This window comes from Sturnira hondurensis, unplaced genomic scaffold (assembly GCF_014824575.4).
Source record: "Sturnira hondurensis isolate 20B ecotype Veracruz unplaced genomic scaffold, ASM1482457v3 Scaffold0019006, whole genome shotgun sequence".
Lineage (NCBI taxonomy): Eukaryota > Metazoa > Chordata > Mammalia > Chiroptera > Phyllostomidae > Sturnira > Sturnira hondurensis.
The window spans coordinates 12,851,611-13,068,646 of record NW_028091637.1 but is presented as its reverse complement, the minus strand read 5'-3'; the positions used below and the strand labels follow the sequence as shown (position 1 = coordinate 13,068,646).

Here is a 217,036-nt window from a genome sequence, read left to right as displayed (position 1 = left end):
TATCCTGTGTTTATGACCATGTGTCACAAGTTCTTTAGATTCTATATTTCCCCCACTATTCTCGCCCTCCCCCCTATCCATTTTCTGCCTACCATCTATGCTATTTTCTGTGCCTTCTCCCCCCTTCTCCTCCTCCCACTCCCCTGTTGCTAACCCTCCATGTGATCTCCATTTCTATGGTTCCGCTCCCCATCTACCTGTCCTCTTGGTTTGCTTTTGTTTTAGGTGTGGTTGTTAATAACTGAGTTCGCTGTCCTTTCATTGTTCATATGTTTTATCTTCTTTTTCTTAGATAAGTCCCTTTAATATTTCATATAATAAGGGCTTGGTGATGATGAACTCCTTGAATCTGACCTTATCTGAGAAGCACTTTATCTGTCCTTCCATTCTAAATGAACGCTTTGCAGGATAGAGCAGTCTTGGATGTAGGTCTTTGGATTTCATGACTTGGAATATTTCCTTCCAGCTCCTTCTTGTCTGTAAGGTCTCTTTTGAGAAATCAGCTGACAGTCTGATGGGCACTCCTTTGTAGGTGACTGTCCCCTTATCACTTGCGGCTTCTAGGATTCTCTCCTTCATTTTAATCTTGGCTCATGTAATTATGATGTGCCTTGATGTGTTCTTTCTTGGGTCCAACTTCTTTGGGACTCTCTGAGCTTCCTGGATTTCCTGGAAGTCTATTGCCTTTGCCAGACAGAGGAAGTTCTCCTTTATTATTTGTTCAGATAAGTTTCCACTTGTTGCCCTTCCTCTTCTCCTTCTGGTACCCATATAATTCAGATGTTGGAATGTTTAAAGATGTCCTGGATGTCCCTAAGCCTCTCCTCATTTTTTTGAATCCTTGTTTCTTCATTCTTTTCTGTTTGGTCATTTCTTCCTTCTGTTCCACTCCTTTGATCTGAGTCCCAGTTTCCTTCCCATCACTATTAGTTCCCTGTGCAATTTGCTTCATTTCACTTAGTTTTGTCTTCCTTTGTTCATATAATTTGTGACTAAAATTAACCAGTTCAGTGGGCATCCTGATCACCAGTGTTTTGAACTGTGCATCTGAGAGGTTGGCTATTTCTTGGTCACTTAGAATTATAGGCTCTGGGGCTTTGAGCTGTTCTGGAGTCATAATGTTTGGTCTGTTCGCACCTGTTATGTATGAGGAGCAGAACCCTAGGTGTTCACCAGGGTCGGGCCACTCAGTCGCTGGGTTGTGATACTGTATGTGGGGGTGGGGTCAAAGGAAACCAATGGTGGCCCCCTCTGCTCCCTCCCGCCCCCAACGGGGCCTGCACAGTCCATCTCACTGCTCACTCCCCTGCTGGTTTATCTGCGTGTGAATGTGTGACCATGGCCAGCCCACTGCCCTGCGCCCTCACTGGGTCCGCCCAATGCAGGGCTGCCTGGGTGCCTGGGTTGGGGGATCTTTCTTGCTTGTCCCCCGCTCCGCTGCTGGCTCTGCCCTTCTTACCGGTCCCGTGGAACAGTTGGTTATTGTCGGACTTCCGTATAGTTTAATTTTCTGTTCTTTGGCTGCGTCTTTGTTCACCAAACCTTTGTTGTATTCAAACTTGGTTGTGGGAGAAGGCACAGTGTTTCCACCTATGCCTCCATCTTGGCGGAAGTCTTCTACCTTCACAATTTTAAATGAAAATTGTTTTCCACCTCAAATTCTGTTTGAACCAAAATACCAAAGGAGATACACCAAACTATTAGTTGTGAATACATTAACCCTGAAGAGTTTAATTAATCAAAACAGAGGGAGTGCAAGTTTTACTTTTCGCTTTGTGTGTTTCTGTATATTTTGAATATTTAGTATGTGTATGTAACACTTATTTGTTTACTTTTAGAGAAAGGGGAAGGGAGGAAGAAAAAGAGGGAGAGAGACATCAATATTGCCTCTCACATATCCCAAACTGGGGACCTGGCCTGCAACCCAGGCCTGTGCCCTAGACTGGGAATTGAACCAGTGACCCTTTGGTTTATAGGCCGGCACTCAGTCCACTGAGCCACACCGGCCAGGAATAAAATGTGTATATAACACTCTTATATAACCAAGATGTGGCTGAACCCCAGAGGTAGGTGCCACCCCTTTGGAACAGGACAATACTTTAACTGACTTTCCTAAAGAAAATGGACTCCCTTGTGCTATACAGAAACATGGATATTTTATTCCAGAGTCTAGAATTTCTAGAATACAGATTTTTTAAAAATCCTCACTCAAGGATATGTTTATTGCTTTTGTAGGGAGGGAGACAGAGAGAAAGAGAAACATCAATGTGAGAGAGAAACATTGATTGGTTGCCTCCTATATGCATCCTGACCAGGAACTGAACCTACAACCTAGGTATGTGCCCTGACCTGGATTTACATCATCTAGTGCGCAGTACTTTACTCCAAATATTCTTATTAAACATATGTTTTCTCCCGAACCATCCTACTCACTGACCTGTGGGTTGCTCTCCATCTCCCCATGTAGACGTCCAACTTGTTGGACTGAGCCTCTTCCACCCGCTCCAGAGAGGTCCAGGGCCTCTGGCATCTCTGTCTCTCCTCTCCTGCAGCACAGCCTGCTCTGCCCACCTTCCAATCCTACATCCCTGTATCTATCTCTTAACTCCATCCTCCTGGGCAGGAGAGATGACTGCCACAGGGAAGCTGCTTTTGCACGTAGCCAACAGAAAATCCTCTGGTTACTAGACAAGGCCTCCTTAGAAGGAAGGGAAGGAATTGTATACAATAAGTCTTTTTCTAGCATCAATAAATATTTAAAAGACTCACACTTATAATTTAAGAAAATTAGAGCTAAGCCCTGGCTTGTGTGGCTCAGTGGATTGAGTACCAGCCTGTGACGCAAAGGGTCACAGGTTCAATTCCCAGTCAGGGCACATGCCTGGGTTGTGGACCAGGTCCCCATTTGGAGGCACATGAGAGGCAACCACACATTGATGTCTCTCTCCCTCTCTTTCTCCCTTCCCTCGCTTCTCTCTAAAAATAAATAAATAGAATCTTAAAAAAAAAAAGAAAGAAGATTAGAGCTAAAACATAAATCCTTTTCCTGAGATTTTCCTAACCATGGAAATTTGTTTTCAACACATAAGCTAAGGGTCTTTATATGAACAAGGTTTTCAGGGCACTGGCTCCTATAGGAATAAAGAAAATTAAAGTCAATGAGGGATATTAAAAGAATCAGGTTTTTCCCTGGCAGGGTAGCTCAGTTGGTTGGAGCATTGTCTCAATAAATCAAGGTTGTGAGTTTGACCCCCAGTCAAGGCACATACAAGAATCAGCCTATGGCCCTGGCCAGGTGTTCCATTTGGTTGCAATGTTGTCCAAAGGGTTGTAGGTTCAATCCCTGATCAGGACACATACATAGGTTTGGGTTTCGGGGCGCATGTGGAGGCAACCAATCATTGTTTCTCTCTCACTGTCCCTTCCTCTCTCTCTAAAATCAATAAACATATCCTCAGTTGAGGATTAAAATTTAAAAAAAAAAAAGAATCAGCCAATGAACAAGAAACAGATCTCTCTCTGTCTCTCAATTAAACAAAAAAAATCAGCCTTCACTTTGCAACCCAGGGACAAAAGGGCAAGTGTTCCATGATTGTGAGGGTCTGGGATGTTCGTGGCTGCACCTTGTAGACCCTGGAAAATAAGCTTGCATCCACCTTCTACCTGGAGTAGTTCCCCACCAGCTGCCCTCCAGGGTTCCCACAGCATCCAGGAGAGTATTGGGTCACTCCCCTCACACTGGGCAGACAAGTGGGGCCTCTAGTCTCAGCCAAAGCCCCACCCGCCCCACCTCCAGGCCAGGCTGCTTCTCCAGCTTCTGAGAGGTGGAGAAGCATTCCTTTCTGCGGAGTGCTTCTACCTCAGGCCACGCCCCCAACACCAGTTGGGCAGGTCCTCCCCCACACCAGGGGCACGCCCCAGTTCCAGATTCAACCTCCAGAGAAACCAGAGAGACACCTGCCCTGAACTCTCTGCCTCAGGACTGGCTACACTTGCGGCACATTACCATTCTCACCTTCCTCCTTGACCATGGGATGGTGGAAGGGTGATGGATTTTAACAAGCATTCCCGAGACACTCCGATGGAATACATTTTCTTTATTTCGGGTGTTGAGGCTTCCATTTCGTTACACAATCAGCCTGCAAAATATCATACTTGCTAAACTGCCGTGTGTAACTGTCCCAGAAGTGTGATTCTAGAATTCTGTTCTTTCTCTCTTTATTCGGCGTGCACTGGCCTGCTGCTTGAACAGTCTTTGAGGGAAGGCAGGCAGTCTCTCTGGCATCTTTTCCCATTGGGGATGAAAGAATTGCCTGTCCTCCCGGGGCCAGGGACAGATGCCAGGGTGAGCTACAGCTCAGTGGCGTGGGATGACTGTGACAATATTGACATTTGACAATAGGCCCCAACCGCCAACTGCGACACTTCAGCGGCTGCTCCACCCAGACAGGCTATGGCTGTAGCCAAAAGAAGTGGTTCCCCAAAGGAGAGGTTCCTGTTGTGGGACAACTCCCCTGACCCCCTATCCTGGGCAACTGTATGACAACACTGGCTTATTTTTGACTTACTGGCAGCAGCCAGAGAGAATAGCTCCTGTGCAGGGAGCTGAGCTGGCCTCTGAAACGCCCCTTGCTCTGTAAAACTCTCTGACACCCTCTAGGGTGGAGGGCATTTGCTTTCAAAGGAAAGCACTGTTGGAGGGATGGTAGGCAAGAACTCAGGACACCACGTACTGCCATTGCCTCCTGGTCTCCACGGCTCCCCTTGATGTGCCTTGATTTCAAGGTAGTCTACTAAGTCAAGTGATGTTGGCCTGTTTCTGAAATGTTCCCCCTCCCCAGCTCCTGTTTTCTGATACCTCCGTGTATCAGTCAGGGTCCACTCAGTAAGACATGCCAAGTATGAGGAACTTGCTACATAGGTATTGGAAAAACCAAAAAGCCAAACAAGGGATGGTGAGGCAATCTGGAGCTTAGCAGGAGGAGGAAGCTGCTGCCACCCCCAGGGCAGGAGGCACAAGGGCGGGAGGGGTGTTATCAGAGTCCAGGAGCAGGACCAGAACCACAGAGTGGAACCACGTCATGGGAGACACTCCCCCGCTTCCCAGACTTGGTCTTCCTGTGCTCACTGGCAGCACCCGGTTGGCAGAGGAGCCTGGGGACTGGGCTGGTAGGGTCAGCCCCTTGCAATTCCAGAAGTGGAGAGCAGACCTGTGAACGAATGGGAAAATGACTGTCACTCTCTGGAAATGTCATTGCTGCAACAAACAAAAGCTCAACATCCCCTATCAGAGGACTCTGCACTCCGATCAGACTACCTCACATAGTGCAAAATTCACAGAGCAAGAGACTCAGGTGCTGCCCCCAAGGTGGGGCCAATGACACTCCCCAGAGTTTATCAAGGGGGATTCTTGGAAAACTAGATTTGGGGAAATGTTAGCAGTTGCAAGAAGAAGGGAAAGAACCTGGGAAAACAGGTGTTTTTAGCAGAGATTAGATAAGACCTGATTTGCATTTTTACAAGGGAAACCTGGTGTGGTTTAGCGCAAGGCTTCTAAAACTTTAATGTGCATACAGATCACCTGGGGATCTTGTTAAACTGGGTAATTTAGCAGGGCTGGGGTGGGGCCTGGGGTTCTGCATTCCTAGGAGGCTCCTGGGTGCTGCTGCTGCTGCTGCTGCTCCTGCTGCTGCTGGTGGTGGTCCATTGACCCACGTTGGAAGCAATACTTTAGACTTGAGTTCGTGTAAATGCTGATTGCAAAGATCCAGGAGGGCGAAAGTGTTGATGCAGAAAGAGATAGAAATAGATTCCTCACCCTGGCTGGTGTAACTCAGTGGATTGAGCACCGGCCTGTGAAGCAAAAGGTCGCCGGCTGGATTTCAAGTCAGGGCACATGCTTGGGTTGCAGGCCAGGTCCCCAAATAAATACTAACAAATTTGTTCTGCTTCAACTGAAGTGTTTAGTCAGGTCTCTTTGTAAGTGACAGAATCCTGACCAGTATACCTAGAATGTAATATGTCTGGCTCAGGCTAATTTTTTTTTTTTTTTTTGCTCATGCTAAATTTGAAGTCATTTGTAGCAGATGGTGTTCCCTCCTAATTCACGAGCCTTGACAGAGAAGATGAAAGATACCAGCTGGGCAGGGGGACTTTTGAGGCTAACATCTGCAAAACCTGGGGGAAGAGACTGAAGAATGGCATCTTCCTCTCTGTGGCTTGACAAAGGACACTCTTGCCCCTTTACAAACAAGAAGGGTGGAAGTGAGCTAGTCTTTTAAACGTTCGGTGGCAGAATCCATCACTACCAGCCTGTTTCCTTAGTTGTGGGTTCTCTTCTGCCCACAGCTGCAGCCCAGGTCCAGTCAAAGTCTGATGAAGGAGGCATCCGACCAGCTCCTGCCCACGAGCTCTGCATCAGCGTGGATGATGTCACTTTATTCTGGTTGCAGTGACTCAGTTCCGATAACTGAGCTCTAGTCTCATCCACGAGATCCATCCCCAGCATCCCCAAGTGTTCTGCTACTTATCTGGCTTTCGCTTGTCTCTGTTCCTGAATTCTTATTTCGATATGCCACCTAGTATCTCGTTCTCCCTTCTCCTCCATGAACTATAAATAGACTTGCTCCTTCCCTCAGGCCAGTGGCCAGCATCTTGGATTTTGCTCCCTGGATTTCGCTCGTTCTGAGTTCCCATCTTTCCGCCGTGCTTATTGCAACAGCCTCAAGAGGCTCAATGAATAAACTGTACTCTCAGGTTCTGAGCCAACAGAGAGATAATCACCAGAGTCAGATGGATAGGGAACAAAGTATCAACTTTATAACTGATGAGAGTGATAGGGAGTGGTGTGTTGTATGCCTCATGCCCTTGTTAATAATCTCCACTCCAGAATGAAACTAATCGTGCAGCAGAAGCAGAGGCATGGCATCCTACTGCAGCCTCTGTGCCCTGATGATGGTGCTGGGGCTTGGGCTGGGCAGCTACCAGTGCTGCCGTCTATATCAACCAGTTCCTGGTGACAACTGCCCTGGTTGACTTCCCCAGGCATCTTCGTTGGGTTCCCCCAGAAGCAGATGCTGAAACAATGGCTCATGTGCAAATAGTTCATTTCAAAGCTAAAGAAACACAGGGAGGAGGGGAAGTGTGGCAGGATGGGAAAGGCACTCAGAAGAGGGAACTTGGACATTATCGAGCCAACTACCACGGGGACAACTGGAGCTCAACTGTGATTCTGGAAGCCCGTGTAGGCTCACTCTCAGGTGTCCCGCCCAAGGGAGAGGAGCTTTGGGACCCATACACTGACTTCCAGTAATCATTGGCTGAAGGCTCGTGGGGAGTGGGGATGAAGGGGCAGGACGTTCATTCCCAGACGGCTGCAGCCTGCCACACAGGTGAGCAAAGTGGACTTCGGCGGCCAGACGGCAGACCTCAGACAGCGGCAGGAGCTGGCAGTGGGAAGTCGGGCTTCTGTGCACTGAAGAGAAATGACTAAACCGCCACGACCACCACCACCCCGTCCTTTAGCCTCTGGATTCTTTGATCCCAAGGAGAAGAATCTGAATGAGAAGCTCCTCTGCTCCCTGCTCAGGTGGGACTGGGGCTCAGCCTCACGCCCCTCCTCCGGCACCACCAGCACCAGCACCACCCCCAGGGCAGTGAGGACCTGACCTGAGCCGGACTAGCCCCTCAGCAGCAGCAGCAGCGACTGAAAGAGAGTGCAGTCGCCTGGCTGTCATTCCAGGGCTTTCCCCCACACGAGGAGTAACCCCTGATCGAGAAACGGAGGAGGAAGTTAGAGAGGGGTCATTTCCCGTAACAAGTTGTGAAGCAAAGAGAAATGTTTCTAAAGTAGCTATAATTTTTTTTAAAAACCTAACTAATTTTGATCCACCATGCAAGAGGAAGGACTAAGTTACTTCTGTTCTCTTTGTGGAAGATGGCATTATGAAACTGGTGTCATATGAAGAGGTAACCAAGGAGTAGACAGTCATAACACATAAGAACATGTACTACAGAAGCACAGTGAGCGCTTGGAAATGATTTATGCCTTCACCTCCTTTCTGATAGGGCACAGAGGCTGGCGGAGACAGTCCTGGCAGCAGCTCCGGGTTCCACCCAGTGTCATCACCACTATTTGGGTACTTTATCTAGGCCCGACTCACTGGGCTATTTCCCTTTTTCCCTTTGAGTCTGAGCTCTGAGCCTCCATTGTCCCCCTGTCATCTGAGAATGTCTGGAGTGACTCACCCATCAGATATGTTTAGACAGCTGATGTGTGTCTGATGTAGGAATGGATATGGATCCAGGGTGCTGTTTGGAAGCGATCTCAGGAGGTCCCGAATTTGAAATGCAGGTCAGTGAGAAGGGGCGCTGCCCGATCACTCTGCCCAAAGCACTACGTCAACGAACGAAGCTCGGGCCCGCCTGACTCCCCGCTGCTGGTCACGGCTGCTCCTCCACCCAGACTTTTTCACCCGGTGGTGAATTTGGAGTTGTTGTGGGTACCATGACCTTCTCCTGTGCTCTGCCCTTGGTGATAGGAGCCACCTCTCTGGAGCCACCTCCCTGGATCTCTCTGGGAGGCTATCCCCACTCCCCACAGTGGCAGCCAGAGATGGACCGTCCCTGGAGGGCAAAGGCAGCAGGGCAGGGCAGCTCTGAGTTGTGATTTCCACTCTACGGGAAGCACCGTCCAGCCTGATTTTCTGTGATGATGGGATTGTGTCTGCTCTGTTCGAAACAGTAGCCACTGGCTACATGTGGCCACCAAGCACTAGACACGAGGCTGAAAAACTGGATTTTAAATTCTAATTCCTTTTCTCCCCAATATGTATTTGTTTGTTTGTTTGTTTATTTATTTATTATGTATATATGTATTTATTTATTGAGAGGGGAAGGGAGGGAGAAGGAGAGGGGAAGAAACATCAATTTGAGAAAGAAACATTGATCACTTGCCTCTTGTATGTGGCCTGATTGGGGCCAAACCCACAACCCAGGAACGTGCCACGGTCAGGATTCGAACCGGCAACCTTCCGCTTTGTGGGACGATACTCAACCAACTGAGCTAACTGGTCAGGGCAAATTTTAATTCCTTTTGGTTAATTTAAGTTTAAATAGCTACCTGTGGTTACTGGATTCTGTATTAGACAACACAGATGCAGAACCTCCCGTGTATCAGGCCGACGACAGACATTGCCTGAGACCACGTCCCTAGTCATCTTCCACCCTTTTCCTATCCTGTTTCACTCCCTCCTGGCTTCTCCTGAGAGCACCACCTCAATAAATCACGTGCACTCAAACGCCTGTCTCAGGGAATCCACCTGAGAAGTTATAATTATTTAATAATAAACCACAAAAAGCTTAAGCTCTGAATCAAAAGTGCACATACAAATTCAATACCAGCCAGAATGTTTCAGCAGAAAGTATAAAAGAACCTCAAATTCATCAGGCTAAACAACAGGGAAGTGATTATCCTGCAGCTGGAAGTTCAAGAGTAGGACAGCTCCAGGACTGGATAATACAGTGGCTCAACAACATTCTCAACATTCTTTCCATCTTGTTGCTATGCCACCCTGTTGGGCAGCCTTCATTTTTGGTCTAGCCTCCCCCTCATTGTCACAAGGCGGCTGCCTTAGTGCCGGCCTTCACGTCTAGTTGTAAGCATCTCTGGGGAGTAATATCATCTTTTGCAATGCGTCTTTTATTGGGAACAGAACAGCCTTCCCAGAAGCCTTCTATGGACTTCCCCTCAGTTTCACTGGTCAGAATGGCATCACGTGGCCATGTCTAAAGCACTCCTAGGCCTAAGGCCTTGCCTGATACATAGCAGGAGCTTAATAGATATTTGTTGGATGGAGGGAAGCGGGGGAAGGGGAGAGGGACAGATAGAGACCTGTTGAGTTAGAATCATCCTCAGTTGGTTTTTCTGCTCATGAACCCTGGAGAACCACTGACATAAGCTGAAAACTGAAGATTCTCATCTAGTCTCTTCCTTCCCAACTCCGGGCAGAAGGGAGGCAGAGGGTGACCGTGCCGCCACAGGGTATCTCTTGGCCCTAACACATTCGGTGATGTGGAGATGACAAGAGTGTCTCACATTTGTACTTAACATACATTATTAACAGGGCTTTCAGCTTCGCTCGCCAAAGCCATGATTCCTGTTACAACACTTCGTGAAAAATAAATGAGAGGGATAATGGCTTCCACTTTGTGGACTGATATATTGAAAAACATCTAAGGAGACTCAAGAATGCCATTTGTGAAAAGCAGCATCTGGAACGGTGTTTCAATGCAATAAAACATCTCAGAGGTGATTCTGGCACCCGGAAAGCAGCTTCCCCAGCAGCGAATTGTTTATCTCCTAGATGCCTCTGCGTGGAGTCTGATACAGCGCTCTGGTTCACAGGCATTCGGCACCAGGGAAAAGAAACTCTGGGCTTTCTTAAGTCATCGCCCCCATTTTATTGTGAGTAACTTCACTCATTTCGCAACATGTCTGCTTAACTTCACTGGATGTCTAAGAATCATTGCAAATTTAATATATATATATATATCTATATATGGAACACAAAAATTTTTTAAATATTTATTTATTTATTTTTAGAGAGAGGGGAAGGGAAGGAGAAAGAGAGGGAGAGAAACATCAATGTGTGGTTGCCTCTCATGTGGCCCATACTGGGGACCTGGCCTGCAACCCAGGCATGTGCCCTGACTGGGAATCAAACCGGTGACCCTCTGGTTTGCAGGCCCGTGCTCAATCCACTGAGCTACACCAGCCAGGGCAAAACAACATTTTTGATTATCCCTTCACTGCCGATGTTCCTGTTAGTTTTTCTCCCTTCCCTGTCTCCCTCTCTCCTCTCCTTCACTTCTGGTCCCCGGTCCCCTCCCTCATAAACTGTTTGTATCCAAGCCCTTGCTTCAGTCTTTGGTTTTGAGGAATGAATATAGTGTGTACACAGCACAAATGCCATGTGCCTCGAAGACAGGCACAATTAAAGAGGCACAGAAGCTGGTAACGTTTACCTCTGGGGACAGAAATGGGAACCAAGGGAAGGGATAACAAGGGAACTTACTCTTCACCATGACCTTTTCTATCTTAAGTGGCTTTTGCCTAGTAAAAATACTTATGAATTTTATTTGTTTTTATTTTTAAAAGATTTTATTTGCTTTATTTTTTTATAGGGAGGGATAAAAAGAGGGAGAGAAACATCAACGTATAAGAAATACACCATTCAGTTGCCTGTCACACACCCCTAACTGGGGACCTGGCCCACAAGCCAGGCATGTGCCCTGACTGGGAATTGAACCGGCAGCCTTTTGGTTCTTAGGCCAGTGCTCAATCCACTGAGCCACACCAGCCAGGGAATACTTACTGATTTTAAATGTACACAGACACAGTAACTCTGAAATCCAGTCCGAGCAATTCCGGTACGGAATTTGCCTTGCGCCCACCTTTGGAGGTAGATGTTCCTTAGCCCTGGAATCTGCTTAATGTCGTAACCACAATTTAAATTGTTTTGTAAAGAGAACCCAAGTAGGTAAAGACCTACTGAACTTGGTGGACAGACTGACAAATAAAAGATTTATTTTATGTAAATAAAGCTCCAGGGCTCCAAGGGGGAAAAAGTGTATTTCACAGTCCATAGGTGGTTCACAGAATAGGTTTCTACTTTGGTTCCCAGTATGGAGTCTCATTACCCTCCAGGTTTTTAGGTGTTTGGTCTGGAAGAGACTGAGAGGGCGGCAGGATGGAATTTCCATAGTTAGATGATTCTCCACTTCAGAATATAAGCCGCAAGCCAGTGTTTCCTAAAGGGCGGCTGGGACACACATATCTCCGCGGTACAGGAGGTGATTTTAGGTGGTCCTTGGCCTTTGCTGTGATCTGCCTTTCATGGTGACCCTTCTCATCCATGCTCCTTGGAGGGAAGTGCTTGCCAGTGGCAGACAAGGCTGGGAGGAAGAACTCTGTTTGCAGGACTGGCTCCTTCTGCTGACTGAGGCCTGGGGAGAGAAGGCTGGGCCCATCACCTCGATCAGGGTGAGAGATGGGGGGTGGCCTCCACTATCCTGCCTCCAGATGGGGTGGAGGCAGGGAGAGAGCATCAGGCCGCCTGTCTTCTCTGGGTCTGATACTGAAAGTGCTGCTGTAGTTGGATACACAGAGAGCATTATCCCAGAGGATGGATGAGGATAACTATCAAAGGTAAGTCTCTACAAGTTATAAAGCTGAAGGCCATCAGAGCCCACTCTATAGTGCATTTAAATAAGGTGGATCTCGGTTACATAAATACACTCCCTGAATTATTCTCAGACGCGTCTCCCCCTTCTGACAAGCTACCAGAAGGCCAAAGCTACTATGCTAGTGTTCTCGAGTTTTTGGGATTGGTCACCCAGCATTGCCTCCTTAACTACCTGGGTTCCAGGCTGTCTTCTTATCTCAGACAAAGGTTTCTGTTAGACCTTAACGGACTCTCTGGATCACTGGCCTCAGGTCTGGTCCTAGACATTTTTAACCAGAGTCAAACTGGGATGCTGAATGGGCAGCAGCAGAGAAACCGTGTGGCCTGGGCAATGAGCCGGACCTCAGAAGAGATAGATATTAAGAAATGAGCAGCCATTAGGTGTCAAGAATGGACAAGAACATTGAAAGTCACCAAAGAGAGACACTCAAAAGTTGGCATTTAAAAGACATTTAAAAGGTAACAGCAGAGAATGCTGGGCTAGACCACAGAGTTGAAACTCAAAGAGAACTCAGTTGGCTAGAATGTGAACTCAACACAGCAACATGATATTTTAAAGGAATCAAAGTGGTTTTCCCTTTTGGTATTGCCATGCCATAAGCATCGATGGGAAACTCTCGGTTTGGGAACCATATTATGTGAAAAATGTCTTGGGGTTTAGGTGAGCACAGCCCCAATGTGAGCCTAAGCTATTAATGCTGAGCGAAGGAGAATGGGGTTCAACGGGCCCCTGGAACTCCACACGTCAGACCACATGTGAGCTGTGTGGGTCCTGGTCGGGTGTAAGGACTGCGATAGGATCTCAGCAGAAGGTACACAGATCCCCTTTCTGGGCAGCCACTCCCCACGCCCTGTGACTGTTGGCTGGTGAGGACAACTCACAGCTGTACTCTGCTCCAACGGGAAGCACTTTGCTCAGGAAGGTTACTCCCATCCCCACGCTCCCAGAGCCAACGGCTGGGTGACGCACAGTGCAAAAAGGTGAGCCGCAGGTTTCAAGGTGAAATCACTCTGTGGTGCTTTTCCCGCCCCAGACCTGCCCCACCACCCATCAGCCTGAGGCTCCTCTCCAGGCGAGACCACATCCTTGCTCAGCTCTGTCCCCTGCCCCATCCTGCACCCCTCTGCCCCTAAAGGTGTCCTCTCAGGGCACCCCACCCACGCACCCTCAAGATCACTTGCAATAGAATTCTGATCTCACACTCTGCTTCCAGGGAAGCTGGCCTAAGAGAGAAGTACAGAATGATGGGGGCTCTGGAAGTCATATCACATGAGCAGAGAGAAAGGAGGTAAAATATTTAGCCTAGGGAAAAATATGTGGAAATATGATAAGCAGCTGCCTTCAAATGTTAACAAAAAATTAGGCAATAGAAAAAGAAGGAGGGGTTGGATAGAAATTAGATTGAGGCAGAATTTGGCTCAGTATCAGAGAGAACTCCCCAACAAGCAGGGCTTTACAACATAAGTATAGACTAGACTTCCTCCAGGTTGGCAACTCCCATGGGAAATAGTCACCCAGAATCCAGACAACCACTGGATGGGATGTAGGAGGTGGAGCTCCGAGATCCTCTTGTGGGGGCGGAGATTCACGGGACCAGAGGCAACACTCTAGTTGTTATTCCTCTAAGTGGCCACGAGATGACAGCAACAGAGAAGTCACTGAAAGGTGATTGCCTAGTGAATTCTAGTTGTTTGTAGATTTGACTCTCATCTTCAGACATTATAGGAGGTTTTGTGTATACCATTATAAGCCCTTATATATTTATGACACACAGACTTGCAAAGTAATAACATTTCCCCCAACTCATATATTTTACTATGGGAAAAAATGGAATCATAAAGGTAGAAAGGGGTAAACCCTGATCGTTAAGGTTATGCTGAATCAGGGAAAACACACCTCTTTTATTCTGATAACAATAGAAATCTCATTACACAGGTTTCTAGGTCCAGCCCTTGTGTGTCTTCCAAGGGGTCTGTGTTTGAAATGGGCTCAGCAACAGGGCTCCGCGTTAGGCCTCAGCTTGTGCTGGCCTCTGGTCCTCGCAGAAAAACATCTCCATATTGCTAGGCCTTTTCCCACATGAACCTCCAAGTCTGCAGGAAGACAGACTGGCTCGGAGGGCCCCACTAACAACTCTGTGGGGAACCCACATCCGCCCGGGATTCCACGAACCATAATACAGTCCTGTCTGCAAGCCTGAGGCCAGTTGATCCCACCAGGTTTACAACCCTGCCGTCTGGGGCTGCCACCCTCCAAGATGCCTTCCCCCCATTCCCCCTCCCGTGATCCTCTCCTGCTGGTATCTGTGCCATTGTATTGTCCCTATCCACACGGCGTCGTGGTTGGTCTGTGCCCCCAGCAGGACACTGCGGAAGTGATGGTGTGTGTCCTCTGAGACTAGGTCCTAGGAGACACTGCACCCTGTGTTGTACTCTTACCGGATCACCCGCTCTGGAGGAGGCCAGATGCCATGTCGTTGGGGTATCCCGGCGCCCTCTCGGGGAGTTCCTCGTGGACAAGACGTAGGCCTCCTTCGAGCGTGACTTGCCACCCACGTGAGTGAACCATCTTGCCAGCTAGCCCCTCTAGCCCTGGTTAACCCTATAGATGACCACGGCCTGGCCAACGTCTTCACTGCACCTCGTTCGAGGTGCAGGTCTGAACTACACAGCTGCTCCTGAATTCCTGACCCACAGAAGCTATGAGGTAATTCATTAAATTAGTGTTCATTGCTGTTTTAAGCTGCTAGCTTTGAAGGAATCTGTCATGTAGATAACCACGAGAACATCCCAGATGCCAGCTTCCCTGGCCAAAAACACTACCTTTACAAAGATTTTTCTCTCGAGGCTCTGGCTGCTGTCCTCCCCACTCGGGTTAAGTAACAATGACCTGCCGACTTTCTTTTTTTAAATCCTCACCGAGAACATTTTTGCATTGCTTTTTAGAGAGAGGAAAGCAGGGAGAGAAATATCAGTGTGAGAGAGAAGCATCGATTGGTTGCCTCCCATACGTATCCAGACCAGAGATCAAACCCACAACCAAGGTATGTGCCGTGACTGGGAATTGAACCTGCAACCCTTCAGTTATCAGATAGACACTCCAACCCACTGAGCCACAACCACCAGGGCTAATCTGCTCACTTTGAAATGCAACAGGTGTTTTCCAAGCCTTCCTGAACCCCTGCTTTATCTGGCAGTGGGATCTCCCTGGCTTCCATGACACTCTTACCGACTTGGTGCTACCGATTTTCTCTTTCAAGTCTCCCTTCACCTTCAAAGAGGCTTCATTTTCACATGACAGCCTCTGACCCTGAACCAGCTCCAAGGGGCATTCTACTGTGAGGTCAATGCCCTCACATCTAGTGTCCTGCGGGCAGAGGTGTGCTAGAGCCCATTCACAGCGGTTCTTGAGGGGTGCCTGCACAGGTCTCTTCCCAGCTCCGTGTTTAGCAATGTCACATTGGTAGGCTGAGATCAACCACCATGGGAGAACTTACGCCATGGCATTCAAAAAATGCTACCAATCGGTCTTTGTCGAGAGCCAGTTAATAAACATATATCGGCACATAGTTGTTCAATCAGATGCTTCTGCCTTCTGTGCTACAGCCGCCTGCCCTCCTTGCTGTTCCTGGCACACGTCAAGAAGATCCCTGTCCCAGGGCCTTGACACTGAGTCCTCTGTCTGCCTGGAATCCTCTTTGCCCACATAGCCCATGGTTCAGTCCCTGTGACCCTGAGAAATGGCCCACTCATTAGCATATGATCATTACCCAAGGGCTATGCCCATGTTTTCCAACTGTCCTTTGGGATGAAAGATCAGTTCTGGGGGAGGACACATTGTGCTTAAAACTCAGAGATCCTGGGAACATCTAGATGAGGTGGAGAAGGAGTGAGATGAGGGTGGTTCAGACAGAGTGGTCCAGATTCAGAGGTGGAGGAGAGATGTGCACACCACGGTCAGGAGCTACTAATGTGGGAGAGCTGGGCTCTGAGAGAATGAATCAAATCCTGTAAGTCCTAAGAGGCCTCTGTGAGCTCCAGGACTTCTAGCTCCAGGTTTGTGCATCCCTCCCTGTTTGTGAAGAGTGATAGATACACTTGCAGGGCTGGTTCCTCGAGAGCATGGAGAAATTTATGGACCATTATGCTCCTGTTTAAGCAGCACGGGCTGTCTCTACATCCAGATTCCAAGAATCCTATCGAGACAGGAAGTATCCCAGGTTATTATCCTGACTCTGCCAGTCACCTGGGTCCCTGTCCATTCTATAGGCCAGTGTCTGAGACCCCCATTTCCCTTTTATCGTAATGGTTGAAGTTTACACCTGTTAGATCTTTTCTTACTGACTTTGTCTCAGGTGTATTAACGTGTAATTTCAGACTGGGCCCCAGGGGTATTTCTGTGGTTTTTGGGTGGGTGGTGTGCATACAAGGATGGTCTGTGGTTTTAAATCTGAACTTTAGCTGGTAATAATAATAATAATTGTTAATCAACAACTGGATTAGTATAACCAAATTTTATTGATAAAAATAATAACACTAAGCCATCGTTATTGAGTGCTTGTTACTTGCAAACCACTAAACTAAATCAAAGTAGGGGGCATTTAAGGGTAAGGAAACCCATCGCACAAAGTCAGCGATGGAGCCAGGGTTCAAACCTGGGCAGACTGACTCAAGAGCTTACTCTGTTCTTTACAAACAGGCATCCATCCTCACATTCACCCCTCTTCCTTCGCACTTGCTCCTCTTCAGTAATGGTTCCTAGCTCTTTGCTGCCTCAACTGACCAGATGGGTGCTTCCTTGCACAACTCAGTTCTTGGGTCCATCCCCAGTTCCTCATGTGCTGTGTGTGCGCCTCTGTCGGCTGGCTCCGGCTCCACCTGCGGCTCTGAGTACGGTCCCGAAGTGTGTCCAACAGAATCACTCTCAGAGAAAAGCCGTTCACCCTCCAGGCAAGTAGGAACGGACTTTCCCATTCTGGCCCCACCCACCATCTTCCACCTGAGTTCTCACGCTTCCTTCAAGTCTCCCCTAGAGCCAGGCCAGGCAGCGTTTCCAAGAGGCTTTGCTAATGACGGCCTCCTCACCTGGAAATGCTACTCATCCTTCCAGCTACTCATGGAAGGCTCTCATCTCCCATAGGCCAGGAACATTTTGTTGGAGGCAGGATTCTGACCTTTAAAAGACCTCATCGGAATGATACTGGAATGAAAGCTCGCAGAATTTACACAACTTGACCTGCCAGGCCCCTGAAAGAAGAGAAATAAGGGCAGTCTGGGTAGCAGGGTTCATGGGCAGTCTCTTGAAGGAGCCTCCCCGAGGGTCGATTTTCTACCCTGATGGTCTCGTGCTCAGGATTCAAGTTTCTGGAAGAAAGAATGTGAAGGACCTGGTGTGGGTTACTCAGTCACCTATACCTTGTGGCCACAGCCCTTTAACTGACAATCCCACCGAGATGATAAGCCATGCGTTAGGGACAGTTTCTCAAGGGGTAACCAAGGTGCTGCGGTCAGAAGGGGGAGGGGTGCTGAGCAGGAGCTCTCCCTCCCTTCTCGGGAGCCTTAGCCCCACCCTGCTGTCCTCCCTCATGGTGGCCTCTCACCCACGGTTGTGATTTAAATTAGGAGCAGCAAAATCAGTGCCACAGCCATCATTGTTCCTGGTTCAAATGCACATACGTTACCTTCCCCCAAAGTCCGCAAACTCCCTGGAGCCAGTTGCTGAGGCTCCTGAGTCTGTAGGTTTGCTCAGCACCTCACCGTGGGCCAGGTAACAGCCGAGGAACAGGCTCTGTGTTGGGTGAAGGAAGAGGACGTGAAGGTGGCAAGAAGCTCTAGGTGAGTGGGATATTTCCCTGGGGAGCCCTTTACCCCTAGAATATACCTATTCTCAGGTGAGAGCAATGAGCTCAAGAGGCTCTGGGAGAATTGGATCAATGAATTGCATACAGATTGGGGCTGCCTCCACTAGGTCAGGCTCCACTGGTCTTCCATCATGGTCATATGGGCTTTTAAAAACTGTCCCTGTCACCGACTGTCCTGTTATGCTTTATTTCCCTCTTAGCTTTTGTTAAAAGCCCTTGTGAAAAACACTGACTTTCCCTTTGTCAATTTATAGTTTGGGAAAGAGCCCAGACAAGGATTCAGGACAAGTGACATCTGAGGCCAAGTCTGCCCCTGACACTTGGCTGCTCATTCATTCATTCAACAAACAGGTATTGAGAATCGACTATGCACCAGGCACTGCTCAAGGCTCTGCTGGCGATACAGCAGTGGCCAAAGAGACTGTTTCTCCCCTGCTGGAGTGAGTATTCTAGTGGAGGACCAGACAGAAAGCGAGTTATGAGGCAGGGAGCACAAACTTCCTGCCTCTCTAGGTCTCCATTTCCAGCCTCTCTCTTGAAGGTAGGAAGCCTTCATCAGCTCTCCTGGCTTTTCCAGAGCTAAAAGTCTAGATGTACATATGAAGAGACAAGAAGGAAAGAGTTGTCTGTATCTTGTTCAAAGCCAAGGGGTATCAAGGCACCTTAAGAGGTAAAGCAACAAAGGCACTGGCTGAGTGGCTCAGTTGGGTTAGAGAGTTTTTCCCATGTGCCAAGGCTGTGGGTTCAATCCCTGGTCAGGGAACATACAAGAATCAATCTGTGATTGCACAAATAAGTGGAACAACAAAAATCAATGTGTCACCCTCTCTCTAATCAATTTAAAATTTTTTTTTCAAAAGCAACAGTGCTCAACACATAATGAACACTTAATAAATGTCTGTTCAGTGGATGAATCACTGGGAAAGGGGAAGGAAAAGGAGAGTTAAAGAGTGATCGGGAGGGAGAATTTCCTCATTGACCTAAGCCCTCGTATATGCCTCTTTCTCTCTCTCCTGTTTTGAGAATACTGCTCCTTCAGCACAGCCCCATCTGTAACTCCCCCTGCTTGTCACGCATTTGGGCCCAAGTGAGGTCCAGGTCTGGAAGCCCAGAATTGAACTGCGGGGTCTGCTTCATCCTACTCTCCATGATGCGGAGAATAGGCCCTGGCTCATTACTGACTCTCACTGAGCCACCCCCTCCTCTGAAGGAAACCTTCGCCTTTTAGTCTCCCTGGTTTTGTTCTCACAGAGGAGGATGTTGGCTTCCCTGGCACCCAACATAATCTTCCATGATGGGTCTAGGCCTGGGGCACACAGGTGCACACAGAAAGAGGCCAGGCCCTGGCCGGTGTGGCTTAGTTGGCTGGAGTGCCGCCCCATGGACCGGGTTGTGGGTGTGATTCCCAGTTGGGGCACATGCCTGGGTTGTGGGTTCCATCCCAGTCAGGGCGTGTGTGAGGGGTGGCCGATTGATGTTTCTCTCTCTCTCCCGTCCCCTCTTTCTGAAACCAGCTGGCATGTCCTCAGGTGAGGATTAAAAAAAATAAATGAAAGAAGCTAGGCAGGTAATGTCAGTTTGATAGACAACAGGGAGTGCCGGAGACTGTGATAATCTGGAAAGCTGAGCCCTACGTGGCCAAAATTGCACTTTCAGTAAGTACTGTGTGGGCCAAACCAACCTCACCAGTGAGTGCTCTGAACACAGTGCTCCACCAGTTTATTAGGGATGAGCTAGAAAGGCTCTTTTGACTCTTCACTCTGCAGCATGTCTGCCCTGAGACTGTCTGCTTGAAAGGAGGGAGGGGAGAGGAGACCAGGCCCACTGCAGATCAGGATGTGGGCTAATACCTTAAAATAGCATCCTGCTATAGCTGTAGTTGGCTTGGATAGAAACTTGTCTTGGGCTGAACTATTCCAATATGCGAAATTGCTACCGAGGCACAGTGACCGGCTCCATCAAGAGCTGCCTCTGACTACTGAGAAGGGAGAGTCTGGGTCCCAGGGGTCAACTTCCTGATGAATCAGTGAATAATTCTGAGTAGAACTAATCAGGCTTGTGCAGTATTGCCCTGAATCCGTACTTCAGTGACTTGAAATCTGACTACCCCCCTGTGACTTCCCCACCACCACCTCCTCCTCCTGCTTTCGTAACAGGTATGCAAACTCACTGTACAAAAGTGGATTTTAGTGATAAGAAGTGGATTTTGGTGATAAGAAGGCTCCGAGAGAATCTAGGGCCTTCCTGAACAAGACTGGAAACGAAGCGATGTGGCAGAGCACGATGACCAGTGGGAGAAATTTAGTTCTTCTTGACTCCAGGGAACAAGGAAGGTCTCGGAAGCACAACCCTGGACAGCAAATGAGCTCCTCAGCAAGGCCAATTCCTGAAGAACCAAAGGACGGGAAGCATTCCCAGCAACACTTCTAGTCACTGATGCCAAGGGAATAGAAAAGTAATCAATTAACATTCCCCTTAGGATTCCAATTGGTATTATCCCACCAAGCATTGGGTCACATCTCCAAAGCTATGTTAGGTCAGGCCTGGAGTGCCCATTTTATTAGGTTCTATTGGTTTCAGGGAAGCAAATGGACTTGGGCTGACTTAAACTAAAAAAGGGGGGGGCGTTTCTTGGAAATCTCCTGGGGTTTTATGCAATCAAAGGAAAGCTGAGAACCATGGCTCAGCAAGGGAAGAAGTGGAGCTTCGGGGTTCATGGTCGTGTTGCCATTGATATGATGGTTTCGGCATGCCTAGGCTCTCTGGCTCTTTGGGAAAAGAGGTCTCATGGTCCTTGTAACTCTGCTTATGTTCCCTACAGAGATTCTGGTGCAAGTGATTTCTGGGGAAGTGCTCTCAGGAGGGAAGCAGGATGCGGCAGAAGATGGAACTAAGCAAGTCTAGTTTCAGCCTGATCCCACAGTGGGATCTGCAAAGTGAAGCACATTGCAGAGTTACGCCATCTTGAAGCATCGGGGCCAGTCTTTTGTACCCCCCTATCCATCAGTTATTGGCTATGGGTTGTGTCCAGGGGAGGGCATAGTTTCTCAAGCATATTGGGGCAAGGCAGCTGTGAGCTGCCCAGCAGCCAACATTCACAGCAGCTGGGGGATGGTGCACTGCCCTGCGAGGAGATCTGGGCAGAGCACCAACTGCATCCATGGCACTAGGCATGGGTAAGTGTCTATCCAAGAGCAATCAGTCACTGGGGGAGAGGCAGAACCTTTGAGGTCTAGACATGGTGGCAGGAGCTGTTTCCAGAGGAGAGTAAACGAAGGAGTGAAGAACACTTATGCCAAAGGGTGTCCAGTCCATACACTTAAATCACTTCCACTGGAAAAGCCCTTCTGGCTAGCAATTAATATTACTTGCCTAACCTTTCTCTACATGCATTTGAACTTGTGACCCCACATCTAAACCCATTAAAAGAAAGTTAGGTGCCTAGGCATGCACCTAGAAGTGGAATATATAGGTCAAAGGGTATGAATGTGTTCAGCCTTAGTAGACATTACCCAAGAGCTTCCCAGAATGGTTGTACCATTTGGTAATACCTTTAGCAACATGTGAAAGTTCTAGTTGCCCCATACCTTTACCAGCATGTGGTATTGCTTGTGCTTTTCATTCTAGCTATGCTAGCCAATATATAGTATTATCTCATAGTGGTGGCCAGATCTGTTCCATGGGAAATAGTCTGCCAACTCATGCTCTTGTAGTTCCCCAACTGAAACAGAAGAAGTGGTGCTTGACCTCATTCCTATTGACATATGGGAACTCATTATAAGAGGTCTGTCCAGAAGGTATCCAGCCATGTAATATGAAGAAGACACAAGAAACGTTGTACATAGGACAATGATGCCTGAGGACCTCACACAGTTCTCCCAGTCACCATCAGCTGCTCCATCATATTTTCCTGAATCTCATTAGCAGTCTAAAATCTCTTCCCTTTCAAAGGGGATTTTAGTTTTGGGAAAAGCCAGAAGTCATAGGGTGCCAAATCTGGGCTGCTGGGGGGCTGAGTCACCTGGGTGATATGATGTTTCACCAAAAAACTCTGTACAGGAAGTGATGCATGAGCAGACATGTTGTCATGCTGAAGCTGCCCATCACCAGGTGCCCATAGTTACAGCCTTCTGAATCATCCAAATAGTTTCCACAAAGGAATGTTCAAGCTTAACACAAAATTTGATGCAGATTTGTTGCTCTACCCACTCAGCCATTTTGAATACAAGGGCCGCACAGCACACATGCTCACTCAATGGTGTCTATGGCCCCCACTGACTAGTACAGTGAAGTCATCATTGTTCATGCATGTGCACTCCAGTCCACTCTCCTGGGCTGTCAGGTTACATCGATGCCCGCACAAACTGTTTTCATTATGTTAACAATGGCTGGACTTTTTCTGGACAGACTTTGTGTATTCTGAGTTCTCTGTCAGATATACATTTAGCAAATTATATATATATATAATTTATATATATATAATATATAAATACACATAATAAATACACATAATATATACATATATATAATTTATATATATAATATATATAAATACACATAATAAATACACATAAATACACATAATATATACATAATATACACATAGAAACACATACATATATAGAGAGGTGATATGTGTAACATATCAAATACTTAATTGTATATACTTCATATTTTAATATTTGTATTACACAAATATATCAACATATATTTGTATTAAATATGTATTTATATATTTATATAGCATACAAAATATATTTATCTATATACATATAATTTATAAATTGTATTTAATACATATTATACATAATAATACATAGTTGTCACATATATCTTCCCACTCTCTGTGGCTTGCTTGCTTTTTCACATTTTTAAAAGATATTTTATTTTATTTATTTTTTTTTAGAGAGGGGGGGAAGGGAGGGAGAAAGAGGGGGAGAGAAACATCAATGTGTGGTTGCCTCTCACACGCCCCCACTGGGGACCTGGCCTGCAACCCAGACATGTGCCCTGACTGGGAATTGAACCAGCAACCTTTTGATTTGCACCCCACACTCAATCCACTGAGCTATACCAGCAATGGCTTAAAGATATTTTTAATGAATATAAGCACTTAAATTTAGTTTAGTCCAATTTAGTTTGGTGTCTTTTTCCTCTTTATTTTAGCATATCCAGTGCCCTACCTCAGAAGTCTCTGTCCATATCACAGTGGTATAGATGTTCTGTTTTTTTTCCAAAAGCTTTGTTAGTTTTCCTTTCATACTTAGAAATACAGTTCACCTGGAATTTGTGTTTGTGTTGGGGGCTAGGAGTTAACTTTATTTTTTAAACATGGGTTGCCAGCTGTCCAGCACTATTTGTGGAGAGACTGTCCTTTCCCAAATGGACCGCCGCTGTGCCATTTTGTCACAGCCGCAGGGTAACACCTGTACAGGTCCATCTCTGGTCTCTTTGTTCTCTTTTACTGGTCTGTTTATAGTTGTGCCAGTGTTACACCGTCTTAATAACTATGGTTCTGTACTAAGTCTCAGGGTGACTGATCTGTCCTAGTTTGCCCAGTGCATTCTGATTTTCCAGTTCCCCTGCCCCATCCCCTAGTTTTACTGAGACACAATTGACATATAACATTGCATTAGTTGAAGGTGTACAACATAATGTTTTGAAATTTGATATATACAAATTTCTGGGTTTTAAAACAGAAACCATTACATCCCAGGAAACCTCTCAGTCCCTGGCAAACAAGGACAGTTGGTCACCCTATTAGGTTGTGGTATCTGGTGCCTCTGCTATTCTTTGTCATTTGCATTTCCACCAAAAAAAAAAATCTTCTGGGATTTTCATTGGGATTACATTAATCTATAGATTATTTGAGAAAAATAGCTGCACATTTTTCATTATGCATTTCAAATGCATTTATTCCTACATATTCAATATTTTCTGATGTTTTTAATAGTACCATTAAATTTTTTTCATTTTATTTTTGTTACTGTGTTACTGGCATATAAGTAAAATAAAATTCTGTACATTGACCCTCACTCAGTGACATAGCTGAATTCATTTATTAATTGTAACAGTTTATAGATGCTTTAAAATTTTCTTCAAAAAGGTTTTATTTCCTCATTTTTAGAGAGAGGGGAAGAGAGGGAGAGAAACATCAATGTGAAAGAGAAATATGTATTTGTTGCCTCCCATATGTGCCCCAACCAAAAACTGAACCTACAACCCAGGCATGTGCCACGCCTGGGAATTGAACTACCGACCCCTCCCTTTGTGGAATGATTCCCAACTGACTGAGCCACACTGGTCAGGGCTAATTTACAGATTATTTTGAATATTATATGTATATAGTCATACCATCTGCAAAAAAATAACAACTTTTTTCTTTCTTTACAATCCCTAACTTCTTTTATTTCTCTTTCTTGTCTGATTGTGTGGTCTGAAAACTCTAGTGCAGTGTTGAATGGAAGTGGTAATAGTGGTCACAAAATTATCTTTTAATTTGACCCTTTGGAAGATACTATTCTTTAACTTTAAAAAAATGTTGAGGACAAGAGTTTTAAGTGCTATGGTGAATAGGTTTATGGCTTGTGGATCTAATTGCATCCCTACTTTTAAACAAACATATACTGGAATTACTGCTGAGGCTAAAAGAGATGACTTACTCCCATTCATCCCTGTGGTGCCATGAAGTTAGGATTAAAGTCCGTGTTTCCCAGCCAACTCCTGTTGGGAGTTTGAGAATATCTGTTGGCTTTTGTCTGCCTGGCGCCCCTTCCCCTTTCTCACTTCCTTTTTGTTTTTCCTTCATTCCAAACATAGGATTCCACTGAGGACCCCAAACACATCACTGTGTCCTCTTGGCTACTGGGCCATAAACTGGGCCCATCAGGTTTTTTTTTTCCTCCCCAACATTCAAATGCAAGGCTCCTGAAGTCTTACAGCAATATCTTGGGAGCAGGCCCAGGATCTCTCGCTGCTGAAGCCCTGGCACTTTTCAGTCCCGGTCCTGCTGGAACTTGTGATCTCCAGCACTTCCTTCATTCTGGAATGGTTCGAGAAGCCTCTTTCCAGTGGACACCCTTTCTCCTTTAGCCAGAGTCAGTTTCCAGGGTCTGTGAATCAGAGAATATAATTATTCTCTTTACCCTGCCACCAACAGTGAGCAAAATGGGAACATATTTTAAAAGATTTGATTGTATTTTATTCATTTATATTTTATTACATTTTATAAATAAAATTTTAATGAACTCAAATCTAGTCATTGCATATTGAAACCATAACTCTTACAGTGTTGTTGCATATGCATAAGTTAAGTCCATAGATTCCAGGTTTATTTATCCTAAGAGATAGCTAGCAACCTCCTTTTTTAAAAAGCTTCTGCCCCTGGGAATCCTCTGTTCCAGGATAGGCAAACTCTTCTGTGCAGGACCAGAAAGCAAATGTTTCAGGCTTTCTGGACCATATGGTTTCTCTCACAACTCAGCTGCTGTGGAGGCTGTAGATGGTCCATAGACAGAATGGGTGTGGTTGTGTTCCAATAAATAGACACTGAAATTTGAATTTCATGTAATTTACATGTGCCCTGAAATCTAGTTCTTTTGATTTTTTAAAAAAAGAGTTTCAAAGCATCAAAATAATTCTTAGCTCGCAGGCCACAAAAAGCAGGTGGTGCCGGATGTGTTCCCCGGGCAGTAGTTCGCCGACCCTGCAGTTTCCCAACCGAAACAGAAGAAAGGCCGACTTACAAAATTGAGATTATAAAATAGCAATGGGCATTATTTCTGGAGTATATAGCAACTTGTTTGTCTTCTCAAATGTATTCAAAGATATAACTACAGGATATTAACTGGATGAAGTTTTTCTTATTCCCCGAAATTCCTTTGTAACATAGGAGAAGTCAGGAAGATTACACTACACGCTGAACTTCTCTGTAGTTGTTTCCTACTATCTAATTTAAAATGTACTAATTAAACATTTATGGTGAACACAGAATAAAAGGAAATAGGGGCTTTCAGATATAAATCTGCTAGTCACGTATGGAAATAACGCAGCCTAACATCCGTAGAGCATGTGATAGTTCCCAGAAATTATAGTTCCACATATTATCTCTTAAGATCCTCACAGCAACCCTATTGGTAGAAAGGCAAGGCATTTATTAACCTAATTTAAAGAAGAGCAACCTGCCCAAGATTACACAAGGTACAAGGGAGTGGGAGGAACACTTTGGTCACACCTCTGAATCAGAGTCAGAGTTAGGTGTTTCCATAAGCCGCAATGACACAATTGTGTAATTCGAGAGCCGGGTAATGAGTAAATCCTGCTTCACCGACTGAAGAAGGCACACTGTCTCACCATAGGGATGTCTCTGGTTTGTCAACCCAAGCCTGCATGCGTAGATGGGTGGGAAACCTAGACCCCCGCTTCCCTTCTTCTTGAGCTCTACCTCTCTCCCCCACCCAGGACTAGGAATCACTGTGCTCACAATCATGGCTGACTGCTCTGGAAGGTGTTACCCTGGCGGCTGTGGACTCTGGGAGCTGACTCTGACATATTCCAGAGCCACGACCTTGGAAAGCAAACAAGGCCCTTGTCAACTTCCGCTGCTGCCAATAGGAGTGACCTTCTGCCCAAGGAAGCCTCAGTTGAGATAATTATACCCCTGCTCAGACCTGAGCTTCAGGTGTCCTGTCAGGGAGAGCTTCAGCTACCTCCACTTGATCACCTCTGCACACACAGGCCATCTGAAAAAGTGACTCGGATTGAGCTTTCTGTCCTATCGGCAGCTGTTACTGTCCTCAGGTTTACCCAGTTAGATAAGTGCATCCATACCTACTGGCTCGGGGATCCCAATGAGATAGTTCATAGTCACTCTGCGCCCCACAGGGCAAAAGTCAGGCATAGAAATAAGCTGCCCTGAAGCTTTTATGTATGTAACTAAATATGTCTGTATTTTGGATTGATTTAAATTTTAACTTCCCATGCTGTAATACTAAACACACACAAAAAGTAGTCGATGAGATTATACACTAACCCTGCCTATCACTCATCTTTAACACTTATCCACCCATTTCACCTAATCTTGTTTCCTCTGTCCCAACATTTCCCCAATCTTCTCTGCAGTGATTTTGAAGGAAACCCTGGAGATCATAGAATTTCATCCTTAAATTATATAGTGCATGTCTCTAATAGACGAAAGACTGGTTTCAAAAACACAACCACAGTATCATTATGACACAGATAATTATTAACACTTAAAGGAATAATAATTCCTAATGTCACTAAATAGCCAGACGATGGTCAAATTTCCCCATTGTCTTAAAAATGTCTGTCTATAACTGGTTAGTCAAATCAGAAGTCACATGCTATACTTGGTTGTTAGGTCTCTCACAACTCTTTCATATATTAAGGTAATTTATATGTTAAAGAAATCCTGCCCTGGCTGGTGTAGCTCAGTGGATTGAGTGTGGGCTGTGAACTAAAGGGCTGCTGGTTCAATTCCCGGCCAGGGCGGATGCCTGGGTAGCAGGCCAGGTCCCCTAGTGGTGGCATGTGAGAGGCAACCACACATCGATGTTTCTCTCTTTCTCTTCTCCCTCCCTTCCCTTCTCTCAAAAATAAGTAAATAAATAAAATAAAATAAAATAAAGTAAAATAAATCCTGTCATTGGTCCTGCAGAACTTTCCATATTATGGGTTAAATTAATTGTATCTTTTTGNTCAATTCCTGGCCAGGGCAGATGCCTGGGTAGCAGGCCAGGTCCCCTAGTGGTGGCATGTGAGAGGCAACCACACATCGATGTTTCTCTCTTTCTCTTCTCCCTCCCTTCCCTTCTCTCAAAAATAAGTAAATAAATAAAATAAAATAAAATAAAGTAAAATAAATCCTGTCATTGGTCCTGCAGAACTTTCCATATTATGGGTTAAATTAATTGTATCTTTTTGGTGTTGACACTTTCCGCTATTGTTTATTCTCCCTCCTTCTCAAACACTGATACATTAAAAGGCTTGACTGGATTCAAACTCAGAATATTTTGGGCAGTGGCAAAAGCACTTCATAGGCGATTCAATATAGTTTTGATCACACTGCATCAGAAAGCATACAATGTATTGCTGTTCCACTTTTAGTGATGCTAAAATTGATTAGTGTGTCCAGAGGCTGCCAACCTGATCCATCCATTATAAATTCTATCCATCAATCTTTCATCTAATGGTTTTAGTAGCCATTGATGATTGTTATTTAAATCTGTTATTTTATTAGATGTCTCCCCAATGATTTAAAAAAAATTTATCATTCCCTTTACATGTGTTAGTTGGAAATATTTGATACAAAAGGACTTTGCTTTATCAATTCTTTGACTGCTCTCAAATACAATTTGTACAAAAAAAGGCAGAATAAATGTTTGAATCTTCCTCTTCATTTATCGATTACCATTACCATATAATTTAACTGTAGCAACATTTACAGGTGACATGTAAATTCTTTTCTCTGTACCATTATAAACCTGTGGATTTGAATGTCATTGATGTGACAAATGATTTAGAATATATTCTGTAGGAGCAGCGAGCTACCACAGGCAGTTTCCAACTTTCAATCCTAAAGCATACCTGAAAATATATCTAAAAATAAATGGTAAACTTACACATTTTAGGAGAAATCTTTTCCTGAAGAACTAAAAAGATCAAAATCTCTAAACACAAGTAAACTTTTAGGTAGAACTTTTAAGAATAAATATTTCCAGGACTCTGTTTTGTTCTCCAATTATCTTCTTTTCCTTCACACAACTTACCGGCCTTTGTTTCAGGACATCTGGTTGTGTGATTGAGGCTAAAGATTTTCTGCTTCTGGCACATCTAATGATTTCTGTCTTTATGTCATTTGAGTTGCATTGCTGAGACCTGCATTTCCTATAACTAGTACTTGCACTTTTGCTTTTATAAAATAAAAGCAAATAAATACCCAGATAACTGAACAAGGATGGGGATATGGCTGACACCGAAGCACTGAATAACAGTGAATGCCACTGTGTGAGCTCAGCATGCTGCTCAGCTGATGTGCCCCAGCCAGATCTGATGTGTGAAGGGAGGGTCAGCTGCACCGATGGAGAACACAACACTTCCTGTTACCAACTGCGACATGCTCGACCATTTCTGTCAGCTTACTTGTTACATCTCCACTAGACTGTTCAAGCAGGGCAGGAGCCATACCTACATTGTTCATTTACTCCCAGCATCTAGTACATGGTATTTTAAAAGTGAAAGAACAAATGATGTATGCGAGGTAAGAGAAAAATCTACAATGGCTCTACTTTTTGGTTATATTTTTTGCACGTTTTGAGTGTATTGGTATTGGTATTGGGGTATTGGTATTGTAAGCTATTTTTCTTTAAAGAGTAATTTATCTGAGTATGGATATAATATATTTCATCTAGGAAAATTTTGAAAAGCAAACAATCAATCAAATCAAATCACTGATAATCTGATTCCAGACAAGATGGAGGAGGCATAGGTAGGCATGCTTCAGCTTCACCACCTTGTACAACCACAAAGAGAATTACAATTATTTCTCAAAACAAATAACTACCAGAACTGTTGGGAAATCGAGCTGTATGGAAGTCTGACAACCAAGGATTTAAAGAAGCCACATTTATCTAGACAGGTAAGATGGGTAGAGTCATAGAGACAGGTGGACCTGCACAGATATCGTATGGCGCACAGAGGTGGTGGCGAAATGGTCGGTCCCACACTCACACGTGGTGGCTAAAAATTGGAAGGGATACCATGTGAGTGAGCAATCCCAGCCCCAGGCCAGACCACACTGCCCAGGGTTCCAGTGCCAGGAAGATAAATCCCCATGACTTCTGGCTGTAAAAACTCGTGGGGGTTGGGGTGGCAGAAGAAACTGCCCGATTTTCAGGAGAGTTCATTCAAAGGGCCCACACAGACTTAGAACATATACAAACACACCCACTCTGGGATTTGCCACTAAAGGCAACCACTGGAAGGGTCCCAGTCGAACACGGGAAGTGGGTGAACTGGGTGAAGTGACTGGAAATGGTGCGAGTGGCAGCAAAACTCCAGAAGTCAGGTGGCAGCACTGTCCCCGCTCTGAGCCCTCCCCCCCCAGACAGCCACAAAGCAGTGAAGGGGGCTGCTCCACACTCAAGGCTCTGCCCTACACGATCTACAGGTGCCTTTTACAGGGAGTGGAAGCAGCTCCACCTAATACACAGAAATAACTACACGGGGTCTGTGGCATGGAGGAAACAAGGAAATATGGCCCGAGTGAAAGAAGAGAATAAAACCCCAGAAAAAAGAGCTAAATGAAATGGAGAAAACCAACCTGCCAGATGCAGAGTACAAAACACTGGTGATCAGGATGCTCAAAGAACTCACTGAGTATGGCAAAAGTATAAGGGAAGAAATAAAGGTCACACTAAGTGAAATAAAGGAAAATCTACAGGGAACCAACAGTGGAGAGGAAAAAGGCGAGAAAGCAATGATTTGGAACACATGGAAGGAAAAAGCATTCAATCAGAACATCAGGAAGAAAAAAGAATTAAAAAAACAACAACAACAACCACCATAGGCTTAGGAACCGCTGGGACAACTTTAAATGTATCAACATCTGAATCACAAGGGTGCCAGAAGGAGAAAAGGAAGAGAAAAAATTAAAAACCTATTAGAAAAAATAATGAAGGAAAACTTCCTTAATTTGGCAAAGGAAATAAACATACAAGCCAGGAAGCACAGAAAGTCCCAAAGAAGCTGGACCCAAAGAGGACCACACTGAGACACATCATCATCAGCACACCAAAGGTTAAAGGTAAAGAGAACACCTTATAAGCAGGAAGAGGAAGGCAGAGGGTTACCTACAAAGGAGTTCCCGTAAGACTGTCAGCAGATTTCTCAAAAGAAACGTTGCAGGCAAGAAGGGACTAGCAAGAAGTATTCAAAGTGATGAAAAGCAGGGACCTACAACTTAGATTACTCTATCCAGCAAAGCTATAATTGAGAATGGAAGGGCAGATAAAGTGCTTTCCAGACAAGGTAAAGCTAAAGGAGTTCATCATCACCAAGTCATTATTATAGGAAATGTTGAAGGGATTTCTTTAAGGAAAAGAAGATTAACACTATGAACATTAAAAGGGCAACAAGTTCACAACTATGAACAACTGAATCTAAAAAAACCAAACTAAGCAAACAATCAGAACAGGAACAGAATCATAGAAAAGGAGATGATTTGGAGGGTTATCAGCTGGGATGGGGAAGGGAGAGAATGGGGGAAAAGGTGCAGGGATTAAGAAGCATAATTGGTAGGTACAAAATAGACAGGGGGATGTCAAGAACAGTATAGGAAATGGAGAAGCCAAAGAACTTACATGTATTACCCATGGATATGAACTAAGGGAGGTATTAATAGAGGGAAGGGGGTACCAGGAGGAGGGGGCAAGGGGGAAAAATTGGGACAACTATAGTAGCATAATCAATACAATACATTTAAAAAGAAAAAAATCACTGACAATTCATTTCTTAAAGCTAACATTTGGGCATCTTTTCCAGTATTTGTCTATGTACGTACAATATTAAACAATATTGGAATCACCTAGAACATACTGTTTAATAACTTACTTTTTATATCTAAATAACATGGTTAACACTACCTCTATGCTACCTTCTCCTATAACAGAAAATTTAATGGCTATATTCCACTATTCCTATTTTTAAGATAACCAGGCCCAAACCCAATTTCCAAACACAAAATTTTGACAAACAGGACAACAGGGCACTGATTCTGATCAGAAGTGTGCTTGTTAATAAAAGCCAGGCATTTCATGGCATGCACAGCTCCAGGATGTGAGATTCCCTTCACCAGCTATTCATTTAGTTTGGTTTGATTTTCTGCCAGCCTTATGACCAACCTGAAGCAGGTCCTAGAACAGAGAATGTTATGTTTGGTGTCCAGGGAAGCAGCAACCTAGAGGAGCCACCCCCCCTTCCAGAATAACAGATAGAGCCATTCTCTTTACATCAAAGTTATCCATTTTCTGCAGCACAATCTGAACTAAAATGTTAAAAAAAATGCACATGGTAGGTCAAACATCTTACGAGGAAAGTCACCCGTTAGTGTTGAAAAGAATAAAAATGGTGAAGCGGAAGAGGAAACATATACCTATCTATAGATACATTTTGCTGTGAAGATAGACACTGCGCAAATGTCCTTCCAGAAGATAAACCTAAGCGGATTCAGTGTCATTTGCTTCTGCAGTGGTTTCCCAGGCATCTTAGCTAGCAGCCACCCTGGCCCCAGGGTACTGAGGGCGAATAAATGTTCCAGGCAGCCTGACAATAGCAAAGAGTTGTAGGACAAGCCTCTACCTGTAACACCTTGGTGGGAGTATCCTGGAAAGCGATGTGCTGAACACTGACCCTTCCAGCTGGTTAAGTTCTACACTCTCGCACTTACTTTTTGTGATGTGCACTCATCAGTGACAGGTGAATATTTTCCCTTAATGATTTAGGGGAAGATGCAGTGATGTGTATGGAACTAGAAGTGATTCAAAGTGAGTGCCATGACATTAACTTCTTTTAAAAGCTTAAGGGAGGAACGACGACCAGGGAACGACGCCCTGGCCTCTGAGTTACTTGGCATAGTATGCACTGTCTTTTAACCATTAGTATCCGTTTCTTTATTTTGGTGACAGCCCTCCGTCTTTATTTCTGGGCAACTACTCCTCTCCTACAGTCTGTGTTCTCTGGGTGAACCAGAGGGGAAGCATGTGACTCATATCTGGCCAGTCACAGCACAGGATTTTCCCAGTGGCAGTTATTAATAATTTCTTCAGGGATGGGCAGGCCAATTAGTGAATTCAGGAACTGCTAAGAAGAGTCTCCAGCTGGACTGAACTCTTGCTGGGCACAAAGCTGGAGTATAAAGTCAATACGGAGAAGGCGAGCTGAATCATTTTCTTTCCTTTTTGATAAGGTCTCGTTTATCTGACCTGAAATGGGCATGAGTGCCAAAAGATCAAAAATGCTAACTCTACCCTTATTTTCACAGGACAGTTAGAAGTGTCTAAATTAAAATTTTGTGAGAAAATTGATGCTTTATAACACAAGAAATGAAAAACTCTACATTACACTAGTTTATTGTATGAGCATTATAAAGTGCCTTCTAGGAATATGGCATTGTGAGATTTTTTTCTGAAGAAGTGTATAATCCACTTGGGAACACCGAACATTAAAAATCTAAAGTCTTTAGAATACAAGTGAAATGCAGACAGTAATGCCTTAAACATTTCTGAAAGGCAACACAAAGTAAGTGATAACTACCTATACACACAAAGCCAGCCGACAACAGAAGCATGAGTAGACTTTAGGCTAAACTCTGAATATTCTCAGTATGATTTTCAAGGCATAGGCACTTATATTTCTATTATTTATGTGAATTCATTATTTGTATTTCCTACCTGGATTATCTCCTCGGAATTACTGACTTTTATACGCAATTGCCTCTTTGCTATCTCCACTTAGGAGTCTGACAGGTGTCTCGAGCTCGCCTTGTCCATAAAGTCTTTTCCTCCAAAGCTGCTTGACCTAGACCGCCTTTCAGTAGACGGAAACCCCATCCTCTCGGTAGGTAGCTCAGGTCTAAAACCTTACGCATTCTCTTTCATTTTTCCTTTTTAAATTTTTTTTATTTTTTAAATATATTTTATTGATTATGCTATGAGTTGTCCCATTTCCCCCCTTTACTCCCCTCCCCCCTGCATACCCCCTCCCACTCACATTCTCCGCCTTTAGTTCATGTCCATGTGTCATACTTAGGGTCTACATTTCCCATACTATTCCCCCCTGCCCCCGGTCTATTTTCTACCTACCATCTATGCTACTTATTCTCTGTACCCTCTCCCCTCTCTCCTCCTCCCACTCCCGTTGCTAACCTTCCGTGTGATCTCCATTTCTGTGGTTCTGTTCCTGTTATAGTTGTTTGCTTAGTTCATTTTTGTTTTTGTTTTAGGTGTGGTTGTTAATAATTGTGAGTTTGCTGTCATTTTACTGTGCATGTTTTTTATTATCTTCTTTTTCTTAGATAAATCCCTTTAACATTTCATAAAATAAGGGCTTGGTAATGATGAATTCCTTTAACTTGACCTTATCTGGGAAGCACTTTATCTGCCCTTCCATTCTAAATGAAAGCTTTGATCGATAGAGCAATCTTGGATGTAGGTCCTTGCCTTCCATGACTTGGAATACTTCTTTCCAGCCCCTTCTTGCCTGCAAGGTTTCTTTTGAGAAATCAGGTGATAGTCTAATGAGAACTCCTTTGTAGGTAACTGTCTCCTTTTCTCTTGCTGCTTTGAAGATTCTCTCCTTATCTTTAATCTTGGCTAATGTAATTATGATGTGCCTTGGTGTGTTCCTCTTTGGGTCCAACTTCTTTGGGACTCTCTGAGCTTCCAGGACTTCCTGGAAGTCTATTTCCTTTGCCAGATTGGGGAAGTTCTCCTTTATTCTTTGTTCAAATAACTTTTTCTCACATCTCAAATCCACTCTATAAGCAAATCATACTGGCTGTATTTTCCAAATTTATTCAGAATCTAATTATGTCCTATCTCCACTGCAACCTGAATTATTGCACTAGCCTAACTGGTCTTCCTGATTTCACTCTTTACCCCTCACCCCTTGTACCCTCCCCCTGCTGCCAGGATCTATTCACCATACAGCAGTTAAAACAGTTTCCTTATTTTACTAGGAAATATTGCAAACATGAAAGGATTGTAGTGACCCACCTGTATACCTACCACCTAGATTCCACCATTAACAGAACAGTCCTTTAAAAAGTGACATGTGTAGCTCCTCTGCTCAAAAATGCCTGCTAGCTTACCTTGTTCAAAGAGGAAGAGCCAATTTCTCACCATGGGCCCCAAGGACCAGCACCACCTGGTCCCTACTACCATTCTTCCCGCTCGTCCATTCCTCTTAAGTCACACTGGCCTCCTTGTTGTTCAAATATGGTGAAGCACATTCTATTTCAGGGCCTTTATACTTGCTGTCCCTTTGCTCGGGAGGCTCTTCCTCCCAAGGTATTTGCATGACTGCCCTCTCTCCTTCTTTGGATCACCTCATTAGCAGTCTTCTCGGACACTTCCAAGTATTAGGTTGAACAATATAACTCTAATGTCATCTGACCAGGTTGACCCACACAAACCTAATGTCATGCTGAGGGTAAAAAAAATGATGAAGAAGGATCAATGAATTTCACAGGGTTCAAGCTAATAGCAACACTGCCTTATCCTTTTCTTCTTACCTGGGATCTTTGTAGCACTTACCATATTGTGTACCATTTGGGTATTATCTGTAAGATCCTCAAAAATAGGGACTCTGTCCATTTTGTCCACTGCTATGCACCCAGTGCATGGAATCGTACTTGGCCCACAGTGGGCAAATAGGACATATTTAAATTCTTCACACTGAAGCCAATGTGATTTTTTGAAAACACAAATCTGATCATGTTTCCACTACTAAAAACTTTTAAGAGTTTGTTGGCACGGCTTCTCGAACAAAGAGTAGAGGTGGTGGGCAGCCGACCCTACAAGGTCCTTATGGTGGGCCCTTCTTCCTCCAGACTCATCTCTCACTGTCTCCTTCACTTCTTTTCAGTCTCTGGGACTCCGCGGGTTCCATCAGGGTGTCTTCGCATTCTTCCTTGCTCTTCCCCTACTTCTCCAGAGCTTCCTCTGGGCAGTCTTAAACCTCGGCTCAAAGCACCTCTTGCTAGAAGCCATTTCTGACTCCTTTGATTGGGTTGAGTTCCACTTTAATGCCCCAATGCCTACCCTTAGTAATAACTATTAGGACTATAAAGTTACTTTGGTATAATAATTTGTCTGTTACCAGACAATCAGTTTTACAAGAAGGAAACCCAGCTTTCTTTTTTTATTGCCATTAGATCCCTAGCATCTGGCACACAGTACCAGCTTGATACTCATTTTAAAAACAGATCCTGCTGCCCTGGCTGGGTAGCTCAGTTGGTTAGAGCGTCATCCTGATCAACCAATGTTTTGAATTCAGTCGTGGGTTAGGGGACATACAAGAAGCAACCAATGAATGCATAAATAAGTGGAACATCAGGTGTTTCTCTCTCTCTCTAAATCAATCAGTAAAAATTTAAAAACAGATCCTGTTGTCCCTGTGTTACTTAGTGTCTAACTAAGTGCCGGGGTACATGGTAGGTGAGTAAGTTTGCTGAATGAGCCATAATATGAAAGTTGCTTTATTATTCATTTACAATGGTTATATAACTCAGAAACACCATTGCTTGATTATCTGTCATTAGGCATTCATACATAATTAATATTTATGCAAAATCCCAATTTCTCCCCTCTCATTAACCTTTCCTCACCACTAAGACTGAAGAAAGTAAGTTCCACATCTTTCCTTCCCTTTTTTTGCTCTTTGGTGGAGTAAAGGGTGAGCTCCTCTGGCTAGGAGATGTCATCTAGAGCCAGAATTAGCTAAAAATGGGATCTGGCTTCTGAACCAACAGACCATGGCACAGCCATTTAGATAGTTAGAGGATAGATACTTTTTTTCCCCAGTCATGTGAGGAGCTTTTCATTTTCTTTTTCCTTTTCCTTTAATAGCAATCTCTTTAAACACATTCCAGTGGCCGGAGTCTGTATCAAATACCCACATATGCAGGTTGTATGCATTTATAGGGTTATTAGGGCAGGGTAACATGAAATAGTATAAGCAGAAAAAAGCAAACACTCTTACAAATGAATGATTTAAAAAAAAGATTTTATTTGCTTATTTTTAGAGATAGGGAAAGGGAAGGAGAAAGAGAGGGAGAGAAACATCTACTGGTTGCCTCTCATGCACCCCCACTGGGAACCTGGCCCACAACCCAGGCATGTGCCCTGACTGGGAATGAAACAGGTGACCTTTTGGTTTGCAGGCCGCCACTCAATCCACTGAGCCACATCAGCCAGGGACAAATGAATGATTTTTAAGTGTGTTGACCCACAGAAATTTTTAGTAAACTTGTAATGCCAGATGAGGCCCATGCAAGCTTACTGACTTTGTCATTTGCTACTTAGGAAAGGGAAAAGAGCCAAATCATATGCAATAGAAATGAATTGTAGCAAAATGGTAATTTTTTGATATGAGACCAAAATAAGCTAAAAACCTAAAGATAGGCAGATGTCAATTTCCTGTTTTAATAATGTAATTATAGATATGTAAGAGGCTACCAATGAGGGAAACCTCTCTACTATTTTTGCAACTTCTTGTGATTCTATAATTATTTCCAAATCAAAAGTAAAAGAAAAAAATAAGATGGCAAGAAAAAAATAGTAAATCAAGATAAGAAGAAATTTTTAGAAAGAGAATATTTGTTATATTTAAAACAAATATACACAGTTGCTATGTTTGCATAGTTTTGTAAGGAGTTAACCAAAATTTAAAAAGTGCTTCTGACACACACACACACACCCATACACTTTACAAATAAAAATACTAGACTCTAAAAAGTGGCAATTATTTTTAACGTTTGAACCAGTTTTTCAGAGATGTGTATAGTGTGAAACATAGTATTATGTTTGCAAAGGACAACTTAATTTTGTAAGAACTACAAAAATGAGTGTTTGCTCTTGAGAAAGGAAAATTTTTGTTTCTTCACATCATCAAAGAAAAATGTGAAGGATCTGATATGAAAGGAACAAAAATGTACAAATCCTACTACCTCATTCCTCAAAACTGTATAAACACTTGCAAAGTTTTCCTTCATCTGTTAATTTTTCCCTAAAGCAGCTAGCCCACACAGACTGGACACAGAATGTCAGAATAGTCCATCAAGATATGGAAACACACATTTTTGGCAGAAAGGTCACTAAATGTGCAGGGAAAGTCTGGTTATGAAATAATTCAGTGATGCACTTCGTCAGGCCCCCTGGAATGACAAAATGTGGCATCATCCTTTGTAACTTTCCTGGGAGTGTTCAAAAGACACATGAAAGTATGAATTCTTAAAACAAGTGGAGCAGTTTTGACGGTGCCAAACAGACAGTGAGTACCCTATAAAGGATGTAAAACACAGAGAGGTTCCAAAATGGACTCATTCACACTCAACGTAAAAGTATGTTTTCATAATAAAATTTAAAAAGCAACACAGAAGTCTGCTTGGCTGGACACTTTATGTATATTGCCCTCTTATACAAATATTAAATTACAGCCACATGGTGTGAAGGGATTAGGGCCAGAAAGATCTGAGTTCAAATTTCAGCACTTCTGGTTTTATTACCTTAGTCAAGTCACAGTCTCTCTTCATCTCAGTCTTAGGCACTAAAAGGGCTATAGTAATCCCTATATCTCAAGGTTGGTCCTAGTACTGAAAGGGATAATATATTTAAGGGCAATCAAAAGGCTGTGAAAATCACAGATACTCAATAAGTGTGAGCTCCCTCCTAGTCTTCCCAGAAGACACAACAAAATATTTCTCTATTTGTTTGGTTTGAGCCAAAACAAGTGGTTAAAGAGTAAAATAAATAAAAAAAGCAAGAGAATCTCATCCTAATATTATCCAATCTTCCCATTAATTATGCAGTTATATAAACTAAAATTTAATAAGCATCATCGAGTTTATTGGTATTACTCATTATTACCTAAATAGGTACTTTCTCTTGCAAGTTGGCATTTAATTTAGTCTTTAACTAATTTAACAAAATGTCATTAATTCTTTATTCAGATCATAAGATAATATGCTTTTTTTTTTAAGATTACAGTCCTCTTGGTCCCAGGTAAAAGTAATCTTACTCCTGGGTTTGAGAAAAATGGTGACATGGAAAGAGAAACAATGAAAGGTTAACAAAGTTATCTTTCAAGGCTGATTGTATAATGCAATAAAGCATCTGCTTATGTCTCACTGTCTATAGGCCAAAGTTCCCTAATTCACACCTTGAACCTCTCCTACCAATGCCTAGTCCCAGTCCCCATAAACTCTAAAGAGCGAGCAAGCCTCCTGAAATTGCAGAAGCCCAGAAACAGCCCTTAGAAGGCTTTAGAGACTTTTAAGATTTTAAAGATTCCAGGCTTTCAACATGGAATCCCCGAGCTTAAACAGGTGGTTCTGGAACCTACAGTCCCGGTTGTGTCTCAGTGTATTTCGTGCCTTTTTCTCAAGAGGCTGCTCAACTGTTACTTCCTTCTAGTGGTCTTTCTAGCCACCTGATCCTGCCAAAGAAAATAATCTCACTCATTCATCACTTATTTCCTGCAGAGCCTTACACAAATCTGTCATTACCTTGTTTGTTGCTTAAATCCGCCTACCACACAAAGATTAGGAGCCTGGTCTTTCTCCAGTGTCTTGGACCTTGTGTGTCTCGAGCGAGACATCTGGGATGAATGGCAGGTCTGTGTCTATCAGATACCTAGTGAACTCTATATCCACCCCCGCACCCTCCCCCCATTCTTCTCAGGTAATAATTTTTAAAATGCTCATTCTCATTTTGGAAAATAAGGCCTTTAGCATTTCAATCACAACCACTCACCCTAGCACACTTATTTCCTACAGTCGGAACTAGACAGTTTAGAGGCGACCAGGGCAGGTGCAGCTCTTTCACAGGCACACGCATCAACTCACATACCCGGCCCTGGTCCTGGGGGCAGAGGGGCTGGGAAGGAACCTTGGACTCAGAAGAGTCGAAGGAGTGGGAGGAGCCACCTCATGGCCGCCGGGGGGCTCCACTCCCCTGATGGCCGCGCCTTTCCAACCACCCTCCTGCGCGGCCCCACCAGCTCCCGGTGGCGGAGCGTCGCCCCCTCGGCGGAGAGCCGGATGCACTTCGTCCGGCCAGGATGAAACCCACCCCGCAGCGCGCGCTGCCGCAACCACAACTACTTCCGGGTGAGCGGGTCGCTGACCCTGTGGCCCCGCCCCTCCCTCGCCTCCTCCGCCTGGGGTTCGGGCTGCGGCTCCTCCCGGGGGCTGGTTCCCGCTGTCTGAGCCGCGGCGTCTAGAAGATACCGGCGTGACTGGGTGACTGGCCACCGACATCTGGAGCTGCCGCGTCCAGCCCGGCCCGCCCGGCCGGGGACCTGGGACTAGGTTCGTCCTCCGCGCCGCTCGCCCTTTGCTCTCCGCTCTTCGTCTGGGAGGGCTCCGGGCGGGCGAGCCGCGCTCTGGCCCTTCCCGGGCGCGCCGCAGCCACAGCCCGCGCCCAGAGACAGGTAAAAGCTGCTTTTCGCGCTGCCCGGGGGAGGGGAGGGACGTGGGCCCTGTTCCCGGCCTCTGACCCCTGCTGGGAGCCGGGCTTCCCAGGGGCTGGCGGGGTCCCCCGGCCGGTCCCGGTCCCGGCCCCGGGGTCGGGGTCGCTCCCTGCCTACCGCCTGTCCCCGGCCTCACCCCCGATTTCGACTGCGCACCCTTGGTCCGCGTGAGGGGAGGGTGTAACTCCCATTGTAGGAGAAATTACTTTGGGCTGCTGTCCCTCCGCTTCGGGTTCTCTTGGCGCCTTCCCGTCCTTCCCAGACGTCGCTCGCGCTCTCTCGGTGCTGTCCCCAGGCAGTCACCCCTGGGAACGGTGGCAGGCCAGTGGAGGGCGTAGCATTTTTTGGCATTTTCCCCTGCCTCCCTGACCCGAACTGAAGCGCGGGCATAACAGAGCTTACTAGGAGTGTCATGCTTCGTGCTTGACTAATAAGGGGTGTTATTCACACCCAGATTGTTAAATTCTGTAGTCCAGTCAGGCCTGCTTCTCTTGCCTGTGGATATCCAGTAGGAAGTCGGGGGCCTAAGGAAACCCACCTCTTTTTCTTTCTTGCGGGCGGGGTTGGGGAGAGTTCAGGTGTTTGCTCTACTGGGCGCCCCCGCCCCCTCCCCCCGCCCCTTCCCCCCGCCATGGGAGATACAAATATCAGGCAGCTGAGGTGGGGCTAGGGAAATATTTTATCCTAAACTTTAAGGAGTCTGTAGCTCATTTTCTTTGGGTGTCCATTTAATGACTCAGCATTTCTACCGTAAACAGAAAAACTATATGGAGTAGGTTAATTGGCTAAAACATATATATGAGGATAACAGTGGCCATTATTTTATTGCCATGGGAAGAGAATGTGGATGCAGTGATGACATCAGCGATGGAGGGGGGAGGCGGGGGATGGATGTACGCGTCCCTAATGTTTAAAATAACCTTGTTTTCAAGATAACATTTTATTTTGGGGATAAATCTGTTTTTGGAGAATGCAAAGTGTAGCAGATAAGAGTCAGTTGGCAGGGACTTGAGGTTTGCTGTGGTTTGGAAGCCTTGCAGAATTAACCCTGTTTTACCAACATCATGTTCTGTTTAACAAATACAGAGATGATGATGACCTAGTATTTAACTGATGTAGAATGAAAATGTTGGAAAGTGTGATTCATTTAGGAAGTTAGGTCACTACCTGGTGAATCATTGATATGGATCTTAAAATTGGAGTAGAGGAAAGTTGGAAGTTTGTTACTGCCTGTTTTATTAGATGCCTTCACTCATTTTATAGGAAGAGTTCTGTTTCACTTTGTTAGGTTTGTTGCTGGATATTTATTGTCATGAAGTATGGTAAGGAAATAAAGAGAACTTTTGCAGAATGTTTGGATGTTAGTTCCTAAGTGGCTTGTTGTGATTTTTACCCATAAATGAAGGGCTCTAGAAACAAAATACACGTCGGTGAAAAGTAGAGTTCACTGAAAGCATCTGCAGTTTACAAAGTAGTCTTTTGAGTGAAAGGTCTCACTCATTTTGCAGATGTAGCCTAAAAATGATGTGGAATGAGACTAGGTATACCCAGTTCTTGTTTAAGGTCAGGTACAGAAGAAAGTGTGTACTGAAGTTGTGATTTATTATTGTAATGCGTTCATTTTAGACTAGAAATAACTTTTTATGCTGAAATGTAACTTGACATTTTGGCTTTTAAAATGTTGCTCAGCAAAATAACTGAATCACAGAGGTCTTGATACTCTTAGCCTTGTTTTCTGGAATTCAGCTTGTTTTACTTTGATTTTCATTTATGAAGAACTTTAGTTATCAGTGATAAAGTAATGGGAAGTTTACCCTCTTGGTCTTGCTTATCAAATTTCATTCAATTCTTTGACTAAATTTTGGCATCTGGTTTCCTAGGTTATCCATTCTTACGTTCAGAGTGTTCCCTAATGTTGCTTTTGATTTTTGTCCAGCTGTTAGTGACATAAGAATTTCGGTTCCCCATGAACAGAGAATCCCTTTTGGAAAATCCCTTGTGGAAACCACCACCTCCATCACTGACAGTCTTGGAAGAGAAGCCTTCTTAGGCCAGGATTTAAGCATCTCTGTAATGAAAGAAAACATTGATAGGGAGAATATATTTGACAAAGTAGATTTTTCCTCTCAAAACAAAACCCAAAACAGATCTTTACTAGAAATGAGAGGGAGGGAGCAGTTTCTTGCAAAAGCTCTTTGAGGATTGTTTACCCTGCCATGTGCTGGGAATGTTGACAAGGATCATTTAAGAGGAAAAAAATCCTTTGTCCTCATCTTAAGATCATTGCACCTACGAAATAGAGACCCTTCCTAGCCCTTTCCTTCTAGATATAAGTAGTTGCTTTCTCACGGGAACATTTGAATGGAGAGATGGTCTTTTAACCAGGAAAACATACTGCCTTGTCTAGTTTGCAAATAATGAGTAGATTTTATGACCATTGTTCAGAACTCTAAAACTTCAGAAAAAAGAAATTGAGCAGATTTACCCTGTAAGTAAAATAACTGTCCTTTTTCTCCATTTTCCCTTTAAGATAATAGGACATGTGGACATGATTGTGTGTGTGTTTGTGTGGCCCATTGCACTTTTAAAACTTTTTGGCCTACAATAAATTGGGTCAGACTTAAAAGGAATCAAACAATAGGCTAAAAACTGGGTTTATCATATGCTATACTTTTCTCATTTGTTCTGTTATTTCTTTATTTTGGTGGGCTGGGGGACCGAGAATTCTGTGTCTTGAAGAAACTCTGAGATTGGTTGCATGTGTGTGTATGCTTTGTTTTCGTCCGGTGGTCAGGACAGCCATCCGTCAGAGTCAAAATGGTTAAGAAGAGGGAGGAAATGGCATACATGGAAGGGGAATGCTCATTTTACGGGTTTAGTGGATTTTTGCATGAGGTTTTAAAATTGGCAAAACATTTCGAAAGAAAATGTTACATGGTAAAAAGGAAGTCTCCTTTCTGCAATAAACTTCTAGCCTTTTCTCACTCTCCCACCTCTAATCCACTCAGCCACTGTTAATGGTTTCCTGCTTATCGTTCTCCAATTTTCTGTTATGTATGTAATCACATATATTTAGGAGGAATGCCCCATATCTTTCATTCTTACCCCTGATATGTCTTAGAGGTCTTTCTGTATTAGCACATATGTCCATCTGATTTCTTAAAACTTTAATTGAATTTATTGAGGTGACATTGGTTAATAAAATTATGTAGGTTTTAGGTGTACGATTCTGTAATACATCATCTCTATATTGTGTGTTCACCACTCCACATCAAATCTCCTTCCATCACCATTTATCCCCCCATCCTCTCTTCTTCCTCCCTCACCCCCTTTTCCTATCTGTTTTTTTAAAGATTAGATGTTTTGCCTAGTGTAGATGAACCATGATTTATTCATTTTCCATATTTATTTTACCATTCCTTGTTCCTAGGCATTTAGGTAGTTTTCACTTTTCTGCAAACACTGGTGTAATGAACAACCCACTTATAAGTCTTTGCACTGTCCATAAGTATGTGTGTGGAATGTATTTCTGAAAGTGTGATTGCAGGGTTGGGGCTTTAGCTGTGAAATCTAAAAATGAATTTGAGTCCTGTATTGGACTTTATTTTATAATAGAAGTTGACTTCTTTATTAACCTTGAAGAAGGAGAAAGGAGCTCTTAATTACTTGTATTCTTTATCCTCTACTCCATTAGAAAAATACTGCAATTGTATTTTATAAAGCAATTTTAAAAACATTGTGGAATGACAGGTACTTAATTTTATTTGTCCTGGTAAGGGTAAAAATGCTGTGGCTTAAAGACTGGTGCTGTTATAGACAAATCACTCCGTTTATATTTGGTAATAGTTAAATGAATACCTTTTGTAGTAGGTTGATTGTTTTACCAGGAAGAGGTTCAGGAATCTTTGCCCTTTTAACGTGAGAGACACTAGAGGCAAAGAAAAAAAAACTCTAAGGGGCTAACGTGTTATGATGAAGTTGGAACTTGTGAGTGGCAGTTTCCCTGGCTGGTGCCCAGGGTCTATTTTGAGGCCTTGTCAAAGCTTGCCTGATAGAACCTACCACGGGAGTGTAATCTGTCCTGGCCCCGCTTCCAGTGAGGAAGGCCTGTGGTTTAGAAGTGGCAGCCACAGAAGAGGAGGCTATAAAGACATTTGCTTTCACAGAAGATTAAGGCTACATTTTGGAGTGAAAATCTGCTTAGCATGCACATCCTGGGATCTAGTTTTTTGTATTCCTTTTTAAAGGAAAGTGCATGATTAAGGGAAACTAATGAGGAAAGTAGTTTAGAAAAATGTATGTAAGCAGGAGCACAGGATTGTATCAATGTGGATATTATGTTCTGGTTCAGAGCATGTTTGCCAAAAATCAGTTATGTGTTTTACAACAGGGCAAAAACATTACTATTACTGGCATAGGGAGGCCATGCCCCTAGTTGAAATAGTCCAATTCAGAGACTTTCACACTTGTCATTGGGATCAAAAGGACACCGGGAGCGATGAACTGTCTTGCAGGATTATTTTGAATTCGCACAGAGAAGTTAGCTTCTTCCCCAATTCTCATTCTCTTCTTCCCATAGAACTGTTTCAGTATTGTGTACAAGTATCATGAAGTTACCTTTTCAAACTCTTGCTTATTAATGGATTCTGTCTCCCAGCATAGCCTGTACCCTGTGCTTTCTCATAAAAACCTTGTGTTTTTGTATATTCAGTGAATGAAACATTTGAGTTTAAAGTTCTTTAATCTTACTCACTTCTTAGACTAGAAAGCTGTAGAAGAGCTTAGTGCTCCACCCTTTGGACCAAGGTTCATGTCACCATATTTAACTGTAGCCCCGAATTGCGGTCTAGGTTGTTTGAAGAATTTGGCATACAGACTTAATTTACAGATGCAAAAGCTGCATCCTTTCTTTTGCTTTAAATTAGGTTATGACTCCAGGAAATTCAGTTTTTCCTTGCCCTTAGAAGTTTGAATTGCTTTAGTATTCAATGGGAGGAGAAAAAAATAAACTGGAGTGTTTTTTCTTTTCTTCTCTATTCCTATTATCTCTGGTTTATTCCTGTTGTCCCTCCTCCCAGTTTTAGCCTTTCTTTCCCCCTCGTTCAAAAAAAAAAGAAAAAAAAAGTGAGTTAAAACAAACCACGGGTGAAAGTGGAGAAGACTGACTGGGAAAGGCTCCGTGAAAGTGCATATGAGGGTGTTCCTATATTTTCAGAAGTGGGATGTTAAAACCTTTTAAAAAGAATTCTAGTTCATCTTTTCCATTATTTTCACTTGGAGCCCTGCATATCTTAGTTTTCCTTCATTATGAACACCAACATTGTAACTAGTTTTGATATAACATATCTCTACTGCTTTAGGAAATTAATTTAAGTTACTTGTTCTGATCGCTTTGTTATTCTTTCAACATCCTCCACTTTCCTAAGTAGAAACATCTTAACAGCTAGGAACAATCTTTTGGCTCTCTGTTTTCTAAGTTTAAGAGAGTACAGTATCTTGTATGTAGAAGATTAGGATGTTTAAATATTTGTTTTTCTGTTAAATGGTTTAAATTATTTATAACAACAAACAGTACAGTCAGTGAGCATTCATGTTATCACAATTTTTAAAAAAGTATTTTAGTTAAGTGACCCAATGATTATAGGACTAAAAAGAAAGAATCAGTTTTATTTTTATTTTTTTAAAATATATTTTATTGATTATGCCATTACAGTTGTCCCATTCCCCCCCTTCACTCCCCTCCACCCTGCACACCCCCTCCATTCCCCCCTTTCGTTCATGTCCATGTGTCACAAGTTCTTTAGATTCTGTGTTTCCCATACTATTCTTGCCCTCCCCCCTGTCTATTTTCTTTTTTTTTAAAGGTTTTATTTATTTATTTATCTTTAGAGGGGGCAGGAGAGAGGGAGAGAAATATCAATGTATGGTTGCCTCTCATGAGTCCCCTGCTGGGAACCGGCCTGCAACCCAGGCATGTGCCCTGACTGGGAATTGAACCGTGATCCTCTGGTTCTCAGGCCCGTGCTCAATCCACTGAGCTACACCAGCCAGGGCTCCCCCTGTCTATTTTCTACCTACCGTCTGTGCTACTTATTCTCTGTACCTTCTCCCCCCTTCTCCTCCTCCCATTCCCCGGTTTCTAACCCTCCATGTGATCTCTATTTCTATGTTTCCGCTCCCGATCTACCTGTCCTCTTAGTTTGCTTTTGTTTTAGGTGTGGTTGTTAATAACTGTGTGTTTGCTGTCCTTTCACTGTTCATATTTTTCATCTTCTTTTTCTTATATAAGTCCCTTTAGCATTTCATATAATAAGGGCTTGGTGATGATGAACTCCTTGAACTTGACCTTATCTGAGAAGCACTTTATCTGTCCTTCCATTCTAAATGAAAGTTTTGCTGGATAAAGCAATCTTGGCTGTAGGTCTTTGGATTTCATGACTTGGAATACTTCTTTCCAGCCCCTTCTTGCCTGTAAGGTCTCTTTTGAGAAATCCGCTGACAGTCTGATGGGTACTCCTTTGTAGGTGACTGTCCCCTTATCTCTTGCTGCTTCTAGGATTCTCTCCTTCATTTTAATCTTGGCTAATGTAATTATGATGTGCCTTGGTGTGTTCCTTCTTGGGTCCAACTTCTTTGGGACTCTCTGAGCTTCCTGGATTTCCTGGAAGTCTATTTCCTTTGCCAGACTGGGGAAGTTCTCCTTTATTATTTGTTCAAATAAGTTTTCCACTTGTGCCTGTTCCTCTTCCCCTTCTGGTACCCCTATAATCCGGATGTTGGAATGTTTAAAGATGTCCTGGAGGTTCCTAAGCCTCTCCTCATTATTTTGAATTCTTGTTTCTTCATTCTTTTCTGTTTGGTCATTTCTTCCTTCTGTTCCACTCCATTGATTTGAGTCCCAGTTTCCTTCCCATCACTATTAGTTCCCTGTGCAGTTTGCTTCATTTCACTTAGTGTTGTCTTCCTTTGTTCATATAATTTGTGACTAAAATTAACCAGTTCAGTGGGCATCCTGATCACCAGTGTTTTGAACTGTGCATCTGAGAGGTTGGCTATTTCTTGGTCACTTAGAATTATAGGCTCTGGGGCTTTGAGCTGTTCTTGAGTCATAATGTTTGGTGTGTTCGCACCTGTTACGTATGAGGGGTAGAGCCTTAGGTGTTCACCAGGGCCGGGCGATGCAGTCCTTGGGTTGGTGAGGCTGTATGTGGGGGCAGGGTCAGAGAGGGAAAAAAATGGCGCTTTGCTCTGCTCCACTCTCTCTCTGTCCCCTCTGTGGCTTCCCACAAGCAAATTGGGCCCCTCTGGTGCTGGTTCTCAGGTGTGTGGGCCTGTGTACCCTCCAGGACCCTGTGGGTCTCTCCAGTGAACTCTCTGTGAGCCTGGGAGCCTCTCCCGGCCCCTTTACCCCGAGATAGTCTTTCTAGTTGATGCTTTCAGGCTCTAAATCCCGTCGCTGGGGCCCTAGCCTGAGCGGTCTTTCTCACTGTTCGNCCTGTTACGTATGAGGGGTAGAGCCTTAGGTGTTCACCAGGGCCGGGCGATCCAGTCCTTGGGTTGGTGAGGCTGTATGTGGGGGCAGGGTCAGAGAGGGAAAAAAATGGCGCTTTGCTCTGCTCCACTCTCTCTCTGTACCCTCTGTGGTTTCCCACAAGCAAATTGGGCCCCTCTGGTGCTGGTTCTCAGGTGTGTGGGCCTGTGTACCCTCCAGGACCCTGTGGGTCTCTCCAGTGAACTCTCTGTGAGCCTGGGAGCCTCTCCCGGCCCCTTTACCCCGAGATAGTCTTTCTAGTTGATGCTTTCAGGCTCTAAATCCCGTCGCTGGGGCCCTAGCCTGAGCGGTCTTTCTCACTGTTCGCTCCTTCGCTTGGTTTATCTGCACGGGAATGTGTGACCGCAGTCAGCCAGCCACCCTGCACCTTCACTGGGTCCACCGATCGCCACCCCATGCTGGGGACCCACCAACTGCCTCCGCCTCTGCTCCTGGATTGGTCAGACTCGATCTTTCCAGTCCGACCTGCTCCACTGCTGTCTCCACCCCTCTTACCGGTCGGGAGTGAGTGGTTCGTTGTTGTCAGACTTCCATACAGTTCAATTTTCACTGTTTTGGCTGCGTTTTTGTTTCTAAAACTTTGCTGTCTTTAAATTTAGTTGTGGAGGGGGCACAGTGTTTCACCCATGCCTCCATCTTGGCCGGAAGTCTAAAAGCTATATATTTTATTGATTATGCTATTACATTGTTCCCATTTTTTTCTCCTCTTTATTCCGCTCTGCCCTGTGCCCCACTCCCACCAGCATCCCCCCACCTCCGCCCTTATTCTTGTCCATGAATCGTGCATTTAAGTTCTTCAGCTTTTCCATTTCCTATACTATTCTTAACCTTCCCCAAAATGGTAGGTCTATTTTGTGCCTATCATTTATGCTTCTTATTCCCTGTACCTTTTCTCCCATTCCCCCCTGCCCCCCCTCCCCCGCTCCTGATAATCCTCCATGTGATCTCCATTTCTGTGAATATGTTCCTGTTCTAGTTGTTTGCTTAGTTGGTTTTTGTTTTTTTTTTCAGGTTTGGTTGTTGATAGTTGTGAGTTCGTTATCATATTTTTTATCTTTTTCTTAGATTAGTCCCTTTAACATTTCATATAGTAGGGGTTTGGTGATGATGAACTCTTTTGACTTGACCTTATCTGGGAAGCACTTTATCTGCCTTTCCATACTAAATGATAACTTTGCTGGATAGAGTGATCTTGGATGTAGGTCCCTGCCTTTTATGACTTTGAATACATCTTTCCAGCTCCTTCTTGGGTGCAAGGTTTCTTTTGAGAAATCAGCTGATAGACTTATGGGAACTCCTTTGTAATCAATTGTTTCCTTCTCTTGCTGCTTTTAAGATTCTCTTCTTATCTTTGGTTTTGGGTAATGTAATTATGATTTGCCTTGGTGTGTGCTTCCTTTTGTCCAACTTCTTTGGGACTCTGAACTTTCTGGACTTCCTAGAAGTCTGTTTCCTTTGCCCATAAGTGGGAAGTTCTCCTTCATTATTTTTTTCAGATAAGTTTTCAATTTCTTGCTCTTCCTTTTCTCCTTCAGGCACCCCTGTGATTCGGATGTTGGAACATTTAAAGTTGTCCCAGAGGTTTGTAAACCTCTCTTCATTTTTTTGAATTGTTGTTTCTTCATTCTGTTTTAGTTGAATGTTCATTTCTTCCTTCAGCTCCAAACCTTTGATTTGAGTCCTGGTTTCCTTCCCTTTACTGTTGATTCTCTATACATTTTCCTTTATTTCACTTTGCATAGCCTTCTCTTCTTCTTCCATTTTATGTCCATATTCAACCAGTTCTGTGAGCATCCTGATTACCAGTGTTTTGAACTGTGCATCCGATAGGTTGGCTATCTATTTATTGCTTAGTTGTATTTTTTCTGGAGCTTTGATCTGTTCTTTCATTTGGACCATATTTTTTTTTGTCTCAATGTACCTGTTCTGTTACGTAGTAAGGGGCAGAGCCTCAGGTATTTGCCAGGCTGGGGCCACCCGTGTGTTGTGGCACAGTATGTGGGCAAGGGCTCCTAGAGGGAACAGTGCCGCTTGCTTGGCTCTTGGCTGGCTTTCAGTTACTTCCCCTGCTACCCACAAGCAAATTGGGCCCTTCTGGTGCTGATTCCTGGGTGGGTGGGTCTGTATATGTTCTAGGAACCTTTGGGTCTCTCCAGCAAACTCTTCTGTGAGGCTGGGAATTTCTCCTGCTGCTGCAACCCCCACAGGTTTTTACAGTCAGAGGTTTTGAAGCTTTATTTCCCCTGTGCTAGAACCCTGGGTTGTGCCGTCTGTCTTGTCCCCGTTTCTCCTCCTGTTTTATCCGACCGCAAATGTGGTTCTCCCCATCTGCTGTCTTGCCCAGTCTGGCGGCAAGGCCTCTTCACTCCGGTTGTCCATCTTGCCCCACCTACTGGTCTGGATGAATGTTTCTTTAACTCCTTTGTTGTCAGACTTCCATACAGTTGGATTTTTCTGGCAGTTCTGATTATTTTTTGTTTTTAAATTTGTTATTGTCCTTCTTTTGGTTGTGTGAGGAAGCAAAGTGTATCTACCTATGCCTCCATCTTGGCTGGAAGTGATTTTTTAATATTGTGTAACAGATTACACAAATTTAGCCCCTTAAAACACCACATCTATTATCCTTGAGTTTCTGTGGGTCGGGATTCTGAGCATGACTGAGTTCAGTCCTCTGCTTAGATTTTCACGAGGCTGCAGTCAAGCAGTTGGCTGTGCCGAATTCTTACTCGGAGATATAGTTGATAAAAATCTGCTTCCAGGCCCATTTTAGTTTTTGGCAAAATGAATTTCTTTGTCATTTTAGGACTCTTCAAGTTCGTAAAGTCTGTTTTCAACTCTTAGAGGCAACCTGAGGTTCCTTGGCCGTGGTGTTTCCATATATGACTTTCATCAAGCAGCAAGGAGAGTCTAGAGCAAGTCTGCTAGCCAGCTAGTCTTATGTGATGTAACGGAATCATGGGAATGACGTCTCACAACCTTGTATCCTAGTGGTGAGGAGCTAGTCACAAGCCCTGCCCACATTCCTGGGGAGGTGTTTACACCAGGGTGCGAACAGCAGGAGTGGGGATAATGGAGGCGAGCCACTTTAGAGTCTGTCTGCCATAACTGGTTTCAAAATAGCACATATTTTACAAACCCGTTTTTGTTTATAAAACATATGTGCTCAATTAAGAGTGTTTCCAGGTGGTGGAAATTAGTGGTTTTTATCATTACTTTTAATTTCTTCATTATTTCCTCCCACTTCCCCTCCTGGCAACATGCCAGTCTTACAATTTGAAATCACTTTTGGATTTTTATTATAACCAAGTAAATATTGTGTACTGCTCAGCCAAGTGTTGTATCATGATTGTTTCTTGTTTAACTTTCAGTTTTTTTCAGGGGGTGAAGAGATGCTTCTTTTTGCTTAGTTTTCTTTCTTTAAATATTTTATTTATTTATTTTTAGAGAGGGGGGAGGGAGGGAGAAAGACAGGGAGAGAAACATCAATGTGCGTGGCTGCCTCTAGCGCACCCCCTACTGGGGACCTAGCCCACAACCCAGGCATGTGCCCTGACTGGGAATCGAACTGGAGACCCTTGGCTTTGCAGTCCAGCACTCAGTCCGCTGAGCCACACCAGCCAGCGCCTTAGTTTTCTATTCACCATATTTTCCCCAAGTCCTCCAACAGATTTTTCAAGTGTTTATTCTGTCTATCTGATTTATTTTGAGGAAAATAATTAGTTTATTTGTGAAATATATAGAGATATAAAAACAATATAGTTTCTGGAGGAATAATTAAATGAGTATCTGAGGTCTCAGTACTTAGATCAAGAAATTGAATATTACATTTGTGCAAGAGGTTCCCTGTATGTATTCTTTAACGCTATCCCTTCCCCTCCAGGTAATCCCAGTCTGATTTTACATGTTAATAACTCTTTTGAGATCCCTGCTCCCTCCAGCCATGCAATCTGTTTCACCTTCCATATGTGTATTTCTAATCCATAATGCTCTGTAATTTTGAAAAACTGAAAATAGCTCTACTACCTTTTTGTGCCTATCAGTGAGGATAGGCTAATCTACTTGAACAGACGACCCCACTCTTCGGAGGTTTAACACGAAGTTTACGTACCACTCATATCTCTGTCTGCTGCGAGTTGCAAATAGTGGCAGAGGAATAGCTTGTTCCACAGAGTCATCCAGGGCCTCAGGCCCCTTTCACTCGGTGACTCTGCTGTCCCCTGGGCCCTCAGAGACCTTCTCCGAGTTCTCCACATTTGGCTGGCAGATTTGAGGGCGAAGAGAGGGAGTGGTAGATTGCGAGGAAAGTTCGATGGGCCTGGTGTGGACATGGCATACTTGTGCTCACATTCCATTGGCTAGAAGTCAGTTGTATAGCTGCATGTAATGGTTATGAAGTCGGTAAAATGTAGCATAGCTGTAGGCAGAAAAGGGAAATGGCTTAGTGAACAGTAAGCCAATTATCTGCCATAGTATGTATCAGTATGTTGGGGTTTTTTTTGGAAAAACTGAATAGCAAGTGTAAACCTAACTATGAAAGGAAAGGTGCGGGTTCCCAGGAGAAGATAAGCCAAACAGAGTCTTCCTGGAACCCTTTCTGGTAAGTCATTGGGAAAGTTTGTTTGCCCTGGGAAATGGTAGGACACACCACAGTCAGGGCATCTGGCAGAGCCGAAACCTGCAAGGTACTGAGTATATCAAGGTACTGAGTGTGGTTGGGGGAATGTGCCCCTCTACACGCAGGGTGGGCAGACGTAGGCATGCAGTTGTTTGTGTGGAAAATGACACAGTGATTAGGAACTAGTAATACAAGAATACACTGTTTTGTGTAAACTGTACCCCCACTTTTGTATTTTTTGTTTCTAAGTTCATCACTCTGTAGCTGTCAGGAAGAGATAAAAGCAAACACTTTTGTGGTGTGAAATAAATGCTCAGCCCGTCTAGGCAATGGGAGGAGGGGATGGCAGGAACTTCCATCCACATGGGGTTAAGACAAACTAATAAAAACTGGGCAAGATGCACTTTATAGTAAAAGGAGGTCTCAAAGGCTGTGGAGATTTTCTTTTAACTTTTTTCTTTAGGATTTTATTTATTTATCTTTAGAGGGGAAGGGAAGGAGAGAGGGAGAGAAATATCAATGTATGGTTGCCACTCATGCATCCCCTGCTGGGAACTGGCCTGCAACCCAGGCATGTGCCCTGGCTGGGAATCGAACCGCAATTCTTTGGTTCGCAGGCCTGTGCTCAATCCACTGAGCTACACCAGCAGCCAGGGCAGGCTGTGGAGATTTTGGTGTTGACATCCCTCCATTATGATCATCCTGCTAGAGATCAATGCTTGTTGCTCCTCTTCTCTGTTGGGTTTATTTCTTGTTTGCTAAGTTTCCTCTCTTTTGGTTTCCTCTTTTATTTGATGAAGTATGTCTTCTAGTAGCTGATTGACAAATTTCAATNTCTGCAACCCAGGCCTGTGCCCTGCTGGGAATCGAACCGCAATCCTTTGGTTCGCAGGCCCGTGCCCGTGCTCAATCCACTGAGCTACACCAGCAGCCAGGGCAGGCTGTGGAGATTTTGGTGTTGACATCCCTCCATTATGATCATCCTGCTAGAGATCAATGCTTGTTGCTCCTCTTCTCTGTTGGGTTTATTTCTTGTTTGCTAAGTTTCCTCTCTTTTGGTTTCCTCTTTTATTTGATGAAGTATGTCTTCTAGTAGCTGATTGACAAATTTCAATCAAAGGGTGTAAAAGAAGTGAGCTTTTGAGAGCATGCATGTCTGAAAATGTCTTTAATTATCAAGTGGTTCAACTGGGCGTAGACTGTATAGGTTGTCTATAATTTTTCTTCAGAAATTTGAAGGAATCACTCTAGTCCTCTTGTTTCATAATTACTTTTAGAAGTCTGAAGCCATTCTAATTGTTAACCCTTTATACCTAACCTGATTTTCCCACCCTTGGAAGCTTGTAAAATCATTCTCATTCCCCACTGTTTGAAATTCACTATGGTAATTCACTATGAAATACTTCGGTGTGGACTCAGGACCTGTGTTGAGCATTCTGTGGGCCCTTTGAATCTGGCAACTCATGTCCTTAATTTCTGGGAAGTTATTTTATGAGTGGTATCTTCTGTTTGTGTGTGTGCGTGCGTGTGTCTGTGTTGGGGGATGGTATGGTGTTGTTTTGGATGTGCAGGCATGGGGATGGGGAGAGCCTGTTTCTCTTTGATAAAAAGGAGGCACCAAGGGTTGGTTTTAGGACTTTTACTAGTAGAAGTAAATGCGTCTTAGGAGGGACTCGTTGCGTGTGTCTGGATTGGAGTGGCGGTTGGGCGAGCTGCTCTCACAGCGGTGCTGTGAGCTCTGCTCTTCTCTGCAGTCATTCCCCGTGAGCGCTGTCCTTCCATTGCATTGGGTCTTCCTGGCCTCTTTCTCTTATGGGCCCGACTGGTGTCGTTGCCTCTTCTATCTAAGGGAGGCTTAAGCTACACAAAGCTGACCAACAAACATGACTCGAAAGAGGGAACATGTGGGCATCTTCCTCTCTCATATAAAAGTATCTCATGTCACTATTATTTTTTCCATTGAGTGATTTACATGTGTAGAAGGAATCATAAAGGTCTCCAGGAAAACTTGAAAATTTCAGAGACCTTTTCTCTGATAATAAAAACTTGTAGACTTTAAAGTTGATGTTTTCCCCCCAGAACTTTGAGGACATTAGTAGTTGCTTCTTTGTTCTGATTGGAACTATGGATTTGAATCAGATTTTTAATGTAATTTTATTATTAATTTTTTATTCATTCCAATCAAACCAGCTTTTAATTGCTTGTACATATTTTATAGAAATATATGACCTAGGACAAGTCAAATAACCACTTGTTCACCACTGTATTAGTTAGGGTGATGCTAATAGTTGTGACCATTGAATTTAAAATCTCAAGTCTTATTTTTCTTTATTTAGTTCTTTTTATTGGATTTATTGGGGCAACACTGATTAACACAATTATGCAGGTTTCAGGTGCACAGCTCCATACCATCATCTGAGGAAGGGGATGGGAGGAGGTGGGGATTTTTAATTTTAAAGGTTAATCCAAGGGTACTCCTTCTATTTAAAATTAGCAATGTATTTTTGTGTTTACTTAGAATTTCATTGTGTTCTCCAGAGTGATGGTTAATGTTAAGTCAGTAGAAAATTATGGTTTTACCAGAGATGGCCAGCATAATTTGTTTTTTAATCACAAGTGAGTATATGTTTTTACTACTTTTAGAGAGGGGAAGAGCGAGGGAGAAAGAGAGAGAGAGAGAGAGACATTGATTGGTTGCTTCCCTGCTTCCTGTGTGCACCCCAACAGGAGATCAAAACCCCAGCCTAGCTGTGTGCCCTGAGTGGGAATCAAATCCGCAGCCTTAATGACGCTGTGACCAACTGGGCCACCCAGCATTTTTATGATCCTACTTTGTTTATTGAAAACCACAAAACATTGTGGGATGAAATTAAGAGAAGGTTTTTTTTTTAACTGCAGTTCCCAGTTCCCGTGCCTTTTGTTCACTTAGTTGTCTACCATTCTCAACCAGTTACTTATTCACTAATTTTTGGCCAACACTTAATATAAAAACTTTCAAGCATACAGAAAAGTTAATAGAGTTCTACTGTGAATATGCATATGCCTGCTATCTAGATTCTACTGTTATTATGTTTTATTATACTTTATCACCTAGCTATCCCCTATATTCATTCCTCTATCTACTATTTCATTTGGGGGCATGCATTTGAAAAAAAAGCTGCAGGCAACAGTACACCTCAACCCTCAATATTTCAGAATGTGCATCATTGACCCAAGTTCAGTATTTGTGTAGAGGTCTTTTTCTTTTGAAGTAAAAATTATATAGAAAGGCATGCATAGATGTTAAGTATACCATTTAATGACCACTCTCTTCTATTTCTAATTCAAGTGACGGACACCCATTATAAAGCCATTCTCCCAAACTTGTGTATTCATTTAGACTTTCAAAAATATACTTTGAATGCTACAATGTACCTTAAGTGTTTTTTACTTTTTATTTTATTATGTAAATATGCTGCATAGTATAATGATTATACTATAGGCATTTTTATTTTTTAAAGGCATTTTTTTCAAGATTGTTACATACTTGAGCAAAACTTCATAGCATGGCAAATGATATCATATGATGCTTGCTGGAGGAAATAACTTGAGGATATTTTTGTTTAGTTAGAAGTACGAAATTGTGACCTGGCTGGTGTAGCTCAGTGGATTGAGCGCCGGCCTGTGAACCATACAATCGCGGTTCGATTCCTAGTCAGGGCACATGCCTGGGTTGCAGGCTGGTTCCCAGCAGGGGACTCAAAAGAGGCAACCATACATTGATATTTCTCTCTTTCTCCCCTCCCCTTACCTTCCCCTCTAAAGATAAATAAATAAAATCTTAAAAAAAAAAGAAATACATCTGTACTGTGTTTAACCTCTGTATTAAAAAAAGTACAGAATTGTGAAGAAAGGCAAGGATTGCCCTTTTGTCAATTTCATAAGCTACATATGTGAAAGAGGTAGTGAATTCAAGACACTGGAAACATTTATGGAGTGCTTTATAGGTTTATTAGGTGGTTGCATTTATGGTAACCCCTTGGAGCCCCAGTTAACCATGTGGAATCTCTGGGACAGTTGTTCTGCTCTGTAGACGAAGTGGCCAGGGCGCAGGCAGATGGGCTCAGATCCTCTCACCAGAAACCCCGTCCAGTGGGAACAACTGTAGTCGTACGAAGTCTTTAGTTCGGGCGCCGTTCCAGATACTGCGAATTGCTTATGAATAACTACCAGGTGTTTTATTGTGCAGACCAGTGTTATCTGGAATGACACCTCTGATGCAAAGACTTATCATGCCAATGTTTTTAGTTCTCCATGATGAAATACTTAATATAAGGGAACTGCAACTGTCAGTATCCAGACACTACTCAGTGTGCTGTATTTAGAATGTGACATGCTGACGTTACATACACATTCTGTTCTCACAAAAGGGAACAGTCTCCTAATTGAAGTGCCACTTAATGTGGCAGAATGCCTGCTTTTCAGAAGTGTGTCATATGAGAAGCTCACTGCACAAGAGAGCTTTATTGATGTATCTGTCTATTGTGGAAGGCTTGTATTCCACGGCCTTCTCTAGGTACTTCTTTCCCTGAGATAGACCAGTACTTAATGACAAAGCCATCTGGAGAGAATCAGCTTGACATTGCTCCTGTGAAGGGCTTGACAGAATGCAGGCAGGGTCGTCCTGGGCGTGCTGAGGTCAGCACCACAGAGGAGAAGCTGCGGGAGAATACCGCCCCCCCCGCCGCCCGCCGCCCCCCNGCGCCCCTCCGCAAGTGCTGTGGAGGAGCCCTCCTTGGGATAGAACGTACTGAAAGTCCTTTTACGATCAGAGACTGGAAGTAGTATAGTCGAGTCTACACCCTTACTTTGGTCATTTTGTTGAAAATTAGTTTTCTGTTGTCTGTGCCAGGGATTTTACTTATTTCTTTTAAGGTTTTCCCCATGGCTGTTCTGGAGTTATTAGAAGATGGGTTGCATAGGAGCCGAAAGCCTTGTCGGATGTTTGCCTACAGAGTGTAAATAATACAACTCTTTCAAAAGCACTGGGTTGTTTTTTTGAAATAGGTGATGGTTGGTGTGCCTCTCGTGCAGTTGAAAAAGGTAACAGGATCTGGCCCGTTAGCCACAAACCCCTAGGTTCCCTCTGTAGGTGGGACCAGGAAGACAGACAGGAGGCCGTTCTTTCTCCTGTTCGCCCTCTGCCTCTCTCCCCTTTTTGTCGTCTTGATCTCCTGACCGGTTAGCCTGAGGCTTGTTGAAACAGTGTTTTGAGACATTTTTAAGAAAAGATAATTCTTTGTGTGAATCTATATGCAAGGGATACCCTGGCAGGTCTAAGGTCTAGGGCAGTGTGAGTTGAGAAGGAAGTATAATGGATTCTGGGGAGAGAGGAGAAAGAAATATATTCAAAAGTATACCCACTACCTACCAGCAGTGGCTTCAGATAGTGTGTCCCAGCTGTGTAGTATATTGTGCATGATTGGGGTGTGAAACACCTTGGGGCCAGTTTATTCTTTAAGCCTTCGATTTGAGTGTTTTTATTATTTTTTAAATGCATGTATCTTTTCCCAGTACTATTGAAATTTTAGAGAATCAAGAAGAAAAAAAATGCATCCATAATCCTGTCCTGCTGGTGAAACTACTGGTGCCTATACTTTCAGCCAAATCTTTTCTTTTTTTTCTGTGATTATTTTTGTGTGTCTAGAATGAGAAAATGCGTATGTTTTTGTGTCCTGCTTCTGTGAAATGTCTTTCATTGTGTCCTTGGGAAGCTGACTGAAGGACAGTTACTGAATGATACCACAATATGTTAGCCTAATTGTCACTGTAATCTGAAAAGGAACTTTGTATTGCACGCTGCTTTTTTCTCAGTAGGTGACTAATATTTGTACACAGTTACTATTAAGTAAGTGTTGGATGATCTTTGAAGTTGTGCTGAGGATGAGACGGGTGGGAGACTAATGAGGAAATTCTTTTGTGCTTTTCAGAAATTATCCTGATTTGTATCACTTGGATTTTTCAGCTGCTGCTTTCAGACATTTTTTTTTTGCTCCCACTTAAGTGAGTCCATTTCTTACTTATATTCAGATATATTTTCTATAGCAGAGAAAGACACTCATCAATCTTTATTCTGACTGACAAACATAACAAGCTAGTTCTATGGGAAATAAGAAATGGTGCCAGAAAAGTGAGAATGGCTGGAATTTTCATTGGAGAAAGTGTTTGGGAAGAGTGGATTGATTGATGGAGTGGTTCTGTTTTTATTTCGACTGAATCAAGTAAATTTCAACATATTAAAGTCACTTGTAGTTTTAATATATATAGTTTATTCTCTTAGGACAAACTTGAGAATTCATTTGTGAGTCACAGTGTACTGAAGGTTTACTAGTTTATTTTGTTACAGTTAGGGAAAAAATTTGAAGTTAATGGGTATTTAGCTAAGTGAGCTATAATGCTCAGAAATGTGTATAGGAGAGAGGAAGGCCATGCAAATTGGGTGCATCCTCTCATGAGAAATTTTTTTTTAATGGTTTGGTGATTCTATTTATTTTTTTAAATATATTTTATTGATTATACCATTACAGTTGTTCTATTCCCCCCCTTCATTCCCCTCCACCCGCACACTCCCTCCCCCACCATTCTCCCCCCCTTAGTTTATAACCACGTGTCTCAAGTTCTTTAGGTTCTATATTTCCCCCACTATTCTCACCCTCTCCCCTATCTATTTTCTACCTACCATCTATGCTATTTTCTGTGCCTTCTCCCCCCTTCTCCTCCTCCCACCCCCCTGTTTCTAACCCTCCATGTGTTCTTCATTTCTATGGTTCCACTCCTGATCTAGCTGTCCTCTTGGTTTGCTTTTGTTTTAGGTGTGGTTGTTAATAACTGTGAGTTTGCTGTCCTTTCACTGTTCATATTTTTCATCTTCTTTTTCTTATATAAGTCCCTTTAGCATTTCATATAATAAGGGCTTGGTGATGATGAACTCCTTGAACTTGACCTTATCTGAGAAGCACTTTATCTGTCCTTCCATTCTAAATGAAAGTTTTGCTGGATAAAGCAATCTTGGCTGTAGGTCTTTGGATTTCATGACTTGGAATACTTCTTTCCAGCCCCTTCTTGCCTGTAAGGTCTCTTTTGAGAAATCCGCTGACAGTCTGATGGGTACTCCTTTGTAGGTGACTGTCCCCTTATCTCTTGCTGCTTCTAGGATTCTCTCCTTCATTTTAGTCTTGGCTAATGTAATTATGATGTGCCTTGGTGTGTTCCTTCTTGGGTCCAACTTCTTTGGGACTCTCTGAGCTTCCTGGATTTCCTGGAAGTCTATTTCCTTTGCCAGACTGGGGAAGTTCTCCTTTATTATTTGTTCAAATAAGTTTTCCACTCGTGGCTGTTTCTTTCCCCCTTCTGGTACCCCTATAATCCGGATGTTGGAATGTTTAAAGATGTCCTGGAGGTTCCTAAGCCTCTCCTCATTGTTTTGAATTCTCATTTCTTCATTCCTTTCTGGTGGGATGTTTTGTTCTTCCTTCTGGTCCATTCCATTGATTTGAGTCCCAGTTTCCTTTCCATCCCTATTGGTTTCCTGGACATCTCCCTTCATTTCAATTAGTTTAGCCTTCATATGTTCCTCTAATTTGTGGCTGTAATCTACCAATTCTGTGAGCATCCTGATAAATAGTGTTTTAAATTGTGCTTCTGAAAGGCTGGCAATTTCTCGGTCGCTTAGAGTTATTGGCTCTGGGACTTTGAGTTCCTCTTGCGCCATCTTTTGGGCTGTTCGTGCCTGTTAAGTAGCAGGATCGGAGCCCTAGATTTTCACCAGAGCAGGGCAACTCAGTTGCTGGGTTGTGACGTTGTATGTGGGGGCGGGGTCAAAGAGGGACAATGGCTCCTCTCTGCTGCCTGCTGCCGAGACCCCCACCGACACCAGGCCCACGCGTTTCGTTCCACTGCACGCGAGTGTGCCACCGCTATCAGCCCTCCACCACTGGGTTCGTCCCCTGGGGTCTGCGTGGTCCATCTCACTGTGCGCGAATGTGTGACCTTGGTCAGTCTGCCCCGCACCCAGACTGGCTTTGGGCTGCCCGCGCTCCTAGCGCCTAGGTCGGGGGGGATCTGTCCTGCCCGACCCTGCTCCGCTGCTGGCTCCGCCTCTCTTATCGTCCCCGTTGAACGGTTCGTAGCTGTCGGACTTCCGTATAATTCCGTTTTCTGATCTTTGGGTGTGTCCTAGTTCTCCAAAACTTTTGTTGTAGTCAGGCTTGGTTGTGGGAGAAGGCACAGTGTTTCCACCTATGCCTCCATCTTGGCGGAAGTTAAATTTGTACTAATTTTATTCTAAAAATTATTGGAATAATTTGAAAATGAGAAAAAGTAGTTGACGATTAAATTTATATGTACATACATAAGTATAATTTCTCTGTTAAAAGTGAATATAATAGAAATGAACATTAAAACTGCGCAAAGGAAAACATCCTAAATTATTGTTTTGTTTTCTTTTTTAAATTTCAGGGCTAGAAACAGACTGAAATCATTGTTCAGAGTTAAAAGAAGATCAAGAAGGCAAGATGGGGACTCCTGGTTCTGGAAGGAAAAGAACACCCGTGAAAGACCGATTTTCTGCAGAAGATGAAGCTTTGAGTAACATTGCCAGAGAGGTGTGTGTGGAACACTGACATGTGCAGATGAGAATGTTGTAAAATGCTCAGGTCAGAGATACACAGACATTCATTCATTGAGCTAGTTTCAGAATGTTTACTGCAAATAACATGTGCTTGGCTTCTCAAATACTGTATTAGAATAAAATATAGTTGCCATCTCTTTACTTGGATATCTGTTCAACTCATTTAAAACTAATTTTTCATTTTATTTTTGTGGATTATTTGAGTTTCAGGTATTTGTCCTAACATATTGAAATTTATAATTAATCTTTGGCATTGAAATTTAAGGTAGTTGGAATTATGAAGATATGGTAGCTGTATTACAGATGCTCAGTGGGCTATATGCAGTTAATATATTCCAGGAGGCACTGTTGTAAATGTTGACAGAAACAGCCCTTGTTTGGTATCTGCTTAAATTCAGTGTCTTAGCTGTTTTTTTAAATATTGCATTGGAATTTATTTAACTTTTAGCTAGTGACAGGGCTTCTGGAGCATTTTTGCTTCAGTTTGTTGACAACTCAGAAAAAGAAAAAAAAAGCCAAGTGGGGTCACCTGTTGAATCACTGGCAACATTTCCTGTTGCACCTTGGAAATTGAAGGTAATTGCTAGCTGTGATTTCTTTGTCAGGTGCCAACTTTGTTTCAGGTTCTATCTGTAGCTGCAGACTTGGCCATAAACTAGTCTGATACAAGGATTCCTTACAGTACTGTATTATTAAATCTTTTTCTGTGTGTGTGTGAGAACTATTCTCTCATCATTTCCTCTTTGTTATTCTTAGTAAATAATTCATTTAGAACTAGTGCTGTTTCCTTTTGATGTATTACAGTCTTTTTCAGACCAGCTCATTGTTACATTTTTCCTTTTGTAAACTACTCAATTAGCTTTTGAGTTAGAAGTCAAATTTTGTAGGATATTTGAGGCAAAGAAAGCAATCTAAAAACTGATGTCAAAACTTACATTGCTTTAACAAAATTCAAACAGTGAGATATTTTTAGATAAAAAGGTAAAGGATATTTAAAATGAAATAAAATAGCTGTTACTTTACAACAATATTAAGAATTTGCATGAGTGAAGTATTTTGGGAGCCACATAGTTTTAGTTGAAAATCGAAAATACTCAAAATGTTTACTTCCAAAATTGGAGGGCTATACCCAGATTTCTGTAAGGGGAGAGAATACCGGTACCTTCTAGGCTCTTTTTGTACTGTCATTAATATATGAATCCTTTTTTTAGGGTATGTTGCTTTATTTACAAAATTGAGTAGCATTCTAACACCTGACACTTAAGTACTTACTATGTGACAAACACTATTTTGAGTATTTAAAATGCATTAATTAATTTAATCCTCACAAAAACCTGAGGTTGGTTTTATTATTATCTTCATTTTACAGATGAAGAAACCATTGCACAGAAAACTTGAGTAACTTCCTTAAGGTCACAAGGCTGGGAAATAGCAGAGCTCAGATTCAGACAGATGCACTCTGGCTCCAAAAACTGAGCGTTTCATTACTCACTCTGCTATACTGTTTCTGAGTAACGTCTGACTCCTTCATTAATACCTTGGTTTTATATAATTTTTCATGGTTTTGAAAGAAGTTTCATATCTTAGTTCTGATAATAACCTTATGAGTTAGGTAAGATAGGTATTATTATTAGCCTTATTCACAGATGAGGAAACAGATGAAGCTGAGAGATAAATGTCAAAAAGGTTGTTTCTATATCTTGGCTATTGTAAATAATGCTGCAGTGAACATGGGGGTGTATGTATCTTTTCAAGTTAGTGTTTTTGTTTTCATCAGATAAATACTCAGGAATGAAATTGCTGGACATAGGGGAGTTCCATTATATTTTCTTTTCTTTCTTTCATTCAGTCATTTGTTCATTTATTCCTCACTCAAGGATTTGATTTTAGAGAGGGGTGGGGGAGAAAAGGGGTGGGAAAAGAACATGGATGTGAGAGAAACACCGGCCCGTTGCCTTTCGTATGCGACCTGGCCAGGGAGTTCTATTTGTAATTATTTGAGGAACCTGTATACTGTTTTCCATAGTGGCTGCACCAATTTTTAATTTCACCAGTTGCTCCCAGTAGTTCTACAAGGTGTGCGGTGATGATACCTCATTATGGTTTTGATTCTCATTTTCCTGGTCATCAGTGATGTTGACCACCTTTCCGTGGATCTCTGTTGGCTGTCAGTATGTCGTCTTTGGAAAAATGTTTATTCAGATCCCTTGCCCAGTTTGTAATTGGATTGTTTGTTTTCTGAGTTATATGAGTTCTTTATATATTTTGGATGGTAACCCCTTATCAGGTGTATATATGATTTGCAAATATTTTCTCCCATTCCATAGATTGCCTTTTCATTTTGTTGGTGCTTTCCTGTGCTGTGCAGAAGCTTTTTAGTTTGATGTAGTCTACTTTTTTGTTTTTGCTTTTGGTGTCAAATCCAAAAAACCATCACCAAGTTCGGTATCAGGGAGCTTACTGCTTTTATTTTCTTCCAGAAGTTTTATGGCTTTTTCTTATTTAATAACTGAACCATACACAGTTATTACATTATTACTGACTGCATTCCCTATGCTGTACTTCACATCCCCAGGACTATTTATAACTTCCAATCTGTACTTCTCAATCCCTTCACCTTTTTCACCCAGTCCCACAACCCCCTCCTTTCTGGCAGCCATCAGTCTGTTCACTGTGTCTGTGTCTGTATTGTTTGTTGTTTATATTGTTCCTTAGATTCTACAGGTAAGTGAAATTGTGTGGTATTTGTCTTTCACTGACTGACTTACTTCCCTTAGCATAATAACCTCTAGGCCCATCCACGTTGTTGCAGATGGTAAGATTTTGTTCTTTTAAATGGCCTAGCACTATCCCATTGCAAGTATCACCACAGCTTTTTTCTCCACTCATCTGTTGGTGGACGCTTGGGCTGCTTCCATAGCTTGGCTATTGTGAATAACACTGTAATGAACATGGAGGGGGGCGTATATTCTTTCAATTTAGTGTTTTGGGTTCCTTCACATAATACCCAGAAGTGGAATCGCTGGGTCATAGGCATTTCTATTTTTAATTTTTTGAGGAATGCCACACTGTTTTCCATAGTGGCTGCACCAGTCTCCACCCCCACGAACAGTGCATGAGGGTCCCCCTTTCTGCACATCCTCGAGACACCGTTGTTTTTGATTTGTTGATGATAGCAATTCTGACAGATGTGAAGTGATATCTCATTGTGGTTTTAATTTGCATTTCTCTAGTGATTAGTTTAGTGACTTTAAGCATCTTTTCATATGTCTATTGGTCATCTATATGTCTTCTTTGGAGAACGCCTGTTTAGAACCTTGCCCCATTTTTAAAAATTGGGTTGTTTGTTTGTTTTGCTATTAAGTTGTATGAGTTCTTTATAAATTTTGGTTATTAAACTGATATCAGATGTATCATTGGCGAATATGTTCTCTCGTTCAGTGGGTTGTCTTTTTATTTTATTGATGATATTCTTTGCTGTGCAAAACTGTTTAGTATGCACATTTGTTTACTTTTTCTTTTGTTTTTCTTGCCTGGGGAGATATATCAGAAAATATTACTAAGAGAAATATCTGAGATACTACTGCCTGTGTTTCTTCTAAGATTTTTATGGTATCAAGTCTTACATTTAAGTCTTTAACCATTTGCATTTATTTTTCTGCTTGGTGGAAGAAGGTGTCTAGTTTCATTTTTTTTTTGCATGTGTCCAGTTTTCCCAACACCATTTATTGAAGAGACTGTTTTTACCCATTGTATGTTCTTGCCTCCTTTGTCAAATATTGACCATCTAGGCATGGGTTTATTTCTGGGCTCTCTGTTCTGTTGCATTGATCTACATACATGTTTTTATGCTGGTACATTGCTGTTTGGATTATCATGGCCTCGTAGTATAGCTTGATATCAAGTAGTTTGATTCATCCAACTTTGTTCAAGATTGCAGTAGCCATTGGGGGTCTTTTGTGGTTCCATAAAATTTTTGGAATATTTATTCTAGATCTGTGAATATTCCGTTGGAATCTTGATAGGAATTATGTTGAATCTAAAGATTACTTTGGTAGTATAGACATTTTATTTATGTTAATTCTTCCTATCCATGAACATGGTATATGCTTCCACTTATTTGTATGTTTTTCAGTTACTTTCATCAGTGTCTTAAAATTTTCTGAGTAGCTATGTGTTTTATGTCCTCGGGTAAGTTTATTGGTAGGCTGTTTTTTTTTTTATAATGCAGTTGTAAATACGATTATTTTCTTAATTTCCCTTTCTGATAGTTCATTATTAATGTATAAAAATGCACTCTAGTTCTGGACATTTATTTTTGTGTCCTGCTATTGTACTTAATTTATTTATCAGTTCCAGGAGTTTTTGGTGGAATCGTTGAGGGAAAATGGCCTTCTTCTAGAGCCATACAGCTCAGTCTGTCCCAGATAGTGCCTGGGCCTCTTGGGGAATCCAAGCTGGGCAGGGAAGAGCTTCAGGGACCCTGGAGGGTGGGGCTAGAGGATCTGGGATGAGTGGGAGGCACTGGTTGGGCCTGTGGGAAGTTGGGGGGAAAGACCCTTGCCCCAGAGTCATACAGCTGAGTCTGTCCTGGTTTCTACCTGAACCTCCTAAAATGCTTCATCTTGGCAGGCTGGTCTGCCAGGAGTTGGGAGGGTGGGTCTGCTGGGTCTTTGTGTGGGAGCGGTGCTCGTCAGGCTCACGGCAAGGTGGGGGAAATGGTCCCCACCTTAGAGCCACACAACTGAGTCACTGACATCCTCTGAGTCCCTCTGGACTCCTACACCCTGGGCCCAGGCAGTCAACTCCTTGGCAGGGTGTGAGTTCCACAGGATCGGTTGCCATGGAGTCTGGAGGATTGGGCTGTTGCGTTCCCCTAGGCCAGGGGTGTCAAACTCATTTTCACCGGGGGCCACATCAGCCTCCCAGTTGTCTTTGAAGGGTCAAATGTAATTTTAGGACTGTATAAATGTAACTACTCCTTAACAGTTAAGTGGGAACTCAGCCCGTGTAGAAATAAGGTCCTGGGCCAAATAAAACAAGGTGGGGGGGTGGATTTGGCCCTCGGGCCTTGTGTTTGCCACCTGTGCCCCAGGCCGATGCCATGTGGAAGGGGGTGCTCCACCCAAAAGAAACGGTGGCTGTGGTGTGGGAGAAGGACTCAGCACAATGATCCTGCCAGTTGTCCATTCAGCTCTCTTTCTGGAGCCACAAACTCCAGTCTGTCCTCCTGTGGCTCTACCCCACATTGGCCTCCCTCTGCTGGAGACCAGGGTGAGAGGCTGCAAACGCGATTTTGTGAACTGGCCCTGTAAGAGGGTGCCTGGGTCTCTAGCTGACTCTTGTCTCTCTCCCTGACTGACAGAATCCTTGTGGATTTTCACAGCCAGATGTTGTGTGAGTTCCTCTTCCTCTACAGTTGAGACCCCTTGCTCCTAAGGGGAACCTCTGCAGCTGAGGAATCCTTCCAGATTCTTAGCTGCTGCCTGTGGGGGCGGGGCCAGCCTTTTCATGTCTCTGTCCTTCCTACCAGGCTTGATGTAGCTTCTGTAAATCCTTGCTTGTAAGACTTCTGTTCAGCTAGTCTTCAGTTGGTTATTAAGGTTGATTGTTCTGTATTTTATTTATAATTCCATTTTGGCCTTGGGCAGAGGTGAATGTAACTTCCAGTCACTCTGTAACCATCTGGGCTCTCTTTTGCTTAATTTTCGACCTGATGATCTGAAAGTCCTTTCAGCTCTAAAATTCTGTGATTTCTTTCAAGGTCCAGGTTCCAAAGAAAATTCATGCTCATAGTGCAGTTCTCTTAAATCTAAAGAATCACACTGACAGGCATAGAAATTGATCATCTTTTACAGACATTGGAATCCAGCAAATAGTGTTCAGAGACTTTTATGTTGAGCAGAATTTACATGTGTGCATATTCAGTGCTTAAACCTACTTGTGAGAATAAGGAAGAAAGGAAGCCCTACGGCTGGTTAACATTTGTGACCACTAGAACTTTGGCATTTCATTTTTTAGAATAGCTTTATTGAGATATAATTCACGTAACATAATTTACCCATTTGAAGTATGTAATTCAAATATACCAATGGTTTTTGGTCTGTTACATTATTAATTTTTGAAATTTGTTAAAATATGTATAACAAAATTTGCTATTTTAACCATTTTGAATTCTACAGTGTAGTGGCATTAATTACATTCACTCTGTTGTGTAACCATCACCACTATTTCTAAAATCTTTTCATTACCCCACACAGATATTATGTTACCATTAAGCAATAACTTCCCACTTCCCTTTCCCAGCCCCTGGTAACTTTTAATCTACTTTATGTCTCTTGCACTTGACTATTCTAGCTAATTCACATATGTGGAATTTTACAGTATTTGTTTTATGGTTTTTTTTTTTTTGGTCTGGCTTACTTCATTTAGCATCATGTCTTCAAGGTCTATCCACATTCAAGCATGTATCAGAATTTCTTGCCTCCCCCCACCCCTTTTAAATGACTTCATTCCTTTAAATGGCTGAATAATAATTCACTGTATATATGTCCTGCATCTTGTTTATCCATTTATTTATTAATGGACACTTGATTAGATTTCATTTGTTGTCTAAAGAGGTAATAGCCACTCTAGGCATCTAGTAATGAGAAGCGAAAATGTGTGGTTTGTGGTTATGGACTAGCAGCCTGAGAAGGATGCAAAGAGAAGAATTGTGCTTAGTTTCGAAGATACTGTCCCGATGGGTGGGAGGACTGTGTGTGTCTGTGGTTGATTTGTTTTAAGGGACTTCAGGACTTAGAAACAGAATTCTGCCATTATTCTGAACATGTATAACTTTTGAATAAATAATTTCCTTTTCATAAGAAAAGAAAAAGATACTGTCCATTATTATTGTTTAATGGAATGATAATTGTAATCACTTGATAGAGCTGATGATCTCATAGTTATTTTGTTTCTTTTTATTTGAATAATGTGTTCATTTTTAGGTCATGGCAAGGTAAGGATAAAAAACTTATTGAAAGGATAGCAGCTTTTAAAAATGCAAAGAATTATCATAATCAGCAATAATTAAGAGCACTAATGCCATCTTTCATTTGGGAATGGAGTTTTAACAAAACATGCCTTTTGAATGTCATTCGTTCAGTGAGTATTTATCGAGCATCTGCTCTTCACAGATGTGTCAGGTACAGAGGATACAGAATGGGCAGGAAATAGCATGGTCATTTCCCTTGTGCGGCTTAGATTCTAGAGAAGACAATAGACACTAAGCAAGTAAGTACGTAATGCACTAGTTTTTCAGTTTTCAGTTCCTCTTGTCTTTCAAAATTAGTGTTTACATTTAGTATGGTGATTTCTTTTCTGAAATTGAAAGCTGTGATTGTCAGTGTGTGTCATAATTAGTGGCATTCTTAGAATTAGGGAACATGATACTGTATTTATTTACAGCTGTGTTAAGTGCTTTGAGTAAACAGTAAATGGTTTCATTACAGAGTATACGGCAGGGGAAGGCTTCCCTGAGGAAGCGCCCTTTCCCCTGAGTTTTGAAGAATGAGTGGAATCTTCAGGGGAAAGAGAGCTGTCAGATGTTGGGAAGAGCTTTCCAGTCAGAAGACTGACAAGCTTTTGAGGCTGAAAGAGCATTGAGAATCCAAAGATTAACAGAAATAACACCTAACATTACTGAGCTCTTGCTATGTACCAGGCACTGCTCTAAGTACGTTAAATGCATTTAATCCTCACCCTGGCTCGGTTTGGCTTGTGCATCTGGGTAGGTAGAGTGGGGAGGAGGGGTGGGGAGGAAGGCCGTGAATTTGTGTTGGCATGTGTTCAGGTGCCCGCGAGGCCCCAAAGTGGAGACTTTGAAGAGTTAGTTTGGGGATATAGACTGAGGAGTCAAGGGAGAGGGCTTGGCTGAAGATAACCTTTGAGACTTGTTGGCAGGTAGAAGGTAATTTAAATCAAGGGTGTGGGTGAGATTGTCTAGGGAGGAAGTATGGAGTTGAAGGGAATCACTCCTCAGGCTGAGCCTTAAAGAGATCTAAGATTTCAAAGTCAAGTCTCAAGTCTTTCTTAATTCTGACACTTTTTTGATTATTATATGTTTGGTTCAGATCGTCCTGTGCAAATGGAATTTGTCTGAAAAAGTAACTTCATAGGAGGCAGAATTACTCTTATTTTAAATAACTTTTTTTGTCTATTGGTGTAGTTCAATGGGTTGGGCATTGTCTCACAAACTGAAAGGCTGCTGGTTCAATTCCCAGTCAGGGCACATGCCTGGGTTGCAGGCTGGGTTCCCAGTTGGGGGTGCACAAGAGGCAACGACACATTGATGTTTTGCTCCCTGTCTTTCTCCCTCACTTCTCCTTTCTCTAAAAATACATAAATAATATCTTTTCAAAACAACCAAACAAAAAAAATGTCTTTAGTCCTCACCCAAGGATATATGTATTGACTTGAGAGAGAAAGTGGGAGAGAGAGAGAGAGAGAAAATCATTGATGTGCAAGAGAAGCACCAATTGGTTGCCTCTGTATTCACCTGGAACCTGCAACCTAGTATATGCCCTGACCGAGAGTCAAACCCACAGCCTATTAGTATGTGGGACAGTGCTTCAACTAACTGAACCACACTGGTCAGGGCATAAAACACCTTTAACTGTTCAGTGATGGTACATGAAAATTTATAAAAGATTATGAAATCTTGAGTTATTTTTTTAGAATGATAAAAAGTGAATGTGTTTCTTTCCATTTCTCCCCAGTTTAAAAAAAAATCTAAATAATCTCTCGTACCTCTTTTATTAGATCCTTTGGAAGAGTAAGTCCAAGTCGTTCTGTAGTCATCTGGGATTTCTTCTGTTGGCATCAGTGCGTGGTTTCCGCCAGTTGCCATCAAGGCCAGGCCTCTCTCCATTTTCTTCCCCCGTTTACTTGCTGGAACCAAGGCAGAGGGGCTGTGGCTGGGGCAGCACTCTTCCGGGCCTGCCCCTCGCCCCACGCCCAGCCTGGCCCTGGCTCTGTGATGGCCAGTGTCATTCTCAGTCTCTCTCTGTTCCTTGATTTGCCCCTCTAACCAGAATTAAGGGAGGATTATTGAACCCTAAGACTTAGTTTTGTATCAGTGATACTGAAAAAATATTTGGTATAATCGCTGCTGTAATCTTCACCATTCCTGTGACTTACAAGAATTTGGATTTAAAAAATTCTAGTAGCACAATATCACTAACCTAGATGTGAAGATAATACTGGCAACACCTTTTCATCCCAGGACAGCTGCTCAAACCAGTTCACCTTTTCTGCTGTGGTTGGAGGTGTCATCACAGATTCAGAGTTTGTTTTCTTGTTCTGTCTTTTTAGATCTCAGTAATAGAATCTGCAATCTTAAGTTTCCTCACTCATGCCAAAAGAATATTTTGCTATGAAAAGGTGTTTGAATAAAAGGCAGATATAGTCATTTGACATCAGAAGAAAATGGGTTAAAAATTCCTCAGTTTTATCTTAATACATGTTGGTGCTTATGCTCAGAAAAATTTCAGTGTTTGGTCTTAACCTATCAAAAGCTTTAAGAAAGGTAGTTCAACATAATTACATTGTAAGAATGAAGGGAAATGATACCTAAGATTTTCTACTAAAGGGATGTTGCTAGGATATTGAGTGATGATTTTTGTTTGTTAGTGTGGAAACCATAGCAACACAATAAATATTATGTCTCTTAATTTGTCTTTCAGGGTGCTTTGGGCATGAGTGCCATGGAAGAATAAACAAAATTAAACAGTAAATTCTGAGTCTTAGCTACTTAAATTAGTCATTTGCCTTGAATGTTTTACTTCCCTAGAATCTTTTATTCCAGATCAGCTGAAGTGAAAGCAGAGTCTGTCAAGGTCCAGGTCACCCCCCTCTCTGTCACTCGCGCCAGTTGCATGGGTTTCTGGTGTGTGTGTACACGCAGGCTGGCAACTCCAGACTCAGTTCCGTTCAGTATGTTTCTGTCGAAATATGAAAATGTGATATGTCTCTCTGTAACGCTGTCACGTGGTCACAGTAGGGCAAACATTTTAAAACTAGAGGTTTCCTTCTTATAAAGACATTTGAGTGTGCATTTTCATGTATTGCTCTTTCTGGAAAATATTAAATGCCAAACAGTTTTGGTAATAAGTACCTATGAGTCCACCACCCGGCATTAGCTGATGTCAACATTTTGTGACAGTTGATTCTGATGTTTTCTTCAAAAAGACAGGTAGGCAGGAAGGGGAAAGAAGATGTTACAAACCAACTTTAGGGCCCTTTGTTTCACTGTCTACCTACCCCAGGCCTCTCTACCCATCACAACAGGGGCCACTTTAATAAAATAGTAAGATATCCTTCCTGTCCGTGTTCTAAAAGTTCTAATACCTATCTCAGTTGTTTTATGAGTTTTTGTGTATTGTTTCCTAAGCACTCTATAGGCACAGGGGTGTGAAACAGCTAGAACCATGTGAGAAACTGCCAGAATAATAGCTCAGTGTGGATGGAGAGAGGTTGGGGCGTGGGAAACTCAGCCCTGGTGTTTAAGAGCCAGTTGGAATAGGACTGTGGAGAAAAGTCTGGGTAGGACATAAAGATGTGCAGACTGCCAGTGCTGGGAATAGGGAGGGCACATCGAGTGAAAAAGGCAAGATCAAGCCTGGAAGCTTTGGTTATGTTAAAATTGCAGGAGCTAACCAGAGAAAAATGAACCCGTGAGTGATTCGAGGAAGAGGTTAGAGAGTCAGAAGGGAAACCAGGGGAGACTGGTGTTGCAGAAAGCCAAGAGGTGATATTTTTAAGTAGGAATTGAGTGGTCAGTGATGTTAGAAGTCCAAAAAGGACATGTGAGATGAGAGTAATTTTGCTGGGTTTGGTAGTTAGAGCTCATTAGTGACTTCTGCATGAGCAGTTTCAGTAAAGTGATTTAGGCAGAAGCTAGAATGCTTTGATGAGAATGGGAAGTGAGGTAGGAGGTGCTAGAAAAGTTGGCTATGAAGAGAAGACAAGGTAATATTTAACCAGGATGGAATTTTTTGTTTGTTGTTTAGAGATGGGAGAGACTCTGCTTAAGGGCATCAACTGTGGAGACATAAGAAAATAAGCACTTACAGTTTTTGGCAAGGAATTGTAAAACTTCATCAATTAAAAAAAATGGTGGGAGGGTCTTTGAACCTACTTGTCATGAGAAGAACAAACCAATAGAGGGAGGAAATGGAGACAGAAGAGAGATCAGATACTTGGGGCAAAGTCTCTGGGGAGGATGGAGTTTTCTAAGTTAAATAACAGTATCACTTATATTGTTATGTAACTTAAAATTAATTCTCTGGCTTTGAATCTTAGGATAATGGAATCAAACTTTAAAAAAAAAATGAACAGCTTGGGCTGTTGTGGCTCAGTGGATTGAGTGCCGGCCTGTGAACCAGAAGGCTGCAGGTTCGATTCCCAGTCTGGGCATATGCCTCGTTTGCAGGCCAGGTCCCCAGTTGGGGGCATGTGAGAGGCAACTGATAGATGTATCTCTTTCACACAGATGTTTCTCTCCCTCTTTTTCTCCCTCTGTTCTCTCTAAAAATAAACAAATAAAATCTTTTAAAAAATTAAAAAGTAAACATAACCTTTTTTTCCAAATAATAGTCCCAAATGAAATTCGACTTGTGGATGATATTCCAAGGGAATAGTAAGCACTGTCCCGTGGATTAGATAGATCCTGCCTTACCTGTACACCTACTGGACAGATGAAAGATTTATAATAGGATGGGCCTTAGCTGAGTTTTTGATTTGGCCTACCACTGGGAGCTACAGCAACGTTTATTTTGGCCTATTCTTTTGTGTTTATTTAACCAAAGCAGCAACAGAATCCATATTTAAAATTCAGAAAGCATAAGGATGCTTTTGTGTATTAGGCATCATAAAATATATCATGGCTAGTCATATTTTATTTTAGGGTGTTTTATCTCACTTGTTTCTTGGTGTCGAAGGCAGGTTAGTTCAACAGTGCATAGGATGGAATAGCAAGGGTTGGGGGAGAGTTGAAATGGAGAAAGTGAAGTTAGAATTAGGAAACAAAGTATTCTAGGTGAAAGTGGTAAGAGCCCATTTGGAGGAGAGAGTCTTTTGGAGTGGAAAAGAAACGTTGGATTTTAGGAGTACTGTAAAGGAAGTTTGGTTAGGTAGTAGGAGGCCCTGAGAGCTTGGGTTTTGAACAAGGGTTTCATTTCTGTAGATTGGAAAATGGGGAAGCAAGCCCTATTCATTGGGGGAATGTGAGGTTGCTTTCATTCACCCACTAGACAGAAATGTAGGTTTTGATTTTGGTCAGAGTTTGAGATGTTGGATTTGAGTCATTCTCATTGACTGATAATTTAAAATGTGGAGTAAAAAGGTGAAAGCAAGGTCTGTGTGCAGCAAAGAAGAGGATTATCTACATTTGGGGTAAAGTCATGGCCGAAGAAATAAAGAACCAGAGTGGTACAGTTTCGCAGAAAAGAAATAATCTGTGCTAAATTGAAAATCCTAGGGTAATTTGTCCAAAGTAAACTTGTATTATTTGTCTGAGGATATGCTCTTACAATTGGAGTTCAAAGATACAGTGTGGCCCTGGCTGGTGTAGCTCAGTGGATTGAGCGCGGGCCTGTGAAGCAAAGGATCACGGTTCAATTCCCAGTCAGGACACATGCCTGGGTTGCAGGCCAGTTCCTGATGGGGGACACATGAGAGGCAACCACACATTGATATTTCTCTCCCTCTCTCTTTCCCTTCCCCTCTCTCTGAAAATAAATAAATAAACTATATTTCAAAGATACAGTGTGGCCACGTGGGGAAGAGCATTAACTGAGGTCAGATTCTTAGGGCATGACTCTCACTTGCTGGCCAGCAATTTTTGGGCAAATTACAGAACCTTATTGTATCTCAAGGAGTTACTTTGTGGATTAGAGGAAAATAAGCACCTAGCCTTGCTAATAAGTAAGTGCTCAAAAAATGGTAATTACACGTATTTTGTGCCAAAAATGTATGTATTTGGCCATGTATAACGTGCACTTTTTTGCCCAAATTTTTGAGGAGAAAAATAAGAATGTACATTACACATGGGTAGTACTAATTCCACATCTATATAAATGTTAATTCTTTTATTTATGTTTACACATTAAAACTCTAACTTTAGAAAGCAATAATGATATCTGTATGCAAAATAATACCCTGGAATACCATAATCATTTTTTTCTAAATATAAATACATAAAATATTGAATTAACAAATTAAAACAAAAGTTTTTTTCCTGAAATTTTGAGCCAAAAACATGGGTGCATATTACATGTGGGAGTGTGTTATACACGGCAAAATAGGATATGTTAGTGTAAGGCCGCATCTTCCATGTTATTTTGAAAGTTTAGGTTTTAATTGTGAGGTTATTTTGATAACATTATTTAATTTTATGAATGTGAAGTTTAGAGGTAAGGTTACACCTTAACAGAATTAGTACAGTTTGAATTGGATTCTGATACACTGCGATAATTTTAATCATTATTTCCCACATGTGTTCCTTGGAGCATGATCCTTGAAGAATTTCTTAGGGTTTATTTGGTAGTGGTGTCATGTAAGTCTGAGAAATGCCTTGTTATTTTATCCTTTTGTTGGAAATTCATAATGTATACTACTAAAGACTGACTTAAAAATGTTTAATTAAGCTGACGTTTTTCATACTTACTAGATCATTAGATTCCTTTTCTCCTGTTTTATATATTGAATTTTATGTATTGAAATTTTACATATTTTACTATTAGTTTATCATAGACATTATATTTTTATATACCCAGTATCACCTATGAAAAAATTTTTAAATTGAGATATAATTTACATTGCATAAAATTAATTATTTTAAAGTATACAATTTCAGTGATGTTTAATATATTTGCGAGGATGTGCAACACTAACCACTTTCTAAAATTTCAGAACATTTTGTCAGCAAAAAGAAACCCCATAACAATAAGCAGTCACTCTCCATCTTCCCCTTGCCTGAGCTTTGTCAGTTCTGCACGTTTTGTATAAATGGAATTATGCAAGATGTGTCCTTCTGTGTCTGGCTTCTGTCACTTAGCGTAATGCTTTCAAGGCTGCCTACGCTGTAGCCACTTATCAGTATTTCCTTTTATGGCTGACTAGTCTGTTGCATGGATAACACCACATTCTGTTCATCCATTTGTTAGTTGATGAACATTTGGGTTGTGTCCGTTTTTTAGGCTTGTTAATGAATAATGCTGCTGATGAATGTTCATGTACAAGATTTTGTGCTGCACTGTGTTCTCTCTTCTCTTAGGTACTTATCTAGAGGTGGGTGCTGGGTGTTATTATCTGTGTTGAATGTTTTGAGGAACTGCTAAGCTGTTTTCAGTAGAGGCTGCAGCATTTCACATTTCTACCCGCAGTGTATGAAGGTTCTGGTTTCTCTACATCCTTGACAACAGGTTATTTTTGGTTATTTTATTCTGAATATTAGCCATTTAGTGGGTGTGAAGTGGTATCTCAGTGTGGTTTTGGTTTATATTTTCCTGATGACTAATGATGTTAAGTATCTTTTATGTGCTCATAGCCCATTTGTATATCTTCTTTGGAGAAATGTTTATTCGTTCCTTTGCTTATTTTAAAATGGAGTTGTCTTTTATTGCATCCCATTTGCTTTTGTTTTCTCAAATTCCAAAGCATAAATATAAAACTCCGACAATGAAGGAAAAGTCCCTAATGTAGAAGTACTCCCATCTGTACTACGTAATCAATCCTCATTCCTTCCTAGAAGTTCTTTCTCACTGATCAATCATTATACAGTTTCTAATGATTAGTTCAGTGATAAAGTGGACATTATACAATTTAGAGGGTTTAAGAGTTAACACAACCTAAAGCATTTTTTCAGATGTGATCAAAGCCCCACAATTTTTGCTGTCTTTTTTTGCTTCCCATTCGCCCCAAGTATTTAGTGACAAATGAATTTAATTCTATCCAAATATATCTTTACTTTTTGTGTTACCATTTTCACTGCCCTAGGAATAATACATTTTTATATCTACCTAATTGGATATTATTTTCTTTAATCTGCTTTAACGCACCTAATATGTGAAAGTGTAGTGATCAGAATCAGTTTTAGAGGCCTGTTCCTATGAACTACTTGACTTCACAGGTAACTTTTGAGTCTCAGTTTCCAGTTCCTAGAAGTAGTAAAATGTACATAACAGGTTTTACCATTTTAATCATTTTTAAATGTACAATTCAGTGGCATTAAGTACATTTACATTGTTGTGCAGCCATGACCACCGTCTATCTGCAGAACTTTTTCGTCATCCTGTACTGAAACTCGTTACGTATTTAATAACTCCCCATTTCCTCTTCCCCCAGCCCCTGGCAACTACTGTTGTGCTTTCCAGTCCTATGGTATTTGTTCTTAGGTACTTTATATATGCAGAACCATACAATATTTATTCTTCTGTGTCTGGCTTATTTCACTTAACTTCGTCTTTCATGTTCTTACATTTTGTAGCATGTGTCCTTTGTAGCAAATTTCCTTTTTTGTAAGGCTGAGCAATATTCTGTGTGTGTATTGACCTAGAAATGCCCAAACCTGTAGTAAATTTTTATAACAGTTTGAGTCAAAACTAATAACATGCTGGGGAGCAACATTTCCAATGCTCCCTAGCATAGCAGTATGCAATTTCTCTTACATTTAGAGTTTAGGAGAGAATGTAAGGAAGATAACATGAAGGTTGGAGAAAGCAAGGAGGGGATTGGATTACATGTTCACTAGATTCAGCTCTCTTGAGGGTGGCTATGCCTTGCAAGTATTACTTCTGGCATTTCAAAGGTGTGTCCACCTCGATGCCAAGAACAATAGACAGGGCTTGCTTAAAAACCTTTCACTGAAGAAGTTACAGGGCTGGGGCATGACTATCCACCATCACCTGCCCAGTAAGGAATTTATGATATATTATAACACTCCTTTTTCATACACATATATAACACATTTTGTTTATGCATTTATTCATTGATGGACATTTGGTCATTTCCACTTTTTTACTAGTATGAATAATGGTGCTTATGAACAGTGTTATGCAAATATCCATTTGGGTCTGTGCTTTCAATCTTGGTCTACATATCCAGAAGTAGAATTATTGGATCAAATGGTAATTCTGTGTTTAATTTTTTAACCAACTTTGTTTTGAACTTAGATCAATTTTTGTGGTCCTTTGTTATGTCCCATTTATTCTATATGTGTGAAGTAGGTGTTAAATCTGTAGCAGCTGTTTCATGCAATTGTATTCTAAGGGGAAGATGTGAGTGTTACCACCTAGAAGTATACTTAGTGTAGCGGATAGTGGAATTCAAGAGTTAAAGATTTTAGCTTCAGCCATAGTTGAAATGCTTAACCGATTAATGCATGTGGAAAGCTATTATTCCAGGAACTGGAATGCGTGACTCCTGGAGGTCTGCAAGTGATCCAGCTGATACCTGAGCCATTGCATTCCAAGGAGGGAAGACTCAGATAAAGAATTGTTGATCAGCAGATAAAGAAATACTAGGAAAATTGCCACTGGACTATAACTGTTATTTTACTAACCTTTTCCCAAACCCTTTACCTACTTTTTCCTTCTCCATATTAAAAAAGTTGGCTTGGGATGAGATGTTAAGATGGTTTTTGAGGGTACATAACTCACTGTTTTCTCAGATTGCTGGCATCTGAATAAGGCGCCCAAACAGATTCAATCCTTGTCTCTACTGATTGGTTCTGGTAGTGACAGGCAGCCCGAATGCTGACTTTTCTGCTTTCGTGGCTATAATTGGTCTGTTTAAAAAATGTATCAGTGTAAGCAGTGATTTTTCAACCAACGTGCCTCAGGAATTTTTAAAACATTCACAACCTGACTATTTTGTTAGGTAGGAGCAGTAACCCCTTTTCCCTTGGCTTGACAAATAAAAAAAATGACAAAAAACAGTCAACAAAACAGTAGCTGTCCAGTCTGAATGAGTCAAAATTATACTTATTTTTTTTGTGAGATCAGCAAAAAATGTGTATTTTTATGTGCTGCAGAATGTTAGTAATTAGCTTATGTGCTCCGTGACATGAGGAAGGTTGAAAGCGCTGACCAGGAGCACACGTTCTGTCTCCTACGACGGAATTGCCAATGGCTCCTTGTTTCTCCTCCGTCCGGGCTGCCTCGGGCGTCTGGAAGCAGTGTAGCCGAGGAACCACAGGGAGTAGTTTTAGGTCCTGTGTCTCTCTCCTACGTTTATTCAGTGGCCTTCTTCGAGACCATCTCCCATGATCAAGTTGGCTAAGTAGCAAAGGGAAGGGAAGGGTGTTTGTGTGGCTCTGAGGTCCCCGCTCTTTCTCTGACATGGCTGTCAGGTTCCTTTCCCTTCTGTTGTGAAAGAAGTTTTATTAGGGAATAGATTTCAGTGATTTATAATTTCGGTTTTGTGAGTGAAGTCCCCTTTTAGTATCTGTTGTGCAAAACTGGCCACAGGTATTAGAAGCATGAAATTAGCATTTTTGATAAATTTGTAAGGGAGGTGACAAGTGCAAAGCTAATATACACAGAAATGAAAATTTCCACACATTGTTATGGCTGTCTTAAATTTTAAAAAGGTCTGACATTTCTTCCCAGGAAAATGATACTTTGTAATTTAAAAAGGTATTTGCTATCTGCCGAAGCATAACTTCTATTTGCCGTCTTTTTCTGTAAAATACAAATTCTAGTAGGAAAGTGCTGCCTATTCCTAGAGGGACAAAGAAGACAGACAATATATACATATATATACACACACACACACACACATATAGTTTATGTATAGACTATGTATACACACATACATGTATATATGATATATAAAATGAATATATACCGTATATATATTTTGCCCTTTGTAAAAGAAAGCGGTGTATAGCTGTTTCAGAGCTAGAGGCCAAGTTAAAAGTCACGTGAGGAGACTAATTGCTGTAGTCATGTTGGTGTTCAGAGCTTGAGGTTGGTAGCTGCTGTTACTTCATAGGGTTTTTGCTACCAAAAGGCCATTTATGCAGACTGGGAAATTGCCAAAATTGGGAAGTCAAATCAGTGTTAATGATTAAACTGTCTCCTCATGGAAGTCTGCTGTGACCGTGCCGGGGGTAACTTAATTGCCCCTCTTGCATGCTCCCTTCCTTACAAGCATTGTGTTTCTGTCTCCCTCAGCTAGGTACGAACTTCTTTAGGGCAGAGGTGTCATATCTTATTCTGTATTTTTAGCCTGTAGCATAATTGCTTACACGCAGTAGGCCCTTTTAAACATTGGTTGAGTCACTTCTTAGTATGAGACTTGGGCATGAATCTAACAAATGAGAAGCAGCAGCCGCTGTAGATACCACAGGGGAGATGGCAGTCAGCTAGGATGTGGCTAAGAACAGAGGAAACCACTACAGGATAGAAACTGAAGAGATTTTTGTTTCATGTGGTGCATCGTGCTATTTCCTTGAGACTTTGGCTTATGGCTTGAAATTCTTTTGTTGACGTAGCAGACATGAAGCCATGCGAGTTGTGAGGTGACAGAAGCGTGTGATTTGAACGCAGTGTAATAAAGCCACAGTAGGGGCATGTACATATGCATATGGTATTATTCTTTGAAAGAGGGGCATTCTTCATAGAAGGCAGTATTTTATTTTTTTAAAGATTTTATTTATTTATCTTTAGAGGGGAAGGGAAGGAGAGAGGGAGAGAGAGATCAATGTATGGTTGCTTCTCATGTGTCCCCTGCTGGGAACTGGCCTGCAACCCAGGCATGTGCCCTGACTGGGAATTGAACTGCGATTATCTGTTTCACAGGCTCGCACTCAATCCACTGAGCTACACCAGCCAGGGCTAGAAGGTGGTGTTTTAGAATAAAAGAGACTACCTCCTGCCAAGCAAACGGTCTCTGAAGAGAGGCTTAGTAGAGCACAGCAGAGCCCAGGAATGGCAGCTGATGGGAGCATCTGGTATCTGTGGGGCAGGTTTGGGAAATAAGGCCTGGGAGGAACCTCGTTTCTGTTTTTGCTTGTCTTCTCCTCTCTTGGATTCTCTTTGTGCAAGTCCATGCAGTTTTTGCTTTAACCATTGGCAGTGAGGAGACAGTGGAGAATTTTATAGAGCAGAATGACATGATCAGAAATGTGTTTGGAAAGACTGATCGGCAGCTTGGAGCCATGTAGGAGATGAAATCATAGGGCAGGTTCTGGAGGCAGCTAGATGGATTTGGAGGCAATCGTGTTTTCTAAGCAAAGGAGAGTTCCTGTTGTCTGATTCTGTTTATATTAAATGTCAGAACGGGCAAATTTATAGAGATAGAAAGTTTTCAGCTGGCCAAAAAGTTCATTTGGCTTTTTCCATTTGATGGTTCTAGTAGTACTTAGTTGTCTAACTTCTCTCCGAATAATTTTGTTAGATTGTATTGTGACAACTGTCATATCAGTGTGTATTTTTAAAAAAACTTAGCACAATTGAATTTTTATGCAGCCATTTTAATATTGAAGATGGAAAAAGATATGCAACATTTTTGGTGTATTATGCTTTATTATTTCAAGAAAGGTAGAACTGCAAAAGATTTGTGCATCTATGGAGAAGGTGCTGTGACTGGTGGAATTTGTCAAAGTGGTTTACGAAGTTTCTTATACTACTGACATTTTGGCCAAATAATTCTTTGCTGTGGGGCTGTCTTCTGCATTGGAAGATGTTTAGCAGCACCTCTGGTCCCTACTCACTAGAAGCCAATAGTGGGAGATAGCTGACATACTCAGAATATCCAGGTCAATGAGGTTATTGGTGAAAGTGAAAAATGTGTCTCTTATTCTATGGAAAAAACTAAACGGACTTTGTGGCCACCCCAATAGATCACTGTTACCAGGAGCTGGAAGGAAGGGATAATGAGGAGTGACCACTATTGAGTGTGGGTTTTTTTTATGATGATGATAATATCCTGGAATTAGATAGTAGTGATAGTTTATGCAACCTTGTGAATAAACTAAAAAACCACTGAATACTTTTAAGTGGTGAATTTGATGATATGTGAATTGTGTCTCAATTTAAAGAGAGAGATGAAGAGTTCCTGAAACAAGCAGAAACAGTGGGAATAAAAAGGGCCAAGGTGGGCTTGTGAGAAACTCATTGGTGAAGAATTGACCGTACCAGACCGAATATTGGCAATGCCCAAAATGGAGAAGAAGCTGGTTCTGATGTTTCTAATTTGTATGATTGAATTGATAAGGAAAGATATTCTGGAAAAAGTGAGTTTGGAGAGACATACAGTGAATTGTGTGAACTTTTTTGAGTCTGTATCAAGACAAGCAGTTAAAGGTAAGGCCCAGATTTCATGAGAGTCTCTGGGAGTAAAGGAAGGAAATAAGTGTACAGGAGGTGACTGAAGTCACACAAACTACTGATAGGTAACGTCTTGTCCCACTGCTGCCCCCCAGCCTAGGAAAGGTCATGTCCCAGTTGCTCCTTATCCTTTAATCCGGTGTAGCAGCAGTAGTGGTGGTTGCTGTCACTAAGTGAAGCTGAATCTTTGTATTACTTTCCAGGCCGAGGCAAGGCTGGCAGCGAAACGGGCTGCTCGGGCAGAAGCAAGAGACATTCGCATGAGAGAACTGGAACGACAGCAAAAAGAGGTAATGGGGCAATAACCTAATTTTGTGCTTGTCTCAAAAAAATCACACGTGGCTGGTTTACTTCTGCAGTAAATCTGGTCCCTTTGAAACGCTGGGAAGAGGATAAGCTGTTGTATGTGTTTTAACAGTCCATTCCAGGTCAGCAAGTTAAATGTGGTATTTGTTTTAAATAATAACAGCAAACACATATATATCTCTTACTATATGCAGTGTTATATCTTATTACAGTGTTGTAAGTGCTTTACTTATTAGCTAAAGTGTGCTTAGAGATGACACAGTTATTTACTATAGTTCTAAATGTCCTAGAATTTTTCTAATTGTACTATGATATCTACATTTTAAACACTGTGGAGTGATTCAACCTTCCAGATTTTAAGTGTAATTAATAACAGAGGAAAATATTTACATAAGAAAATTTAAACAAACCAAACAAACTGTAGGACTTGTAGAACTCCAATTTTGTGTTACAAAACCCGATGTCCATATATAGGGTCAAAACCTACTAGAAAGAAGTGGTTTCTGTTAATACTTTGCTTTGTCTGTGGTGGAGTAATGATAGATTTTATGTCCTTCTTATGATTTTCCATAGTTATAAATTTCAGTATGCTTTTATCATCAGAAAGAAAAGCAAAACCAAATTTTAAAAAATAGGTGTATAAAAATTAGGCTGCTCAAATATGAAACGAATACTGCTTTTTTACCCTTTCTTTCTGACATTGACCTAGCTCTGAACATTCCCATAAAAAATATTTCTGATGTTGTATTAGTTCAAAGAGGGAAGAACCTGCGTGGTAGTATAAATACTTTATTTTGGTATTGGTGGTGGATCTTCTGCTAATGGGTTAAATGGAAGTGTAGTCTCTATATTGTTACAGCTGAAAACCAAAAACAGTTCATATGTTGCTAATATTTTTTAGCCTTATATACAGTTTCAAATACTGAATGTAATTCTTGGCTTGAAACAAAAATGTTGCAATGCAGTGTCTTTTGTGCTCCTAAAATTATAGTTAATTATAAGGAGATAATTATTAAATAGTTCTATTTATGGTACTCTGAACTGCAGAGAAGCATGTGTCTCGTTATTGAAGGTACTTAGTTTAGTGATTTTCTGTATGTTGAACGTGTAACTTTGAGTCAACAACCATTGTTCCTCAGGGCAGATGTGTGTGATTAATTTAAGACTTCAGAGGGTGCAGTGGTTTGGAGACTCTTCAGTTTATGGAACTTTTGCATTTGTAGCATTCTCATCATTCCTTCGATCGGAAGTGGGGACAGATTCACAAGTGGCTGGTAGGCCAGGATTGCCTGTTCTGCATGTTGTGTTCGGCTGCTGAAATCATGCAATCTTGAAGTAAAACATTGACTAATAGTTTACAAAGTAGGAGTGTTTGGCGTGTTTGAACCTGAAGGTCAGAGAGCTCTCTTCTGCCTGTGGTGAACCACATCTGTACTCCGGGTCCAGCCGTTTCTGTTGTAGTCTGCTGCCTCCGCTCAGCTCAGGAAGACTCCTGGTTGAGAAGGATGCAGTAAATGAATTTGTTTTCTTTCTACGGGTTTTTTCTCTCCCTTGAATTTGTCCCTCTCTCCCCCTTACTTCCTCTCACCCTCCCCTGTTCCCTCTCCTTTTCCTTTCTCTCTCTGTCTTTTTAACAAAGTAAGTTTGCAGCATCTTTATTGAGAGGTGACCCAAGTCATTTTTCCATCTCCTCTGAAAATTACTCTTATTTTTTCAGTTCTCTTATTTCCTTTTCAATTCTTCTATTATCACTCCTAAATTTGTTAACTACAAGAGCAAATTGCAAACCAATAGAATGTTGTTAACTGTGAATCATTATCTCATACTACAGGGATTATTTTTTTAAATTTATTTTTATTTTTATTTTATTTTTTAAAAGATTTTATTTATTTATCTTTAGAGGGGAAGGGAAGGAGAGAAGGAGAGAAATATCATTGTATGGTTGCCTCTCATGAGTCCCCTGCTGGGAACCGGCCTGCAACCCAGGCATGTGCCCTGACTGGGAATCGAACCACGATCCCTAAGTTCGCAGGCCTGTGCTCAATCCACTGAGCTACAGCAGCCAGGGCTGGGGTTCTTTTTTTTTTTCCAGGGGTTCTTTACTTTGTATGTGAATAGACTTGAGGACAGGGCACGAAGCCTTAAAATCGCACACAAAATCTTGTGTGTGTGCATATATATTTGAAATGGCCACAGGTATTTTTATCATCAGACACTCAAAAGAGTGTGTGATCCCTAAAGGGTTAAGAACCACTGTCTAGCTGCTGCTACGCCAGCAACTTTCAAGCCAAATTCCTTCTATAGCATCATTGTAGGGTCCAACCAGAATTAAAATATTTATGACTGTATTGACCTGCAAATATAAAACTTGGTCATACTTCTCATTGTGATATTTTAGAAAAGAGAAAAGAAGATGTTTGATTACTTTGGAGTGGGATCTGTAAAGTGTCTTCTGCATGTACCTGGATTAATACTACTAGTGGTGCATTAAGAATGTTTTGTGTGAATAAAAGAAATAACTTTGCTTGCAAGTTTTCCATGAATATGTATTAGTTTAATTTCTTTTAATGATGTACTATGGTTCTAAAAATAAATTGCCCAAGATTTTAATGTCTTAGAGTGGGCCAAAACATTATAAAGCCTATATTAAAAGTCTGATAACTTGATTCCTGTATTCAAAGGCCATGAAGATAAACATATTTTCACTTCTGTGAAATGTGTTCAGTTCAGGCAGTGACTGTGCTGGATTTTCATGGAAGGGAGAAGAACACTTTGGGTTAAAGGTCGAAAATGCAGGTGTAGCTAACTGAAGGTTTGAACGGTAGCTCGGACTTGGGCGCGCAGAGAAGCTGGGGTTTACTTTCAGGTGGGGGTGGTGATCACTTCTAACCTCTCCCGACACCTGCTCTACTCCTTTCACACTGGTACTTCATCTCGCTTTTCATCTTACTCTTGTCTCTCTGGCTGTTCTCTTTCAGTGAGCCTGTAGAAGTTGACGTGATAGTCACAATACACGATACAAATTACTAGGACATTTATAATAAAGTAAATAATGCATACACAAACAATAGAATTGTCAGTTATTGGAAGGAAGAACCTTTCCACGTGAAAAATTTCGAACGTTAACTAATTTTTTGTGTGTGAGGTGGGATGTTGGGGTGTGAATGGGAAGCAAGGGCACGAGCCTCGGGAGTGACGCCCACTTTGTGTCCCGTGTGTCAGCGCCGTCCTAATGCTTCTTACTGTGTTGTCCTGTCACACTGTAAGATGGGCACCGCAGGCTCTGTTTTATAGGGAAGGTGATACGGATTGCTGAGGTAAAGAACTTAGTCATTGGCACAGACAGAATTTGAAGGTATGAGAGAGGGCCACATCTTCTAAAGGAATGCAAGGTAAAAGGATCAGCAAGAAAAGGCCTAGGGTGTTCTGGGCCTTCACATAAATAATGTTTAGTCATAGGATTCTGGTTTTGTTTCTGGTTTTGGTTTTTTTTTTAGATTTTTTAAATTTATTTTTAGAGAGAAGGGAAGGAGAAGGGAGGGAGAGAAACATCAATGTGTGGTTGCCTGTCACGTACCCCCTATTGAGGACCTGGCCTGCAACCCAGGTCTGAGCCCTGACTGGGAATCAAAAGACCGAACCTTTGGATCGCAGGCTGGCTGGCACTCAGTCCACGGAGCCACACCAGCCAGGGCGTGATTCTGTTCACAAATGGGCTGTCTTCATCAGTGGCATGGTGGTGACCTGGAAAGGTAAATGCAGCTTCTGAAATTTCCTGTTTTGAAATTGTACACCTGGCTCTAGCCTGACTTAAGTGCTATTGGTTGACAGAGAAGATGGTCCTGGTGTATTCACTGGGTTTTGTATTTTTAAAAAATAAAACCACTTTATTCTCACTTCAAGTCAACTTTTAAAAACAAGAGTGTGTTTCATTTCCATTGACTGAATTCAGTGTATCAAAACATGATTTTCCAGAAAGCCTTAAACAAATATAAGCATTGTCCTACAAGTTCAGCCTTGGATACTTTTATTAATAAGAGCTCCCAAGACAATGAACACATATTGTTCTCCTGACTGTGGAAGAGAGGGATCCTCTGCCTTGTAGTTGGCACCTAAGGGCACAGTTCACTGAATTTTTTTTTATAGGGCTGTTAATTCAAGAAAAGCCAATTGCCAATTAGTTAATCCATCCATCTTCAGCTGAGGACATGTTCAGTGATCTTAGAGAGATTGGAAGGATGGGAGAGAGGGAGAGAAATATCAGTGGTGGAGAGAAACATCCATCGGTTGCTCCTTTTGTATGCGGCCCAACCAGGGGCTGAACCCACATATAACCTAGGCATGTGCCCTGACCAGGAATTGAAGCTGTAACCTTTTAGCTTACAGGATAATGTTCCAATCAACTGAGCCATGCCAGCCAGGATACAATTGGAAATTTAAATACTGCTGTAGAAATATCTGGGGAATGAAGCTCTTTGTTCTTTCAGATAAGGAGAAATCTCTGGGTAAAAACCAGGATACCTTGCTATTTCCTTCCATGTTCTTTTCATGGAATCATTGTAGACTTAGTGTTGGATAGAATCTTTATGGGTCAGTTGTCTAGTGAGCCAAAGGAACTGAATGCTGGTCCCAGCTCTATGACTTTGAAGGGGTGAGACTAATTGATCTTCAAGGGCCCTTCAAACTACGAAGAATAATTCTAGGGTGATGCTAGAATCTTTTTAAAAAGATTTTATTTATTTATTTTTAGAGAGAAGGGAAGGGAGAGAGAAAGAGACGGAGAGAAACATCAATGTGTGGTTGCCTCTCACGTGCCTCACACTGGGGACCTTGAAGATCAAGGTCCGATCTGGGCACAGGCATGTGCCCTGCAACCCAGGCATGTGCCCTGACTGGGAACGGATCCTGCAACCCTTTGGTTCACAGGCTGGAACTCAGTCCACTGAGCCACACCAGCAAGGGCAGGATCTTTCCTTTTATACAAGGGTTTCCTCTGTTTCCCTCATTTACTAACTATGTGAAAGTGTTTACTAACTAGGGGAGTAATTTTAAAAAACTATTTAAATGCCCGTCTTTCTATATAAGATTGGTGCTGCATGGCAGACTTTTAGTCAAATAAGTGTTTTGGGTCTTTTTTTTTGGTGTAATGAAAATTTGCTTTGAGTTGTTTGTGGAGTAGCCACTAGCCATATGTGCATAATTAGATTAAGATTTCAGTTGATTAAAATTAAAAATTTAGTGTCTCAGTTGTACTTCTAGTATTTCAGGTGCTCAAAAGCCACATGTGGCTAGTGGCTACCTTATTAAACGGCACTAGAAGCATAGAACAGTTCCACTGTTACAGAGTTTTGTTGAACAGAATGGGTTTATGGTGTAAATTGTACCTGTGGAATAAGCTATATTCACTCAGTTCAAACTAAGTGACTTATATGGGGTTTACATTTTATTCTGTAGACTTCTGAAGGCTTTTTAGACCATTTTTTAAAGGTGGCTAAAAAGAAAAGTTGTTTAAATACAGAGGTATATCAATATACAATTAGGTATTTTTATTTAGAATTATATATATTTGTAATAGGTGTGATTAAAAATAAATAGGAATTCATTTGTCTTTGCTGCATCTTTAATGGGATGTGCTCTTTAAAGGTAGGTTTTTAAAAAGTGCTCTTGAGCCCTGGCTGGTGTAGCTCAGTGGATTGGGCACTGCCCTGTAAACCAAAAGGTCACCAGTTTGATTCCCAACCAGGGCATATACCTGGGTTGCAGGCCAGGTCCCCAGCTGGGGGTATGTGAAAGGCAACCGATCGAGGTCTCTCTCGCATATCAGTGTTTCTTCCCCTCTTCCCTTCTCTCTAAAAATAAATAAATAAATAAATAATTTAAAAAGAGGGTGCTCTCATGTGGTAGATAGAATGAAAAGAAAATTCAGCATGAAAGGAAGATTGATCATTAAACCATGCCTGTCACTCCGGTCCTAAATAATACTGGGAAGGGGCATGTGGGATTAACCTGCCTTGGTACTACAAGGCTCCTTAAACCAACTAAGCTATGTAGCCTAGAACTGGTCACCGCTTAACAAACTGTGCCTACGGTGATGGGCTAATGCACATGCCCCTAAAACTTCTGTGGTGTCACCTGATAATCAAAGAAGGCAAGAAATTTGTTTGGCTTCTGGCAGATTACATGTGTCTATTGTGTAATGGAAATGTAAACCATTGATGAATTCCTAAAGATCAGAACACCCGGCAGGGGTGTCCAACCTACGGCCTATGGGCCGCATGCTGCCCAGGATGGCTATGAATGTGGCCCAACACAAAATTGTAAATTTACTTAAAACATTAAGAGGTTTTTTGTTTTCGTTAGTGGTTTTAATGTGTGGCCCAGGACAACTCATTCCTCTTCTTCCAGTATGGCCCAGAGAGGTCAAAAGGTTGGACACCCCTGAATTTTGACTCATTGAATCATACTGGTGCTTAGAAATAGACTTCTGAACAGATTTGATCCATCTATCAGTGTGCATAGCAGCTGATAAACAGGATTTTTTTTGAATTATACTCAAAGTTATGACCAAAGTAAGCATTCCTATTTTTGTATTCAACACGCACCATCCGGCCCAGCTGTATCCATGTGTCCCACCTGCATGAAGATCATGCTGTGGCCACAGGGTGTGCGAGGTATTGATTCGTCACTGTCATCAACTCTGACCCCGCTTGGACCAGTTGTGTGTGATTCTTAGTCAGTCAATACATATCACTTTACTACTTGGAACTGTGAAAATCTGAAAGATCAGAAGTTTCTCACTGTTTCAGTTGGTTAGGTTTAGGGACTAGTCAGTCGATTTCATGTAGCTCAGGACTTAATGCTCCAATGCTAATAGCCGAATATGGAAGTTTAGAATTGCATTCAGTTCAGTCAGCTGTCAGGTTGTGCTCAGTTTTCTCCGCGGTCTTCATAAGGCATACTTCTTATTAACTTAACCAACTCTAAAATATTTATCCAATTCTAAGTAGTTTTTCATACTAACGCTACACAGTCAGGGGCTCTTTCATTTAGTTGTTTTCCCCCCCCTCAGTTAAAGCAGTGAAGGAAAAAAAGAAATTTTTTTCAGTGAGCAGAACATTATAATTCAAATCTTTTAAAAGCAGTACACTCTCTACGTAGTACATCTGTAATAAAGTAAACATTTCTTCTTGCCTTGCATGAACTAACATTCAAAATGAAAAAAATAGATAAAAGTCCACTTTTAACATTAAACACAATTTCTGTTTAAATATACTTCTTTGTATCTTGGCATGTTGAGCTGTCTTTGTCACACATAGATTACATTCTACAAGTGGTGAGGCGGACATACGTACACTTGATTAAATAGAAACGTTGCCAAGATTATTTCCACTTTCTTTCCAACTGGAGCATGTGGCTGCCACAAACTCAGCTGTTGAGACTGAATTGTCCGCACCTGCTTGCTGAAGGAAGGCCGACTGTGCTGTTAACTGCCTGTCCGTCACTCGGTGGTTCTGACTGTCCTCTGTTCAGCAATTAATTCTCCATGTACTTTTTCCTTTCCCAGGAAGATTCAGAAAGGGCCAGGTATTCCCATCGGTCCAGTCATCGTCGCCCTTATCTGGTTTGTAATAAGCTGTAAACTTGCCTCTTAATACTTTTCCTCGTTAACTTAATGTAGTCACTCACAAACCTTTGTTTTTATTTTTATCAGGGAGTTGAGGATGCATTGTCCGTTCGAAGTCTTGGCAGTCACAGGGTTGGTATTTTCAGTTGTTTGCACAATAAATAGCAAAGCTTCTGTGCCTGAGCTTCCTGCAGCACCGTTGCCTCCGCGATCTGACAGTGTTCCTGTGTTCCTTTGCCTTTGTTTTAAGTAGAGAATGTTGGCAAAGTCCTTTCCTTGGAAAGTGATGCTTCCTCTCAAATTATTGCTATACATAAATCAGTTCTAAAATAATAAGTATCTTAATCTATTATCATGAGTATTCTTTTTCTATAAAAAGACCTTTGATTTTGGTAAATTATCACAAAATAATAAGATTGATTTTATAGAATAACATCTGCATGGTTCTAACTTTCGGATTTTTTTCTACTTTCATATTTTAAAAAATAACAATATTAAATGAGAACTATTTTAAACTTTGAGTAACTATAGTTTTATTATGTGGAAAAATTGAGCTACTGATTTGAAAAATTTCCTGCTTGTCATATTTACAGAAATTATCCTGCTTCAACATTTTGATTCACATTTTGTAGTATGTCTCAGTTTTAACACACGTTCTTGTATTATATTAAGCTAAATAGAAGTCGCTTGTTAAAGGCTTGTATATTGTGCCACGACACTGATCTCTGAAAGAATTGTGCTGTAAACTTCAAAGCAAGTCTTTTAATTGGCACATTGATAACATTACACACACACACTTACATCCCGATGTTTCATCTGTAAAATTATCTTTACTGTTAAGGTCTGTATTTGTTCATTTCCTGTCAAGTCTAATTTTCTTCTCATATGATGAATGAGAATATACTATAATCACTAGTTTCTTCTGGTATACTAGTTATAGATAGATGTGTTTGTATTCTTAGTTCTGTACCCTGGTTATGTGTTACTTTTGGTGAATGTAATCTATAGTCTTAGCATTAGTAAGCTGGTTTTTGAATCATAAATATTTTGGTTAATTATCAAAGTTTATATTTATAAGCCTACTAACAAGCTTTTACAGAGATCTAATCCGCAGCTTTAGAATACTTTTATAGGAGCCCTCCTGGCTGGTGTAGCTCAGTGGATTGAGCACGGGCCTGCGAACCACAGTATCTCGGTTCGATTTTCAGTCAGGGCACATGCCTGGGTTGCAGGCCAGTTCCCAGCAAGGGACGCATGAGAAGCAACCATACATTGATGTTTCTCTCCTTCTGTCCTTCCCTTCCTCTCTAAAGATAAATAAATAAAAAACCTTAAAAAAATAATTTTATAGGAGAAAACTTTAAGATAATAAGTTCGACATCCATCTCCCTGGAGATAGATAGATAGATGGATAGATAGATATAGATGGGTAAATTTTTTTAAAAGAATCATACAGGGAGTTTAGTCAACAAAAGATTAGAATTTGAATGGCTTTGAGGGCTTTGAAAATAATCTCTTCTCTCTCTGTTTTAAAAATGTCTGGTTGTTTTCTTTGCTTCCTATTATATTGTTCATAGTATGAAGTTTTATGTAGTTAATATCAGACTGGTTATTTGTAAATTTGCATGTAGCTTCAGGGAAACTTGATTAAAGTATGTAATAGTTTAACCTAATGATAAAACCATCCAATTCAACCTAATTCAGGAGCTTTTAGAAAAAATCCGCAAACAAAAAAATATTTAAAGTAGGCTAATAAAGAATTATTTACATAAAATGTTTATAATAAATTGGTTTTCTTTTTATGGAAGTTATATCATTAAATATATTTAAGATATAACTAGAACTCTTACAGAATTTTATTCATTATGATAATTATGAAAAATTTGTTACTATGGGAAATAAAAGAGTGAAGCTCCCAATATTTTAAAAAAATCATTGTGTGAACTTAAATTTAATAAAAATTTTAGCCCTGGCCAGTGTGGCTCAGTTGGTTGGGCATCATCCCACAAAGTAAAAGGTCGATGGTTTAATTCCAGGTCAGAGCACATGCCTGGGATACAGGTTTGGTCCCAGGTCAGGGTACACAATGAGTGAATGTCCCTCTTGCATGATGTTTCTCTCCCTTCTTTCCCCTCTCTTTAAAGAAAAAAAAGAAAAAGAAAACCTTAAAACAGTAAAATAAAATACAAATTTTATACTGAAGGAGACTTTCGTACTTTACTGTGTGTGAATGTACATTCAGCACATTTTAAATATTTAGACTTTCCTGGAAATAAGTCTGAAAGCTCACTAGTAACATTATTTAAAAGAAGCATAATTGAGATTAGTTTTATTTTAACTAGATAATATTGAGAGTTCTAGGTTTTATCAGATTACTTGCTTTTTAAAGTAACTTTACCATCTATGTTAAGCTGAATATGTAGATGCCTTTTATTCTCTGTAAAAATAAACGTGAAGACCTAAAACACTGACCTGAATTTTACTGGGGTTTGCTTATAATTTTTAGGTTTTGGTATTTCTCTGCCTGTTGTTATTTTCTTAAAGATTTTATTTATTGATTTTTAGAAAGAGGGAAAGGGAGAGAGAAAGAGGAGAGAAACATTGATGTGTGGTTGCTTTTCACACCCCCCCCCCCCCTCCATGCAGTGTGGCACTGGCCTACAACCCAGGCATGTGCCCTGACTGGGAATCGAAGCAGTGACCCTTTTGTGTGCAGCCCATGCTCAATCCACTGAGCTACACCAGCCAGGGCTGCCTTTAATTTTTTAAAAATATTTTTTTTCCTGTGAGCTATGTATTTAAAAGTGGAACACTTTTGGACCTCATGGGGGTGTCAGCAGTACCCGGATGTGCAGCAGGTGTGGTTTTGCGCTGCGTTCTTAGGCTGTTGGTGTTTCCTTTTGTCCAGTTAGCTTTCAGGAACCACCTTCTTGAAAGGTGACCTGCAGAAGCTGTTTGGGCTGGAGATGGCTTCAGTGCTATAAACATTGTGTGTAAAAATAAAAAGAACCAAAAAGTAAAGTGCAAAGATTGTTCAAGACTATGAATGGTAGATTTGGGGGAGGGAGGAATTAAGTCAAAGCCCTGGGGTTAGAAGTGAAATAGTGCTTTGCTTTAAAAAACAATCTGACTTTAAAAAAATCTTATAGTTGTGTGGTCACTGCTTTCTGTACTGAAATACAAGAAGACTATGAGGCATACCCAAAATTAGAAGATAAAGTGATCTTGAATCAGGGGAGACACTTGGTATTTCTCACTGGTAGAGATTTTTACTGTTGTGTGTATTGGTTCCTGGTTACATGTCAATGGCCTTAGTATAATTTTAATGACTTCAATTTTAATATGCTTGCAATTTGTGTTTTGTCGTTTACTACTACACTGTTTAATTCCGTGAAGAACCCATCAAAGGACATCACTGGAACACACTGGAGCAGAGCCACTACACCCAGAAGGAGGGACGTCATGGTGTGTAGTCCAGGGAAAATGTGCAGTGTCAGCAGTGGGCATTTGCTGTTGACGCTCAGAGTCCTGGGGGCTTGTGTACTAGCTACGTTCTAATAGGAATTGACACTTACTGAACTTTGTTTCTACAACCTGTCTGCTATAATTTCCTTTAATTTTTTTTCCAAAACAAAAATCTTCAGACAAGTATCTCAAGTTGAAAAACATTTTTGATAGATTATAATAGCAGGTTTGAAAACGTTTTAGCTAGAGCTCTTCACATTTTCACTTTTTCCTTCTTTGTGAATTATTGGTTTTGAACAACATAAATGCCAGCTGTCACTTATTAAGGGGGTTCTTTTTTTTTAATCCAGTCATTCTAATAGTAACTGGGGTGTCCAAGTTACGGATTTCCCTACCAGATATATTCAGCAGTCTCTTTAAACTAGCTGAACTCTGCATTATATTTTGGGAAGAGAAAATTGCGATAGGTTTATTTCAGTTCAGCTTGTTAAATCTTATACCTTTGGAAAATGCCATTGTTGCTACAGAGAGAATGAGAAGAAGTAAGAATTAGCCGTTCTCTTCAGTAAACTTATCTGAGTGGGAGGATGCAATAGTTTTTATGCTAGAATGTGTGGCTTAAGTAATAAGGTTTTTGGTACAAGTAATAACACTCCTTATAGTTTGCGTTTTCTGTTAGTTTCAGGATAATACAAGAAAAGCATGCAGATGCAGACATTTTGTTTTAATACTTTTTGGTCTTTACTGCAGTATCATTTTCACTGAATTTACACCAGTGGTAAAATTGTATCATTTAGTCTTATATTATTGAAATATAGTTGGGGAGGGGTTCAGTATCTTTGTAAATGACCATGTCATTGGGCATGAACGGAGGGCCTGGGTTTTGTTTGAACTCTTACTGTACACTTTTATTAGAACTAGAATTTACAATTTTGCCTTTACTGTATTTTAAACTTTTAAAAATTGTAACCTCTACAACAAGAACTACATTATACACATGAGCTAGTACACACACACAGATATGTGCCTGTGTGTTTGTAAATTATATAAGTGTACAAAATATGTTATTGAAATACATTTCACAAAGTAATATTTCTTCTTACTGTGCACAATGAACTCTGTTTTCTGTTTGAGTTTTTAAAAATGCTGGTTCAACCCATAAATCGATTCCATGACTTACTAACTAGTTGTAGCCTACACTTAGGAAGACATTACTTTAGATCAGGTTTTGAATTTTGTTCCCTAAAATCCTAACTGGGTATAAGAGTTGCAAAAGTAAGATACATTTACCAAAGTACCTGGGGAATTTACTCATTGCTTTTATTTGTTTTATACATTGCTCTTCTTTATAAGATTGCTTTAAAAAATATAAGCTAGAATGCTTAAAACAAAAAGAATGGTAGGCAACCACACATCTGAGTAGTTACTATTTAATTTAGTTTCTTGGGTTTGAAATGTGGTACTCATGTTATTTTCTTAAGGACTCTACATGAAGTACGGTTTTCTGATCTTACAACTTTTACATCCTTTGATTTATATTTAATGTCACAATTGTGTGTGTACTGTGTACTCCACACTGTGCACTGACCACCTTTCTAGTTTGGTTTAGCATTTCTGATAGGGAAGGTTCTGGGGAGGGAAGTTTGTCAGGTGAGTGTCAATGAGCAGACCCAAGGGAGTTCCCCCTGGTTTGATCCTGCCATTGGTTTTTTGAGCTTGCTTAGTTGTGTGTTCTTGCCTTGTTCAAACGATGGGAAATGATGGTAACAGTCACAATAAGAAAAAGTAAAATATCTTTTGACTTCAGCACGCTTAATTCCTTCACTTAACACCTTCCTTTGGGCATTTTGTGCCATACTGTACTGATATTGAATAATCTCACCATTACCGATTATGGACTCCGTATGTGTCAGAGAATATGTCATTTTACATATAGTTTAGCAATAACTTATACTAAAGGAGAGGGGGGAAGAATAGGCTTTAATTGATATTTAATAGCCTTTGTGTTTAATAATTTGGGGGTTTTAAAGTAGTGCTGAACAACTGCAAATGTTGCTTTTTCTCTCTATATTTCTGATTTTGGAAATACAACCACCTTTGATCTTTTGCGGAAATCCAGTATGATCCTCTGAACGATAGATCGTCAAGACTTTCATCATTAGTACGTAGTGCATGACTTCTTGTTAAATGTAGTCTTACTTTATAAACACCTGATGGTGCTAATCATGGATTATGACTAACTTTGAGTTATGCTACAATGTTTGGAAGGGAACATTACTAACAAAGCAAAAACTGTTGTTTTGCAATTGTAGCATAATTAACATTTGAATAGTTTTTTCTTTTAGAATTTTAGCATCAGATAAAAATTACTTCTCTTTTCAGGACTAAGATAGGTAGTACTCTATTTTCTTAAAATGGTGAACCACCCTGCTGATGTAGACTCCGTGCTCTGGCAGACAGGTTTCTAGTGGGGTCCGATACACCCCAAACTGTGGCAGCATGGGCTTCGTGTGTAATGTTGGGTGTCACAGCACAGCAGGTGTGAAGTTGCTAAACGGAAAACAGCTAGCAGTGACAAAGGACTCCTGAAACATCAGTTATGTCCATTGCCTGATTTGGTTTGTTTTGATGGCATGCCATTTTAGCCAAGGAAGTTAGGTAAGCTATATAGCATGTTGTTCTTGGGTTAACATTGTGTCAGTAGATTGTCTGAATTTCTAAAAATATAAGACGTCGTAAAATGTCCAGGGTAATGTATAAGAGGAAAGATGCCTATTCAAAACAAGAGAAATGATTGTATAATATTGATTCAGGATCCAGCTGTGCATGCCAGTGGGTTTGCCCAGAGCAGACTGTCCATAGGACACTTCTGGCTGTGCTTCCTCATTTTAGGTGAACAGTACCTACCTTCTCGTCTGTAGTGACCTGGGTGGTGCCGTCGCTGTCCTTTATCCCTGCATACACACTTGGCTCTGAACTCCTAGGAGGAGTTAGGTGTTGAGACAGTGCTATTTTCAAAGGACTCACATATGGTCACTGTCTAGTAATGATGCTGCTCTGCAGGGCAGCTGTGCCATCTGGCTCTTTACTCCTGAGCAGCACTTGCTGTGGGACCCAGGTAGTACCCTTGGGTTCAGGGGTACCCTTGGGTTCAGGGTACTACCTGGGGTGATGTCATGTCACGTTCTTTGTTATCTCAGTCTCCTTTCTGTTGGTCCAAAGAGGGATTCTTGTCACCATACTTTTATAAAGAAGATGGCAGGACTCAAATGAAGTATGGGGTGGAGGTCCTCACAAATGCCCTGCCTGGTCCTGTGTCCTAATTGTTTTTTTTGTTTTTAAGCTGGCTTGGCACCGAGCTGGATGTTATGGGGGTAGGCGAGGGGAAATGCAGCTGTGTAGAGAGGTGGTGTATCTTAGCCAGTCAAGTGCAGTGAATCGTTTACTGACAGATGGAATTGGATTGCATGTAAATTACTCTGTATCTCATATGGACCTTTCTGTCTATAATTTTGTTATTTTTCAAACTTTACTGTGTGATCATTAATCTTCAGATATTTAACTTCAAAAATTTCCTTCCAGAATCATTCTTACAGTCACTCTTACGGAATGAGGAAGAGATCCTCCGGTTCTCATAAAGACCTGCTGGTTAGTTCTGCCGTGTCTCCTCCCACAGTAGGGCCTGCTGCTGTAAACTCCTCGGTCACTTTAGGGAGCCGAGGCATTGTGGCTGCTTTGGTGTGCTCCTGGGCATTATTGAAATTTGGTAATGTACTGAAATGTGATACATCGGAACCCCATTTAAAAATAAATTTGTTTTTATTTACAGGATTTAATATCAAGTTAATATATGTTAACCCCATAGGCTAGAGTTAGAGGGTGTGACGAGACGTTCATTAACGGTATATTTTCATTTGTGATCTGTCCTTTGGAATATGCCTCAAGAATACGTTTAGTGAGATTCTTTTCCTTATTTTAGCAAATTTAAATTGATTTAGTTGTGGTGTAATAGGCAGTACCAAACTCATAAATAGATTTCATTCTGAAAGCTTGTTAATAGCTCAGATTTTGGAAACTCGGCGTGAATTTTCTGGTAGAAACAATAAGGCGCGTGATGGCAGACAGCCCGTGCTGTTTTGCAGAAAACTCTTTAACTTACAGTATAATCAAATTACAGGAGTAGCTAATGGTGCTCTCTGTTCCAGCCACCTTGCTAAACATTTCTGTGGGGGAAAGTGTGTCCAGAATGCCCATGTTGGGGGCTCGGAAGCCCTCTTTCCTGGTGGGATGCCCCAGCACTGGCAGAGGAAGTGCGGATTCCAGCTTCCCCTCTGACCATCGCTGGGTGGAGGGAGGGTCATTAGTGAGAAGCCCTGCAGGGCAGAGTGTTGGGAGCTTTGGGGAGAGGTGAGTCTGGTGTGTCCTCAGGGTGTTGTAGAGAGGGGCAGGGCCGGGGCTGGCAGGGGGTGTGGGTGTCCCTGTTCACAGTGGAGAAGAGGTCCTTCAGTGGGGGGTCGCCTATGTTCCTTAACCTTAGGTAAAAAAAATGACTGCAGAGTTAGAAAGAGAATTTTCCCCCCTCAAGTTACCACAATACAGTTTTAATTACTATTTTCTACAATGTGTTGAAAATGAACTGCCATAGATGTTTTAGACCAAAACAGAGAGTAGGCTCACTCTCTCGTAATTTAATTTGATTAGTTTGTTTTGACAAATAATGGAACTAGGAGAAGGGTGGAAAAAATGACTGTCTAATGATATCTGTGACATTGCCAAGTGAATGATAAAAGGGGTAATTACTCAGTTGTCATGGATTTTTCAAGGGCATTTCTGAGTGTGACATGAGACTAGATCACTTACTATTTCCATTTTGCCTGAGGGTTTGTATTCTTGTTTTTAAAGTGAAAATTAGTAAGTGTTGTACTTGGTTTACAGTTAACCCTGAAGTTGTTTTAGAGATGAAGGGGTTTGGCAATGTCAGATTTTGCCTTTGCGTCGTATTGTTAAATGAACAAGGTTCACCTTAAGAAATACGGGTTTGGTTTGGTCTTTGCAGAGCGGCCTCTACTTTGACCAGAGGAACTATAGCAGTCTGAGGCACAGCAGGCCCAGCGCTGCCTACTACACTCGGGTTTGTCTAGAGTTTTTTAACTTCATGTGTTTCATCCAACCTTAACACATTTCTAATCCATTTTGCATTTTGACTAGTTAAAACTAACCTGTGAGTGGCCGTGTGTATAATGCTAGTGTGAGGTGACTGAATTCACATAGTCTGTGTGAGTATAAATTGAAACACTGGGAATTATTGCATTTAATAATAAATGCGATAATAATCACTGCATTTGTAAATTAAATGAGTATCCTTTGCCCCCCAATTTTTTCTAATGAAAACTAACATACCATAAAGTTCAGACTTGCACAGTACCACCCAGTAACTACCATTTAGATTCTACAATTAACATTTTACTCGGTTTCCTTTATCATGTAATTATCTGACTATCTGTCCACCGAACCATAAATTCATGTTTGGTGGTGATGCGTTTCAGAATAAGTTGTAGGCATTAGTAGACAATAGGTGGATGCCCTTCTAATTAAAGCTTTCATGTGAAAATTTATACTGTGAATGGGTTGGAAAGAATGTAATTATTTGTTCAGTGTTAGAATCCTTCCTTTTTTCAAGGCATTTGGCATATCATACCTTTAAAACACATCACATATATGGTACACAGTACATTGAAAATAATTCTGTTGTCAAAATCTGCACACACAACTTACATACTCTTACTTTCCATGTCTGGTTAGGCTTGGTAAAAGAGAACCAAAAATTGTGTCTTCAAATGACAGCAAGAAAAGAAAGATGTATTTCCTTTAAAAAAAAAATGCTGTGTCCAGTAGTGCACGGATTTATTATGACCTACTGGTCACAGTAAACTAGAGCACCTTGTCCATGGTTTGTTATGAAATACATGTTTTTCTACTCTTTTCCAATGCCTGGAAAAGACTGTGTACAGTGGTGGTAACTCAGCTCAGTTTTCAGGTTCCCCAAGGCCATTTGGAGTGTTATGAGATCGCTGAAAATGTCACAGGAGCTGCTGGTGACTGACACGTGGCCCCTGTTTGCCACACTTCCTATGCCGTGGCCCTGTTCCCCTACTGTTTCCTCTCCTAACATGAGTGTTCCAAGACCAGCAGGTCTCACACACATTCACAGAAAACTGTCCCTAGTGTTTTTCTTTCTTAGCCCTTAAAGTTGGTGTTTAAAAAGATTTCTACTGATTAAGTTTTTCTCACAATGTGTTACTTGTACCTTAACTACTCAAGAGTTGCTAATGAATTATAGAGTATGAAATAAGCACGTTTTCTGCTCTCGTGATGGTGAGCCCAATTCATTCATATTCCTCCCCCCTCCTTAATTATTTTGTTTCCATTGTTTTTGTTTCTTCCAGTCTTCTTCCCTGTGCAGTGACCCTCTGGCGACATCTAAGAGTACCAGGGTTAGTAATTTTTGAGGAGTGTGTTGCCTTCAAAGCTACCAGTTGCTTTTCTTTGGGTTAAATCATGTGCTTTTTTCATAGGCCTCTCTTACTGCAAATTCTGGTCTGCTGAGAAGTGCCAGTCTGGTTTGTATTTTCTGCTTCCAACGAGTATGCTCCCGGTAGGGCCATGGTCCTGGTGATGGCTCTGGCTTGACAGCTTTCCTCCAGAACAGTCAGGGACACATGGCTTTAATGCTGTGTACACTGCAGAATGTGCTGCTTGTGCTTAAAATACAAAGCTGTAGGGGAGTAAAAATAAGCATATTTTCCTTATAGTGGTGGGTACCGCTGGTTTTGGTGGGCTCTTGCTTAGCTTTGGTTTCCTACCGAGGAGGTCGATTTGCACGGGCCCCACTCCACTACTTTTCTGAGGTGGCTGCCCATGCTTGGGATGTCGAATTTTTCTTTGGGGCAGCTGTGGTCTTGGCCACGTTAATACTAGGCTCTAATAAAGCAAGCTGACTAGAAAGCAAAAACAAAAGCTCTTTGTAATATGCGAGTAATGAGTTGGTTGCTTCCAAGTTGTTGATTGTGTTGTGGCCTGTTCTAGTGGACTGGGAACCTGAGGCTTTGAAATTTAATTTTACTGTGACATTGGGCAAAATGCTTTGTACCTCACTTACCTTTTCTGCTCTATTTGCTCTTTTGAGAGAATAAATTAATAAATGTTAGTTCTCTTAGTTTCACACCGTGATAAAGGAAATACTGTAATGAATGTGTTTTTTAAATGAAGTGCAGCTTGAAGTTTTAATGAGATTGATGCGTATAAGTGAGTGTTATTACCTTCACAGTCTTCACCTTGGGAGGATGTACACTTAACCATTCTTTAAACTTCTTGGAACTGAGTACTGCAGAGAAGTTAGGACATTTAAAAATAACTTGATGCTGAGTAGATACGTGGTATTTCCTTTGTTCTTTAGGTGTCACTGTACGATGGCGGATTATATAACCCTTACGGTTCTCGAACTGTAAGTCTCACCAGGGGGAGGTGATGGGGGGGTGCTGTGTAGGTGGGCACAGTTTACTTACAAAGAAAAGGCCATTTAGTCTGACTGTAATTACTCTACAAGCTGCCATCCACCAGCTAGCTGATCGTGATTCTCAGCCAAGCTATGAGAAAGTGTGCGCTGGAAACCATGGCTTCAGGTGTGAGGGGTATAAGTAGAGAAACCGCTTTTCCCGTTTGTTAGTTCCTCAGGAAGAAGACCAGAGTGGTGCCTCTCAGGGCACAGTCTCCTCTCCTCGCCATTCCTTTCTGCAGGGGGCTGGTGGAATGCTGGAGGGGGTGGGGGGGGCGGTGAGGTGGAATCGCTGACCAGGGAATAACAGTCACCTTAACCTTGGGAGCCAGGAGCTGGTTAGGTCTCTGATATATTCCAAGCGTGACAAGGAACTGATCATTATTATAAAATCTTTCTTCTTGGAAACTTTATAGCCATCTGAATACAGTTATTACTCGTCAAGAGCAAGTTCAGCCCGAAGCAGTCCTGTGGTGAGCTGTTCGCATGCTTCCTAGAAACCTTTGGTGGTCTGATTAATCTCACAGCTTTGAACATTGAGGATGTAGTGTGTTTCACTCTGTTGTGCATGGATTATTGTTTTCCTTCACAAAAACTCAAGTACTAATTTGTCCGAATCGGTGGTTTCTGTATGAATGCGACTCAGCGTGTAGTTTCTTAAATGAGTCTGCAATCAGGGTAATCAGCACTTTTTAAAATTTGTATTTGTTGTTTATGTGGAACTTCTCGTCTCTTCAGTGGCCATAGTTCAGTGTCTGAGTTGGCTGCCCTGGGTTTCTTCCTGCCGTCTCTGCTTCCTGCCTTGAGTCCCTTCCCCTGCTTGCCAGCGCTTTAATCACTGGGGTGGGAGAAGAAACAAAACCAGTCAACTTTTAAAAATTGTTCTTTAAGAGACAAAACTGTGACAGTTCTAATCACCTAATATTTCTATATTAAATTAAAATATTTTTAAATTTATAAAAGCAATATTAACTTAAGTTCTAAGGAAAAGTCTCCCGACATTTCCTGTCCCCCCATTTCCATTTCTCAAATGCAGCAGCTGTCCTTTTGTATCCTTTCAGAGGTGCTTGATGTGTATATGAGTGTACTTTGTTTGGCATGTATATGGACTCACACATATTGCACCGCATTTGTTTGTTTGAAGTATCTTTTTGTATTAACACATAAAGGTCTATTTTATTCCTTTTGACATTTAAAAAGATTTGAAAAAAATAAACCACATTTCTTACTTTTTCCACTGAATGCCAGTTAGTTTCATGTCAACACATTCTTTTATTTTTTAAATTTAATTTAATTTAATTTTTTATTTAATTCTTATTCAAGTACAGTTTTCTGTTTCATATTCCCAGCCCTGGCCCCCCCCCCAGACATTCTTTTAAATGATGATATATTATTCCATTAATGCTTGGGCTATACATTTAAAAAACCACTTTCCTAATGGACATTCAGGCTGTCAGATTTTTGCTATTACAGACACTTGTATTATGAACATTCTTACATATGTGTATTTTCGTGTACTTCTCTGAGTAGATCTGCAGGGTAAATTGCTAGTCCCGAAGTGGGGGAGATCAAGGAGTATATACATCTAAATTAGGATGTACATTGCTGTGTTGCCCACCAAAGGACTGTACTAATTTATCATTCCAATTACAAATTATGACTTTAGGGGAAAAATTGGACGTCAAAATTGGAGAAATTATTAAAGCCGTTAGTTAATGGTCAACACAGATTACTTTGGTGAGTGGCTAGGTGAGCCCTGTGGGCTTTCTTTTACAGGCGTGTTTGGCACACTCCTCCTGCCTTTTCCCAGTGCGCTTCTTAGGAATTCCAGCTCCTGTACTCGGAGAAAATTACTCAGGATGTTTAAGGAGATAAAAGCTTTTTCACATAAGAAGGAAGTGTAGTTTTAACCCACCCTCTAATAAAATTCCCCCTGGTAGTTCTTGGGCCTGGTAGTATTTTTAATGTCCCAAGCGTGATGGCCTCTTGTAAACAAAATTATTCTAATACGTTTTTAGTCAAGACTCTTATTCCTGTGTGCTGGCTAGATGCCGTTTCATTTGCAGGTTGGGTTCAGAGTTACTGTTTTAGGTTGTAGTGACACCGGAATGGTTTCTTAGTGATGTCAGAATGGAGGTGACCTGCACAGACTGAAGATGAGTCTTGTGCCTCTGGTGGAACAGGGAGAAAACTGTAGGGTGACGAGGGGAATATCTCCACTAGTTACATAGGAATGAGTAAAGGAGAATAAGAATAAATCATCACTGCAGTGTAATACTGGTAGGAAATTCTGTCTTTGACTATATTACTTCACTTTAAAATATTTTCTAAAGCATTAAATGTATTCGTCAACCTTCACTGGGATCCCAAAGGGCCTAGAGGTTTAAAAAGCATGAAAGCTGATTTTTGCTGGTTTACATGTTCCCTCACCCCTTCCTTTTCTTTAACTTAAAATATAAAGTACTATTTTATTTTTTGTCCTTTTTGGAAATATCTTTTAATGTTTAACGATGTTGACTATGGCTTGAAACACCTCCCTACTTAAGGGTGCACAACAGGCGGCGGCCGCTGCTCAGGTGGACGCCCAGTGCCCACCCCAGGTGTCTGCGTGCTTCCTAGAACGTCCCCGAGGCCCTCGTAAGACCTGTAGTGAAATTGCCTCTTTTTCATTATCTGCTTTTAATGTCTATAGCTGACTGACGACGACACCGCAAGCATTGTGTCTTCTGGTCGTTCCAGTCGTGGGCGAAGGGAGAGTGTGGTGAGCGAGGTTTGCATGCAGTCACATACAATATGTTTTAAAATTGCAACATTGTGGGATCGTATAAAATGGATGGGAAAGTGAAATTTGCATTTGACAAAATGAGCACTTTCTTTAGGTTTAGCTTATATGAACAATCTGCTTTCAAAACTGTGTTTCTGACAGTACATTTTCTCCGTGAACTATGTAAGCTTTCATTAATAACTTGCCTCTTCACACCTCTTATGTGCTAGTCATTGGTATTTGAAAGATTTTCACTTTTCATTCTTTGTTGCTGTTTTATGCACATTTATGTGCATAGTTGCCATCAGTTGCTTTTTTTGCTGTATTTTAAGTTTAACCATTGTTTATGTATCTTTTAAGATGTGAACTTTTTAAGAGCTTCTGATGGCAAAATTTAAAAATTCTGGTCTTAGAATTCAGCTAGAGCACTAATTATAGAGGCTACAGATAGCTATATTGAAATACAAATTATGTAATTTCAGATTATTCTTTTGATAAAGCTGAAGACTTTACAGAGCTGATGACATTTTTGCTTTAAGAATTTATTTGAAAAGTACATTGCTGAGGATGATGTGTCAGCTTAGAGCTAGAAAAAAGAGCAAAACAACTAAGAGGCTATAATTCCTCTAAGAATAGAAGACCATTTAATATGAGTCGTGTTTTGTGAAAGATTGTAAACTCAAGGATTCATAGAAAAGGGAACACTAGGTGTTTGTGAAATTTGTCAGCAAAATCCACTGATCTGATTAAAGGCAGTTGTCCATTGGCAGGGCAGTTACTGCTCATACTCAAAGCTGAAGGAGAAAGAAAAAGCCAGGATATTTCAGAGCACCTTAGAAAGTGATGGAGTAGGAATGCAGGCACTTCATTATTATTTTTATTTTTTAAATAATTTTTAAAACAATATTTTTATTTAATTTTCAGTTATAGTTTACATGCAATATTATATTAGTTTCAAGTGTATAACAATCATTAGACATTTATATAATTTGTGAAGTCATCACTGTGACAGGTCTTTTACCCTTCTGACACCATACATTACAATAATATTACAATATTATTAACTATATTTCCTATGCTGTACTTTATATCCCCATGACTATTTTTATAACTGTCATTTGGTACTCCTTTTAAAAAATGTATTTATTGATTTTGGAGAAGAAGGGAGAGAAAAACATCAATTTGTTGTTTCACTTACTTATGCATCTATTGGTTGATTCTTATATGTGCCCTGACTGGGGATTGAATCCACAACCTTGGTGTATTGGGACAATGCTCTAACCAACTGAGCTACTGGCCAGGTCAATGTGTACTTCTTAATTGAAAGGCAGGGACTTTAAAATAATCATGCTTGGCCTTGAACCACATTTACAACTTACTTGTGTGTTAATGGCAATTTATTTTTACAGTGGATGTTAATAACTATCTTTGTAAGGTAGACTTAGTGTATGGATTAAGTGAATTACTATATAGAAAATAACCATCATAATTCTGAGTCAGTAGGTACAAATAAAATATTAGGTATGTGTAAATTTAAGTTGTACAGTTGTTCCTGTGAATAAAAATACTGTTGCTTGATTGATTGTATTAACCCTTAGTAAAACTCTGTAGTTGTAAGCCTTCTTTGTCTCTGTGGATGGGCTTCCATGTTTTCTTTCTGGAAGGGAAGAGCTTTTAAGCAAGGTAATCGGAACTGAGGTAAGGAATAGCTGATGAGGGAGGTAAAAAATATTATTTATTAATGCAGCAGATGTTTATGGAGAACCTAGTATATGTAAGGCACTGTGTTAAGTACTGGGAATAATGTGGTAAGCCAGACCATATTTCAGACTTTACGAAGCAAATATCCTAGTGAAAAAGAAATAGGAAATCAGCTAGTAGAGAAAGGAACAAAAAGAAAGTAACTCGGGGACTGGGACAAGAACAAGCAGGCGATAAGATTGGCAGCGTGGAGGATGTGTGTTTGTGCCGTGTCCCTTTGGGTAGGTTGGTCGGGTTTTCGGAGGGAAGAGACCTCTGAGTGGAGACTCGAAATGTGAGGAGCCAGCTGCTTAGAGAGCTTTCTAGGCCAGTGCCCGAGGCTAAGGTGGGAAGGGACTGGGTGAGTGTGGGGAACCGGGAGGAGACCCCTGCGTGCCTCTCTCTGTCTGCCGTCCCTGGTCCTGAGGGTGTGAAAAAGAAGGGACTGAGGAGATTGAGGAAAAGGTGCAGTAGAAATGATTCTGCGTTCCGTACGCAGGTGCTTCACAGAGCTGATAGTTACACATGCGTTACAAATTTGGGCGCTCCGGGAGAGGCTTTAAGTAGATACTGTTCTGGAATCCCTCCTGGGGCGGGCAGCAGGTGGCTCCGGGGGACTCCCGCTGGGATGGCCAGAAGCTTATTTGCAGGGAGCTGGGGTTTCATTCAGGATGCTCTGTGCATTATTTCTCTTTTCCCTTTTGAGTAGGTTAATTGCAGTAGTTTCCTCATTTCATTTTATGATACCTTATCACACACCAAAAAACCTTTCCCTCCTATATGCTGATGTTCCTATTCTTTTCTTCTGTCTTAACTTCTAAAGCATCTTTTTTTCTAACCGAAAGGTTTCTGCCGCAGATTATTTCAGCCGCTCCAACCGCAGGGGCAGCGTCGTCTCTGAGGTGGATGACGTCAGCGTCCCGGAGCTGGCCGGCGTGAGTGTGTTGCATGGGCTGGTTCTCTTGTCTCAGGCGTGTGACTAATGGCCAATACAACATCTGTTTTATTTTATTTTTTTAATATTTTAATTATTTATCTTTAGAGGGGAAGGGAAGGAGAGAAGGAGAGAAATATCAGTGTATGGTTGCCTCTCGATTTAGTCCCCTACTGGGAACTGGCCTGCAACCCAGGAATGTGCCCTGACTGGGAATCGAACCTCGGTCGTGTGCTTCGCAGGCCCGAGCTCAACCCACTGAGCTACACCAGCCAGGGCACAACATCTGTTTTAAAATTAGAAACTTAATTTACTGCTTAGGAAATATTTATTTGACTATACTAGCATGAAATATACTTACTTGTTTTATTTTGGAATGTATATAATAATATGTTCTGATTTTTAAAAAACTTTTCCATGGAAAATTTCCCCCATAGAATCAATCTATCAGCAGCTGCAAGAGTTATCAGTATTGTACCAATTTTGTTTCATCTCTTTATTCCCCTTGCTGTTTTCTCCTAAATTATATTAAAATAAATCCCATACATCATGTCATTTCCCAATAAATAGTTCAGTATGTCTCTCTACTAAACTTTTGAGAATTTTTTTCACACTCACTATACCACTCTCTTACCTAATGAAATTAAAAAATTATTCCTTACAACCATCTGTTACCTAGGCCATATTTAGGTATTCCTGATCAGTCCTAAAATTTTTCTTCCCTTTTTGTTTCTGTGACTCTAAAGTTCTCGGTGGACTTTGAAGTTGAACAATAAAATGTGCTGCTTAGTAAAGTGACACTACTCTATAGTCACTGGGGAGAGTCTGACTAGATCTTACACATTTGGATGATGGCATCGCTTTGAAGAAATGCCTGCCCATTGCTTCCACATTCACTGTGGACTAAACTCAGTAAAGACTGTCCAGTATAGAACACCTTAAGGCACTTACCCCAATGAAGGTCCCGCACCAGCAATCCCCACTCGGCGGGTTTATCTAACGGCCTTCTTTCCTGTGACCCGCTCCTCTTGGTTCCCGGCACTGGTGGTGTTCTGCCCTGGGAGCCAACACTGCCGTGATTATCAGGCACTTTGAAGCAGAGGAGAGGCAGTGCTTCGTAGGGAAGTCAGGTGGTTTTTCAATGGAGAGAGAATTATTTATGTTTAGCACATCACTGAGAATATTTAATAACTATTTTTGAATGACTGTAATCTCAAAAGCCATTCTAAATGTGGTCCATAAATATTCCAGATTGTTGCCTCCCACACCGGGCTGGGTAACAGCCCCGCCTCACCCTGGGTCAGAGCAAGGGCTCTCCCCACATGGAGTCAGGAGGTGGTGCCTAAGTCTTTCCCCGAATTATGGTGTCTTTTATAATTTGCTTATTACCCTGGCTTTTCACAAACAGTTACATTTAATTTATTGTGTTTACTTTTTCTCTTAAAATCTTCGAATTCTATTAGCCTCTAATTTGTGATGTCTGAATTAGTGGTTATGTAGTCCTTACATGTATTTCTTGGTAATTAACTTGAGTAACTATACAGAAGTGAAAAGGTCGACAATTAAAAAATAGTCTTCCCCTACTAATTAGATATAACTTCTCTTTTTCTAGGTAGTTAATTTATTTACATTTTAAAATAAAATTCCACATATTTAAGGTGTATAATTTGATGATTTGATATACAGACACACAGTATGCCTATATGTGTAGTAAGTCGTCATGCTGTACACCCAGGCACATAAGCGAAAGATCCTCTGAGCAGGTTGGCAAATCCAGGCAGCCTCTGTTATTTTACAGCTTGTTAGTCAGTGACAGATTTTATATATTTTTCCATCACAGTCTATATAATACCAAGAGCAAAGCATTTTTAGATATCCTAGATATAAAGAAGGCAAAAAGCATTTATCACTGAAATATGGGAAGGATATTTAAGACTGTGTACTAGTTGATAATTTGAAATTCTTTAAGGAAATGTTACTTTTGAATTTTAAGCATTCAAATTGGAATATAAAGTTAGCCATCGTATATTCTTTTTTGCACATTAATACAAATATGAAACGTTACAAGCTTGTTGGCTAACTTTCTATTTACAACTATCTAGGAGAAAAGTGTCCTTTTCTTGATGGGAAAATTGCCTGTTTAATTATTTAAGAGCAAAATGGCATAATATTTACTTGAAATACTGAAAATAGTAGGCTACAATATATAGTACATAATCCTCACCTGAGGACATTTTTCCATTCCTTTTTAGAGAGAGAGGAAGGGAGAGAGAAATATCAATGCAGAGAGAAACATTGATCGGTTGCCTCCTGTATGTAGCAAGAAGGGGATTGTACTTGCTCTGACTGGGAATAGAACCCACGACCTTTGGTTATGGGATGATGCTCTAACCAGCTGAGGCCTTACTAGAGGAGAGTAAAGCTTCGCTTGGTTCTTTTTTTCTTTAATCTACTTTTTGATTAGCCACATAGTATTTTTTTAGCAACTTCATGATTTATTTTCATTATTTTTCACTATTGCAGTTTAACTTGCTTGTTTTACAGAATTGTGAACATACACACCCTTTGCTTTCTTATTTTTCACTTACTAATCTTTAATCATTTTTCATAGTAGTGCATATTTTTTCATGTTATTTATATATAATTTCTAAAATCAGCTATAGTTACCATATTTTACATTAGATCTTCAGACTTTATCTTATAGCTAAAGGTTAGTCCCCTTTTACCAGCCTTTCTCCGTTTTATACCTTACTGTGTTAAACACAATTAAATTTTATTCCATTTAAAAAGCCTTTTCAGGACCCGGCAGACGCGTTGAGTTGTCATTGTGAGCAGTAGCTTGTCCTTGCAGGGTAGCTGTGTGGACCTCCTGGCCGTTAGAGCGCTGGGCTTTTAGAAGACCAGGCTTCAGCTGGCACTTGGTGGAAGTGCATGCAGCACACAGTGTAGCACGGCGTCTGAGAAGTGAGGACTGGAGAGACTCTGGCCAAGTCACTGCAGCCAAAATAGCTGGACTGCGGCATGGCTGCTCTGGGCGTTTTTTGCTGGCTTAACAATCCCTGAGGTTTGGCGCGTCATCAGCGCATGCTGCGACAATCGGGGTCCGTCAGAAGAGAGTGAAAGCAGTAGAATGGACCTTGTGAGGGCCTAGTTCAGTAACGCAACCTCTGAAATGTAAGTTTATTTCAAGTTGACTGTTAAAAAATGGGCGGGTTTGGGGCTTATTTTTGTGAGGGGGCTATGAGACAGGATTTCAAATAGATACAGAAGGATGCTTCTGAATGCTGTTTTTCTCCTTAATTCATTAGTAGAAGAGAGTTGGAAGTTACTCTGAGGAAAAAATAAGGCAGTTTATTCAGATGAAGTGTTTCTTTCATTCTAAAGAATAACACATTAAATACTAGGCAATGTATTTTACTAGTATAGATGTAATGGAAGATTATTCCTTTTTATGGCAAAAATCACCAATACAAAAACTACTGTCGTTGCATGATTGGTATAACACATTTTGTATATGGTTTCAAACAATCAGTGTGAGCTCAAATCAGTTCCTTTTTAGAATATTACAGCAAGAAGTGTTCAAAGTCTAAGATAGTATTTATACTGATATAGTACTCATAATAAAATGTATTTACTGAGAAAATGAATGTGATAAATGTGGGTAATGAAAAAGAACAGAAAAACTTTTCGGATATGATCTGAATAAAGCCAGAAATAATGACATTTTGTGTTTTAATAATTAACTGACAAAGAAGGTATTAAATCTCTAGATTGGGCTGGGAGGGTTGGTACAGTAGTTAGACTCTGGGTATATTATTATTTGGGTAAATCTCTATGTGATCCCCCCCTGCCCCGGTGGTAATTGAAACAGTATATAGAGGTAAACAACATGAAAAATGGGCTAAACTTCACAAAACTCAGATCCAGATCCAGTTCTGACATTGAGTCGTTATTCAACCTTCAGTGAAATCTTTCACCTCTGAGTTTCTCTTTTCCTCAGCTATGAAGTCAGGGTTTGGATTAGACCTTTAAGGTGCCTCACTTCTTGAAACACTTTAAAACAACCTTAAGGCGTATCAGCAGAAGATAATTCAGTTACATTCAGATCTTGGGAGTGATGCAGCTGTTAAAATGAAGGTAGGCCTAAAGCACTGATGGGGGTGATGCACTTTTTCATTCATCCAGCAAATTTAGAGGCTTTCTGTATGTCACATGCTGTTGTTGGTGTGAGGAATACAGAAAAGAACACAGACATAGAGCTTACACCAAAGAGATCAGACATAAATAAATAATTTGAATAAATGTCGTGGGTCAAGGAGCAATACCTGCTATAAAGAAAAGTGAAGTACTTTAAGTGCTTTGAAACCGTTTAAAGGGAAAGAGAAGATACAGGATTTACTTGGGCCACTATTGTCAGGATTTTTAAACACTTGGGAGACGGTTGCCTTTGGAGTGCAAATTGGAAGCCAGGACTCAGTGAGGTAGGGAGAGGCTTATTTGGCACACTCTTTTGTTGTGTGCTTTTGTTTGTTTTCACATATGTGCATGTATGACAAAAATTAACTAAAATGAGAAGACACACAAGTGAATTCTTAATGCTGTGGGGAGGAATTTTTTTGATGATGTATTTAACGTGTTTTAGTCCAATCTGAACTTTTTTTGTCGAAGTGTGGTAGTCTTATGTATGTGTCCTGTGTTCTGATAATGTTTAGATAATAAAGTCTTTTGGTTTTTGGCTATTTCAGACTTTTCCTGTTGATGTGTGCAAGTTTTTTTTTTTGTATTAACATTCGCAATACTAAAACTTTTAAGTTTATGTATAGTTTTCCCTAATGGGTTCAAATTCCATGAAAAGAAAATCTATCTAAAACTTGTAAACTTTTGCTAACAGATTGCTTGCTTGCTTAACACTTCATGTCTTCCCTAGGGTAAGAATTCAAGTTCTTGACATTTTGTCTTATGTATTTCAACTTTTATTTCAGTTTTAGTATGTTTACTTTTAGGTTCCAAACATCAGTTGAACTTGGAGAACTTAAAAGAGGTCACTTCTTTTTTTCTCCTAAAAAAATCAACATGCCTAAGCATTTTTCCTGATTTTTATCTCTGTTCTCTTCTAGTTGGATGAAAAATCTGACAAACAGTATGCTGAAAATTACACAAGAGTGAGTATATAAAACCCTAAGGGAATTTAGTCCTCAAAATCAAACTTACTTTCTACTACTGTTTCTTTCATTCTTTTACTGCAATTGGACTGATGGAGCTGCTCTCCCTCTCCCCATCTATTTCCTGTCCGTGACCCCCAGAATTCCTCTGAGGCTGAATCATGTGAAGCCCTGGGAAGAGAAAAGACACTGCATTTTATTTCACTGAATGTCGCCTCCTAAGCTTTTGGCTGTTTTAATTTTCATTCCTCTAGAATTTGATCCTGAGAAGAAGCCATTAAACACTGCAAATGGAGTGTCTTGTAGGGATGGTGGTGACAAACTATAGGGTTTTTTTTTTCCTTTAAGATAAATTATTTCTTTGAAGTAAAATAACTTTTTTCTGGGAGTTTTGTGTCAAAGTCTCTGACTCTCTTCTACAAGTGTTTTTTGATAGCCATCTAGGGAAATAATTAGGGTTACTTTTATGCTATCCCCCCAAAAGATGCCTCATATAAATAACTTAGTGCAAGCCGCTGATGTAGCTAACCCACATATGTAAGTTTACATTTTCTAGTAATAGTAAAACAATTTTCTAGCTATAGTAAAACAGTAAAAAGCACAGGTAAAGTTAACTTACACAATATATTCTATTTAATTTCAATATCCAAAATATTTTCAGCATTATCGATATGAAAATTTATTGAGATATTTTACATTGTTTTTTCCTGCACTAATTTAAGCCTTTGAATCTATTATGTATTTTATACTTGAAAGTCTCAACTTGGACTGATCACGTTTCATATGCTCAGTAGCTAGCTACACATGGCTGGTGGCTACTAGTTCGGAGAGCACAGGTGTATACCATTTGTTAATCCAACGGCATAATCCCCCATTTAAACTAATTGTGGCAACAGCAGTCTAAATTATAGTGGTATATGGTGGTGTTGCTCTCAGCAAAGATAAACTTCAAAAACTAATCACTCGCACACAAAGTATTTCCTTTTTAGTGACTGTGAATTCCAGAGCCCAGTGGCGAGTGTGAGGGAACAGAGTTACTCTCAGTGTCTGGGCCCTCTGCACGCCCCCCACCCCAAAGGCCGTCCGAATGGCCTATGGGCTGCCCCAGCCACCTCTCCGCGCTGTAGCAGATCCCTCACCGCCCTGCCCTTTTCTAGTTCTCACAGCAAACACTGTGAAAGACACAAGAGTCAGAAGTGTCCTGTTTCTTTTCTCTAGCCTTCATCTCGAAACTCTGCCTCAGCAACCACCCCTCTGAGTGGAAACTCATCCAGGCGAGGAAGCGGGGACACCAGCAGTTTGATAGACCCCGACACCTCATTAAGTGAACTGCGGGTAAACTGACGTTTCTGGTTTGCCTTTTAAAACAATTTTTTGGCTTTGCAGTATATTAGTGTACTGGAACTATTTAACATTTAATGTGATGTTGTAGGAAAAAAAGGGGGTATGGGTCTTTTAAAAGAGAATTGTTAATACGGTTAAAGAATGTGACTTTGGTCTGAAAGGAAGGAGATTGGTTAATTTTTTCTGTTCTCTTTCCTGAACTTTTGGTGCTATTGGAATAAGTTTTGCTAATTTGCAAATGCCAAAAAACTTTTTAATGTATCTAAAAGGAATTCCCTCAGAAATAATTGGCCATATTTTAAGTGGAAAATTTGTGGATGTACAAAGAACTAGACTCTGGTAATTATCAGTCGTTGGAGCCATTATGGCTCTGTTTGGCTGCTTGACTATTTCTTGTGGTAAGACAAGTATAATAATATTTGAGATAACAGAAATACTTTAGTAATGAAAGATGTGTTTAACCCATTAGTTGACTCTCCATTTTTATCAGCCATTTTAGGTGAAAGATGGGGACTTTAAAAATGTATTTATTTGGATGTCTATTTGCAGAACCTGCTATTTGTGAGCAGTGGAGGAAGGATCGTAATAAAAATTGCATTGCATTCATTCAACATTTACTGAGCCCTTAGCCCCAGAGATTTAGGCAATAAAACAAACTTTGGGCTTTAGGAGTTCACTATTTCATAGGGAAGATCAATGACACAAACCAGTAAAACCAAGTGGTGTGATCTAATGGTTCTACCAAGAATAGGACTGTTACGGCAATTTAGAGAATCATCTTCTCAATTGGACCAGAAGAAGAGATAACAAAAGGCTTTTCAGAGGAGAAAAACTCTCAGTGAAGGGTTGAAGGAAGAATTAAAATTACACAGGCAGAGCAGTTGAAGTCTTTCTGGGAGATGTAAATTCAGAGAGCCATAAAGTGATCTATACAGTGAAGTTGCCGGAGGGGAGCGTGAGAGGTGAGGGGTTGTGGTGAGTGATGACGCTGGAGAAGTAGTGATGAGTCCAAGCACGTTGTATGGCAGCCTGAAAGGAATTCAGGTGTACCCTGATGTCTCTGGGGTGTCAAGCAGGGGAGTGACGATACCTGATTTGCATTCCCAAGGAATCCCCATGGTTTGGAGGAAGCACTGGACAGGAGAGCGGAGACCTTGCGCTCCCACAGTGAGATGAAACGAGCAAGTCACATGTGATGGGAGGAAAAGTAAGAACCTTGCTGTGAAGGTGATAGTGGAGGACAGGAAATGGGTTGGTAGCAAAGAGAGAGAAGATTGAGAGAAGATTTTTTTGTTTTACTTTAGAGGTGGGATTATTATTTTCCTTGGTTGGCTGGAGATAGCAGAGTGAGAACATGAAGGCTGAGGAAGGAGACTGGTAACGGATGGAGCAAAGTGCCTGAGTGAGTGAGAGGATGTCCAGGGCTAAGATGGATGGTTGTCCTGATTTGGAGGTCTGCTCACTGCCACAGTAGAGGGGGAGGTGGGAACAGATGGGGACTGAGTAAGAGCCGGGAGTCCGGTTTATGAAATGGGCAGCTTGTGAAACTGAGCTGGGGGCTAGGAGAGGGTGGAGAGGTTTGGAACATGGTGGTAGCAGTAGAGAAGGAGAGCTGACCCAGGTGGGCAAGGCCGTGAGTTTGAAAGAGTCAGTAAGTATTCACTCTTACTAAGTGCCGGCATGAGTGCTGGGAGTACAGAGTTGGACCAGGTAGACTCTTGCCTTCAGTGCCGTTCTCCAGCAGGATGAGAGGCAGCAGGACGGGGCCTTCCGGCCTCAGACTTCGCTTGCGCTTGCCGTTTACTCGTGTTTCTTCGAGAGAGTGACTTCCTGAAGGAAATGAGAGTTTTGTGTCCTAGCACCTGGCTCCTGATAGACTCTCAGTAAATGTCTTTTGAATGAATCAGTGAAGAAAAGGCAGACAACACCCCCCCCCCCCAAAGAGGGAATGAAGGGTACGGAGGAAGTGTGATACAGAAACTGTGCCTATCAGCCTTAGGTAATTAATTGCCCCTGCCTGTAATTGCAGAATTGTAGGGCCTGTAGCAGCTATTTCCCGCCTCGATCAAGCATCCAGAACAGATCTTATGTAGAGGGTCAGGACTAAGAGACACAGTATTTTCCATTTAAAATTCAGCCTACTTCACCCTCCTTATAAGGATTATGGTAACTTTTGGAGCAAATGCTTTTCTCAGTATTTACCGGTAAATGGTATTCTTAATGCTAGACTCTCTCATTTTACATTGTGTTGAGCATGGTTATGTTTAACTTTCTTCCTTTACTTTCTTTCTCCCAAATTAATTGTGAACAGTAACCTAAGTTATTGAAAGAAAACTTTGTTCATATTCATTTATTACATTTTTAAAAGCTTCTGTACAAGTCAGTAAAATTTGCTGCTTGTAATTACTACATACTTTATTTGTTCTAGGTAAAGCATTATGCCAAAAATTATGTAAATGACATAAAATTGTAAAAATTGCATGATAAAAATGTTATAACTTAGTTTTTTTTCATATACAGTCCCACCCTAATGCTGTTTCAACATGGGTTAATGCCGAGAAAATGCTCAACACTTAAGCAACGTCACTCCCGACCTTCTGTAGCCACACTGTCACCTGCTGTCCCCCCTTTCAGTGGTTGGGAGTGACAGTGACATTTGTGTGCTCTGGGTTTTTTCCTTTTAGTTTGGAATATTCATAATTCACATTTTCATCTGAATTCTTTGAGACTTAAGATCTGTTTGTGGATGGTTTTATGCAACGGTTCATTCCTATGTCCTGCAGGATATCTATGACCTTAAGGACCAGATTCAGGATGTAGAAGGGAGATACATGCAGGGGCTTAAAGAACTAAAGGTATCAGGGCCCATTCTGCAGCCCAAGCATGCTGTCTGTACGCAGAAGTGTGGGTATTGGTGGCTTCCTGAGTTCTATTAATCCACTGCACACAGCTTTACTAACAGTGTTTGTCTTTCAAGCATGTGCTTAACCTGCAATGTCTAGGAAAGGTGAACTTTTAGTCTTTGCTTATGTTTAAATGTTTAGTATACATAGTTTTTAAACTATTTAGTAATATTATACCTTACAATTTATAAGTCTTACAAAATACTTAAATGTCCTTTGTGTCTTAGCCATACAAAACTGAACTGGGCAAACACCTAAAAAGTATTCTAAGAATTTTTTTAAATTGAGAATTAGACCTTAAAATTCTTCCAGGCTTAATGAGAGCATATTGCCTGTTTCTATCACCAAATTCAGTCCATATTAAAGGCAAGAGGAAGAAGTATCTAAGAGCATTATTATAAATATTCCCTCTGGAGAAAGGGCCCTGAAGCATGAGGCCTGTGTTTTCCTTCTTTCTTGTTTTTAACCCGCAGGTCAAAAAGGATCACACAGACTCAGTGCCTTAAAGAATTTGGAGATAAATTTAAACGGGCCTCTGTTTTCCAAGCAAGGATGGCTTCCAGTGTTCAATACAAGTGTCCATGTGAGGCAGGCATTTTGGTGGTAAATGGCACTTGGTTATCATCTCTTCCTTGTGTTTTATTATGAAGTTCAAGCCTAATAAGAAAGAAACTAAGTTTCTCTGTTTGAAATAGAAAAACGCAATGGACTTCTAATAAAAGTGTAAGCAAGGCAGCCAGAAAAGTACTTAGGATATGTCCAAAGGACCAAGTGTGAAGTTAATAGGCAAGGCTTTCATCTGCCTCTGTGGTGTCATTTGAGGTAGTTCAGCAACCAAATCTTCCTGCAGGTGAGTATTGTTCATAAGGATCTCACACCTGAGACTCAGGACCAGAAGGGGTGGCCAGTCCCGTGGAGGCTGCCCCTCGAGGGAAGCCTGGAAGCTGCGAGGGTGTCAGTGAACATCAACAGAATTACAGTTGGTATGCTGATGGTATACAGCTGGTATACAGCTGGTACGCTTAGTCTTACTGCTCTAATTTTCAGGATTTAATGCCCCCTCTTTTAAGACTTCAGAGATAAGATATTTGGAAATATCTCAGATCAAGGCAAGAAATCCAATACATTAAATAATATGCTCATATTAAGTCATATGTAATACAATGTAACAGGAGAGCAAGCAAGCAACCAAGAGACGTTTTTACTTACATTTTTTTTGACCTTTAGATCTACCTTTTATTGTATTTTTTAAAGGCTACAAAAGAACAGATTAAATTTATTTGAGACTTTGAACAGATAAGATTCCTTTTCTTATTTTTATGGTCAGTGTATAGTTGAACTTGACTTCAGGTTGTATTTATCCTTGCACTAACTTTTAAGTGGAAGAAAAACATTTAAAAAATATGATTGCTGAGGAAGCACAGTGGTGCTCCCATATCCTATTTAAAAAGGATGCTGGGTCACTGTTTATGACTTCATTTTTATTAAGTGTCTGCCTTTGGGTGCTTTCCCCCACTTTACCTTCCATCCAGAATTGCCCGAGTCTTGTTAAAACACAGATTGCTGGACTCTCAGATTTTCTTATTCAGGGCATCTGGGCCGGGGTTGACAATTTGTACTTTTGTACAGTAACGTTGTTGCTACTTGTTCAGAGCCCACCTTTTGGAAATCATTGCCATAGACACATTTAAGTAAAACTAATCTGTAGTGGTTATCATTGTATGAGGTAGATCGAAATCAGTAAAACTACCTTGATACTTAAATTTAAAACAGCTGTTTATGGTCTTACTTAAAGGAAGAGTACATTACTTAATTTTATGTCAAATTTCTTGTGTGTTGCATCTTGCAACTGTTGCTTAACCATCTTAGATTCTGGTGTTCATGTCCTTATGCCCCATTTTATACAGATTGAGTTTTGAGGCGGTCTTTGAATGTTACTAGCCTTTAAGATGGATCAGAATCATTCTAAATTCTGCATTATATTAAGATATTACTACATTTAAATTATTATATAATTGACTTTGCTTATATCCCTGATTTGGGTTGTATTTGACCCCAATCCTAATATAAATGTTACCTATTAATAGAATCCTAGTTTGTGAAATGTCACTGAGTGTGTGTATACTTTATTGAGCTATAATTCACATACCATAAAATTGACTCATTCAAAGTGTACACAATTCAGTGGTTCTGGCATAGCCACAGAGTAGTATAACCATCACCACACCCAACTTTAGAACATTTTTACTGCCCCCCAACAGAAACCCCAAACTATCAGTCATTTCCCACTCTTCCCCTCCCACTCACACACGCGGCCCTGGGTAACCACTCAGCTACTTTCTGTCTTTGTGTGTTTGCCTGTTCTGGCATTTCATATAAATGTGATCGTATAGTAGGTTGTCCTTTGTGATAGACTTTCCATTTAGCATAATGTTTTCAAGATTCATTAATGTTGTAACATGGAATCTGTAGGTGTGTATTTTTTATGTTTGGGTAATATTCCATTGTGCAGATAGATGTTGTTCATCTATTTGTCATAGATGGACTTTGGGTTGTTGCCAATTATTGGCTATGTTGAATAATATTGCTATGAACAGTTGTATACAAGTTTTTGCTTACACATACCTTCTCATTTCTCCTGGGTAGATTAGATACCTAGGAATAGAATTGCTAGGTTATATGATAATTTTGTATTTAACATTTTGAGGAGCTATCAAACTGTTTTCCAAAGCAGCTGCACATTCTCACCAGCAATGTGTAGGGTTCTAGTTTTTTCACATCCTCACCAACACCTAGCTTGCTTGCTTGTTTGTTTGTTTGTTTTCATTATAGACAATACCCATCCCAATAGATCTGAATTGGTATCTCAGTGTGGTTTTGCTATGCATTTTCCTAGTTACTAATCATGTTAAGCATATTTTCATGTGCTCATTGACCATTTGGAGAAATCTATTCAAATCTTTGCCCATTTTTAAATTGAATTATGTGTCTTTTTATTATTGACTTGTAAGAATTCTTTATGTAGTCTGGATGCAAGTTCCTTCTCACACATAAGAATTGCAAATATTTTCTCTCATTCTGTGGGTTGTCCTTTTACTTTCTTGATGATATTTTTGTAGCACAAACATTTGAAATTTTCATGGTCTATTTTTTCTTCATTGATAGTACTTTTAGTATCATATCTAGGAAACCATTCAAGTTCATGAAGATTTACTGTGTTTTCTTTGAAGAATTTATAGTTTTAGCTATTCCATTTAGGTGTTTCATCCGTTTTTGTGTATGATGTGAGATACGAGTCCGGCTTCCTTCTTTTGCATGTGGATATTCAGTTGTCTCAGCACCATTTGTTGAAAAACTATTCCTTTCCCGTTGAATTGTTCGAGTACCCCTGTCAAAAATCAGTTGATCATAAGTATAAGTTTTCTGGGCTCTTATTTCTGTAGCATTAATCTTGGTTTGATAAACATTTGCACTAGTGTTTTTTAAATTTATTTCCAGCTGTGATGACTTTTTCTATGTGAAATGTTTTTTATTTTTAGCTTTAAAAAAGTTACTAGGCAACTGTAACTTTTTTAATAGCCAGTGGTAATCTGTCAAATTAGACATAATTATTTTAAAAACAGACTTGTAAGCTATTTTAGGCAGAAAACTTGAAAGTATATAAAATTTCAGGCATTTTGTGGTAGTTCTTTCATTAGTAATCATTTTGGTACAGCTTATTTTAAAATGACTAATATTTGAATAATTGTTGAAAAACATGTTTATGCATCTACATTAGCATTATTATCAGTCCAGGAAAGTACTGAAAACGAATGTCCAGGAAGCAGGAAAATTCAAATGAGTATGGTGTTTACTTGTGTAAAGTGAGGCTGAATTCTTTTGTATCATTGCATTCTGAATGCCAAACAACTTGTTAAAAACTACGAGAGTAACATTTCTGAATACACTGATGGTTCTTCCTTTTGTAACTTTCACAAATCTATGTTCTCTGTACAACTTTTTATCCTTCAGAGGCTACATTGCTGCTTGATTGTCTTTTCTTGGATAGCACAGAGCGTATAAAGTTCTTACAATGGCATTATTGGCTTATTATCAGCCTCCTGTCGTATGTGCATGTTACTAAACAAGGAGTTCCGCAAACCGCTTGTGTTTTGCAAAAGTGCACCTTCACGTGTCTGTGCCAGTGCTGTCATTTCCTGTCGTGTCTCGTGTGTAGACAACGGGATCTTTTAGGTATCAGGCTGATGACTTTGACTTTCATTTAGGAGTCTTTGTCGGAAGTGGAAGAAAAATACAAGAAAGCCATGGTTTCTAATGCACAGTTAGACAATGAGAAGAACAATTTGATCTACCAAGTAGACACCCTCAAGGATGTTATTGAAGAACAAGAGGAACAGATGGCGGAATTTTATAGAGAAAATGAAGAAAAATCCAAGGTAACTGTTCATCTTGTATAACACCTTTCTTTTGGAAAGTTTACAAAGTGCTGGGCTTAATGGGGAGAATGCAGTGTACCTGACCTTTCAGTCAAAACTGAATGGTCCAAGGAAATTGACAGAACATAAGGGGCCCTAAAATAGTTTTCTTCTTAAATTTTATAAGATTTATTTTATTAAAGAAAGCTTATAGCCTCCTTTAGTTTCTGCATATAGGAGTTTTATCTTTGTTTTTAATCTTTTAATTGAGACAATTACAATTACTTATTTTTTTCCTGTTTTAACTAGCTAGGACTCCACAAAGTTTCAAAGACTTTCAGTGTGAAGGTACCTTTTCTCCCTGCTTTTCGAGAGAGCCAGATTTCTAAATGATTAGAGCGAAATTTTTTAATCGGTAATTTAGAAAAAGCAGTGTGGAGGTGTGGGTCCTAAATGAACAGGTTTTCTTTGGAGGTCTGTAAGCGATATTGTTAACGTGTGCAGGTGGAAAAGTAAAGCCACGACCCAAGATCTGGATCTGCCCTTTGACAATGGCAGAAAACAGTTGGATTCTCTTCAAAGCTTACTGGATTGGGGCTTTTTAAAGGGTTGATGTCCGTCTAAGCAGAGGACAAATGGGTGTTACTGCCCAAAAAATGTGTTGTCACTACTTTGTAAAAATAAAAACCCCAGAAAATAATTTAGGAATGGTGTGTTGGTGAATTGTTAGAAACAACAGCAGTTGAAATTTGCACGTAGTAATGGAAGAGAAGCTGTTAACCTCACCTCTAAAGGACCAGTGTTAATACTGTAGACTCCATGGGGATTTCTTTCACTGCGGGCCGAACGTGTTCGTTCTCATCTGTTTGGTCATATTTAAAAAGTGTTAGGAAGTGTTTTGAAGGCAAAGTATATTATGAGTTTATGTTGATAGTTCTAGTTCATGTTCAGGACTCCAGGGTTTTTACTTTTATTATATACGTGTATCTTTTTTCCCCACACTCTTATTCTCGGTTCTCAAAGTCCCCGGGGATGATAGTAATTATGTTTTATTCTGTCCTCGTTGCTTTATCCCACAGTACCCAGAATAGCAATACCAGTGTTACCACCAACAATATAGTTACTTAAAATAGTTAAATGGTTTTCTGTTTTGTTCTGTTTGGTGGTTATTTTACTGCTAGGCTATGTATAGTCCAACTATACATGTTGTTTGTAAACGTTACCTGAAATAGTTCCCCATGCTTATGCGGCTAACTGGAAACATAATAGGTCCTCTGCATTTTATTTCAATGTTCAGAAATAGCTTTTTTACTTTTAAATTATTTTTACATTTAATTGTGGTAAAAACATAAAATTTATCTGAACTATTTTAAAGTGTACAGTTCTGTAGTTTTTAGTGTAGTTGCATTGTTGTGCAACAGAGTGCCAAAACTTTTCCGTCTCCCATGATGCTGAAACCCAGCACTCACTGATGGACTCCCCATGCACCCCCGCCCCGCCCATGCCAGTTCCTGGTGACTGCCATCCTCCTTTCTGTCTCTTTGAGTTTGATTGCTCTAGGTACCTCATATAAGAAAACCCATATAATACATGTCATTTTGTGACTGACTTATTTCACTGTCATAATGCCCTCAAGGTTCATTTGTGTTGTGACATGTGACAGGATTTCCTTCCTGAATAATATTCCACTGTGTGTGTATAAGAACCACATTTTGTTTATCCATTCATATATCAATAGATACTTGGGTTGCTTCCGTGAGGAATTAAAATTAACTGGTTTATTCTTATATTTGTTTAATCTAAGAAGATAGATATATCTTGCCATTCAAAAAACGTGCAAATATATTTATGTGTGTGTCTCTTTTCTTAGAAAATGGTAGTATACCATAAGTACTGTTCTGCACCTTGATTTAATCACCATATGATTGGACTATATAGAAATCTTCCTTATTTAAAAAAATCACTGTATAGTTATTTTATTGTATGGATGTACTATAGTTTATTCCACCCGTTCCATATTAATGGACATTTGAGTTGTTTGCAGTCTTTTGCTGTTAGAAATAGTCCTGCAAAAATGATGTACTGTGTAGGTCATTTTTATTTTTGCCCATCTGTCTGTGGGACTAATCACAGTGGGTTTGCTGGGTCGAAAGCTATGGTGATTCTGCTCGATACTGTCGGATTCCCTTTGCAATGGTTGTTCCACTTTGTGTTCTCAGCCATATGTGTGAGAGGGCCTGTTTCCTAGCCCAGAATACTTTCCTGAATGTGTGGTCAAGTTTTTGGACTGTTCTTAGTGTTTCAGTAAGAAATATAAGTTTCTATTTCTCTTAGTATGATAATCTTTTCATGTTCAGAGTGATTTTGAAAAATTGTTGAATTACCATTGTCCCTTTTTTCCCCCATTACTCTCCCCCGCCCGCTCCCATTATCTTTGTCCACGGGTCCTTTATACGTGCTCCTTGATGACCCTTCCCCTTCTTTCTCCCATTACCCCTCCCCGCTCCCCTCTGGTCACTGTCAGTTTGTTCTTTGTTTCCATGTTATAATTTGCTCGCTTATTTGTTTTGTTATTTGGGTTCCACTTACAGGTGAGATCATATGGTATTTGTCTTTCCCCAGTTCCATCCATGCTGTTGCAGAGGGTAGGAACTCCTTTCATTCTGCTGCGTAATATTCCCTTGTGTAAATGAACTACAGCTTTTTGATCCACTCATGTACTGATGGGCATTTAGGCCAAGTGTTTCCAGCCAAGGGCTATTCTTAGGATAAGAATATTCTTCGGATATTCTTATATTGTAAATTGAGCTGCTGTGAACACTGGGGTGCAGAGGTTCTTTTGGATTGGTGTTTCAGGATTCTTAGGGTATAATCCCAGGAGTAGAATTGCTGGGTAATTCTTATTTTTTTCCTGTGATCTCTCCACCTCTTTAGTCCATTTTTCTAGATAGTTGCATTTTTTTTCTAGTTTCAGAGACTCTCTAATGGTAATGGAGTGTGACTTTTTGTCTCATATAAATTGTAAATGATTTTTTGCAGTTTGTCACTTTACTTTATTTATAATGCTTTTGCCACTCAAAATTTTATTTTTATTTAGTCTAATTTCTTATCTTTTCCGCTTCTTGCTTGTAAACTTTTGAGACACTCTTAATGATGTTTTCTCCATTCCTTGGTTATAAGACTTTGCTCGTCTTTTCTCCAGAAGTGTACTTGTTCCCTCCCTCCATTCCCCCATCCTCTCCTTTCTGAACACTTCCAGTCTGTGTGGAATTCGGCCTGGTGTGTGGTGCGAGGTTTGGTTCCAGTTTTCTTTTTCCATGTGGATGTCCAGTGATCTCAACCTCATTACTTTAAAAGTATTTTTCTTATTCATTTGAGATGCTCTTTTTGTTTTGTTGTTGCTGTTTAACATATTCATCTACTGGGTCTATTTAATATATTGTAATTGGGCCTGTTTTTGCTGTTCTGTTGTGCTCCCTGGTGTTTATTTGTGAGCCTTTACAACGACATTACAGCATGTTTTATAATCTAATCAGGCCCCCTTCCTTCTTCTTCAGCATGCTTTCTGTCCATTTCTTAGTGTTTGTTTTCCAAATATGCTTTGTAATCAACTTGTCTTGCTCTAATTAGAAAAATATCTGTTAATATTTTTATTTGGACTTCATTAAATGTATGAATTAATTTGGGAGAGAACTGACAGTTTCATGATATTGAGTCTTTTTATCGAGAAGATGGTGTGCCTTTTTCTGTTGGTCCTACTTCTCTGTCTTCCAAGAATATTTTATATAATTTTCCTTATATAGATTTTGGATATTCTTATAAGTTTATGGTATTAAACCGTGTATTAAAAATACATGTATGTATTTTTAAAATTTATTGTCTGATACTGTGTATACCTAGAAGGTATTGAATTTTGTATGTTATTTTTTTTTAACCTGTTACTTTACTAAGTCATCTCATTGTTCTTATAATTTTGCCATTGATTAGTTTTGGTTTTCTACATATGTAATCCTATAAGATGACAAATCAAAGTTTTCTGTACCTTTCCAAGGATCACAGAATTTTTCTAAGTTATTATTCATCGGTGGTTCAGGGGTGTTTCCAGAGATCATACTTAGCCTCTGTAGTGTTGTATTGTAGATGTTCCCATCTGTTGTGTGCTGACATCTATGTAAACCTTATCATTTGTTCATTAACAGGAGTTAGAGAGACAGAAACATATGTGTAGTGTGCTGCAGCATAAAATGAATGAACTTAAAGAAGGTCTTCGACAAAGAGATGAGCTGATTGAGGTACGTGCATCCACTGTGGGACTAACTCACCTTGAACCCAGTGCCTTGAGTGGGATGAGGGCTGCGTGTTGGAAGGGGGTTAAAGTGCCGCAGAGAGTTGACTACTTGCCTCTTCATATTGGCAGTACCCTAACATTTTATGAACATGAAACATAAAGGCAGGCCTAAATAATTAATACTATGAACCCTATAAACATTCCCCTTTTTAATCAGTTACAAGGAGCTTTTGTAATTCCCTTTTATTCCTAAGCACATTCTTTCCTGAAGATATCTTAGGAAATGGGCAAAAGGAAAAATTGGGAGAATAACAGTTATTCTTGGGAACATAGCAAGTGCTTCTTTTGGAACATGATTCTTTGGAGAAAAAGAAGCTTGATCTTCACTGAGGTGGATACATTTCTGGGGTGGTTAAATGAAAATGAGGAATTCTTGAGGCACCTGATATACAAAAAGGCAAAGGCTGGCCAGTGCCGAGCTCAGGTTTCTGCTGGCCGAGGGGCTCCGACGGCCATGATGTTGGCCGCCTTTTAGGAATGGGAAACAGCATGGTTCGCTGAGAAATCTTTGAAAGCACTTACTGTGCTTTTGTGCCTACTACCTCATAGGCCATTTCTGTTTCTCTTTAAATGTGGTTTTTCTTCTTGAGGTGGTTATTTTTTGTAAGTATGGAGTTAAGTCTGTTGGTACACTGGTCTGGTGTTGCCTTAGTGTTAGTGACGGGCGTGCCGTCAGGCAGGCCCCTGTAGTGCCCTCCCGGAGACGCCTCACCTGCTACACGTAGCCATGCCCCTGGCCGCTCAGTCACCTTGGCCTTCACCCACACCCCCTCCCACCGCCCACCTCCCTTCTTTACCCCATGGAGACATGTGCCTCACTTCATCTCCTTGTAAATGACTTAAAAAACCATTCACTAGAGGAAAAGAAATGATTTTTTTTTTCTATTTGTGGTACTGTTTTTCATTCTTGAGAATAATTGAATTGAAACTAGCCTGCCGAAAGTGGGTAGAATTTGTGAATTCCAAATGCAGACACAGATAACCTTTTGTCAATACCAGGTTACACGGGAAGCTGGTTGTCTTAGTTTCTCCATATATGGCAGGAAGCGTGTTATCCAAGGTCTGTTTGCTGCTGGAATTGAAATCAGTGTAAATCCCTCTTCCTTTGGTCCTTTCGTGTGTCTGTGTGCCAGCCATTTGGTACTTCTTTTTCTAATTACGATGTACGTATACTTTTCCCCTTTTATGGTTTCAAAAGAATAATAAAACTTTTGGTAATTTGTCATTGTAGTTTCTTTATAAGCCCAGAGTGCTGGGCATACAAACTTTAAAAACATTAAATTAGTTTTAGGTGTTTCTTAGATTTAGAATGAACCTCTCTTAGATGTTAATATCTGTGTTTGCGTATAACTAAAAAACCTTTAGTATGACAAAATAATGCTTTTTGGTCTGTGGAATCTCATAATAAAGTAGATAAATGTGTGATTTGGGAAAGTAGGAGATGATAATTTACCACTAATGCATTGGAGAAAACCTGTTCAACATAACAGGGTCATTCATTGAGTCATTGAGCACCACTGCCTAAGCAGAAGGGCTGGTGAAGAATTGCTAGATACTGAATTCTGGTAAACATCGACATTGAGTATTCATTTATAATTCATGATGTTCTTTCTATCATAGACTCTGCTGGCAGAAATTCAGTAGTGGAGCTGAGATAGGTTTCTCTTCCATCTTCCTAGTTCTGCTTAAGATATAAAGTTTAAAACTGCTGCTTGTTCTCTGTGATAAGGGTCATAAGCAAATCTGAATTTCCCTCTTTAGAAATGTCAATTTTTCCATGTTTGGAAAAGCGGCAGTTATCCCAGAGAGAGAGTACACATGTGGAGCTAAGTGTACACAGAAACCCCCGAGGGCTCGCTGCCGCATAGCTGTGGTTGGAACACTTACTCCCCGTGTCCTCACTTACTTCCATAGTGGCGAGCCAGTGAGTCCCGTCGCCAGGACACTGGATGTCATCTTTCCTTTTAGCAAGCAACTCCTGCTTTTCCTGCTCACCACAGACGCTCGCTCATTCCCCTTATGTTTCTTTATCAGCTTATTTCTGTTCTGTTTTCCTCCCCTCACCCCATCCCTTGTTTCTTTCTGCTCTTATTACTTCTCTTCCCCTCTTCCTCTGCAGGAGAATCAGCGTATGCAGCAGAAAATAGACACCATGACAAAAGAGATATTTGAACTCCAGGAGACACTTCTTTGGAAAGATAAAAGCATTAGGGTATGAGGTGAAACTGGGCTCTGGCTTGAAGCTCATTGATGAGGAATAGACCAATATAATTTAACTTAGCCCTAAAGATCTATCCTTTTGACTATTTTTAAGCATTTATTCAGTGCGAAATATGAATAACAGAAGACAGAAACTTCTGTGGGAAAACCTGATAAAATGGGTGGAAATAACTCTTCTGCCCAGCTTCCTCCAGGCTTGTGCAACCTACAAGTAGAACTTTCTAAGGAAGTTCTTTATTTCCCCAGAATTCTTATCCAGAAGCAGCCACAGGCATTTGTGGGTAACTTTTTATCTTTACATTGCAAGAATTTGGATAAGATGCAAGAGGATAAGGAGTGGTGGTGGGGAAAGGTTATTAGCATTCCATAAATCCTTGGTAAGTAAAATAGGAAGAGATTAAAATCAGTTTAATTACAGAAGTGGATAGGAATGTCAAGTTTTCCAGAGCTGCCAAGTTGTGACGTCATCTTCTAATTATAACCTCATAACTCCCCAAAGCAGGGGCCCAGATAAGGAAAATGACTTCAGTGGCTTTTTGCTAAGCCTTCAGGTAGACTCTTAAGTACACAGTAGGCTGAAAAAATTGCTGCCAATTTGTCCTGTGTACCCTTGACTGGCAGCCCCATCTGGTGGCACGAGCTCTGTGCTCTGCAGTCGGGGTACCAACAGAGCCTCGTTGCCGGAGGCTCACCTTGTCAGGGAAGGGCTGTCTGTGGTGGGGGAAGCAGAAGGAACCCCGTTTCCTAGGGGCGCAATGGGAGAGTCTTGTTCTGCTTGAGGTTCCGTGGGGCAGGGAAAGGAAGCAAAGATCCCCAGGAGCACTCGGAACAGAGGTAGCCCACTGGGCCACACCCTCCGTCTGCTGTGAGGCGGGTCCGGTGCCCTGTTCTTTGCGCACCTCCAGTGACCCTGTCCTGTCACTATAAACACCTGGGAAACAAAATCACCTCCTAAGAGTCCGATAGACCAAAAGCTTTAAAGAAATGAAGCTACCTTTTAGAGTTTCTAGTACTTAAACACCAAGTTTCCGAAATTTTACCCAAAACTAGAAAAGCCGTCCAGAATATAAATTAACAACTTTGTTAACAGTTTTAAAATTGTGATCTACTGATTTTATTTAAATTTTCACTTGGGAAATTTAAAATGAGATGTGAAAAAATGTTCAGCACAAGGAAAGTAATTTGAAAATTTAGGTAAAATCTGGTCACTATGTAGAGCTGGTTTCTTTTGGGACCCGATTTTCTTTAGCACATTCCTGAGGTCCATGGTTTCTGTTTTGTGTAATTATGTCATTATTTTCAACTGATTATTTTGGACCAGCCATAGAAAAATTCCAAACTTCTCAGTCCAATAAAATATCTCTTCAAAATAAGACAATTTTTTTTTTTACTAAAAAGCTGAGCTGATGGTTAAGATACAAATTGGACTTTTAAATTTTCTTGGCATTTTTGAATGAATAAGTGGATATTTTCTTTCTGTGTGGTATATAGTAATGTGTGCCTTTGGTTTTTTTAAAAATTAAACTTTTAAAACATTTTTGAGGTAATTGTAGATTCACATTTATAAAGAATTTACAAAGATATCTTGTTTGTCCTTTATGTAGTTTTCCTCAAAAGTAACATCTTGCGAAAGTATAACACAGTATAACTATCAGGATACTGACCTTGATATAGTCATGATACAGATGTTTTCGTCACTGTTACGAGGATTGCTGTGAACCCTTGCCTTTTAGGGCCACATCTACGATCTCCCCTATCCTGTCCCGAGCCCTGGTGACCACTAATCTGTTCTCCGTTTCTATAATTTTGGCATTTTAAGAATGCCATGTAAACGGAATTGCACACTATTTAACCTTTTGGAATTACCGTCTTTGGCTCAGCATAATTCCCTTGATGTTCATCTAAGTTGTTGCATGTATCAGTTTGTCCATCCTTTGACATTTAAAAAACAGTAAAAAACTGTGGTAAAGTACAAATAACATAAAATATACCACTTTTAAGTGCAGAGTTAGTGGTGGTAAGTGCGTTCGCATTGTCATGCTACGCTCACCACCACCCACCCACAGAACTCTTCTCGTCAGGTAGAGCTGCAACTCTGTCCTTACTGAGCTAAACCCCCAACCCCACAGCCCCTGGCAACTGCCATTCTCCTTCCTGCCTCTGTGAATCTGACTCCAGGTATCTCGTGCAAGTGGGATCACTAGTGTTTGTCTTTTTGTGACGGGCTTATTTCACTTAGCCCGCCCATAGGTTCACACATGTTGTAGCCTGTGTCAGAAGGTCCTTTTTAAGACTGAACAATATTTTATTGTATGCGTGCACCACCGTTGGTTTATCCAGTCACTTGATAAAGTTGATAGGCACTTGGTTTCTTCCACCTTTGACTGTCTTGAATAATGCTGCTGTGAGCATGAGTCTGTGGGTATCTCTTTGTGACCCTCCGTTCAGTTCTTTCGTTCGTGCACCCATGGGTGGGACTGCTGCGTAGCACGGCAGTTCTCCGTTTACTTTCGTGAGGGACCCCCATACTGTGTCCCTTAGCAGCTGCACCATTTCCCATTGCCATCAGCTCTGCACCCATGTTCCAATTTCTCTGTAACCACAGCGACACTTGTTTTCTATTTTTCTATAGTAGCCATCCCAATGCATGTGATGTGGTCCCCCCCGCCCCGCCCCGACTAATAAAGACACAGTTTCAGCGTGGTCAGTGACTACCTAGTGCATCACTCGTCTCTGGCTTCATTTTCAAGATTTAAACTTAGTAACTTCATGAAGAAGCCTGGCCATTATTTTCACATTAAAGTTCAGTTTTCTTTACTTCTTCCTTCATTGATCCTGTGGGGCTCCTGCCTTTATCCCCAAGGCTAGACCAGGTGCCAGGTGGCCATGTGTAGAATAGACCCTCCATACAAAAGATGTTGATATCCATGTAGCCCAGAACAAGACTTTCTCCCATTCCGACTAAAGGTATTTGTGCCCCTGTGCATTTATATGGAGAGTTAACCTGTTGCCCCAAAGTTCAGCCTCTTGTACTTATATTTTAGGCTTGTCGACACTGGAATTTGAGGTTAGGTCAGGGATAAAGAATTATTTAGATCGCCACAAGCATATACTTTTTGCCCTAAAAAAAATTCACTGTAGGAGCTATTATGGAACGCAAATACAAGGTTAGTGGTTATATGGTCAGATAGTACAGAGCATTTCAGATCCAGCGTGAATACACGTGGTCCAATTATAAGGTATTTCAGTCCTCTTCAAACTTTGTGGTGAAATGGGAGAACTGACAGGATGTGTTTTATTTCCCCATCCACAATTATGGGAAGATGAAATTAGAAAGTCCAAAAGTAAAGATAAAATCCACTGCTGTAAGATGTGGGAGAGGAACAAATGGCATATTTGCGTACTTGCTGGAATTCCTAGCTTCACATTGGTCTGTTCCTAGGAGGTCTCTTCTCGGTGGGGGTGTCTATAGAGCATGTTGTGACTGACCACCGATGCACATACATGTGGCGATGCATGCCGTGACTGACCACTGATGCACACACATGTGGCCACGCATGCCGTGACTGCACGCAGACACCAGTAAACAGCTTGCTCCTCCAGTGGACAGCGAAGTGCCTGACTGCAGATGGGGAAGCGTTGCTTGAGGGCTTTGTTGTCTTAGTGTGACATTTGTTATTACTATAATGGAGTGTTACCGTGAGCTTGCAGTGTGTGAGGAATGCCTTATGATTAGTTAGAGACTCATGTTATGGATTTACAGGCAGACTTGAGGCATGTCATGTGGTGTGAGTTGTTGAAGGGAAGTTAGCTGTTGGGGCTACAGTTGGGTAGGTGAGGAGTAGGCCTGGCCCTGTGGCCTGCGTTTTCAGCAGCACAGCAGGGGACATAATTGTGGCCTTCGTGGTGCTACGATATGGAAAGAGTTTGCAAGGACTCTGGAACCCAAAATAACTGGATTCATTTTCGAGCTTTGCCACCTACTATAACTTTTGGCAAAAAAAATATACCTTCTCTGAGCCTCAATTTTCTGATCCATGAAATGGGAATAATACAAAATATAGGGTATGTATGGGAGAAGTTTTATATATATTATATACATATATGCATATGGGCTTTTACATATGACATATAAAAGCCTGTGTGTATCCCTGGCTGGTGTGGCTCAGTGGACTGAGCACTGGCCTGTGAACCAAAGGGTCATGGGTTCGATTCCCAGTCAGGCCACATGCCTGGATTGCAGGCAAAGTCCCCAGTAGGTGGCACAAGAGAGGCAACCACACATTGATATTTCTCTCCCTTTCTTTCTCCCTCCCATCCCCTGTCTAAAACTAAATAAATAAAATCTTAGAAAAAAAGCCCCTATGTGTATATAACACTGCTTACCATATAGACGGAGCTGCACAAATGGTAGTTGCTTTCATCCCTTACTCAATTTGGTGGCAGAATAGGATTATAATGATTTTTAAAACTGTCCTGTCACTGAGCAACCAGTTACTAAACAGTTGGCCCACTTCTAAACTGAGTAAACTGAGAGGAAAAGGACCTGTTATAGTTTAACTTCTTGGATTAATGGGAATGTTGGCAGAAAACATTAAGTATATGAACAAATGGGTAGAGAAAGGCTTTTTCAAATAGCCCAGCTGTCAGGTCCCTGACTAGACTGCCCGACTTGGGCATGTTTTGAAGTCTGGGTTATTTGATTGCATACAGTAGATCTGATTGGCTACTGACGACCAGAGTTGTTTCTGCCTGTCGACCTCAGCTCTGTGGGCTGTGAGAGCCAGGCGGTGACCCGGAAAACGCACGTGGAAGCACCAGCTGGCCTCTCCCGAGCGTCCCCTGCGTCCCCTGACACAGCCTGTAGGGCTTTACACTGAGGACCCCTTTAAGCCTGTGCCCATGGGATGGCTGCTGCTGCCGCCTCGCCCCCTTTTCCAGACGAGGAAGCAGAGGCATGGATCTGTTAGTGCGGCCGGGACTCCAAAGGCAGATCCTGAAACCCATATTTGCTACCGTCTGTAGGTGGCTGCGTTTATTTCATGTGTTTTTGTCTGTCACAGTTTGAAGGTGTGTCAGAAAACCAGTTACTCTTAATTGTATTTGATTAACAAACTAGGTTACTGACAGTCCCTTTGGAGATAAGTTATTTTTAATTAAGTGGTATTTGAGGGGTATTTTGCCACACCACTTGCTGAAAAACCCCGAAGCCTCTATTTAATTGACATAACTTCTTATACTGGCCACATTTCTTCCTAATTTTTTTCTTTTTTAAAAAAAGATCAAGTATATTTCTGAATAAACTATTTTAGTTGAAACGTGGGGGTTTTGTTTGATTGATTCACCAAATGGAAATGCACTAAGGAGACCAGGAAGGTCAACTTTATTTTAACATTACCACTGCCTTCGTTTTCCATTTCCTGTTTTTTCATTGACTGGAATAGAAAGATTCACTTTCCTGCTTGATGTGATAAGCATGTTTTGCCGAGTTTATGCACGAGTAACCAGTTGTTATTAAAACTCTCTCCTGGAGATGTATATCCACGTAACTCCGTATTTCCTCTCCTATCTGCTTGTTCCCAAGCTTTTAATGCTGCCTTGTCTTTTATGCCTTTATCTTTATTTGAATCAGGTACTCCTCTGCTCCCTTTCACTTGCCTTTTTCTGTGCCATTCTTTCCTTGCTACCCTGTCTAAACCCAGGCCCTAGAGAAACAGAAAGAATACATTGCCTGCCTCAGGAGTGAGCGAGACATGCTCAGAGAGGAGCTGGCTGACCTGCAGGAGACAGTAAAGGCGGGAGAGGTACGTATGTCAGCACCAGCCTGGAGCTCGTGTCCCTCAGCGCTTTATTCTGCCTTCCTTTCACCCTGTCCTCTCTCCTGGCATGAACACAAACCACAGTGCTTGTTCTCCAGTCCAGATTTGGTAGGTTTGGTATTTGTTTCTTCTAGAGAGCTGGGCTCCACGTGGCTAGCTCCAGCCAGGTTTCACCTGTGGCAGACCTGGTGCCACAGGGTCACCTCCCAGAACACACTGCTTCCGTGTGGGTTGTATTTGTGATGGCAGGTTTTCTCCTTCCCCACAGAAACACGGCTTAGTCATAATCCCCGACGGCACTCCCAACGGTGATGTCAATCATGAGCCTGTGGTGGGAGCCATCACTGTGGTGTCCCAGGAAGCTGCTCAGGTCTTGGAGTCGGCAGGAGAAGGCCCTCTGGGTAAGACACGCGTGGCTCTGTCAGCTTGGATTAGTGCTACCCTGTTAGGCTTCCAGTGTGTTCGTATCACACCTTGGAAAACAAAGACAACACAAGGACCGTGCGAGCCTTATCTGATCCTTAACAGGAGGAAATCTGGGCACGTTGTCTTCCGACATCCTTGATCTTGGGTCATGTAAGTCCCTTGGATGGACGCACTGTGGGTGTACAGACATTGCTTTTTCACTTAGATACAGCGCATTGCTTTTTCAATTAAATACAGAACTGTGTCCTAGGGAGCCAGTGGGCTGGCAGGTGACTATCCAAGTATGTTTTCTCCTGGTTTTATATTTTGCTACTTCCCAGGGTTCTTGCAGTTCTTTGCCACCTCATTTCTTAAGGCAAGAAACGGATGACCAAGAAGGTAGATATCAGAGAAGTGTTACTTCTAGAACAGGGCTTCTGAGCCTCTTTAAGTCTAAATAAGCATCTTAAGTTTAGCCCTTTGAGAATCTAGTGACGCCGCTCTCAGGACCCACATGGGTGCCGGTCAGCTGCCTCCACTACGAATCCTGCTCTAGAGGAAGAAAATGACACAGGTGGACACCGTATCATCAGCTTACTTTTATTTGAAACAAGTGGTCTTTTTTTCCATCTTGTGTTCCTAGATGTGTAGGTTTCCTAGGAGAGTGGGATGTCAGAGAGAGGGAAGTCAAACTTTTCAGAAGTTAGCGAGCTCCGTCTCTGCTGCCCACGGTTACAAAGGGCAGTCGCGGAGCGCGCTGACCAGGCAGAGGGGCTAGCCTGGCCACTGAGAGCTGCTCTGGGGAACGCGCTGGCTCCACGGCTCTGGCAGCCCAGTGTTTCTTCTGCTGGTTGGGAAAGTGTGAGGAAGAAAGCAGAACTTAGATTTGGTTATGATCTTGNAGTCAAACTTTTCAGAAGTTAGCGAGCTCCGTCTCTGCTGCCCACGGTTACAAAGGGCAGTCGCGGAGTGTGCTGACCAGGCAGAGGGGCTAGCCTGGCCACTGAGAGCTGCTCTGGGGAACGCGCTGGCTCCACGGCTCTGGCAGCCCAGTGTTTCTTCTGCTGGTTGGGAAAGTGTGAGGAAGAAAGCAGAACTTAGATTTGGTTATGATCTTGACTTGCCGTAGGCGGCAGGGATGTCCACACTTTTGGTATCTCTGGGCCGCCCAGGAAGAAGAAGAGTTGTCTTGGGCCACACATTAAATACATTGCGACACATAATCACAAAAGAATCTCATAATGTTTTAAGTAAATTCACAGCCCTCCCGAGCCGCATGCGGCCCGCAGGCCACAGGCTGGACCCCCCTGTGTAGGGGTGCTGACTAGGTGTCAGCTGCTGCTTTTACTCATGCACAGGTATCCCTCGGCCCAGGGCCCTACTTTAATATTTGTGCTTGGGAACAAGGAGCCCCCACCCCAGCTCCAGGCCAGGAGCAGCACCATGATCCTGCAGCTGAGCCTGGTTAGCCCTTGGTGGCCCGCATTCCTTCACCCACTAGCTTTTGTGGATTTTTGCTTCTTCCAGCATTATGTTTCTGTTTTCTTTGTTCCAGCGTCTCCTCTCAGTCCCCCTCTTAACCCCTGACCTCTGTCCCTTGGGTTGTTTTCTCCTGCTCAGGGCTCACTTCAGCCTGTGGGAGTGCCCTCGGCCTTTGAGTTGTCAGTCTGCGAGTCAGAGTTTGCAGGGTTTTGAACAGGGAAAATGATCTTTGTACTTCGGTTTGTCTTTAAGTGGGAAATCACTGCTCTTGGGAACAAATGTTGTATTTCGTGCCTGATAAATGTGTGGAAATGTGTTGAATAATGAGGTACCTTTCTTTAACACCATTAAAGCCTTCATGTCTTGATAGAACTGTAAGTTTATCAAATAATATTTGCTGGTTTTAAATTTAAAGAATTATTTTTTATTATTTCTGTACTTCATTACAAATTCATTTTACAATCTTTATAATTTGTTTTAGATGTAAGGCTACGAAAACTTGCTGGAGAAAAGGAAGAGCTACTATCACAGGTAAAGGCTTTCTTTTCATTGGGAGGTCAGGTTAACTGTAACTGAATTGCATGGTAAAATGGTAGAGACGTGCTTATTTTAAAGATCAGACTCGAGTAAGATTTGAAGGATAAAAATACTCATATATCATCTCCTTGTTGTCTCTTATTCTTTGAAAAAAAGTATAGGACACATAGTTTGAGGGTCAAACAGTCCTACAGAGCTAGTTATGAAGACCGAAGTGCTCAGCCCTGCCTCCTCCACCTTACCCATGACCATTCCTACTTGGTGCTTTTATCTAATTCTTTTGGTGCATACTGCTCTTGTTTATTTGTCTATAACATGCTTATGTTGCTTCTCAACTGCTCTGTTTGGGGCATCTCTGTTGCCATCCCTCTGTGGAAGGTGAACATTCAGCTTTCTCTCATCCCCTGCCCCTACCATGCATGCATGTGAACTTCCCATCCCTACATCCGCCCAATAAAGAGACAGCGTCCTTCTAGTCTGTTTACGTTGCTATTAGGACTCTGTAAACACTACCCGCAGTGGAGCCATGGCATGTTCTGGGATTGCCTTTCATCTCTCTCACAACTCTTTATTCCCCCCAAAGTTAGTATTGTAGCATTCCTTTTCATTTGCTTGCTTTTCTGTGTGTTTGTTACTAATTTAGTTGCAGGCTTACCGGCAGTAAATAAATCCTCGAAGTGTGTTCAGATGCACGAAGTCTTCTCTCGGTTCCATCCTTTCGACTCTTGGAGACCCTGACTTAATGGTTCTGACTTAAAGGCTCGTTCCCTCAGTGCAGAGACCTGTCCGCCCTTCGTCGTCTTCTAGGCTTTCCTCCATCTGCCTCCCTCCTTTTATTCATTTTTGTATTTTAGTACATCTCCTGTAACTTCCTGAGAAAAGGGTATGTGGGCTATATATTTTTCTTAACTTTGGAGGCCTAAAAATGTCTTCATATTACCCTCTTAGCTGATTGAACAGTTTGGGTATAGAATTCTGTGTTTTAATTGTGTTCCGTCATCTTTTCTCTCTCTCTCTCTCTCTCTTTTTTTTTTTTGAAATTGCTTCATTGTCTTCTGACTTCCAGCATGGCTATTGAGAACTTCAGGGACATTTTGTTTTTGATCTTCTGTATGTGACCCTTTTCCTCTCATACTCTTTCTTCCCAGTGTTCTGAAATTTCACAGTGATTTGGAGTTTTCACGCGTGGTCTGGGACCCTGTTGGTCTGAAGAACTCCTGTCCTTCAGTTCTGGGGACTTTTCCTGAATGATTTTTTTTCCCATCGTCTGTGTTATCTCCTTTGGAAACTCCTATTCAGTCATTCAAATGTCAAATAAGAGTCCCCTGTTTAACTGACAGGCACTGTTCTCGGCATTTGGGATATTTCAGGAGCAAATCAGTTAAAAAAAGATTCCTGCCCCCATGGACCTTGCATTCTAGTGGTAGGAGACCAGGCAATGAACAACCAATGTAATTAACAAGTAAATTATAGGGTATGTTGGAGACGTGTGTGTCTCCAGCCACATTAAGCTGTGTCGGTGCAGGCGGGGAGTGGGTAGAGTTAGGTTTTACCAGGCGAGTCTGAAAGGGCAGAGGAGGTGAGAGGGTGATGCCCTAGAGATTAAATTGGTGAGGAGGTTTGAGTGGACATCCAGGGAGACATCGAGGCACGGGCGCAGTGGATTGCAGGCGCCAGTGGGATCACAGGATTTTTGGAGTTGGGGTTCAGAGAGAATGTGCTGGAAAGATCTGGACTAGCAGTTAGAAGATACATGGATTAGAAGTATGTAGGGACTGCTGTATCTAATAGGAAATACAGTACGCGACTGTGGGGATGAGTGGCTGATGGCAAGAAGGGATGATGGCAAGATCCTTGGCGAGGAGGTGGTCCGGAAGCTGAGATATCACTTGTAGCAGAAATCCTGTGTTTAGCTGTATTTTGAAATTGCCAAGAATTAAAGACAAGAATGGTTTTGATGAAGTGGGAGACAGCAGCTAAACCAGCGGAGAGAGAGTAGGATGATGGCAGTGATGAGGGAAGTTAGTGTGCGTAATTGGAGGAGGTCAGAGTAGGAACTGGGAGTCTCGGGGAGGAGAGAGGGAGAACAGTGGCAACAGCGGGGAAACCCGGAGGCACCCATTCCATTTTCAGGCTCAGCAGCAGGGGGGCCGTGGGAGAAAGAAACAGCTTGAGAGGGCCCAGAGGAAGCAGGGTCCTGTTAGAGCACCAGGTAAAGGGAGTGCCCAGACACGAGATCTAGGATCAGCAGGGATTGCTGGTGATGGGCTGGTGACCCAGAGGGCACAGCGGGAGAGTTTCAGACTTGGGGAGAAGTTGGGAGATGAAGACAGAGTAGGGTTTGTACAAGGCCTTTTGGGGAAGAGTGCAGGAGAAAGTATGACCCTGTTTCAGGTGGACATAAACAGGAGGGACGGGGTTAATGAGAATAGTCTCCGTTCACTCAGGGCAGATAGTTAATGGGGACCCTCTGCGTGTTGAAGGGGCGGCGGTGCCTGGGAAGCATGGCGTTAGTCCCAGTGCAGAGCTCGCCCTTTCCCCTTTCGGGGAAGGGCGTGGCAGACTTGTTCCTGGTGCTTAGGCTTCCCCTTGACCCCTCCTAATGGAGTTGAAGACACAGTAGGGGAAGCCACCTGGAACTCTGAACATGTGGACTCACCCTTGGTCCTTGAAGAAGGATGAAGAGAAGGCATGGGGAGGCTCCATCCGTATGTCTCTGTCCCAGAAGTAGCACTGTTTGTGCGGGGTGTGGAGGGCGTGGGTAGACTTACTCTGAGTCATTCTTGCTGTGATGGTAAGAGATGTAGCATTTGGGGAAACTTGACTTATTTCTGAAGGAGGGGACATCGAATCTCTAGCACTGATGCTCTTTTGTTTTGCTCCAGTTTTTCCATCTCCTTTTGCCTTTTTGCTTTACTTTTAAAAGAGTTTCTCAACTTAATCTTCTAATATTTTTATTGAGTTCTCCTTTCACAGATAACTTCACTTATCTCAGAGGATAGTGAGAGACTGGTTTGTTTTCTGATGTTTTCTTCTGTTCGCAGTTTGTTTCCTTCCAGATGCTCTTTTATGTCTGTTTATTCCGTCTTCAGTCCAAGTGCAGGGTGCTAGCAGGCTGGCAGGCAGCTCTGAGGAAACGGGTGAGCTCGTCCAAGTGTTTGTGAAGATTGATGTGGCTGGTGTTTCCTTGGGAACCTTCGATGTGGGAATGCTGGTCTTTTATTTTGGGCTAGCCAGAGTTCTATTTCCACATGACTCCAGTCTCCTGCCTGAGGGTACGGGCCCAGCTGTCTGCATTCTGGAACCAGAGTGGAGACTAGAGGCCTCTGAATTCAGTGCTGCTCTGTTCACCTAATCTCCTTGTTTGCTACACGTGGGACTCCTTCCTGTCTCCACTCAGCCTTATTTTTTCCTCCATCCCCAGTCCCTTTCATTTTTTAGTTTCTTTATTTTGCAAATAAAAGCAGCATCCAGCTTTATTAGGGTATAACTGGTGTAGAATAAGGTGCACGTACTGAAAGTGTACAAAAGTCCCTCTGTTATTTTCCCAGGGCTGTTACTACAAACTACCGCAGACTGGGTAGTTAGGAACAGAAATGCATTGTCACAGTTCTGGGGACTAGAGGCCTAGTTCAAGGTATCAGCGCTGTGTCGCTTCCTTCCAAGGCCTGTGCAGGGACATATGCCCCATGCTTCTCTTTGAGCTTCCTTGGGTATCTTTGGCTTATAGATGGCATTCTCGGTGTCTTCACATCGTCTTCCCTCTCTCTGTGTCTCTCTCTTCATCTGGAATTCTTTCTATAAGGACACCAGTCATATTGGTGTAGTGCTCCTCCCTACTCCAGTCTGACCTCATCTCAACTCAGCAATGAAATGACTCTTTACAAAAAGGACATGTTTTGAGGTTTTCAGTATCTGAACATATGAATTTGACATCATTATGAGTCAAAACTCAACTCCTAACAATGCCTGTGGAAGGATCACCGCAGTTAAGATGGTGAAAAGATTCACAAGGTTCCAAAGTTTCCGTGTCCCTTTGTAAACCTTCTCGCTGCACCTCCCTCTCTCCCCCTCTCCAGGCAGCCACCGACCTGCTTTCTGTCACTATAGATGAGTTTGCACACTCCAGAGCTCCATATAATTGGAATACGCCCTTCATACACTTAGAGACTTAGCCATGCTGTTTTCCATGTCAGTAGTACTCCCCGGCTTCTTTTTGCGAGTGGTAATTCCATTGTGTAAATATAACAGGTGGTTTATCCTGCTGATGGACTTTTGGGTTATTTTTAGATTTGGCTATTATGAATAAGCTACCCTGAAGGTCCTTTATTTTGGGTAAGATAAGGTAGGTTATGTAGCGAAACTAAAAAATATATTTCCCATGATTTCTGTACACAGAAAAATTTCTAAGTAAGAATATTTAACCCAAGTCTAAAACAAAACACAAACATCTAACTGCCCATAGAATTTCCATTTTGAATACAAATAACAAGAACATACGGGAAAGTCGTGTTCTGAAATCCTTCACAACTAATAACATGGTCCCTGGTGCTAGAGCTCGCCCCTTAGGTGTTTGTTGCCAGCTTCTCCTCGCACCTTCAGCGCTGGCCCCCACGAGGACCTGCCTCCTCCTTTGACGTGGCCATCGGGCCAGGCGTCTGCCTCCTCCAGAGCCTGGATCCTGCTGACGAGCCTGTTCCTCTTGCAGATTAGGAAACTGAAGCTGCAGTTAGAGGAGGAGCGGCAGAGGTGCTCCAGGGGCGACGGTGCTGCGGGTGGGGACGTGGCCGGACTGCAGAACGGCGCGGACCTGCAGTTCATCGAGATGCAGAGTAGGTGCTGTGCAGGCCCTCCCCGGTCTGCCTGCGGGCCGTGTCCTGGGAGCGGGGTCATAGCCCATGTACCTCAGGAGGGGCTGCTGCAAAGGCGGGTTAGCCCTCAGCTAGTCCAGAAGAGCAGTCCTGGTCAGTGACGGGACCGAGCAGAAGTGTGCTGGCCTGTGTGCCTCGGGGGGGTGACGAGAGCACTCTCCCCTCTGCCCTCTCCCAGGCAAGTGGTTTCTAGGAACAGTTTGCAAGTAGTGAGAGCCACGTCAACTTCAAGCTCCCATGTAGTGCTGTTCCTAATTACAATTTTTTTGTGTGGAATTTGTCTTGGAATAATTGGGGGATTATATTTGAAACTAATTCACACTGATACTGACTGAGTACCTTCAGAATTTTGTTTTCTTGTTAACTCAAATTAATTATTATTAGATAGATTTTAAAACAAGGTCATAAAGCCTATTCAGTTTATCTCAATTATTCTAGTTTTTTTCCCCCCTTTCTACTTTTGACCCCATATTATGTTATTTTTTAAAGATTTTATTTATTTAATTTTAGAGAGGAAGGGCTGGAGAAACGGGAGAGAAACATCAGCGTGTATAAGATACATTGATTGGTTGCTTCTCACACGCCCCCAACTGGGGACCTGGCCTGCAACCCAGGCATATGTGTGACTGGGAATTGAACCAGCAGACTTTTGGTTCGCAGGCTGACACTCAGTCTACTGAGCCACACCAGCCAGGGCATGACCCCACATTATTTTAAAATGCCTACTGTATTCACAGTAATTCCATGGTAGGGACAGTTCAGAAGCCATTCATACATAATTAGATGTATAATTTACTGACAGGAAATAACTTTTATTTTTCCAATTTGAATAGTGGCATTTCTGGTAACTTATTTTAGAATATTGGTTATTCCGTGGCTTTTTCATCAAAACATTCTGAATTAGGCCAAAGAGAAAAAAACTGCTTGGATTAAGACTTAATACTGTTAATACCTTCTTTTGAGGTTATTGTTACTGGATGTCAAGTTATCACCCTTGTGATACTGCCAGGTGAATATTTTGTTCTAGAAATGCCATTTTGACACAGAGGGTTGATAAAGACAGGGACCTGATGAGAGGGTGGCTGAGATGGTGAGCTGAATGAACCACTACGATGGCTGTCAACAGTCTTAGAGAGGGGACAGGGATGGGGATAGATTGGAGATTGGCCTAAAGCAGCAAAATCAAAAGGAGTCGTACTGAGGGGCAGTGGGCCTGCATTTATTTATGTGTGAGTGCAGGTAGGCATTGCCTGGCGCTTGTGAAAGGCAGGAAACAGTACCAGCTGGAACAGTACATGGAGGTGAGCTGAGCAGTATTAGAGAAGGCTGGGCCTGGCTTGTAAAGACAGAAGCAGGCAGCCCCTGCCAGTGTAGCTCAGTTGGTTGGAGCAACGAACTGTGCACCAAAAGGTTGCAGGTTTGATCCTTGGTCAGGACACATCCATGGGGTGTGGGTTCAATCCCCGGTTACAGTGTGTATGGAAGACAACCAATGTTTCTGTCTCACATCAGTGTTTCTTTCTTTCTTTCTCCGCCCGCCCCCCCCCACCCCCCCCCCCACCAAATCAATGAAAAAATGTCCTTGGATGAGGATTAAAAAAAAAGACAAAAGCAGGCAGCTCCCTGCACCAGAAAGCCCTGGCATCTGTGGGGTCCAGCCACTGCCTAGGCCGTGAGCATGGCACTTGGGGGGGGTGGATTTCCAAACACGGAATGGCGGAGGCGAAGGACTTACACTTTTGAAAAGAGGAAGGGTGGGTGGTTTGGAGAGTGAGAAGGAACATTCTGATAGTAAGCTGCCGGAGTGAATTAAAAAAGTAGATCCTAAAGCTTCTGTTTTAGAGTCCAGGAATGGGGATCCAGTTAGAACAGCCTCTTGCGTTCAAGATTATACAGGTAGTTTTAACCTTAGTTATGGCAACAGCACAAAAGTTCTTGAGTTAGGTAGATTACATAGGGTAATCTCCTGTAAGACTTAAAATCTCGACCCTGTCCTCATTTCAGACAGTGACTGTTAAGTTTGGCATGCTGGAGGGAATTTTTTGTCCCCTGTCATTTATAAACTTCTCATTTTAAATGATTTACTTCTTAGGTCAAATGTATATCTACTGATTTATATTGCTTTACCCATACCATATCACCACATATTATTGAAAAGCATTTGTTTCAGCAAATATATGTTAAGCATACACTATGTGCAAAGCATTTGGCTGGATACAGGGGGGACTCAAAAAGGCTAGGCAAGGCCCCTCTCCTTGCATAGACGTTAAGAGTGCATAATAAATATTATAAAAGAATGCAAACGAATGCAACAAGGGAAGAAGTTATAGTTAACTAAGGAGAGTCGTGAAGAAAGTGAAAATTGAGCATAACCTTGGAGGTTGGTTGGTTAAGACTTCAATCAGAGGTGGGGAGCGAGGGGCACTTGTGGAATGGGCGAGCAGGACTGGGAGGTGGGAAGGTGCAAGGCTGGGGTCCCGGAAACCCAGGTGCCTAGTCCTGTGAGTGCAGAGGCTCCCTGGGCCATGGGGCTGCCAAGAAGCCTGGCTGACAGGGCTCCTTGCCCAGCGTCCCCCTCCACACATCGTGGAGTGAAGGGTTGCGTTTTCTTCTAACTCCTGACCCAGGGGGTGCTGTTACAAGGCAAGTGCTGAGGCGTGTAGCACCCACAACCCCAGAGGCCAGGCCACCTCGAGTGCCTGAGGCCATACCTTCCCCTCTCAGAGGTGATTCACTCTTCTCTTCTGTTCTAGGAGATGCTAATAGACAAATTAGTGAATACAAGTTTAAGCTCTCAAAAGCAGAACAGGATATAACTACCTTGGAACAAAGTGTAAGTACTTTTCGTGTAGCAGGTGATTTAAATTCCCTTAAGGCACATATCCTTCCTGCATCCAAGCTGCTAACAAATGAGTGCCTAGGCTTCTTTGGGCTGCCTTACCCTTGACCTTCTAGAACGGTTCTGTATTAAAGTGCGAAAGCCAGCAGAGAACACCTGGCAGGGCACATCTGCCTTGTTTTCTGTGAAAACACAGAAGATGTAGCTGTAATTCTGTTTTTTAACAGATACTTCATGAGAATTCAGGAAGATCGTAGTTTATTACAAAATGTTTACTGTACATTTCAAGATGTCTAAATACTTTTCTATTTAGTGAGTCCCCAGCAGTGTTACTTTGGCACTTAAACAGTATGTTCATCATAACTTATCATGGGAACTTGGCCCTATAATGACTCGATAGCTGGAATCCTTTGGGGACAGTTCTTGATTTTTAAATAGCAGCTGGGTTCTGAGAAGACCTATGACTCACCCTACGGGGACTTGTTAGCGTTAGATTACTTGGGGTTTTAACGACATTGTGTTTCCATCGTGGCTGCAAAAAAGTGGTGGCTGCTAGTGCCCAACACCAGAGGCTTGTGCTCTGTCTGCAGATCAGCCGGCTTGAGGGACAGGTGCTGAGGTACAAGACTGCTGCTGAGAATGCCGAGAAAGTGGAGGACGGGCTGAAGGCAGAGAAGAGGAAGCTACAGCGAGAGGTACTGGCTCTAGCCTGCGGCCTGGGCAGCATTCCGGGAGACACTCCTGTGGGAAGGAGGACTCTGCTGCATCAGGAACTTAGTCCCGGTCCCCGGGACAGCAGTGGAGTCGCGCGTTTGTGCTGCTTTTCAGCCTGCACAGTGACTGCCATTTGCTTGTATGTTTTGTTAGATAATAAAAAAGGGACGATTTTTATTTTTGTTTGAGACCAGGTCTGTTTCTCCAACCGCTGCAGGTCCTGTCTGACTAGGGCGCAGCAGCATTGCTGTACACCAGTGGCCGACCAGGCCGTCACAGTTAACATATGCCCCCGCCCCAGAAAGCTGAAAATGAAGTAGCACTTTGCTTTGTTTCTGACCTGAGAAGTGACCACGTTCTGTCTGTTTCCAGTTACGGACAGCACTGGACAAGATCGAGGAGATGGAGATGACCAACAGCCACCTGGCCAAGCGGCTGGAGAAGATGAAGGCCAACAGGACAGCACTTCTGGCCCAGCAGTAGGGAGGCCGCCCGTGTGCTGCTCCTGGGGCTCCGCCCAGAAGGACTGACTTCTGTCCATTGACAAACCCCTTTCAGTACTGTTTGAGTTTTGTCATTAATATAGCCACCTTTGTATTTTATAATTTATGAGAGAATGAAATAGGTTTGAATCTTCATGAATGAACATTTTGGATTTTGTTTGTAGTTTAATTCTAGACTAAGAACTAGTCCATGCTGGGGTTCTTTATTCCCGTAATTTCAGTCAAGTTTACTCTCCATTCCCCCTCAGCTGCCTCAGTGCGCGGGCACTCGGAGGCCGGGGGTCGGAGGGTGGCGATTCTGGGAGTGCCCACTGAGCGGCGAGCCGGAGCCTCAGAATAACCCAAGTGCCTTCACCACAGTGCAATTCAGCCTTCAGTGATCCTCAGCGGTCACAGACATTTACCGTTGGTATCAGAGAGCGCGTTTATATTTTAGAAGGGACAAACAAGTTCACAGGTGGGGAATATATATGTCACTAAAATTTATATGTTTGGAGGAAAAGCCTTTTTTTTGTAAAATATTTAAATTTATATAAGAAAATGTTAGGAAAAGATATGCTTTACTGCATGGGGCAGGGGAAGTCCAAGGCCTAATATTCTTAAAGGAAGAGTAGGGTCCTTAGTCTTCAACTTCGGCTGTGCTGTATCTTTTGAAGTATTTCATCTGCTGCTGCTTTGTGCAACGAAACCTCAGACAAGCCCAGTTCGGGGGCAGGGCAGGCAAGTGGGGCATCTGCCTGAAGATTCTATTAAACACACCCTTTTGCTGACCACGGTTGGTGCTGACACACTCGTCGTTAGAGGAGCCTTTGAACAAATCATGGCAACCACGCCTCACGTGCCCCCCTTCTTTTCTCTCCTTCCTAAGGAAAACTCTGGAACATAGGACTTTTTCTTTGGAGAACTTTAGTTTCCTCTTTAAAGGTACACAGTTCAAGAGGTTTCTGTCATCAAGTGTAGTCATTTCGTAGGATTTGTGATTCTCTATTGCTCTCAGAATCAAGATGGTTTTATGGAAATTATTATTGTATCCAGTGTGGATAAAGTTCAATAATAAAAGGTCACATGAGAATAAAATTAGACCTGAAACTAGATAATAAAGGTAACTCGAATATGAATAAATTATTCTGTTGTTTAGAGTAATCAGCCCTTTGTTTTTAGCATAAAGACAGCAGTCTCTTGAATTAAGATGATTTGCTATTGCAGGGGGGCGACGTGTTCAGAGATTGAGGTTGATCCCAGAATCCCCCAGCTGGAGCCAACAGTGTGGGCCCGCTCACACGGCCTTGGGGACCCTCTTCCTCTGCACCTGCAGTCACTCGGTCCCTGTCCTTCCCAGGCCCGCGGACTCTCTCCTCTGAGATCCTGGGTCTGCTCTTCAGAAGTTGTAAGTGTCGGGACCAGTTCTTGCCCCTTTGTGGCATAGGAAGTGTCTCTGCTGTCCCTGTCTTTCCCACGGAGTGGCCCCGCTGCCCTGTAGGACAGTTTGCTGTTCTTCCTCACAGAGCTTTCTTCATTCAGTCTTGCAATCTAAGTTTTTCCTTAAAACTATAGGCATTTTTCCTTTCTGGGCTGACTTCATATTTCTGGTTAATATTAAAGTGGCTTATTTTAATAGCACTCACAGCTTAAGTTCACGTTTTCCCATCATCCTTCAGACAATACCCAGAATTTTCATTATCTTAAGCTGGTGGAAGTCACAGCCATTAACAGAGCAGTCTACCCTAAAAACGCACACAGTCACCGGCTGCATAAGGACCGCAGTCCTCTCAAAGTCTTTTTTACATTCAGAATCAGTTGTTCTTCAGTTATTGGCAATACCACCAGGTGGTTAACTCGGCTTTCTCCACAGGCAGTGTCATCGGGTCCCCTTCATGTTCAGGAGGATCTCTGTCAGAGGCACCTGAACCCACGTCCTATCTGTCACCCGATACCAGAAACTCGCCGGAATACAGAGTCACAATCTCTGGGGTCTTCAAGGCCTTGCTAGAATTCTTATCAGATGCCCAGGGGGCTTTCACATTACTTTTGAGATTCTTTAACACTATGAGGTATATGCTAGGTGAAAATTGGTCTAGAAAAACTTCCCAGTGTAATGAAATTAAATACCAAGTCATGTTAAGACGAATCTGACAATTTATTTATATTCAACCCACCACTAAAGCCTGTCGAGCTACTAGCTAGAAGGCAAATGGGAGCCTCCAACCCTAAGACCGAGCACACCAAGATCCAAAGGGAGTCGGCACCCTCCGTGTCCGTCAGTGACCCACTTAACACCTCTCAAAGACTCTGTACAGGTCGGGCAGGTTGGCAAGCTGCAGCACAGTTCCGTCTTCTGTGAAGCGTTTCGGAGGCAGGAGGTGTGAGCGGCAGGCTTTGTAGACGATGTGCTCCACAGTCCACTTCCAGGGGTGTGGCGCGGAGCCGGGCCCTCCACTCTGGAAAAGACGTGTCGGGTCGTGAGCCTCCCTGTTTGCTGCCGGCATCACTGCCTTCCTGGCCGGTGTGCGTGCACTGGGCTGGGAAGTCTTGGTAGCTTATAATGGGCTGTGCTGCCCAACGCTTGTGAAAGCCTCTGAGGGAGCCTAGAGGCCTGAACTTGAAAGACGAGGCGGGGAGTGCAGAGCCTGGCTCTCCGCAGACTCTCCCCAGACCCCATTTCCACTCAGCGGTGAGCAGATGCGTGTTACTGAGGCAGCATGTCACGGAGTGCCTGAGCCTGACTCTGATGTTTGGAGAGCCATAGTAGGAAGTAAAATTTTAATTCTCCACTAAATTTTGGGGTCTAAATGTAGCCCCGTTTTCCTAAAAGCACCACAGGTAAGAATTTAAGAAAAAATAATTACTTCATGTATAAGACAATGTTCTCTTATCCATTCTTTCCTTGAAGTAAATTTTTCCAGTCAAATGAGATACTCTGAGCACAGTTGGGTAAGTGTGCCCCAACACCTACAGGCTCGGGGAACCCTTGGGCATGCCAGCTGTCCCTCAGTCCCCACCGCCCGTGACACTGGAGCCTGTCACTTTGCCTCAGAAGACTGCAGTAATACCGAGGGTGGTCATGTACGTCAAGCTGCCGACCTTTCATTCTTAAGGCTATTCAATCCCCGCTGCCCCCACCCACCCAGTGCCTCCCAAACAACTGTTTGGAAAGCACTGCCATGTGATTGGGAAGAGTGACACAGAAATATTAGGAACCCAGGCTCTTTTTATGTCAAGCTGTCCTTCCACAAGAAGAGCTGGGCACTGACCTCCCGACGGCAGTGGTCAGATGAAGAGAAAGGCCAAAGCTCTGAAAGAACCCGGGGAGACTGGACCAGAGTCTGAAGACTGGCTACACCAAGGGACTTAAATGGGAGATGGACCCACTCACCCTGGACAATCTAACTCAACTCCCCACCTCCCACTGTGATGGCTTGTGACTTTACATCTGACAGATCATTCTGGAAGTACCTTCTAGAGCAGCAGCAGAAAATAAAATTCATGATTAAAAGCTGACCGTTGTGTCCTTGTGTGCAGTGAAATCTAGGCATTTCGAGATAAGCAGGTTTCATGTAAAGGTTGTGCAAGGGCCCATCCCAGTGCCCCGCATCACCGCCGTACCTGCTGGCCGGAGAGCGTCGACTCCTCCGATACATACTGCTTCCGGACAGAGTAAAACATTGCGCATTCTTTACTGAGGCTTTCGAAACACTCCTTTTCTTCGTCCCAGTTCACCTGGTCCAAGGAGAATTCAACACCTCGATACAGGTGTGTGTTTTAAAGACCCGTCAATGGTAAGTGGAGATCACAAGGGACTTTAAAACTAAACGACCTTTGAGGCATTAAGGCTGTAAGTGGGAACTGCTGAATACTGCTGGAGGTAGCTGGTGAGACAGGGCCTTGCCTATTCTACTCTGGTCACTGTCATCGCTCCAAATGCAGGTGGGGCCCTGTGCCCTCTCCCCCAGCACACACTCAGGGCCCACATGCTTAATACGGGCTTGATCACTTGCCTCAGTGGCTAGTCGAAGAATGAAGATCGGCAGACCCTCTAAAGGGGGCACGTAGTTGTCAATCAGAAGGGGTAATCCAATCAGGTTCCCTTCCTGCTTGTGGAAAAGAAGGTCAGGACGAGGACAAGAAATAATGCGGTTACAGTCTAATTTAAACAAACTCATTTCCCCAGAGCTCCCTCCACATCTTGTTCTCACACCTGTCATTCTGGTGACCAGGGGCAGGCACTGGGGCAGGAGAGCTAAGCACTTAATAAGCCTTTTGTCCTGACATGTAGCAGAACCACCTTTTCTTTGGGTCTACCAAAGAACACACCAAGAAGGGAGGCCCTAAAAGTCGAGGGATAAGAAGAAGAAAACAGAGAGCAAGAGGCTCATTCACTGGCCTGGTTCCTTCCTCCTGGGAACAGGAATGGGCATGAGTGGATGATGAAACTGTTGTGTAACCTAGAAACCCAAATGCCAAGTCTCATTCTGATTTTGGACCCACTACAGAATGTGACTCTTACCTGAAGACTACAACAGAGATGTAAAAATGGCCAGCACGCACCTCATCGATTTCCAGAGAGAAGTAGTCTGCGAGCATCTCAGTCTTCTTTTTCAGAAACTCAACAATGTACTCGGCGAGGCCTTCCTTGGGACCGTCTTCCTCTGTCCAGCCGCTCTCGGGACTGTCTAGCGCAAGCATGGCGAGGTCGAAGAGCGGCGCCGGCTCCTGGGAAAGAGCAGCAACATGAAGGAGCAAGCGTGAACACGTCCAGGAAGCCCGGCTGCCACAAAACCACGTCAGAGCCATGAGCCCACGACCACAACAGGAGGTGAGAACCCACAAACCGAACACTCACTGCCAAAGGAAAGAACTGAAAATTTGCAACGAAACCTCCTCCTCCTCTACACCTCTGGTCATTTCAATGGGGGTGTGACAGACAAGGAGCCTGCTGAACAGGTGGGAAGCGAGGCAGTGAGGCCTTCTGTGTAGCTTTAAGGACACCACTGTCATGTTTAGAAAATCACCAGGCAGATCATTTCTTTTACTGTGTTAACCATACCTGAAGCAAGGGGGCGGGGGAGTGAGTTCTACTGAGTGACGTTTCAAGTAAGTCATCTAATTAGGAAGTAAACTGAAACCTACTCTTAGTGTAAGATGCCTTAATTTTCCTGTTTCTCCCTTTCTGACGTTGTTACTGTGCTCATACATTTCCCTTTTTCATGTTAGAAACCCACGGAACACTATTCTTGTTTTTACATAATAGAGGGCTGAATCAAAAGGACCTACCAATCCTAAATGTTTATACCTTCAATAACAGAGCTTTAAAATATGAAATAAAACTAACAGACCTACAAAGAGGAACAAATTCACAACTACAGTTGAAGCTTTCATATCCCTTTCTCAATACTTGGCACAACAAGAAGAAAGCCAGGATACAGAGGATTTGGGCATCACCATCAATTCGACATGCTTGCCGGTTATCAAGCAATGCTACTCAACAAGCCCAAAATACAAATATCTTTTAAGTGCACCTGGAACATTCACCAACAAAGACCATATTTGGGGCCATAAAACATCTCAGTAAAGAAACACTAGAACAAATACCAATGAAATAAAAATCAGAAAGAGAAAAAAATCAATGAAACCAAAAGTCAGTTCTTGGAGATTAATAAAATTGACAAACCTCTAACTAGATGGATCAAGTTAAAAAAGATACAAATGATCAATATTAGGAATGAGAAAGGTTCTAACACTGCACATCTATTAGCCATCAAAAGAATAAAAAATTTGAACAAGTCAATAAATTAAGAACCTTAAATGGACAAGTTCCTTAAAAAGTACCAAGGCTCACTGACAAAGAAAAAGTTAATTACATATATGAAAAAAGTGGAATTTTTAGTTAAAAGCCTTCCTGTGAGGAAACTGTGAGGCCCAGATGGCTTCACTGGTGAAAGCTACCAAACATTTAAGGAATAAACACCAATTCTACACAAACTTGCAGGAGGTAGAAAAGGGATACTTCCCAAGTTATTCTGTGAGGCCAGGTGACCCGATACCAAAACCAGACAAAGGCAATACAAGAAAACTACAAACCAGTATCACTCATGAACATATATGTAAGAATTATAAACAAAATTTCAACAAATCAATCCCAGGAATATGTAAAAAGGATACTATATCATGTACAAGCAGAGTTCATGCCAGGAATGCAACACTAGTTTAATGTACGAAAATCAGTGTAATTCACTACAATTCTTTTAACAGATACAGACAAAGCATTTGAAAAAACTCCACATCCATTCCTGAATAAAAACTAAGCAAACAAGGAACAGAAGGGAACTGCCTGAATCTCACAAGGGGCATCTACAAAAAACCTACTACAGCACAGGGCGCGGTTAACGGTGGGAGACTGAACCTCTCTCCCTAAGATCAGAAAGGGGAAGGGTTTCCATTATCGCCCCCTCTGTTCAGCCCTGCCCCAGGCAGTGTAACCAAGCAGGGGGAAGAAAGAAAGGCACCCAATGGGACAGGAAGAAATTCACAGACGCTATAATCATCTATCCAGAAAATCTGAATGGAAACTAAAAATGTTACCAGAATTAATGAATAAGATTGCAAGATACAAGATCAATGTACAAAAACACTTGTATTTTAAAAATAGCAAAAAAAAAAGGAATTTTTTTAAAATGCCATTTACAATAGCACCAAAAGATGTGAAATTAAGGGACAATCTAACAAAAGATATTCTCAAATTGACCTATACATTCAACAGAATCCCAATAAAAATTCCAGAAGGCGTTTTTGTAACGTATGCCACATGTAAAAAGACATGAAATGACACAGATATGTGCTATGGTTTTTAACTCTAAAATCAGGCAATAAAGTCTGGGGAGAAATGGACTGAGACTGTTGGCTAAGGCTGAGTTTAGGTCATGGACTTTAAAGAATGTTTACTGTATTTTTATTTCTAAGTTTTCTTAAGTAGACATTAATTTCTATAATAATAATAAACATTTGTTTAAATTGGCTATCAAATGGCTGTTATTTGTATAAAACTATTATAATTAAAGATATCTCCATGAGCAAATTGTGTAAAAGAAACTATACTAATAAGCACATTTAGAAAAACTTACAACACTATAATTAAGATATTAGTGTAAAGCTATTATTTTCAGAAATGACCAGTTGTTGAAGTTTCAGGAATAAGAAGCAGGAAAAAAACTTACCGATAACCTCAGAACGCCGAAATTTGCAAAATCATATATGAGTATCTGGTAGAACAGTTCTTCACTGAAAATAAAAATGAAGTGACTTTAAGGAAAAGTTGACCCCGCGCTTGAGAGCCATGCAGTCGGGACAAAGGGAGAACTAACCCCTGAAACGTGGCCAGGCCACACACGGTTCTGCCTTGCTGCTCAGGCCACCGCTTTTAACAGCCCGCCAAGATCTTTCTCTCAGAGCCGGGAATCCAGTATGTGCTATGGCCAGGCCTGTGGCCGACCTCCACACAGGCTCAAGCAGTAAAACCAAGGCTGGCTTTTCTCCCCCATGCTGTCCCCACCCCTGGGAGCTGTCAAAAGCAGTGAAATGTAAGGGAATTTTGTCTGCTTGCCTTTTTCCCCACTTAGAAAGCATCCTATAAACTACTTTTTCTTACAGCTCACCGTTTAAAATGACAGGGAATGTACAGGAGGCAGGGAGACTTCCTAAACAATTGGGAGTGGACACGGCAGGCTTTGATCACACCAGTGTCCGGTTTAGGCTGGCAACATTCCCAAAGCAGCAGTGATGTATACAACGTACTGAACTATTTACAAAACCATAGAACTGAAATAATTGGCATTTTATAGTTCATAAAGCAATCTGAACCATGTAGGTCTTGTCTAAGGACTTCATTTTCTCAAAGTGGACAAAGTACCTGTTTGTGCCGGCATTCCTGTGGGGAAACTGAGGCACCCAGTGAGTAACTGACTTGTCCCAGGTCAGAGTCAGCCAAGTGGGCAAGGAAGGAGTGGGATCTAGATAAAGCACTCTGAGCCTGGTCCTCTCGGTGTGTGTCTTTCCCTCCCATTGGGAAACCATTCACATTTATTCACAGCTGAAATTCTGGGACTGGCTGGATTTATATCTATGAAATGAAAACCTGAAGACAACTGTGATGTGGAGTGCTGGGAACCAGGCACTTAGATACGCTGGGAAAGAAAATACAAGGTGAGTAGACTTTCCAACAAAATTACTAAGAGCCGGGGCACTGCACGAGCCTGACAAGCTTCCAACAGCAAAGACAATGGCCCCAAAGGGAGCTACATGGGAGGGTTTCTGTGCCCATGGAACGAGTTCCGAAGACCCAAGGAGGTATGTGCGCCACCAGGAAGCTTCTTGACTGGGGCGGTTTTAAGTCAGGGAGATCAAACCTCACATGCAACTCCAAGCAACATACAGTGACCACCCCACTCATAGGGCCAAGCAGCACTGTGAGGCCACAGCTCTCTTAGTGGGAGAGAGTCCCACCGTGGACAAGTGATGCCCAGTAGATGGAAGGTGGTAGCCCCTTCCCATCTGTGCTGCTGATTTGAGAACATAATAATAAAGGTTCTAGATTCAACGGAAGCTCATCTGCCAAGGTCAACCCACAGAAATGTCGCCGGATGTGCACCGTCCACAAGTGGCACTGCTGGGATTGCCCTCTGTGTGTCCACAATCCCCTGGCCTGTTTGGGGGCTACAGGAGGCCTTCACTACATCCCCAAAGCTGGAGGAAAGGAGCCATCTGATCTGCCTTCTCTCCCATCCCCTATCACAGCAGATGCTAGAATTCTCCAGCAGCACCCAGCCCTCAACACCCAGTGCGTAGCAGCCAACATTCATAGAGCACCAAGCACCTACCAAAGACCAGGCTTCTCATGCCATTTCTTATCCTCACGAAAGCCCTGCAAGTGTATCCCTATTTACAGATGAAAAGTCAGAGGCGAACTTTGGAAAAGGAAGCTGTCCATGGTCACATCCATGGTCAGTGGTTGAGCCTGGACTTGAAACCACAGCTGTCTAACTCCAGAGCCCAGGCCCTTTCTGACCACGCCATGCTGCTGCTTTCCCGGCACCGCCCTTCCAGCAGCTCTGCTCCTGCACACGCTCGCTCACATACCTAAGTTTGCTGGTGTTGAGAAGGTATAACTTGGTCTGGTGCTGTGCCAAGGCCCACTGAGGATTCACACAGCCCACGAAGGAGTGGCTGTACAGCATCTCTTGCAGAGCTGGAAAAGACAAGACAGGTGGTGTCCCATCAGCACCTCCCTGTGGTCGAAAGCACCAAGCCCCAGAACCAGAGACAGATAAGCAACGATGCCCGAATTGAACCTCCTGCTGAAATGAACACAAATGAGGAATGAAACATAACTAATTTTTCAAAGTGCAACAAGGAATTGCCTAAAGATTCAGGAATAATTAAAGACCACAGTCTAACACAAAACAAAATAATTGAAATTAAAAATCAAGATAGACTTCAGATTAGACAAAGTTGGCAAGGTAACTAACTAGGCCAATATAAAGAAATTACCCAGAATGCAGCACAGAGCGACAGAGGAGGGACACAGCAGCAATGCATGATACCGTGTCTCGGCTCTACAAGGCCCCACAAACCCGCCCCTGACACACAGGGAGACTGCAGGGCACTGAAGGGAGATACTAACGGCACTCAGAGACAAAACAGAGGTCACTCAGAAGGTAAGAAAATATGATACACAGCTGAGTTTTGAACAGCAACAGCAGAAGCCAAAAAATTACAGAATGACACATTAAATGCACTGAAAAGAAATAATTGACAATCCCTACTTTAAAACCAACCAAAGAGACTTTTCAAAATAAGGATAAATTAGATAAAGCAAAACTCAATTTGCTACCCAAGGCCCTGCAGAAGGATGTGCTTAGGGTAGACCATGAAAGATCAGAGAGATGGAATTTTATGCTAATAATATTAGCTAAATCTGAACAAACTGACAATAACAGTGTGTTATGGAACCTTAGATATTCACATGAAAACTGAATCTAACACCTTTTATCAAAGATGAATTCCAGGTCGAATAGAAATTTAAGTATAAGCATTTTAGGAGAGCATATATTTAATTTTCTTAGAGTTAGGAATAATTTCCTGAATAAGATAAGAAAGCCAATCTGTAAAGAACAGTTTATAAAATCTGCCTACATTAAATCTAAGTCAGAATTTCTGTTCATAAAATAAGTGTTCATAAATAAAAAATACCAGATGAACAGTAAACAGGGGGAAGGTACTTATTTCCATGGACCTGATTACTACCTAGAATTCCTAAAATCAGAAAAGACCAAAATTCCAACAGAAAAATGGGTCAAAAACCAAATGGGCACTTAACAGAAGAGGAACTGTACTTTTTAAAAAATATATTTTATTGATAATGCCATTACAGTTGTCCCATTCCCCACCTTCACTCCCCTCCATCCTGCACACCCCTCCTCCACCATTCCCCCCTTTTCGTTCATGTCCATGTGTCACAAGTTCTTTAGATTCTGTATTTCCCATAGTATTCCTGCCCTCCCCCTGTCTATTTTCTACCTACCATCTATGCCACTTATTCTCTGTACCTTCTCCCCCCTTCTCCTCCTCCCACTCCCCTGTTGCTAACCCTCCATGTGATCTCCATTTCTATGGTTCCACTCCTGATCTAGCTGTCCTCTTAGTTTGCTTTTGTTTTAGGTATGGTTGTTAATAACTGAGTTTGCTGTCCTTTCACTGTTCATATTTTTTATCTTCTTTTTCTTAGATAAGTCCCTTTAACATTTCATATAAGGGCTTGGTGATGATGAACTCCTTGAATTTGATCTTATCTGAGAAGCACTTTATCTGTCCTTCCATTCTAAATGAAAGCTTTGCTGGATAAAGCAATCTTGGCTGTAGGTCTTTGGATTTCATGACTTGGAATACTTCTTTCCAGTCCCTTCTTGCCTGTAAGATCTCTTTTGAGAAATCTGCTGACAGTCTGATGGGTACTCCTTTGTAGGGACTGTCTCCTTATCCCTTGATGCTTCTAGGATTCTCCCCTTCATTTTGGTCTTGGCTAATGTAATTATGATGTGCCTTGGTGTGTTCCTTCTTGGGTCCAACTTCTTTGGCACTCTCTGAGCTTCCTGGATTTCTTGGAAGTCTATTTCTTTTGCCAGACTGGGGAAGTTCTCTATTATTTGTTCAAATAAGTTTTCCACTCGTGGCTGGAAGAGGAACTATACTTACTCAACTTTATCAATAACCAGGAAACACAAATAAAAACCATCAAGTACCATTTCCCACACACCAGAGGGAAGGTGGAGCTTGTGCGACTCCTTCACACCGTTGGTGGGACTGCACACTGTCCTGACGCCCTTGGAGAACAAGTGTCCTTTCACGGCCCAGCAGTAACTCTCCCACATCCACGTCCTGTGGCGGAGTGTTCCCACCAGCACCCCCAGCCCTTGACCTTGTCAGGTGTGGAAAAAGGCATGGGGTGTGAGAGGCAGAGCAGACACCGTGTGCGATCCCCAGATGCCCTTCAACAGCAGAACGAAGGGCCAAGCATGCAGTGAAGTCACGAAGGGGGACCTGTGTCACAGAGTAAATCAGAGCATAACCTGGGGGTGAATGTCAGGAACACACATGTGTATGTGGATCTATCTTGTAAGAATACTTACAGTAAAATTTCATTTATAGAACGTTTAAAACTTGTAGAACTAGTTTTTGTTAGGGCTACATGTATGGGTAGTAAAGCTATAATGAAAAGAAAGAAAACAATCACAAAACTTCGGGTGGTGGTGACCCTGAGGGAGAAGGATGGGACAGGGAGGGAGGCCATAAGAGCTACAGAGCTGATGGCAATGTTCTGTTTCTTCAAGCACGCGTCCACTTGTTTTCTTCTGTGGATCCTCCATATACTTTATGAATGTGGTTTTACATTTAATATATGTGTGCACAGGCCGTGCACATGTGTGTATATGTATTTTGTGTGTGTGTGTGTATATGTATTTTTAATGAAAGATGTAAAACTGCCACTGTAAAGGGGGCTGGAGAGGGAGGGGCTGGAGGCAAAAGGGCAGGGGTTTGGGGGACAGCAATAAGCTTGTACAGCATGTTGTTACTCTACTTTTTCAAAGTTTGGGTATAATTCTTAGATTAACTACAGGCAGATTTTGTGAACTGTTCTTTACAGACTAGCTTTTTATCTTATTTAGGACATTATTCCTAACTCTAAGATAATTAAATATATGCTTTTATTGTTACATAAGTTCTGCAATACTCCTTGTTCCCCCCATAAAAAGCAGCTTATTTTCTTCATAAGTGTTCCCCTCTGTTCCCACTGGAAACTCAATGTCTCTGCAGGATGTTCTGCGTGGGCGGAAAATGATTATTTTAAAAGCTGGAGAACATCAAATAATCTTGAATAATGAGGCACTGGAGGAAAGCGAAAGCAGTGCAATCCACTAAAAAAGGGTTGGAGATTTTCCACACACATCTGTCACGGAATGCTCTGACACAACCACGGCTACTGACGTGCGGCCGTGCCGGCAAGCGCAGGCGGGGAGGGGGCTGCTCACAGCCAGGCAGCAAATCAACCAAGACAGGCAGGGCTCTTCCAACCTGGACTGCGGAGGGCTATCACGGCCCCTACATGGCCTCTCATGAGGACCTAAAGGACCTCTATGTCATTCTTCCCTGAAATGTCCCCACAGCACCAGACATCTTTGGGCATTCCCCACCATTCAGCCAGCAGTGGAATGGGGCAAAACCCTTCCGTGCTTCGAAGCCAAACCATAAGTTGGAGTTCACCACACAGGCCTCGAGTCCCAGCACGTTGTCCGAGAGGCAGCAAGTGAAGTCGAACCTGAGGGCGAGGCGACGGGTCCTGTGGGTCCTGCGGGCCCTGCAACCCTTTGCAGGGTGGGAGCCTGGCGCCCGCTGCACTCCCACACAGCAGCCCTCGCAGCAGACCGCAGCCTGGGCCCTGCTGAGGCGGCCTCTGGCTTTGCTACTCAGTATCCTTCACTGGGCCTCCCGCTGCGCCAGTTACACTCGGCGAACGTTCCCCACAACCCCGCACTGCCTGTAAGGCAGGGTTCAGGGTTCCTTCGGCTCACTTCCCGCCTCAGGGCTTGGCGTGGCACATTCTATGCCAAAAAGGTTCTTGAGAAACATCTGCTGAACTGAGTTCATGTACCAAAGAAAAGTGTTGTCTGGTGACAAACTATGAGTACGCACATTCAGACCTAGGGCTGTTCACCAAAGACCAAGAAAATAAAATAAAATTGTGGATAAAATGTTAAGCACACTTTCACATTCAGATGACAGCAAATAACTCAGAACACCCCTTGTCCTCATTAATTTACAGATTCAAAGTTATGGCGCTGGCAGTAAGTAAGTTCAGACATGCCTGATCCAAGATGAGCCCAATTACATGGAACACTTGACCGGCCCCTCGGCCCAAAGAGAACCTCCTCTGTGGGCGGAGTGTGTGCCAGCGGGAGGTGGCAAATCCTCTGGACCAGAGGCGTCAGACTGAGTGTTCACCTTGACACCCTTTCGGAATAAAGACGTACAGCTTCACCCCGAGGGCTGCTCCTCCCACTCATTTCCCCCCTCCCTCAGCAAACACCTGCAGAGACCACGTGCCAGGCACTCGCTGCACACCGAGGATGAGCAGTGAGCTCAACAGACAGGATTCCTGCCGAGACAACACACTGACAAAATCGCCACGCGAGTAAGTGCAACTAGAATGTCGTTCCAAGGAAACTATCCCTACGCTGCTCCTGGGCCAGCGGCACAGCTCTGTCAGGGAGCGGCCAGGCTGCTGGTCTGTGACCAGCTCTGCGCTTCCCAGAGATCCCTGTACGTCTCTCACCTCGGAGCCAACCAGCTTCCCCTGCCACGGTCTATGGGTGGAAACCAAAGGCCAGCGGACAGGATGCCAAGCAGAGGTCCCTCCCCTTGAACAGAGACTTGAAGCTTCCAAAGCATGCACACGGTATCTTGGGGGTCTGTCACAGAAGTTCAGTGGTGGAACCATTTTACAGAGCAGGGAAGTGATGCCCAAAAATGGCGAACAAATTTCCGCCTGGCTCCAGAAGGGTGGCAGGAGCAGGAGCCGCAGCAGGGGTCTTCCTGCCCCAGAGGAAGCACTCGCCTTGCCCCCCACATCACTGACAGCACCGGCCCCTCCCGTGGGCCCTACGCAGGTGCCAACCAGACCAACCAACATGTGAGGCACCAGAACCGCAGCGTGCCTGTCCCGCCGGGGCAGTGCGTCTTATTCTGCCTCTAGATCCGGGCTGGCCTCCCTGTGCACCAGCCCCACCAGCAACAGCCCACCCTCGCCAGGCATGGACCTGGGACACTCCCTAATTGTCCTCACCATCGTCCATTCCAAGTCCTGGCTTTTAAAGTAGAGGGAACAGCATCGCCTCTTTCTCCCTCACAAGACTATTCTGGAGCTGAATGAGATGATGTGTGTGAACAGACAATTCTAGAAGACTTAGAGTCATCATTTTAGCTTCAGCAGTGGATTCCAAACCTGATCAAACCTGACACATGCTGTTGTTACAAGGCACTGAAAACAGTTTGCACCTATTCAGAAATTTACTGAAATCGTAACTTTAAATAGCCTGCTTTGCACGAGGGACACAAACCCTTAAAGAAAAGTATAAATTCCAAATCTGAAAAAGTCTGCCCACTAAAACCACTGTGAGGAAGACTGCTAAATAAATCAAGTAACAGTTCACCTTTCTTACATTATTTAAAGTGGTTTTAAAGGCTCCCAGCTGGAACGCCAATAAGAGGGAAAGAGCAACTGGAACAAATCTTCGTGGAAACCAAAATTGAACGCCAAGTGGCAGCTCCTTCCAGAACCGGCAAGGCCTAGGCCACAGGAAGTTTCTACCCCTCCCCACAGGGGAGACACCCTGTATTTTTCCCCACATGCAGACAGAAGCCCAGCGTGCTAACAAAAGAGAGCGCAAACAAAGAAAGGCAAATTGAGGCCTTCCTGAATCCGCTCAACCTAGGGGTGACCAGGAAAGAGAAAGGGTCAGAGGCCACGGTGTCAGGCCACTGTTCCAGAATGCTGTGCGTCGGTGGGAAGGCACTAAACTGCTCTTCGGCCACCCATTTCCTGTAAAGGGTAGTCATTCATTTTAGGACACATTTTCTAGCAGTGTTGAAACTTAACTATTTTAATCAAGAGAGGTGTTGCAGATGAAAATGGAAAAGCCTGCGTAGGCTGGGGGGCACAGCTGCCAGCAGGGCCCAGAGCAATGATGCCCACCCTCAGGGCATCCTGCCCGACTCACCAAGTGGAGTGGGGGCTGCTGTTGGGGCCAGTCGCTGTCAGACACCTCAGTCCCTGGGTCAGGTCATCCCCAGGAGCTGCCTGGCCCCTTCTATTTCCTGGAAACCATTAGGATAGTTTGGAAGTGACGGGGACCAAAATGTAGTTGTATGCTCAGGTATTCTGGAAAGTGGTTTCTGAGGAAGCTGATAATGGTTTATTACTTTGTCTTCAGAATATAAAAATATTGACCGGATCCTTACTGTGTCCTTACACAAGTGTTTTACTTACATTGTATCTCTAACCAACTCAATAATCTTCAAGGGTGAGATTAATCTTTTACAGATGAGGGAAGAATGAGGCACACACAGGTTAGGTCATGAGCCTCAGGTCATATGGAAGCAGGCATGACGGATGTGAGCTCAGGGCCCTCACCGCCTGTCGCTTTCAGCGAGGGCACAGCCCGGCCAGGCCACGGGGCAGAATTCTGCTTTAAGTTACAAAACAAACTGAAAGTCATTTAAATGACAGCTTCACTCTGACTCCTGCAGTTTAAAGAGAATACTGATTAATTCCAATTACAACCAGAGGCTATGTTTTTCCCTCTCTTCCACTTGAAGACCATCTTTGAGCTGCGGCTGCTGCAGGTTAGGGAGGGAGGGGGGTTTGCTCAGCACCCTGCAGGGACCATCCCAACCTGACGGTGTTCTGCATTTCCCAAAACTAATCGTTAGTGGAGAGCCCGACAGACCTCGGCACTCACGTACTCTCATGTCCCCGCTCGTTAATTTCCTCCCGCAGACTGAGAACACTGGTGAGGTTAATGATCCTTCTCCGAGGGGTACAAGCGGCCGTCATTTCCTTTCCGGACTCATCTTCCACCATTTCCTCACCGGAGCCTTCTCGATGTCTCTTTCTGCGGTGAAGATAAGAGACTGGCAGATGACTCTTAACTTTTTAAGTTAAAATTTTAAAGATTCAGCCAAATTTGGGGTACTGAATTTTGGAGAAGGGAGCAGCTTCTCTGTGCTGGCTGTGGACATCTGGGGAAGGGATCCTGGTGGCAGGCCAGAGAGATTCGTCAATTTTCTGGCATGCTGCTTATCTGACAGCCCGCAGGCCCCGGCAGCTGGCCCCACGCACAGCAGCACCCCGGAGTCTAGCTCGGCCCCGTGACACTGCAGGGCCTTGAACAGGTGAGCTGACCCTCCCCAGTCTCATTCACCCAGTGCTCCATCTGCCTACCCCTCCGACACTGTTACAATACCAACCACACGTCACCATGGACCATGAATCTGTCAGATCCCTGCTCACTAGTGGGGCAAACAGAAACAGAAAATAGGTCATTTTAAGTAGTGACAAATGCTATGAAGAAATAAACCACGGAAATATAATAATATGGTGTGGAAATGAGAGAGAACTTCAGAGGAAAAGACAGCCTCTGAGCTTGAGTGACAGGAAGCCACAGTCTTCCTGGGCCAAGGGAACAGTCAGAGCAGAGGGGGGTGTGAGAAGCTCTGTGAGGTCAGGGGGGCCACAGAGCCGTGCGGCCGAAGCGCCCACAGAAGCACCGAGAGGGAGAGGGAAAGTGGGGGCTGGAGTAGGGCAGGGGCTTTTCGTCCCACAGGCCATGGGAAGCCACTGGTTTTCGGCACAAGAGTGATACAGTCTGGTTTCTGGTTTAAAACGAATTCTTGGACTGCTGTGTGGATACACAGTTAAACAAGTACCACAGTACTCGTTTCCTAAGTAATAAGCAGAGATGCGACAGTTCCCCGGCAGGGCTACGGACAGCATGAAATAAGATCATGGATGTAAAGTGTTTGACACAGAGCGGACGCTCAACAAATGTCAGCACCTTTACTCTTCTCCAGAAAAAGTCCTAGATGCCATCTTGCTAGACAGACTCAGAAGTGAGCAAACTGGAGTTAACCTGTCCGAGTTCCGACGGCCAGTCAGTGCCAGGGTTTTGGTGGTCGGCCACCAAGTGGATGGGCAAACGACCCTGAGCTCCAGGTCCAGTGCCTGAACACAGAGCATGAGTATCCACCTCACAGGTGCTGGTGGGATGTCTTCCAGGAGCCTGCCGGCCGCACACTGGAAATGCCCGGGATTCAACAACAGCCATTATCCCTGCAGTTCCCGCCTCCTTGCTCTACCCTCACTCTACCCAGTGGCTCACGTGCTTCGGGGAGTTTCATAGTCTGAACTAAAACACTCTGCGTCTTCTGAGAGGAGGGGAAGGAGCTTTGAGTAGATGAGAGAGACTTCTCTAGGTATTTTAGGCCTCTCTCTCTAGCCACCTCTGCTGTTGAGGCTTTATCAAAAGTCATTACTGAAGCGGTAAATCTGATTTTTTTCCTGATGTTTTAACTAATGCTTGCAATCATGGACATTGCAGATACTTCAAAGGCCACTATGGCTGGTGACCCTCAGGACACAGTGAAAGGCGGACAGTGGACAAGGCCACAGCACTGTCTCATCAGAGGCGAAGGGTGGGTCAGGCAGAAAGGGGACAGATGGGAGCGGTTCCTGAACAGCCCCGGTGACAGGCAGTTCTGTCAAAGAACAGAGGGGGCGAGCTGCACCTTGCCCAAAAGGCCGTACCTGGGGTTGCTCAGGCTGGAGGGAGTCCCTCCCTTCTCTGCTGTGTCCGGAGTCCCCTGTGCTGCGCCCTCCTTGGCACTCTGATTCTTGGCGGCCATGTCGGCAGGAGCTGGAAGCTCCTGCATTTCTTCGTCATTCTCTGCGGCACGAGAAGGATCCGGATCCGTGCTGTCCTCTGGGACGGTGACCTGGGGCTGACTGGCCTTGCTCACAGGCTGCAGAAAGGCATCGAGCTTCTGCTCCCGGGAATCCGTGCGGACCATCTGGTAGCCGTAGACCTTGTCGCCACTTTTAGAGGCAGGTGAGGTTCCTGCCGTGGATTTAACCACCTCCCCAGAGGGGCCCGAAAGGCTTGGTAGTAAAGTCTGTGACAAAAAAAAAAAATTGTAGGGAGACTCAAAATATGAAGTCTAGAAGTCCAGGCCCCAAAATAGAGCAGTACTAGAGAACGAAGCTAAAATCAGGTATAATTATTATATAGAAATTATCACTACAAAAAAGCAACACTCACTAAATTTGAAGTTTAAAAATAAAGATACAAAAATATAAAATCCAGCAAAATCCTTACAATCTTAAAATTGGCTTGAACTAGAAATATTAGTGTAAAGTTGCCTATTTTTAGAATTTTTTTTTTGCTACCATAAGAGAATTTTCTTTACTGTGATAAAATGCACAGAACACAAAACTTACCATTTAATCATTTAAGTGTATGGTTCAGTGGCATTCCATGCACCCACACTGCTATGTGACAGTCACCACCGCTGGTCTGCAGACTTTCTCATCCCCCCAAATTGAGACTCTGTGCCCATTACGCCCACCACTCTCCCCTCCCTCCAGCTCCTGGCAGCTGCCATTGTTCTATGTACTTTTCAATACCCGCATTTCCTGGCTGTGTCCACTGGGAAGACCCCAAAGCAATGACCACCAAGTAGTCACGAGGACCTCCTGATCCACATTATAGTCCCTAACGACCTCTCCCTACTACAATAAATCAGAGCCCCTTGGAGAAATGGGCGGGAAAAGCACCAAGTGAATGCATGACACCTTACCTTACCAGAAACAAATAAACTACCCACAATGAAAGGGACTGAGTTAAAAGGACAAAAACACCAGCTCGAAGGGGCTTCTGCTGGTCTAAAATGGAATTTGAGCATCAAAAAAAGAAATGCCAAAGAGAAGAAATCAACACAACTGATTAAATCACATTGCGTCGTTAAAAACAATGACGCACTAAGAGAAAGAGAAAAAGAAAAAGATGGGGGAGGGGAGGAAGGAAGATGGGGGGAGACAGGAAGAGAGGAACAAGTCATTAAATGTCTTTGGAAATTGCTACAACACCAACTCCTTTGCAAATTGATAATGAAAGGGAGAATTCGAATTTATCCTTACTTTCTAGTATGAACTGTATTTCAGTTAACCAAACAGCTCTTAACAAATGAGGGAAAGTTCTTCTATGTAGAAGAATTATAATTCATTAACACAGAGAAAAATAATAAAATCAGGAAAGCACCATCTCGCAATCCCAATGAATGGTGAAACCACTGAGCTAAGTATCAACGGGGAGCTTTACAATGAAGGCATCAGACCATCACCAGCTGAATCACCAAAACGACTTTGCCAGTCAGTATGTGCCTCCTGCTGGGCCACGACAGAAAGTACATGGCTTCGTCTACCAAGAATGCTTACAAAACCCCTTTTTCTATCTGAATATGGAGGATTAGAACAAGTTAAAGAAGCAGCATTAAGAAGCAGACAATCCAAAATGCACATTATTCTACAGGTAAACTAGAATAAGCCAATGGGAACAACATAAGGTAGGGTGACTTTCCTAATTTCAGAGACACTTAAAAGAGATTTAAAATACATAACAAACAAACTTCATGTGTGGAAATGAACTGGATATAGATGTAAACAAAGCTACTACAAAAGGATCTTTTTTTGACAATTGGGACATTTAAATATGGTTTGGATATTAAATTCTATTATTACTATTCATTTTACTACTTAAAAAAGGGACACTGGACTGCCCTGGACAGGTAGCTCTGTTGGTTAGAACATTGTCTCCAGTAAGCCAAGGTTGCGGGTTCAATCCCCAGTCAAGGCATATACAAGAATCAACAAATGAATGCATCAATAAATGGAACAACAAACTGATGTGTCTCTCTCTCTTCTTCTTCTTTAGTATCAATTTTTAAAAAAAGACACTGAGCCCTTCCTGGTGTGGCTCAGTGGTTTGAGTGCTGGCCTTCGAACCAAAAGGTTGCCGGTCTGATTCCCGGTCAGGGCACATGCCTGAGTTGTGGGCCAGGTTCCCAGCTCAGGGCATGCGAGAGGCAACCACACATTGATGTTTCTCTCCCTCTCTTTCTCCCTCCCTTCCACTCTCTCTAAAAATAAATAAAATAATTTTGAAAACACTTTAAAAAAATTAGAGGTTTTATTTTTTTAAAAAGGACCCTAAGTGATATAAGAAAAATACTTTAAATTTCGTGAGAGTACTATGTAAAAAAACAAATGCCTGGAATGTGCCTTAGAACACTCCTGTCCTCACCCCACAGTGGGGGAGGGAGAGAGAAAACAGCATGGCAAAGTGTTTCTGGTCACTGAAGCTGGGTGGTGGGTCCATGAGTATGTGTTGCACTTTTATGGATGGTTAAAATTATTCAATAATAAGGAGTCAAGTAATAAAAAGTTAAGGTAGCAATCTTGTTCAAATAGGAAAAACTTTTCTTCATGGACAATTCAAAACCCTTGTGGTGTGTTTGCCTATGTAATCTGCTCAGGAGGGTTTTAGGAAGCAGTCATTAGCACAACGACTTTGCAGCTGGAAATCTGAAGTTCCAGAACAGTGAAATAGCTCGTCAGTGTGACAGCACTGGAACCAACTGCAGGGGTCCCCAGGGTTGCTGATTTCCATAGCAAACGGCTTCACTGCAAACCAGGGTTTGTGCTTACTGGCCCGGGATAGTGGCGTGCAAGGCACAAGCTGGACAGCAGACAGAGGTGACTCCGAGGTCCAAAAGTCAGGGACTGGGGTGGCCTGCTGCTGGCAGGGAGAGAAAGTAGTCTGAGAACATATAGGAGCAGGGACAGCTCTGCGCCAGGCCCCCACCTCCCCCAGCAACTCTCCCTGGCTGTGCACCGACACAGGCAGATGCTCCGACCCTCAGCCTCCCTGCGCCCGGTCCCTCCGCTCTGCCCTGTGTGTGTAGGATCAGCTGCCTGAACATCTCCTGGGGGAAGAACGCACAGACAGTGTACCCTGTTCTGTTTCAGACAGTTCATTTTCCTTGGAACCCAGTCCATGGTCCCAGATGGAGGCAGAATGAGAAGAAGTCAGGCCTCAGGACTCCAGGCCCAGGTTTAAACTGACAATACCTTCATAGGTTCAAAGACAAAAACGTTACTAAAACGATCAAATACTTGGAAAGAATGTCTTACAGCAACAGACAAAAATGTGGGCTCTCATGTCTGACGGGGCACACTTTAAGGTGGCAAGGGCACCTGAGAAAGAGGGGCGACAGCAGCCTCACCTGGGTGAAGTACATCCTGGAGGAGTTGGAGCCCAGGAGCTTGCTCTCAACGTGCTGCTGCACCCGCTCCAGGATGCTGTCCTCGTGCAAGAAGTGCACCTCATGCTTTGTGGGGTGCACATTGACATCCACATTCTGGGGGCTGATTTCTAAACTGGAGGAAAACGGAGAGAGAACAGTGACCTTGGACGGTGAAGGATGCGGAAAAAATTCATGTCCGCGGTGCATGAGGTAGGCAGAAGGCTTGGGGAGGCCAAGTGCTATACAAAAGGGTCAAAACTTCAGATCAAGTCAGAGTGACCTGGGCTCAGAAGCTGACTCTGCTACATAAAAGCCGGGTAGCTTCTGGGGAGTTACATCATCTCCCTTTGCCTCAGTTCCCTCATTTGTAAAGTGAAGATTAAACTTACATGAAGCACTCTGCATGTAATTGGCACACTTATTACATGTCAGCTATTATTATCCTTCCTAGTGGAACTTATTATGATGTGACCCAGGGCAAGTCACTTAATTCCTCTGGGTCAGTTTTCTCACTTGTAAACATGGACCTGTCCCCTACTTATTATTAGGTATTATATGGAGATCAAAACAAAAATATGTGTGAGAAAACTTTCTATCATTAAAATGTACAAAGTCAGCTTCCTGGGTGTGCAGACTATCAACTAGTTACTTCCTCAGCCCCAAACTCATTGTTCATTGATCGATTGCTCTGTGATAACGGAGCGTGGCAATGTGAACCTTTGTCAGCAGAGGGTGCTGGAGGGACCCAGAAGGTGGAAAGGGTTTCTTTGCAGGGTTTGCCTGGTAATTCATCTTTATTTTACCAACACAGTGCCTGGCACATGGGAGGCCCTCAGTGAGAGTCCGCTATACAAGCGAGCAAATGAAAGAAAACTGTGCCCTTCACCTGTGAGAAGGGACAGGACATCCTTTCACTAGTTGGGTACGAGGTCTACTGCCACCAGGCCATCAGCAAGCCCATCTCTTTCAAAGAGGACAGCACGACAGAGGGTTTCTCGAGAGCCTTGGGTGAGAAGTGTGGTGCTACATTACCTGAGGTACAGGAATGGGTGTGTGTTTTTGGGCAAATAGGCTGCATACACTGTTTCGATGGCTTTTCTTAAGGCAGTTGACTCTACCAGACGATCTAAAAAATAAAAGGGAAGGAACCAGCTAAAAACTGTCCTGATGGGTGGGTGACAGGTGAAGAGCCATACACGCCATTAAGTCACCTCAGGAAGAACACCCCTGGAGGGACTCCGACATCGGACCCCAGAAAGGTAGAGCCCCCTTTATGTGGGGCTACTTCCCTGCATCTCACTAAGGGCTCCGGCTCTCACCTCTCGCCCAAGTTGCAGAACACAATAGGGCAGTCAATTCTGCCTCCCCCCCACTTCCTGTCCCCTCACTCAGCCACGTGGACTACCTTTGCCCTTGCTGGGCAGTTGGCAGTTTGACATTGGCTCAGACCTTTCCTCCTGCAAATACATAATGGCTGCCTATCCCGTGCGACATGTGCTGGGGACCACGTGCTGGGAATAAACTAATCCCAACCTCAAGTGGTAAGCACTGCGAGAGAGGTGTGGGTGCCACGTGGTCAGACAAGGGGGCAGTGAGACATCCAAACTGAGTAATGAAGGGTAAGGATGAGTTTTTCAGGCACTTCTGGCAACAGAAATACCCGACTGTATGCTGAAGGTAATTTAGGAAATGAGGCAGGGTAGAGGCGGGTGGAAACAATAAAAGCTGAAAAGAGGTAAGATTAAAATCGGAAGAAGATCTATTTTTAGAAAACACAGCTTTCCTTTCTTCCCAGACGGATGACCGGCTGATGACGTGTTATCCTGTAGCCAATGATACGCCACATCTTTTTGTTTCCAGTGGGAAGAGTGGCCATGACTTTATCGGGAAGGAAACTATTATCTCAGAGGGCTCACTATATCCACTGCCCCATCAATGACGTCACTGTACTGTAGAACACATGTCCTGACCACACTGGGCTGGGCCAGGTGTGTCCTGGACAAAGGGACAGTTGGAGCCCCTCTGCCGAGGTTTCAGAACTTGAGACGTGCCAAAGGAGTGTTCTGTGTCCCTGTCACCTGGGTGAAGCTGCACCCTGTGTAGATGGCTGAGTGACACACATAGAGCCTGACCCCTTTCCTCCTGGGAATTTGGTGTCAGCACCAGATGAGCTCCTGTTAACCAGAGCCTGTGCAGTAACTAGCCTGCCAGGCGCACAGACGCGTACTCAGGAGGCATTTACATCGATCGCTGCCTATCTGTTCTGTGGCCAACATGCGCTACAAAGCAGTTATTTTTTGTGGTTGGGGAAAAGCAAACGAAAAACAGTTTCTGAGCCCTGATCAAACCAAGCTTTGTTATGTATCGGGCTTCCATCCTTTCCAACGAAGCAGAGAAAGATCAGTGTAACAGAATGTGGCCACAAAACGCTGGCTCTCTCCTTGCTGGGTCCACATTGCTTTGACTGCTGTCAAATATGTGATGTGGAAGCAGGGACTATACCATTTCCAACAGTAAACAAACAAAACAAAAATGATAAAATAATTATGAACTGTTCTGAACAACAAAGGTAAAGGACCTACGAGATTAAAATGATAAGAAAATGAACAAATGGAAAGATGCGTCTTGCTTCCAGGTGGAAACTGAAAAACAGTTGAATGAGACCATGTCTGGGATTATTTGTCATTGCCTTGTCACTGTCTCTCAAAACCGTATAATATACAATTAAAGGAAAAGCAGCAGAAAGCACAACAATATCTGCTCAGTAGGCAGCAATCATGCAAACACTATGTCAACAGAGAGATGAGGGCTGGAAAGAAATCTAAGAAATTCCAGATTTATTTAGTTCATTTTCTCCCTGATTTTAATACTGTCCTTTGTATTATAAATAATTCTCCTTCTTTAAAAGGAAAAATCTCAAGGAGCTCAGCATTCAACTTCTTCACTTTAATAACACTGCCTACACCCCAAGCCCCCCCTCTCCCTGTGTCCTGCTGTGCAAGGCGAGAACAAAGACCTGCCCAGGGCCTGCTTGGAAAGGCTCGGATGCCAGCAGGTGACAAAGGGACGCTGGCTTGCAGGTAGGTGCCCACCATGTCCTCTCTCAAGCTCCCTCTTGGGGGTAACAGTCAGCGAGCGATGAGCGCATCTCAGAGGGCTGGGCGGACTTAGACCAGAAATTAATTATAAATGCTTCCTAATCAAACTACATTTCAGCACAAGGTGTCCCTGCGAGTAATCAAGCCCGCAGATTAGAACTTTTCCACGGCTCCGTAAAATCCCGTGGACAGATTTCCCCACTCGGTTCTTTGGCACTTACGGTTGATGAAGAGTAAGAAGATGCACTTCTTCACTGAGTAGTTTGCATTGGATATGTAGCCTTTCATTTTGAAGGCCAGCGTTTTATCCTCACACCCAACTTCTATCAATTCTCTGGTTGGAAAAGAAAAATGTTGAGGCTTCTGAAAATGCCAGGTAATTCAAATATTATAAAGAATCAGAATTGGAAAAATCAGGGCTCCTTCCCATAAAATAATTCTGCCAAAGGAAGACCCCAGTGAGTTGGTCTCGGTGAGGTACTCTGGGCCCACGCATCAGTCTGTCCGTCCGTCCACCCACTTACCCAGCCAGTCAGTGTTTCCAAGCACCTACGCTGTATGCCAAGCACTGCACTAACTGCTGGGACATAATGTCCAAGCTCCGAAACCTTACTTGGCTGAAGCTTTATTGATCCTAGTAAGTACATCCCAAAGATGAGAGTCCCAAGAGACTCATCTCTGCTGAATCCCTCACAGTACCGAGTTATCGCGCCGTAACGGAGCTGCATAGCGGGGCTCCAGAGTGGTGTTCCCCAGAGTGTGTTTTGGGGGAGGTGAGGTTAATAGGTGATAAGAAGTCCTCATATAAGCCACACACATTTCTGCCTGTGGGGAGGAGGTGTCTTCCCAAGCGTGGGTCCCTTTGCAAGACAGTTCCTGCTGTCAGCTAGTTAACTAACTCCTTCTCATCCCTCACATCTCAGGGGCTCCTTCCTCACAGAACCTCCTGACTCTCCCGTCCTGGCCCCAGGAGACCCCCCCCCCAGTGCCTTCTACCCTCCCTCTGCAGCGTCCAGCACAGTTACCAATGAACGGCACACTGTATTTTGGTGTGTGTAGAATGCGCAACCATGTTTTTACTCCAAATTTTTAGGGGAAAAAATCTTTGATTTTAATTTTTAATTTAATCATTTATTTATTTATATTTAGAAACACAACCGATTACCATATTCCAGGGTATTATTTTGCATAAGGATATCATTATTGCTTTCTCGAATTACACTTTGACGGCAAAAGCATAAATAAAAGAATTAACATTTATATGGGTAAGGAATTGGTACTATCCATGTATAATGCACATCCTTATTTCCCCTAAAAATCTGGGCAAACAAGGGTGTATTATGCATGGCAAAATATGGGTAGTTACTTCATGTGTCTTTGCCACCAGAATGTGAGTCCCGAGGGCGGGTACCCTTTCTGCCTCATCGCCTCCCACACATGGCCCCACCACACAGCTCAGCACCTGGCACACCCCAGGCACGTACCACCAAGCGTGGGCAGGATGGAGCGGAAGCTCCCGTGCAGCAGCAGCAACGTGCGCTCCAAGTCCCTGTGCACAGGGCGCAGTGTTCCCCACACACAATGAACCAGCAAACCCTTTCTTGCCCAAATGTCTCAGGAAGCTGATGTTCCAGAAACACACTTTGGGATCTGCTGCTCCAGGTGGGACTTCGAATCGCTTACAGTCCCTAGGAATTTCGTGACAACTCATTCGGAGTCTTAAAATTTGGTCAAGACACTCTTAAAAGTTTCACTAGAAAGTACACTTTCACTTAAAAAGTACACTAGACCTCTCTCTTAGCTCTAGGAGCACAATTTTAAAACAATTAACTCATTACCATTTAGCTAGTCAGAAAAGAGGTAATTAGAAGCAAATGGACTGTTTCATTGTTGGAAACTTGGTTTTACTCAAAAATAAATAATTTGTCTTCAAAGTAGAAAACTGGGGTCTGTGCCCTCTGCTGCTGCTTTTAAGATGATCTGAGAAAGCGAGGCCAGGGGCTGTCTCACTCACGCGTGGATCCCCAATGCCTGGCGCATGCCCGGCACACACAGAGAAGGATGTTAGTACATTTCCACTCAGACGATGTCATAGGCACGTGCAGTTTTGTAAGGTCCTGAGGTTTAGCTAAGAACGTGTGCCAGGCACGGTGCCTTTGGTGGTGGTGGCGGTGGCGGGAATGGTGGCAGAGGGCCTGCCGTAAGGAATCCGTAACGCAAGCAGTTACCCCGCCTAAGCTTTCCTCAACAAGGATGGTGACACTGACAAATCTGCCTGCCACCAGATAGGGACGTCTTTAAGGGCAGGAAATACTGTGTTTGTCTTTATATCCTTAACTCTGGCACAAAGCCTGGAATATGGAAGGCGATTCACAAACGTTAAGCGATAATAAATGAAACCCTGAAGTGATGATAATGGGAAGACGAGGAAGCAAGGGAGCACTGGGGGGAAGAAGAATCCTGCTACGACACAAATGTTGGAAGACAGGGGCCTAGAAGGAACACACCATTTATACAGCCAGACCGTCTGAGAACATGCTCCCACATGGTGCTTACACACAACAACATATTAACAAATCTGAAGCATGGATACCACCTGCATATTTGGTTAAAGCAAACCACCTGCATTTTTTATTAAAGTTAAGGTAGGTGCTATCTTACCCAAAACAATGGGATGAAATGCCTACGATTTTTTTACAAAGTTAAGTTCTCAACATACCGGCTAACAGCGTTTCCAAAGACGGAGCGAATATTGTCCACGGTCGTGGCATTGGGCAGCGTTCTGACGTCGGCTACTGTCTCACCTTGCTGATAAACAGAAGATAGGACTCACTGTCTCATGGTTGTGACTGAAACATCATAACCTTACCTGGACAGGCAAACTGTAAAAAACCCTCTTTTCTTTTACAACACATGACCATCCTCTATGAATCAAGAACTTACTTTTTTAACTGAGAAGCCAACGCCTGCATTGTGCACTGAATATCTGGCAAGGAGAGAAAAAAAACACAACAGTAAGCAAAGAGCGGCCAAAGACACATACACGTCAGAGCCCCCTTTACGGTCATTAACTGGTGGAGAAAAGTGATGTAAACAAAGACAGAGACAAAAGAAAACACCTTCACATAGCAACTTTACCCACAGGAAAATAAGCCAGCAGACTTCACGGACACGTCAATGCTAAATGTGGCCGAACCAACCAAAACGGGGCCCACCCTACAGATCGCTGACCAGATGCAAGGCTCTCTCTCAGTACAATATCCTCCTCGCTTACCGTTCTATTTTCACAGACTCCAAAGGTCTGCGCTTTCTCAAGGACACCTTGAGAACGTGGCTTTAACCACCCCGCACTCTTTTACTCTCTCCCAGAGCCCCTGCATACACCGGCTCCTCACCTGCGTCCTGTCCTCCCCGACCTGAGGTCCCGGGTCAGTGTCTCCCAGGCCCTCCTCATTGGCCATTACTTACTATTCTTCCTGCCAGGAGCCCCATGAATGGAAGGGTTGTGTCTACCAAAATGCACTAATTCAGTAACAATTAATCATTCAACTTACTACACCTGGAATCAAAGCAGCCCACTAGAGCTCCTTTATTTCCAGGAGACAATTAATATTCTGACACTGATTTATACAATTCCAGGGAGAAGCAAAAAAAACTTATGTCTAGTCTGTTCCACTTTATTAGGGGCAAATGTTTTATTCATGTTTCATTTTCCAGAAATACTGCAAAATAGTGAACCTATCTGTTACAAGTCAAGGACGTGCAGGCTCAGAGAGCCCATGTTGGAGTCGCCGTGCCAGCAGGTTACAGCGACTCTCATGATGTTGCTTTCACCTGCCCCAAGTCCCTTCACCTCCTGCTCAGAGTCCCCAGTCTTCCTTTGGGGAACTCCCTCTTCCCCATTCCACTTGGTATGTCCTTAAACAGACTGCCAACCTTCTCCCCACAGACATGGGCACGTGGGCACTGGACGGGGGGCCCAAGCTACACCCATCACACTCGCTCTCCCAGGAGGCTCTGAAGCGGAGTCAAGAAAAGAATGAAAACAGCTGGACAGGGTCCCTGCACTGCATCACTGAAGCTGCCCCGGCTCCTGTCCAAGGGGCAACAATCCACCTTCTTACCCCTTGGTGAGTCACTCTGGACTTCCAATAAATTTATTTTGGGCTCCAGTTAGCTATAGTTTGTTTTGCTTGTCACTAAAGAACCCTTACTGATCAGACACCAATCACTCTCTCCTGGGGACATGAGAGAAAAGCCAGAAGCAGTGACTAAACCCTGGCAAGAAGCAGGATGCAGGCCAGTCTGCCGACTTCTGGCTCAGCAACTGTGTTCAGCTCACAAGCCACGGCACCCATCCCTGTGATGAGAGGTCTGAGACCCACAGCCAGAGTCTGAATGGTACCTGCCAACAACCTCCAAAATTTTCCCATACTCTTCACTTGGATTTTTTAAAGCTTTCCTCCTTGTGGATATGTTGTAAAAAAGGTCCTCCACCTGAAAAGAAGATTGAGTTTTCTTATAAATTCACAGACATGGAAATAAAGACCCAAGCAGTCCACCTAAAGCTGGGTGTTAAGTCAGAGAATCTAACTCTAGTTACCAAGAGCATGGTTCTAAGCACTGACTAGGGGAGGGATTAAGGGAGAGGGGAGCCTTAACAGACTAAATTAGGGATATTTTTCCTGCCTCCCAGATTCATTCACTAATTTCTCAAACAGATACTGGCGGCCAGCTCTATGCCAGACTCTTTGCTTTGTCCTGGCACTACGAAGACAGATAAAGTACAGTCTTGCCCAGCCTAGTACAAAATTTAGTGGGGCAAACATAACTTTACAATCATACTATCATGTGGCATTCAAACATTTTCAAACTAAGAATAGTTACATTTCTGAGATCACTGAAGTTCTTGACAACCCCACCGTGGTCAGCTGGTACTGGATCCTCTTAACATGAACTTCGAAGCACGCATTCATTTCTACCTCCTGCCTGCCTCTCCAGGCCTGGGGGGTTAGCGTCTTCAGGGGGGCGCCCTGTAGCTGGGGCTGGAGGTAGCAAGGGGGGACGTACAACAGTGGATGCTTAGTGGGATCCCAGGAGGGAAGATACCAAATGTGGCACCACAGAAACACGGCAGTGTCATGGACTTTCTCCTGATGACACACTCGAATCACCCAAACACCCTTGGAGGGGCAGGTATTCTTCATGCCATTTGACAGATGAGAAAAGTGAGGTTAAGGGACATTAAAATACTTGAGTCTGGACACACCACCACTGAGTGGCAAGGCGGGGACTCTGACTTCCCCTATCTTCTGGAGCCATGCTGACTACCCTGCTCCTGATTTCTACCATCCGCGTAAAAGGAAGCTCCCAGCTCCTTAAAAAAGATGAGGGGTGGACAGGCCGCCGTGCCCCAGAAGCCAGTGGTCATGCTCTTGGGTAGAGGAGGATCTCCTGGGGGTTGTACTAACTAGCAGAAATTCACTTTACTGCCACTGTGGAAGTTCAGAGGCAATTTTATTTCAGTATTTATACAAAGCCCGTTCTCAACCATGCCCCCGTGTCCCATTCTCACCGTGATCTGGGTCCCCTGATTGCCTGCACATGGTTTAGGAGGTGCTTTCAACTTCCCATCGGAGTAACTCGCTCTAATCAGAAAATACAGGAGATTATAACTATCCAATAGGAACAGAATAGATACTTATCCAAAGGATAAAAAAGAAACTGATATCAATGATACGTTAAAATATAGCCATGTTATATATTGTCTTAATTACCATTTCCCTCCTCACTTTTCTATCACTTCCATAACCAAGCCAACATTTATCCCTGTTCTCCTAGCAAATGTTGCTTTTTAGTTCTTGAATTAAATAAAAATTCTCACCTGAGAATATGTTTATCAATTTGAGAGGGAGAGGGAGGAGGACAGAGATGGAGGGAGGGAAGGGAGAGAGTGGGGAAGGAGAGAGAGACACATACACGCACACAAGGAGAGACATTAATTGGTTGCCTCCCGTATGCTTCTTCACCGGGGACGGAACCCGCGACCTAGGTATGCGCCCAGACCAGGAATCAAACACCTTTTGGTATAAAGGATGATGCTCCAACCAACTGAGCAACCTGGCCAGGACCTTAGTTCTTAAGTTTTGAGCTAGAAAAGAATAGTTTTGCTAGTATCTAAGAGGACAGTAAGTTTTTTCAATAAATCTGTGATAATTTGAGGGACTATCATGTATCAGGCTGGCAGAAGCCCTGGTAACAAAGAAAGGCCTCAGAAAGCTCTTGGAGTAACAGTAGCACAATGGGCTAAGTGATCTAGAGAAGGAAATGTTCAGCCTAGGGTGAGAGTGGGGTAGGTGACAGTGTCACAGAAGGGGTGACAAATCATCTGGGCTCTGGGGGGAGTAAGTTTCAGGTGGAGAGGCCGGGGAAGGTCATCTGGGAAGAGAAAAATATAAAAAAAGAACAGAGGCTTTAGAAAATGTCGCAGGTGGGGACGGGTGGAGAAAAGATGCTGAGAGGTCGACCGGGAGCACATGGGAAGGGCAAGCCTGCCCTGGAAGGGGAGCCGCTAGAGGCCCGAGCACGGGCAAGACATGGTCCCAGAGGGGAGGAAATGGGATTGTCTCCCCACTCTGTGAGAAGGGACTCTAATCGTATCAGCCCACCCAGAACCTAGGGAGGCTATAATCCACAAGGAGTCCAACTCCTCCAGCATCAGTCCTGGAGACCCCGAAACGCTCCACTCTCCACTAGTTCATACATTTGTCTGTTCAAGGAACTGAGAAATGAGCAGAAATGCCCACTAGTGAGTGGCCTATAAAAACAAAGATGTGATTTGGATTCTTCGAATCCTATTTCTGTTCTGTTCTCAGGCTGTGCACCAGCCTCTGAAAACTGTGCCAGCATAACAGCCTGTCGGTGGCCCTGCTACAAAGGCAAGCCCGCACAGGCACAGACAGGTGGCAGTCCCACAGTCAGCTCGAGGCACCACTTAGAATGTCTCCAAGTGACAGACACCTTGCTGGACATTTGTAGTATGTCACACCTTATCTTTTAAGAATCCATGAAATGAGATTATTACCTAGTGACTATACCTGTGAATTAGCAACTAATCCCCAAAAAGGCAAGGAAATTTTCCCAAGATCTTGCGCAGAAAAGATAACATTAGTGTTTACTTGGGTTACTTGGAGATGCAGACATAATACCCATTTCTGGATGAATGTACCTGTATGCGCACTTTCCATCAGCTGTTTTGGTTGTAATAGTAACGTGAGCCACGTGGCTTATGCTGGCCAAAGCCTAAGGGAGAGAAGGAAATGGAATGAAAGAATTCACGGCCGAGCCGACCCCTCACACCACTGAGGGAGAGGTTATTTCCGTCTCTTCTTCCCTTCTGGTAATGGGCACTGCCCCTCCCATTACCAAATGGCAACAACCAGCACTTTGTTCACTCCCTTGGAAAACGTGTTTTAAAAGTAAAGGAGGATATCAAATGGAATCTGTAGCATAGTTATTAAAACAAGGAAAAATATATTGGAAAATCCAAAGGGAAACACACCAAAGAATCAATGTATTAACAGCAATTCTATTTAGATGTGGAGTTATAGGCATGTTAAATATTCTCAATGATTTGTCTCTTAACAATTTTAAAACTTACCTTCAGAAATGGATAAAAGTCATTCCAAAGAGATAATATTGTACACTTTTTTCAAAACTGTTATGTGGAAGCAATTACATATTTAGAAATGTACATTTAAAATTATGCAATCAAAACAAAACAAATTAAGAACGACCTTTCTTCCCCTTCATAACTGAGATTGGTCTCCTAGCCCTTTGCAATCTGCACCTCCCTTTGCAAGGGCGTCATCGCATAGAGACACCAGCCTGGGCACTGCAGTGGGGTCTGTGTGACAGCATCTCAGGAGACAGTGAATGTGACACGAGGCAGGTCCAGTTCATTAACAAGGAATATGGCTCAGGCTCACAGATCACCTGCATCCTGACTGGATTCCTCTGATGTGTGAAATGAAACTAGTTTTCATCATTAAAAATGTAAATGATTTTGAGACCAGTATAAGGAAAGATATTGAATATATACAGCATCACAATACTACCTAATGCCAGGAAGAGAGAGTGTCACTGGCAGACGGTCTGCTGTTTCAGGGGCCTTTGTACTGGCACTGGACCCAGTAGAGAGCAGCGCAGGCCCTGGAGTCAAACTCACAGGGTTCAAGTCCCAGCCTGCCACTTCCCAGCTGTGTGCCCATCATGCTTCTTAATTTCTCAGTGTCAGTTTCCTCATATGCAAAATAGGATAATAAGAGAACTTACTCCTCAGGGTTGTCAAGAATAAGAGTCAATACGTACAACGTGCCGAGAACCAGGGTGGCACACAGAAATCCCTCAGTCCATTTTCTTCTTCAATTACAGTGAAAGAACCCCGAAGATACCCTGTGGCTAGGTGAAGGCTCCAGAGAGCTTGGAACCCACCCAGGAAGTTGCCAAGCCAGTGTGATGAAGCCCGCTTAAAATTGGGGGGCCTCAGGGTAAGTACCCTGGTATTGCCCCTCCCTACAACAATCTGGGGCTCACTGTGAGCCAGACTGCTTGAGACCACACTGGTTCATTTGAATTACAGTGCTTGGGTTGTGGCTGCCTTTTAAAAAAAATAAATAAAAGCAATACATGCATGTGATAAAAAACTGAAAAACTACAGAAAGGCCTAAATGAAAAGTAATTCCCCTCCCCGACCTCCATTCTCATTCCCCGCAAAAACACTGTTCCACAACAGCTTCTGTGGTACCCCAGCACCTCCAGCCAGAACAGCCCTGCCAATACTTGTACCGAGACCAAGTGACCCCCAGGTCTCCTCACCTCCAAACTGTGAGATGACAGGTGTGTTGTTTGAAGCCGCCAAGTTTGTGGCCATTTTTTCAGGAGCAATACTAATATAATACAAACTGTTTGAAGAGTATACATATTTTTACTTAACAAATGCTATTTCTAGAACTAGATCCTAAGGAAATAACTGAACAAAACACAGTGCATGTACATCAATATTCACCACAGCATCAAACAGGAAAAAGTGGCAAAGGGCAGAAACACTAAAAAAGAAACCATCTGAATGGACTGCGGTACATACACGTAACAGAATAGTATGTAGCCATTGAAATTTATCTAGGTCTATATACACAGTGAATGAAAAAATATCCACAGCATATTGTCTTAAAAAATAAGATACTATTTTAGTCTTTAAAATATTTTTACCTATTTCTTGTATCATATGTTCGTATGTTACAGCATATAATTTCATTCACATATATTTCAGTATATATCTGAAAGGAAAAGGACTCAAAAATAACCCATGATACTATTTTTACACCAAGAAAATTAATAGTAATTTCTTAATACTGTCAATCTGTATTCAACTATCTCTGTCTCTATTCAGAATCCAAGTAAGAGCTATATTTCAGAGCTGGTTCACTAGGCTCTTAAATCTCTTAAATCTCTTTGAATCGACAGGTTCTTTTATCGTGCTGAGTCCCAATCTCAGTGCCATTATCTTCCGTACATCGTATCTCATTTATCTGTTGTGGAACATGCTGACGAGCGGCAGAAATGTCATCACACGTGGACATTTCACACGTGTATTTCACACTCAGCTTACCTCACCCCGAAAGCCATAGGTAGAAATTTTAGCCAAGTCCTCAAAGCACTGCAATTTACTCGTAGTGAACCTCTCACACACAATATCCAGATCTTCTTTCTAGAAGACACCAAAAAAAAAAAGTAAATAATTGTTACTCATTTCTTTCCAAATCTTTTTTAATCTTGCTTTTCTTGAACGAATCCCAGAAGAGATTCCTCTTAGGAATCGGCAGTTACTTCCTTGCCTGGCACCCGGAGGACCACCCTGCCCTGGTGCTCCTTCCTTCTGCTTGCCCCACTCATCTCGTTTGCTGGTCCTGCCTCACCTTCCCTGGCAGTGGGGTGACCCGGACGCCACCCTTGGACTTCCTCTCTACGACACACACTCTCAATAATCTCATCCAGTCTCATGGACTGTATAAAAATTATTAGAAAACCTCCTTATTAAAAATCTAGATACATTTTACAGATACATTCAGTAGCAGTAAAATACACAGAACAGGATTTACCTTTTCAAGCACACAGTTCTGTGCATAAAATGCATTCACACTGTTGTGCCACCACCACCAGCAGCCATGTTCCCAGACATTGGACAAATGGGTAGTTTCTCAACCATCCCCTCCTAGGCCCCTCGTAACTGCTGTCCTACCTTCTGTCTCTACAACTTTAACCAGCCCAGGAACATCATAAGAGAAATCGTACAATAGTCGCCCTTCTGGGACTGGCTTATTTCACTTAGCACAATGTCTTCAAAGTTCCCCTATGTTGTAATATCTTCAAAATTTCATTCCTTTTTAAGGCTGAATAATATTTCATCATAAGTGTACATCATATTTTCTTAATTCGTTTATCTGTTGTCATGTGGATTGCTTCCAACCTTTGGCTATTGTGAGTATGTAGCTATGAACATGGGTGTACAAATCTCTTCAAGATCCTGCTTTCAGTTCAGGGTGGACACTCGGGAGTGGAACTACCGGATCAGATGGCAACTCTGTTTCACTCTTTGAAGACTCATTATACCACTTTTCACAGGGGCTACACTATTTTACTTTCCTAAGTAAAAACGCAAAAGGGTTCCAATTTCTCCACATTTTAGCCAATATTCTTTCTCCCTCCCCCTCTTTACTTATTGACACCATCCTAATGCCTGTCAAGTCTTGTCCCACTGTGGTTTTTCTTTGTATTTCCCTAATTAGTGATGTTGAGCATCTTTTCATGTGTGTCTCATGGCTTTTAATGCCATCAAACTGCAATACACCAACCTTTTATCTCCAGCTCAAACCTCTACCCGCACTGCAGACTCACACATGTATCCAATCAAAAGACATCTTCAGTTTATCATGCCATCAAGTGATTTTCTGATCTTCCCGCAAACCCACTTCGTCTACAGTCTTTCCCATCAGTGAAAGGTGACTATTTTTCTATTTTCACAGGCCAAAACCTTGCCATCATTTTTGACTCCTCTTTCTATCACACCATACCGCAGCAAATTCTGAGAGCTTTGTTTGCATAATCAACCCAGAACCTCACTGCTTCTTACATCTCTATTTGACCAAACCGGTCCCAGGCACCATCACCCCTCCCCCCAGACTGTTATAAGAGCCTCTTCACTGCTTCTGCCCTATCCCACTATTTTCCACATTGTAGACAAAGGGTTCTTATAAAACTCACTAAACCACATTACCTGCTCATAACCCTCTGAACAGCATCTCTTATTCAGAGTAACGGCCCATAGGGTTCGACATGATCGGTCTGCTTATCTCTCAGATCTCATCTCCTGTTCTAGACACACTGGCCTCCTGGCTGAGTCTTAAACATGTCAGGTGTGCTTCCGTTTCATGGTTTTTGCATATACTGTTCTCTTCACTGGGAACATTTATCCTTTCAATGGCCTCATGACTCACTCCTTGTCTTCCTTATTCCCCTGCACAGTGCCCAGTTTAGAATAGGAACTCAATAAACAATTACTAGCCCTGGCTGGTGTAGCTCAGTAGACTGAGCAGAGGTCTAGGAACCAAAGGGCTGCTGGTTCAATTCCCAGTCAGGGTACATGCCTGGGTTGCAGGCCAGATCCCCAGTAGGGTGTGCTTGAGAGGCAATCGCACATTGATGCTTCCGTACCTCTCTTTCTCCTTCCCTTCCCCCTCTCTAAAAATAAATAAATAAATAATTTAAAAATATTACTGTTGGGGTTGAATTTTTTCAGTCAGACAACCCCATCCACAAAAGCCCAGTTTCCAGAACAGGGAAAGGTTCTGCTACTTCCTGCAGCTGGATCACACAAAGCACTCAACATCCTGCTCCTCCGAGGTTGAACTCACCCTGATCCCGGTGCCATTGTCTTGGATCTGAATCAGCTTCAGGCCGCCCTCTTTTACAACCACTTGAATACTTGTGGATTTTGCATCTAAACTGGCAAATCAAACAGAAAAAGAAATCCGTCTGTAACGACCCTAATGCACAAATTTTAATAGGAGCCAAGGAAGAAGAACGAATTCCAGATGAATGTAAGACTGCGTGATTAATGTCTTTCCTTTGCTTACAGGCTCTATATCCACACTACTATCAGTTTAGAGAAAGGGAAGAGAGGGACAGAGGGGGCCAACTATCATTTCCAACAGAATATTCCCCACTATTTCTGCTCCTCTGGGAAAGAAAGTGAAGTTAGAAGTAGGTCCTTTTAGCACATGCCTTTTTCTTACCTTCTTCTCTAAGTCTACCATCTGTTACTCAAACTTTATTCAGCCTCAAGTTCCTAAATGACTGTAATAAAATGTCATTAAAAAATCTAAATGTTTTCTCTTACTCTTCCATTTTCTTTAAGAAAATATATTTATGTTGGGGAAAAGAAAAAAGTGCAATGCAGAAAGTTCTCTAAGAAACTAAGAAACCTTTTGTACCAAAGAGTGGCCTATGAGCTCAGAGCACTTGCTAGAGAAAACAAATTCAGACTGGTGCTGTATGAGAAACGGAAGTTATGGATACAGAAAACTCTTTATTTAGGAATAAAGACAATAAGCTACTAAAGACCTTTCTCAGAAGACCCTGAGTTAAAGTTGGTTAGCCATCTTGACTTATATATTAGAAAGAGCATAATTGGACCTACACAAAGTCTCTGCTGATAGGAGAGACTAATTACAATCAGTTAATTCTAACACTATAGAAACAAAAGCCAGCCAGTATAAACTGTGTAAGTGAAGTCAGAAGGAGAAACAGTTCCTAGGTTCCCTGTTTCTTCTATTTTCTACTTTCTAATTCTCTGCCTTCCCTTTACTAGTCCTTTCTGACCCACTGTCCCTCCAGTCCCGTTATCCTGAAGTTTCTTTTCACAATAAATCCCTTTACAAACGTTCTTAGCTGGGGTATTTTTTCTTCTTTTAAGGTATGGATTCTATTAACATCAAGCTGACTAACACAAAGGATCTGATGTAAACGTTTAGGGACATTATGAGCATATCTTTTTTGAGGTTCACAGTTTACACCCACCTTTCTTCCCTCGTTTTTAACCTCTTCCCTCCACACTGCCTGGCATTTCCAAACTTCAAAATCCACAGAACACCCCCTATAAAATCAGGTATCTTCAAAGTGCCCCCCCATAAAAGTAAAGGTGAGAAACATTAAGTAGGATCACTGATCTGGGAATAGGAAAATCCCAAGTTAAACATAGAGAAAGTCCATCGGCCTGTCCTAAAATCTCAATTTATTTATAATAAAATTAAAAATGAATCGTACTCTAGAATGTGCATGATTTTTGGAAAAACTATGTTACTGATGAAAGAGAAAAGATTTTCCCCCACCAAAAATGTTCGTACATTTTTAAATCTGCACCTTCTGCACATATAATTTTAAAAGTATTTCCTTTAGTTAAAGACAACAATAACATAATACCGCGTAGCCTTCCAATCGCGCCCCCCCAACAATTCCCAAAAAGTCTCGCGACAGCGCCCGAGAAGCGAGAAGACAAGACCCCCAGGACCTCCGCCGCTGTAAGCATGCGCTGTACACGCCTCCGCTCAGGTCAGGGAGGCGTGTCCGCGCCATCGGACGAGCGGCCCGTTAAGTCGTAGCTTCTGAGGAAGCCCAAGTACCTCGTACCAGTTCTCAATCATCTCCTTAATGGCATTAGCCGGCCGCTGGATAACTTCCCCTGCCGCGATGCGGTTCACCACCGTCTCGTCCAGTCTCCGTATTACGCCCGCTGCGAGCGACATTTTGGCGCCAGAGAGTCCCAGGTCACGTAGAGATGCTCGGCGGACGTGCCGTCAGCCAATCACTACAGTGCTTCGTGCTTACATCATTACCTTAACTCTGTTTTCGCCCGCAGGTCTGCTACCAGAGCGGCGGAACCGCTTCCGAGCCAGGGCTCTATTGATTGGGCGGTTTGAATGCCAGTCAAGTTTCTTAGGTCCGTGGGTTCCGAGGTCTGTTCGTTTCTCCCTAAAGCCCCCTCAGCCCCCCGCTGGGAGAATTTGCGCCTGCGCAATGGAAATCACGGTCCGCTTTTCTGGCCAATAGGAACGTAGGTGGCCTAGCGGGAGGTGGGTGTCGCGCCGCTGGGGTGATCTGGCGCAGAGCTTAGGTGGCGTTTGGCGCTTACTCCTGCTCCGCCTCTCTTCTTGCAGCCACCGGGACCTCTGCTCAGCTCTTTTGGCCGCCGGCAAAATGTGGATGACACCTAAGAGGAGCAAAATGGAATTCGAGGAGACTCGGGGATTCCGGCCCGAGTGGACCCAGCGTTATTTGGTGGTGGAGCCTCCGGAGGGCGAAGGGGCCCTGTGCCTGGTCTGTGCCCACCTCGTCGTGTCCACCTGCGAACGCGATGTCAGGCGCCACTACGAGGCCGAGCACCAGTACTACCAGCGGTACGTGGAGGAGGGCGAGCGTGCGGCCCTGGTGGAGCGTCTGCGGCAGGGGGACTTGCCCGAGATCATCCCGCCCACCCCCGAGGAGAGAGCTGCTCGTGCAGGCCTCGGGATCGCCCGCCTCTTGGCCCTGAAAGGTCGCGGCTGGGGTGAAGGGGACTTTGTGTACCAGTTAATGGAGGTGGTGCTGAAAGATGTACTGCCGGATCACGTAGGCGTTTTGGGTGGCATTGATTTATCTCCGGACACCATCCGGCAGAGGGTCCTGAGTATTAACGAGAACCTACGCAGTCAGCTTTTTAACCGAGCCAAGGACTTTAAAGCCTATTCCCTTGCGTTGGACGACCAGGCTTTTGTGGCCTATGAGAACTACCTCCTGGTCTTTGTCCGCGGCGTGGACCAGGACTTGGAGGTGCAAGAAGAGCTTCTGACCATAATCAACCTAACTCATCACTTCAGTGTCGGTGCTCTCATGGCGGCAATCCTTGAGGCCCTGCAGACAGCAGGGCTTAGCTTGCAGCGAATGGTTGGACTGACCACGACCCACACTTTGAGGATGATTGGTGAGAACTCAGGACTGGTGTCATACATGAGAGAAAAGGCTGTAAGCCCCAACTGTTGGAATGTCATCCATTATTCGGGATTCCTTCACTTGGAACTGTTGAGCTCCTACGATGTGGACGTGAGTCAGGTCATAAACACCGTATCTGAATGGATACTTCTGATTAAAACAAGAGGCATCAGACGACCCGAATTTCAGGCTTTACTAACTTCATCTGAATCAGAGCATGGCGAAAGGGTTAACGGACGGTGTCTAAACAATTGGCTTAGAAGAGGGAAAACTTTAAAACTACTGTTTTCGTTAAGGAAAGAGATAGAAGCATTCTTGGCTTCTGTAGGGGCAACAACAGCCCATTTTTCGGACCAACAATGGCTTTGCGACTTTGGCTTCTTGGTAGATATTATGGACCACCTTCGGGAACTCAGTGAACTGTTGCGATTCAATAGAGTTTTTGCTGCTACCGCCTTTGACCATATTTGCAACTTTGAAGTTAAGCTGAATTTACTTCAGAGACATATTGAGGAAAAAAATCTAACACACTTTCCTGCCTTGAGAGAAGTTGTTGATGAGCTTAAACAGCATGTTAAAGATGATGAAAAAATACTTGATCCTAACCGGTACAAAGCGGTGATCAGTCGCCTTCAAAAAGACTTTGATAGACATTTCAAGGACCTCAAGTTCATTAAAAAGGATTTAGAACTGTTTGCAAATCCATTTAACTTTAAACCTGAATATGCACCTATTTCGGTGAGGGTGGAGCTAACAAAACTTCAGGCAAGTTCTGAACTTTGGGAGGAATACAGAAACAAAGACTTGGGACAGTTCTATGCTGGATTGTCTGCCGAATCTTACCCAATTATTAAAGGGGTTGCCTGTAAAGTGGCATCCTTGTTTGATAGTAGTGAAATCTGTGAAAAGGCTTTTTCATATTTGATTCGAAACCAGCACACCTTGAGCCAGCCATTGACGGATGAGCATCTCCACGCCCTGTTCAGGATCGCCACAACTGAAATTGAGCCACACTGGGATGCTCTTCTGAGAGCGAGAAATGACCCTAATCCATAAGTCTCCATAGGACGACATGGAAACACTCAACCAGAATCCAATTCTAAAGGCCAAAATTTGATTTTTCAAGTTTTACTAATTTGGATTGTGAGAAAACATCAAGTTTTTTCATTGATCACAATTCAGGTTATTCTGACAGATTTTTTTTTTCCATCTCGAGAGGCAGCATGGGACTAAAACATGCAAACACCTCTTTTAAAATTTAATGGCAAAGTCATTGTCTTTTGCTTTTATGATGTAATTGTTTTTAAAGAAGTTTAGTACTGATGATGTGAGTTGAAGTAGAAGTCTGTTTTTAAGGTGTTTCGAAGAAATTTTAGCTCTTTGATGAAATGTTAAAATTCTGGTGCATAATAGTCTGAAATTATCAGCTCCTTAAATGTATGTTTGAGCCAATTTGCAGAAACTCATATAGCAAATTCCGAAGTTTCTGAAAAGGAAGAATGTACATTCAGTGGAGGTACTTTATCAGAATGTTTGAAACTTTTTAAAAGTGTGAGTCTGAGGTAAATATTGACAGGTTACCTCCCTCTTACCTCCCTCTTACCCCCTCTTTATCCACCCCAGTGATAATGGTATTACTAATAGAGGAGGTAATCCAGTAAAATTTTAGGAGCAAGAATTATTTTTAAGTTGCTGGTTAGAAGGCTTCCTGCAATTTGGAGATCGGACTAACCAATTATTGGAGGTTTCCCCTGAATAATTCACAATTGGGTGCTGTTTTACCAGCTCGCCTATTAAAGGACTATGGTAAGTATAGAATCTTAATGACTGCCCATTAGTAATGATTTTTTCTATTGTAGTCAAATGGTTGGCCCTGTCAAAAGGGATGAGGCAAAAAGATTTTTGCACCTTGGAATCAGGAGGTGTGAGATACTTTATTTGCCCCATCTGCCTGGGTGTTACTGCTTTTTAAAGAAATCTGGCTTCAAGGAAACTATTTTATAGTGATTCACTATCAGATTTTGTTAGCTGCTTGAAATGGATTTGTTAAGAGAATTCAAAACTGCCCTCTTTATTCTGTGCTTAAGACAGTGCACACGTAGAAATGTTTAACTCAAGAAGCAGCTTTATTCAGGTTGTAGCAATTTCATATTTCTAGTGAGCCCTCGGTTTTGTGATAAAACAGTAACTTTCAAATTTATATTAATGTGAAAAGGAAATCTTAATGTATAGCCAAATATGTAAAATGACTTACAAAGAGACCCGGTTTGTAGATACTCTCAAGTACGATCTGAGAACGTGTGCTGAAGTCCTAACTATTATAACACCTTGTTCTGTGGTCGTTAGTCCAGCAAACTCAAGGAACCAGGATGCAACCAAGAATTTAGAAGGAACTGATGCCTGAGCAATCAAAATAGTGCCATGAGAACCCAAGAACCAAAATTGTGTCATTGGTTCTCAACCTGAGGCAAGTAAACCCTCTTTCCAGAGGGTGTTGGGACATAAAGGGGATTTTTTTGGTTGTCACATTTAGTAGGGGGAAGAGGAGGTCTGCCGGCATTTAAGTCATAGGAGAGCCTGGCACACGTAAGAATCATCCCTTTCAAAGTGCCAGTAGACCCTCCCAGTATAGATTATTTTATTTTGAGGGATGGGGAAAATTACCAGTAGAAGCAAAATTAGAAGGCCAAGTTGGGCAAACTGACAGTACTTGATAGGGAAGACTAATTCCAACGTTCTGAGTTTGGTTAGTAAGGTGCAGTAAAGTCCTTGATATGTTCTGGCAACTCACAATAGCGTTTATAAATCAGTAATTGATATTGAACCAGAATAAAGGGCTTGATTATATTAGATGCAATTCATGGAAGGCAGAAGAACAAGAGTTATGGCAAGATACTTACCAAGAATGGTCAAGTTGAGATTTTAGTTAACAGGGAGTAGGCTTAAATATTTGGAAAAAACAAATACATTGAAAATCCAACTGAACAAAAAAAAAATCTGCCGGTAATTTTCCCATAGTTTGGGGTATTCTCTTTGGTGGAAAGTGCTTTATTGAAAGAATGATTGGAAGACCTGAAGGCTGTTCCTGCTTTCTGACCCTGGTTCCTCAAATATCACAGTCTTGTACATTTTATATTTTGCTTATGGTAATAATGAAATTAGTTTGTATCACGTAGTCATTAAGCGGGTGGGGATGGGAGATATAAGCCAAGGATTTTATTGAATACTAGAGAATTTGCTATACCCTAGTCTTGTTTGTAAAGGAAAAATGTGTATTTTACTGTTTTCTGTATTAAGTAATTCTGTAACCGCATGGCAGTCTTGTTTTTTTAAATATTTTTTATAAAGTAGTTGTTATTGGTCCTGTTGTATCGGTGAATATAGTTAACACAAGTACTGTTTTTTAAGGATCTCTTATGCCCCTGTATTTCCCATTCCTGCTAGTGTCCTTAGAAGATCTGTGTGTTCTGTTCCCCCCTGTTGTCACTGACACTGCTCTACCAGGCCCACAGCGTCCTTGTGAATGTTCTCACCCTCTGACCCACTGACCTCTCTCCTTGAAATAGGTGTTTGCTTTGGCTCCGCAGAGAAACCACGTCCAGGTACGCTCACTCAGTGTTCTTTGTAGGCGCCTCCTTCCCTTCAATATCTGTGTTCTTGGTATAGTTTTGTGTTAGGCTATCGTATTCTACGTCATTTTCTTAGCTGATCGCATCTCCTTTCATGGCTTCAGTTACCACCTGGATGCAGATGACTCACAAATTCATATCTCCTTTCTAGACCTTTCCTAATTCATTTATCTAATTTCTAACTTAGGTCCATTCTGCTGTCTCATGGCACTGCAGCATGTCATCGATCTTGTCCCTAAACCTGCTTCGCTCGTGTCCCCTCTTTTAGTAAATGGCACTACCACTGCTAACTACTCAGTTACTCTTGCCTAAGCCAAAACCTGAGTTCTCCGTGACTCTTTCCTCTTCATATATCTTACCTGTCACAAAAAAACCTTTCTGTAAGTTCACCATCTGAATTTCTCTTTTCTCCAGTGCTGCTATTCTAATTCAGGCCATCAGTTTGCCTCAAGGGTAGCAACAGCCTCCTCATTCATCTCCTTTTCTCTGATTTTGATCCCTTTCCACACTGCAGCCAGATTGTTCCAAAAGACATACCTGGTTATATCACTGCATTGCTTTCCCATTGCTCTTAGGATAAGGTACAGTTTCTGTTCATCTTTCAGGTCTGACTTTATATACCACTTCCTCCAGGAAGCCTTCATTGATGCCCACTAGACTAAGTGCCCCAACCGCGTACTCCTTAAATATCTGTTTTTTCCATCCATACACTTAATGCACATTATTGTTGCTTGTTATTAATCACTGGTAGACTGCAAGCTTTATAAGGACTAGGGACCTTATGACTTGCTCACTGTTATATCTTGCTTAGCAGAATGTCTGGTGTTTCAATAAATGTTTGGATGAATAAATGTTCGTGTAGTGTTTTACAATCTTTAAAGTCCTTCCCCCATGTCCTTTGCCTGCTATCTTAGACTGCTCACTGGGTAGTGGTTATCCACATATTACAGATTACAGAATGAAACAAAGTTGTTTGTGACTAGACCTCACTGTCTTCCCAGAATGTAGCTCAGTGCTTGGCATGTGGCTCAAATATTATGGGAATGTTGTTGGGGAAACAAACTTTGATTGCAGTTTGCCCTCGTAAACGTAAGTAGCAAAGGCAGGATTCAAACCCAGTCACACTCATATAACTCCACTATGCAATAATAAGTTGTTACCTCCTTGATGTAGAAGTCTTAAGTTTTTCCTTTAATTTCTAAAGGAACCTAGATGAAAAGTCCTGGACAACTATTTAGTGGACCAAAAAATACTTAAGTAGTTAGAAAATGAAACTTAGTATCAGAAAAAGACAATGCTGCTTAAGAGTTAATACCCATTTTCCTTTTGTAAGCATCAATCCTAGGAGAAAATGGCATGCCATTTACTTGCTAGTTTTCTTTACAAACAACTTCTGGCTCTTCTGGGATTTAAAAGTAAGTAAATTGAACAATATTAGAGGGATGACTCAGTCAGCCCTGCTGGTCACTCCAGATTCGTTCACTTGCTTTCCTCCTGCAGATTGCCTTACTAACCTCCCCAGTGAAGAAGACTTAAAAATGACATCTAACCGACACGTTCTTCTTAGACTTGCTGCATTTAGTTTCTTACGTGCAAGCCTTTCTGAACTTAATTTCTGGGTAACTGGGGCTTTTTTAGACTTTGTGGGAGAGCTGTCCCCTTACTCTCTTTCCTTGAGCCTTTTTGTCCAATTTAAAGGATTAACTATCTAGTGTTACACTTTCAGTTGACTTTTCATCTGAGGCACATTAACTCATTTAGAGATGGTAACGGTAGGTACAGTAGACATCCAGTGACTTCATCCTTGCTGCAAAACTGGGTTTTAATCAACCTTGGGACTAAAGCATTTCTCATTTTTATCTTTTTGTAATTAGAGGAGTGGCCTCATCCTACTCAACAGGTAATTGGCATTCCTGCTTGCAATTTGGTGAGTTCTTTTCTGAGTTCATCTCTTTCCTGTCCATTTTGTCAGGTGCAGCCAATAGCAATAATAGTGTATTTTCTTTCTTTTTTCCCTTTAGTAAAGGGTACATTATTGGCCTTCCAGCTTCTCTAAGGGGACAGTTTAACCCTTCCATTACATGAATTGCCCCTGCATAAGTTATTTCGTCCATCTTCCAATAGCATCCTGAATGCCTGCCAATTACGCCAATGTTCAGTAGTTCCGGTTTTTTCAAAACAGAACCAGTTTCTGTGTCAGGATGGGGTATTATATTGCCATATAGTAACCACAAAATCTCGGTGTCTCACACAGCTTTTCTCTCACTTGGGCAGGGACTTTGCTCTAGGTCAGGGGTTGACCACAGGCAAAATCTGCCCTGTGCTTGTTTCTATAAATAGTTTTATTGGGAGACCGCCTTGGCTCTTTACCTGTGTATTGTCCGTGGCTACTTTTGCTCTATAATAGCCGAGTTGAATTGTTGTGACAGAATGGCCCACGAAGTCTATAAATATTTACCATGCGACCCTTCATAGAAAACGTTAACTGATCCTGCTATATAAATTGTCCTCATTCTGAGACTCAGGCCAACCAAGCCGATACCAGCTAGGGTATTGTTGCCCATTTGGGGGAAATGAGGAGTATGGCAAATCACTCACTGGCCCTTAAAGCACTTTCACTGGCCAAACTAAATCACGTGACCACACCAAAGTTGGAGGAGTGTAATCCCTCCACATGCCTGGGAGGAAAACCAGAGTTATTTGGAAATAACACTACTGATTGACATATGGTTCTATCTTTCTATTTACATAATTTCTTTTAAAGTATTTTTATTGGGGTAAAACTTACATTCAGTAAAGTATGCAAAAATTCAGTGTACAACACAGTGGATACTTACATGCACCCTGATTCCATCACCCAGATCAAGATGCTAAACATTTCTAGCGTCCCAGGAGGTGCTCTGCTGCCCCTCCCACACACAGTAACCACAGTTCTCCCCTTTGTCCCCATGGATCACTTTCGTCTGCTTTAAAACCTAACGTAAGTGTAATCATATGCAACCTTATGTCTTGTCTGACCTGTCCGTGTGAGTCATCCATGTTGCATGTAGCAGCAGTTCATTTTTTACTTGTGTAGTATTCCCATGTGGGACCAACAATTTATTAATCCATTTCTAGTGTTTCGGGGAATACTGGTTGTTTCCAGTTTGTGATTTTTATGAATAAAGTTGCTATGGAGATTTTTGTATCTGTCAGTGAATATGCGCATCTGCTTCTCTTGGGATACCCTGGTGTACACCCTGCTTCCAGTAATTCCCACACAGTAGTTCATCACACAGCAACCAAAGTGGTCTTTTTTTTTTATGTAAATCAGACCATGCCACTCACATGCTCAGAATCCTCCCATGGCTGAGTATCCAATCAGAATAAACTCTAGGGTCTTTATCGTGGTCTACAAGGCACTGCATGACCTGCACCCACGTGTACCTTTTTCTCCTACACCGTCTCGCACCACTTCCTTTATTCCTTTCCCTGTCCTCCATCACTCAGTCCACTCTTCTAGACACTGCTTGCCAACTGGGAAATCAAGGTAAGTTACTTGACCCTGTCCTTAAAGAGGTTGTACTCTACATAGATAAATTTAATACAAGCCATAACACTCTCGAAGGTCATTCTGAATATGCAGCAGAACCAGGACAAGAGCCATTTCCTGACCCCTGTTACATTCTTTTGCTGTCATCACCAGATCCCTTTACCCAAGAGTCCTTGCAGTCCTGCCCTTTGGTTCTAGCTAGTGAAGGCTGAGACAGGATCTTGGTGTTAACACAGAAATCCTTGAGGATTCTAGAATTCTTTTGAGATACCTCTATATTAGAATTCTTTAAGATATATATATATTTTTTTACGATTTTATTTATTTTCAGAGAAAGGGGAAGGGAGGGAGAAAGAAACATCAATCTATGTTTGCCTCTTGCATGCCCCCCACCAGGGTCCTGGCCTGCAACCCAGGCATGTGCCTGACATGGGAATTGAACCAGTGACCTTTTGGTTTGCAGGCCGACACTCAATTCACTGAGCCACACTAACCAGGGCACAACTCTGTAAGATATCTTAGTATTATAAAATGTTATTTTGATGTATGTCCTGGAATAGTTTATACACATATTACCTGTTTCCAGAGGGTGTGAAAAATGTGTCTGAAAAGAACAGGACAAGCCCTGGCTGGTGTAGCTCAGTGGATTGAGCGCGGGCCTGCGAACCACATGATCTCGGTTCGATTCCCAGTCAGGGCACATACTTGGGTTGCAGGCCAGTTCCCAGCAGGGGACACATGAGAGGCAACCATACATTGATATTTCTCTCCTCTCCTTCCCTTCCCCTCTAAAGATGAATAAATAAAATTTAAAAAAAAGAACGGGACAGGTGCCACATTAGGTAATTATTTCACAGTTTTTCAATTTCTTCTATGTCTCTTATATTTAAATTTCTTTAAAAAATTTTTTAATTTATTGATTTTTAGAGAGAGAAACATTGATTTGTTATTCCACTTATTTATGCATGCATTGCTTGATTTTGTGTGTGCCCTGACCGGGGATGGAACCCTGCAACCTTGGTGTATTGGGACAACGCTCTGGCCACTTACCTACCCAGCCAGAGAGCACTTGAATTTCATTTATTTAAACAATTTTTCCTAGGAGATTTTACATTAAAATTTTCAAGTTTAATGAATTGTTCATAGCATTTTTATTTTATATTCTCTGTATCCCTGGTTATCATTCTCTTCATTCCTGATGTTTGGACTTTCTCTTTTGCTTAATTTGCCTCATTACAGATTTTTATATATTTTTTTAGTCTTCAAAGAATTTACTCCACATTTACATATCAGTGTTATTTTCTAGTTTCTTGATTCTGCTTTTATTTTTAATTCTTACTATTTCTTATTCTTTGTGTTAATTTTCTCTGCTTTTAGTTGAATATTCTTATACTTTGTTTAATAGCTGGTTTTCATTGTACATCAAATATCAATATAAAGTAAGCTTCCAAGGTGAGTGTTTTTCCTTTTATTGCCTTGAATTCTTATTTGACTTGTGTATACTGCCACTGAGATGACTCCTTTAGTGTTGAAGTTCTTACTTAATCTCTAAAAACTAGAAACCATACTGCCTGGTATGGCTCAGTGGATTGAGCTCCGGCCTGGCAAATGAGAGATCATTGGTTCAATTCCCAGTCAGGGCACGTGCCTGGGTTGCAGTCCAGGTCTCCATCTGGGCAAGAACAAGAGGCAACCGATTGATGTATCTCTCACGCAAACATGCTTCTCTCCCTTTCTCCCTTCCCCTCTCTCTAAAAATAAAATATTTTTAAAATAAATAAAAACAAGAACACTTTCTTACATAATTGCAATGCTGTTGTTAAAACAAACGGTAATTCTTTGACAAAAACTAATGCCTTGTCCATATTCAGTTTCTCTAATTGTTCTAAAAAATGACTTTTAATAGTTGGCTTCTTCAAATCAGGATCCAAGCAAGGTTCGTACATCATATTTGGTGGTTGTGTCTCTTAAATCTCATTTAAGCCACAGGAGGCCATCTGCCCGCTCCCTATTTTTTCATGCTGCTGAGTTGGAGAAACCAGGTCAGTTGTATAGAATGTGTCACAGTCTAGATTCATCTGTGTTCTTCCCTATCATGTTGTTTAGTTTGTTCCTCTAGCTTCCATGTTTCATGTAGTCTTCAGTTTAGTTCCAAAGGTTTGATTGGATTCAGGTTTAACTATTGTGACTAGAATCCTGAAAAGGTGGCACTGTGTACATTGGTTCATTAAATAGATTTCAAGTGTACAATTCTATAGTACATCGTCTGCACGTTGTATTGTGTGTTCACTGCCCATAATCTAGTCCCCTCCCATCACCATCTGTCCCCCTTTACCCTCCTCTACCTGCCCCTCCCCTCTTCCCTCTGGTGATCACCATACCCACGTCTGTGTCTATGAGGTTTTTTGGTATTTTGTTTGCTTAATCCCTTCACCCATGTCACCCAGCCCCCTAACTTCACCCCTGCGCCTGCAGAGCTGACAGTCTATTCTATATGTCTGTGAGTCTGTTTCTGTTTTGTTGGGAATTTTTTTGGTTGTTTTTCATTTGTTTCCACATATAAGTGAAATCCTATGGTATTTGTCTTTCTCTGACCGGTAAGATGGGTCAGTGGGTTCACATGGTTACCGCCTGATCCTGCCCTGTCGTTCCCTACCGTCTCCACCTGGTGGCTTCGATCCATAGATCATCGTTGCCTGAACTCGTTATTTAATTCACACTTGAAACATAGACTTCAAACTCTATCATTCCTTCTACGGTTGTTAGCTGAAATTCTCCTATAAAGTAGAACTTCCCTTAGTAACTGGAACTACAGTTTGAAACAGATGTACAGAGGAGTCACAGACAAGATCTGTGAAGGTAGGAATTATTTTGCTTTACTGATGAATTGCCAGTACCCAGACCAGTGCCTGGCACTCATAGGCCTTCATTAGATAATTGTTGAAGTCAATAGACACACAACTCTTCCCCTTTGCTGATTTTCAAAGTTAGGAGTTGGTGTCTCTCTTTTTAGTTTGTGGGCTTTTCATATCTTAATAAAAACTTGTATTGTTAGACATTTTTTTAATTGTTTCAGTCAGATGGCAGTCCTTATTCTTCTCTATGCCCAGGCTGCCTCATCCTTGATCATTGGGAGCGCCTTTGAGTTGGCTCCGGTATCGTTTGTCACAGTCCCGCCGCCGTCTTTGATGGCTCCAGTGCATTTCCACATAAGGTGATCCTGGCTCATCTCTATGTTGCAACCCCACATTTGGTCAGTAGCCCCAACTCCTTGAAATAGAGAATGGCAGGTAAAGGCCACCATTAGGTGGTTGATACTGCGTGTCGTTCACGGGCTGTCATTGTTTCTAGGCCTTTCCAGTGCACAGAGCTAACAAGTATACAGGGTGGCGCAAAGTAGGTTTATAGTTGTTCCTATGAAAAATAGAATAATTGATAAATAAGATGAGAGAAGCTCTGTGTTTCACATACTCAGAACTGTATACCTAGTTTTGTCCCACCCTGTATTTTTGATTTTAAAAAAAGGCCATACTGATATTTCTAATTAAAATTTCATATTGCATAGTTTTTACTTTGCTTTTGTACTGATACTTCTTTTATACTGAACATATTTGTTTCTAAAATATGAACAATTTAATTTGCTTTATTGTACAATATACAAAATTCTTTTCAAGAAAATCTTATTTATTTATTTTTAGAGATAGGGGAAGGAAGGGAGAGAAGGAGAGAAACATCAGTGTGTGGTTGCCTCTTGCATACCCCCTACTGGGGACCTGGCCCACAGCCCAGGCATGTGACCTGACTGGGAATCGAACCAGCGACCCTTAGGTTCCCAGGCCAGCACTCAATCCACTGAGCCACACCAGCCAGGGCAATATACATAAAATTCTTAAAAGAACAAAATTTGAAGTAGTTTAATAATATTACTAATGGTAGGCTTGCCAAATAAAGTCGAGATTTCTGTACACTTCTCATTGTCTTGACAATATAATACACTAAGAATGTACAGTTAAAATACTGTTCTTCAAAGTTAATTGCAATAATTTGTGTGTGTGTGTATATGGTTATGTGACCAACCTGATATTCATTTAGTTTTATTTGTTTCAGTTTGGGACAGGTTTTTGATTACTGTTTATTTTTTTATTTGTCTCATGTATATTGTTTCTGAAGATAAAATTATATGATGTCTCATTTCCATCCTTTCTCTTGTTACACAAGGTACAGGATTGTCTGAGTTAAGCCTGGGTTCTCACCATGGATTGTCTAGAAAATGAACTGGTTAGACTCTCATCCTTTTCTTCAATGAGATGATAGCACAGATGAAGAGTAAGGCCAGCTGCAAAACTCGAGGGAATACTATCCAGCACAAGATTGCTTTGCCTTCTGACACAAATGCAAGTTTAGGGGGGCTCCCAAAACTGCCCTCAGGTTCAGTAATACACTAGCAGGACTCATAAAGGTCACTGAAAGTGGTTGTACTCGTGATTATGGTTTATAAAAAGAAAGGATGCATATTAAAAATCAGTCAGGCCCTGGCTGGTGTGGCTTAGTGGATTGAGCACTGGAGTACGAACCCAAGAGTTGCCAGTTCAATTCCCAGTCAGAGCACATATGCCTGGCTTGTGAGCCAGGTCCCCCAGTAGGGGGCGCACGAGAGGCAACCACACATGGATGTTTCTCTTCCTCTCTTCTCTTTCCGCTCTCTCTAAAAATAAATAAACAAAAACAAATAAAAAAATCAGTCACAGGAAGAAGCTATGGAGCAGAGACCGGGAAAGTAACAAACACAGAGCTTCTATTGTCCTTTTCTTCTTGAGTAAGGATGCATTACTCTTCTGTCACTGATGTGTGACTGCAGGCACAGAATACTGTCACCCAGGAAAACCTCAGTGTCCACGGTTTTGGGGGGCTGAATTACCTAAGCATGATTGATTGTCCATGTAGCTTAACCTCACTTACCAGTTTGCAGTCACTCCAGGTGTGACTCAAAGCCCCTGGCCTGTACACATCATTGGTCTCCCCCCTCCCCTAAATCATGTTGTCCGACAACTGGGCATGACTAAAGGCCCCCGAGTAAACAAAGGCACTCCCACTCAGGTACAGCATTCCAGAGGCTTAGCAACCGCCTCCCAGAAACTGAGGGCAAGGCCAGACCTCTTTTCCTGGTAAGATTATTATTATTTTTTTTTTACAAATTGAGGTACAACCGACATAGGGGAAATTCTTCACTAAACAGCCCTTAAGCTCAAATTTCTTGCATCAGTAGCTTCCCTCCTACACGAGGGTTCTGTAGAATCCCACAGGCTTCAAGCTTCCTAGGTACTGGATAACAGACTTTCCCAGACAACTGTTGCAAGTAAGTGGAACCTCCAATGTCAGACTGCCTGGCATCAAATAGCCTGTTTACTCCCCGACTGATAAGATCAGCGCACCCCTTGTTCCTTAAGAAGGGAGCCCGCAGCAGGTTTCCCCAATGCACTCGAACCGGTGCTGTGTCCAGCAGATGCCCTGGCCCCAGCCCACCTGTCCCTGGGATGGTGGAGAGACTGGTTGATTGTGTGCCTCTCTGTTTTGCTGACTCTGGTCTTGTCAGTTTCCCCCAGTAAAGTCAGTTCCTTACCCATGCTCTGTGAGGGTGTAGACTTTATCTTGGTACCTTAAACAAAAAATGGCAGCTGCAAAGGCACCTAACATCTAAAGTAGTATTATATAAATTCTCTTAGTGACTTTACTAAAAGAGGGATACAAACACACAACATACTGTATTTTGCCATGTATAATGTACTCCTGTGTATAATGCATACCCATGTTCTTGGCCCAAACTTTCAGGAAAAAAATCTTTCATTTGAATTTTTAATTCAAATTTTTATTTCTTTGTATTTAGATACTTGTTTTTGTTATTATAAAGGAATTTTAGCACTTATTTTTTTAACATATTATGGTATAAGTAATTTGATGTAGCAAGTATTTGCAAAACAAGAACAGATACAAAGTATTTCAGGCACTACCCATGTACAATGTGCACCCTTACTTTTCCCTAAAAATTTTGGGCAAAAAACTGTGTGTTGTACATGGCAAAATATGATAGTATACTGAAGGTCACTCCAAACTGATACAAACACATCTTCCTCAATCTTTTAATGCTGTATAGCAGTGGTCCCCAACCTTTTTGGCACCAGGGAATGGTTTTTCCAGAGATGGGTGGGGTGGGGAGGTGGAGACAAGTTAGTTGCTGACAGGCCAGCTTCCCTTGTGCCTAAGTTCATGGTCAGTGGCAGGGAGGGGTACTGGAGACTCCTGCAGTTTATTATTCCTTTTTGTGAAAGTACGTAGTTTACAAACTAGCCCTGTTGATTGTTTTCAGTCTCCCAGTTTTACACATAGCACACCCACAACTTACTTTATGCACAGGTCACTTCAGAGGGTTCCCACTGAGACTGAGATGGATTGCTAGAAGTCAAACTCCTCAGTGGAAGCATACATACATTCATCGTTTTTCTAGATGTTGCTGACTTTTCTGTTGTGGTTGCTCCGTTTTGTGTTCTCACCAGCAAAATATGCGTGTCTGTTTCTCCACAGCCTTAAAAAAAAGTTGCAGAACTTTTGGATATATGCCAAGCTGATGGTTAAGAAACAGTATTTCAGTGTAGCTTTTTATTTCTCTTATTATGAGTGGGATGTAACATTTTTTATGCTTAAGGAGTTTTTTTTACCGTGAACTCTGCTCAGATCTTTTGCCAGTTTTTCAATTGGGCTGTTTGCCTTTTTAAATTTGTAGGAGCCCTGTATATGTTAAGGATATTAGTACTTTGTGATATAAATATTTACCCAGTGTGTCATTTTTTAAATTTTCCCATGAGAAAGTAGGTTTTTAGTTTACACACTTATAGCTAGACTGTCTAAGAAAAGAGAGGACTCAGACTACTCTAATCAGGGGCCTTTGTGGTTGGGGCAGAGGAGTGTTGCCTCCTGGAGTGTAAGGAGGGGGTTCGGAGTGGACATCTGGGTTGGTCACGCCCCAAAGGGAGTAGGGATTATGGAGCTGTGTCTCGGGATTAGCCAGCCCTGGGTGGGGCAGTCTCCCTTGGGTCGGTGAGGCCCTGGATGCCAAAGCATTGAGAGTACAGAAAGTAAACCAGGTGTAGTACAGCGGTACCTGTCATCCCTCATCCACCATTTCCTGGCAGTGAAAGCGTAAGGACCAGCTCAGGATAAGCTGACTTACGCTTGCAGGTGTTTAGGGGACTCATTTCAGGAGTTTCCTATTCAAAGGGCCTCTGGCTCTCTCTTCAAGCACGGGCATGTCAGTCAAGAGCAAGCCAGTGGCTCGATGTCTCCATCGAGTTCTGGCTTTTGTGCTTGGTTTTCGTTCCTTAAGTTTTCATGTAGTTAGGAAAGCCCAGCAGCCCACTAATGCTGTCACGTTAAGTTCTACCCACAGCATCTGGTTCTACCAACCATCTCCCGCTGGTTGGCCACAGGAGTCACCGAGATGAGTCAGAGCCTCACCTCCTCCGATCAAAGGAAAATTATTCGTTAGTTAGAGTTTGAAGGGTACAGTTGGAAGGATAAATGATGGTGCAGGTTTCATGATGGCCTATTGATTGTGGCCTTTCTCTACTGCTCTTTCACCAATATGCTTGACTATTGTCCCACATCTTGAGCAAAGGCAGAAAGACACTACCAGATACCCACCCTTAGTGGGTAGTGCCAGATAGGTCTTTGTTTGTCCCTGCTCTCGTGGCTGTGTGGAAATGTGTCCTTCTCTACCTGCTCTCAAATGTCAGTAATCTTTAAAACCGGAGGGTGAGTACATGGAGATGTGTCTCATCTTTTGTGTATGTTTAAAAAATTCCATGACAAAAAAGAATCAAGTCAAACTTATACTCATTAGGATGGCTACTAAAAAACAAAATAGAAAATGAATATTGCAAGGATGTGGAGTATGGAACCCTCCTGTATTTTTGGTGGGAATGTAGAACAGTGTAATCACTACAGAAAACAGTATGGAAGCTCCTAAAATTTTTCAAAATAAAATAGAATTGTTATATGATCCAGCACTTCCACTTCTGGGTAGATACCCCAAAGAAATAAAAAAAGGGGGGGGATTCAAAGAGATATTTTTACACTCAAGTTCATAGCAGCATTATTCCCAATAGCCAAAACATGGAAGTAATAGGTGAATGGATAAACAAAATGTAGTTTATACATAGAGTGGAATATTACTCAGCTTTGAACAGGAAGAGAATTCTGACACGTGCTCCATCTTGGATGAACCTTGAGGACATTCGGCTAAGCGAGAGAAACCAGTCACAAAAAGACCAACGCTAATTCTGCTAGAGTGTCAAGTCTGACGGCCAGAAGCATCGAACTCGTAAACAGAGAGCAGATAGGCTGTTGCCAGGGCTGGTTATTATTTAACGGCTGCACTTTCACCTTTGCCACATGGGGAGAGTTCTAAAAACGGGTAGTTGCACAACAATGTGAGTGTACTCAATACCACCGAACGGTACACTTACAAAGGGTTAAGGTGGTACATTTTACATTACATGTGTTTTACCACAGTTTTTAAAGGGAATCCAAGGTTTTAACCCTCCAAGGTTAAATAAACATAAGCCTACTCCATCCATGAGCACTTTCATTCCCAGGTATTTGCTCAAGGGATATGAAAACATGACAAAAAAATCTTCATTGTTAAGGAATATTCATGGCGACAAATAAAAATTCCATCGACAGGAAATGGATAAACAAAATTTGCTCTATTCATACAATGGAATACTAATCTGGAACAAGTGATTGATGCACTTCATAACATGGTGAATGTCAAAAACATTATCCTGAGCAAAAGAAGCTAGATACAAAAGGGAGCATACTATATACATGAAGGTGAAGAACAAAAGGATCCAAGGTGATAGACACCATTTGTTAGAAATCGGAGTAGCGGTTATCTGGGGAGCAGCAAGGTGAGTGGGATACAGCGAGGGCCGTGAGAGGGGGCTAGGCTGTGTGTGTGTGTGTGTGTGTGTGTTAGTGAAAGGTCCAAGAAGGAACATTCTGGGTTGATGGAAGCATCCTGTATCTTGCCTGGGCTGTGGGTTCTTTGGGTGTATAGATTTGTCAAAACCCATAAAACTCGATACTTAAGATCTGTGCATCAATACATGTTATTTGTACCTCAACACAATTAGTATTTTTTTTAAAAAGTCTTCTCTCTGCTCTCCCTCTCTCCCCCTGGGGTTAATGAAGCAAATACAGAAAAAGCCACGTGGTTTTTATACCATTCTCTGTGCTTCAATGCGTATCATTCAAAAAAGAAAAAGACCGCTACTCCTTTCTCATGATCAGGTTTGCTCGTGACAAAACAAGGGCAGCGGGTCATGCTGACCGGCCAGTGCCACCGCCACAAAGAGGGAAGTGAGGGACAGCAGGTGTGAGCTTCCTGCAGCTGGATGCATCACGTCAGGGCAAGAGACGGTTCAGGAAGCTGGCTGGTCTCAAGAGAAAGGTTTCTGCGTAAACAGCGGGCCTCAGCGTTATCTTTGGTATCAGTGAAGAGCTGGTTTCCTTGACAACAGGGGCCTACTTAATGAATGGTGCCAGGCAGCCGGCACGAACGTGTCCAGAACAAGTGCACACAGCAAAAAATGCCTCCTCACCAAATAGTCCCTTGTAGTCTGCATATCCAGAAGTGTTGATGATTTATAGGAAAATCAAAATGCCAAAAGACACGATTAGAAGCTTTCTCATTGCTATGCTCCAGTGATAACCACGTGGAACCTTCTCTTATATTAGTTATTTTGGTTTCATGTATCTCTATATATTACTTACTAAATTCGTGTGGCCTTCTAGGATAAATAAGAACTTAGCAAATTCATATCGCCCCATGCCTCCTTTCCTTCTTTTCCACTTGTTTCACAGTTGTGTTGGTTTGCATTCTGTTGGTTAGTTTGCAAATTTAGATTCTGTTCTTAAACTATCTGCATGTTTTCTGCCCCTGCCCTTGCCTCTCCCTCCCCGCTAGGCTCCCTCTTAGTCCCCATCCAGCCTGGGGTTAAGGGTTCGGGGACTCTGCTTCTCATTTACACACTCAAGGTCAAAACAAATTATAGCACTCTGTCTAGAAATCATTACTATCCCCCACACTTGGCCTCCAGTTTGATGCTAGAAGTTCAAAATTAATAAACACTAAATTGTGACATAGTATTACATTTTCTCCTGTACTTACATCACAGCCCTGGACCCCCTCAAAGGACAACGATCCTAGCAAATCGTTAAATGCATTCTCTTAAAGTACTGTGGTTGTGAAATACGTACCACAGTTTATTTCGCTTCAAGTTTGGATCCTAACTTTCAGGTCTTCTTGGAATTTTTATTGTCCCCTGCCCCCAGCATTGGGAAAAGTACAAGTCTTCATCACAGCACTGAGAGTGTCGTTTCTCTTCTAAAATAGCTCAGGGTCTGTTCTAGAACACCTTTTTGGAGTCCATGGACCACCCATTTTAATTTAGGCAGATTCCTTTAAAACCTGCTGCAAGCCATCATCCTGAGATTTCTTTTCACTAGATTAAGGTTCTGTCATTTCTTGTTGTCTACACAACCCTCACACTTGATTTCCTGGCCACATCAATGGTTGTTTCCTAACAAAGGGTAAATAGTAGACGAACTCTCTAAATCTTCACGGGGGCAAAATTGGCTTTCCTCTGCCCTCAATCTTGACAGTGAGCTTGGCTGGACATAGATTGCTGTTTTCAAAGTTGTCTCTCTACTGGATGTTGAAGGTTTACTCTATCAATTCATTGAAAAATTTTAAATTGTGACATAGAATACATATACAGAAAGGTGCACAGTCACAAATTTTTCTATTAATGAACAGTTATAACTATGCATGTAACTACCATCCGGGCCATAAAATAAATTTTGTCAAAACCCTAAATGGCTACGTCTCTCAGCCCATGTGTCCCTTTCTCAGCACAATGCTGCCCTTCCCCCTAGAGACAGCCACAAGTCAGACTTTTATGGAAATAACTCCCTTGATTTTAAAAGATGCCGTCATGTAAACATGTATCCCTAAACACATAGCCTAACCTTGCTTGTTTTTGAGCTTCTCAGAAATAGAATAGTCACGTGTGTTATTTTATTTGACCTCAGTTGCTCAACATTGTTTCGAAATGCACCCACGTCGTTGCAGGTAGCCCTAGCTCGTTGCAGGTAGCCCTAGCTCGTTCACTTTTGTTGCTGCACAGTATCCCATTGCACGGATCTAACGCAATGTACCCATCCCGTCTGCCACTGATGCATATTTAGGTTACTCCCCACTGCGGCTATAGCGTATAATGCTGCTATAAACAGCCTTCACTGTGTCCTCTGGCGCTGATGTGTGGGAGAATTCCTGACTGCTTGTGCTATCAGTCACTGAAGCAACGTTGCTAAAACCGCCAGCCAGCCTGGTGAATTTCTCTTTGTGGGTCTGACAGCTGTTGCTCTACACACACGGAGGCAGTTATTTGGTATGTACGCATTTAGAACTGTTCATTCCTCCTGATGGCCGGAACCTTTTGTCATAGGGAAGTGGCCCTCTTGATTGCTTATTTTGACCTAAACTCTGTTTGTCTTATATTAATACAGCTGGACCAGCTTTCTTCCATTTTTTTTTACTGCAGTAAAATACTCACAATTGAAAATTTTTCACTTTAGCCATTTTAAAATGTACCGTCCAGTGGCATAAAGTGCATTTACAATCACCACTCTCTCACTCCAGAGCCTTCCCATCATTTTAAACAGAAACTCGACACTACACCCATTAAACAAGTATCCCTCCCCCTTTCCCCTCAGTCCCTGGTAATTCTGTTCTAATTTCTGTCCTTATGATTTAGAGTATTCTAGGTAACTCACTTAAGTGGAATCGAAACATTTGTTCTCTTTTTAATGTGGCTTATTTTGCTTGCTTTTGGAGCTTTAAACAAACTTGCTATAAGATATCATCATTAAACACACTAAGCAGAGATTACAAAAAAAAAACCAAAACACTTGCAGTGTGTAAGGCCCCATGGGGAAGCAAACAGAATGAACTTCTACGCCTAAAGTGTTAGGAGGAAAGCAGGAGACAAGGATTAGAAAGAGGACAACAAGGAATAAATAAGGATCAGGGAAACGAATGATGTATGGTCTTCCTTTTGCTTCACCTCATCTGATGTGGAGGAAATGTGTGAATATTATTTAAATGTCCTTAAATTGAACGGATAATGAACGTGCTGGGACTGAGTAGGGTTTCCTCATGGATGGAGGTGAAATCTGAGCCTGTAGTCTGGTGGTGTAACTGTACATTCCAGCCTCAAGGTGGCGGCATACCGAGATGAAAGCAGCCGCTCCAAGAGTAGCAAGTTCCTCCAGGACTGAAGTTGGGGAAAAGAAGTAGCAAGATCTTACTACATAGGAAACAAACCCCTTTACAGGTGCAGCACTGCGCCAGGTGCCTATCAGTAGGCCACTGGGAACACTTCCTTCTGCTTATATCCCACCACCAAAGGGTCCCTACACAACCTTCCCTAATGGTTGTCCAGTGCCATTCTCCATTATCATCACTTAATTCATTTGTTGTCTTGCTACCCTTACCATCTGCAGCATCCTCAGCATCCTCAGCATCCTCAGCATCCTCGCCATTAGAGCCCACCGCAGGCTCTCTGTCCTCTGAGGCTTTAGTTGCATTCCTGGATTCTTCTTCTTTTGGCCCTCGCCCTCCCCCGTCAGAATCAGTTTCCCAGTTCAAATGCAATATCCTTAGTCATCCTGATGAACATGATGTTCCCCCCCCCCCCAAATCTCATAAATGCCAATAAACTCTCGAGTACCAATTTGGAACTAGATCCCTTAGCTCCATGATGTTGATCTCATTACTGATACATATCGTTTAGTCATTCATTCCACAGACATTGTGTCAGCTGAGTGCCAGGGAGCCAGGAACAGAATCAACAAGATAAAATCCTAGAAGACATCAGGGTGCTTGCTGTCTAGTGGTAGGTGACACATAACCCGTTACAAAACAATGTGATATGGGCTGTAACAGAGACATAGATAAGGGGCAGTGAGCAGGAAGCAAAAACGGGGAGGCATGGGCTGGACCGGTGGGTCAGTTCAGGCTCATACGTGGGCGGTGACGAGTCACGAAGGTACTTTCAGGGTTTACCAGGTGGAAGAAGGCGGAAAGGCCGTATCAGGCTGCACAAATAACAACATGTGAGAAAACCATCACTCGTTCCTCAAACAGTCTGGAGTTCCGTGAGTTCAGGGCAAACTACGTGTGGGGTACCTCCCAGCTTGACTCAGCTTGCCAAACAAACCTGGTGTAGTGTTTCGTTTTATTAGTGGCAATAAACTTGGCTGACCTACTTGGCCTGTCCATGACTGGCTTTTATTTGGTGTGCACTGCATTAAAATTTTGAGTGGTTAGCTAGGAACTTCGCATAATAAAATCAAGATTTCTGGTTTCGATCAAAAAATCAAAAGAGTTTTGCCTTTCGCCCTGGCCGGGGGCTCAGTTGGTTGAAGCATCATCCGTACACCAGAAAGACTGTGGGTTTGATTCCCTGTCAGGGCACATACCTAGGCTGCGGGTTCAATTCCTGGTTGGGACACACACAGGAGGCAACTGATTGATCTTTCTCTCCTCTTCCCCCTCCCCCTCTCTCTAAAATGAATAAACATATCCTGGAGTGAAGATAAAAAAGAATCAAAAAAGTTTGGAGGTCGAGGCCGCCTTTCCTGTGGCAACAGCTGGAGCCACTTCAGAAGGAGCCCGGCTGGTCTTGCTGCAAACCTTACCTCTTGCTGGTACTTACACCCGGTGGGATACATGCCTGGTCTCCGTAGGCAGCTAATTTGTGACCTCTGCTTTGACATCCCACCTCGGCTACAGGTGTGGGTTAGGATTCTTTTTTTTAAAAAAAGATTTTATTTATTCATCTTTAGAGAGAAAGGGAAGGAGAGAAGGAGAGAAATATCAATTTATGGTTGCCTCTCATGAGTACCCTGCTGGGAGCTGGCCTGCGACCCAGGCATGTGCCCTGACTGGGAATCGAACCATGATCGTGTGGTTCGCAGGCCTGTGCTCAATCCACTGAGCTACACCAGCCAGGGCTAGGATTCTTTTTTAAAAAAATTATTTACTTTTAGAGAGAGAAGAAGAGAGGGAGAGAAACATCACTGTGTGCGAGATACATGGATCAGTTGCCTCTTGCTTGCCCCCAGATGGGGGCCTGACCCACAACCCAGGCATGTGCCCTGACTGGGAGTCAAACCAGTTATCTCTGGTTTGCAGGCCAGCACTCAATCCACTGAGCCATACCAGCCAGGGCGTGGCCTAGGATTCTTCAGCCTGGTACAGACCCCCTTCCTGGGGGGCAGTAAGGAAGAGTAGGAGGGAAGGGGAGCAGGATCTGACCTAGCTGCTGAGACTGGTTGTGTAGACAGCCATCCAGAGGTCCCACCCTCTGCAGAGAGATGGGTCCGAGCAATGGAGGAGAAACGAGGCAGCACTCCTGTGGCCAGAACCTATGAGAGGAGCAAGGAGTGATAACGAACATGCCCAGGGCCCATCCCTTGGACATCAATGCTGGTCTGTGAGGGTGAGACAGGTCCACTCCGGACCATCGTGGGGGCCAGGACAATGGTACCAATGGACATCCACAGCCCACAGCCTGTGTCCTTCTCCTTCTAGTCCCACTCTGTCCCATAGCATGAGATGCACATGTGTGTGGACACCTCGGCCCACAAGTTACTTTCTGTCACAGCTCCCTGTGCTCCTGACAAAGAGCAGCCCCCTGGCTACCCTTGGCCTAGACGTGTGCACACCAGAAGCTTGGACTGCTTTCAGAAGGACAGACTCAAGAGCCAGGCCTAGCCAGACCCTGAGAGTAGGCTCAGAACCATTTGGGCCCAGGTCATGGTCTAGAAGGAGGGTGTGGGCTCTGGATGGGCACTTCCCTTTGGGCCGGTGGAGTCCTCACCTCTAGGGAAGGGCATGGCCAGAGGAGCGCCAGAGACCTGGTGTCTTCTAAAGCTCACAGCCAGGGCTAAGGTGTTAAGAACAGAGATGCACTTTGGGTTACCTTAGGTCACGAGGTCTATGTTCCTTTGTTAGGTCTGCTGTAACGAAGTGCCACAGACTGAGTGGCTTAGAGCAACAGAACCATATTTTCTCGTAGTTCTGGGGGCTAGATGGCCAGCAAAATCGATGTGCCGGCAGGGTTGCTTCCATTTCAGGGCTCCGAAGGAGAATCTGTTCCATGCCTCCCTCCTCGCTTTTGGTGGCAGCTGCCAATCCTCAGCATTCCTTGGCTTAATATACATCCTTTTCACCCCTGCCTGCATCTGCATGTGGCATTCTGCCCGTGTTTCTTTGTCTTCATACGGCCGTCTTCTTATAAGGACACCAGTCATGTTAAATTAGGGGACCACTTTACTCCAGTATGACCTCATCCCAAACAACTGCATCTGCAGCAACCCTATTTCCAAATAGTGTCACGTTCTGAAGCACGGGGAGTGGGCACATGAACTTATTTTTTTTTGTGAGGGGACACAGTTGGCCCATAACAGGGTCTATCATGAAGTCACAGGCAGTGACAAGGGAGGCAAGACCCACAGGTTTGCAGACTCCATCTTTCAGCCAGGCCTCCTGCAGTCGGGGCACAAGGTAGATGCTTTTTCAGGACAGCTGGGTTCTCACCGACTCTGGCTGACAAGCATTTACTGATCATCTAATGCCACGGGGGGGGGGGGGCTCCCCGTCCCCCAGCACCTGCCTCCGTCCCTCCTGCCGCTTCCCCAATCACCTGCCTCCCCGCTGCGCGTCATTGTTTCTCTACCTGATGCCCGTGGCTGACTCTGGCCCTCGTGGCCTGGATGGCTGCTCTGTCTCAAATGTTTCCTTGGTTTCTTTTCAATTATATTTCATTGATTATGGTATTACACTTGCCCTGACTTTTTCCCTTTGCCCTCCTCCACCCGGCACCCCCCACTCCCTCAGGCAATCCCCCCACCATTGTCCATGTCCATGGGTCATGCATATAAGTCCTTTGGCTACTCCATTTCCTATACTGTCTTTCACATCCCCATGGTTATTCTGTAACTACCTACTTGGACTTCTTAATCCTCTCACTTCTTCATTCATTCTTCTGCTCCTCCCTACCCTCACCTTCTGGTAACTATCTTCTTTTCTCTTGCTTTTAAGAGTCTCTCTTTACCTTTAATCTTTGGCCTTTTAATACTGATGTGTCTTGGAGTGGGCCTCTTTGCATCCATCACAAGCGGGACTCTCTGTGCTTCCTGGATTTGCACGTCTATTTCCTTCACCGCATTAGGGAAGTTTTCTTTCACTGTTTTTTTAGATAGATTTCCAATTTTCTGCTCTTTCTCTTCTCCTTCTGGAACCCCTATGAGGCAAATGTTGACCCTCTTGAAATCCCAGAGGTTGCTTATACTATCATCAGTTTTTTGGATTCTTTTTCCTCTTGTTCTGCATGGTTGTATTTTGCTTGCTTGCATTCAATATCATTGATTTGATTCTCAGCTTCATCCATTCTACTGTTGTTGCCCTATAAATTGTTCTTTATTTCAATCAGTGTACCCTTCATTTNCTGCTGTAACGAAGTGCCACCGACTGAGTGGCTTAGAGCAACAGAACCATATTTTCTCGTAGTTCTGGGGGCTAGATGGCCAGCAAAATCGATGTGCCGGCAGGGTTGCTTCCATTTCAGGGCTCTGAAGGAGAATCTGTTCCATGCCTCCCTCCTCGCTTTTGGTGGCAGCTGCCAATCCTCAGCATTCCTTGGCTTAATATACATCCTTTTCACCCCTGCCTGCATCTGCACGTGGCATTCTGCCCGTGTTTCTTTGTCTTCATACGGCCGTCTTCTTATAAGGACACCGGTCATGTTAGATTAGGGGACCACTTTACTCCAGTATGACCTCATCCCAAACAACTGCATCGGCAGCAACCCTATTTCCAAATAGTGTCACGTTCTGAAGCACGGGGAGTGGGCACATGAACTTATTTTTTTTTTGTGAGGGGACACAGTTGGCCCATAAAGGGTCTATCATGAAGTCACAGGCAGTGACAAGGGAGGCAAGACCCACAGGTTTGCAGAATCCATCTTTCAGCCAGGCTTCCTGCAGTCGGGGCACAAGGTAGATGCTTTTTCAGGACAGCTGGGTTCTCACCGACTCTGGCTGACAAGCATTTACTGATCATCTAATACCACGGGGGGGGGAGGGGTCCCCATCCCCCTGCACCTGCCTCCGTCCCTCCTGCCGCTTTCCCAATCACCTGCCTCCCCGCTGCGCGTCATTGTTTCTCTACCTGATGCCCGTGGCTGACTCTGGCCCTCGTGGCCTGGATGGCTGCTCTGTCTCAAATGTTTCCTTGGTTTCTTTTCAGTTATATTTCATTGATTATGGTATTACACTTGCCCTGACTTTTTCCCTTTGCCCTCCTCCACCCAGCACCCCCCACTCCCTCAGGCTATCCCTCCACCATTGTCCATGTCCATGGGTCATATAAGTCCTTTGGCTACTCCATTTCCTATACTGTCTTTCACATCCCCCTGGTTATTCTGTAACTACCTACTTGGACTTCTTAATCCTCTCACTTCTTCATCCATTCTTCTGCTCCTCCCTACCCTCACCTTCTGGTAACTATCTTCTTTTCTCTTGCTTTTAAGAGTCTCTCTTTACCTTTAATCTTTGGCCTTTTAATACTGATGTGTCTTGGAGTGGGCCTCTTTGCATCCATCACAAGCGGGACTCTCTGTGCTTCCTGGATTTGCACGTCTATTTCCTTCACCGCATTAGGGAAGTTTTCTTTCACTGTTTTTTTAGATAGATTTCCAATTTTCTGCTCTTTCTCTTCTCCTTCTGGAACCCCTATGAGGCAAATGTTGACCCTCTTGAAATCCCAGAGGCTGCTTATACTATCATCAGTTTTTTGGATTCTTTTTCCTCTTGTTCTGCATGGTTGTATTTTGCTTGCTTGCATTCAATATCATTGATTTGATTCTCAGCTTCATCCATTCTACTGTTGTTGCCCTATAAATTGTTCTTTATTTCAATCAGTGTACCCTTCATTTCTGACTGGATCTTCTTTATGCTGTTGGGGTCTTCACTAAGTTCTTTGAGCATCCTTATAACCAGTGTTTTGAGCTCTGTATCTGATAGATTACTTATCTCCATTTGGTCTAGCTCTTTTTCTAGAGTTTTGATCTAGTCTTTCATTTGGGCCATGTTGTTATGTCTCCTCATTTTGGCAGCCTCTCTGTGTTTGTTTCTGTGTATTAGGTAGAGCTGCTTTGACTCTGTGTCTTGGTAGTGTGGCCTAACATAGTAGATGTCTTGTAGAGTCCGGGCATGGCCTCCCCTGTCATCCATCCTGGGTACTTGAGGTGTGCCCTTCATGTAGGCTGAGTACACCTTCCTCCTGTAGTTAAGCCTTGATTGCTGTTGGCAGGTCACTGGGAGGGATTTACCCAGGCCAGTCAGCTGTAAGGACTGGCTGTGACCACTGACCACCAACCTCTGCCCTCCATGGAGGATCAGCTGTGCAGGGGCAGGGTGGTGGTCCTCTGATGTGTTCTGTAGCTGTCCACTGGGTGTGTTTGCCCTGGGGTTTCCTGGATGGTGCAGGCCAAGGTCATCCCCCATCTGTGTATCTCCCAGGGCACACTGCCTGAGCTGTAAAGCAGTCTGAGATGGCTACTACTTGTGCTGGGCTTGGAGATTCCCAGGTGAAGCCAAGCTGTGAATGTAATATGGCTGCTGCGAGGGCTCACTGAAGCCAGCTGTTGCTTGTTTAATATGATGTAGGAGCCAAGACCAGCCATTCTTATGGAAAAGTGGCTCGGGTGGGCCAGTAAGTTGGGTGGGACAGAGCATCTGTGTATCTTCAAGGTGGGTCAGAGAGTATTAGCCAGGTTGATAGAGTCTCAGATATGGTACCAGCCTACCAGCTCTGTGGGGGAAGGGCTCAGCAAAGGGACAATGGCCTCTGCTTGCCCAATGCCAGACACTTCAGTCTCTCCCTGTGCACCACTGGTGCCCTTCAAACTGCCACCCTGGTGCTGGAGCTCAGAGGGAGCGAGTCTGAGTAGGTGAGTCCTTGTGGGGTTCTCCAAGAGGAACTGCTTAGGGCTCCAGCACCCTCCTCTACCAACTCAATTCCCAGAGGTTTTCACAGTCAGAAGTTGTGGGGGCTTATCCTCCCGGCCCTGGAACCCTGGGCTGGGGGGCCAGGTGTGGGTCTGGACTCCTCACTCCTGAGATATCCCTCCCAAATTTTTATCTACATGGATGTGGGCCCAGCCCAATCTGCATCTACGCCCCTCCTACCAGTGTGGATGGATGTTGTTTCTTCAATTCTGTAGTTTTCAGGCTCCCATTCAACTCAATTTCTGACAGTTCTACGTGATGGTTGTTCCATATTTTAGTTGTAATTTTGATGTGGTTGTGTGAGGGGGCGAGCCATGTTTCAAAATTTTTCACATCTTGCTTCTACTGCTAGTTACCCTGGCTCTTCACTCAACCTCCAGTTCAAATTTCTGAGAAGGGTCTGGTCCAGAAGGTCACCGTGGTTCCTGTTGGAACAGCCTTCTCACCCGTTTGCCTTAGTGGGAAATGATCAGTCTTCATTGGTTGCCCTCGGGATGGGTCCTGCCTACACTGATCCAAGTAGCTGTGTCCTAGGCTGGGGTCCTGTGGTATAAACCATGGCCAGTTAACAAGAAGCAACCCCAGGTGATTTATTAACAAGTTGCTATGGGCAGGACAATTGCACACCACTCCTCCAGTGCCAGGTTTCCCAACCTTGGCACGGTTGACATTTCAGGCTAGGTGATTCTTTGCTGTGGGGGACTGACCTGGGTATTGTAGGATGTTTAGCAGCATCCCTGGCCTCTCCCTGGTAGATGCCAGGAGCACCTCTCCCATCTCCCCGTGAGTTGTGATCATCAAAATGTCTTCAGACGTTGTCAAATGTCTCCTGGGGAGAATCAGCCCTGGGTGAGAACCACTGTTCCAAGGGAAGGGGAGGCTCCAGGGCTAGCCCTTCTAGGTGGGTGTATCAGTAGTGTGAGTGCAAAGGCTACTGATCGCAGGATATCTGCGTGTGTCAGGGCTGACTCGGAGGCTGAGAGGGGCAGCAACCTCAGTGCGGAGGGGGCTGGGTGGGGCACTGGTGGCTCCAGTGTGGTAGCTGTGCTCAAAGTGAAGAGACCAAGAGAGAGTGTCACGTACGTGTGTGTTTGTAGCTGCATGCATTTGTGTGAGCGTGTTCATTGGCTCGTTCTTTTGGTGTACATGTCTGAGAATGCACAATTCTTGGTGTGGGTGTAGCTACCTGTGTGAGGGCATATCTATCTGCCCCTCCTCCTGTGTTACCAGGCTGAGTCAGTATCTTATGACACACTTGCTATGTATTCCCGAGTTCCACACGGGGTGAGAATCAGCTCCACCCAAGTTGAAATGAAAAACAGACTTTCCTTCAGAGTGGTTTTTCCTTTTGGGTTGACCCATATGCCTCTAGGGATATGTAGTGTGTAGTGAATGGATAATGTCCCATCATTCTTTAGTATCATTCTTTAGTGACATCATTCTTTAGTATCAAAATCCAGGGTGGACCGAGTCAGGGTCCAAGAAGCACGGCCAAACCCATTCTGAGTTCATCAGTGTTTTCTAGTCTCAGCCCCTTGACCAGCTGGTTTTACAACAAACTGCTTAACCTTTCCTTTGTTTCCCCTCCTACCCAGGAAAAATGTGTTATTTTATTTTACTTATTTTAAAAGTGTATTGTTGTTCAGTTACAGCTGTCCTGCCTGTGTCCTCATTGCTCTCCCCTCCCCCATCCCCCTCCCTCCCACAGTCAATTCCCCTCCCCCATTGCCCTTGCCCGTGAGTCCTCTGTGTTTCTTGGCTTGGCCCCTTCCCCTTCTTTCCCCCCTATCCCCCCTTTTCCCCTCTGGTCACTGTCAGTCTGTTCTTTATTTCCAAATCTCTGGTTCTATTTTGCTCACTTGTTTGTTTTGTTGATTAGGTTCCACTTAAAGATGAGATCATACGGTATTTGTTTTTTACCACCTAGCTTATTTCCCTTAGCATAATGCTCTCCAGCTTCGTCCACGCCGTTGCAAAGGGTAGGAGTTCCTTCTTTTTTCTTCTGTGTAGTATTCCATTATGTAAATGTACCACAAGTTTTTGATCTATTCATTTACTTATGAGCACTTAGGGTGTTTTCAGCATTTGACTATTATAAATAACACTGCCATGAACATTGGGGTGCATAGGTTCTTTTGGGCTGGTGATTCAGGGTTCTTAGGGTATAGTCCCAGCAATGGGATTGCTGGGTTGAAAGGCAGATCCACTTTTAGTTTTCTGAGGAAATTCCATACTGTTTCCACAGTGGCTGCACCAGCCTGCATTCCCACCAGCAGTGCACTAAGGCTCCCTTTTCTCCACAGCTTCACCAGCACCTGTTGTTTGTCGATTTGTTAAGGATGACCATTATTCTGGCTGGTGTGAAGTGGTATTTCATTGAGGTTTTAATTTGCATCTCTCTGATGGTTAGTGATGCTGAGCATTTTTTCATGTGTCTGTGGGCCCTCTGTGTGTCCTCCTTGGAGAAGTGTCTGTTCAGTTCCTTTGCCCACTTTTTAATTGGATTGCTTGTCTTCCTGGTGTGGAGTCTTCTGAGTTCTTCATATGTTTTGGAGATCAAACCATTGTCCAAGGTATGATTGGCAAACATGTTTTCCCATATAGCTGGTTCCCTTTCATTTTGTTGATTTTTTAAAGCCTTGTAGAAGCTTTTTAATCCCCTGTCAGGTAAGTATTGCCAAAGCTTTTTAGTGTGATATAGTCCCATTTGTTTATTCTTTCCTTTATGTCCCTTTCCCTAGGGGACGTATCAGTGAAAATACTTGTTTAGTTTCCTTTTCTGTAAGTGGGATGATTAATATCCTCACAGGATTCTTTTGACAACAGGTTACAGTCTCATAAGGACTTAAAAAAGTGTGTTCTGTAAATGTATGATAATAATTGTACTTCCTCATTTACTTGGCATTATGTAAATTCTTCACTTAAAAAATCAACTGATATTTGTTTATACTCCTCATTATTCATCTAAATATTTGTCCTTCTTACTTGAGTTAGCTCCCTGGGTAGGGCTGGACCTGCATCTTTACTTGCTATAGTGGCCATTAGGCCACTACTGATTCGTCATCGGTTGTTTGTCTTCACTGATGTTTTTGACAGTGATGTTTCCGGCCTGCATGAGTCCCCAAGATCATCTGTCAATTTTCAGTTATTCAAGGTCATTGGAGTGGGTTCTTGAACACTTTCAAGGGAGGAGAGCTTGTCATTCTTTCAACCAACCAACCAACCAACCAACCACATGTGAGAAGCAGAAAGATATGTGGGGAAAGTCTCTGGTCCTCAAAACATCACAGTAAAAGACAAGCCACAGACTTGGAGGAGGAAGACCTGTGGACACCTGCCAGGTGATTTTCCTGCTCTTTCAAATTAATGTTCTTTTTTGCCCTCCAGCTTTATTGAGGTACAGTTGATAAATAGATTATATATATTTAAAGTGTACAACATGATGATTTGATATATGTATACTTTATGAAATGATTACCACAATTAACACATCAGTCACCTTACATAGTTACCTTTTTTTTTGTGGTGAGGATGTTTAAGATCTATTTTCTTGCAAATTTCAAGTGTGTAATTCAGTATTGTTAGTAATAATCACCATGCTATACATCATATCTCCAGAAGTTATTCATATTATGCCTTAACTGGCAAGGCTCACAATTGTCCTGAAAACCAAAAGGTAGCTGGTTCGATTCCCAGTGAGAGCACATGCCTGGGTGGTGGGCTGGGTTCCCCAGCTGGGGGCCTGTGATAAGCAACCGATTGATGTTTCTCTCACAAACTGATATTTCTCTCCCTCCCTTGCTCCCTTCCTTCCCCTGCTTCTAAAATAAATAAATAAAATATTTTTAAAAAGTTATTTACCTTATGACTGAAGACTGATACTCCTTGACCATCTCTGTATCTCCCCCAGCCCCTGACAAAGAGCATTCTACTCACTGTTTTTGAGTTTGCTTTTTTCTTCTTCTTTCAATTCCATGTATAAGTGAGATCGCATAGTATTTGTGTTTTTCCATGTGGCTTATTTCACTTAACATATGTTCTCTATGGTCATCCAATTGTTGCAAATGCCTGAATAACATTTCATTATATATCTCTATATCTGTCTGTCTACTCATCTATCTATCACGTTTTCTTTATTCATTCTTTATCCTACACTTAGTTTGTTTTCCCGTTTCCTATCTTGGCTATTGTGAATAATGGTGCAATGACTGTGCAAGTATAGATATTTCTTTGAGATGCTGATTTTATTCTTTTTTGGATATTCGCATATACCAAGAAGTGGGATCACTTGATCATGAAGTTCTATCTTTCATTTTTTGAGGTATCTCCATGCTGCTTTCCACGGTGGCTGCACCAGTCTGCATTCCCACCAACGGTGCAAAAGGGTTCTGCTTTCTCCACATCCTTGCCAACACTTGTCATTTGTTGATTTACTGATGATGGCCATTCTGACAGGTATGAGATGGTATCTGTTGTGGCTTTAATTTGCATTTCTCTGATGATTAGTGACATTGTACATCTTTTCATATGTCTATTGGCCATCTGTATGTCCTCTTTGGAGAAGTGTCTATTGAGGTCCTTTGCCAATTTTTAATTAGGTTGTTTGTTTTTTTGGTGTTGAATTTTGTAAGTGCTTTATAAATTTGGGGTATTAACCCCTTGTTGGATGTTCTGCCATTCTATGGGTTGTCAGGGTATTTTGATTTTTACTATTTTTTAAGATTTTTATTTATTTATTTTTAGAGTGAGGGGAAGGGAAGGAGAAAGAAGGAGAAACATCAATGTGTTGTTGCCTCTTGTGCGCCCCCTACTGGGCACCTGGCCCACAATATAGGCGTGGGCCCTGAATGGGAATTGAACCAGTGACACTTTGGTTCTCAGGTCAGTGCTCAGCTCACTGAGCCACACCAGCCAGAGCTTTCAGGGTATTTTTAAATGAATGAAATAAAATTTTTAGGATTGTAAAAGAAAACTATTCACATTAAAGTACAATTCTCAAAACATTAAAAACTTGTGGTACAATAATGTATATTCTTTTTTAACACATTGAATAAGACCTAGCAGCAGGTCTATTAATGATCATAACTGTGAAGTAAGTATGAACAAAAATATTATTTTGAGGTATCCATAACAACTGTAATGGGATATGAAAGAATTTATAGTTTCATTGTCACCAAACTTTAGGTACTGCTTTTATTATAGTTTAGTTTCTTTTGTTTGCATTGGCCTAAAATCAAAACTATAAACCAAGGTATATTTATTTGTTTTAATTAAACACATTTTTATCATTGTTCAATTACAGTTGTCCCCATTTCCCCCTATTACTCTCCCAGGCCCTGTCTACCCCTCCTCATACATTCAATCCTTCACCCTGCCCTGGTCCTCCCCCAACCCCAGTGTCCTTGTCCATGGGTCCTTTATACTTGTTCCTTGACTTGACCCTTTCCGTTTCCCTGGTCATGTTATCCCCTGCCCACTCCCATCTGGTCACTGTCAGTTTGTTTTTTTAATTCCATGTCTCTGGTTATATTTTGATCACTTGTTTGTTTTGTTGGTTAGGTTCTAGTTAAAGGTGAGATTGTATAGTGTTTGTCTTTCACTGCCTGGCTTATGTCACTTAGCATAATGCTCTCCAGTTCCATCCATGCTGTAGTGAAGGGTAGGAGCTCCTTTTTTCTTTCTGCTGCATAGTATTCCATTGTGTAAATGTCCCACATTTTTTGTATCCATTCATTTACTGATGGGTGCTTAGACTGTTTGTAGCACTTGGCTATTGTAAATTGTACTGCCATGAACATTGGGGTGCATAGGTTCTTTTGGATTGGTGTTTCAGGATTCTTAGCATATAATCCCAGCAGTGGAATTGCTGGGTCAAAAGGGAGTCCCACTGTTAATTTTCTGAGGAAATTCCATACTGTTTCCACAGTGGCTGCACCAGTCCGCATTCCCACCAACAGTGCACTAGGGTTTCCTTTTCTCCACAGCCTTGCCAGCACTTGTAAAACAAAGCATATTCAATGAAGCCCAGCTTCCCTGTCTTTTGCCTCTTCTCTGTTCCTCCTTATAAGCAACTATTTGTCTTAGTTTTTAGTTTTCTTTCCATTGTTTCTGTCAGATAACATAAGCAAATGCATAGAAACATTCACGTCTCCTTCTTCCTGTTGAAGTAGCACACAACAAACACTATTCTCACCTGGCTCTTGTCCACTGAACAGTATTTCCCAGCCTTCAGCTACACAGTGGGTTATATACGAACCTCCTCACTTCTTAGTGCAGCTGCCACGCAACCATGAAAAGAGAACGGGGGCTCCTATGAAGTAATGCGCACAGCACAAGAAGGAGCACTCGCAAAAGCCGGAGTATGGTATCAGAAGTAAAACACTCTTTGAGAAGAGTCATAAGAGAAAGTTGAGGACATCTCAATGTCAGGAGAGAAATTATTTGAAAATGAGGGAACTCTATCACAGCGACAATCCTGAAAGGTCAATATTGGAATAAGAGGGTTTCCAAAAAGATAAAGTAGGAAAAATTGAGGGGAAGAAATAACCAACAAAAATTTTCAAGATCAATTCCCAGAACTAAAGAGCTTGAGTTTTTTTTTTAAAATATTTTATTTATTTATCTTTCGAGGGGAAGGGAAGGAGAGAGGGAGAGAAACATCAATGTATGGTTGCTTTTCGTGAGTCCCCTGCTGGGAGTTGGACTGCAGGGAACTGGCCTGCAACCCAGGCATGTGCCCTGACTGGGAATCGAACCACGATCGTCTAGTTCGCAGGTCCACGCTCAATCCACTGAGCTACACCAGCCAGGGCAAAGAGCTTGAGTTTTAAGACAGGAAGAGCCCATCCAGACACAGTGGGATGGATGCAGGGGCCCACAGTGAAGCACATCACTGCGCATTTTCTAAACATTGGGGAGAAAAAGAGGGTATTTTAGGCTTCTAGAAATTAAAAAAAAAAAAAAAATCCCCCAGAGAAATCGCGTAAAAGGGGAAACTGGATGTTTTTAGAATTCTCAGTAGCAGTCCTGGGAACCAGTGGTCACTGAGTAATAGCTTCGAAATCCTGAAGGAAAATTATTTCCAACCTAGAATTTTATACCCAGGCAACCTGTACTGAGGGGGAGGGTTTTCAGACCAGCACAGCCTATTTTTTTTTCACCCAGTGATGCATAAAACTGGGGCGGGGACCCAACAACAAGAAGCAGCAGTGATTTAGAGACACTGATGTAGCCGTCAACGGATCAGTTAACAGATAAAAGTTGCCTCTGGGGAGGAAGTCGCGGGTGTGCGGGACAGCTGCTCCTTTAACTGTAAGAATATATCATTTTGATAAAAATGTCACAAAGAAACGTGTGCCGGGNCCCCCCCCCCCCCCCCCCGCAACGTTTCGAGCTGATGTGACTGCTCGGAGGGCTGCGGTGAAAGAGCCTGGAAGAAGGACGACACAAAGATTCCTAGGCGCCGAGGGAAGGAGCTGGCCAGGCCTCCTGGAAGCAGACGGACG

The 217,036-nt window shown here is 42.6% G+C and overlaps 3 protein-coding genes across 19 annotated transcripts; 2 read left to right on the top strand and 1 right to left on the bottom strand.

The window, feature by feature from the left end:
• The first annotated feature begins 40,023 nt into the window (after positions 1-40,023).
• On the top strand, positions 40,024-144,654 carry LRRFIP2 (LRR binding FLII interacting protein 2). 16 transcript variants are annotated; one of them, XM_037070694.1, is made up of 29 exons: positions 40,024-40,333; positions 61,036-61,181; positions 81,786-81,872; positions 83,112-83,162; positions 89,453-89,509; positions 89,600-89,644; positions 92,909-92,977; positions 95,097-95,138; positions 96,560-96,625; positions 98,034-98,108; positions 99,424-99,471; positions 99,553-99,597; positions 100,434-100,481; positions 100,949-101,005; positions 103,225-103,293; positions 105,882-105,971; positions 111,088-111,132; positions 112,351-112,467; positions 115,260-115,331; positions 119,645-119,815; positions 123,994-124,086; positions 126,262-126,354; positions 132,065-132,166; positions 132,450-132,582; positions 134,550-134,599; positions 139,314-139,437; positions 142,230-142,309; positions 142,906-143,010; positions 143,402-144,654. In XM_037070694.1, exons 2-29 carry the CDS (start codon positions 61,092-61,094, stop codon positions 143,510-143,512), a joined length of 2,235 nt encoding a protein of 744 aa, XP_036926589.1. In that variant the 5' UTR covers positions 40,024-40,333; positions 61,036-61,091; the 3' UTR covers positions 143,513-144,654. The 16 variants fall into 16 exon arrangements, with proteins under 16 accessions (XP_036926589.1, XP_036926591.1, XP_036926590.1 ...); XM_037070696.1 differs by lacking the exon at positions 115,260-115,331; XM_037070695.1 differs by lacking the exon at positions 83,112-83,162 and having other exon boundaries at positions 40,025-40,333.
• A 996-nt stretch (positions 144,655-145,650) lies between these two features.
• Positions 145,651-182,106, bottom strand: MLH1 (mutL homolog 1). 2 transcript variants are annotated; one of them, XM_037070692.1, is made up of 19 exons: positions 181,839-182,106; positions 180,065-180,155; positions 177,763-177,861; positions 175,321-175,394; positions 173,668-173,740; positions 172,498-172,589; positions 171,036-171,078; positions 170,812-170,900; positions 168,314-168,426; positions 166,027-166,120; positions 164,974-165,127; positions 161,441-161,805; positions 159,601-159,749; positions 152,662-152,770; positions 150,744-150,807; positions 148,078-148,242; positions 147,528-147,620; positions 147,136-147,249; positions 145,651-145,973 (listed from the first exon to the last, which is right to left on the bottom strand). In XM_037070692.1, the coding sequence occupies exons 1-19, from the start codon at positions 181,952-181,954 to the stop codon at positions 145,803-145,805; spliced, it is 2,268 nt and encodes a 755-aa protein (XP_036926587.1). In that variant the 5' UTR covers positions 181,955-182,106; the 3' UTR covers positions 145,651-145,802. The 2 variants fall into 2 exon arrangements, with proteins under 2 accessions (XP_036926587.1, XP_036926588.1); XM_037070693.1 differs by having other exon boundaries at positions 145,651-145,970.
• Positions 182,107-182,231: 125 nt separating this feature from the next.
• EPM2AIP1 (EPM2A interacting protein 1) lies at positions 182,232-187,656 on the top strand. Its single transcript, XM_037070710.1, has 2 exons — positions 182,232-184,982; positions 185,523-187,656. The coding sequence occupies exon 1, from the start codon at positions 182,406-182,408 to the stop codon at positions 184,230-184,232; it is 1,827 nt and encodes a 608-aa protein (XP_036926605.1). The 5' UTR covers positions 182,232-182,405; the 3' UTR covers positions 184,233-184,982; positions 185,523-187,656.
• The last annotated feature ends 29,380 nt before the right edge of the window (positions 187,657-217,036 follow it).

Bases quoted from the DNA above. Each gene is read 5' to 3' on its own strand.
- LRRFIP2 (XM_037070694.1), top strand. From the start codon at position 61,092: ATGGGGACTCCTGGTTCTGGAAGGAAAAGAACACCCGTGAAAGACCGA. The intron at 139,438-142,229 runs GTAGGTGCTGTG...CTTCTGTTCTAG, and splicing joins GCAGTTCATCGAGATGCAGA to GAGATGCTAATAGACAAATT. The intron at 143,011-143,401 runs GTACTGGCTCTA...GTCTGTTTCCAG, and splicing joins AGAGGAAGCTACAGCGAGAG to TTACGGACAGCACTGGACAA.
- MLH1 (XM_037070692.1), bottom strand. From the start codon at position 181,954: ATGTCGCTCGCAGCGGGCGTAATACGGAGACTGGACGAGACGGTGGTG. The intron at 159,750-161,440 runs GTACGGCCTTTT...TCTTCACCGCAG, and splicing joins TCCAGCCTGAGCAACCCCAG to AAAGAGACATCGAGAAGGCT. The intron at 145,974-147,135 runs GTACGGCGGTGA...ACACGTCTTTTC, and splicing joins CGACGCTCTCCGGCCAGCAG to CAGAGTGGAGGGCCCGGCTC.
- EPM2AIP1 (XM_037070710.1), top strand. From the start codon at position 182,406: ATGTGGATGACACCTAAGAGGAGCAAAATGGAATTCGAGGAGACTCGG.